At 38.5% G+C, this 219,387-nt stretch overlaps 3 protein-coding genes across 4 annotated transcripts; 1 reads left to right on the top strand and 2 right to left on the bottom strand.

Annotated features, from left to right (window-relative positions):
* Positions 1 to 11,464: 11,464 nt before the first annotated feature.
* On the bottom strand, positions 11,465 to 24,520 carry LOC116231491 (pancreatic lipase-related protein 2-like). Its single transcript, XM_031597265.1, has 12 exons — positions 24,472 to 24,520; positions 22,684 to 22,838; positions 21,279 to 21,404; positions 19,799 to 19,933; positions 18,803 to 18,911; positions 17,771 to 17,890; positions 17,441 to 17,563; positions 15,379 to 15,494; positions 13,574 to 13,703; positions 12,236 to 12,347; positions 11,639 to 11,803; positions 11,465 to 11,528 (listed from the first exon to the last, which is right to left on the bottom strand). The coding sequence occupies exons 1-12, from the start codon at positions 24,518 to 24,520 to the stop codon at positions 11,465 to 11,467; spliced, it is 1,404 nt and encodes a 467-aa protein (XP_031453125.1).
* A 16,753-nt stretch (positions 24,521 to 41,273) lies between these two features.
* CCDC172 (coiled-coil domain containing 172) lies at positions 41,274 to 60,958 on the bottom strand. 2 transcript variants are annotated; one of them, XM_090145548.1, is made up of 8 exons: positions 60,479 to 60,958; positions 60,151 to 60,236; positions 56,719 to 56,835; positions 55,179 to 55,344; positions 54,135 to 54,236; positions 53,111 to 53,213; positions 42,571 to 42,658; positions 41,274 to 41,752 (listed from the first exon to the last, which is right to left on the bottom strand). In XM_090145548.1, the coding sequence occupies exons 1-8, from the start codon at positions 60,555 to 60,557 to the stop codon at positions 41,720 to 41,722; spliced, it is 774 nt and encodes a 257-aa protein (XP_090001674.1). In that variant the 5' UTR covers positions 60,558 to 60,958; the 3' UTR covers positions 41,274 to 41,719. The 2 variants fall into 2 exon arrangements, with proteins under 2 accessions (XP_090001674.1, XP_090001675.1); XM_090145549.1 differs by having other exon boundaries at positions 41,274 to 41,464.
* A 17,010-nt stretch (positions 60,959 to 77,968) lies between these two features.
* On the top strand, positions 77,969 to 219,174 carry GFRA1 (GDNF family receptor alpha 1). The gene is made up of 10 exons (XM_031597421.2): positions 77,969 to 78,068; positions 81,385 to 83,150; positions 84,143 to 84,445; positions 85,695 to 85,778; positions 168,356 to 168,695; positions 186,294 to 186,403; positions 191,632 to 191,766; positions 194,356 to 194,534; positions 217,084 to 217,140; positions 217,902 to 219,174. Exons 2-10 carry the CDS (start codon positions 83,111 to 83,113, stop codon positions 218,061 to 218,063), a joined length of 1,410 nt encoding a protein of 469 aa, XP_031453281.1. The 5' UTR covers positions 77,969 to 78,068; positions 81,385 to 83,110; the 3' UTR covers positions 218,064 to 219,174.
* Positions 219,175 to 219,387: the final 213 nt, after the last annotated feature.

Here is a 219,387-nt window from a genome sequence, read left to right as displayed (position 1 = left end):
GAGAACTACCTGCAGTAATAATGAAGTCTACTCTGTTGTCCTGAAATAGCATCCAGCTGGAGTAAAAAAATAAAAATAAAAAAGCTAGAGTCAAAAAGCACATCTGCTTTTAGGATGGAGTTTTATCAGAGTTTAATGTGACGGTGAGAAGTGGCGCAGCTCTAGAGAATACATTACACTTTTTCATTCTATGGCCAGTTTAAAGTCTGTGCTGAGATGGGGAGCAGCCTTTGCTTTCAAGGCAAGCAGAGGCAGAGCAGGAACAGCTCTGCAATGGCAGTGTGCAGTGCTGGCTCGTTCTCATCTGCAGACAGAGCTGACTGCAGCGTCCTCTCTCCTTTCAGTAACACACTGTCTTTCCAATTTATCTGCTTTTCCCCCTTCTGCATTTATATCTTCTCTCAACTCATTTTAATGTTTGTGTTTCTTTTTTTCCACCTTTCCTGCCTTAATGTGGCAGTCATACTTCCTATACACTGTCATTATCCTTGAACAGAGAATATTATTTTAATTTCTGTTTTTCCAGTGTTTTATTTTAGCCTTTCACATATTTTGGTAGTCTGGTGCACTGATCAGCTGATAATGCAAAGGCTACATCCAGAATTTTGCTTGCAAGCCCTGACTATAGGAGATTCATGTTAAATTTCTGCATGGATTTGAGGCAGATAGATAGCAATCGCTAATTGCACTCCTGAACATTGTAATGATATACAAAAGGATAAAAGAAGTAGAGGATAAAATGTTGCAAAAGTATCTGTAGACCTGATAAGAGGGATCATATATGTATTTGACCATATGTAAATACCTGAAAGTATGCTTTTTCTTTGTAATTTAATTGTATTTACTTGTATTCTGTAAAGATGGTCTTTGCACGAGTATAGAAAGAATGCTACCTTTTCCAGGCTCAGTCCCTGTTCAGCAGCTCACACTCAGCAGAGTGTTTCTTGTGCATCTCACATGCTGAAAGCCTGTGTGCACAGCACTGGGCAAAGTGCTGGTGGTGCAGTAAACTTACTGAGGTGAGCAGCATAATTGGCAGAAGACTTAATTTCATCTCTGTCTCCTCCCCATCCCTCAGATGTGGTTGTTAATTGCCCCTAGTTGGGTTCCAGATGAAGGCTCTTTGGCTCTGCTTCAGTACAAACAAGTAACAATAAGTAAAAGAGCATCTGGGCAATTAGCCAGCCTCCTTTCCAGCTGGCTCACCAGCTTTTAGGTTCAGCTAAGTTCTCCGTGAGGAAACTGATCCTAAATGAATAGCTCTGAAACCCACACATTTAACATCATAGTAGAGAAAGGATGTCCAAGAACTTTTTCATTCCTCCAGATCACTGGACATCACAGCCGCAACTGAAGCAAGGCAGGGTTCATATACATCGTCTGGTCTGGATAGTAGAGTTGTGTGAGTATCTACTGATCTCTTAAAATGAATCTGAGACAGAGAACTAGGCCATCAGCCTCAGTGACACAGAATGCTGATGCCTGTTATTTTCTTAAGTCATTAAATGTGGAAAGCGCTTCATTAAAAGGGAAGTATATACGCAAAGTTGTACACAGATTTGTTCATCGCTAGCAACTGCAGTAAGATTTGGACTTTCAGGTTGCTTTTGTCAGTCTCTTAGAAATAGTGCAGAATCCAAAGAGATGGCAGGAGAGTAATAAAGAAAACCTATTAAAAACACTCTCACAGTACAGCATCTGCTTTGACTTCCTAAATAAGCATTCTCACCTCATCCCTAAACTGGTGTTCAGACAGTAAAACATGCAGAAACAAAGCTATGATTCAGTTTGTGGAGATGACTGTGCCAAATCTATGCTAACTAGGGAGCCTCCAGCTGACTGCCAGCCACTTGCATGTCTTTCCAGAACTTCACTGTTCTTCATAAGAAGGTTACTGTTATATCAGTCAGCTTTATGACCAATGCCATTGGCCTTTGGCCATTTCCAAAATGCAGAATAATTTTTGCTTATAACAACTTACTCCATATGTGGTGGTCAGCTAAAACATGTCTTATCTGCCTCCTTCTTCCATATAACAGTTCAGTAATTCTTCCTCACTTCCCTTCTCCCTCTTAGGAGTATTTAGAATACTCCTAATAATACATACTTATTATTTTCAGCTGTTATTTGTATTCTTGTGTATTTTTCCTTTAAAAAGTGCACATTCCATGTACAAATACCATCATTTGATCTCTCTTTAAATCAGAGATGCATTATCTGTTACATTACCTTAGCTCTACTGACCCTACCCAGTTTTCTTAGTTGCCCAGAAGTGATCGTGTCCCATTGGGATTTCCTAGAACTGAAAAGTTTTCAGCCTTGTAGCTACCTCCAATGTCACCTCAGAATTGCTCTGAGGACTGCTGCTCAAGTAACTCAGTCTTTTTGTAAGCGTGAGCCTCAAGCAGCTGTTAGTTAGTTGCCCCAAATCCTACAGATTTCTCAGCCACTTACCACTCTGGCTTGCACACCATGTTGCTGCTTTGTATGCTGTGTTCGGATGGCTCCTGCCAAGCCCTGACTGTTCCTGGCTCTTTTCACCTGGACTCTGTCCCACCACCGCGGGCGCGGACCTGCCCACACGGTGCCTAATTACTGGTTTGATGTGGGTGAGCAAGAAGCTCTGTAAGGGTGATACTCTTATTGCTGGATGTAATATATATTCCCTTTTCTTGGCTCTTCAGCTCTCGCATCATTTCTAATTCATCAAAATTTTGCCTCTGAAAGTTTTGCTGTGGATTTGAATAAATGAAACATGAGGCCATTTTGCCACTTAAAAGCAATGTATGGTATAGGACATTCATAATAGACAACCTCTCAGCCTAGAGAAGAGGAGACTGAGGGGAAACCTCATCACAGCCTACGTCTTTCCTCATGAGAGGGAGCAGAGTGGCAGGTACTGATCTTCTCTCTCTGGTGACCAGTGATAGTTGCAATGGGCAGACTCAGGTTGTATATCAGGAAAAGGTTCTTCACCTAGAAGGTGGTCAAGCACTGCAACAGGCTCCCCAGGGCTGTGGTCACATCACCAAGCTGCTGGAATTTAAGAAGTGTTTGGACAATTTTCTCAGTCTTGTCAAGTGGTCAACTGTGGAACCAAGAGTTGGACTCAATGATCTCAATGGATCTCCTCCAACTTGGGATATCCTATGATTCTATGAAAAAACTGGCTGTCAAAGGCTGCTGTTGTAGGCAATGGACTGAGCCTCTGTTATGGAGCATTTCAGAGTAGGAGCTTAATTTTTATGTCCTGTGTTACCCACTGGAAGGGATCAGCCATCTATTATCCAGCTGATGTTTGTACTCAGTGAAACAAACCCTTGTGCATTTTTGCATAATCAAGCCTGTTGATGGTTTTTACAGAGAGAGGCATAGTTCTTCTCAATAGGGGAAGGTAGAAAGGGTTGTCACACACTTTAGGGAGAATATAGGTTCCTGACAATTTTTTAGCTTTTGCTAGTAAAGTTATTCAAGCTTTGTCTACCCTCTGCTGTTCTGACTAATCTGTGTCCTTCTAGAACATGGGGCTTATAAAATAGGCACAAAACTTTCTCATCTGTTGGTGTGATCTGAACAAAACTGGCACATATTGACCCCACTGAGAAATCACAGGCACTTTCATTCAGTATTGTGTCAGGAGGAGAAAGAGAGGATGGTGATAATCGTGTGTATCTGTTTCTCTGTAATGGCTTAGTGACTAGATGCCTTGTCCATCATGTGAGTCCCAGTTTCTCTTCTTGCCTGGAGGTCGTGGGTCTGAATGAATTGAGTCAAAGGAGTGTGTCACAACCCAGGTCGTTCAGCTCCTGGGCAAGCCCTCAAGTCGCTGTACTGCTACCTACAGGATGAGTGCAGCAATAGTCACCTACCTGTTCATGCAACTGAACTGGTGACATTCATCCTTACACAGGGAGTGATTCAACAAAATGCTTAGGGGCAGGAAGTAACCTGGGTTGAACCTAAGGTTTATGTGAAAAAACAGTTTGTGGTCTTGAGATAGGTGCCTTGTTTGAGAGATGATTAAATTCAGAAATATCAGCAAAGATGCAATTTTTCTATATGATAACACGCTTGACATTCACTGTAAAAAAACATGTTGTGAATACGTGTCGCTCTTTGCAGAGCCTACGTGAAGGTTTGGATTGTGGTTTGATTCTTGTTTGTTGGTGAAGTGGTGCAAACCACTGCCATGTACATGATAAATATTAGAAAGAATTATCAGAGGAATTTTGAGGAAGCAGTGGTTGATTGGTGCTGGGATCTCACATGTAATTATCACTCAGACTGAAGACAAGTATGTAATTTCAGATAAGAAATTAGCTAGAAGAGATCTAGCTAATAAGAAGTGATTTACAGTCTAATTTATACACACTGACTGGAAGATAGAAATTAGGCAGCACTTATGGGACCTGTATCAGACAGATATAGCTCTCTAGATAAGTCTGGGAAGGCATAAGACTGGGGAGCCACATAAAAGAGATAAGGACTGTCATGTGCCCCATTTGTCAACATATTGGCATGTAGGTTGTATGGAAAGCAGCCAGTCCACCTAGTGCTTCTATTAGTGATGAAAGATCTTCCAAAATTACTGAACATCTATGTGTGAAAACCAGGCCCCTTTAAGGTGTTTGTTAGGAGACCATAACTGCAGGGTATGCTCAGATATTTAGCTGCAATTTCCACAGAGTGGGCACTTTGTGTGTGTTAACCAGTGCTTCAGAGCCCCCCAGCACCACAGTTACAAATGAGCAGAGGTATGGCTTCTTAAGAAACAGGAGATACAGTTCCTCCTGGGACAAATGTACACGGATAACTGCAAACAGCATTTGGCATGAATTTAAGTTCATAACTGCATTCTTCAGTTTTCTTTTTCATCTGTTTTGTGTGTAGAGTAAAGGTAGCCTGGCTAATATGGGAGAGTCACACACGTTTTCCACATGGTCTCACTAGCAGTGAATTTCAGAGGGCATATGCAGTGGTATAGGTTAAATTAATTTAGCCCAGAATGACAAGCTGGAGTTAATACCAGAAGAATTTATAGCCCATCTTACAGCATTTTGGAGATCAATCATGTTTTAGGAATGGCCAGTTTTTCTTGGTCTATTTTTATGACTTAAGAGGAATAGCAGATTTTTATGGATGGTAAGAAAATTCTGGCTTCTGCAGGTGCTTCTGACAACATATAAGTGAATGCATCCAGATGGTTTTATAAATGTCAGCCTCAAAATTATCAAGGACATTTATTCTGATAGTAGTGGCCTTCACATTAGTAGGAATCAAAACACTCTCAGAAAATCACGTTTTCCAAAGGAAACTCAGCATCTGCGCTTCAAGTGCAGTGATGTATAAATTACCAAGGCTTTCATAGCAAGATAAGTGAATAAAATTCTAAAAGCAACGTTTTTCTCTCTTATTTCAATTTTAGATTGAAGCTGGTTAATGAATTTCTTAGCTTGAAAGGAGGTCACCTGGAAGTACTTTGTTACTGCAAACCCTAGGAAATTGCTAATATGCATAGACAAAAACCACTCTTCTCGGAGAATCTTACCTTTAGTCTCTGAATGGGAGAGCCATGAATAAAAGAATTTCTTGATATTTCTATTGTTTAACTCTGATGTGCTCATTCTGGTCAAGTGAACAAACTTTATATTGAATAGCTGCAAAACCAATTTCCCTTAGTTCATCCCCTTCAGTGATAAAAGGAATATTTTGGAGATGATAAATATTTACAACCTACCATAATACATGCTCTCTCATCATTGAATCACTCAAAGCAAGCAGAGAGAATGTTAACTTCTGTGTTTGTTAGATGAAGAGTTATGGGCCATAGTATCTTGTTAAGAAAATAGCAACTGGGGAGAATTTTAGAGATGGTGATGGAAGTAACCAAGGATAGAGAGGGGGAAAATCAGTAGGGAAAGAGAGCCTTTCTTTCTATCTAATGGACAGAACTGAAAGAGAAAAGAGTGAAGTCATTCTTTTGAATGTTTGATTTCCTATTAATACTGAAGCATTTAAATTATTTGATGGAAGCATCAGAAATAAAAGAGAATGGCTTTAGTTTTTGTCTTGGACACTGTACATTAGACCCCGAGATTCCCTAGTGACAAAAATGTATGGGATGAAAGAGGACTGACACCAATGCCAACCTGTATTTTCAGACATTGCTTATGTTTCCGGTGTTGCAAGGTGCTTGCCCCATCCAATCTTGTGGCAGCTGGGAGGAGAGGTTTGTTTTCCGATAACACAGCAATGTAGGTGTGCTCTGTTCGTGTCAAAGCTGGCAATGATGCATGCTCCTTCTGGAATATTTTAGATCCTTGATAGTGAAGGATAAAGAGCATATTCCTGGCTTTGTTTTACAATGGATAAATGCTGTCAAAGGTAGATATGGGCGTGCTATCAACATCTGCTCCTTAATATTGGAATGAGCATAACTTGAAGCAGCCTGGAGCCCATTTGAAATTGCTAAGCCCTTGATACTGTCTTAACACAAAGGAAGAAGTCTGTCTACAGTCTGTATAGACAAACTTGGCAATGGGTCAGTGAACACCTGTTTATGCTCCTAGTGGAAATTTCAATCCCAGTCAGCTTTGGTTTTGGAAGGATAACTGAAATTAAGTGTTGGGAATGTACATTTAAAGATCTGTGCTTTGTGCAATGTCAGATGTCCCCATTAGATCCATGGGTTGCATAGAAAGTCGCAGCAAAATCCTGCTCCAAAGATTTTATTTTACCTTCTGTATAACAAGCACATCATTGGAAGTTGAAGTTGGAGCCTATTGTAGGAGAAAAAATATTCATTAATTATCATTGAGGGAAGAGTAGGGGGGGAGTGAGGATAAATAAGTTCACTATAAAAATGTTCATGAGGAGTTGCAAGAGAAGAGAATGAAGTGATGGACCTTCAGGAATGCTATCTGAGAAGACATGTACCAGGGTGCAAGACCACCTATATTACGGGTAGGTTAGTAACTGATATAACACAACTAGGAGTGTAGACATTACCTGAGGAAGTGTACAAACAGATCTAAGAACTACCAACAAGTCCTTTCAGGTTGCAAGTTCCCAAGTACTGAGCCGGTGAAGTCATTCACTCATTTCTGATATGTCAAAAATAAAAAATGTAGTCTAATTTGATTACTATCAAGAGATAGTGTTATTAATATAGTAGTATTATTAAAGAGAAATCAGAAAAACCTATCAAAGCACAACTATGTTGAACTGTATTTGATGGTATTTTTGGGGGGAAGAAACAAGCCTAAAGAGAGCAACAGAAACAGATAAAAATAATGTGAGAACAAGTGAAAAACACATCTTGTGGACTATTCAGAGGAAAAAAAAAAAAAAAAGAAGAAGAAGAAATTTCCCATGGAGTTTCTAAAAGAAAAGATGATGGCAAGTGGCAGGGCTATGAAGGAATCAGAAGGAAGATGGTCTTAAAGGCACTATGAAGTCACTGTGTAAGAGCCGTGTCAAGCTTCATCTCTAACAAAGAGAAAAGATCTCTTGAACAAAATGATGCAATAGGTTTTAATTAATTTCCTGCAAATTTGTGGTTCAATATCAAGGGTTTTATGAACATATTCTAAATTATCAAGCTATCATGAAAAAATCTGAATAGTCATAGAAATAAAAAATGGGATCGGAAGCGGGAAGAGAGATGACTGCATAATTTAAACATTGAGGTCTCCACCCAATAGTTCACGTTAACTAATTTTTATTATTCATTAATTTTTTATTGTAAACTGAATTTTATTATTATTTATTACTCATCTGATTCTGGACTCACAAATACAAGGGCTGCTCCAAAAGTAATACCTCCTATTTATGATATTGGCCCACAGTATCAGAGGCAGATGTTGGTGGTATGGCAGGAGAGGTTGAACCTTCCCACCAATATCCTGTTGCATTTTGTTGTTGTGTGACCGATGTCAGCAGAGGGGCAGTCTGACACAATGGCATCTGCCATGGAAGTGCATAGAAAAATGGCACCCATTGATATTCTCAGTGTTTGCTGAAAGTTTACAGAGACCAAACTATGTGAGCACAGTGAGCGGTGTGTGGTGCGTTTCAGCAGTGGTGACAGTGATGTGAAAGACAAGTCACATTTTGGACAGCAATGCAGATTTTAACAAGTGCATCATGAAGCTTCTTGTTCATCACTGGTGAAAATGCATAGCTAATGGTGGTAGCTGTTCCGAAAAACAGTGTTTTTAGCTGAGAGTTTTCTCTGTCAAAGTGTGATTGTGTTCTTTGTATCTGTTTCTTCCATGGAAATATATAGGAGGCATTACTTTTGTAGTGACCTATGTATTTATGGGGGACTTTCGGATAAACTCAACTTTTTGGAAAGAGGAATTATGCTATACTTGAAATAGAGGACACAAGGCAAGCTCTAGTTGTGCCAGGGAATATTTAGATTGGTTATCAGGAAGAATTTCTTCACAGAAAGTGTGGTTAGCCATTGGAATGGATTGCCCAGAGAGTTGGTGGAGTCCCCATCCCTAGAGATATATAAGAGATGTGTATCCACACGTGGTGCTTAGGGGCGTGGATTAGTGGTGGCTTTGTAGCAATTAGATGTGTTTGGACTTGATCTTTACCAGCCTAAATGACACTATAATTTTATTGTATTCCTTTTAATGGAGAACTCTTGTTTTCATCACTTTTTGAAAAGCATAGTTTCTTCTAAAATTATTTTTCTCTCATGTTAATTATAAGGCAAAGGCACATGATATAAGCAGAGCTGAAAGTCAGTATTATGGACTGCATACATTGCTGTTCCTTTCTTCTGTAAAAGATCTAAGAGGTTTGTTGGATTTTATTTCTTTGGCATTATTCCTGTGACAAAAGATGGACCAAGGCTGAGTACCTTACAGTGGCTTTGTAAGTAGTTTACCTTTGGCATAGTTTTTGTAGTGAACAAATACTTAAAGAGAATTAAATGAAATTTCTATTGTAATTCTGAATCACTCACAGTTTTATAGAATATTTAAATAATTTAAAAGACTGAATGGTTATCATCATACGTCCTTAAAAGCCCTAGACAAACAAAGTACATTTGATTTAAAAAGTCCACCTTTCAGATTGACAGTCAAACATTTCAAACTGCACATCTCACTTGACATTTTAAAGATGCAATTTAATTTGTTGGCTTACTTTGTTGTGAAGGTATGAAACGATTACCTCTCCCAGTTGTTTTTAAAGGAAGAGTGTTTTGTGAAATATCAAGCCCTTGCATTATGTTGGCCAGCTCCAACAACACAAAGTAACTATCAAAATTTTCTGTACAAAGCAACAATTTTCATTTTTAATTACAAAAAGAAATTGAGGGAAGGAAAACTAGATGCTAAACTATTCCAGAAACACACAGCTGTTTTCCACCTTTACCTCATAAAAATAAACCTTTCTTGCTCTGCTTAGAGATGTGTTAGGAAAAATGTGCAGTGCTGCTGTTTACTATACCAAAGAGTGAAAATTAACTCAAGATAGAGTTTATAATATGAATACAAAATGGCACAAGACAAGGAGAGGAAAGTGTTGTGTTTTATTTTTAGCTCTACTGGTTGGGTGAGAAAATGCCTATTTTTAAGTGGCCTAATCAGCCCATATGAGTTGCTATGTTTCATCAGAAAGCTGCTGAAATCAACAGCTAAAATTAAACAAAATGAAAGGTTGTATTTTTTTTTAAAAGGAAGAATCTGTTTTATTATTCATAACAACACCTAATTAATGTTTAGAACTGCTAGGAAGGCACAGCCGAGTATGGAGGCAGAAGGGGAAAGGCTTGTGTTTCACAAACTCTTGAATTCATCAGGATGTTGTCTCCTTCTTGTAAGAAACCATGGCCCTCATTAAACAAGATGATCCTGCTCGGCTCCTGGCCCTGCTGCACACACTTTTTGTGACATCAGGAAAAATATTCACATTTCTTTTGCTTAAGGTCCTGAGTGTAAGAAAGGGAGAATAAATATTCCTTTCCCCCTCTCTCCATTTGCTTTGTTTGTGAAACTTGGGCAGAGAGCCATGCCTGATTTATGACAGATGTCCAAGATGGTGTAATTATTGACAATAGCTATTTCCCAGCTATGTACAAGTGCAAGCAACCTGCAGGGTTGTTTTGTACTCCTCCAGGGAAGTGCAAAGGAGGAGAGTCCCCATACAGAGCAGAAGGGGATTTTGCCTGGGTAGTTTGCCTAACAGGAAGAGGGGAATGAGCTCGCTGACTGGATCATTCTGGATCCTATTCACCTTATGGGTGGAGATGGTAGTGTACTGAGGCAGGGAGCCTGAGAAGGTGGGCAGATATTTGTGAACTTTGCCACAAACCTCCTAAACAATCTCCTCTGGCGAATCTCAGGAGAGGTGACTGGATTCTGTTATCTCAAAATTATTGCTGCTTAATTTAAAGCACACCTGTTTATCACTCATGTTTAGCCTTGTGTAACTCATCTCATTAACACCTTCTGGTGAACCTCAGTGGAACTATTCTGGAATAGCCAGTTGTTGGGATGGGATAGAGCAGTGTTGCCCAACATGATTCTCACATAGGATTTCTGTGCCCAAATGACAAACCTATTACGAAGTTTAACAATTAGCTGTATTTCTTAAATCACAGTGGTTAACAAAATCCAAAAGGAATTTTGTAGGTAGCTTATACTGAAACAAAATACAGTCTTGGTGGTCTGATTTTGTTAAATAATATAATCAAAATGTTCTCAAATTTGGGAGGGCATTGTTATAGTAATGCAAACACTGCAGCTCAGGCTTAACTTCAGCATCATCAGAATTCCAATGTGGGGAAGTTTTGTATCTCAGAAAAGGATATAGTATGTTCCCTACACAGGGAGAATAACTGCGATCCTAAACATGTTTCCATTATAATTTCCCTAAAACCATGGGAGGTCTTAAAGGTCTTTGCCTTTTTGAAGGGCGAAGTACAGCTGGAAAATTCAGCTTCATTGGTAAAAAGTAAACTGTTACTTTTGAAGGCTGCCAGAAAATTTAATATCCTCAATAGTACATTATTAGTAGTACATAAAGAAGGTACCTCTGCCAGGTACAGAGAAAGAACTCCAGCTCATCCAGTGTTCAGCAGGGCTCGGTAGAGCAGGTGACTGAAAATGGCAACCATCAAATGTTTTTTTTGAACGTGCATTCAGCTGTCCTATTTGACAGGTGGCAATCCGTGATGCTTGAGTTTCTCGGTATACCGTGCAAGTTGGTACGCAGCCCCAGCTCCTAAGCTGTCTTTTGGATGTGTTGCTAAAATGCTGTTCTTCAGGGAGGAAGGGCAGTGTAGCTCCCCTATATGGATACAAGCAGACAACATTGATTTTGAAATAGAGATTTTGTATCGGGCAGTGTAAATTTTCCATCTGTGCTGGAGGAGCTTCACCAGTAGTCTAGCTGAAGTAGTATGGTTTTCCATAGACAGAGCCGTGGTGTTCCTCCCCCAGCCCTAGCAAAGCATCAGGGTCTGCCATGTGCTCGGCTGCACGGATCCATGGCCACAGAATGCAGACCTAGCAATGGGAGAAAAATATGAGGAAATGGTTATCAGCACAATAGGACTTTTTCTTTTTTTTTTTTTCCTAGAGCCACAGAACAAAACACAATTAGGCTATAAACTCACATGTTTCCATCTCCCCCAGATATTATTATGACTTCTTCTGCTCCCATGCAGCCTTGGTGTACATGACCTAGATGCTTATTCCAGCGAAACTCAACTTTTGAAATGTTCCCAGAAATGTCTGTATCAATATAGTTCAAGTATGTTTTGCCTGGCTTGAAAGTTCCCCTGCCAAAAGAAAAGCACAAAAATGAAGCATGCAAATGAGTCAGTTGTTTGAATTCCTGTGCCTTTCTGCCTGCTAACATGCAATGATCACATGATTGTACATCGTTCAGCTTTGCCATTTTTGATTTGTGAGGACACGTCTGAGACCAGCAGTAGCCTCCTCCCCTTGGGCCACAGAACTCTGCTCTCACCCCCCTTGCTGTGCTAACCTTTGTCTAAAAAGAAAAGAAATCACAGAGAGAGAGAGAGAGAGAGAGAGAGAGAAGCAAGCACATTTTGACCACAATCTGTGGCACGGGGACCTTTGACCGCTGATCAGCTGCTTTCATTACCAGTGTAGGTCACAGATCACAAAGATCAAGATGAAACCTAAAAAGATATATTATAAACTCTGCATAATAACAAGTTTTCCCCCAGTCATGTTGCACCTACTTGTCAATTGTGTATTTTCTCCTGATCCCATTAGTTCCAGTCAAGGCTACATCTATATTTCCCTTCATGGTTTCTGTTGCAGATAGTCTGACACGTATCTCTTTTCGCCAGCCTTTGAAAACAAAAGGAAATAGATGGTGGTTGTGAAGAGACTTCTTTCCCTCATATGCTTCAATGTTTTTCAGGGAGAGGAGAGGTTTGCACAGATGTGCTTGACAAATACCTCTGTCTTTATTAAGGCAAATGTCAGTTCTGTGTGATTCTGGCGATGTTAATTTCCTTGGCAGTGGTGTAAACTACAGTTCTAACCTTTACTGGCCTCCTGGCCATGCTAAGTATTTAATTTGCTTTGGGCTACACTCCATGTGGCCTCACTTTTCAATTTGTAATTTCTTGTACTTTGGAGAATTTGGGTGGGGGTCTCACAGACAGCACTTTAGCTCTGAAATAGGATGAATTATATATTTTCTTAAATCATCTTAACCTCAGTTAGAAGGTCCTGTAACGTCTGTGTCATCCCAAGGCAGAAGCATAGCCTCACATACAGTAGTGCAGTACATTGATTTCTAGTAACCACATTTGGGAAGTTCTTGTACTAGCTTTAGTGTATACAAGTAAGGGAGATCTCTTCACCCACTTCAGGCCGTTGTTTCTATGAACCCAATAGTGTAGATGTTGACATTAGTGTATTAATTCGGATTTAAGAATTGCCTACTTTCTCTGCACTCATATTCATTTTTCCTGTTTTTGCTTTTCTCAAGATGAGACATAAGATTTTTTTTGTACTTAGTTTTGCTTTTGTATTCTAGTGCCTAGTAAATGATGTCCTCAAAGACTTTATCTCATGTATCACTCTTGGAGTTCATCATCTGGGATGGATTACATCTTACTTACAAATTTTCTTATTTCCCAGTTCTTTGGAATTAATCACAATTAAAATTACACTTCCTTATTACCCCTTGTCATTATGACTTGATGAACTTTGCAAAAATACCCTGAAATTATCTTGTTTATAAGGTTTTGTCAATGACAACAACACAAGTTTTTGCTTTGAAATTTTGCTCTTTCAGCATAACATTCCTCTCACCTCCAGCTTTACAGACCTTTTGAATCCACTAATCAGTTAATATGGCAGGGTTTCTAAACCACAGGTCAGCATCAATTTCATAATTATTTCACCCTTATCCAAACAGAGCTGATATTCCATATTCCTAACATATATAAAACTCCCGATATTGTTCTGAGCATCTCTTACTCCACTGGATTTCTGTAGAAGTGTGTTTCATACTGTAGACTTCATTGCCACTCCTAATTCATCACCCAAACTCCAGCACTTACGAGCAAATGGAGAGTGGGGTCCTGTGTTTAAATAAACCTTTTGCTGTTCTTTTTCAGTTTTGTGAGAAAACACATCAGCATAATGACCCATCAGTGGGCATCCTCCCTTCGGACATGGGAAGCAGGCTCCCTGGAGAAAAATAAGTGTGTGTTACAAGATGTTATCTGTTTTAATTCCAAAGCTTAAAGTACAATAAAATAGGGTATTTCAGCCTTTTTTCCCCCAGTTTGTTTGAAAAGATGCTTGTTTCTGAGTTCTTAGTATATATTCAGTATTTATCAGAGTAGTGGAAAAAGGATTTGAGGTGGTCAGCCTGCTTGCTTCATCATGCATTTAAAAAAAAAAAAAAAAAAAACCTGAAAAAAAATGAGTTGCAAATCTGGCCTAATTATGTTTCTGCAGAGATCATGAGTAAATGCTTTACTGTATGCAATACCTTACTGCCTGATCTGTGACACAGGAAACATATTTTATCTATAGGGTCCACTGAGGTGGCCTCATAATTGTTGTGGGGTGGGTATCACACTGGCAAAGAGGCTCCAGCTGAGGGTCTCATTCAAATGGCAATGATTTTTAAGCATATGAACACTGAAGATTGGGGCTGCATTTTATTTGCTCTGTCTGCTTTTTTTTTTTTTTTTTTCTTCTGTAAAATCAATCAGGCTATGTGGATTGAACATTGAGATGAGCGTAAGCATGTATTCAATTTCAGCTGAAAAAAAATCTTCATGATATTCAGTTACTTAGAGATTCTTTAAAAAGTTGGATGTGTGGATCCTTGGCTATTTGCGCATTAGATGAGAAAAAGGCTAAATGAGCATCATCTGTTGTCTATTCTTCAGTTGGCAAAATCATTTCCCTCTCATCGCTAAATTGCACAGGGTTCTGGTTTTTATTCAAATCCTGATTTTCATCAGACTTTCAAGTTATGCGGCAAAATCTCTACAAGCAATGGCAACTTCTCAGCATGTCCTGGTTTCATCTGGGATAGAGTTAATTTTCTTCCTAGCAGCTGGTATGGTTCTGTGTTTTGGATTTAGGATGAGAATAATGTTGATAGCACTGATGTTGGTGTTGCTGCTGAGCAGTGCTTATACTGAGCCGTGGATGTTTCAGCTTCTCGTGCTGCCCTGCCAGCAAGGGACTGAGGGTGCACAGGGAGCTGAGGAGAGTAGAGCCAGGAATGACCAAAGAGATGTCCCATACCATATCCATTCTATATGGTGTCATGCTGAACAATAGGACTGGAGGAACTGGCTTTGGGGCTGCTGCTATTTGGGGACATCTGGTGGTAACTAATTCCATTGTGCATCATTTGGGGCTGTTTTGTGTGTGGTACTGCTGTGCTGTATAAATATTTGTCTCCTCTGCTCTAAATGCTGTGGGTGTTTATTATTGTTTACAGATATTTAGACACTGACAAAATCCAGTACCTATCCTCTTGGTGATGGGTTTCAGCAGGTTTGTGTGGCACTGGTTTAAGTGGCCTGCCTTCAGCAAGTCCATGTCCCTCACTGTAAACCTACACAACTGAATCCAATCGTTGCTAGCCTTCTTCAATCTTCTTTTTTTTTTTTTGTAACTTAGAGTGCAGACATTTACTGTCTTCATTTTCTTCTGTTTTGGGGTTTGCTGCTTTTATATTTTGCTCATTTTTTGGCTGTGGGGATGAGGGCAGTCAGTAGGTCTGCGGAGCCAGCCTTGATTCTATCATCTGGAGTCCAGAAGCCATCTCAGAAATTACTAGGGAAAGAAGAGCAGGGCTGTAACCTTACCTCCTTCACAAACACATACTGATACTCACCGATATAAAAGCTCGGTATGTTTCACACTGGTAGCCAACAAATCCATTTGGAGTGATAATACTTTCAGCATAATACCGGAGGCTTCTTTTATGTCCACATCCAAGAGATCTATACGCTGGGAAAAACCCAAAAAGATTAAAGATACATATCTACCATAAAATCCAGGCCAGAACAGTGTATGTGAGTATTCATGGCACAAAGCACTCCTGTGTCTACATCTGTATCTCTGATGGAGAAAAGCAAGGTTCTGTCCATGTGTGTGCCATGTGAAAGCCCATGGAGGTGGAGATGCACCTGACAACCCTCTTGCAGCCCCCAGTCCTGCAGTGCACACACTTGACTGCCTGAAGTTTATGTGAGAACAGAGGAGAATTTTACAGAATTTCCCTTTCATATTTCGAAGACTGGAATAATTCATAGTTGCAGCATTTGCAAAACATATAGTAGTTACTATGAAGTAGTTTTCATTTGCTTACCATTATCACAACGTGGTAATTTGTAAAACCACAGTTTCCACTCACTTCTAGAATTAAAGATAATTATAGTAATTATTTTAACTTCAGTGGCTTTCAGTGTTTTTAAGCTCTGAAAAATCTGCGGTCATTTGACATTGGTGATTCTGTGAAATGCTCAGAAAAGCAAGATGCTTGGCAGTGTGTCCTCGATTTTGTCAGAATTATTTGAAATGAGTGCATTTTGCCCTCTGAGAGAAATTTGTGAGCTGTTAATGCAGAGCAGAAGAAAGTGCAATTTGTATTCCTTGTTATAAGTACTGTCTTTATTAGCTCTGAAGCCTCTCCTTTATAGAAGCACAATATACCAATGTTAAGCTATAAAATTAGGCTCCACTCTGCTGCAGCGTGGGGGGACTTTGCTCAATTAAAGGGTGACGTTGTGGAGGCACTGAAGTAATTGCAAGGAGGCACAGCTTGTAGTGAAATCAAAATTTCACCTATAGTTGCTCATCAATATTTATGCATCTTAAAGACATACTGGTTGATGTTGACCAGGTATCAACTGGTCAACCCTTTGTTCTTTACACAGAGGGAAAGAAAAAACAAACATAAATGTGTTTTCATCTGTGTTTCTCAAAAACAACATGGATCATCAAGGTTTCCTGAGTTTCCAGAGTATGTTTTCTTTGTAGTTCCTACTTTCAAACTAATTTAAATTTAAAAATCTCAGCCCTTACGGTAAGCTTATTCTGTGCTAGTGCCAAATTCACTTAACATCTGTACAAAGGAAACACAATACCTCTCTCCTTCCTGCATCAAAAGCTGTAGAAAGAACTTACTAAATAGCATTTCTAAAGCACTTTTTTTTACATAAAAGCACTGCATACATGTAAATATTATCAAACAGAAGAGATATGCATAAAGCAAGGTTAATATGAGAGGCAGGAGTTAACACTGTCTCTATTTTTGGGAGCTGCATGAACAACCCACTCCATCTGCTTGTGTTCAGTAGAGCTGGGTTTGATTTTTACCAGAGAATGTGGAAGGAAGCTTAGTGAAATACTTTATTTTTGCTGAAAATTGAGATGTTTTTATGTTGTCACTTTTGAAGGAGTTTTGGCTCCAAATAATTTTGTGCATAGCAACTTTCTGTCTTGGTTCCTAACTTTTCAAACCAGTTGATACCAAGCATTTTTGAGAGCCAGCTACCTACTAATGGTTGAGATTTCAAAACATGTAGCTATGAATAACAGGTATTCTTATTTCTATAAGCTAGGGTTAGAAGACAGGATTTGAGGCATCTATTTTGCTTTATCTTATTAACTGCCCAGCTTCCTTTGGAGAGCATCAGCTATCAGTTCAGTAGTCATCTGATCAGCTCCTATGTTTTCAAGCTTGTGCTGTTCCCTTTGGAGATACTAAAGCTGCTAATGATGAGTATGTCTGATGGCAGTAATATTGGGATGATAACAGTCATTTTTGGATTATCCAAATCTAAGATATTTAAGTATAGATGCATTCAAAAGACTTTGCCTTAGCTCAGCCTGCAAACTCGCCTTTCAAGCTGCAGCTGTAATGAGGCATTACTTCTTTACAACATACATACTTCTCATAAGGTCATTGATGTTCCGAACTGCTGGAGGTACACGAAGCTGCCTGCATCCTGGCATTTTCTTCCCACCATTTGGGTAAAAATCCAGATGGCCACAAGTCTGAAGAATCCCAGGAGCTGAAATATGTAAAATCATACAATCATGGAATGGCCTAGGTTGGAAGGGACTGGTAGCCTCCCATCAGATCAGCTGCCCAGGGCCCCAGTCAGCATGGCTTTGAGCACCTCCAGGAATGGGGCATCCAGAATCAGTGGAGACTGATCACCTTATTATATGCTGTAGTCTGCCTCTGAGTATGCATTGGCCTTTATGTAAAAACTTACCAAAGTCAAAGAAGAGATGACCAGCATGAGTGTGAATTATATCAACAAATTTTGCATCTGAAGGATCCAGCCTAACCATTGGGGGAGTGTATTGGAAAAGAGGTCCAGCTGGATCCAAACCTAAATGAAAGGAGATGGGAATAATAACATAAATAATAACTTATTTACTAAATGTGTCATCACATTTCTTAACTCCTCAGGTAAAAATCTATTTTGTGCTGATGTGTATGCGGAACAGCCAGAAAAATAACAAGCCAGAATGGTGGCGAGAGGCATTGCAGTGCAGTAAAAATTGGATGGATGGTTGGCTTACTGTAGGGGAATAATGTCACAAGAAGAGATGTGGTGGCTGTAGGTTTGTTTTTGTTTCCTTGTTGGTTTGGTTTTTTTTTTGTTTTTTTTTGTTTTTTTTTTGCATATCACTGAAAGATGTTAAATTTTGATATGTTACTCTAAGCTTGCATATTTGTCTGAGAACTTTCATTTGGTCAAAAAGCCATTGTTATTTGCAATAATGACATAGTGACATACAATGAATACATAGACATACATAGTGATGTATAGTGAATGCAGGGGGTTTGAAGTTTCATTTCAGATTTTCAATCTTACCTACTGAAATATTATGTTGGAGAGGACTTTTAGATCCAAACATGATAAAGAGTTGCTAACATTACACAAGTCTGTTATTTCACATGTAGTAGAGTATCTTCTTCCTGCTCTTTGGTACTGCTAAAGACTACACGCAGTGTGCTTTGGGGACCTGTGCAAAGTAACATATATTTAGCTCCAATAGGGACAGATTTACCTTCCTGTTGCAGTTCAGCCTTTCTCAGGGCTGTGACTGGTGACATGAAATGAGTGGCATGGGATAGGATGTGCAATGGCTTCCTTTGAGTGATGTCGTGCTGGCTGTACAGTTACAGGAAAGCAGCACAGTGTCTGTAACATATTTGTTAGGTAGCAGTGACTCTTTGGTTCTTTTTAAAGCAGAATTAAAATATAAATCTTCTACAGTTGAAATAGCTTCAGTACCTGTTATTCTTCCAATGCCAGGTTTTCGTCTCCCTGCCTCCCCTGCAGCATGTGCTCCAAGACTATGGCCAATGAAATGAATGTTGGCAGGAGAGTATCCATAGTCTTTCTGTGAAGATGAAAGGAAAAGAAAGAAAACAAGGGTACTAAATAGGAGATACAAGCCAAAGGCATTGCAGCATGCCCTCGTGACCAGAATGCCACTGTATGCACCAGGAAGGGCAGGTGATGAAGGAGAGGTGCTGTAGGTGGGAAGTTACTGCTGTGGGAGGTGGACTTGTACCAAACTGTGGAAGAGAAGTTGTTCCCAACTCATTCCTACCCCTCTGGAGACAGTAACCTCCACTAGGATTGGGCAGTTTAGATAGAAATTAGGAAAAGGGAATTTGGTGAATCACAGAATGATTTGAGTTGGAAGGACCTTATAACCAATCTAGTTTCAATCTGCTGCCATAGGCAGGGTTGCCCCCCACAATATCAGCTGCCCAGGGCCTCACCCAAACTGGCCTTGAATGCCTCCAGGGATGGGGCATCCACAGCTTTTCTGGGCAGCACTTCCAGTGCCTTATCACCCTCTGAGTAAAGAATGTCTTCCTAACATCTAACCTAAATCTCCCCTCTTTTAGTTTAAAGCCATTCCCCCTTGTCCTGAACATAGCTCCCATAAGTAGCATTATGCCTATCCAAAAGGTGAATGACTCCTCTGATTCTTCATATCCACCCTATATCCCTCATCCTGAACCTGTCTGTTCAGTGACTACGGTGTTCTATGGTTTTCAGCACCTTTTTCTATGCCATGCCCTCTGGGTGAATATAGTGGCCTTTGTGCTATCCGGGTTCTCCACCACCCAGATCCTGAGGGGCATTTCGGTTTGCACAGGGTTAGAGACCTTTTATAACATTTTCAGCTGTAGTACTGAGTTCTGTACTTTCTGACTATGTTGTATCAAATCTAAAGATGACACCGATTCACTGGCATTCGTGTTCCACTTGTACCTCAAGCAAGTTCACAAGAAAGACCAGCTCAGCCCCCACAATGCGGACATTGTTGACTGCGTCCGTGTACAAACCACTGGAACCACCTCTCCAGTCAGTCAGAATGCAGTTCACATCTTCTACATGAAGCATGAACTGTCAGGGATAGAAACAGAAGGAAACAGTCATGAAGTACAACACTTCCAGGTTACACACAAACCATAATTAGTTTTACTATATGTGGGGATCTCCCTTTAGTTCTGTGAGTTCTGATTTTTGCAACTCACTCCAACAGAGCTGGCATACTGCTCCTGTCATGAGGCTCTTTCAGCTCTTGCCTTGCTCTCCTGCTCCCTTTCTAGTGCTGGTTTTACAGAACCCTGTGAAGTATCAGTAGGCTCCAGCCTGCAGGGCAGAGAGCAGTGATTGCTCTTGTCAGCTGAACCCCACTGGTGAGCAGTGAGGATAAATTGAATCATAGACTATCCTGAGTTCAGAAGGATACATAAGGATCATCGATTCAATTGAGGATAGGCACAGCTGAGTACAGGTTTATCCTCAGGACTTGGCTGGAGATTAATTTTGAAAGAAAAAAAAATTATACTGGGGATCCTATTTAGCAGTGTGTTTTTCTAATTATGTCCTAGAAACTCAAATCTTGCTCTTATTCAGAAAGTTGTACTGCAAAAATTTATGCCATATGCACCTGCTGTGTTTGTGTAACTGGTAAAGATGCACTTTTTTCCCATAACTGCTACAGAATCAACACAAGGAGGCAAGGTAGATTTGAATGCTGCAGGTTTGACACACAGCAGTTTCAGTTGTTTTCCATCTCAGCTGCTGTCAGTGGTTATAGGGGATCAGCTTATCTTAGTGCCTCAGTTAGAAAAAGAGGATAGAATGATTTATTTTTTATTGTCCAAACTGTAGTCTTGAAAATGTATACATTTGGATCATCTAATGGGATTCACAAATTTGAGTTCACGTGCTTGAATTGTTCTGCCTCCAAATTCATCTCAAACAAACTATTCTATTTAGACGCTTCAGGCAAGGGAACTTTCTGATGGCTCATTCTGAAGCAATTTCAATTTTGAAGTACGCCTAAATAAAACCAAATCAATCTGCTGAACAGAACATTTTGGTTTTGGTAGATCAAATGCCTCACTCAATCTGAAATGTTTAGCTTGAACTTTTGCTGAGGTGAGAAAGTGACTTTTTCCCTGTTATTATTGTCAAGGAATTGCAAAACAATCAATTACAGTTTTCACCACAGGGATGAATGCAGCAAAAGGGCATTTAGCAAGAGGCTAAAGTGCACTGTGTTCATGGGTAGGAACAGGAGGTCAGTCTTGTGAAGCTGAACTTGTTTCTAAGGTTTCCCTTCACGTATTCCCAGAATTAACAAGAAAACAGAGAAGTTCTAGATGGGAATCATAAGGCAGTTGATTGGGAGTGTGTATGGATCTTTGCACTTTCAAGTACAAGTATGATGGCACCGTACTCTGCACATGCTTGCTATCCAGGGCAGGTCTGCTCCAGCAAGGTGGCCATGTATAATGAAGCGAGTTTTCCTGTATGCTCGAAAGTTTGAAGTTTTGATAGTTGAGGGATTTGAAGCAGAAATTTTCTGTGTCAAAACAAACAAAGAAAATATCAACAACGTGAATGTTCTGTGCAAATGCACATTGATACAGGGCAAAGTAACCCAACAGTTCAGGCTTAGTTCTCAAATCTGAACAGATGGGTCTTGTTCCTGATCCTAAACTGCTTTGCTTGGGAATGTCAGTTAATGGCTTCAACAACATTAACTCCTAGTTAATTGAACTAATGATACTGACATCCTTTTCTCAATGCTTTCAGATATATTGGCACAATGTGTTGTGTAAATGTAAGATTTTATCAAAATTGGTGACAAAAGTAGAAATCTACTGCAAGGCTGACTGACTCTGTGCACATTTATCTTCCTTCCTGTTTTTTTTACATAGGACTGTCATCTCCCATCTTATTCATATCTTAGCAATAACCCAGACAACATGAGGAAGGCCATCAGGCATACATCACAGGCTTTGGCTGTTTGTGTCTTTATCAAGAGGGAAGGCATTATTTTTGTTAGCAACAAAATTCTGAATAACGTGTTGTTTTGAAACTTGGCACTTAGGTATTTTTTGTTATAGTTTGGTAAGTTTAAAAAGGTTGTCATGACCATGTTAGAACACACGGACCTTCGGCAAAAGATTGATTCAAGTTAAAACTTCACAGGCTCTCTTTAGTTGGAGATGCTATGCTTGTTCTGAGGTGACTCAAAGAGTTATTAACACCTCCGTTGTCTGTGACTGCCATTTATGGAAAAAAAAATAATAGAACAAGCAAACAGTAACTGTAAAGTTTTCTTCAAGACAACCACAGTAAAGCTGCCCCCTTTTTAATATTAAATTACTTCATTTATCCTTATGCTTTGTCCAAGTCAAATCTGCAGTGATGGTCATTCTCTTCTTCATTTTTTCCTTTAGTTTCCTCTTCTCCTTTCTAATTTTCCTTTAATTTTTATCCATCATTCCTTTTTCATCCATTCCTTTCCATCTCTGATGAACGCTGTTACTTTCTCTTCCAATCTTCCATTATCTTCCCTACCTGCTTTTAGGGCTCAGTGTTGGCCTTTGCATGAGCAGAGTCTCTGAGACCAACCACATATTGTTAAAAGGATGTGTGTGGACCTGAAATATATTTTTCAGCTGAGACATGGGACCAAAACTGAGCTTTCCTTTTATGCTGCCTTGCCTGCCTCTAGATTTATAATGATTAAACTGTAACTGAATTTGGGCCATGTACACATTGAGAATATGGATCAGGGCCTCTCCTGGGAGACCTACAAGTACAGATGTAGGAGAGAAGACAGAGTTTCTTACTTGGTAGTTCCCGATGTTGTTCCTAGTGTAAAGGTGGAAATTAGTGTTCACAGCTGCTGGAGAGCTGGGCACACCTGCCAGCTCTCTGCCCGGGATCCCAGACCAAGGGGGATTGTCAGTAAAGCACCCAAGCCTGTCATAGCACACTTCCCTTCCTGGGGAACATAAAGAACAACATCAGTGCTCTAGGAATGACAAGAAGCTGACAGGGCAGTGTTAATAGCAGGGAAATGGAAAATGGCTGGTTCAGATCAGCATGGCATGTGTTCATTTTCATTATGGGCTCTGTTGTGTTCCTGTGCATCATGAACAGCCTAGAACTCAGCTTGGTGAGCTCAGGAGAAAGCATGATTAATTTGTCTAAAATATTGTTAAAACAGCCACCAGAAAAAAAGACAAAAAAGCTCTGGATCCTTTCTGCTTTCTGCTGATCTGGATCCTTCCTCTCCTGAGAACGAACCAGTCTCTGCTGCCAGCTCAGAGTAGTCCTTCTTTCTGTGCTAATGCTCTGGGGTTTATGTTAATTTTCTTCTTGTGCAAGAATTAAAGACAGATTTTTTTTTTTTTAAAGAAGATCTACTAGTTGGTCTACCAATTATATAAACCACCTCTCTTAAATTTAATCATCATAAGGATTCAGTGGAAGTGATGAGGTCATTTCCTCTCATCCTATTGACCTCATGTCTTGGCAGAGGAGGTTCAGGTTGGATATTAGGAAAAACTTTTTCTCTGACAGAGAGATAATGCACTGCAACAGATTGCCCAGGGAGGTGGTGGAGTCGCAGCCTCTGGAGGCTTTCAAGAAAAGGGTACGTGTGGCACTGAGGGATGCAATATAGTGGGCAATATTGGTGATAGGTGGAAGGTTGGACATGATGATCTTAAAGGTCCTTTTCAACCTTGATGATTCTATGAGTCTATTCCACAATTCTGCGAATCTAAGTGCAAGCCTAGAGCACAGCACAGCCCAGGGAAGTGTCCTGTTCCTGTATGGCAGGAGTTTCCCAATTTCTGTGATGGCTTTAATAAAACAATGTAAATATGACATATGGGTGTTGCCATTAAATGCCATTCTTATCCACCATGAGAGCACAACAGTTGTGGAATTGCAAGTCATTTTTATGGTTATTAAAAAGACAATGAAGACAAAGCGAAGCTACTGTCTCTGTGCATAGGTGACAGAACCAGACCATGACTATTTGTAACTTGGTACAAAGGGTAGGGCACTATATATTGGAAATACTTTCAGAGGAGGAAACTTGATTGTAAACTGTAATTTAGGACTTCAATAGAGATTCTGTTGTTTTCTTTTTCTCTGATGCTGGGAACTTCTGGATTGTATTTCACTGTTTCTCCTTTTTGTCTCTCTGCATTCATCCCAATGGAATTATCCTTTCCTATTGGTAAGGAGATGTTTGAGACCAGGACTATTATTTTGTTCTCTGCATAGTGCTGTGCAGTGTATGTGCCTTGGTTGGCAAAGGGTTGTAGTTGCCAGAAATGCTCCTGGGTGGTCAGCATGGGTAGGGAACACTTCTGGAAGAATTTTAGAATCCATTATTATATAAAAATACCTTTCTAGTGCCCTTCTGTTTGCTGCAGAACCCTTTAAAGAATTAGAATGATAGGTTAAATGCGTCAAAGGCATGACAGGATTCATTACTGCTAATGAAGAAATCTATGATATCCATTCCAAAACATGTTCTTTTTCTAAAATGTAGTTATTCTGGTGTAAGCTGCGCACAGCAGTTTTTGCTGTTTATGGACTTTATCAGCTATGTGTCTTACCTTTGGCTGCATCTAGAAGAAAAAGAGTAGTGATCCATATTGCAAGCATCTAAAGCAAAAAATCAAAACAACACAATTCACACTTAATTAAAAATAAATCCAGTATTCACCTAGGAGGTTTCTTGATCCAGTAACAGAAGTAATAGTGACCATAGAAGACCTACAGACATTTAATGAACTAGAACCAAAAGAACAAACATTTCCTTAAAGAGCAATGTCTCAAGAAAATACCTTTGAGATTCCTTGTTTGCCATGGAACTATTGAGTATAGAAGATATCCTCTTAGCATTTCTTAAAGATTCTCCTCCTGACCTTGACAAACAGAAGCTTTTTTTACCTGTAGAGCTGCAACTCATGTGCAAGTGAATGAATTTTGTAAGGGATTTGCTACATTTTTTTAATAAGGTTTCTTCTATACTTTAATAGAAAAATTACTCATAGAAGTGCTAATCAGTGATTGTGTTTTAAAAGAACAGAGGCACAATATCTGCATTTCCAAATCATGCCAATAGCAAAGATCAAAATGAGTTTTCAAGACTATCATCCATGTACACTTATCAGTACTTGATCACTTAATCACTAGCTGATACGTAACCATCAGAGTACATAGAACCAGCCATGTACTTTCAGGTAAAGTAGGGCATGCATTTAATGTGTAATCTTACTCATAGTAACTTCAAAGGAAAGATGAGGAATTACTGAGGTGCCATTAGTCAGTGAGATAACACATGTAGAGTTTGACTTTATAACTTATTTTCTACACTCTGCATGTTAACAAGATGTGCAGAATATAACGTGGACAAAAGAAGAAGAGTAAGAAGCGCATGCTTACTATGCTGTGGATGTTAACAGCTCATCCTTTAAAAACTCTAATATCAGGCTCTGATCCTACAATAAGTCCCGCATCTCCTCCCACCACAGCCCCTGGAGTTGGTAATTTGCTGTTAGGAGCCAAGAGTTTGTCCCTGTAGGACTCACTGCAGATTCATGCGTGTCTTCCTTCCACCTCCTCTGCTCCACCACTCACAAAATACCCCATGATTTGAGTCCCTCAGATACTCTTGGCTCCAATGCATCCCATTTACCTTGGCAAGGCTTAGGTGAGTTCTTGGAGTCCACCGTGGCTGATTGCAGCAATTGTAGGAGCCCTTTGGAGCAGTCGCTGGGAAGCAGGACAGCTCTGGGCCCACCTTCCAAGAGGAGACTCACCCTCCCACCACCGTGCAGCATCTGTGGCTACACTGCCTGCTGCCAACAGAGCTATCGTTGTGTCAGGAATGCTAAGATGTCAAGAACCAGGTTAGACCAGTTGCTGCGAGACTCCGCCTGTTTAATGCAAAGTTTCAAATAGGGTGTTACTGTCGTTTGTCAGTAATTTAAAGCTAAAAAGTACAGGGAGGTGGGATGCAGCCTTTCAGCATCAGGAGTGGGGTTTCTACCATCAGCTAGGCGCCCCGTCTCTGTGCAATGCTGAGCTGGGCTTCAGGTGACTTTGCTACAGCCATCTGCATGATGCCTAAGTCCCAGTATTTAGGATCCTGTTCCAAGCTTCTAAAAGCAAAACCATCCCACTTAGACCTGTTTTTTTGCCTTAAATATTTCAATCTTAAGCAAACTTTTCAAATTTGTATTTGGCAGACGATTACATCAGCACGCAAAAAATGTGTTGAGAGATCAGCTAGCACGTGTGTTTTCAAAGTATAAGTTGTTACTTGAGAAAAATCAAAGAGGTATATATGAAAAAGGGTTAAAAATGTAATTGCATGCTCTGTCTTCTGTTATTTGTTCATCTTATAGTTATCTCATATGTAGTTTTGCTAGTGGATGCATTACCTGACTCTTCTTTGAGAAAATGGCAGGAATGCTCTCCAAGAGAGAACAGTTCCTTGGACAGGTTGTCACCACATCCAATTGCCGTGGATCATCTTAATTAAACTGTATTAATTGCAATCAATTTAGTTTTTAGTTTTTAGATTTACAACATCTTTTCACAGAGAACAGTACTGTCACACTATTATGCTAACATTTCTGATCAGACCTTCCTAGAAATCTTTGTTCCTGTATGCCAATGAGTAACTCACATCTCAGCACCTTAATGCAAAATCCTTTATTGGATTACTATGGCACCTCCTAAGCAAAGGGTGTACAGGAAGGGGAGACTCCCTTTTTTTATATCCTTCCCACTGACTGATGACTCTTATCTCCTATCTAATGTATAGACATGTGACAGGGGTTTAAGTAGTTCTAGGGGGTGCTAGGTTCAAAATAGGGTCCAGCAAGCAAAAATGCCAACCAGTCTTAGAAGAAATGGCTAAATGAAGCATACATACAAAAAAATCTACATATAAGTTATCCCAGCTCATCTTTGTAGAAACTGGATTTGGTGATAGCTTAAGTGCTCAGATCTGTGATGCTACAGTATATGGTATTTTCAGATGTCTTATATAACTTCAAAGTAAAGGGAGTGAATGTTTGTGTTTCCGTCTGTAAGCATTAACAGACAAACTCAAAGGATGATTCATTAGACCCCACAAAGCCCCTCCGCCTCCCAAAAATTAGGATCTAATCTACGTAACCTGCTTCTTACTTAGCTCTACTACCTATAATAATTTACCTATACCTATTCATCTATCACCCATAATCCTCACTTTGTTCTATCCTTGCAATTTCTTACTACTTCAGAAGTGTACTGCAGGAGTAGGTCACTCAAACTTTTATAGTCTATTTGGTTTAATGAATTATTATTGTTACTTCATTCTCATAGATCTTACCTATAACGAGAGTATTTTGGTGCATATTCCCTCTGGGAGGGTAAAGAAAATTGAATTATCCATTACATTAAGAAGCCTTTCTGGAACCAAAACCTGCCTCAACTTTGTTGGCAGGTGGTGCTTTGTGGACTTTAACCTGCTGCTTTGTGGACTTTAACAGCAGTCTGATGGGGAAAATTTCATATCACTTACAAGACTTAGTGACTTTGCCAAATTAACACTAGAATGACAAGATGCTTAGGTCCCTTGGTTTTACCTAGGATGGCAGCATCGCTATCCTACTCCTAGATGCAAAGCTGTGCACCACGAAGTCCTTGTAAATAATCATTCCAACTAGCATTGAGCATTGATGGGAGCTTCACTGCTATAGGCTTTGCTCAATGAAGTGGTTGTTTAAGAAAGTTCATCTGCCTTTTTGCAGGCAGTCAGATGTGACAGCTCTCCTCCGGTGTTTGAGAAGAGGTTGCTGGGAGGGCAAGGCATCTTCATATTTGTACCCAGCAGACAAGCATGAAATGGGTTTTTCATGCTCATTTGCTAATGCCAGGAAAGCTCATAGCTCAGCAAGATTGCTGGTTGTCAGCACTTCCCTGTCAGCTTCTAGAAGACTTCACTGTAATTGGGTTAACTACTTCGATATTATTTGCCTTGGTTTTACAGAGCTCGTTCATGCACCCCTCTTATTTCTCAGAGAACTTATTTTTTTCCCTCCTGTTCCAGAAGAGCTGGGAAACAAACTTCTTGTTCCACTCAGCAAGAGTAGATGGACATCTGTCTTTGCCTCTCATTACCAAAACCAGAAAGGAAAATTCTTTCTGTCTCAAAGTTTTATCCATTCATTTTTTATTTCTTGAGGGAACAATTGGCCAAAGATTCTTTCTGCAGCTTTGTGCTGAAACCTCCCTTCTGTCACAACATGTGGAAGAGGGAAACTTCTGTGATTAGGGCATTGCATATAATATGACTTTAAAGATAGGACTAAAGGGATAAATCCTTTAAGTCATTGTGCAGAGCTGCTCTTGCAATTTTTTTTCTTTTTAATCCTTGAATTGCAATTGCAACCACATGTCCTGTCTTAGCCTAGAGAGTAAGCTTTCTGGGAAGGAACCTACCTGTCTACCTCTGCACACTGTGGGGTATGTAACTCAGTTTTGGGGAGTGTATGAATAGTTTTTATTATTAGAGCTAACAGTAATGTAAAGGTCACCTCTTTCCAGTACGTCTGCTGTAGGAGTCTCCCTAAGGAAGTAACACTTTTACATAAAAACGTAAATACTACTAAGAATTCTTCTATTCTTCCCAGTCTGCTTGCCTGCTGAAATAGAAATGGATTACTCTTTGATTATCTGCTGCTCCTTCATTATGATCCAGCTTCTAATACCTTTATTAATGCTAATCTCATTGGGATCACTCAAATAATAAATATTTCTTAAATAGAGGAAGAGCACCAAATGTTAAGTTTGACTTGCTCTGTATTTTAATATGATTTAAGCCAACAGTTATGTGATTTATTTACACTTCCAATGGAAGCCCACATTTTTTTTCTTGTATTTCTCCATGTGAGCCTAGAGATACCATAAAATTTGATCTGTTATGCTTCTGAGTTTTGCTCCATTTTGTCTATGTCAGAGAGTAGAGATACACATCTACTTTCAATCCTAGTACTGCTTAACTTTCTTTTGGCAAAATTCAGTAAACTCAAATTTAGATTGAAAAAAAATTAGCTATCTATTAGCTATCTATTAGCTATCTATAGTGCAAAAGTAGTGAAAGACATCTGTAACTTTTGTGATTTTCCATAACAGGCATTTCTTTTTTTCTTTTATCAGCCATTTACCTTAAAATTATTGCATTGGTACTTTCTGAAGTTGGAAATTAGTTCAAAAATAGACAGTTAAAGACCATATAAAATGGATCTCACAGATTAATGGAAAAGCCATAGCTGTTCTCAACAACCCTGTTGTAGAAGCAATGCTAAATGAATTGTAATTGATCATGATGAATTTTGTTACATGCTTTAAGGATTACATGAAGTGGTGGAATAGATGCTCTAGCTAAAGGTCTTTGAATTTATATTTCTAAATTTTAAAGTGTCTTAATTAAACTTGATGGTTATTAGTAGCATAGAAGGCTATCCTTGATGAGATAACTTGGACAACTCTATCTGCACACACAATCACTGAAACACTATGGCTTTAGAAACATTTCTAGACTTTTTTTATTTCTTAATGTTTGCTCAAAAAAAGGAAGTCATGTTAAATAACAACAAGTTGCAGGTTGACTGACACATTTTCAGTATCTCGATGAAATTCTTATCTGTTTATTTCTGGAAGTCCAAAGACTAAAGGTAAAAACACAACCATTTTGTACTTTCTAGCATCCTGCCAGATTTCTGTATATTTCAATGTTAGTTGGATATTTAAATATCCTTACATCTCACTTTTCTTCAGTGTTTGCAATTTCTGGAGCAGAGCACTCCATGCTGAAAAATGAATGATAGTGCCAAACAGTGATGTTAGCTTATACAAGCCGTTAGCTGCTCTTAAATAGAAACAACTAGTATTATAATTACGTGGCTTCATAACAGGCCTTTTATGTTGTATGTGGCCTTGTTTATGTGGGTTTGGTTGCTATTTCACAAGCACTGTTTTTGTTCCTCTGCACTTCCTCTAACTTTGGTCCTGTACAGGTTGACGTAAAGGTGTTGCTATGTTTGTCTCACTATCTTTAGGTTCTTACCTACTTGTGGTTTGGCAACCCATGTAATGATTTAATAAAACTGTGTATTGTTTTTGTCAGCATCCTTTATCCTGCACCAGAGGTCTGTGCATGTCCCTGTTTTACCTCTCCTCTGGAGAGGAAGTTTGGACTGGGAGCACTATTAAATCAGGTTTGAACAGAAGCATTCTTACTTTCTGCTGTTTTTGGCACAGCACTCATTGCTTATTTGAGAGGCCAGTCAATACAGGGAGGGCTGTGAAGAAAAGTAAGTAATTTGCACTATCTTCCTGTAAATGCACTGAGTGAACTGCAGGATATTATCTTTTTGCTTTACAGGCCAGTTGGATCAGTGTTTCATTCAGTAGAATTTCAGAAAAACTGAGCATTGCCATTAAAATTTTAAGCCTTTTGATTTTGAAGCTATGAGGATCAGAGAAAATTGTTCTTTAAATACGGTGTTGAAAAAGGCTATCCCAAATGAGAGTGGTGAGCGGTGTGATCACAAACTCATTTTATGTGTAAGAAATGTGGGAGTGGAATGCTGCAATCAGCCCAGCATGCAATATATAGAGGCATTACCACAATGATTAGATCTAAATAAGTCTAACTGGAATATTTCCTAACCTGAGCCCAGCTCCGCCTCTTTTTGCCGTCAGCTGAAGTTCTTCCCATTGCTTTCAATAAGTGAGGGCAGAACCAGCATTTCGGCATCGATTTCAGTGTGTGTACAGTTTTGGTTTGTATTTGAGGTGCACAGAAATGTCTGAAAAAAAATGTCAGATATCAACATATTTCCAGAGATCTGTTACACTAAATACCAAGTGTGAAGAACTGAGAAGTAAAAGCACCCAGGGCTGGTTTGTGTGTGGGTTCATGCTGCTGAAGACAAGAGGTAATGGACTTAAGTTGTGCCAGAGGAAGTTCAGGTTGGATATGAAGAAAAATTTCCTCTCAGAATGAGTGGTGAAGTAGTGGCACAGGCTGCCCAGGGAGATGGGGGAGGCACCATCCCTGGGAGTGTTCAAGAACTGTAGAAATGTGCCACTGATGGACATGGTCAGTGGGCATGGTGGGGATGGGCTGATGATTGGGCTGGATGATCTTAGTTGTCTTGTCCTTAATGATTGCATGATTCTGTTCTATGATTCTAAGAAACCAGTTGGGCAGTCTGTGAATGTTTGTGAATGATTGCAGTCTGCAGCCCTTGGTTTTCGTAGAGCAGAGTCTGATTTAGTTTTCTTTGACTGTTAATATTATGAAAGGAAATAGCTACTTAGATATTTGTATAAATTACTTCTTAAACACTGTTTGTTAGATAAAATCTTCCAGTGACAATGAAGGCCTCCTAAGCCCTCAGTTCTCCTGTCTTGTGATGAACATAGCTCAGGTGTTCTGGACATTCCATGTCCTGGAGGCGTTGGTCACCTGGGATGTGACCAGTACAACTACAGTTTCAGTTGGTTAAGGTTAATGTAAAACATCCAATGTCCAAAGCTGGGATTATCAACAGCCATAAGAGGGCAGAGCTGCGCACAGACAAGCCATGGGAGCTTAGAGTCTTTTATAGATGTTCTCAGCTGTACCCTTTATTCCATTGGGATTTCATCACTGCAACTATTACCATATCTCACTTTGCAATATAACTTTAAAAACTTCTGAAATGTAATGATTGAAGTTATTATTTCTTTTACACTGTAGTTCTCCTGTGTCTGCTATAAACATTCATACACCTCAAACTGAAGCAATATGTAATTTCAGAGAATTGATAATGATAATATATTTCAAAAATGATTCCTTCCTGAACAGAATCACGGCCTCATTTTCTTCAAGGGCTCTCTGGATGGCTGAGACGTCCACCCAAAATTAGCTGGGTTGATATCTGAATACCAGCATCCTTAAATGCAGTTGATTTGCAAAGACACTGTGATCCCTAATTAGACATAATGATTCATCTATATTATCAGCCCCAAGGAAGTGTCCTGGTTCCCATGCTGGGGTCTGTGCTCTGGCAACGTGCTCCTTCTACACAAGGATGAGATCCAACATGCACTAGCCTTCTTCATAAAAAAAAAATAATAATAATAATAGCAAATTGATGCTAATATGAAGCTAATAAGCATGAATACAGTTGTAGAAACACCTCCTGCTGTAGAAACGAACTCCTGTATGTGTTTATGGCCTGTATACAGAGAGAAACTCAGAAGGTAATACAGAGGGCCGTGAAACTGAGGGAAATTTTGCACTCACCTTTCAGCTCCAATTTACAACATCATGTCCACCAACCCATTGCCAATTATTTGCATCACAGCAGCACCTAGAGGCCAGCTCTACTCAAACATGAGAAGGAAAGATCTTGATGCTGGTGCATCATATTAAAAACATATGAACAGTGGTTGAATTTTTTTGAAATTTACTAGTAGACTTCAAGTAGATCAGTAATATTTTTCCTCTCACAAAAGACAAGTCTCTCACAAGACTGAATAAGAAAACTAAGATGCCCTATTTCCTTGAAGAAATTATGGTGAGGAACTGTATTTGAAGTGAGGAGGAGAGAAATCCCTGAAACCTACCTTTCTAGTAGTGAAACACACCCTGACAAAACAGTGCCATTCAACGGAGATCTATCAGAGCTCCATATTAGAAATAAAATAAAATCTTGGAATTTTGGCAAGTAAATAGCAATATTTGCACACAGATATGAGTTATACATTCACAAATGGCTGCTGTATGTTGCTATTAGGGTTTAGGATAGAAACCTGCATTGGTAGATTTGAGCTTTTGATGTGGCATATGAAAGTGGCACGCACCAGTATCTTCTATCCAAGTAGAAAATAACAATTTATGTTACTTGAATTCTCAAAGGGTTTGAAAAGCTCTGTTTATGTGCTCAGTTCAACAGGAATAAATCATACTCAGGGTAACCTGATTTTCAAATATGTCTGTTTTCTTATATTTACTTGAATATTTTCTGAGAAGCACTAGGATGAATCAGTTGGTTTACATAATTGCATTGTAGATACATTTGGAGACAACTGTCTTAAAAGGATTTTCATTAACCCATTGGTTAAGATAGTTTCCCTGGAAACTTAAGAAAGATCCTTCTCAATGCTGTCTTTTATTCTTTTTTAGTATTTGTGCTGTTTTGTTTGATAAAATGCATAAGAGTATATGCTGATTGGATGAGTGCTTATTTTCTCTGCTTCTGGCATAGCTGCAGCCAGAGCTAGAGTTATGGTTTACATCTCTGAGTGCAACACAGAGACGAATGACAGCTGGTAATCATAAATATCTTCCAGCAATAATCTGCAGGTATTTTTGAATTAATGATTTTCCTTACAGCTGTTATCCTAAGAGAGGCAAATTAACATAGCTCTTCACCTGTTTTCAGAACACTCTTTATATTGCTCCAGACACTCCTGAGCCAGTAACTTCAGCTGTGATCTGTTTGTCAATCCTGCTATGGTGCCCTTCCTCCTACAAAGCCACTCCTATGCCTAGGGCTCGATGTCTGCTCCCATTGCCTGCCTCCCTCCTACACAACTCCTGCAGAACATTCCTCTACTTCACTGTATGTGCAAGCATCGTAATGACGCCCTCAGCTCTGCTCTGAGAACCTGCAGCCTCCTTGCAGGAGCATCTCTTCTCCTCCTCCCTCCTCTCAATGCAGTTTTTTCTTGCTTTTGCCTGAAATGAGATTTTTATCTCTCCTGTGATGATATGTGCCACAAGGCAACAGTTCACTTCCAGATGCTATAAAGAAATAAATATGAGCACTCTTATTTTATAGGCAATAGTTTTTGCATGAAGATTACATCTATGCCTATCTATCTAAGCCTGGCCCTGTTCTAGTGGAGCACTCTACCTGCCGTATGCATGGGGAATGGCATCCAAGGTTCTGCTTTAAAGTCTCTGGGCCTCTCAGGAGTGCTGCCATTATGAGGGAGGGAAATTGGAGCCTTTTCGATGATCGATCATACAGGTTTTCAAAATCTGGTGTGTACGTCTGAACTTGCAGCTGGTGCTCTCTGCTGGGTGAGTTTGAAAAAGCAGTTAGCAGGACATGTGAGCTGCCCAGAAAAAAAGTGAGAAGGCAAAGCAAAGATCTCTAAAATAAGTGGGCAAATTAAGACATTGCAGTATGAAAAAAATTTTGTGAAGAAGCAATTAAGAGACTGGAGGAAAAAGAAAAGGAATACAACTTGCTTCTATTTTGGTCTCCTTGTGTATTTAGCTTAGAATCTTACTGCTGTTTGGGAAGCGTTAAGATGCACCTTATGTATCTGGCTATAGATGTACAGTCATGAATAAGAAATATGGCTGTGTTGTTTTGGGGAGCTAACTTCTTGTATTCAGTAATCTTTTAGGCAAAATATTTCTGGTTAAAGAAAAAAGCACTGCAGATTTTTTAGTGGCTATCACAGCTATTACAGTTAATCCTAAACCATTTTCTGAAGATGTGCATGCTCACACTACCACCTACTGCAATTTCTGTCTGAGCACATCAGCATTATACAATGCCTTTATTATTAATGATTTTTTCTAAATGATTAGTCTAGCTGATGTACTTATTGATTATAGTAATAACTCATCATTAACAGCAGAAACAAAATACACATAGATTGCTCTGAAAGTAATGCCTCCTATTTATTTCCATGGAAACTACAACAGATACAAAGAGCACAGTATCACTATTTAATAGAAAAGATTCTCAGCTACAAAACTATTTTTCAACACAGTCAACTCCATTAGCTTTGCTTTCTCACCAGTGATGAACCAGAGCCTGCATGCTGCCCTCATAAAAATCTGCCCCAGAGGAGGTGACTGCTATCTCTGATACTGCTGCTGAAACGCAGTACCCACCATCTGATTGTGCTCACATCCACTGTTTGGTCTCCATATACATTCAGTGAGCATCATTCCCACCTACCCTGCTTCTGAACTACACAGCTGTGGGCTTGTATGAATGAAAAGCGGCTGGCTTGTATGAAAACACTGTTAGTACTGGTAGGGTTATTTGGAAAGGCAGAGTAGGTCATCTTGATTCTATGTGCTATGGTGTGCAAAACCACAGTAAATCCCTAAGATCTCTAGTGTGCATCTACTACTTTGGTGTCATTTGAGTTCTGAAGTACAATTTTTCTGAGATAAGCAGCACTGTAGCACATATAGCTGTAATCAGTGACTGAAATTTGAAACCAATGGTTTTGAGAAATGATTGCAGAGATGAATAATTATCCAGTGTGGCTGTTTGCAACTGTCTTCCAAAGAAGAGTGCTCAAGCCAAGGTAATGCTACAGCTTTTTGTGTAACCTGGATTTAAATATAACCTTACTGCTGACACAATATGCAGATGATGCTGAGATTGACATCAGGATTAGAAAAGGTGGTCACACAGAGCAACACAGAGAGCTTGGCAAGCAGAACCTATGCTAACATGGTAATACAGTCCCATGCAGAGCTGCATATTTGACAAAAAAAGGTTATAAGTATTGAGAAGGTAAAGAATTCGGGAAAGCAGCAACTTTGAAAAGTGCTTATAAATCAGCCTGAACAACTGAGTCAACACAAACTTGAAATGTGATGTCTGAGGTAAAAACGATTAATGGGAATCTGGAAATCTATTCAGGAGAGCAGTGTGTAGGAGTGGGAAGGCAATTTTACGATTATATAAGCATTGATGAAACAGGTACTAGAATATTGCCTGCAAGTCGGGTGTCAGTGTTTCTAACAGTGTAAGAAATGGGTGCAGGAAGAAAGCTGCAGAGATTATTTGAGCACTGGAAAAATGCCTTACTCTGAAAGAAAGGAAGAATGCAATTTGTTAAGCTTATCAAAAGAGTCTGAAACATAGCTTGCTTGCAGCACAGAAGTACTAGCAAAGGGGAATATACTTGATGTTAAAAAGCTTTCTAATCTCACACGCAAAAGCTTAGGAAAAAACAAGCTCTAGAAGCAACAGCAGACACATTTGAACTATGAATTACACAAAGATTACTGTGCAAATTAGTCAGCAGAATAGGTCTGCTGTATCTCCCCTTTTGAAATCCTCAAACTGAAGCTGTGCCCCTTTCCAAAAGGTGTCTTTTAGCCTGAGTAGGTTATTGATGGCCTCACACTGGATGTCTGCTCCTTGCATGTAATGTAGTTTGGTATATTCCTGCTCTGCATGGTATTTATGCGATTTTTGCACAGAAGTGGTATACATACATACATAGAATCAATAGAATTATTTTATAGCTGATGTATCCAACATAATAATGTACAGATGATGAGATAGGAAGTAAGCATCTGTCAGTAATAATAAGCATTTTCTAGTTGCAATACTAAAATGAAAATTGTTGCTCAGGAGAAAATTTATTAATACTATACTGAAAAGGTCCACTAGATGGCACTGCAATATCCCTGGATATCCTCAGGATGACGGCCTGATTATCCTTATTTTTTAATCAAGACCAAAAGGAATTTATGAACCGCAGTATGAAGAATCCAAAGGACATAACATTCTGATATTAGACAGGATGAATGTTCTTTGTTTCTGTTTGATGTACACAATGTGTTGTTCACTGTTTAGTTTATGACTGAGTTAGTTTTATGCGCTTATTTGTTCAGAGTCTGTTTAAAAGAACTTAATCAGCATCAAATTATTTCAAATGCTCCTTTTAATAGAGAATTGAATACCATTCCAATCCAATTTGATTACTGGCTGGATCTTGTTCTCTTCTTGCTGGAATGAATTCAGTTAAATAAATTACAGTGCTCTATTCTAAAGGGAAAGAGAGGCTATGGCCTCCTATCTCACTGAGATGTAATATCAAGACCACTTGGAAATTAGTACACAATAAGAGGAATTATCATTTCAATAAAAAACACAACAAATGTTCTTTGTATTTATAAAGAGTCATTTCTGGCATTTCATCTAGTTAAAATATTATTTTCATATAAAAATCTAAGGCAATATTTTTCTAAGAAGTGTGTGTGTCTTTAAACACTCACAATATCTAGCAGGAAGAAAGGATCAGCTCCCACTTCACATTTCCAAAGAAACTGTTAGGCTTCTCAGCTACCCAGGCTGACCAACATGGGCTGATGGGAGTTATCAAATGAGCAGAGAAAGCTGGGAGTACCTGGGAGTTCCTGCATAGGTCGGCTGTAAAGAAATGCAGAAAGCTTATAGCTTAGCATAACACATCCAGTGTTTTAGAAGATGCAAGTGATGTTGTATTTCACTTTGTGCTATGATTTTAGTGAAACGGTAAATGAAATATAAGCTTTCTGCCAACAATTCCATGCTAAGAAGACCATTAAAACCTACATGTATCAGCAGGGAACTCGAGGTGACTGTGAATGAATAATGATTGCTGAAGAAGGTATATTGCCTACTTGGAACATCAACTCAGTGGAAGTTTTTACCAATCTGGTCTTAAGGATGTTTACTCACGAGACATTTGAAATTTTCATTCTGTAGGTATTTCAAAACCTAATCCTTTTAGCACAGACTATAGATATTTTCATACAAAAGGAGCTATTAATATTAGACTGATATCTAGCGAATTAAAGAAGCATATAGAAATTTCATAAAAATCAGCCTCCTCTCTGAATTCACTGAATGTAAGAGAACCAAATAATTACACAAGTCATTTGCATTTGTGTAAGAGGCTGACAAATCCCAGCAGATGCAGTGAGAATGATGGGAATTTGGAAGGCTGGACTATTGCTGAGGTATATCAGCGATGCAAGTCAGCTCTGATTAGAACAGTTCAAAAGACATAGAACAATTACTTAAATACTCTATTGACAACCAAGGCATAGATCGTTAGACATTGAATCTGATCCTTTACCCAGATAACATACTGTAGTGCCACAACTCTTTTCAGAGCAGAGAACTGGGACTGTTTTGCTAGTTCTCTTCACCCAATAGCTGTTTATTGCATTGTCAGCTTTACAAAATGGGCATACAGCATACCTAGTAAATCTGTTATCTTCTCATAGAAATCTCCCAGGGCTGTTTTCTGTTCCTGAAAGCTTCTGGACATTACTTCAGATCAGGCTGACATAAGCCAGTTGGCTCTCTCTTCTCTTTCTGTTCTTTCCAATCGTTATTGCAGGAATTGTGACTCTTTCACACTCACCTGTTGTCTCTTCTGTGCTTTTCATCGAAGTGAGATGCTTTATGAATTTAGATATATATTCTTTCTTAGGATGCAAACCCAATTCTATGTGCTCCAGTTCTTTATTGACCTGAACTCATGATCCTCATTACACCCTTGTGGCAAGGGTTGGCCTTGCAGGTACTTTTCCTAGCCTTTTCTGATCTATATACATATAGCTCAGACTCAGATGTTAAAAATAAATATTCCTTTCACTTGGGACATTAATTGACATTTTGCCCCATGCCATATATATGATTTTTTTCACCAAGTCGGTGTGTCACTCTGCTGGATGTACTTTTAATGTATGTGTATGCACAACATATTCTTGATTATTGTTTTAACAATAATTTGGCAGTACTCTGAATTCAATTGCATTTGCATCAACCAATTAGAGATAATTTGTGTGGGTACTGCTGCATTACCTAACTGTAAGTTTATTCTGTGGTCAGATATTTTAGTGGTTCTCATCTATATACAGTCTTTCATTTGGCCCATTAATAATCAACAAAGAACAGGAAAATGTGGTGGTTTAACTCCTTGTTATAAGGATCAAAACAAGTGCATTGTTTAGTTTCTCTCACTCTTTTCTGCCAGCTGCACCTGTTTAAAAATAGGGAGATAACTGAGTAAAGTGAGTAACATCAGGGGCTTTTGGTATAGTTAAATTATAATCTTTCCTGTGGTTTCTGTTCTGTTTTCTGGCTTGTTGGGTATTTTGCTCTCTGAGTCTCCTGTTTCTGAGTACGGCCCCATAGGCTGACAACTTCCTGGTTGGGTGTCCCCAACAGCCAGCCTTGTAGATTTAGTTGTATGACAAGTCCTGGGTCTAAATCCTGGCATAACTAGTTTACAGTTGGATCATCTTTCTCCAAAGATTCTCCACTGGAATCACCTGTTTGCACTGGGCTGCTGCTTGGAAGTGCCTTTTAGAAAGTATGGTCAGGAGCTGTGATTTTAAAATATTTCAGTTTGTTCAGCTGGATCTTAAGGGGAAGTGGTCACAGAGCAGAGGTGCTGTGGTGTCAGCATGTAAGCCTAGATACAGCTGGAGCTCATCATTTAGAAAGCATGTAGAACATGACTCTTGTCATATCTCAATCCCTATCAGGTAAATATTTTAATCTTAAGCAGTTCTTTAGCCACTGTAAAAAATGAGGGAGTATTCCTCTGTTCTCCTAAAAAACACAGTTCTCAATCCAATATATGTTCTATACTTAAAAAAATAGTATTTATTACAGTGTCATCTATGAAATAATTAATTTATTCCCAATAACTCTATCTGTGTTTTCATGGTAGTTTGGCAATGTTCTCTTCTTTGACAAATTAATTAACTATAAGAAGAGTTCTGATTCTTTTTCACTCTTTATTTTAAAGATTAGTCACTCCTGGACTGAAGAATTTTAAAGATAATTCACAAAGCACATTTTTAACTTAAATTTTTGCTTGAATTTTCGAGACAGAAACATTATATCGGTCCCAGATTATATTAATCATGAAACAGTGATGACAAATGTATTTTTCTACTCAGAGAAATCAGTATGTTTAACTTCTACCCTCTAGCAGCTGGGTGAGTCCAACAATACACATTTTATTAAAGCTGTTGAGGGATTTGTTCAGCCCAATGGGATTTATATTGATTTGTTTCACTTTTTTTAAATTTTTTTTGTGAGCTTTATTCCTAGTTTGTTGTCCTATTGATTCTGAGAGGTTTAGCCATTTGAGTTGTTACAAATGTTGCTATACTTATGCTATAATTCTGCTAAAATAATGAAAAATTTAGACCTTCACAACTATTTAAAAAAGAAAAAAAAATAATAAAAATCTGAAGCTACAACGAGTTTTGTTGAATCAGAAATAACTCTGAAAAGGGCACGCTGTATTGCTTTTCCCCAGATGTATTTTCAGGCCACTTAGGGACATAAATTTATCATATTTATGGATCTAATATGGCTATTGGATGCTATTGCTCATTTCATTTACCTGTAAATTGCACATTTGCAATTCTGATCTAAGCCACTGAGTTCTGTTTTATGTAATAACCTGAGGGTTTGTTCTGCTTTTTTTCTCTTGTGTATGGACTGCATAACTATGTAAATATTGGCTCATTCCAAAGAAATGCAAGGGATTCTTGTACATAAAGCAACCGTATGTGGAAAAAAAATGAAGTTCAAAAGCAAGTTTTTCCTGGTTGATTAATTAATATACTTAATGTAGGCAAGCTCAATTAGATTAATAAAATGACAAGGATAAACTTTGCTATACTTGCAAATCATGAATTTATAATTGCTTCCAGCATCTAAAACCTGAAAGATTGCTGTCTTTAGACACTCTAATATGCAACTGTGCCACTTCGTAAATGCTCTGAATTTGACCAAAACCCACAAGCAGTACTTGCCTAACTTACAGAGTTAGGCAGTCCCATAGGAGTGAGAGCATCTTAGTTGTTTAAAAATTAAGCATATCCTAGGAGGATCTTTTTTATGGAAAAAACAAACCAACCTTATAAGGAATTTTGCTACCACAGCACTGGCAATTAGGATAGTTCCAACCTCTTGGAATTATCCTAGTTAACAAAAAGATTTAGAATGCTCTTTGATCCTAATGCTGCAGATTAAACCTTGACAGAAATTTGAAAAGGCATCTGTGTCTGAACAGGAAAAAAACTTTCAACATCTCAGACAGAATGTGGTCAACTTCCAAAGAGATTGATTCCTACCCTCCTAATAAAGCACCTCTTGCAGCTTTATGTGTAACAGAGCTATGAGAGCTCTGACTGTAGAAAAACCAGTGCAGAACAGTTATTCGTCTCACTCAGGTGGGAAAAATGTTGCACATTCCTGAATGAAGAAATTTCCTTACTTAATGGAATTTCTTCACTGCTTCTCCAGAAATGTGAACTTCTCATTTAAATAGTTTAGTCTATTGTCAAGTGGTGAAGTGCATTCAGTATCTCACAGGTTGTGGGAGAAGAGAATAAGTTTTATGATACAACAAATGCTAAGTAGTGGACTGGTTTACAATAACTGGAGACATCTATTGGTCTGTAGATTTGTAAATTATTCTGTGCAATCATCCTGTATTAATTGAGTTGAGCTGTTTGAGAGAGCTTGTTAGAGAACTGCATTGTCAAGTTATAAAGTAAATAGTCAAAGCTGTTTAATCCACTTTATTTATTGATGATAATAGCAGTCTTCCTCCCAAATAAGACCACATTGCTAACTTAAAAGGAGAATGCTCCTTCTGAAAAACAGTACATAGGGAATGGAGTTTGTAATATGGTAACTCGGCTGTATGTGTTGCAGATGAAGTGTTGTCCATTCATGAGCAACAGAGGAATCTAAGGATGGATAGCTGTTGATTTGAGGACAGATAAACACAGAGAAAAAGAGAAAAGACAAACAACCCCTTCTTCCCCCTCCTCTCCTCCCCCTCCCCCCCACTTTTATATTAATACAAATCAATCTTAATGTAAAATAAAGGCATATACAAACTATGGTTTAACCAAACGAGAAACACAAAAGGCAATCCTGAGAGAGCCTGAGTAAAATTGTTTTACAATACTCAGACTAACTTCTGTGACACTTCATAAGACGTGTCACACATTATTCACTTGTCTGTAGACTTTTTCTGTGATAGTTTCTGGAAAACAGAAAGAATTGAATTATAGAAAATCAAATTGAATGAGTTCACTGTGTTCTTTACAGAGAAGCTTTTAAACATTACACTGTTTTTGTTTCTGAAGTTTGACAGGCATAATAAAATTAATGGATGAAGCAGAAGAAAGTTACATGCCTCCAACAGGAATTTGAAAATGATCATGAGTCAGTAATACAAAATTTCCATGACTGATATTCCGCTATTGATGCAGAATAACAGCTGCATCTTCATACAACTCAATCAGGGGCTCCAAAATGAACTTTTAAAAAACCTTTTGTTTTCAAAAATGAGACTTCGAAACATTTCTTCTCTTTGTGTTGTTACACAGACTGACAATCAAAAAATGTGAGTTAGGACTGACATCTAGAGAAAAACATAATTTAACAGATTTTTGTGAAGAAATTGTGAGTGGGCAAAATAAAATGTTTCCCTAAAAGGATGCAATTATGGTCTTATTTTTCCATATTCCCATCTTTCATTTAACTGACAGCTGGAGTTAAAGATTAACTTAGCTCCTAAATGCATAGTAGTTTGCACCTTTCAAGAAATTAATGATTATTGCTATACCCCATAAAGATCTTTCTTCTGTTAACAATGTGTATTTAAATTCTTTTTCTGCTTATATTCCTGGACACCAGGAAACAATAGGTTAAAACAGATGGGAATTGAGTGCACCTGCAATGCAAGGATGTTTGGCTTTGTACATAGTATAAAATGCTTATCTAAAACCACTGCTAATCATCTTAAATTACACCTTTATAAATATCAAGCACTTAAAATATGTAGTGAGAATAGCATACCATTTGCAGAATTTCAACTTCTGTTCGAAGAGTCTCGTAGATGCTTTCCCAGTCATCATCTTTGTAATTTTCCAGTTCTTTCTTAAGTCTGTGTCCAAAGAAATTAACATTTTTTTTTTATAGTAGCAAATTGCTGCTTGGATTATTTTGTTCAGTTTTGGTCCCAGTTGTCAATTTGACTAATGTGAGAAAACTCTCATTGATTTGTTGCACGATCAGGATTTAAGTTTGCTAGTTTTTGTAATTGGCAAAGTGCTGCTCTCACACATTATCATTGGATTTCATTTACCACTGCCAGTTATGGTGACAATGTGGAGAACTTCAGAAAATGACAATTTGGGTTTTTAAAAAGTGTACTCTTGACTAAATGCTTGATTAGACAAGTGACCTCATTAGTTATCATTTTCCTTGTTTAAACTTATGAGTGTTGATACTTGGGAAACACGAAATGGTGCTCTTTTTGTTTACTTAAACATCCACTTGTTGATGCCAGTGAAGAAGCACTGGATTAGATGAGCCTCTGCCTGACCCACTGTGGCAGTTCTTGTGCAGTCAGTATTCCATATCTATCCATAGGCTTCTCTACAATAAGGACTACTTTTAATGTAGTGATTTTTCCTATTGAAAGGAGCATGGTTTTTTTTCCCATTCTTTCAGGCTTACAGGATGCCCCCAGTAAAAATTTTCTATTAAAAATATTAATTGAAATTATTTTTAATAAAAACATTAGTAGCTTCCTAACTGGCTCAAATCTGTTAAGAAATCAAACAGTATGGAGCCAGATGGAAAATCAGAGCTTTTTCTTGTCTGCTTGAGGCATGAAATAGTATTTACAAACAGTGCCTATTTTTACCTTCAGTATGGAAGCAATTTATGAAATCAAACAGCAACAGGATTCTCAATTGCTGCAGCTACTGAGCCAAATATCTTCAGAGAACAAAAAGAGACAGAAGACTTGGCTTATCTAACACTGCCTACAAACCAGGGTCGCAGATCCATTTTTTTGAAATTCAGAAATATGTAGCTCATCTGGGAGGAAAAAAGACCTTTATAGAAAAAAAGATTCCAAGAGGAACATCAGTGTTTAAGGAACCTGTAGGTCATTTGTCATTCTAAAAGTAGACACTGAAACTTTTCTCAGCAGTGACTACCTTGGTTTAGATTACTGCTCAGAGTCCAAGAAATAACTCTGCCAGAGCTTTTAGAAGTCTGATGAATACTTTACATCGAGTTTTTCCATGGCTGTTGGAAGGGAAACATCACAAGAGAGCTGAAGCTGCTTATTCTTCATGCAGTTTCAGCAACTGATGCTGAGTATTGCAGGCCATAAGACAGACTGAAAAAAGGAGGAAAGGTACATGTTTTGGTTCTCATTAAATAGCTAATCTCATGCATCAAAGCAGAACCCTGCTTCTATTGAGGTTGAAAGAAGAGGTAGCAATCTTTTATTGCTTCTTATGGTATATAAAAGAAAAAAAAATCTAATCCTATTATATAAATAATGCTCTTCTTCACCTCTCATAGTGCAGATAGACTTGATTTTCTTCACAAGAAAATGTGTGTTTGATATCTGAATGGCTTTGGTAATAGTAAAAGGCATAGCTCAATGTGAGAGAAATAGCTCAGTCACCATGTGGCATTAGTATAGTAGTGTAGGACTAAACCTCAAGCTTCTTTTGCTGTTTCTCTAGAAAATATAAATATCTTACCATCAATATGGAAGCAGTGTCAGCCCTGTCTGCATATTACAAAGCAGGAAATGCCTTTTCTTCTGGAAATATTTCTTCTGTATTCATAACACATACAAGTGTTTCAACAAAGGGAAATTCTGAACTCTGAGAAATTAAATACTCAGAGTACTGTAGTACAGTGCTAGTTTACAGACCATTTCATTGAGAAAAGATTAATTCGAGGTCTAAGTTAAGCTTTTGATGTTGATTAAACCAGGTTAACCTTATTGCCTTCTCTCCTTGTTTTTTTTAGTCTGTGCTTTCTGCTAGTGGGATAGTAGAACCTTCCTTTAAGAGAAACAAATGCCCTACATTACTGAACTTACTATAAGGAAAGTCATAATCTGTTCATCTCTGAGAAAATGTTCTCTCATTGTCTTTGACGTTGCAGCACTGATGCACAGCCTGTTTGGTGGCTGTCAGCTAAGAGTGATACCCATCCATGTTAGGTGTACACTAAGGACAGAACAACTGGAAGATAAGCAGTAACAGGTGCTTATCTGTGTCTTGGGATTGTGGATGAGTTACTACCAATGATGTGCTTTGAAACTGTAAAGCTCTGCATATGGATTTTTAAATTTTATTTAAAATATTTTAGAAAACTTTTAAAGTGGTGACAGCACAGCTCCTTGTAAAGCACTGGGTAGCAATGATAAAAGTCATTTATTCAAACGTGGTGTTTAATTTTTGCATTAATCAATTGATTTTGCATTCAGGTCTTCCTTTTTTTTTTTTTTTTTTTTTTCTTATTTAGAAGCTAGATAATTACAGTATGTGCCAGGAATGTTATATTCACAAAACAAGGGCTGTCTGTTATGTTACAGTCTACACAATTAATGCATTGGAGACGCTTGAGTTACTGAATAAATGATGAAGTTTTACCAGAAGGAATGTGAGACAATGGAACTATTCAAAATAATGCTTAACCTGGAAAGAGACTTAGCTTTTTTCATTTTACATTTCAGATAAGCAGGATATTCATATTCATCTTTTCACTATCAGATCGAATGTGCAAACCAATTATTCATGGAACTATACTGTCTAGATGTAGGGCAGCTTTTCTGTCACCTTCGGAAATGGAAAGAGATGTACCTTTTGCCAGAACAAAGATTAATATGACAATTATACCCTTCTAACAACTATGATAAAAAGCAAATCTATTGAAAAAATCTGAGAAGACATTTTAGTTGTTGGCCTTGCATGTCCTTTGTTTTAGTTTTTAGCATTTTGATCTTCTAGAAGACCATCAAATATACTTAAAAAAAAAAAGTAATTGCACTAACATTGCAAGCTTAACATTGCAAGGATTAACACTGGATTGTTAAATTACTGAATTTCAGGCAATGGGCTTTAATGAAAAGCTAGGCCAGAACGCCTTATTTGTGAAAGGAGGTTTGAAAAAGTTTATTTAAGATAAATGGCAATAGTAAAACCTAGTCTTAAATCAAGTAGGTGGGACAATAGCACCAGAATGTTTTTTGAATGCTAGCTTGCCCAAGGCTGACCTCAGCTATCAATGGTCCATTTTCCATTACTCTGGAATACTAGAAGTGACAAAGAGATGAAGATGGAGATCGCTGAAGATGATCGATTTTGCAGCTGTGAAATGAGCACATCTATTAAATATCATTGGCATTTGTGGTTGATATGCACTCTACTTGAATTTTAGCTGTATATGCAGAAGGCAAATAGGAAAAATAATTGTGAAATCAATAGATGTTGGTATTATGAATTGAAGTGATGAAAAAAACGTTACTGTCAGACAGATCCATCTGAAAATCATCCACAGATGTGTAATACTAGATCAAGACTCAATAGTCCAAACCTACAATTTAAGTATATTTTTATGTAAAGAGATCTCAAAGAAGACATACTTTGTACAGATAGGTGGAGGAATATATATTTTATAGCAGCTTTTTTGTCCAAGAAGAAGACAAAAAAAAACCTGACCTCGTTACTGTTGGAATTGCAAAAGGGACCAGACCATTTCTTGGTTATATTTTAGTGAGACAAGAAAGAAAGTATTCTTCTTTCCTTCTGCCTCCAACTTGCTTATGATTGCCATTCTGTTTTTTTAACTGTAGGTACAAGGGAAAACATTAGAGTATTATAAATCAAATTGCTTGATGCTGGTAAAGAAAGAATAGGATTTATGATACAAAACTGGGAGTTCTCTTAGAAGTTATATATAAACCCAAGAGTACATATGTGGATTTTCCTGAATTTTTATCAGAAAGGTCAGGAGAAACATTTATCAAGGTTTTAAGATTTTATTTAAACTGAAGAAAAGAATAAAAGACTGGCTTACAGTCTCAGGCTAAAACCAAAGCTAATGTATTGGGGCCACTCAGTCTCACTTCAGTACTGGGACTAGATTAATGTGTATTTTGAAAGCAAAGAAACGAGAACAAGATTTTGCAGAGTATCTACAATTTGCTGACATGACCAAACTAAAAATACTATTGATACAACTGGAGCAGTCAATGAACTTCAGACTATTATTAATTAATTGTGGAAGGGAGAAAATAAGTCCTAAATGGAATTTAGTATCTTGAAACACAAACTCAAGCACTTGAGTTCAACAAATAAGTTATAAAAGTACATGTTCGATGGGTCAAAAATAGAATAAAAATTAAGATGTAGTAATTATAATAAATGCTAGCAAGATATAAGTAAACAATATATTAGGCTATGAAACAATTGGAATTAAATATAAATGAAAATAAATAGAAGAACACTGTATAAAAGTACAAAACTGATGGTTTCACTGGAAGAGCTTTAAGAAATATATTATTATTGTAATTGATTAAACATGGAAAGTTTAAAACATAAATTAAGCTGCACATTTAGAATAAAATCTTCTGCACAGATAGCAAACCAAGGATGTATGGAGTGCTTAGCATCAGAACATATTTTCCTATTGAAAGGCATGGAAAATAAATATGGGTCAAGGATCCTTCTAGTTGGAATATTTTGACTTTTGTGCTGTAAAGGTAAACTTAGATTTTATTCTAGGGGGATTAGCACAACTGTCCTATTACTGGAATTATTATTTCTATAGTGGACTGCTTTGTTTTAAGAGAAATGTAGTATTTTCTTAGAGCAAGAAAGATACATTATTGTTTTCCTTTCCAATATTGGCTCTCCATTCCCCAATCCAGGCTGAATGCATTTTTCTTGAAAATGAGGTGAAAGATTCGAATGGAATTGTCATGATCAGCAGTGTCAAAAATTTCTTGGTTTTTGTTTTTGTTGTAAAGACATTCCTCCTCTCTTTGCTGTGTAAGGACTAGAGTTCTTTTCTTTTCTTGAAACATTTGCTATTCCAAAGACATAGAAAAACTTGAGTAAGATCAGTTGTGACTGTAGTTACCTTCTTCCAGCTTTTTTTTTTTTTCTTTTCAATACTATTACTGATGTTCCTATTAGTCATTTCCTCGCTCAAAATTTTTAATACGAATTCTTCAGCTTAATTAATAGTGGGATATCAAATACTTCACTAATGTCTAGATGGATGACATTGCACTTTTTTTGCCTAGCCAATTGCTGTCTTATGAAAGAAAGATATCGTTAGTCAAATTTGATCTATTTTTTGTAAATCCATCCCACAATTTATAATTGAAGCATTTTTAACATATTTCAAACTATAATAGTTTCACTGGACACTGCTATTAAAAGGAAAAGCTTAAAAATCAATGAGAAGATTGTCATTAAAAAACTCATTTAAAACCACATATATTACTCCAGAGATTGATATCTCCTGATTATAAATTTAACATAAAATTTAATTGCAAAATGTTTTTTCAAAACGACCAGAAACATGGCTTTAGGCAGTCATTCAGAACAGATATTCAGGTTTCAAATAATAGTCTCCCTTTATACTACTGTGAAAATTTTAAGTAGAAATTGCCTGTTCTTAGTCTAAATAAATTCTGATTAAAATTATTTCTGGATTGCCTAACATAAGGCAGCACATTATTCTAAAATTCAAATGAGAAAGAAGACAAAAAATTAACAAAATAATGTAATAAGTAACTACAGTTAAAATAACAGTGAAATGCCATAATTAGGTATTTCTTTATATCAGTTAAAGGCTTTGCTTGATTCTGTCTTATACCATTTAAGTGGTGCTATTTGCTACCAGCCCAGGAAATGGGACTCAAGAGAGGCGCTGCCAAACTTTTCTCTTGCTGTTCTGTACGTGGGGTTGACATTGACAGAGCAAATGATTAAAATAAGCCTTTGATTTTCATTGCATCCCTTTCATGAAAAAGACCTCTCTTCTTGAAGATATCTCTGAATTGATGCATCCATACCATTAGACATGTGACTTTTAGGGAGCCTACATTGAGGAAGAGGTTAAAGTGTCTAGAAGAGAGAGAGCAAGAAATAGAAATTTGTATGCCTTTGTATTTCTGATCTATTACTTTGTTTGTAGTGCTTTACATATTTTATGTTCAGGTCAGTAAGAAAGCACATTGTGCTGTCGAGAACTGCACAAAGAATGCTGACAACCATGAAAAATTTAGCATCTGAGATTAACAATGGAGGTGTAATCACCAGCAAAAACCTCAAAACTTCCTGAGTGAAAATTATGGACTGAATAAAACGAATTGAAATTACGAATTATTTTTGGTTTATGTATTGTTAACTGGAACAGGCTTTAATTACATAATTATTTTCTCAAGTATTGAGGAGATTCAGGTTGTTTAAATCTTGAATATTTATTGCTCTTTAAATTTTTATGATTGGCTTAAAGTATCTTATTTTTCTGGTCTTTTTTCCTCCCTCTCATTAGCTTTACAGAAAGGAGCAGTAAGCAAAATAGCAGAATTTCAATGTTTTGTTTTCTTTTCATGCTCAGTAACATTTTAGAACTTTTATGAAAAGAAGAATGGAAAAGAGTTTAAAGAATAGAAAGACCCATTCATTTGAATTGAGTAATAAATTGAGCAATACCAGAATGCAGTTCAGTACAAGAAAAAGCCTAATGCTGAAGATTGCCCTTGAAAATGTGAAATGTCCTATGAAATCATCATTTCTGATGAAGAATCCCACTTTGAATGCTGCACATACAAGCCCATATATGCAGCAGTCACTATAGTCCACATACATGCTTGGAATATAACTGGAAGTCAAAGGTTTGGTGTGTAAGTAATAATAAAATAAATTGAAAAATAAACTGAAGAACGATAATCTAAACAAGAATACAAAAGTGAGGAACTCTCTGAAATAAAAAGCATATGCAGGATGCGGCTTCTCTTATATTTGTGGACATTTCTATCTTTCAAGAAAGGAGTGGAAGAGTCAATGTTGAAATAAATCATTTTGGAGCATATCAAATAGCAACAGCAACAAAAGTACATAAAAACAAAACTATTGAAGAATGTGGAACACTCCTAGTTGTGCTAGGGATGATTAATTTAGGTACAGATTGTACTTTATTCACGTGTTATACATCAGTACTTTATACAAGGCAGTACAAGTGAGATTTTGAAAGTTCAGAAGCTGTTGATAGGCAGATTATAGCAGCAGATGTCAGGTAACATGCTTTTCTGTCATTGGAAGTACTATTGACAGCAGTTTTCCTTATCTTACAAGAAGTTGGAGCACTCTCAAGGATCTCAAGGAACATTACTGACTCAAATTTTGGGGTTGCTGGTAGATTTGTTTCCCTCAAATTAGCTGTAGTGGTTCAGTGAACCTTGCCCTAATTACTATTACCATATTTTGGCATGAAGATTATCTCTGCCATATTTTAGAATCATTACTGGTCATAGGACACCTCCCAGCTTACATCAGCAGAAAAGGAAATCGTGTCTTTGGCAGCATTTCGGCAGAAGAACATTCCCTCTAGGCAAGATATTAAAATGCTGCATTTTAAAAGTGTGATTTTCATTACTGTTGTATTTCATTAAAAACATAATATATAATACAATAATTTATATTTCATATAAACTATAATATATTTTTCATTAAGATTCATTAATAATCATTAAGGTTGGAAAAGACCTCTACAATCATCTAGTCCAACCGTTGACCCATCCCCACCATGCCCACCTTCTTGAACCCCTCCAGTCACGGTAGCTCCACCACTTCCCTTGGGAGCCTGTTCCAGAGCCTGACCATTCTTTTTTTCTCCAAATATGACAATTTTTGGAGAAGTGCATACCTTGTCCCCCCCCAAATCCAAATTTTATTTCGTATTTAGTCTTTATTCATAACTACATCTGTGCTCAACATTCAAATTTTGCTTAGATTTTTTCAGTATCTCGTGTATTAGAACTAGCTATGATTGCAGCACCAATGGTTGGAATTAACAGTGTGTGCTTCTTGTGACCTTTCGTAATTCTTTGATGGATTTGGGAGAAATTTTATGAAACTGCAGATATGGTATAAGGCATTTTTCTCGGATCAAAGATAAATTGCTTTGTAATAAATTGTAATTTGAATTAGCTGGCTACACTCTTCAGTTGAAATACAATTTACTTTAAGATATATACTTAATTGTAATGAAGATTCTTGCCTTGCCAGCTACTTTTGATATTGATTTTTAAGCTGAGATTAGGTATGTGATACAATAACAGACTTACAGGGTGGCCTGGGAGCTACATATATCAGGTTATTGATGCTGACTGTCTCTCACATTTGTTCTAAAGAAGCATTAAACACACTGGTGTTTTTAGCATTTAAAAAGTGGTGTGGTTTCCTACTCAGTAAAATAGAGAAAATCAAATTTTGTACTTATTTATCAGAAAAAAATAAGTATTTTTTATCCACATTGTTTGTCTTACGTCAAAGAATTTTTCTCTGGATAACATATACTGAATGCAATGCTCGGTAGAAATGAAAAATATATTCCTACAATAGATTCCGTAAGAGGGGAAAAAGCCTTAATTAAAGAAAACACTTGTCTTATTGGGCTACAAAATATTGCTTCTCAAGCATAGTGTGTACAATCAATAGTGTATCTAAGATTGTATTAATTAGAACTTTGGCTGCAGAAGATCCGTCAAAAGAGCCAGAGATGCATATAGCCTGTTGGGAGGGCCTCCTTGTTTGCCCCAGGCCCTGGGAATCACTCCAGTTTGTCTTGCCACTGCTACAGAAATGCTTCCATACTCTCAGGTTCCCTTAGTGAGGGCAGCTGGAGACAGGATGGTTCACTCAAGAATCTGCTGCAGAGGGACTATTGGCATTGATTGAGCACGTGCTCTGCTGCAGCAGTAACAGCAGTGGCACTTTATTTAGATTTTGCACTATGTGCAGCTATCAAATAGTGCCAGGTTATCCTGACCATAATATTAGGCGTTATATGAAGTAAAAAAAAAATCTCATCATCGCTCTTTCTTTGGTTGTAAATTCAGAATATTTTATCCCCTGTTGTGTCTTCCACCTATGTGATACCAAATTATAGTTCCACAGAGAACTAAGTAGAAGGACAGGCATGTATGGATTGGGATCTCATAGTGAATCAGTGGCAGAGCTGGGGATTTAAAGTAATCTAATGTCTGCTACTTCTGTAGCTCATACATAGGAAACCCATTACAGAAAACTAATTATGGCAATTTGAATATTAAGTGGCATTATGGCAGTAAACTACTCGAAGGGAAATGTGTTATTTAGAAAGAAGTTGACAACCTCATGTATCACAAAACCTAACATATCATGATGGAATGAATAATGTAAGGCAGTGAATTATAACAGGCTGTCTTACAACTGCAACAGAATTGCAACTGCTATTATTATTTACATTGTCCTTTATATATATGTTGAATGCAAAGTTTTTGCCACTGTATGCAGAATTGTGAGCTAATTAATTTTTATGTTGAAGGAAATTTGGCCATGTCTCAACACTATGTAAGAGGTTGAAGAGAGTTAGTAATGGGACTGATATATCATTTTCTTTCACAAATCGGTATTCAGCAAGATACAGCCCTTTAACAAATCATTCAGAAAAATTCCCAGTGTTCCCTGCAACATTTTATTTCTCCACTGAAAGATTTCAGGGGAAAAGAAACCTTGCATTTATTTCTTATAGTCAAGAACTTAAGAAATGTATAGGAACAAACTGTGATGTTAACAAAAGTTGTTTTTTTCCTTAATAATTTTTTAGAGAAAAATTTGGGCCAACTCTTTTCTAGAAGGAGTTCCTTTGCATTGAACGTTACATTCTTTTGTGTATGGTGAAAATGCAAATGTGAAATTTGAGCAAACAGACAACAAATGAAGTCATGTGAGGTCAGTTCCTAGAAAGCAACATTCACTACTAAGAGAGAGTGTGAAAGGTCTTCTGTCTTCTTTAAATATTGTTCTAAACTAGCTTAACTAGAAGTCACGCTAGAACTGATGGTAGGGACAGTAAAGAAAATAAATCTGTATTTAATAAATTCAATATGCAAGACCCAACTGAGCTGAAGAGGTTATTGTGGCCCCTCCATTCTATCACCATCAGGCTCTGTGGAAGGTTCAGTCACTTAGGGCATATAGCATTTGTGTAGTTCATTGATATTCTTTGTATCACTATTGTTTTTCCAAAAACTTGTCTACTGCCCAAGTTTGCTCTTCCTCCAAGTTTGACTGGGACCTCCCTTCAACTGCTTTCAGTTTTTAGTTTGTTGCAGCATGCGTGTAAGGGTGAAGGTTTGTAACAAACAACAGGAATTTGTAGCTTGTGAGAAACACAATTGATACTCCTGATTTCCAGTGAATATTGTATAGGAAAGATAAAATAGTCACTACCACCAGAACTGGTTTGTAATTATTGAGCTAAACTTAAATTTAAGCATCTACTAACATGAGACTCTTACCTTAAACATTCTGGATTGGTCTGAGGTTTTTCAGTCACTTGGACTTTTTCTGCTTCTAAATCTTTCATCGTTCCTTCAGCCTCCTTGATTAATTTCTCAAGGTCTAAAAAAATAATAATGATCTTATAAATATATATTAATCATCCATATTCAAAGAGGGTCTGCATTCTTTAAATTTAGCTAACACTTTTTGCTGTTAAACTGGAGAGAAAAGTCATCTGAATAAAGAACATGCATTATTTTAGTACTGTAATTGATATACTCATTACAATCTTTTATAAAATCTTGTTCCTTTTCCCACACAATCTGTTACCATATGCATAGTCTATCTTTCCTAACTCATTTACTATGATGTTATTTACATGTTTGTAAAATAATCACCCTATTGGCTATCAGCCCCATTGAGACAGAACTTTTCTTCTCTCTGCACCTTTTTACTTGTTTATTTTATAGGTGCTTTTGTTTATTCAACACATTTTCCCCATCCTTGCATGTAGACTCCTTTTTTGTGCATTGCCTTTCATATAATAATGCACAAATATCAATAGAAAACAACTGTGGACTTTACAAATCAGAGATGTATCACCTCAGCCACATCTGTCTCTATCAGCCTAAGTCATGTTGCTTGTTAAACATTTTCATTTTAGTAACATTCTTTAATTACAAGTTAATGGTATTTAAACAAGACTTACGTTGATTTTAAGGTCTCTGAAACACCCTGAAACATTTAATTCTCCAGTTAAGTAAATATTTTACTAGCAGAAGTAGAATGTTATTTTTCATATTTATAGGTTCTGATTCAGCAAAACTGTACATCTTGGTATCAGAGACATTCAGCACAAATCTTAATGAAGTCCACTATATTTGTTATACTCATCCTAAAATGATTTATTGCATAATGTAAAATATATAAAATCTTATTTCTATGACTTCTTACTGAGAAAAATAACTTGACAGAAAAGATTTTTCAGAATCGTTTGTCAAGGCAGAAATAATTATCATAACAACTGATTATAAAGCACACCTTTGAGTTCACTTTTGAAAGTAAATAATTCCTGCTTTAATTCATTCTTCTGCAGCTGGAGTGCATTTAAATGAACATTCTCATGTTCCATTGTCTCCATTTCTAAGGAAATAAACAATTATATTTTAAATTTAAACGCATTGTAGTTTAAGTCTTCGTGATATAATTTTAAATATTCCTGACTACTTTTACCCATCTTTTCATTTGATGACAAAGAACCATAAATATAACCAAAAGTAGTTGACTTAAAAGCAGTTCACTGGAAATCATATAATTAATCTTATAATTAATCATATAATTAATTCCTGATAATGAAAATAAATTATTTTAATGTTCCTAAGATGTTTGACAAATTCAGTTTGTTGGGTATGCAAATAATTGCAAATATTTTGCTTTACAGTTACTTTAGTGATATAATGACTTTTCTTCATCCATAGAAATCTTTAAACATTTGAAGACAGCCATCTTTCATAACTCTTCCTCCAGAGGTTAAATAATTCCAATTCATTCAGCTTTTTCTTTCTCCTGTCCTCCAGATCTCTGATCATTCCCACTGTTCCCATGAGGACTGTGTCTAGCAAGTGCACGCTTTTTCTTGAAATGCAACATCCATCTTAGCACCAGTTAAGAATTTAACTGCCCTACATACAATGAAGGATTATTTTGCGTATCTTAGAAGTTAGAATTATGTTTATATGTCTTAGTACGGTGCTGGTATTCTGATGTTGACTCATGTTCAGCTTGTGATCTGTGATGACTCCTATGTCCTTGCTGAAGGATTGCTTCTCTGTCTAACACTCATTTCTGGGAAACCTCATATTCTTAACACAAATAAACATGGTTGGAAATGTCTGAAAAGATTGAAGAGTAGAACAGGCTTTAATAATCTTTATATAATATGGTATGCCAGGCCATTCTTTTTCAGTTTTGTGTTAAGAGGTGGTTTCAGACAGCAGGAGAATGGGATGGTTAAAATTATTGCTTAGCAGAGTTATACTTAATTGATTTGCATTCTCCAGTAACATAATTTAATATAAGATTTACCATTTTTTAACACAGCAGCTTCATTCTCTAAATCGTTTATTTCAGTCTTGACTTTTTTTTTAATCAGAAGTTCTCTATTGCTTGTTAGTCCATACTCATCATTAAACTCTGTTACTTCCCTAGTAAAATTATCTTCCTCTTCAGCCATTTTTCTCTTTGCATCTGTCTGAAACGACAAATTGAATGCTTAAGTGGAAAAAATGAAGGCTTTGTTAGGCTAGCAGACAGAAACATACTTTTGCTTATGCTTAAAATTTATATATGTTATGTATTCACTTTTCCTGACTTGGGAGAACATGAATATGGCCTACAGCTCTACCATTTTGTCTGCTGTTTTAACCTTTTCTCCTTATAGAGTGAAGGATATGTTCTTCTTTAAAAAAAAAAAAAAAAAAAAAAAATTGAAATTCACTAAGTCAAATTATATACTTGTGTAATTGGTTTTAAGTGCAACTCATTATTGAAATTGCTGCTAAGTTCTATTTAAAGTCTGTAGCACATTGTGGCCACTGTTTTTTAGTCTGCTGTTAAATAAATTTGTAGTTTAAACCTGTGCAGACTTGCTTTATTTCCTTTGATAACTACTAAGTCAGCTATGGTTGATAACGAGTCGTTTCATTCTCTGGAAAAAATAATCCTAAAGACAAGGGTAATAGTAAAGTCCTTTTAAAAATGCTGACTAAATTAAATTAGAAGAAACAGCTTTATATACAGGAAGAAAGAAACAATTATCCACATTTCAAATCTTCACCATTAAAATTAATCAAATTTCACATTTCATCAGAGGATACTTTCTTCAGAGGAACTTTTCTATGATATTTATGCTACTTCTTATGCTTTCTTCCTATATTTAAGATAGGGAATATTTTGAATGTTGAAGTAATATTACTTAATTAAAGTAAGGACTTAATGGTAATACTGGCGATTCATACTACATGTTGAAAATTCAGATCTGCTGATTTGAGATATGAATACATATGCAGAGAAGACTACTCTTGTGTGACCTTACTTAAAGACTCAGGGATACACCAAGCAAAAAGAGGAAGGCAATATTCAGGTTAGCACAGCAGTGAACTGAAAATGTTGTTGCCTGTATACGTTGCAATAACTACTTTTCAAAAGGGAGCTGTGTCTTTGGTTTAAAAGAGATAATGTGGAATGCCAGGATTCCTGAAATGTGGTGTTGACTTTCCTGAGATTTTCCTCTGATACTTCTCAGTATATTTTACAGTGGTTGAGACAGTCCAACTGAAGGTGAGATTTTTCTGCTTTTCTTTTAGAAAGGAAATGCATCATGATTGGAACTCAATAGCAGACATTAGAAACTGAAATTAAGAATGTGAAATCAGCTTTGTAGATAAACCTTAGATTATTAAAATGAGAATTAAATTTAAAATTCAAAGCAATAATCTAACTACATTTACATTTTTAAGTATGCTGGTGTAAAAAGAAAAACTGATTATTCAGATTTATAATATTTTTTCTGCATAAACTTGTGCAGTGCAAATGAACTACTTGAATACAATAGCTGGAAACTTACTAAGTTTTTGAGAAGAATGCTTTTCTGGTTTATAAGTTCAGCCTTCTGTTTCTCTAAGCTGTCTTCACGTTTCTTCAAAATTTCTAAGAAGAACATTTTTTCAGACAGCTGTTGAACCTTCCAAAAGAAAACAAAAAGTTATGAAAAAAGGTTATTGGTTTTTTATTTCATTTATTTTTATATTGGACATAAGGATCTTTGTCTGGTTAAAACACAGCTGGCATAGCTGCTACTGCTTCTTGACTAGAAAAAGCATAGCAGCTCTTCCCCTAACTGTAATTTGGGAAAGTATCCTCTATTTCAGAGACAAATTTGTTGCTGATCAGTCTATCTGAAATGGCATTTTTAAACTATGCAGTTTATATCAAATAATCTCAGGTTAAAAACAGGAAAGATATTGATCGCACAAAATCTTTTATCCAACCTTGGCACAATGGCCTACGTCTCACTGCATACAGGTCGTCTCTTATCAAACCAGACAACATCAGAGGGATAGAGGTCCAACAGCATTGCTCTGACTGAGGTTATCTGAATGGCTGCATATGTGATTAGCTCTTCAATGTTAGTATTGCATAGGAGAAAGAATGAGAAATTCTTAGCCAAAGAAACGTGACAGTAAAACTACTGATAGAATAAAAGCTGTAAGCTCCCCCAGAGCTCACACTGATTTTGAATATGGTCTTAAACACATTTTTATACATTGTAATGTATAGTAGTAGTTTATCTGATAGTATATATAGTATTTAGTATATAGTAGTTTATCTGATAGAAAAATACGCCTTTCAATCACTGCATTTTCAGAATTTGCTGAAGAATTCCTCTCAACTTTCCACTGCATCTTCTGCATCGTTATCTAACCAAAGTTGATGTCAGATGAGAAAATATAACAGCAGATAAATGGGGAACAGCTAAGTGTTGAAAAGTCTTAGAGGATGAGAATCATTCATTTGACGTACTGGAGAAAAGGTGTTCAAAAAATGACTCAGACTGTGATACTCAGAACAATTAGGGGAAGGAAAGTTAGCTGCAGAACTGCTAGCAGGTCTTAGAGGCACAGAGTATCAGGAAGTAAAATAACTGGTCAAGGTGTTACATACGTTTGCGCATGCAGCAACAGAAAAACCAAATGGTAGTGATATTAAAGAGGTGAAAATAAGAAGATTTGAAAAATAATACAAGGTGATTTTGGACAGAGCACAGAGGAAGTGCATCTGATATCAAAAGGAGGAGGACAGTGGAATCAAATGTGCTAAGACTGGAGGGAGACAGACAGGAAAGGACCAGACTTCCTCATTCCTGATATGTCTGGCATGCTAAGCATCAAGGAGGTGCTTGCCTCAGCAATATTTGTGGTGCATACTAATTCTAAGAGAGTAGATGGTCTTATACCTCTGTAATTATATTACCAAACATAACTAACTGCAGTGTAGGTTCTCCATCTGCAAGATGCCTACTTAATCTATGCATTTGCAATAGATTTTTTTGAAGAAATCATTGAGGCATGAAAGGCAAAATGCTATAATTCAGGTTCTAATTACATGCTACCTGATTTTACTGAACAGAGAAAATAAATAGCATTTCCTGAGAACCTTTGATTGACCACGGGCAGTCTCTGTGAAATAGATGTCAAAACATGTTTGAACTCAGGCTCATCTGCTTGCTCAGGCATAAGCCCCTGTGCTTGGATATCAGTGCTTTTAAAGTGCAGTTATTTGGTGTGGGACAAATTAAACAGCGTTACTGAACAACATTATTTAATGCTATTTGAATTACATTAAATATTGTAGACACATGTAAACTTAATTCCTGTACTGAAAAATAAATTGCTTTTAATAATTTCAATATTTATGTAATCTTTAAGCCTAAATACAGTCTGATAGAAATACATTTTTCCATTCCACTTATTTTCTGTATCGTGTCCTATTTATAAATGAATCAATGTCAGAATAAATAGGCAAATAAAATATATTTTTGTGGATACCAGATAGAATATTAGGTGGCTAAGGCACTTAAGATTTAATTAGGAACAGTTCTTCAGCTCTTCCCATTAGTCATGTACAATAATAGCTCTACTCTTGGGATGCTCTATACCTTCCACATAAATGTTGATTGTAAATCACACTGCATCAATAACAAATTAGCAGTATAAACATAAAATAGTGTTCATGAATAAATGTAGGAGCAATACTACAAAAGGCTTTATCTAACAAACATCACTCAGATATAATGTGTTAGCTAAATAAGTGACTGTGTTAAAGGTCTTTCGTGGCATGCATACATGACCAACTGCTTGCAAGATTATAGTCTCATTTTACAACCAGTGAGTATTTGTTTATGAATTTCTTTATCTGATCCTGTCATAGTAATGTTTACGTGTGTATATATTTATATGTATAAATAAAATATCCCAAAAAAATTACAGAAGAATCTGTTTTTGGAAAGATAATAATCATACTCAAAACATCTATGTGAGGTAATCCCCAGAAGGTTCTTGAAGATGTTTACTTAAGTGCACAACAGTTCTAACTTCAAAGGAGATTCCATAAGCTTTCCTGTTGTGCATACACATTCCATCAGCACAGATACTTAAGCACACAGGGATGATAACTAGACTTCATTTTTGAGGCACAAGCAAATGGATTTTTAAATCATTTCTACTTACAAGTATTAATGGTGAAAGAGCTCTGCAAAATTGAATGTTAATCTAAACCTATGTCTGCAGTTTGGTTAAACAGAAATCAGAATAAAATGTTGAAAGTGTTGAATAGGTTTGGAAAGTTCCTCCTGTCTAGAGTGTCCCTAGCAAAACTCTAACACCTGGCACAATGCTGAACCCAGGCTCACAGGAAGATCTTTAGTATATGACTCAAAATCTTGTGAAGTAAATACAGTGAATGTTTCCACATATTCTCTGTGAAACAAATAAGGCCTTTAAGGAATAGCAGTGGGCAACACAGGAATGATTTCCAAACCTCTAATAAATGCATCCTTTAAATGAAAAAGTGCTATAAGAAGCTCCAAGAGCTGCTCACGCCATCCCCAAACAGCTCATCTGCTCCCTGCCCAGCTCTTTTCTGGAGAGCAGCATGGCTTTCTTGTACCTTTGTGCTGTCTCTGTGCTTCCAGGGTTTGGAAATGTTATCTGGGCACATTCCTACCTTGAAGTGAGCAAAGCAGTGAGCACACCCAGTCAGCCTGCAGGGTTGAATTTGTGAGGAAAGCCACAGACAGACCTTTGCACACAGGAAGCACATAGATTCGCAGGCAGTGATCATTACAGAAATGCAGACTGTACATTTTCTAAACGTTGTCTATCTCAGTGGGTGAAGCGTATGCCTTGAAAGTGTTCATGAATTTATTTCCAACAAGAATAATTCATGTGCTTGTAAATGTAATGTATTTCTTATTTGTACTATAAACATTCCTACTTACCTTAGTTTCTAATTTTATTTTTGCAGTGTTCAGCTCTTCTTTTCGTTGGTTAGTTTTTTCATGATATTTGTTTATGTCAAATTTAACTGCAAAACAAGGAAAACCTGTAAGCAAGTTTGTGGTCAGTTTGTAAACATTCTGTTCTTACAGAGCAATGGCATTGGCAAGAAGTCACGGAACGTCTGCCTGAAAAGCTTTTCCAGCAAAACTCCCCTCTTGATTTTACAGTGGTGCCACTCCACTTTTGTTGGGATGCCCTGAAATATGGAGCGGCCATTTACAGCGCCCGACGCTGTGGGACATGCAAGATGGCGGCCATGGGGCTGACCTTGTTGGATGAGGCGCCTCTTCTCGCCCGCCTTCTTTTCTGTGAGCTCAATTTGTTGGAACAAAGTATCCAGGTTCATTTCTGACTTGTGGGCAGGTCCAGGTGTGTGAGGGCTCACTGTTCGGTGCAGGGCTGGCTGCTTGAAGCCAGAGGATACACTGAGGGGAGGGCAGCCCTCCCAACCCACAGCCCTGCCTTCAGGGCTCTGCCCCAAGTGCTGCCAGGCCTTCGCTCTGCTCTCCAGCCTCAGCCTCCCCACTGGTGGCTGCTCCAAGGCTTTGGGGAGAAACCACACCGTGCAGGGAAGCCACCTGGAAAGATAACCACAGACTGTGAGAAGTGAGGGCTCAGGGTGAAACCTCAGGATAGAGAAGCATGAAGAACTGGGTCAGGAAGAGCACAATGGCACAGCTGTGCTGGGGGAGCCCACCCAGGAAACACACAAATGGAAATGAGCTGGCAGAGGAGCAGTAGAGTAGGGGCAGGAGAAGGATGTCTGGGGAGTCAAAAGGCCTCTGACCGTCTGAATCTTGTCAAACTTGTGTGCGTTTCTGAACCCTTGATTCTTGCTCAGGATTCGGGGATTTTTGATCAAACAGCTCTGACTTTATTTCTCTAGGGCCAAATGCTTTATACTGTTCTTGTGGTGTTCAAAAGCTGGGTTTTTTTTCTTCCTTCTATCTTCCTTTTCTGTGAAGTGTTCACCATCCATTTTTAATAACATAGCTGTTCAGATTTATTTGTCTTTTGAAGATTGATGCCTAACCTTAGCAGTTATGGAAGTAGGCTAAAATCTGCAATTGTCATACAATTCCCAAGAAAATGGGAAAACTGACTACATAAAAACAAAGTTAAAGTGATTAGGCTCAACTCAGCTGCATCACCGTTAATGGGAAATGACAGCACTTCTTTCCCAGTCGGGCTCTGTACACAAGGATCTGAACCCAGCCCGTTGTATGCTATTCTGGGGCAGCCTTGCAGATGAGATTACTGTGCTCTGAGCTTCTGCAGCTTTTTGATTTGTACATCACTGGATCGAATACCTGGAAATGTAAATAGCTGGTTGAGAATATAATTCATATTACAGGATTTGTTCTTACACCTTGAAAAAGACTAACTACATTCCCTGCAGGGCATACCTATGCGAAGTTGGCCTATTTGCTCTGAGGCAGAAAAAGCCTGGAGGAAAGGAACTTGATATCCTTCCAGCATTTTCCATGTTGTGAAAGATTAGAATTATTGACAGTCTGTCTTGTTAGAGTTTTCCTCAAAGGAGATACTGTCTTTAGAGTAGACTGCAGCAGAAAAAAAACAGAAATTAGGAAGCTCTTTGACTACAAGAAGCAAAGCAATGTACATGAGAGTACAAATGCCTTAGTGCTGTTGTAGGTTAGTAGAATGAAACTGATATTTCTGTACAGATGTTATGTTGTAGCATTTACTACTTAAAAAGCACCACATTATAGTGGTAGCATGCTATAAAATTGTGCTTTTAAAAAGAAGACATTGCCCTATGTAAGAAAGAAAATGTGGGTTCTGGTGAAATGTAAAAACCTGAGACTAACACATTATGTTGCAGGAAATGCAATTATTTTTTAAAATGGAGCAAAGTGCAACTGAAGGAGAAGAGTTCACAAAAGTGAATTCAGAAAATGTTACAGAAATGAGGCTTCCTACCTAAAGGCCAAAGTAAAAGCAGATGAGTCAAATGGGAGCATTTGGTGATTGAGACAGTGATTTGTTACACAGGTCTGATGACTGAAAAAGTCATTTCACAAAATTCAAGAAAATGAACTGCTCTATCAGTGGATCAAGGAGAAAAGAAAATGAAAAGCATTCTTTGAAGTTTTTGAGACTTGACTGCTTTTGTATTTCAAACTGAAAAAGCTGCTCTAGGCTGGGATAGTGTTCAGTGTCACTTGTTAAAGAAACGACTGTTTTTTGTGAAGGGTGCTTCAATGTCTAATTGTGGCAAAGGAACTGCTCATCCTAGAAAGAAGAGTCTGGCTCCAACTATACTTCTCACTGTCTGAGAATGACCATTCAGCACCATTAACAGTTCTGTAAAAGATTCCTTCAGATACTGAAAAAAAAAAAAAAAAAATCAAAGTGGGACCAGTCTTTGAAAAAAGACTTGATGATTTTTGACTCCTGCAGATATGTGCTTGATTTAACATTGTGAATAACTCATCAGTTCAGAGTCATATTAAGTGAACCATGCATGTACAAATGCTTCAGAATCAGGATAAGGGCCACTATTTTAAAGCTGTGTAATTTCCTAGCTTTTACAGAAATGGATGCAATGGTATGAACCTAAATGTTTCAGAATAAAAGTAAAATGTGAATTACCTTTGCTTGACTTCCACTTCTGCAGAGTATAAACCTTTTGTAAATCACTAGCTGTTAGAAAGGTGACTTTAATTTTGCTCTTCCGGTCATATCAGTACATCCTAATCTTAATCTATATCTGTATCTTAATCATGGTGCTGTAATCAGGTCATGCCTTTCTTGTGTACTTCAAAATTAGTAATTGCCCTTTGTAATCAGGCTTCTGTGCTAATAGTAAAGTTTCTTCTACGAGTTTCTTCTCTTGTTTGTGTAGGAAGAAAGAAAGATTTTGTGTGTAATTTCAGGTCAGTATAAAAATTTTATCAGTGTAATTTATTTCTAAATTTTACATGCTCAGATTATTTCAAAAATTGATTTTCTGAGAGCTGAAGAAGAAAGAGGCAAAACAGAGGCAGGTTACAGATTAGATGGTGCCCTACGGTCTTCGTATAAAAAAATACAGAGTGGAAATTAGAAATCACTGGATTGTAGTTACAAATCATTTTCCTCTTCTGTTCTTAACATTAGCAACATTAATTTTTAATGTTTCCATTTACAAATTACACTCTTTAATGTTGAACTGCCATATTTACACCAAAATTTCTTTGCTGCCTACAACTTTTTGGTCTTCCTTTGCTCATGGTGACCTTTGTGTTTGTCATCTATTTACCTAGATATTTTTCTACTCTTCATGAAGGAATAAAGCCAAATTATTCTGTAGCATAAATCCACAATTATCATTTTGTGTTCAGGGCTGAAGACTGAGCTATCCTGTACTGGGAAACAGCATATATACGTAACAAAGTGCACTAACCATGTGGAACGTGGTTGAGCTGCAGTGCTGACAGAGGGAGACCGCAAACAGTGAGTAACCCAGTAACCATTTGCATAAGTAAGCATAATAAATAGTCTACATTCAAAATTAATTTTATAATGTGCCCTTTAAAATCAAAGTTTTAGCCCTACTGTGTAAAATAATGTTGTTAAAAGACAGCAAGAAGTATAAAGTGGTAAAATGTAATAGACAGGTTTTAACACAAATCCCGAGCATATTTTTGTTCTCCCTTTCCTGCTGGTCACCCACTGCATGGCAGGGAAGGCTGCAGCTGTTCTGCTCCTTCCACAGCCTGGTTCAAACCCAGGCCCAGCAGGGTGTGGGGTGCACAGGGATAGCAGAACAAACACTTGATGATCTCTGCTTGAATATATTTGAGTTCCTAATAGTAATAAAAAGCAAAATGAAGAACTCAGCTATTTCTCAAATCCTGGAGCAGTGCAGCAAAGAAGAGGAATAATAAATACAGTAATAACCTACAACTAATGACCTATCTCAAATTTCCTGATGAACTCAGAATAAACACAGTCTAGTCTTTATCTCTGGAAGAGTAAGAGTGAAGGGCTAAACCACAGGCTGGAAGCTCTCCGCTTCTGCTTGACTTCTCAGTAAAGGACTCATGAATGCACACTTTGTTTCCTCCTCGTTACAGGGAGAAAATTACAAAAATCCATACAATAAAAAATATGGAAAAATGTAGAAGTAATTCTTCAACAAATCATATGCATATTTCTCTGTGCTCAGAATTCCTACTTTTTTATCAGGTGACAAAATCGTGAATTAGGGAAAATTCATGTACATTTGTAATACATGAAAAAGCACATTAAGAAGTAACATTGTAATCCCTCTGACATGTCTGGTTGCAGTGGAGAACCCATTTCAGTAGGAATGTAAGCATTTTCCCAGCAGATGTTCTTTACAAGGAGAGAGCCTGCTATTTGCATTGTGATATCTCCATTTGAGTCTTACATCCAAGATTTTGTATAATTCCATCTGGAAAGGCTTCATGGGTCCCTTGAATTACAAAATGAAAGATTAGCCTTCTAAAATAAAAGTTTTCAGTTGTCTTTGGCTATAGTAGCACTGCACCTGTTGTACAGGTATCCACATTGTTCCTCTGCAGCATTTTGGAGTCTGGTTCAGTTGTCTGTTCTGCTGATAAACAATTATCTTGGAACTTTTTAACTTTGCTATTCTGTAGCATTTGTGTAGCATTTGGATAAGTGACAAATGAGGCTCATTTTGAAACATTTATCAGAGCTCTTACTTATCTTGGCATAATGGCAGTACCTTTGCTAATGGAGAAAGAACTTCTCAGATCTGGAGTGCACATCACAAGGCAAAATACTGCCTTAGATTTGCCTTTTCTTCATACATTTTCTTAGTTCTTTGTCTGGAAAACTGAACTTTGCTTTACATAAATACTACTTATCATTAAGCAGGCATCCAGGAGAAGTTACAACAGTGAAAAAAATCTTTTTAGAATTTAATTATTTGTGTCTTCCACATATAAAAAGATTAGCTTTTTAACTTTTATTAACAGGCATTATCCATTATGCTCTGAATTTCTATAAGAAGATGGGTGCCTTTAAATCTTCTTAATAAAGAGGTATTAAAGAAACTTGACATTTTGAGGACTCTGAGTACTTTCATGAAAGATATATAATATAATCTTGAACTGAAGTATGGTAAGCAATCTGTTGAAAATCCTATATGTTTGATCAATTAGGTATAGTGTGTTTCCTGTTACCATATAACACCAGCATGCTAGTTTATCTCTTCTTGTTGAGCACATTTTATTTTAAATATAGAAAAGTCTTAACTGAAACACAGAATGTAACTGATTATTTTACAGTTATTTCACAAAAATATATACCTATATTTTTTACATTTGAATCAACTCTCAGTAACTCATATACAATGCTGCTAAGTTATCAGATGAACAGCTGTCATTATTTCTTTACTCTTGCTATTTCAGGAGTCTTTAAACTATTTTTGTTGGTTCTTTAAGCTTTGTTTCTACTTGCTACTGCCAATGTAGGGAAGATAATATTTTTGATGACTAGAACTCATTATTATCTTTATTCATAACAGGAGAGGTATTTAGTGCAAGATTAGACAACTATTAAACCTTTATGGTATCCATTACAAGGCCAAATGAATTTGTCTGCATGCTATTAGATCTCTGTGTTAATAATTTTCATAAGATGTTATCATTCCATCTATCATGTTCCTGCTTATAAATATGGCAGTTTCCTTACACATTTGGCAAATGCAGATGGCATGAGTCAGGCAGCATAACGACCAAGTGCCCAAACCAAGGAAATGTTGCCTATATAAGGAACAGGAATCTCAGTTGGACTGAAATATATATCCTAACACTGAAAGCTTGCTCTTAGCATAACAACTGAAACTTAATGATCTTATAAAACCTCTCATCAAAATTGGGCCATATGACATTTTTCAATTACAAACCATTTTGTAGGAAGGGCCCCAATTCCATTTATTTTTTCAGACATAAGCTGTTGTCCCTACTCCTTTAAAACAATTTGAGCAGTTTTCAGAATTCCTTTTTCTTCCAAAATATTGCAGAACCAATCTCCAGGTTGTAAAAGCTGCTTTGTAAGACCCAAGCTAAAAAAAAAAAAAAAAAAAAAAAGACCCAAACTGCCCTCTTTTCCATAGATCTTCAGCAGAGTCTGTTCTGATAGGGAAAGGGGAAAAGTTTTCAAGATAAAAGAAAAGGGATTTAGATTGCATATAAGAAAGAAGTTTTTTACAATAATAGTGAGGCAAAGGAACACATTGCCCAGAGAAATGGTTGATGCCCCATCCCTGGAGACTTTCAGGGTCAGGCTGACAGGACTCTGAGCTGTCTGACAAAACTAGGTACACACTGTAGGTGTCCCTGTTCAAGGCAGGGGAGGGGACCAGATGACCTTTAAAGCTTCCTTCCAACTCTAATGATTCTTTCATTCTGTGATTCTACAGCCCTTTGTGAGAAGAACATATTCAATGAAGACTTAACAATAGTAAATAACATAACTGCCTGTTGATACAGATGTTAGGTTATATAGATTTCATCCTTTTTAAACATGGAATATAAAAGAGAACTATAGTCATACTTCTATCCCATTCGTATCCTTTTCCACTAATGTATCAGGAAGATTACTTGCCTTTAATGCTGGAATTCTGAAAGGCTTCAAGGCATACTTTTGCATATGTATTCCAGGACACGGTGCATAGTCAGGATAATAAAAACATTAAATTCAACTAGAAAATCACATTCATAAATTAATAATTTGCATTGATACTACAGTGACTTCTTTCAGAAGCATTAAATGTCTATTCACAGATTGTGTGAAATGCATGTAAATAATTCTTGTGGGTTTGTCTTTTAAAGCTTATTGAAAGAAGATAACAGAAGGAAAGTGAATTAGAATAGATAGGAAAAAAAATTGCTTCCTTTGAAATAATTACATTTTTCCTACTTTGAGAATTAAATCAGAATATTTAAAATGCCTTCAGCAAGTCAGTTCTATGAATACAAAAGTGATATCTGTAGTTGAGGCAGCAGAGGTTATAAAAGAGAGCGAATAACAGTGTTTTTGAGTGTGTTTTCACATATTTTGGCCTGCCTCTCTGCATTTTTTTTAATCATATCATAATTATGCTTCTGTTGATGGTGTTTTTAACACTCCTCTTTCATTGCTAAAATAAATAAACATAGCTTAAATATCATTTGAGAAGTAATTGTTGTTGATGGTGAACACTGTTAGATATCCCAGCACCAGAAGAAAAGGAAGAAGAAGAAAAAAAAAGAGAAAAAGTTATTTAATCAAAGGACTTAATGATGTCCAATACACAGGCACTGTTTTTTGTAATCTTTACGAGAATGATTCAGTAAAAACCTACTGCGTAGATGACATCAGAATTGGGTATGGAATGCTGAAAAGGAGACCATCCATTTAAACTCTGTAGTTAGGGCAGAAAAATGCACTCAGGACTGACTGCCTGATACGTGGGGCCAGGAACAGCTGCATATACAGTACTTTCAGGAACACCAGGAAGATTGCTGTCCTGCCTGGTTGTCCTGTGTTCTAGGCTAAATGTACCAGTTTCTGCCACCCTTTCTGTATCAGTTAGTTCTCAGGCTCTTGTTTCTTTCTTTGTATTCTTAGACCATTTTCTGCTGGGCAGCTTGTAGACATTCCTTAGCCTGCATGTGAGAATTAGACTGATTGTTATTAAATATCTTGTGATCCTCTTGCCTGTAGTGAATGTTCCACACTGGCTTTCCCATTTCTCGTGGTATTTGGAATTGTGTTTCTCTCCTTCTCAAGACTACACACTGAGCTACACACAGTATATTAGCACACTCTTCCAAGTCTTTAATAAAAGCACTGACTACAATTGGCCTGGCTCACACTCCCGTGTGATCCCTTTAGTGAAGCCCTGGAGAATCAGACATTGGAAACTATTGTCCAAGAGCAAGTTTTCAATCAACTGTGTACACTAATAATAGCAAGTACTGTAGACCATATGGAAGATCGTGATCATAGTTACAGTGACTCAGATCAAAGGACAACCCAGCCTGCCTGTGACAATGGCCAACAGTAGAAGCCTAGGGAAGATATAAAATGAAAATAGATGAGCTCACACTTTCCCCAGTATGGTCTTCTATTTTACAGCCATTTGGATTTAAGAATTCATTTAATTATAAGAATATGGTATATGGAAGTATGAAAGATCCAGTATTGATGTCAAAGTCCTTTACCAGAGGTCAGCTATAACACAGGTACTGATTCAGTTTCATGCATCTAGCCAGCTGGCGTTTCAGGGAAAGAAATAACAATAGAATCACAGAATCACAGAATTGCCAGGGTTGGAAGGGACCTCAAGGATCATGAAACTCCAACCCCCCTGCCACACGCAGGGCCACCAACCATTCCACCTAATGCTAGACCAGACTGCCCAGGGCCCCATCCAATCTGGCTTTGAACACCTCCAGGGACGGGGCATCCACAACCTCCCTGGGCAGCTGTTCCAGTACCTCATCACTCTCTCCGTAAAGAATTTCCCCCTGACGTCCAACCTAAATCTCCCTTCCCTCAGCTTAAAACCATTTCCTCTTGTCCTGCTGTCACTCACCAATAGCATAACATGATCTGTCAACCAAGGTTGACTAGTGGTTTATATTTGCTTGTTTGTCTTCTAAGTATCTGCAGTTTAATTAACAAATTTTCTTAGTGCCTTTCTCAAAACTTAACGTGTATTTTGCAAAATTGTGCCAAGCAGTAAAGAAAAATACTAAGTTTGGTCCTCCATACTTCTTTGGGAACTTCCCAGTTCCTCCGCACATTCTTTAAGACATGCTCCAGCAATTCAGAAGTATCACTGCAGATCTGTAATCTGAAAATGATAAGGTTTCATTAGCATGACCAAACATAAATGTTTAGTCAGTCATTTCTGTATTCTAGCCAATATTCCTTACTTGTTGAAATTAATGTAATTCTGCATTTAGGCACTTTTCTAGAGAGCACTAAAGGAAACGAGACAGAAAAGTGTCAGTGTTCTGAGTATCTTATTCTACATCCTTTCATGGTTCATAATGGATCTTTTCAAGAGTGATATAGAATTATGAGCAGGGCTGAGAACTTAGCTGAGTTGGTTTGCACAACTAAACCAAGCATGAAATAGTTCCTCAGATGTAAAAGGGAGCACAAAATTAAGATATAAGGAAACATAGAATACCAGAAACAAAACAGAGCTTACAAAAAAAATCTAGGAAAGTTTGAAATAGCACATGGATACTTTGTCTCAGTTTTCAATGGGAATAATGTAGTGCCTAAGAATAATAAAAATATACTTAAAGGGAATTAAGACAGATTAATGAATGCTTCTAGGCGTGAGCTAGCAGCTAAATATAGCCTACTTAATATAATGAAATATTGAGGGTTACAGAATAATTATTTAAGAGTATGAAAAGAATCAGCAAATACAAATGCTGGTTTGTGGGGAATGCAATTGCAGAGATTCCAAGTCCACATGTTCAGCTCAGGGCTAGTTCCATCCAGATAAAAAACAATAAAGTTATTCCTTGCTTTCAGAAAAGGGAAAAAGTGATGGTCAAACAAAAGGCAAACCTGGTAGCTTGACCTCAACACTAAGCAGGTCTTAGAATAGATTTTGAAGGAAAAAAACCGAAACAAACAAGGACTTGGAGGTAAAGGTAAAGCGGGATAAACTACAACATGGTTTTATCAAGAGCAGATCATGTCAGACTAACTTAATAACTTTCTTTGATAAGATAATTGTCCTGCAGAAGAGTAATGCAGTGAATCTAATCTACCTTGATCAAAAGAAGGCATTATACTGTTCCTAGTGGGACATTATTTAAGGTGGAGAAGATGGGCTTTATTGTGAGGGAAAAAAAAAAAAAAAAAGATGGATAAGAAACTGACTAAAGAGTTATATTAAAAAAGGGTGTAGCAGAAATGCTAAATCATGGCTTGAAACAGTGACTGAACACCTGGTGGGAAGGCAGGACCAACCCAGGGGAGCTCAGGTGCTTGCAATATACCTGTGTGACTGGAAGGGGTGGATCTTGGCTCCATCCATACCCAGACCTCATTTAAGGGTTGGCACTTGACGTGGGGATGTCTTGCTGGAGATTTCTACCTACCTGAAGTCTTCTAAAGGTAAGCAGCTTCTTTCCTTTGTTTCTTTGCCTACTGCTGTTGTATTTGAGTAAGTCTTCACTTGCTTTATTACTCTGCTGTTATTGCTGCACTTTCCTTTGTATTATGGTGAGTTATGTTAAAATTAGAAATATCAAAATGAAAGGGATGTGATAGTAGAATTTCTCTAGGTCTTTGGCCTGATTTAAATAAAGTTCTTTTATCCTGGTTAAATGATGAAAATGGTTATGGAATTTATTTATTTATTTATTTATTTATTTATTACAGATTTAGCAAAGTTATGGGACAGGCTGAGAGAGTTGGACCTCTTCAGCCTGGAAAAGAGAAGGCTTTGGGGAACCTTATAGCAGCCTTCCACTGTCTGAAGGAGGCTTACAGGAGAGCCGGGAGGGACTTTTTATCAGGACATGCAGCAACAGGATGAGGGGAGACAGCTTTAAACTGGGATAGGGTAGATTTACACTGGGTAGGTTTAGACTAGGTAGAGGGAAGAAATTATTTATTGTGAGAGTGATGAGGCACTGAACAGGTTGCCCAGTGAGGTTGTGGGCACCCCCCTCCCTGGAGGCATTGAAAGCTGGGCTGGATGGGGCTGTGAACAACCCGGTCTAGAGGGAGGTGTCCCTGCCTATAGCAGGGGGGTTGAAACTAGGTGATTTTAAAGGTCCCTTCCAACCCAAACTGTTCTATGGTATAAGAGAACAAATAACTTTATGTACTGACAGAATGGAAGCCTAACAGTATGGTAAGCACTACTAGGGGATAATTATCATGCTCTTTTGGTAAGAGCTGGTGACTTGATAATCACTAGCAGCAGCAGAGGGAACAGATTTAATGTGTTAGTCAGTTGTACAGTGATTATGAGTTGTGGTTATGTCATAGTCATTAAGTAAACTGTCATTATATAAGATGAAAAAAAATTTAGTTAAGGCAAGAAAGTGTTAACATTGTTTTACAAGGCATTGGTAAAAAAAAAAAAAAAAATCTCAGAATATTGTTTACAGTTTTCATGACCCACATTAATTCACAGCAGGTGCAGAGTGGGATGGGTAGAAGAAAGAAGTACCTATTTTCTCAGCTGAGATGAAAATAGCTTATCTGGCAAAACAAAGCTTGAAAGGGCATATGGTTACATCTTTATAAGTATGTGTGGGGGTAGATGTGATGGGAGAAGAATGTTATGTTAAAACATAGCACTATTTCAAGATCAGATACATACAAACAATTGTGAATAAATGAGAAATTCAGAAGAATTTTGGCAATCTGTGTGAAGCTTGAACTGTTTTCCAGACAAGGTCACAGAGGCAAAGAACTGAACTACTTCAATATGGAAATTTAGACATGAATGAAGGGGTATGTGTGACACAGTGAGGTAATGATGAGTCAGAATTTAAAGCTTCTGCTATAAAGCTTTGGATACTTACTGACGTTGCTGGAGAAGCTTAATGGAGAATTTGTTTGAACGCTTTTCTTAAGAAGAAATGTTTTTAACTGGACCTCTTGCTAGGGCTTCTACTATTCCATCAGGATCCTGATGTTCCTTCTTAGTGCTTGGTACATAAGGAGGGGACTGCCCTTTCTTAAATGGCGAGAGATTAAGGCTGTTGGTTAGGATGTCAGATGTTAATTGGATGTAACTTGCTTATATGCTTAGATTTGAGACAATCGACTGGTTTGGGCCAGGAGTAATTTTTCTTAAATCATATTGGCTGAGATTGCTTTCTTCTCTAACACAAGACCCCTGGAATGAGGTACAAAATTTTGCTTTTTCAGAATTTTTAAATTGTGGCTGGTCAAGAAATTCCCTTACTTCAGTATCTTCCTTCTTTGACTAATGGTGTTTTTAATTTTTATTTATTCTGCTGCAGTAAGAGGGAGTCTAATTATATGGGGCACTATTTTTGTACGTCATGAGACTTGATTTTCCAAGAGTTTCTTCTGAATAAGAAAATCTTAGCTTCTAGAGGTAGCATGGAGCTGAATGGAAGGCAGTCAGGGATACTTCATATGCGTTGGTAACTCTTGAAATGAAAAAGTTGATCATTGGTCCAGATCTCCCTGAGATTCTAATACTTCTAGTTCAAATAATTGAAATCAAGACAACAACAACAACAAAACAAAACAACAAAAAACACCAGGATTTTGTTAACCAGGATTCTCAGCACTTTCCATTTTAGGTAATCTACAAAGTCTCTTGCAGATGCTTTATCACACTTCTAAAGAATTCAAGTTCTTCAGCCTTCATAAAATATACACTGTCTGTAATTACCTTAAAGTTTTTCTTCTTGATTTGGTTTCTTGACTTCTACTTAAAAGAAAATGATTGAAAAGTTAAAGTGCTGATGGTGTGCTTTATCTCATCAAATGTGTGAAGAATCTATGGCAACGAGGCTTCTAACACACCTATTACAGTCAAGTGCATACAATTAGATGGATGTAAATGTACTTAATGTTTATTCCTAAAGATTGTTGTCTACACAAATATGGGTACTTAATTTAGAAGCAACAAACACAATGGTGTTAAAAACCTACTAGACAATTCAGTATGATTTATTGATAACTGTGCTTATAGCTGCCATGAAGACTTTTGCCACTAGTAAGAAAAAAGATTACTCTGTTCATCACTGTATTATTTCTTGAATTATGAATAATAGTACTCTGAAATTGGGCAGTTTATGTCTCATAGCCTGTGCAGTGATATCGATGTATCAGTTCTGTGATGTGGCTTATCTTTTCCAATCCAGGAAGCTGGAGTTCAAAGGTCTTTCTTAAAGCACAGATTACTAAGTGTCAGTATAATCTACTGCTACTCCGTCTGTGCGTCTCCTTATACTTCTTGACAGAGAAATAAAATAGCAGATTCATAAGTCAGGTCAGATCTACCCTGTATCTCTTTTCTTGAATCCTATCCTGACAAGCTCAGATAAATTATCTCTTGGTGTAGAAATGGCCTGAATCACATATAGAAAATGAATGTCTCTAAACCTGCCAGTCCTCCACAAATCCTCAGGTTGCGTTTCCTTTGAACTGCCTTCTCAGCTAGTGATGCTAACAGAGAAAACACAGAATTAGTTTTTCTTTCTTCTTTGTAGCATTGTCTCTGTGGAGTCCAGCGTTACAAGCCATGGAACCTTTTAAGAAAGAGTTGGCAATTGCATGGTGTATGTAACTTTCTAAATCCAAACCCCACGTAAATGGAAAGCAGTTACTCCCACGCTTCTCAGTCCCTTTTGGCTACCATCTGGAACAACAATAAAATAAAGCTAACTCTTTTTATCACCTTAGATACATAAATCCAGCTGAAAACAGTTATGTGTTTTTTCCTAATAAATTGTGTGATTAAATTCAAGCTAAAAAGTTTCTGGTGAGTTGGTGAGTCATTTTAACTTTGTCTTTTAAGTTTTAGTTGGAAAAAATGAAAGTTTAAAGCTAACCTGTTAAATTTTTTCACTTTAGTATTTTACAGAGAATAGTACTTTTCTCCCTGCTTTTCACTGTTACCTAAGTTATTGTTACGTGACATTTATTTTGTTTTTGTGTCACAGTAAAACTGTGATATCTAATTAAGGATTTGGGAAGCTTTTAGGTTTCTGATACAAAAAAAAAAAAAAGCCAAACCAAACCCCAAACAACCCAAAACCAAACAATAAAACCTCCTGATAAAGAAACACCAGTGTCTGGAGGCTGAAAGCTTGCTGCCTTCTTGTCCTTGTATATGTGTACATTCAGACTGCAATACTGGACAGCAAGTTGTACTGTTGTTGTGGGGTAAGAAGAACAAGCAAGGTGCAGTGCAACTGGTTATGATGTTCTGCTTCCATGATTGCATTCATCAATAGAGGTGTAAAATGTATATAAAATCTCCAGAATGCTTCCGAATTCTTATTCTTTGGTATTTTAGTTCATTATAAGCTTTGTTATTTCTTCCTTCAACTTTTGTTCCTCCCTATAGCAGTTGCTTTCCAGATTTGGAGTTCCCTCCTCAGCCTCCTATGGGGCTGTTTTCTGTCATTGGTGTCATGGAACTCTTGCCCCAATTTCACTCTTGTATCAAACACTGCGTTTGGGATAAGCTATAGTCTTCCTTTCTGATCTCAGACCAGTGTGCAGCTCAGACAAAGCAGAGCAAAGTATCACAGAATTAAACCCAAAATACTGTAGTAGTTTAGTGGCTCAGATGGCATTCCATCCCAGCAATGTCTGTAGGCTTTGCCCAAACAGATGTGAAGCTGTGTTTTCTCAGACTATAACTGAGAACCTATGGTCTATGCAAACAGATTTGAAGTTGTTAGGCATTTTTTGAGGATTTCCAGTGATCTGGTGTTCCTGGCAGTGCCTCATCTAAAATTCTAGGGATGCGGACAGCTAGGGTAAATTTCTTCACAGGAATATGTTGGCATTATGGTGCTTGCATGGTGAGCCTAATGTTATGCTTATTTCATAGTGTTATTTATGCACAGCTTAGGCATAGGTACTCTTGTCTTGAGTACTCATTACTGTATAGTAAACTCAACCAAGAAAACAAGTGTTTTATTTTAGAAGTAATATTATTTTAGAGAAGTTGTTTTCTAATTTTTCACTTAAGAGGAGAAAAGCACCACTGTTAGCCATGCCAAAGTTTTTACCACTCCCTTCAGCCATTCTGTTTCAGTTTAGGGTCTACTTGAGATTCCTGTTAGTTCAAAGTACAAGTTAAAGATGGGAAAGGGGAACTTCTATGTGCTTGATGCTTCTTTTAAGCATTTTAGTCAATATTCATCAACCTTCCACATAAAGTGGGAATCTTGAAGGAAGAGCACTTGTTTGTACTTGTGGTTATTCCTCTGGAAAACAAACGTTATTTACCTATGGGGATTACATATCATCATATTATGCCATGGGCTAAAAGATCATTTCAAAAAGGGAAACATTTTTTTTAATTTTTCAAAGTTCTAAACTTCATTGTTAAATGAATATTGACTGGTCAGTCAAAACATGTTCAACTTCCCTTCAATGTACTGTCTCTGCTGAAGTGAGCTATTTCAGATAGCTGAAAAATTATTGCTTAATACCTTTAAACACTGTCAGAAATCAATAACTTTGAATTCTGTGTAATTTGTACACTGTTTGGCACACCACTTTAATTCAGTCTGTTTAGAATTGAATGTAAGTGGTTTGAACAGTTGTCAAAAGGACAAATGTCAAATAATATTTTATATCTTAGAAAGAATAGTTTGGCTATTTTAGAAATTACTTTGATATATGAAATATTAACAGTACTTTTATTGAAGATCTCAATAAAGTACAAGTTCAAAATATCATGGGAAGTAGCATTGCTTTTGTGGTTACATACAACTGTGCATAGCAATCACGATTCCTATTTACAATATCTTTAAGATCATAAGGCATATATTAATGAATAAAAAAACCTACATTTTCCAATTATTTTAGGTGACAAACGATTGGCAAAGAAGTACTGTGCATCACCTGATTGAAGCAGCCGGATTTCTTTAACAGTGGAGCTGTAGCCGATGTAATGAACACTTGTAGAAAAATCAGTTGCGACTCCAGCTTTCAGATTTACTTTTCAGGCTGGCCTTATGTGTTTACTGCTATGGTGTGCACAGTGCTCTGTGGGTACTCTCCTGTCATCAGAATTTCACAGAAATATTGGCAAAGAAGGCAAGTAATGGGATTATCTGGTATCTTAATAGAACAAACAGGTCTTGATTTTCAACAGTGTGTTTCCAGCTGATAATCAACTGGATTACAGGAGAATTATCTCATTTGCCAGTCATAAGGTTCTTCCCAAGCTATAAAATTGCAAACAAAAACATGTGTTAATTAAGGAGTCAAGAAATATGTAGTCTTTCCACCTTATTTATTGAATAACTTTTATGACGAAGCATCTACGTTTAAATTGTTTTGCATTTGTTTGTCCTGAAGTGTTTGCAGATTTGTTCAGAATTTTTTTTTAAATAAGAAAAATGTGGACAAAAAATTAAAAATATAAAAAAAGATGCAAACCTCTGAGTGTCATTGTATCTCTATTAGAGATACTGCCACATGCTGCTGATGGCTGATACCTAAAAATAGTTACTTTGGCTTTTTCTGTAGGACAAATTCTCAAGGCATTTACAACACTGTTTTCTTCCACTTTCATTTTTTTCTTGATCTCCTTTCACCTCAAATATAAATCTCTTGAGACTTTTTCTCCTCTAAATTTCTCACCTCAGAGGAAGACAGAAAAAAACAGATTTTAAAGATTAACACTGACAGAGTTGGTAACCTTTTCAGAAATCTCCAAGAAAATTACAGTTTCAGTGATATTTGCCATCAGGAGAAAAGTTAATTTTACTCATCAGGACTAGTCTAGCAAATGTATAGGAAATACTGTTGCGAAAATCCAAGATGATAATTTTGCCTTTGGTTACCATATTCTAAAATGACTTTTAACCTCCACGTCTCATTTTTAACTTCCCTACACAGGGCACAAGTCAGGGCAGATTTGGTCCTACAGTTTAGAATAAGATCTGTACAGAAAGTGAAAGAAAAATCTTCCTCTAGGATTTAATATCCTTTGCTCTGTAAATATGTGCATGTGCAGTGTAGCATAAACCATGAAGCTGAATACCTATTACTAGCTAGAGCTGTGCACATCTGAAAAGAGATTCCTACCACTTTTTGCACCTTGTTTTGTACATAGGCATTTTAGCACTTCCAGTTAAGCACATGAGAGTGGAAATTTAAACCTAAATATAAGTGAAGCAGTACATGAATGGAAGATACAAACATTCTCATTTTTTACATAGGTGTAAGGTAGTTTTTCTGTCCTGTGGCTCAGGATTGCATGGTGTCCACAAGACTGCATTGCTGGTAATCATGGAAGTTCAAGAAGACAAAAGAAAGGTTGCCTCCAGTGAACAAGCTAAGTGATGACATGGGCTGAATCACAGCAGCTGCTAATGGCTGTGGGATGATAAAGGCTGAAGCTGAGTATGAAGAAGATTATGATCATACCTGAAGTTTCAGACAGTGGTGTACCAATATCCAAACTGCATTGCTTTAGATTCTATAAACTTGAATTAATAACACTTCATGTATAACATCTCGTATTTATATATCTTCTATATTTTTCCTTGCTTCTCCAAATCGGGTTTCTTTGGTGACTGCTGTATTTTCTTGTGCTGTGGAATTCAGCACGCTACTTTGCTGTAGAGGCATGAATCACCTCTCACGTTAGCGTGAATTGCCTCTGCGAACAGCTAGGGGGCTGTATTATTCCACTTTTAAAGCAATAAGACATGAATTGAGGAATATACATATTATCAGGCCGTCTTAACAACTTCTTCCTTACCGGTTTGGGCAAACACCAGTGTCTGTGCCCGTGTGTCAGTATTTAAAGTTTAATGGGATCATTTGTATCAGGTATGGAACATCACAATAGGCTACAGTTTTGCTTGTATATTCACATCTTTAAGGGTGAATGCATTTGGAGAGGTGTACCTTCTGTTCTGTTTCTCACCTGTAAGCGGTCTGAATAGCACCACGGTGTTTTAGCATTTATGTATCTGTTCTACTGAAATCAAAATAATGTCACATTAGATATGAATTCATGGAGAAATTTGGCAACTTTTTTTCTTCCAGGTGGTCTGATACTACATGAACACAACCTCTGGTGAGGATGGGGAAGCAAGACAGTAGGGAGAATTTCTGGATGAGAACATCTGTATGACTTTGCTACCAGGTCAGTCCAGAGGTGTAATGGTTTGGTTTTTTCTTTCTTTCTCTCTCTCTCTTTGGGTTCTTTGTTTGTTTGTTTTGTGCAGGTAGCTTTATTTTATTATACTTCTGCGTGAATTAGGCCACTCACTAATTTGGATTGCACTTGCACTAGGTTTTTATTTGATTACCGTGTGAACGCTCATTGTTTACTTTGCTTTTGTTTTATGTTTTTCCTGATACTTACTGAAAGCTGTAAACCCAAGTAAATGACAAGTTCAGTAAAAACTCAATTGTGCTTTTGTGCTGCAAAAGCCCATTCAAGGCTTCATAAGCCCCTCAAAATTGATTTCTGGAGCACTGTTATTTAATCTGTCCTTCAGAAAACTTTAATGCCTTGGGCAAATCCTTCTTGCCTTATTCCCACCACTAGGTTCTCTGACTTCGTGGCAAGCAGATAAATGTAAGACAAAAAAAAAAAAGCAGTGCAGTCCTTAGTAATTCTCTTAACTTGTCTACTCTCCCTTTCTCACTATTGAATAAAACCTGTGTAAACACTATATTTTGCACTCTCATGGCACACAGACTTTTTCCCATTAGTCTCTTACTCTTCCCCACCTGCTACATCTGACTCATTAGCTCATCTTTAGCTGCTTTTCACCTTTTCCTTCCCCAAAGAAGTATATGTAAAGTTCAGGGAACTGTTCTTATTCTCAGCATACTTTCTCCCTGCATATCTAACACAGTGCAACTTTTCTCTCTGGCTCAGTGGCTCCAACTTCAATATTTTCTTGCAGAGTTCAGTATTTAAAATGAGGTCTATGGCAGAGATGGCGGAGGGAATTAGCAGACTAGCTGTGGTCCAGTCAATATATTAATGCAACCTTGTCAGCTTACCATTACGTTGTCATCTGAACTGCAGCAAGCCATAACAACCTAACATAGTGTTCCAACACCACAGCTCTTGCACATGAGACTAGCTACAAAACAACATCAAGTAGCATCTGAGTCAATTTTTCTTCCATGTGAAACCATTCTGAGAGTTTGCTGTCAACCACTAATTTACATGCAAATGAGTAGGCAGAAGGAAATCCAGTAAGGCTGAATACAGAAAAAAATAGTATTCTGACTTCACACGTCTTGTATGAGTGGCCTGAAGTACCATATGGCCCTGACTACAGACAGAGTTTGATGCTCATGCTGCATTCACTGCATTTAGCTTCAGTCTGTAAGATGGAAGGAAGCTTAAAAATGCCCATTGTTTAGGAGTTTAGAAGCAGTGTTGTTGTTTTTTTTAAAACAGAAGCTTTAATATTATTGTTCCTCATTAGCATATATTTTCTTCATTAAAAGTTTTCAAAGAAGTAAAACCAGCTAATATAGATAACTATAAAACCCAAGAACCTACAATTATGTAAAAACTGAAGTACTAGCAGTAAGTGCTGGCAGTAAGTAGCTTAAGTAGTTAGTTCTGATTTCCACATTATTTATACTGTAATGGCCTTTAAACAATAATTCAGTAGTGATTATGTTGTCATCTGTCTTCTAATGAAATGTTTGTCCTTACCAGCTGCACCTTGTAGTTGTTATATTACAATCATTGTTCTGGAACTTCTTAGTAAGTATCAATCAACAGAATAGAAAACTAGCTTAAATATCTTTAAAATAGTCACATTTAAAACTTCCTTTTTTTTTTTTTCCTCAAATTATTTCTTTTGCTGAAGAACCTTATGTTTTGAGTGACTGTCACATATAAATGGCAAGGTTGATCTTGGTTAGTCTAAAATCAACAGCAAAACACCCACTGACTTAACTTTACTCTAGAGAAGAAAAGTGGAAAAGAACGTGGAAGGTGCACAAGGATTTCAGCCACAGAATGGGTTTAGAGGTTTCATATCAGTGAGAAATGGCAGACAGATCAACTGATGATTTTTCTCAAGGTGAGGGATGGGATCTTGCCAGTAAGGAAATTACTTCATTGTTAGTTCTTGCTATTCTAAGAGCAGAAATAGTGGCCATACTACAGGCTTCAGCCTCCTGGTGAGTCAGTTGTCTTGGTGGCCTACAGTAAATGATTGTTTGTTTAAAACATAAGAAAAATGTGAAAGCCACAGAAAAAACAAGTGCTATCAATTGCTATCAAGCGCTACATATTGTTAAAATCTTCCACTGCGGATAAACAAAGTCTGCCAGTTACTGAATCTACAGATTGGACTGGATTCTGTTGCAGTAACCTAAGTCTGGGATTAGTTCTGTGGGAAGCAGAGCTCTACTGTTGTGCAGGTGGGACACTTTGCTTTTGAGTATTTTCAGTCTGGCACCTTGGTTAATTTTTAAAGCCCCTGAACATGGTTTATAGCTGCAGTTTGCAGGAGGGTACATGTAATCAATATGTATACAATGGCACTTGAGGTTTGCTGCATATCTCAAGTGTTAATGAGATGCAAGTCTAAAGCACAAGTGAGTTCAGCTACCCAAACCCAGTGATCCTCCATGAAGAGAGCAAAGAGCTGTGTTGTCTCTGTGCTGTCAGGACATGGAAATTAGTTTAAACATAAATGGAAAGGATGGCATCCAGAGACTAATGAATACTGCATGTAAGTTGACAAAAATTAAAAATAATTTCATCTCCAAAAGAACAAAAAATGTTGTACACTCATGACAAGCAAGAATACTTTTTCATACCTACAGTCCTGTTAGAAAAACAAACAACAGGCATTCTGAGCTACCATGTGCCATGGACTTTCTGGCTGGATTGCTTTTTTCAGAACGTGGTTGTGTTTTAAAGCTTTTCTGGATTACAAAATAAGAAGCTTTCTTCGTTTTTCTAGAGATGAACCAAAGACTGGCAAGGGGAATGTTTAGTGACAATCCTCAGAGTGTTGGATGCATGCTTTTCCAGATGTCTTGGTATTTCTGAACTGTCAGTAACATTTTTACTTTTTAACACTTTTAAATCATGATTTCAATTTCACTGCAGTGGTAAACACCCCACAAAAGCTGTGTTTTATAACAGTGAAAGTCACTATTAATGCAGGGCTCTGCAGTGTGGTGCTTTTCTATGCCCAATAATACTGTGTGTGTGTATGTACATGTATGTGTTCAGGACATTAATGCACGAGTGGATTTGTAAATAGTGGTCTGGATTTCAGTTCAGTTCTTGCCTGCCTTGTTGTGGTGTAAATGTTGCAGCTACTCCTGACTTACATCTCTAAATTATAGAGTTATTATCAGGCACACATATAACTTTTATACTAAGTAACTACTATAACTCTGCGCACCATAATGATGTTAAAATTACCAGTAAAGAAGTAATCATCTTTGCATTTTGCTCACTTTAGCTCACACTGAAGTGTGTGGAAGGCCAGCTTGCTTCATGGCTTATGTAGCAGCTATTGCAAAAGCCAGGACTGACTTCCACCACCAATGCCACCACCAACTTAGCACCTTCTAGTTACCTAGGCATGCTCCCAAAATCTGGCTGCTGTCTGTCCCTCTGATAACATCTTTATTGCATGTGTAGCAGATTATAGTTTTTTCCCCATAGAAAAGCACAGCCTCCTTCAAATGAAAGCAAACATGCAGAGGTGTGATTTCATCAATTGCAACTTGAGATCAGCATTATGATTTCATGGAAAGAAGCAGTGCTCTGGACAGGTTGGTTTGTTCCTGTGGAAATACAAATGCATCTGCTAAGAGAAAGTGGCAGGAGAGGAAAAGCAGCAGCAGCAGAGCTTCCACTCAGATGGGTTCTGTGGGAGCTTCGCATCCTCCATGTAGCCCGGCAGATGCTTGGCTTTTAAGTAAGTGTTTCTGAAGCACCTTACAACAGTTTAGCTCCATCTGTGATTCAGTTTTCTCCACAGCAGCGGCCAGCCCCACCAGCTTCCTTCTGCAAGAAGAGGCACGTTCCTTTAGGCAAAATGCACTGTGAGGAGAAGCAAATTCCTCAAATCAAGCGGGCCGAGCAGCGCACTGATGACATTGCCAAGGAAAGGACAGAAGTACAGGCTATTCTTTTTAAGTTAGAAAACATTTGGTTGCAGCTAAAAGCTGAGAACACCTGAATCCAATGTTCCACGTACGAAAGCAAGGAAATCTGGAAACCGATGCTATTTACGGCTCACTGCATTTCCTTGGGTTTTGGGGGAGCGCTGCCTAGTAGCGACTGTGGGCAAACCACTAAATAGTTCTGTTTGAACCATCTGTCGTGCACCGGGGCATATGCTCGCCCTATCCGTGCGGGAGCCCGGTGAAAGCCGATACAGGCGGGCCGCGCCGAGCACCGCGAGAGCGGCAGCACCGCCCCGGGGCGCAGCCATGCACACCGGACTCGCGCCCCCTGAGGGCGGCAGCGGGGCATCTCCGCCTATCGGTCGGCTCGGGAGCCGTCCTGCTGAACCTGGGCTGGCCCGCGGGAACAGCTCCCTGCCCGCGGCGGAGCTCCGTCCCAGTTTCCCCGGCCAAACTTTCCCAGCCGTCGGCAGCACCTGTGCGTATCTCCCGGGCGAGAGGCAGCACCGCCTCCGCGCGAAGAAATAAAGTTGCGGCTCCGAGACTCCGAGAAGGGGACGAATCCCCTTCCGCAGTGCTCGGGCAGCCGCGGGGAGCCCTGTAGGTGGCTGCGGGCTGTCAGCGCCTCATCCCCCCCACCCCTCCCCGTGAGCGCTCGGTCCCTCCCCGGGTACAGGCGCTGCCCACCCAAGGAGGCGCCCGGCGCTGCTGCCCCGCTGCCGCCGCTCCGCGCACACACACGCGCACACACACACACACACACAAATACGGTGCGTGCGCCTCCGGGAGTCAGCGCCTCCGCCTTCAGGTTGCTCAGACCTGAAACCTACGGGGAATCTCAGCGTTCTTGTCGCCGCTCCTGCTGGTGGAAGCGGTGAAGAGGAGAGATTTTTATTACTATTATTATTATTGTTATTATTTTCCCCCTCTTCTTATATTCAATGGATCGGAACTTGGAGTCTTTGCACCTCGGCGGTTTTGGAATATCTACATGCTGAGCATCTTTGTTGTGGCACATCGGTTCGTTCGGTGGAACCATCCGGAGACGGCACGATGTTCCTCGCGCTGCTCTACTTGGCTCTGCCCTTAGCGGGTAAGTTGCGCGGGTGCTCTACGCCCCGCGGAGCCGGGCGAGGGGTTTGCGGGGCCGGATGCCCGGTGGCTGTCAGCCCACCTTTCGGACAGGAGAGTGAAGTTTCCACTACTTTGCACGGCTCTGTCTCTCGCATCGCTCGGCCGCTGCAAGCGTTGCGAGATGATAGGCTTAGCGACATTGGGCTCCGGCAAGTCGCAGGTAAACTTTTCATTTTAATGGAAAAAGGCTGCTGAAGGGACGAGGAAGGTGGCAGCAGCCGGTGAAGGCTAGCCGCCCCAGACTGGCAGCCCGCCCGCCGCAGGCATCCCCTGCGCCCCGAGGGGTCCGCCTCTCCGCCCGCATCTCTGGGGGAGCGCGGCGGGGGCACGGAGGAGCGGAAAGAGTTAATGTAATTTGCTTTGTTCTCATGCGAAAGAATCGGGCTGAGAAGGAAGGGAAGAGGGAGACCGTAAATTCCCCTTTTAGGATATGTGTAGAATAAGCAAAAAGGTGTAGAGCCTTTAGAAAGTGACTGACGCAGAAAGGAGGCTGATATCAATCAGCGCGGACGCGTCTCTCGCGGAGCGGCTGTGCTGTTGGTGGCTGTGATGGAAATCACCGCACAGCTCTCTCGGAAAGTCAGGCCGAGTGCTTAACCCCGCTGTTAAACGCTGGAGCGGGGAGGGTATCTGTTTCACCAAAGCGGATCCGGGGAGGGATGAAGGCTCGTTCTGTCAGGCACGTTAACCCCTGTGGGTTTTCTTTTTGTGTTTCCTCATAAATCGACCGGCAGGGTTAAGGCGTGCTCTTCTTCCCTCGCGCTCCCACTAAAGCGGATCTCGCTGTGAGAAGCCCACGTGCTTTAGGCCGTGCCCGAGCTTTGCCAGGTGCTGCCCGTGGGCTTTGTGCAGGGAAGTGTCTCGTGTTGCTCGGGCTCCTGCCCCGGAGCGCCGCTTTTAGCAGCCCCATCCCACAAAGAGTGTGTGTTGGTTTGTGTCTCCTCTTTCCAGACGTACTTCTGTCGGCAGAAGTCAGCGGGCTGCCCGGAGGGGACCGCCTCGACTGCGTGAAAGCCAGCGATCAGTGTCTCAAGGAGCAGAGCTGTAGTACTAAGTACAGGACACTGAGGCAGTGTGTAGCCGGCAAAGAGAGCAACTTCAGCCGGGCGACAGGCCTGGAGGCGAAGGATGAATGCAAAAGCGCCATGGAGGCTCTCAAGCAGAAATCTCTGTACAACTGCCGCTGCAAGAGGGGTATGAAGAAGGAGAAAAACTGCCTGCGTATTTACTGGAGCATGTACCAGAGCTTACAGGGTACGTTGCAAAACACAGAAACATTACACTCCCCCTAATGCAGCCCCTCAGCCCCTCGCATCTGCAGCTAGCTGCTGCCACCGAGGCTAAGCCGGGGGTCTGACCTCGTAATTCACATTGTGCTCTTCAGCTGCAAACTGAGGACCTTTCATCCGACTCAGGAACAGCTGCTGCTCCATCTCCTGTTGTTGGGAAATCCACAATGAGGGTTTCCTCCAGGGGACCCAGCTGACCTTTCTAAACCAGAGTCAAACCAGGGCATCAGCAAGTGCAAAAGCTACAAAAACAGTCGCTTGGAGATGTTTTCCCAATATTCCAACTCCTTAATTAGGACTCACCTAACAAGATCACAGAACACTGAAACCTTAAAATGTAACGTGAAGAGGAGCATTGTTTTAAAGAAAAGTTTATTGTTTCTGATGTTTGCTAGTAATATTCCCTGGATATGCTAAGGCAGAAAAGAGAAGTTTGTGCTTCCGAGAGCAGGTAGAAGTGCCAGTTAGGAGGGATGTGGCAGTGACTGACTTGTGACTTCTATTCTCATTGATGTCACTGGCCAGTTTCCCACAGTCTGCTGAGAGTAGTCTAGTCCTCATGAAATACATTTTTTTTTTGTCCTTGTTTTTGCTCTGGCCCTGGAGTTAAAGATGCTGTCCTTCATTTCCATGTGGTTTCCACTTAACTATTTTTGTGTACCTTCTTTTGTGTTCTTCCACAGAAGTCGTCCTTTTCTGTTCAGTTATCCAGGCATCTACTGGAAGGCTGTCATGAGTCAATATATATTTGTGTTCTAGCTTTCATAATAAATTGCACAACTCTTAGGCATTTTCTGCATCATAAATAGATTTCCCTTCCAACAATATCTTGTTAGGAATGTTTTGTTCCAAAGATGCTCGTTTTTTGGCTGTTACCTGGACTGCTCTTCTACTCTTAGTGTAGTGAAGAGGAGCTTTCCTGCAGCAGCTTCTCTTTTGCTGGTGTATTGAGATGGGACAGATCTGATGATGTCAGACTGTCACTGCAAAACAAATCATGACCTTATCCATGGGGGAAGGAGAGAAAAAGAGCTAGTGATGGGGATAAACAACTTGCTTCTTTCAGGTGTTTATATAGAGAAGTAGCCATGCAAATACATTAAAGGGGATTACCAATTGCTGTTATAGAGTAACTTCATTTGATAGTCAGCAACAAAATCTTAGTTTGAATTCTTGTTCTGAAAAAAAAAATGAACATATTTTTTTGTCTTTAGGAAATGACTTGCTTGAGGATTCCCCCTATGAACCAGTTAACAGCAGGCTGTCAGACATATTCAGGCTAGCACCGATTGTATCAGGTAAGCAGACTTAAAATTCTTTGACTGAAACATGAGTTGAATTCTGGAACTTTCATAACTTGTGGAACAGTACCCTCTTAAGTAAAGATATGAGTTGGTGACTTTCTGGATTTAAGAAATTCATAATATGGTTGGTTTTGCAGTAATAATTAAAGCTGAAAGAGTTCTTGGCAGGATGGCAGTTTCTTGAGTCATTCTTAACAATAAATGCTAAATGTTCCTGTAGGTGGCAATCTGATTCCCTGCGTTCCTGATTTACAAATCAGTTCCTTTTTGGAAACGTGGTCAGTGCAAATTACCTCCCGTTCACATTCAGGAACATCAGAAGATAATCTTTCAAATGTTTTCATAAGGGAATGCTTTACAGTTTCAAATAGTTTTGTTATTTTGTGTCTTTCTGAACTTGCTTGTATTAATTAGAATGTTATTCATTAATTTAATTATGCTGTTTGTTTGCATTGGACTAAGTTACATTCATTTTGGATGATGTTTGTTAAAACAATGAATTTGGGACATCTACAGTGGTTAAAGGTTGGAATTTATGTTCTTTTTCATAGTTTCAGAAAGTCTCAGGATGTGGTCTGTACTCAGGACTTTGTTTAGTTACATAAAGAAACTGAACGTGCACAATGGAATATGCATGTTCCACATATGTGCACAATGTAACATGATGACGTTAACCTGTAGTTACAGATAAGCATTAGTAGATTGCTCTTCAAAGGAAAAAAGAAAAGAATGGAGAGAATGGCTTGACCAATTTTCAGCATTACTTGCACTTGTTAGGACCTTAAGTCTCATTAAAAGCTGGGGGATGTAGGTTGTTAAGTATTTAATGGTACAGATTTTCAAAGGCCTATAGACACATAAAATGTAGATAACTGCCCATTGGGATTTTCAGAAAGGGCTAAGTGATTTAAATAGGTGCTAGATGCCCAGACATTTAAAGAAATTCTAAGTGCTTAATGCATCTTTAGGCATCTTAATGCCTTTGAAAATCAGCCCTTTAGTCACTTTTCAAAATGTAACTTCAGATCCAAATTGCATACATCTTTTGAGAGCGTTGCCTTAGTTTGGTGATCAAGTCTATTGCAGAAGTAGGGAGAAAAAGAATTTCTGAAGAAACTTCATTCATTTATTTATCACTTAAAAAACAAACAACCCAATTTAGTACAAAAGCAAGACAAAATCGATGAGGAGGTGTTCTAGGCTGTTTTCTTAATCGAAAGGGGCAAATTCTAACCTATCTTTGCAGTGTTATGATGCTGCTGAAATACCCCCTGGCTTTCTGTTATGTATTAGATTGCCCATTTTCTTGCAGAGTAATTTTCTTAGAAGTGCAGTAAGTTTCTCTACTTGTTGTGTTCAGCAGTAAAGACTTCTTTCCTACCACAGCCACTTGGGATGCTGGTGGACTGCTGAGGATTCAGTCAGAGTTAGTGGTACACCACGAATTCCTCTTTGCTTTGATGGAATTTTTTAGTCTAACAAGGATTGGAGGCCTGGATTAACAGGGAACAAACAGAAGGTGTCATACAGAGGAGAACCACCACTGTTTGGAAATATTGTCATTTTGGAAAAAAAGATAAGCAAAAGCATTTTTCTTATCGTCATGGTTACTGCTGCATGTAATGTTCTTTAAAGCTGCCTACCCTAAGAGTTTTGCAGGGCTCTGCACGCACCCCAAACAGCAGAACTTTGTAAGATTTGTATATCTTGATTTAAACAAGCAAATAAAACCCTGTGCAAGCAATGTTGGCAGGTATTTTCATAACTGCTAATACAGTCATTGCTGCTTAGAGATGTTGCTGCAGTGTTCCTTCTCATTAAAGTTACTTAGGTGTAAATAAAAGCAGAGATTAACCCTACTATCTCATGTAGGTTTCTCTGTGGTGCTGCATGACTTGGTATATATCAAGGTTATTGGTTCAGCTGTGCTTTTTTGTTTGTTTTCTACTTATTTTTGAGACAAATCATTATAATTGGCTCCTATCTATGTGGGGTGGGAAGGAAGCATTTGCCTAAGATGACTGTTTTGTTTGTTACATAAATCTTTTGAAGCATATATATGCCAAAAGAATATATTTAAACTCCTTTTAGAAGGAGTTAAATTTTGGCCTCATTCTGTGCTGAAAGAAGTTCAGGATTGTGTCCTTTACTTAAACAGAATGCTGTTTTCTCGTTAGGTGTTGAAGCATCGGTATGTTGACTTGAAACATTATGCAGGAATAAATTGCTCGACCTGTTCCTAAGGTTGTAGTTTCTCTCAAGTTCCCATTAACCCAACGGGAACAAATGATGAGGTCACACTATTAAAATGAAGCTTTGTTTTTTATATTTTCAAATAGCCAAAGTTGTACTGAGACTAGTGGTTTAATTAGTCTGGAACTATAAAGACAAAGTAAGTGTTCCATATGAACATCAAAGCAAGATTCAACAACATTGTTTTGAATGTTGAACAAACTGTAACATATAGAAGAAAACATAAAGATGGCTAAAACAAATATGTGCTCAGTGTTTGGTTTACGTGTGAAAATGTATCCTGTGTGTTCAGAATGGTGCCTGAACTTCCTTCCTTTCTATCTATGCTTGAAGTTCAGGATTCAGCTCTTCCTATGCAGCTAGTCTTCTGATAGCCCACATTGCCAAATCCAGGCCTGAGAGCCTTCCCTGTTGAAGGGCAGGGCTGTCTTATTCTTCTGATTTGGATATGTCTGATTTTTCTTTAGAAATACTGTGTCTGATTCAGCACTTCTGCCTCAAGGTTGTGAATTATTCTAGTAGGCAGCTCTTGAAATTACTGAAGACCTCTGTGTGTGTTTCAGAGAGTAACAGATTTGGGTTACTTATTGTGATGTATAAGCTTTTTGCTTAAACAGCAATTTTTGCTTAAATCTTAACAGCTTCTGAGAGGTGAAAACATTTTAAGGCCCTTGACTTCTATCACAACTATAGTAAAGGCAAAATCTGTTGATTGGATTTTAGAGTTGAGTTTCACACCAAATTAACAGTACATGCTTGAGTTAGTTTGTCACTTGTTAAAGCTATCTACAGCTTTTCACTACCTGGGGAACAGTTTGGTTCTTAAATTTGTATGTTATTTGACATCGACCCTAATGACTGGAAGATATCTTACTATTTTGATATCAGCTGATACAATGTAGTTGTCATCTCTGTGGCATACTTCAAGAAAATATCTTGCATGAAAACTGGTTTTGTGTATCTGTGGAAATACTAACAAAATAAATGTTGCTGAAATATCTCATTCGTTTCCATGCAAAGTTGAGAGCCACTGAAGCCAAATAAAAAGCCTTAAGCTGTGGCTGTGAAGTGGTGTGGACAGAATACTTAATGTTAAAATGACTTGAATATTTAGATCAAGATAATTGGGACGGCATAATGCTTCTGCCTATGGATTCATTTTTAAGTTACTCACTAAAGTACAGGCTTAATAACCCACTGTTCAGCCTTGTGTATCTTTATTTTACATCTACCACGTTAAAAAAATAATCTTAAATAACATGCAACAAAAATCAGAGTATTTCTTTAAAAAAAAAAAAAAGAAATTTTACTAGTGTATGAGAACTGTTGAGTCATGGCCTGAGCCACTGATTGATCACCTGGGTCAGCCATGGCAGCACAGGTGAAGGCAATTCAGCCATGTGACTGCAATTCTAGACCCTATTTAAGGGCTGATACCAGTGGGGAAGGGTCTCTTTCTAGAGATTCCTCTTTTATGGAGCTTTTCATCATGAGCCTAAATCTTTGGATACGGGTGAGCATTCCTTCTCCATTTGTTCCTTTGCTATCTCACTATGGTACTGTTTCCAACTGTACATTGGATGGCTGTACAACTAGTAATCTGTGAAGAGGTGGTTGGTTACCTGCTGCTGCTTGTGTCTTGTTGCTGGTTGTTAAAGTGCAAGACAACTAGAAATTAATAATTTTGCCAGTATATCTTTTTAATGTAGTAAACAGTTTTTTGCAGAGCGTGTTGTATCACTAACAAATGAGAGAGAAACTGGCTTGTATGTTTGTATGTCAAAAAGGAGTGTTGCCTGATTACGTATGTCTCATAAGAGGCTGTTCACTCTTGCAGGCAGTAAGTGGGAGCTTACACTTAGAAAAGGGTATCACAGAACATCCTGAGTTGTCAGGGACCTACAGAGATCACCAAGTCCAATTCCTGGCTCCACACAGGACCAAAAGTCAAACCATATTTCTGAGAGTGTTGTCCAAATGCTGGCAGTCTTGGTGCCTTGGGGAGTGCATTCCGGTGTATACTTTATATTTAATATGATAACTTTTTTTCTAAAAGGAAGAGTTCAGTGGATAGCACAGCACGCAGGGTTTCTTACTGGGGTGTCTATTTCCTCATTGGAACAACTTAAGGATTCCTTAGAAATGGGTTTGGGTCTCCCTCTGGTATGTCTGCATGGTTCAGAAGGAAGGAGTGGGTTAGTGGTGTTTACCATCCTTCTTCTGAGCTATTGGATGTCTTGAATCTTGTATCATGAGAGTTCACAGATCAGTGTTGGTATTCAGAACAATTGAACCTCAGTATGGAGGAGCTACAGTATGAACATCAGCATGGAGAAAGGCTGTTTTTTCAAAATGGATTCACAGTATCCTGAGGAATAGAGCTTTCTAGCCCATCTGCTTAAGATTCTTTCATTTTCCTTACTCTCATCCCTTCTCTTTTTGCTCCTTCTATGAAATGGGGTACGCAATGAGAAAGCTCCACATCATTGAGTATTAGTACTGTCTAAAGTTTCATAACCCTGAAATTATTTTAATCAGTAATTGATTATGTTTCCCCATACACTTTCACAATTCTTGTACTTGCTGTGTTTCGGGTAGCACATCTCTGAACCTTAAGTTGTCATGTGGTTCTTTTTTTTCTCGTAGTAAATTACTTGTCTTTCATTGAATCCATACAAAGTTGTTTTCTTCTGTGCTTTTTCTTTGTTTTTTTCTTATATGTATATAGTGTATATATGTTTTACCAAAATGTAAGTTAGAGCCTTTGTCCTAGCCAAAAGAATTACTGCTTTTTCCTTTTGGAGTTTGTAGTGTGTGAATTAGTGATTTCTGCAATGAATAAATGCTGTACGACGTCCCCAGTTCCAAAAGCCTGAGGCCTCTAATCCTATTCCTAAATCTGTGTGTATTTCAAATGCTACGTATTTTTGTAATTTAACAGTATGTTTTCTTCAGTCATTTCTATAAGAATATTTGCAATGCCACATTTCTACAAAGTCAATTTAATTTACAAGATACTAAATATCTTGATTTTTTTTGACTGTTTATAATTCTCTTATTAGCTCTTGCCTTTTATATCGCTGCATCTTTTATTTCCAAAAATGAGATCTTCCTTGTTACTTACCTTGCACATTCACCCAATTTCATAAACAATAAACCAGATCATATTAAGTTAATAGGAGTCTTGCAATCTGATTCTGTTCCCACTGAAGTAAGCATAACACATCAAGATCTTTTTATTTGATTACAATGTATTCTGTTTCCTGTTGTAATTTTTTGGCTTAGTTCTGGTTTTCTGATGTGCAGTTGAGCCTTTTGAATCAGAAGAGTGAAAATGTATTCTTAATTTTGTGAGATGCACAGCTATATTTTCCTTTGTAAGATAACATGCATTAATCAGAATAATAGATTTTAGAACCAATATTTAATATTGTTGTTACAGTTATAAATCTAGTGCAAGTCTCCAGTGAGAATTAGTGTCCCTTTGCTTGTTGCAAGAAAAGAACAGAACAAAACAAACACAGGCATCTATTTTAGCTGCGTTTAATAAAATTAAAACAGTTTGATAAAAATAAATCTAATATGACCATGTACAGTGTTTACGTTCTTTGACATTTCTGTCTGCAGATTTTCTTTGGAGAGACAACTAGGCTGGCTTCCAGTCAGATAACAAGTTATCAAGGCTGCATAGATACTAGTTGCTGATTTCCACTTCTGCCATTTTCATAATCAGATTGGACTTCACACAAAAGAAAATCACTTTGGTGGCTGTTGGCTTGCAGGAGCTCTTTGAATTTCCTGTTTTCTACATTTCTTGAAGCTAGATCTGATTATGAGAGGGGAATTAAGTACCTTGCCGAAGTAACTGATTGACTGGCTTACGAAGGCAGTGCATATGCACTTTAACTTCAGGAGGAACGTGAACAGGCACTGAAACACCAAATAGGTATAAGCAAATATTCACATCTTGGTCCATATTTATTGCCTTTGTGAGGTTATTGGAACTTTTTTTTTTCCTAATACCTTTGAAGATCTTGTGGGGATAAAGTTCTGTCTTCTTCAGGTCCTCTGCACAGCACAGCTTTGAGCAAATGTAGAGCTTGTCCCACTGGCCTGGGCAGGGCTTGTTAAACCGTGTCAGCGTGGGAAATGAGGTGAAATCCATTTCGTGGAAGGAGGAAGCATATGGTGATATATCACAGAGTATTTCCATGTGAATATTCAGCGTCTCCTTGAATGCTGGGAGCAAGAGAGAATATGTAGGAGTCTTGAAGGAAACTCAGAGAGAGTGTTTTCCTGGAGCCAACAAAAGTGTTGTGAGACAGGCTGAGAGAGCTGGGTGTGTTGAGCCTGGAGAGGAAAAGGATCTTAGAAAACCTCTTTGTGGCCTTTCACTACTTGAAAGGAGCTGATAATCAGAAGGGAGGCTGACTTTTTACATGATCTGATAGTGAAAGGCCAAGGGGGAATGGCTTTTGTTGCAGTTTAACCTGGCAGGTGGCTAAGCACCTCATAGTCCTTTGCTCACTCCTCCCCTTTTCTGTAAGATGGGGCAGAAAATTAAAAGAAATCAACAAAATAAAACTCGTGGATTGAGATAAAACTATTTACTAAGGCAGAGAAAAGGAAAAGGGTAATAATTATGATAAGAATGTATATAAGAATTGATGCACAAGCAGTTGTTGGACATCACTGGGGATGGTGAACTATCCTGAGCAGCAGAAGAGAGAGATGAACTCCCTCACCCTTCAAAACTCCTCCTGCATGATGTCATCTGGTATGGAATTTCCTTTGGGCTAGTTTAAGTCAATGGCCTTGGCTCTGTGTGACACTGCTTGATAGCAGCTATAAACACTGGTGTGTTACCAGCATTGTTTTTCTGCTAAAACCAATACATAACATACCAGACGTTCTGTAAAAAACAATTCCATCCCAGCTGAAACTGAGACAGCCTTAAACTAAAGGAGGGGAGATTTACATTAGATGTTATGGGGAAAATTTTCCCCCAGAGGATTGTTAGGTGCTGGCATGGGCTGCCCAGAGAAGCTGTGGGTGCCCCTGGAGGTGCTCGAGGCCAGGTTGGATGCTGCCCTGGGCAATGTGGTCTGGTGCCAGATTTAACGTTGGCAACCCTACCCATGTCGAGGGGTAGAAATGAGAAGGTCTTTAAGGTTCCTTCCAACCTAAGCCCTTCAATGATTCTAGGACTGGCTTATAAGCATGACCAGGCATTCCACTTATAGATTATGATGCATCTAGCAAAGCACATCTTTTGTCTCAAGTAGCATTTTGGGAGAGAATTGCCATCTCTTCTGTCTACATCTTCACAGAAAAGCTTCAATTATAGTGTGGTGGACCAGATATCAAATGATGAAATGCGTATGCTTTTTTGAGCAGCAAATTGCATAGCCTTCTGTTTCTCATTACAGGCCAACTTTATGGCTTGTGTAACTACCACACTACTTATGAAACAGAAGCAAAGGCGTGCAGGTATCTGCAGATATCCTAGGGATACTGGTGGAGTTACTTTGAGAGATGGAGTGTTTTTTGTTGAGTAGAGTGGCAGGGTCTGCCCACCTGTGAGAAAGGATATAGCCATTTCAAGGACTGATTAGCAGGAGGTGGTGTGGGCTGCAGAGAGGAGATGGGGACACAGAACTCACAAAGAGCTTCACTTTTCTGCCAGGTGTCTACAAACTGCTGTGTTGCAGGGATAATGGGTTGGACGCAGCAGCCCCATTAGCATGGCATGGTGAGAGCCTCTGACAGGTCAGTGGCACTGCAGTGGTGCAACTGCTGGCAGGCCTGACCAGAGGAGATGCCAGCACCGATTAGGAGCCTCTGTATGGCAGCCTTCCTCAGTGGGCTTGTCGGTAAGCTGCATCCCCCCCATGAAATGCAGAGAACAGTGCCAAAAAGAACAGCATCCTGCAGCCTTCTGTCTCCTGATGACACAGCAAGGTGCGCATTATGGCAGGTGATTTGCACTCTGGCTCTTAACATTAAAAGTACTTTAAAACTTTATTTTTGTAACTCTCTTTGTGTTTGATTCTCAACGATAACTTTGGCAGTGTTGGAAAACCCAGTGGTATCTGTCAGGAGTTGACAGTATGTTAAAAACGCTGAGAGTAAAATGCCTGTATGTGATGAAAAGAAATAAGAATTTCTGAACTGTGAGGCAGAACTTTTGTGATAAGCGTCATACGTTTCTTTTTTTAAGCTGTGCATTATATTATCTTAACCTTGGAGGGGAATGTGTTTACAGCTTTCATTTTAGAAATGTGATGAATTTGTTGACTAAACTAATTCTGTAATTATTTTATATTAGTGTTTAGGTATTATTTTGACGTTATTGCATTTTCTTTGGCTGAAACTAATGAAACAGTGCTATCAATACAGTTAGGGCATTAACACAATTAAGCTATTTTCTGAATAGTTCTTCACTTACTGCGATGCTTTGACGACAGTTTTTATGTCAGACTATTGTCCTATGCAATCTTCACTCAGCTGAAAATTTAGCGTGAGATGCATGACACAGTGTAATGGCACAGAGATAGCTCTTCCTGCATAGAAATTTGCAGAAATGATGGGTTGTAAAGAGAGTTGAAGATATCAAACAATTTGAGTAGGAACACATAAATAAAGATGCTTTTCTGCATTCAGTGGTTATATCATTTTATCACTGTCTGGTGTCCATAAAATACATCTTCCCATTAAAGTTTTGTCATGCAGCTGATGAAGTTCAAAAGTGTTAAAAGCTTCCAATCTCTTCCTTTTTAATTCTGTGCCCTAAATTCAGTATTAAAGCTCGGTTCAGCAAAAACTGTTCTTCCCCTTCCTTTTATGACAGGCTCCTCCATGTACTCCTGTCTGATGTCTGCTCTGTGGTCTGCCTCTGCCCCATCCCTGCTCTCTCCATCTCTGTGCTCCAACACCTCCCCATCCTCCCCTGCATCTTCTGAGGTGATGTCTCTCCTCTTTGAAGGCTGCCCTTAAACTCTGCTTTTTCCAGCATTCTCCAAACTGTTCTCTTACCCTTCGTACAAGGAGTTTGAGATGTGGACTAATAAAAGAAATTGTTCCTGAGTAATGGAACTAATAAAGACTGGCTTCCTACAAATTCGCATCATCAGTCTCCTGGATGCCCCGTTCTCTGCACAGACAGGGCTCCTATTTTCTGTTTTTGTGCTGTGTCTCTCCCTGGATACTCACTCATCACTTCACTTGTCTTTAATTCTGTCCCATGTCTCTGGTCTCTGTGGGGCAGCAGATGTCACAGCTGGGTGGGTGTCAGGCATATGCAGAAGGGCTGTCTGGATGTGTGTGCTGACACCCTCTCTGTCTTGGAGCCAGAGAAACATCCGCCTTCTCTTCAGCAGGCAGGTTTGCTTGGTCCATCTCCTCCATGCTAGTCTGCTGCTCTTCATGACATTTCTAAGAACTTTCTCTTCGTTACTCTGTCACTCTTGTCCGAATGTGTCCTATGGGTTAAAAACTTGCTGAGAGCTTTCAGGAGCGTAGAGAATAAGAGAGGAGACCAATATTGCATTCACCTACGTTTCCATGAAAAACTAGGATAAAAAAAACCCAAATATGATTCCTGTCATATCACTAAGCATTAGACTGTAACATATCTCATCTTATTCCAGTCTCATAAAACGCCTACTGTGTTGTGCAAGTGATATAAATAAATATGCAGTGGACTTGGAATGTACAGGCAATTAAGTGCAGTTGATGGATGTCACTTGTATTGGATAATTGAGGATTTCAGGATTCTTAAAATGGGAAATAATTCACGCATTTAGGTTATTTGGCATGAAGATTATTTATTCAGATTCGGAATTTAAACAAGAAAGTAAGGGCCTGTCCAAAAGCTGCTCTGTATGAATCCACGTATGGCGTTTAATTATTTGAATAATACTGTATCATATTTATAGATGCCATTATGCCATTTAGAGCTGTCGTCTTTTCCTGTTGGAATATGTTCATTAAAAACAAAACACATCAGAAAAGATGAGATTGGCCTTTTGGTGGTAGTTTCAAGGAATTCATGCCCGAATACCTGAACTTCACCAGGCTTGCCACTTGCAAATGGAAAGGAATTTGGTCTGCACAGCAATGGCTTTGCATTAATGAGCACTTAAGTAGCAGATTAAAATGTCTGTTTAAAAAATAGGTTAGGATTATATAATAACACAAGTCTGGGATACTAATAGCAGCGAAGATAATTTTATTGAGCAGATTAAGTGCAATTAGATCTCAACTACAGAATATTTAAATACAATACCAGATCAAAACCCAGTCTCTGCAGCTTTACTTGCTTTCCTTCACTCCTACAGGATCAGCACCTGACAGCAAAGTAAATTATCATTTTTATTGTTGTTCATTTTATATTGCCATGGGAATGTACTTTGTGTTATCCATTAGGACCCAGAGAAACAAGTCTTTTCTCTACACACACAGAGTCATGAAGCAAGACGTGATTGAAGACAGCAAGGTGTCTGCACTATTTGAAATGCTATTATCAATTGGTAATTTGCTTGTCAGATTTCTTTAAAGGGCTGCAGAGATACGGGCTGCTATAGTCTTCTCATGTGAAAAGTTGTGAGAATTACAGTTTTATGATAAACCAGTATTCCCTCATAAATTCTGCTTAATTTTAGTTTACTAAATAGTGAGAAGGGGATGAAAAGGTGCAGTGGTTGATAGCTCTTACGACCTGATGAAGTGAACAGCTTTGATCCTTGGAGAGGTCAAACTGTTTCTAAGCAAAAGTTCCCCAAGGCTGCAGATGTGTGAGATGTCTCTTCTCATTGCCAAATGTCCCACCTTCACAATAGAGAATAAAAGGAGACTTGAAAAGAAATGTGCTATGTTAGTGTATTTAATCCTGTCTATGAATTGGTGTGAGAATTGTTGAACGCAGGGGGGTGTTGTCTTTTTTGCACAATATAGGAATTTCTCAGCATCTGTCCTGTGCTTTGGGTAGAAAGTGAATGTATTAATTCTTACTGCATTAATGTTTAGAGAGGAAGGCATGCCATGTTTTTTCATTTAGTAAATAGAGAGTAATTTGAATCTGACTTGAAGCTTCATTTGCCTTTTTAATACGTTTCTGCCGTATAGCTAAACATAACTTATCTTCATGCCCTTGACCTTTCCCTAAGAGCTGTGGGAAGATTAAAGAGCATACATGAGAATAAATTTAGAATTAACCTATTTTAAGAAAAACGCTACCAAACAGATGCCTCAGCTTTCCATAAATTGGTATTGGTATTACGTCTTCATTGCTACAAAACATCCAGTCTGGCAGAGATGAGCCAAACAGCTCTCTGCTGGAGCAGGGCTCTGGTTCTAGAAATGAGAAGATAGTTTCATTTTTCATTCCCTGCTCAGTCCTTGACCTCCTTGCGGAAGCTGCCAACAAAGATGCCAATTAAAATGATGATTTCTGTAGCTTGGCTATCTATCCCATAACATCCTCCCTCCCCTTGTCTTGTCCTGTGTAGTTCATCCTAGGGCTGTATAAATACTCTTGGTCATTACCCTCTTGGACTGTGTTTGAACGAGCGACTAAAAGGTGAGGTTGTCAATATATTAAGGACATCATTAATGACATAACCACAGCCATAAACTCTGAATAATTGTGACAGCTTTATTTATTTATTTATATGTTCATTATGAAATGTGTCGGTATCTCTAGGCATCTTTGAAGTTATAGGATACTTCTGAAAACAGATGATTTTTACTGGCATCCACTGTATGCAGCCACTCTGCAGTGTTCTTAATTATCTACATTAAATTATTCACTTAACAAGACAGAGAATGGCTGCACTTGTGAAGCTGTCATCTTTAGGGCTTAGGTACTGCACTGCTGTGCAGTAATTACACAGTCTGATACTAGCTTTCACTTATGCTAATTACAGGTAAGCTTACAAATTCCTCAGATTATTAAAATGAGAGTTATCTCCCTCCTGTTGCATTCAGTCAAGGATTTAAATGTTGCAAACTTTTGGCTCTGCTTGAATGAGAAAATGTCAGAATAAAAATCTTTCATGTTTCAATACTGGGAAAAGCTAAGAATACGAGAGTATTATTCCACTGTGCCTTTAAAAATATATTTCTAGCACTGCAACTGTATAGACAGCCTTTAAAGGCAAAATTGTATCTAAAAGATGATCAGTAAGTGGTGATACCTATGATACTAACAGGAGGCAAAAAATTGATTTCATAGTGTTTTCTCTAAACTTGTTCTCAGTAGGATCTTCAGAAAAACATACCCAGATTTCTGTAACGCAGGCAGTGTGCAATATCTGGCCTAGATTGTGAGGAGAAATGTAATTTACAAGTTACAGAAAGGAATTCTTTTGTCCCCAAAAAAGGATGAAAGAGAGCAAATAGTTAGCTCCCCTTGAGCTAATTGAAGGACTCAGGATTGCTTTGTAAGAATCAATGTTTGAGCTTGTAGAATAATTAAAGTGAGTAGTTTCTGTCTTTAGCAAGAATGAGAAATATAATAAATGATAATGGGTCTGGGCTGTATTGAAAAGAGCTCCTTGCCACTGCAGCTATCAGAATGGGAGACATGTAAAGTGCTTGTAACAGATAGCTGCTCTATCTGCATAGCAGGCTGTACTTCTTCTGTGGCAAAGAGTGGCTCTGACAGATTAGGGTGATGATTTATAATGTTCCTGGGAGTGAGTGCTACATGTTGAACAAGATCAGAGACTCAAGGAGCATGTCACAGAGAATTAAGGTTTATTACTTATCCTTCCTTGTGGCTTTCAGAATTGAAAAGGATTTATAATATTTGAAAGATGTTTAAACTCAGAAAACCTTGGTATTTCGGAGTAATACTTTACAAATCATATTCTCCCCAGGTCTCATTTGGGCACAGTCGTCTAATTTGGGGTATTACGTTTTTGTTGTGTGACATGATATGGGAACAGATAAGTATCCTGGTAAAATTCCAGGAATTACTGTGCAGATTAGGAACGATTTATTAGATATCAGAACTGAAAAGCTGGAAAGGTTGTTTGGGTTGTTTTTTTTTTTTTTAACATCTTGCCTTCTTCTGTATTGCTGGTGTGCAGCGAGTGTATCGTTTTGAGCTATTTATTTTTACAGAGTGGCAAAGCATTAAAACCCATCCGTAAATCACGCTCCAGCTGTTTGGCAGCACGGCTCTGAGCAGCTGCCAGCAGCCTGCCGCAGGTACTGGGGAAGAGGAGCACGTGCCTTTGAGGTATTTTTACCACTGGGGGACTCCTGCTGTTCACGTTTCTCCTGTGCCGTTTGGAGCAGCTCTGACGTGCTTGGATGATGGAGTTCATGAGAAGGACGTGGGGCTGCAGGAGGTGCGGGCGGTGATGTTGTCAGAGAGAACTGTGTCAATTTTACTTGGCAAATGCGGCGTTTACCTGGTTGGTGTTACACAAGTGTTAAGCTGGGCTGTTTCTCGTTACATCTGGTGCTAGCTTGAGAGGCTGCATGGTTTGTAGGAGATGTGGCCAAGTTCATTCTTTTGACAGTTTTATCCTTAGCCTTTTTAAGGCTTGAGTGAGGAGGTGCTGCCAGGATTTTCTTTTTTTTCATATTAAATGTAAAAGCTGAGCTAATGTATATTTGGCAAACGCAGGCATTTGGAGGTCAGGACGTTTATGACTTTGCTTTTTCTCTTTTGCACAGTTCTATTTTGTCACAGGCTGGATATTCTATTCAAACACTCCTTTTCCTGTATAGGATATGAATTAATGTTTTACCAGTGCCTAAGATCACTTTTGCTGATGCACTTAAAAATCTGACTAATACATGTATTAAAGGGAGCGTTTAGGTACAGAAGCATCTCTAATTATGGATCTGCCTTCCTGAAAAGTTTCTTTTCATAAATCATTTAGGAGTTTTACTGAAAGGAAGGCTATGAGGTTCACTTGTGTAAACTTCCAGACCTTTCCCCAAAATAGCTTTTTTCCATTGGAAAAAAAAAAAAAGTGTTTATCCTAATTTCCTGACTGTACTATGAACAGTCCATTCCATGACAGCGTAGCTTTCTTCCTTGCTAGGAGTTTTCAAAACCTTTAGAGGTGCTCTCTGCAGACCACCAGTTTTGGCACAGCGTTTTCTGGAAAGGACCATATGGAATTGAAAGGACTTACAGTGTATGGATCTGTTCTTACAGCTGGCAGCAGCTGGCAATATGTGAAGATCCAAACCTTCCTGCTTGTAATGCAGCATGGTGTCCTTCCACCACCGGATATTTAGGTCAGCATGTTTTCACAGACATCTAGCAAAGGAAAGGCCAAATATTTTCAAGGCACTATTTGTTGCAGCCAGATTGCGAGCTCCGTCACAGTTCATTACATCAGGCTATTCTGTCCCAGCTGTAGCATCGCAGCAAAGCGAGTTCAGAGGTGCTGGTTAGTTGGAAACAGGGACGCAGAAGTCCTTATCTCACATCTAGCTTTCAGAGCCTGTTTATTTTATTAAAGTTAATAAAGTGCATCGTACTACAGATTGTCAATCATAAAACAAAAAAAAAAAAAGAGGAACCAAGTTGTGTTTGCTTCACGAGGAAAATCTGTCTTTTGTTGTTTAGAGAATGTATCCTGTGATGACTGTCATACGGCATTAATTTTTATGCTGTACTTAGAATTTAAATACTTGAATTTCTGACAGTTTCTTTTCTTCATTTGTGACAAGTAAATGTTGAATAATCAGTTGAAATTTTTTTTTTTAAAGTAACATCTGGACTGAGACAGGCTAAGGGAAGGGGAGAAAGCAACACTTTGTAATTTGGTAAAACGAATATGTTTGTCAAATTCCTAATTGGAGGGCTTCATGTTGTGTAAAAGACATATGGAAACTAAAAAGGCCTCTGGTTGAAGATTTGCAAACTCAAGAGTTGGCAGCATCTTCCTGGAGGATAACTTGTTTCCTTACCATTGATGCTGGAGAGAAAGAAATGACAGGATTGCGTTATCACTGGGTGCAGTTCCATAAACTCTTTTTTTAAAATCTGGAGAACCCATATTTATGACAGTAAATTATGAGAAATATTTGGCTAGACTAGGCAAGTGTTTCCTCCTGCTTCTAGTCATAGGGCAGTCATTTCCATTCTATTATTAGGGTCTCTTTATGAGTCTCTCAGTTACTACTGATTCCCTTGTTGTTCATCATCAGATCTGGATCAGGATCAGCTTCATTGGACCAGATTTGCAGTCCTTTGGCAAAATTTTTGTTTAGATCAAATCATGTTTGCCAAATTAAGCTGCAGAATATAACCATCAACAGTGCTGTATCTTTGTGTGTGCACCTTTAACTGCACCTTCTGGAACTTTGCACGTGTATGTGCCTACTTTGGTCATGTGTTAAATGGACACAGTTATTATCTTTTACTTATTTCTGTTCTCATTAAAATAAAAAAATATTTTGCATTATTTTAGTCTGATTCCATATTTCATTTTTAATTGTAAGGTAAGAGATCTTTGGTGCTACATGGGTTTCCATTCAGTAGTCTGTCTTGTGCCTCTGATAGATAATCCTAGACAGATCTCTTCAGAGAACAGGACATATTCTTGATAGTGATTCTCATTTTACAGAAACTGCTTCTTTGCTTTGAGCAATCTGGTAAGGAGCCTACGTCAACCAGAGTCAGGGAAGTGGCTTCCAAGCAAGAGGAGATCTTCCATGTGGATGGCTCTTGATGTTAAAGTTCTGTAATTATTTACAATGCACACAATGTTCCATACTCTGTCTTACACTGATAAAAATTCTTTTGATAGTAACAAGTGTGTTACTATTCAGTAATTCCTGATCCTCCATCTCGTTCTGCTGAAGGTTCTGAAAAGCCCTTTTAGTGACAAGATGAGTTTTCATGGAGTGCTTTCATGTCCTTTTTGTGATGTTCCTCGTGAATCTTGTGTGTATTTTGAAGACTGCTGTGATCATCATCAGATTCTTAAAATTGGTATTCACTTCAGGAGAGCAAGCAGGCGTTGGACATTGATGGTGTAAAAGGTGTATGCTCGCTCTGTCAGGAAAAACAGTACTGAGTCTTTGTAAGAAGTTTATTCATAAAGATGATGTCTGCATTGTGCAGAACAGAATCGGTGTCCTAATGTTTTTCCCTTAAACTTCATAGTATGGATGGAGAGAATTATTGGTGTAGAAAACTGAGTTCATAGGTCAGCAGATAGCAGCTGTATTTTTCTTTACTGCCAGATCCTCAGCACCATCTCCTGTTTGTAAAGCCACCTAGTTTATGAAAGTTAGAATGCTCACGAACTGGACAAGCTGCTCGTACTTGTGCCTTATACAGCTCTAAGATCTGGAGCTGATGCGCTGGGAGAGCAATATAGCTGTCTGCTTAACTGATAGCACTTTTCATGCCGCTGCTTTGAAAGGACTGCAGCTTAGTAGTTAGTCTTGCCTGGCTTTATGCTGGCGTGCAGCCAAAGGAAAATAAGTTAGCTCTCCTACAGCAGCTTCATTTCTTCAAGACGCTTAAGTCAGTTCAAGTTCACTGCTAAGAAAAGATTTGAATCACAAGGAAAATGAGAGAATGACTGCTACATCTCAGTATGGAGGCACTGAGCGTTAGAGGTCATCATATATGCAGCAAGCACAGCACTGGGCACAGACTGTAGGGGTCCTGAGGTCAGACAGCTGAGGTATTGTCTACTGTGAGGTACTGTAGCACAGCCCCATTGACCAATGCTGCAAATTCATGGGCATTTATCAGGCAGTTGTTAGTTTTGAAATGATAGGGCAGATTGGGTTGTATTTGTCGTAACTACGCTCAGGTACCTCAAATTTGCAGTATACAAATTAAATGCCATTTAAAATATATTTGAAACTGTTTGTTTTTGTCATTATAAAACTTGCCTTCATAATTTAAAATAGATTGTACAAAACTTTGATTGTTTTTCAGTGTTTCATTTAAATTATGAAGTTCAGTAAACTTGCTTTGCCCAGTTTATCTGTAGAATACGTATGCTTTGTAAACACACAATGCACCAATATTTAAAAGGCCGTGTGTAATCTGAGCAAACTCATGTAGAGAATCAACAGCTCTACCGCAGGAATCAATCAGCATAGCGCTGCAAACAAGGGACCTTTTGTACCTCTGCAAGTGTGGAACAGCATGAATTCTGCAACTGCTGAGTGTACTTCTGAGTTAATTACCATTTAGAGTCTAAATAAAATAATTCCCTCTAAAAGATTGTGTTGAAAAAAATTTAGTGGTATATAGCATCCTATTTATTGTTTGTTCAGCAATAAGTGAAATTGTAATCAGAAGTCACATTGGAATCATAGGCTGTGTGGAAACGTGCATTTTTTCAGTGGGGCTAATTAGCTGGAATAGAACAATAGAACAGTGCTAATGAAGCTATCTGGAACCTGAGTTATTTGATGTACATTTTTGCTGTATAAGACACTCTATGTTGCCAAGGTCTTAGTTTCAATAAAGAGATGGAGAGCCATATGATTACACCACTAAGATCTAATTGAAAAGAAGAAGCAGTGATGCTTTGGAATTGTTTAAAACAGTTCTGCATGTAGCGTACATAAACTGCACGATTAATCTCTAGTATGGCACATGCAATTCCAAATTTAACTCACTGAAAAAGAAACCATACTCACATGGAAGGAGGAGTTTTCATGATACCCTGAACTTGGTGGAGTGGCTGTGAGGAGGAGGTGCTGCTAGTCTTTTCCCCATAGTTTGTAGACCATCCAGTGAAGCTGCACCACTTGCTGCCTTGCATTCTGCAGTCCTCAGCATCTGCAGTGTCTTCAATTATGTTTAGGTTTGATTGAAGTCAAACTTTCTAAATGTAAGGTCAGAGCTGTACCTTCTGTGAGCTTTTTATCAATTGCATGTCCTTTCTGCATTGGCTTTTAATTACTGCATTTTTGCCAATATGATTTTGCTTTCAAATACTTTGCTTTGTTTCAAATGAAGATAGCTTTGATTAAGCTAAATAAAATTTGTCAATAGTGTCCTTGATATATTACTCTGTGTAATTGCTGTTATAGACTGCATCAGGTTTCTAGTGCTCTTGCATTCTTTGCTTTCAAAGTACCACATCTCAGTAAGTGTCTACTGACTCACTTCCAGAGCTGTGTCTGTGTTTTTAACCAAAAACCTTCAGAAATACTTCCTATTGCTTTTTTATTTTTAAACTTTATCAATCCTACTTTGGGAGAAATCCCAAGTTTCTCAGGCATTTGACTGGCTTGCATAGTTGACTACGATGTAGTACATATTGCCCTGTAAAGACATGAAATGTGACTGGTATGGATATACTGAGCACTATTATACTGGGGCAGTGACAATGAGATACTTACTGCCTTCAGGAATAAAGGATTGCTGTTAAAGGTTCATAAAATAGAGGTATGTAGCAATTTACTTTTGACTGGATTTATAAAAAACTTCCATGTTTTCCAGTTAGAGATATTTGTGTCTGCATTATTTTAGAACTTCACCACAAAAAGTCTTGCTTTGACATAGACTGTGAAACAGATGGAACAAAGAAAAGGCACATAGATAATCTGCCTTCCTTTCCTTCTGCTGTGTTTACTATGCCATTTGGTGTTTTTTGTGGTGGGAGGTTTCTAAGTATTATTTTGTAATGCACGAGGGATTTGGCTGGGCATATTATGAATTTAATGTAATTATTACTGTTACTAATAATTTCTTCAGTTTCTGAAGTTTTGGGAAGATGATACGTTTTAGGAATGGGAAATAAAGAGACAAGGAATGCTGACTGTGTTCACTGCTGTTGGTACCTCAGGGGGATGAGAAAGTTCCTTGGTTTTCAGGCTTAACTGCTGCTCTGTTCGGTATTTCCTTGCTCAGGGAAAAAAAAAAAAACACACAAAAAAAACCAACCAACCAAACAAACAAAAAACTATAGGGTTATCTTCTCCCCTCACTGTTACTGAAGCCAGCTGCATCTTGTGTTATCATTGGCTAGAGGGTTCATTTATCACCATTCCACAGAGAAGTTTCAATTTCAGTTCCTCATAGGTTCTGCTAAACTTCCTCAGATTCCCATGAATTTGTATTTCCTGTGGCTGTGGTGTCATGCCCAAACTTTGAACTCTCCCACCTTCATTTTGTATAGAAGTCTTCATTTTCAGGCCTGTTTCTGCATGGCCAGACTGTATCAGCTGCATCCTGTTAAAATATACTTGGGAATTGGTGGTGTGTAAATCATTGCCTTCAGTGAACGTGTGTGTGTTCAGTAAAATACGGATTCTTTTTTTTTTTCCAAAGAAAAGGTGAGATATAAAAGTAAAATCATTATCGGTGCAGTTTCTATTTACACCAGTAAAATTTCTGGATGTTAACTAGGGCTGGAAAATACCAGCAAGGATTTGATACTAGGAACTGAATCAGTGTGTAAGCATTTATTGAATTTCACATCTAGAAAATGTGATTAGGCAATATTTCAGTGCCAATTTAGCATCATAATGATTATTGGCACCCTTCCATCTTTGTTTTTAAAACAGTATGTAAGTTGAAAGAAAAGCTAAACAGGAGCTAGACAGTATGTGCAGTTAGTGTCCGTCAACATCCTATTTGAATTCAGACCTTACTCGCTGTAAACTTGCACAGGATGTCTGAAATACCTCGTGAGTTCTCCATAGGGTGAGCAGGGATGCGATTTAATGATCAGTTAACTTGTAAATACAGCTGACAGAGCAATTCTCAGAAAGTTAGAAAAAATCTGTGAATTTTAGCAGCGTGAATCCATTGTTGACTTGAGACATATCAGTTGTAGTGGAGAAGTATTTCCCTCTGGCCTCTGGATTTTGGAGGAAAAAAGGAAGTATCCATTTCATTGAACACAGAATGAGGTCGTATTACAAGGCATATTTATATCTGCTTAGGTTTTTGCCTGTCTTTTTATTTCCATAGGGCTTATCTCATTGGAGGTTGTATTATTTAATGGAACACTCAGAGTTTATTTTTCAGCAACATGAATTAGACATCGTAATGCATGTTTTGGGAGAGATCTTGTTCTTAATACGTCTCTCTTTGTGGACAGCTTACACAATACTCTGTTGGTGAGATGCATCTGTTATACTAGGGAAATTCATGCTGGTTCTCAAGTAGTGTTTGACTACTTTGGATAGCTGCATTCACAGAAGCTCTTTTCATAACGGAAACTAAAAACTTGACTTTCTCTCTGATGTGCAGCTGCCTCACATCTTCTTTGTTGGGTATTTCTTTGATGCAATTTCAACAATGATCAAATTTGTTGGGGACACAAAACCAGATGGACAGAGAATGCTCTTGTGACCAGGCCAAAATGCAGTGACCTAGAGAGATTAGAGTGGCTGAGGCCATGGGAGAGCAACGGGAGATTAGTTGCTTAATAAATGGAAAGTTCTGTAAGGCAGGGGTGAAGAAAGATTGGAAACGGGAGGCCCTGACCACGTTTGTCACATTAAAGGAAACTCATTTTCCTGGTTGGTGTCTCAGTTCTGTCTTAAAATGTCTTTTTACAAAAACAAACTTTTCAGACTTCACAATCCTAAAATAGCACAGATGGAGCCAGGGAAAGCTCGGAGAGAGCTAATCCACAAAATGAAAACTTCTGAGGATACTGCTGTAATATAAGTAATTTACATTTCAACTCTCAAAGCAGTGACCTTGCCAAGGTACTTGGAAAAAAAAAAAAGTAATCTATATGGTTTTGCTAGACTCGCATAAGTCATCTCTAGCTGCTTGAGGGAGGGAGTTTAATATATTTTTATATCCCAGAGATTTTAATAATACAGCCTAAATATTTGTACTTGAATTCATTATGCCTGTATTAAATGGATCGTAATTAAAAAGTAATTGAATTTAAGAAATTCTAAATGGATATAAATTGTGGTATTTGCATATCTCTACTAATGACATATCCAGTTCTGGATTTGGCTTTTAGTTTATGAACAAAAAAGAGACCACTGCAATTCAATGTCTGCCTTCAAAAACATTGCTACTAAATTTAATATGATCCATAACAATGTAAGACTTCTGTAAGAAATGTAAATGCATTACTAAATTAAAGGCTATTTTTATTATTTTATTTATATCTCTACAATGTCTTAACATATCAAAGTGGTAACGCATTGTAGTGAAAAGCATCAGAGTGATAAGCAAGTGCATGTGGGTTTTTTTTTTCTGGATCATATATTTTCTCCATGATTCTTTGAGGTCAGAGCTGGTATTTACTGCTGTTGTAGTAGAGAATCATGCTTTAAATATTTAAAGAAGGGGAAGATAAAACTGTGGCATACTGGCCTTGTACTTTGCATGGTGTTGAAAATAGGAAGTGATCTGGCGCTGATCCTTGCAAATTGCAAGTGCTGATAGCAAGAGCCTTGGCAACTCTGGACTGAGGTAGTGGTAAACATTTTTCATTCTCCTTGGAGGCAGAATATATACCAAAGCAAAGCAAATGGCAAGTAGAGGTTTGCTCTTAACCATGAAAGAAAATGAAGGAAATTGAAAAGTAGAAAAATCATCAGATCTATATTTTACCATGCAAATATAGACTAATACTGTTATATGTGGTTTCCATAAGGCAGAAGAAAATATCAGACTCAAAGACCTGGAGAAAAAAATCTGTAGTTTTCTATCCAGAATTTTCAGTGTTATGAGGAACCCCAAGTGTCTTCCTCAGAGGAAGAATCCTTAGGAAATACTGAAAATCACAGATGCTTATTTGCAGACCAGCAGTCAGATAAATACAAATTAGGCTGGCTAGTGTAATTTTTTACTAGAGAACTCTCATCTTTCCAGTTTTTGTCAAATAATCTGCAGTAGCAAGAATCGCTAGTTGGACTTTAGAACTGAACTTATCCTTAGGATAGTGCTTATCCTAATTTTGTTGTTGACTCCTATCGACTGCAGATCTTGAGTGTTATTACAAAATATATTTAGTTTTTCCCTGTGAGGCAGAGAATTCCACTCCAGGACACATTCTTCTCCCACAGTGCAACTTGCAGTGGAGCTGGGATGCAGTTTGCAGTGCCCTTTGTGTGTAACAAGGGCTCTTTATCACCTTCTCTGTAGTATGCCGTATTAAATATACAGAGCTTATCGATCCTTCTCATTCTCTCTCCCTCTCTGTATCTACAAAGAGATATCTGTACTATACATGCACGTATCTGTCTGTCTATAAACAACTGCCACACACAGCTGTGGGTTGCAGACCGAGCAGGGTGCAGGCAGCAGTGTGTAACCTTTGCTTCAGAGTGTATCTGCCTGAACTGACCATCTCTGCAGGCCTACTTGTTTTGCTGCTTCTCAGAGTAGGTAGGAGCAGGGGGCAGGGCAGGCAGGGCTTGGATTAAAAGTTGATGAAACTTAGAATCTTCACTTTTTGTGAGTTAATGCTAAGTATTGTAAGCATCCATGACCATACGTGATGGAAATTACTTCTCCTTGTTCACAGTCCCTATCTCTCATCTCTAAATTACGTCACTACCAGTGAATTCTGTTTAATGTAACTAATTTCTGGCAGGAATTCCTTAAAGTCACAGTGTAAATGATCTGCAGCAGGCTGAACTTTCATGTATTCTAACTTCTTTCCTTTGGTATCGTATTTCTGAAAATTAACTGGAAAAGTGCTTGTCTTTTGGGGTTCATTCTTTCATTTTACTTTGTTTCTAAATGCCTACTGTCCTGTAGTCTTCAGAATGTTCTTTTGTGTGGAAAAACAGCTGAATGTACTGATTCAGAAAAGATGAAAAAGCTTTATCAGTTGCCTAAAATGTTTACAATGTCTAGATATTCTGTCCTGTCTTCTTAATTAGTTTTGTGATCTACACCAATTTGCACACCAAGACTGTCTAGATATTAAAAAGTATTCAAGTGTAAAATCAGCATTAGGCTGATGCTCCAATGGTATTATTTTAGAAATACCTTCTGGTTTATTCTAACAAAAGTGCTTTGTTTGTTTGTTTGATTGATTTTTATCTCAAGTTACAGCTTTCATACCCCTGCACTTTATTATATGATTTACCATCAGGTTAAGTGGATTAATTAATGACTGCATGAGTCTAGTTTAGTTCAAAGGATAGATAATTATGCTGTTACCTTTCTTGATGATTACTACCCAGCTTTGGGGGGATTTTGAAATGCATTTAAAACATTATAATGTTTAACTTCATACATGCAAGTAAAATATTCCTTCTTTTCCTCAGATCACGTAGAAGTAATACAGTCATTCATTCTGATGCAGCCTTTAAAAGTGAGAAAGGGTCCCATTCATGCTAAGTCAGGTTTGGCCTTCCTGCAGAGAGTCGATGAACTGATGGGATTCTCCTTCTGTTGCATGCTGTTAGCATTAGAAATTCATCCAGAGATGAAGCTTTGTGCTTGCTTACTTGGCTAATGTGATTAAGCTCTGACTTAGGAGAATAATAGTAAAAGGAGTATGATAGAGCAAACAAGGCAGGGTGTGAATCACACAGATCCCGTAGAAGAGCACGTGGAATTTTGTGAATGCCCAGAGGAGGCTGGTTTTTGAAATTATTTAGTTAGCAGGCAAAAGCTTAGCCTGGGATTTGTGTCATTTTGGAGGAGGAGGAAATCGTTCCTTTGCTTGACATGTCCTTGTTTACAGGGTGGAAGGTTGGTTTTTGTTTGGTTGTGGAAGAAGGTGAAGTTTCAGAATGGATAAAGGAGATCTCTGCTCAAGGCAGTTTCTTTCTGGTTCATCTGAGCAGGTTTATCAGACATCAAATTGAAGTGGTAGTGTGTTATGTTCCTATCTAGCGTGACTCTTAACCTGTTCTACTCCAGCTTCTTCTCTTCAGCAGTTTGAGAGAGAGAGCTTGGTATCCAAATATGCATCTACCCAGCCTTCTGGGATCCTTTTACAGTTGGTGATGAATCTTTTCTTGTTAGCCAGATTGTTTGAGGTCATGTGGCTTTTCTCTTCTGGTCAATTGAGCATATATTCCTGGGACAGAGAGGAACAGATTTGAAGTTTTTAATATCACAATAGAACAAAGCAGGTGTAATTCCCTTGCAACTGATCTCTAGACTGAAAAATATCTTGTTCCCAAATGTAAATGACTTCTAAGATTTTTCCTGGTAAATCTCAGTTTTGTTAGATAAAGTAATTTGAAATATTTTGGATGTTTTCTTAAATATTCCTTATGCTTATGGAAATTAATAGAGGTTGGGTTGAGGATTAATGACAGAGACAGAGAATGTGAGGGTGAAAGTTCTTGGAAAAGATGGAAATGATTATAATCTCTGGGAATGAGAGAGAGGTAATATGAATAACCCATATAAATTTCAGCAGAGCAAACATATCTGGGGTGGGAAAATTGAATTAAGGAACAACAAAAACAACTTCCCCAACTGTTTTGTTTTTACAAATGCGTCTGTGTTCTCTGCAGCTGTCTGTGATACACCCTACACGTATAAAGGAAGAATTTTTGAAAGAATCTCTGTACCACTGTCAATGACTTTGGAAAAGAGTTTAGGAATGTTTTGTCTTTAGAAGACTGATGTCCCTGGGCCTAGGAGTCGCGTTACATCTAGAGTGACCCAGGGTTATTCTCTGCCCAGAACATCACATTTCATATTGCTAGCTTTTGTTTTAGAGAAAAACACTTTCAGAAGCTTTATTCAACTTGCAGAAGTTGTGCTCATGCTTTCTTACTGTCCTTTTTGTTTTGAGACCAGTAGCTTTATTGATATAGGGATGGATCTTTAGACAAACTAATCCTGACTGATTTATTTGTTCTACTGACATTACTATTGCATGAGAACAAAGGAGAAAATTTTATGAACTAGAGTTAGTTCTGTGACCATTTCAAGGAATACACAGAGTGAGAAAGCTGTGTAGTGCAGTGTCCTTGCACAGAATTCCATTTCTTATTTGTTCATGATTAACATTTTAGGATATTCTTGTAAACAGGAGTAGATTTGTATTAAAACGGAAATGTGCTTTTGTGGCACAGAGTGGTGACTGCACTCACACCACTGGCTTTTTAAAAGCAGATCTTTGCTTTATGAGGAGAGCTTACTGGTAGTGTTAGCAATTGAGAAGGCCTGCAGGGCGTAGTGAACAAGCAAGAGGAACTCCCACAGACAGAAGATGCACCTGGCTGGTAAGAAGGGCACACCTGATGTAGTCAGAGGAGCAGATCCAGCTCCCCAGCTATTGTTTGCCCTTCACACCTCTTGTCCCTCTGACAAGACACATATAAAGCTAGCTGCATAGGTTACCTATTTGCCTACCTCTCTGCTAGCTGCTTGCAAAATGTAGGTACATTTTGGAGGTTTCAAAATCTGCCAGGAAAAGCCTGGTGCAATTTGGTCTGGTGCTGCAGCTGACTGCTTTTAGCAATCCTTTGTTCAGATACCTTCTGAGAGCCCTTCCAACCTGAAATATTCTGTGATGCTACAGACAACAGCGTTTGTGAAAACATGCATATTGCATTTGTTAAATAAGGCAAAACTGAGTTTTTCCTAAATGATATCTGGATGTAATATACAATTCTTGTTATGCTGCAATATGGCATTAACTGTGTACGTGAATAGCAGATTGTAATAGAAGCCCAATTCTTTATGGGCAAAAGTCATAGAAAGTTTTGCCATCCACAAAAGGGACGTTCAGAATCCTCATTCAGAATTCATGAATCATATTCTCTGTTGCCTTCTGTTTTATGGAGTCACTATCTCTGTGTACAGTGGGTAGAAAACATGTTATCAGATCAGACTGGGCCTGAATGTTTTTCACTGTGCTTTCCAAGGACATTGCGGGTAAGAGGCACAGAGAGGGATGATTCATGTTTCTCCTCTTCTCACTGATTCACTTTGTTTCAGAGACCCTTCAAAGAAGGGTGTATGCTGTGATGGGAAGAACAGATCCACCAAGCAGGCAGCGTAGACTTCAGTGTCTCCCTGCTGCTCTTGCAGCTCCATGCTATTCGTTTCTGACATCCTTTGAAGATTAATAAGTGAATTTTCTAATCTCAGGAATGGGTAGCCATAGGCACAATGATGTTTTCCTAAAGATTTAGGAAGCTAGTGTGTTAATTAAATTCATTAAATAGTGAATACTCTTTTCATTTATGTAGTCATCAAAATGCAGTCTGAAATAGTCTTTATTTACACAGTTGTCGGTGTGTCTCTTGAACATCAGGAGGTATTAATGATTACTGGGAGCACATGGTATGGATGAGAGAATGCTTACTGCCTATAGGCTATCCATTATTTATTTCCAGAGGCTATATTATTATTTTTCCTACGGAGACGTTGTATGTGAAACATATAACCCAACATGCTGTAAGTTGCATTAGAGATTATATTTAGTTGAAGTTGAACAAACAAAACTGAAAAGGGGATGAGACCTTTTTTAATGAACTATCTGTTGTGGGAATGCATATCTATTGGGAACCTTTCTAATTGGATTGAGGCATCTAGACAGCTTTAGGCATAGTATATTTTATAAATTAGAAATAACCACAACTAGAAGTATAGACTGTATTTCTCATGTTACCACTGGATCTGCATATACTGTGAAATGATCTTTCTGTGTACAAAACACAAGGCAGACTTACTATTTAGGATGATAAAATCTAAGCGCTTTATTTGCAAGCACCATCGAAGTGCAAAGAATAAATTTAGGTTTATTACTAAATAGCTTGCCATACTTTATAAAATTTGCCATTCTACTGATAGGATTTGCCAGTCAGTAACAATGATAAGCTGTTAGGCATAATCTTTGAAAATTTTTTCTAATCAGAAACTCAGTAGCATTTTTAAAGTCTGGATCGGTTATTGTTAAATTGTTATTTCCTCATATTATTGTGTTGTAACAGTTTTCTTATTGGTAGGAGCTACTAGCATTATGAACATTAAAGTTCTAAAAACATTTAAAATTTTTTATTCTGTGCAAGACAGTGCTTCAGGACTCACTGTATTTATGCCTAGAAATTCTTTGTTCCTAGCTTTCTTCTGTTTTCTGATATAAGGCAGTTAGAGTTGCTGGGCTTGATATGTGCTTTATTGCTCTCACCATTTTAATTCAGTCTTTGCTTTAGAGCACTGAAGACTAAAGTATCCTCATGTCCCAACCCCTGCTGGGGACTGGTTGCCCCCTACCAGATCAGGCAGTCCAGGGCTCCATCCAGCCTGGCCTCTAGCACCTCCAGTGATGAGACATCCGCAGCCTCTTTGTCCAGCCAGCACCTACCTCACTGCCCTCTGAGGTAAAATGACTTTGAATCATAGAATGATTTGTGTTGGAAGAGACCTTTAAGATCATCTAGTTCCAACCCCCTGCTATAGACAGGGACGCCTCCCACTAGACCACATTGCTCGCAACCCCATCCAACCTGGCCTTGAGCACTTCCAGGGAATGGGCATTCATAGCTTTGTTGGGCAACTTGTTCCAGTGTCTTACCATCCTCACAGTAAAAAATTTCTTCCCTCTACTTAGTCTAAATCTACCTGCTTCCAGTTTAAAGCCATTTCTCCTCATCCTGTTGCTGCATGTCCTGACAAAAAGTCCCTCTCCAGCTCTCCTGTAAGCCCCCTTCAGATACTGGAAGGCTGCTGTAGATCCCCATGGAGCCTTCTCTCCTCCAAGCTGAAGAGCCCCACTCTTTCATCTTGTCCTTGTAGGGGAGGTGCTCCAGCTCTCTGATAATCTTCATGGTCCTCCTCCAGACCCACTCCAACAGCTATCTAATAGTCTCTCTTAAATTTGCAATGCATTCTTTCTATCCTTCTTTCTTTTTTTTGTTGTTGATAACCTTCTGGAAGGAATGGCATGATAGTAGAAATGCCTGGAAATTTCTCAATGAAAGTAGAAACTCATGTAAAGTACTCTCAGTGGGATGAAACCTGCGAAGAAGGGACAGCAGGCAGTCTTGAAACATCAGTGAACACATGAACTGCAAGGCCTGTAGGTGGGACTCTGGTGCCTGTATTATGTATTGTCTCCTCTTCTCATGTATTGGTTAGTCAGGGGGAAGTTGCATTCACTGTTTTATTTAGGCGTGTGAGATGTTTGTCCAAGCTTCACTTCAGTATTCCAAGGCTAGAAGGCCTGCAACATGGAAGTTGCATCAAGAGTTTTCTTGGCTGCAAATGGAAGTAAAAAAAAATTTAACAGTATGTGGGAGAGGACTGTAGTCTGCAGAATAGCAAGAGCAATGCTTCTGTTGCCGGAAAGTATTGTGCATATACCATTTTCAGCCGCAGTATATGCTTCATTCTTTCTCTGGAGGCAAGGCAGTGCCTAAACTTCACATATCTCTGACCACTGAAGCTGGAGCCCTCCCTGGATTTCTGCTTTAATGTGAGTCAGAAAGGAGCTGAGCAACAGAAGGGAGCACCTAATGCCACTAAGAAATCTTATGTTAGAAAATATAATCAGGAGCCCTGGCTATCTGACCATCTCCTCCTCTTTCCTCTAGACCTGTACGGAAGGGTTCAAATGGATCAGTCCACTTGGCTGCCAATATTTACGTTAAAACCTGTCTGCAGAGCTTCATGTGCATACCTTTGGCTCACACTACATCAAGAGACTCTTGCTTGAATGTACTTGTGTTGGATTCTGTTGCACAGCTAGCGTGTGTTACAAAAATATGGTAAAAAGTACACCGGCATGAATCAACATTGTTGTCAGCCTGTGGCAAAGACTTAGCAGATATGGAACCTGAGATTCCAGGGAATTTCCTGATATAATTGCAGATTTAAGATAGCACTGCTTCAGTAACCTGCATGTAATGAGTTAAGGAAGGATTAATAATGCTGTTAGTGACTCTTGCATTCAACTCTTGAGCATCGAAAGCAAAGGAATTTTTATTTGAGTTGGTTAACCACCTATGGACAGTGAAAGACAATCTGTAGCATTGTATTTAAGGTATGGATGGATAAATGCTGAGTACTGGGGCTTGGCAATATAGTGGCTTAGAGCAGAAAGGATTGGGAGCAGGTAACCTTTGATAAAATGTTCTTAAAAGCTTCCCCTGAGTAATTGATATGTATTTATTGCCTTAATTTTGTCTAAAGTTTTATTTGGCACATCTCCAAAAGTTCAGCTTGTCTCGTTTTTCAGATCTCCTTTATTTCCCAAACGTCTGTCTGATTTATACTGAACAGTTTTGAGGAAAAAAAAAATAAATCCCAAGTCTACATGCCACAAATGAAAAATTTAAGACAAAAGGTTCTAGTGAAGAAGGGAGGAAGGAAAGCAGTTTTATTAATATGGCAAGGGGAAAAAATCGAATTTATAAACCATTTCAAACTTAGCAGGGTAGGAATACATTTATTAATTTACTGTCAAGTTGTTACTTGAAGTGTTATATCAGCACTGGGACCAAGTAGGAATCGACAGGCAGCTGCCATGGCTGCTGTGCTGTGGGAGAGGACTCAGGGCAGGACAGGGATGCCGGCAGAGGAAGGAAGGAAGCTGCCCTGGCTGGGAGCTCGAGCATCTCGCTCCCTGCTGGAGGAAGGGACCGGAGCGTGACTCTCCCGAGGCAGCGTATCTTGCATGGCTGCCAAATCTACAGCTTTTGGCAGCAGTCTAACGCTTTTATGAGTCATCTATCATCCTACCATTTTTTCAGTTTTCCTATCACCAGTGTGAAACAACAGATTTCGTCGTCCTCCTTTTCAATTCCTGCCTTTGCTGTCTGTTTCCAGACTGCCATATGAGCATCATGCATGCGCTCATCAGCTGCTGCCCAGTGGCGGGGAGCGTCCCTTTGCCACCCCGTAGCAGTACTGGATGGGCTCCATCCAGCTCAGCTTCTTCCCTATCCTCTCCAAGGAGAACAGCTGGCAGGTTCAGGTGCTGGAGCACGTGTGATGGGATGGAGGATAACCTGTGCTTGTGTGCAGTGCAGCCCACTCAGTATCAATGTATGATCCGTTCGTGCCAAACGCAGAGCAGTGCCTAGACATCACACTGGCTGCTGTTTGGATTCTGATTATTAGGTAGGAGCACAGCTACTCTGTGTCCTTTACTCGGGTCATGGGTTGAAGCCATGATCCTTAATCGTTACAGAGAGCTGCCAATGTTCATCTGGTCGTGTGGGAAACTTTTGTTTTGACACACATACTGTATTCTTGTAAAACATCGAGATACAAGTACCGTATTCATTTTAGCAAACAGGAGAATTGAATTCTCTCTTCATTAGCAGTGCGTGAAACAGTGTCTGCTGGTTGGTTCAGGGCTTTGATTTTTATTCTAAACCCAGATGGAAATATTTGCATACGTCCTACAGTAGTCCTTCTTGGGGGCTTTTTAGTTTTCCTCACCCCGGCTAATATTGCAAAGAATCAAGAATTCCTCTAAAATAATCCTTTTCATTAAGCCTGTTCCTGGGTATTATGAACATGGCAGAATGATCTAGAAATCACCACTAGTACTGCTTTCCAACAAACTGTGAAGCTGGTGTGATTATTTGTGTGTGGTATGCGTGCCTTTATATCTTTTGGCTATGGAGACCTTCCATGTCTCCCCATTTTTATTTCCCCTGCACACACTCCTTCCCAGCTGCCATAACTGTGCAGCACTCGCCCTCTGGCCAGCCTGGAACGTGCTGCTTGTGATGCTACTGGTAATGCCTCTCCAGCCACCACTACATAGGACACACACAGGGAGTTTGGCATCCGTGTTCCATGTGCTGTCAGCAGCCCAGTGCCACCTGGTGCCCTCTGGACAAGAGCTCACTGCTCTACTTGATCTGAATCTTCTGCAAAGAAATCCACTGTGGTCCAAACTCAGTTTCTACTGCCTTGTAAAAAAGATGTATTTGGCTCTTTTATGGTTTGCACTGTTGGGGGAGCAGGACATTGACTTGTATTTGCTTCTCCTTGATGTTCTATTTAAGCTGTAGCTGTGTGGAAGAATGATTTCTTAGGCTTTCTTTTGGCAAGCTGGCAGATCCCTAATTTCCTAAGTGGGGGCTACCATGCTTGGGTTGGTCTCACCTTCTGCTAGGGAGGTGGAGGACTCTGCACATGCTTAGTGCTCTCTGCTAGGGATAGGAGAACTTAACTGAGGGTGAAGGAAGAGCTTTTCTGCTTAATGCACTTTACTTTATTGGAATTTATACCTATTTTACTTTAAGAAGTGAATTCCCTTTTCTCTCTTGTCTATTTTTACCCTACCAATGATTTACTTTCCATTTTCATATTAAATAGTATGGTGCTTATGCAGTTTTTGTTTTTGATTTTGTGTGTTTTAGCGTGTGTTACTGTTGAAAATAAGAGCTCAGTGTCTCTCCAGCTTAGAAATTCTGCTCTCCACACTGTCACAGAGATCCTTTCGTGAACCATATCCTTCTCAAACTCCCCTTAATTGGTTTTTAAATGTTGCAGCCAGTGGACCATAAGTTTTAGAGTTACATTTGTTAGAGATGCCATTTTGCATTCACTGAGAAAGTACTATTACATTTTGACACCGTGTCCTGTTGCCCTCTCTTCTGTTTGGACCAGGACATTCAGAAATGTGTTTTCTGAAGTGTAATCGTAAGTATATACATAAATAATCTCGGTGTGAGGCTACTTGACTCTGTATGCATGTGTTTCATAAGTCAAGTCTGTATTCATATGGAGGTGTTTTCTGTAACATAACAGTCAACATAGAGTCAGGAAGGGATGAGATGAGCACTGTATATGCACAGTAGTCAGTGGATTTTGAGTCCATTTCCAGTTGCCACACACGTAGCTGTTCTTAATATCTTTCAGTGACAGCTTTTATAACATTAGAGGTCAGAGTGAAGTTGTTATCTGTTTTATTCCCCTGAAAGCATATAGATATAACATCCTTTGGAACAAATCCAATCTCTCTTTTCCTCAGAGTGCAAGTGTTGAAAGCATGAAAAACATCACAGCTGCATTAGATGTATGGAATAGGTGCAAGTGGCAAAGAGCCGTTAATTTCCAAGGTAGCTGTTCTCACGGGGAGGTGTTGAAGATGTTGGGAAGGGTGGCAGTAGCAGTTGGTGAGCCTCCAACCATGCAAATTACTGGCCAGTGCCCCAGCACAGCATCTACATAGCAGGCATAGATACGTCATAGCTCTGCAGCTGTTCCTGTGATACTACACGTGTGAGTGAAGCCTATCCAGCTTCTGCCTGGACTTCCTTTGTCAGGGGGATATAATTGGTTTCTTTCACCCAGCAGCCTCTCTCTATATTAAAAATAACAATAATAATAATAAAATTGTCAACAATAACAGCATCCTCATATCACATTTGCTAATTCTGCGATGTGGAACAGTGGCTGAATTATTCTTGTTGTTCTTTCTTTTCCTACCTCCCTCCCTGCAATTCTTTTGCCCATGACTTTCCTTTCACATTCCTCCTCCTTCCTCAGACTGCTTTTAGAGCTGAAATAAATACTTACCCAAACTAACTCAGAAGTTGTAAACATATGATAACTTTCACTGTATTTCTGCCTTACGATAATTGTCTGAATCTGGTTATCCAGCTGGAAGACACATTATGAGAAAGCACATCTCTGTTTGGAAAGAGGTGATGAAATCCAAGCAAGGTAGTTAACAGCCACACAGAGTGATAGAAACAATTCTCTCAAAGGCCCAAGAGGTTGATCTTGCTTTTATTTATTTGATGCTTAGCTGAAAAAGGGAGATTTTTCCACTTCTATTTAAATAAATTTCTCAGGAATGTCATGGCTGCATGTCACCCACTATAGCTAGGTTTGTCTAACTTCTTGTCAAGTTGGGATTTCTTTGTACAAACCCAATTTTAGCATTTTCTACATAAAATGTACGGTACAGGTTGTCTTATCCCCTTTGATTTAATTTGTCAGTATCACGTAGCATTTCTGCCTCCATCTCTGTATCCATCTCAAGTCAGTTTGTGGATGATGGAACAGATTTGATGTTTAGTTGATTTTCTTTTTTTTTTTTTTTTTTTTTTTCCCATGGCTTTTATGGAAGTAAAACAGTCTGACAAGCACTGGCTGATTGGTATGATAGGAGAGGTCAAATTTAAGACCAACATCACTTTGTGTAAAACACCACTGAATACACAGTTATTTCTGGTATGCTGATTTGGACTTTGGTATGCAAACTATTTAGGAATAGAAATAATTCACAAAAATATGAATTGAACTCAAACATAATATTGATATTTCTGGAGATGCAGGAGCAATTTTTTTCATATTTAATCATAATAGTTTGTTAAGTGTGAGGTCTTAGTGAAAGCCTAATTATTGAGTGTCTTGGGAAAAGAATTTCTTTCAAATTGCAATAATTCTACCAAATTCAACTTATTTTCTGTAAATCTGAGATAGGAAAACTCAAGGCTTTAATATCCAACCAGTGGTTTAAAAACAGCATTGGATGTTTTTATTCCTTACAACAAAATTCAAAGAATCTACTGCTGTGCAGCGAGAAACACTTGTGAGCACTTGTGGATTAATCAGTAGGCAGGGAGTATTTTTGGAAGGAGATTACAGTCTCTTCAGTCCTGTGAGAAGTTGTGAATGGAAGAATCTCAGGGTCAGGGCTACAAGTAGACTTATATGTTTGATCAAAGGAGATTCCTCTTCTGGTGTCCACCAATCTTAAACCACAATGAACCTCTTATTTAAAAACAAAAACAAAAAAAACAACAAACCAATAAGTACAGCAACCAACCAAAGCACCAACCATTCCCAAACAACAGAAAAACAGCCTCATGTCATACCCTCCCCAAAATAACCTGCTGTACTGTGTCCTGTTCTGGCCCCCCAGTGCAAGAGACAGGGAAATGCTGGAAAGAGTCAACTGTAAGGTTGCAAAGATGAACGGGGGCCTGCAGCACCTCTCCTATGAGGAGAGGCTGAGACAGCTGGGACTGTTCAGCCTGGAGAAGAAGAGGCTCAGGGAGATCTCACCAAAGGCTATGAATGCATATGGGGAGGGAGCGGAGAGAACAGCATCAGGACAAGAGGCAGTAGGCTCAAACTGGAGCAGAGGAGGTTCCTTCTGACCATTAGGGAGCATTTTGGTTCCTTCTGAGCACTAGGAAGCCTATGTTGTGCAGGTGATGGAGCTCTGGCACAGGTTGCCCAGAGGCTGTGAGGTCTCCTGCTTAAAGATCTGCAAAAGATGCCTGGACACAGCCCTGGGCACCCTGCTCTGGGGAGTCTTGCTGGAGCAGGGATGGAAGCAGATGGGTACAGAGGTCTGTGCCAGCCTCAGCTCTTCTGGGATTCTGTGATCTTAAGCTGAATCCAGCATATGACAAATATTTTTGTCTTCTTTTGTTTAGAAGATGACATAAGTATAATTTGGTTCAAGGACTAGAGACCAATTTATGTTGAATGTAGTGAAGTGAATAATTTTTCTGTTGATTTTGTATGAGTAGCACTGGACCCGTATCCAATTTGGCAAGAATACATCAAGCTAATATACAGTAATTGCTGATTTATAACAAATGGAACTGTTTACTGTTTTACTGCTCTTTACTTGAGTCTTGGAGAGAAAGTTTCTAATCAGTCCTTGAAAGGAAGAGTGCTAGCGACAGAGCTCTCTGAATTTTCTGTGGGTTTGGAAAGCCATAGTTGGGCTGTTGTCAGTTGTGCATTTGTTTTTTTTCTGAAAAGTAACGCTTTGTGTCCCTAATAGATGATGACACCCAAATGTGTAGGCTTGCTACATGCTGGGGATAAGTAAAGAACTGAATGGTTGAAATGTTGCAAAATCACGTATTAATGCTTTAGGATTGGTCCAGAAAAATTAAATACAAAATCAAAAACCCTAGAAAATGTACCGTATTTTGAAGCAGTGTATGCATAAACTGCTGATTGATTACAGGGCAGAATCTCTTTAAATCCAGTTTGACCTGAAGATACTGGCTAACTCTTAAAAAAGGAGACCACAGATGGTGATGTTTTCTTGAATCGCTTAGCATTTCCAAAACACAGATCAGAATTCTAATTTATCTTTGTCAGTAATAGATGAAGTGGAGATAAAAGCTATTGTAGAAAATGAATGTTAATTTGTTAACTGTATTTAAAAAAAAAAGAAAGGAAAAACAACCTGACCACTTATTTTTGACATAGTATTCTGAGAAGTAGCTGATTGAATCCCATTAATTTAAATGAGAGTCAAATGATAGTCAATATGGACCTCTTTGAAAATGTGTGGTTTAGTTCTTTATTCTTATTTCTTTGAGCCTATTGTAGAAGACTTTCATGTATTTAGTGGACTTTCAAAAGCAGACATATATAGTGCAGTTAAAATACTACAATTTAGTACTTGCACTGCCTAGGCTGTCATTTCCTGCAGAGTAAAAGAGTATAGTTAAAACATGTTGTTTTATTTGATGTTGCAAGATATAAGGCTTGTACTTGCTCACAGTGTAACCAGTGAAAACTTTATTGCCTGTTGTCAAAAAAATCATTTTAATTTAATTTTTGAAGCTTGAATCTAAATCTTAATCTAAACCTTAGATCATACTTTCTGTATAATTAGACATGCTTATGGGAGCAGCATATGGTGAAAATATATAGAACTTTGCTATATAAAAGAATAGAATACAAATGCCAGGCTTTTATGTTGATTGTACCTGTATGGGGGCTTTATAAGCTTACAATTTGAATCATTTATAGACACAGACTCAACATAGCTCTAACACAACTAGTACTGCAAGACATTTACTTTTTTTTGCTGACTAAATGATAGGCAAAGCAATTTTCAACAAATGTCTCCCAGTAGGCTGTCATCATGGAAGCCATGTAATGTTGCATTTTAACCTGAGCACTGGCAGCTATCCAGAAATTATTTCGTTTATGCCAAGCCATTCTGCACGAGGCTCTTGCCCTTTTACTGTACAGTAAGAGAACAACTTAACTTTCCCTCCATCTTCCCCCAGTTTTATTGGATCGTTTTTATCTGTGCTTATGAGGACGCAGCAAAAATGAAATAGCAACATATTTGCATTTTCTTGGAGTGGACTCAGTCTCAATATGGAAAGAGGAACTTGAAAACTCCCAGGGAACGTAGGTGCCTAATGCTTCTTGTGCCTTTCAGAGTATTTAGCATCAGAATTTGATCATTACAAGAATAAATTCCACTCCATTATATGCAAGCTAAATCCTATTTATTAGTTTGGTTTGATTTAAAACACTTGTATATTCCCTGGTGCAGGGATTCAGGTAGTAATGTCACTGCCTTCCCTAAAATCTTTTATATTTATTGTTTTACATATATTCCCTCATCCTTTAGTGCAGGCTAAGAGCTTTTTTTGAAAACTGTAAGATAAATGATGCCTTAAATTAAGCCTGAATCTAAATTTTATTCAGTATCAAGTCGTGAACAAGCTGGAGGTCAGGTTTGGTGGCTGAAAGCCCTGGGGATCTCAACTCCCTAGTTCTTAAAATGCACTCCTAAAATTCTGGCAAACAAAATTTGACATTGTAAGTGTATACTTCATCTCAAGTCTTAGGTGACATAAAGTTGTTCTGTGTAACTGGATGGAAGACACACACTGGATTAATTTCATAAAATCTCACTATGTGGTCTGCATTTCTTCATCAGCAGACAGTCTAATTAACTTAGAAATGAGCAGGTTTTTACGTAAGATGTTATCCCATACGTACAGACTCTATGGTGATAGTTTTATTGACAAGACTTGATGTGAATTTTCACTTAATGAAAATGCAGCGTTAAGTTATTCCACCACACAAAAAGCCATTGTTTCCAAACTCTTTATGGACCATCCTTCTCACTCAGTCCTGTGCAAGGTATTCTAAAAGCAACATATCATTAAGAAAGGCTGCAGAGGAGGCTGCACTGAGCTGTGGTTTTATCGCTCCCATTGTCGTTAGGAGCTTGGATTGGTGTTCTTGCACATCCTCTCTGAGACAGTATTTAAGGGAAAGATCCTGCAAATTGTGCTTTCTGCTAGAAACTGATCCGTGCCTTGAAATTGTTGTGTCATATCACATTGACTCAGGCAGCCTGTATTTTCAGCTCCCTTGTCTGCTGAAATGTGGTGTGTTTTTTTTCCCTTTTTTTCATCAGTACTTTTTACCTCCTCTCTGCCTATGAGAGAGACTTCCAGCCATACTAAATGATTCTTGGTGACCCAGTGTTTTCCCACAAATTTGGCATTGGCCTCAGAGTCACAAGACTAGATTATCTTCTGAATTTGGCTACTGATCAAGAAAAGAACTCACAATTTATATTAATTTTAAGTTTAGGCCGAAAATCGTTCCAGAAGAACCAACTACTATTCTCTTAAGTATTTAAATATGAACGAGGAAACCTAATTTTAGAGATCCTGCTTTAGAAGTCTTGGACTTTTCTTTGGTTTTATATCCCCTTCACTTTTCAGTGCTCAGAGACTCAGCTACATATCATTTACCCTCAGTGAAATCAAATATTTTCAGTGCGTTTTAGATACTAGGGCTACTGATGGTAATGTCTTTTTGTGTGTGTGTATGTGTGGTTTGGTAGTGGAAATTGAATTATCTGAGAAATGAGGGCATTTGCTAAGAGTCAAAGCACTGACCTCCATTGCCTGACTCTTTAGAGCAATGCAGGTGAAGAAAAAACAAAACAAAAATAAAAACTTACAGCCCAAGTACATCCGTGGTGTTCCCGTGGCTGAGACCTTATGGTGTTTAATAAATCACGGAACAGTTCCTTCACATAGCTGAACTGTGGGAACGGAGAAATTAAGGTCCATATTCACAGGCACCCAAATTCTCTGAAGATGACCTCCTGAGATACGTGTCAGAGAAGTCGAGCCACTTTTAGTATAAATAGAAAGGAAAAGAGACTTCCGGATTTAGACTTTAATTATTTATTTATGAGAGCTTTCAAACATTTTGTAGATAGAGATTTGCCTTTCGGTCTGTTCCTTTCCCATCAGTGTGTTTTTGGTGCTTATGAATGATTTCTGCCTCCTGGAGAGTATAATTCACCAAACACGGCTGGGAAAAAAAGGCAAAGTTTTGCTAATAAGAATCTCAGATAGACTATTAACCGAAAACTTTCAGGAGACGTTATTAGTTACAGGGAGAAGGGTCAGGTCTCTTTGTGGATATATCTTCTGTTGGCTTTCAGCCTAACAGCTTTCAGGGACATTAGCTTGGAACTGAGCAATATAAGCAGAGAGAAGTCTGTTGCTGCTGCCTGGTGGGAGCTCGCAGATGCTTGTAATAAAAATTGTTAAAAATTGTTTCATTAGTTTGCAAAAAGCAAATTTCTTGGAATACTGTACCTTCATTTGCCAGTAATATTTAATTTCTTTTATGCTCTACATGTGACAAATCCAAGCAGAAGTTTGCTCTGCAATTAGTTATGATGATGATATATAGGACTTAAAATGAGCGCTCAGCGTTTTTTCATTTGCATGCTGGAAACAAGAGATAATTGGCTAGAAAACAATATGGCATTTAATAAAGCTGTTCCTTTAAGTAGCACATTTTTCCAAAAGATAAAGAGGTATCAACCTTCTAGAATTACATAATATCATGGACATATAAGTAAAACTAATCAGATATGCCACGTGCCCTCATTTTGTAAGTGCAATAGCTCATTTAGCTGTTAGCAAAACCTTGCTTAGTGATGCATCAATAATTAGAAACTGTCACTGTCTGTATATGAATAACACTTTTTCTCCCTCTTGCTATTTTCCTTTTTGGAAAAAAAAAAAAAAAAAGCACATATCACATTTCATTTGTCCTGGATTACAAACATGGTTGGACACTTCAAGATGTCTATATAGAATTTTTTAAATATCACAAATTTGATAGCATAATTTTTACACTTACTGTTACAAAGATGTATTTTTATCCAGTAGCCAGGAGACATAAATAAGGGTTACTTTTGATGTCTGCAAAGACCCTATGGAGTCTTCAATGAATATACAAACGATCAAAGCTATGTATTTTCAGACTTAAAAATATGTTTTTTGTCTCCTTATTTAAAAGGAGTATTTGTACATAAGCCTGCTTGGAATGTCAATGACAAGCCATTTACTGGTGATTTTTTGCAGACAGGCTTCTCTGAGCTGGTAGCTGTTTATCCATAGGGGAACTGGGCACAAGAATGGGCACAGTGAAGTAAACATCTGGAAATAATTAAATTCTCTAAGCAAGGATGCAAAAGAGATGGGCTGTCTTGGTTTGTGTCAGTATTTCAATATCCTTTTCTTTGCAGATTAAGAGCGTCTTTGCCAACCCTGTTACACCTAACTGTGAGGGCACAGCTCCCCTGTCCTCCAAGGTGTGCATTCCATATGCATCACTTTGTGCATAGCTTTCCTCGCTATTTCTGTTGCTGCCTTTCAGCGTAGCAAAGGAAGCAATACTTTTGTATGTACAGATGTGTGCACGTGAAGTCTCCAAGTCTAGCTGTGTAACTTGTCAGGCACTTTGTATGAAACTTCATTTAATTCAAGTCTGGAAGCTGATCCTATTCTTCTCGAAAGATGTTCGACGCGGAACAGAATTTGAGCTAAACTTTAAGTGGGCAGCTTTAAACCAAAGCTCCTGTAAACGTTCCAGCGGCTTTGTGACAGTGATACGCAGGTTTTAGTGACCTCCTTGGGGACTCGCATTGGAGTGGGTGAGTTTTCTTTTTTCTTCAAAGGCGGATGTAAGTGGATAGCGCTGAACAGTTGTTCATCCATTTTTAATGCTCATCTGGGCTGTGATCATTCATCGGTGTGCTACTTACTCATCTGTGTAAAAGCAGTGGAGGAAGAGTAAATCTAACCTCAGTTTTACATGGCTGACTCTGAGCTGTGTTTTGCCACTAAAAATGCTGGTGGTGCAAAGACCAGCTTATCCAAAGTCTAGATAAGATCAAAACCTGAGTGACAATTAGATAACTCAGGTAAACTCAGATAAAACCTTCTTTTCTGGAGGTACACAAATACTAGAGGACATTCCATGTTGGAGAGAGAACTCTGGGGTATGCACAACTATTCCAATTTGTATACAGTAATCCTTAAAAGCTTTTGCTGAGACCAGGCTTTCAGTCTCTCTTGCTGTAGCTGCTCCTCTGTGAACCAGGTTATTTATGAGGTTACTCATGCAAATTTAGAAAACACTCCTTGAGAAACAGCTTGCCTCATAAAGTGCTGCGGAAAAGTAGGTCACCTAAGGTATTTTTCAGCCAGTGTTCTTCTGTAAATATCAGGGGACAGATCTTAGCTTGTGCTCACCCACTACCAGAGGTTTTGGTTTTAATATGTAAACCAACTCTTTCCAATTCTTCTTAATGGAATTCTAAAATAATGAAATATCAGTGCAGAACTCAGAAATTCCCCGTACTACTTGACTCACCTGCTCCAAATTCCTTCTTTCCCCAGGCTGGTGGGATTTCAAAATATAATTCAAAGACCAGCTGCCTGAATGTATAGGGAATGTATTAAAAGTGCATGATGTCATGGACTCACATACATATATAAATATATATAAAATACTCAAATAATTGGATGACTGAAAAAATATGGACATATTCCCCTTATCTCTTGGTTCCATAACGCACAGGGTCAAGACATTCACTCCCACATGTGGGCTCTGGGGGGGAAATTTCCATCTGCTGTATGTATAAATATGAGAAAGAATTATTTTATTTTTTATTTTTTATTTTTTTTTAGAAACAGTGCTATTTGTTATTCAGAGTCTGTAAATATTTATGGGCTGTAAGAAAATACACCTGCTACTTATTGTTCCATGTGAAACAAAAGCACAGAAAGAAAATACTGTAAAACAGAGGAGATGCTGAACATATTTTATCAATTACTGAAGAGTATTAGAAGTTTAAACAACAGTTTTCAAGATTAAAAACAAGTAATGGTGAAGTTAAAATATGCTATTAAAGAACATGGCTCCAAAGTCTTGCCGTAATAGAAGACATCAATGATGATTATAGCCTTCTCATAAATGGATGACAGTTGAATGGGTTGAAAAAGTAAACTTAGTGTGTTTTAAGAGATGACAGCTTTTAAGGGTAATATATATAGACAGACCTGGTTGAGGAATCTCTTTTATAACAAGGCTTGAGGGGATTTTATGATCAGGTTCATTTGAGTTGGCATATGACCATACACAACTTCCTGCATTAATCGGACGGACCTCTTGGTTTAGTCAGGCTGTGTCCACATTGCATTCAGTGTACAGACGTTTGAATTAAGTTTGGATTTGGGTGCCGTGTAGCTTCAGTGCAGACTGCAAAAATACAACTGGGAACCTGGAAAAAACTCTTGGAATGCTAAACTTGCACTGGCTGGCTACATGATTCTCAGTAAGAAAACTAGAATGTTTGAAGCATTCATGAAAGAGTGTGCTTATTTTTATTAACAAAATGCCTACAGTAAGAATTCATAATATTTACAAGGATGAGACTGGTTAGGCAAAAGGAAAATTTAATGTTACAGTAAAATATTTTCTCAGATAAGAGTTTGGTAAAAGAAACCTTCCTTCTCCCCAGATCATAGCATGGCACGTAGGTCAGAGGCATCTACATCTCCTATCCAGCATTTCTGAAGATGGAGCTGCTGGAGTGCCATTTCATTGCCATTTCTAGTTAATGTGGATAGCTCTGCTTATATTTCTTGAAAAACAGAAGACAGTACTGGGTATGTTTATATCTCCTGCCATGAGAATGAATGATTGCAGTGTTTCGAATCCCGTTGTGTTGTGAAGGAGCAGTGGTACACTGTGATTGCCACTTCCCATTGCTGCAAGCACTGTAAACCAATTTGCAGACTTGCTTGAATTGTTCTTGTCTTGATTTGTAAATGTTTGTAATGGCTTCTAATAGCTTTACATTAGTGTAGTGCTGCTGATCTGGCAAGCTCCAGCCCAGATGTAGACCACAGGCAAGTTTGGTTACCTCTGCTACAAGTATGGGATGTCTACAACTTTCCCACAGCAATCTTGTATTTCTTACCTGCGATATGAGAGAAGCTCGCACACAGTGACAGAATTCTGGGCCTTGCAGACAACTTGAAGTTTTTATTAGCAGGACTGGTAAAGTTGCAGCTGGCCTATTGCTTCCTGCTGTGTAGACTGTGGGAAGGTCTGATCAGACCCTGGTAAAAATTAGTGCATGCTGGTAAAATTAGCCTGTGGGCTTTTAAAAATATTAATTGAGTAGTCTTCTAATAGTACATTGTAATTCAACTTAAAGAGCTTAATCAGTATCTATTACATGCTACTAAAGTGGCTCAATAATGGAGGGCTGATTCATAACCATCATAATCACTTCATTGCACTTTTAGTTTGGATCTGTTTTTCTTCTTGCTTTAGTGCTCAGTAGTCTCCACATCTAGAAAAAACTTTGAATTAAATGTTTGTAACATTAAAATGTTGGTTTGTAAAGATGAAACAATGAGTGGTGGGGCAGTGCACTTGTTAAAATTTTATTGCTTTACTTGCATTTGTGGTGAAAATAGGCTTTCTTATCAGTGACGTATATATTTGAGTCAGTCTTGTCATCATGGAAATGCAGTTGGAATTCTTGAAGAAGCATCTTTAATTTTGAGGATGTTTTTGCATACTCTAAAAATCCTAGTTTCTGATATTCCCTAAGCTGACCAGAAGTTTGAAAATACTGCTGGATTGGTACAGTAGACTATAATAATACTCATCAAGCTCCTTAATTAATGGAATTCCAGAAGGTGCTTTTTCTTACACCAAATAAAGTGTGACAAAAATCAGAAGAGTAGCAGAGACCCCCCTGGTGTCCCCAGGGAATTGCAGGGCTCTGTTATTCCCACTCCCTTGCTGGATGTCACCTTCCCCATAGCTGAGCTTCTGTAATAGGTCATGTGATGATTCTGGGTCTCTCGCTGTAGATCTTGGTTTGAATTACTGCACCAGGGTGGCTTCATATAAAAGACACATAATCCATTAAAAAGTCTCTAGTGTAGGGGTCATGTCAAATATGCCTTGTGGGTGATAGACTGTGAAGTCACTGTAGCTGTTCCTGGAATGACTGTATATCCATGCTCAAATAATTGATCTGAAAAGTGGTGATTATATGCAACTGAAATAGGCCTGTTCCTGCAGCCTTTGTTCAGGTTGCCCATGTGTCCAATTGCCTGCTCAGTAGCGGTGTCCAAATGTGCAGTCAAAAGCCACAGCCTTTTCAGGGGGCTCAGCTGATGACCATCACTCCTGTTCTCTAAGGAGGGCATTGCTGTCTAATTAGCAGCCCTCTGACCAGGCTGTGGATATGGCACTGGTTTACGGACTGGTATCTCAGTCTCAGTTTATCCATCTGTTCAGTGGGAATAAAATCACCTTAGCTTCCCTTCTGATCAAATTGTATGTGCAGCTTTTTAAGGGACTTTGAATATATGCATTGCTATACGAGCTATTGTGTTACTAGATTAGACTGGAACAAATTAATTCAATTAATTAATCTTGATTTAAATCATGACTTAAAAGTAGTCTATTTGCATAACTGATTTAAATCTTGCTTTGTTTTACTGTCTCATGATTTCTCTAAAACAAAGATTGATTTTCCATTGTTAGTAAGCATTGATTTACTATGAAATGCACAGTGAGTTGGACTGATAATTTCTGCTCTCCATGTCCTACAAAACTTGTGTGAGGAATTTTCTTGCACTTCACATTATTCATGAATGGACAAAAAAAGAAAAAACAAGCTTTCTCAATTTTTCTGTTTTGTACCATCCTCGAGTGAACTAAGAGAATGAAGTATAACAAAGAACCTACGCTCCCTGGGTGTTCTTCTGCAGTAATTTGCCCTGAGTGACTTTTTAAAAAATGCAGACACTAAACAAGTATTTCTTATATGCCTGTGATTCAAGTTATTTCAACATAATAGGTAGTAATAAGTGTACTTGCTTTGCATTTAAGTAACGTGCTTTAAGCATGGTTAATAATACATTCAAATTTACCTTTAGATAGGTGTAATTTAAGGGATATTTTATAAAATTAAAATAATTTCCAACAATGTTAATATTAGCCCATAATTGTCTTTTTTTTTTTTTTTTTTTTTTGTAATTTACTTTGTTCTACTATAGACTGTATGTTGTTTTGTTTTGTTTTTTCTGGCAAAGGCCATTCGCTCATTCGTTTTGATACAGATACATCAAAAGTACGTAAATCATAGTAACTAATCCCTTCAAAATTGTGAAGGAATTATGAAAGTTTGTCAGCTACTACTGGATTTCAGATATGTGAGCAGTACAAAAGATTTTTTTTTTTTCCCAGTCTTTGAAGGCGTCACTGTTCTGGAATCATTTGCTTGTACTGATTTAAAAAAGACTCAAGGCAAGAGATGCAAAAACAGCCTGGCCAAAATGATCAGTTATGATGCTTAATTCATTTTTAAGGATATAGACAAGGATTGTGATGCACTGGTTAATTGCAGGTGAATGGAAGCAGAGAATTTTAAGAATAAATTTTAAGAATAAGCATGACAGGGAATTGTATTTTGGAAGGGAAGAAATGAAGATGTTGTGTATTCAGCATTGCGGTGGCATGTGCAAGGTTTTGATAGAAGCAGAAAAACAATAAACAAGTAGTAAGTCAATTTGTGTTAAGCAGAATGGAGCAGAAAAGGAGAAAGGAACTATAGAAAAACCTAATTAAGAGTGGAGATGTACTAGACTTGGAAAGTAAGAGTCGGGATCTTGAACTTGATGCAGAAGGTAATGGGTAACTAGTGATACTGTCAGTGTAGGAAAGAAAGGTAATTTTAGCAGCTATATTTCACGTGTATTCACAATTTTATTAGAATATAGGAAAGAAGACCTTAATCAGAAATTTACTGTAACTGATGCAAATAATGCTTAACTTTTGGACAAAATTTCAGTGAAAAGAATGGAAAGCATTTGGTGGATATTGGAGATATCGTAGAAGAGTACTGATAGGATTTGATGACAGCTTGAGCAGGCCAGTGATGGAGAAAAGAGTTGAATGGGCCATGAAATTTGAAATCTAGAGAATTGAGAAAGATAGTGGTATTGTCAACAGTAATGGCAAGGAGATGAGATTTGGAAGAAAAGATAAGAAGTTCAATTTTTCAAGAGGCTGACTTTGACATCAAAATTGTGTGTTTGAGAAGCAGGCAAAGAAGTTAGACAGTCTGCAATGTAGGGGAAATGAGAGATGCAAGTGAAGATTGGTGATCCATCAGTGTCAAAATATTGCTGGAAGCTGAGGGCAAATGAGAAAGGAATAGGGATGAGGAGTGGCCGAGATTTTGCAGTGGAGAGTAATGAAAGCAACGGGAGGGAAAAGGAAACACTGACCTGTCAAGTCCTAGAGAGAACAACCATGTCAGGAAACAAGAGCAAGAATGCTTGTTGCACAGAAGTGCCACAGATCAAATACACAAATTAGAACTTCATCCAATGTAAAATTTGAACAGGGATTGTAAATGGAATACTTTGGAGAGAATACTTGTGGAGTGTGAAGGCCAACCAATCATAGGCACTCTACAAAGGAGACTGCAGTGAGCTCGGGGTCGGCATCTTTTCTTGTGTAACTTGTGACAGGTCTAGAGGGAATGACTTCAAGTTGTGCTATGGGAGATTCAGGTTGGGGGTTAGGAAATATTACTTCTCAGAAAGAGTCAGGCGCTGGAATAGGCTGCACAGGGAGGTGGTCAAGTCACCAACTCTGGAGGTGTTCAAGGAACATTTAGACATTGTGTTGATGGGCATGGTTTAGTGAGAACTGTTGGTGATAGGCAGACATTTGAACTGGATGATCTTGTGGGTCTTTTCCAACCTTGGTGATTCTATGATTTTATGATCCAGGCTGGATGTGGCTCTGGACAGCCTGGTCTGGTGGTTGGCAACCCTGCCCATGGCAGGGGGATCGAAACTAGATGATCATTACAGTCCTTTTCAACCCAGGCCATTCTATGATACTATGATTTAACTGAAGAAGCAAGATGAAACAAGTAGTATTTAATATGTAAGAAGACACATATAATAAAAATGCTAGTTTCTAATCTGCAGAAGGGATTTGTGTTAATTATGAGAAGCTCAAATTGAGTCATGCAATTCTTGCTGATTAGAAGTGCCCTTAGATTTTGATATTGATAGAGTGTCCTTTCCACTGTGTGTGGGACTCATTCCTCAGATTGAATTTGACTCAGATTATCGCTGCTGGGTTATCAGAAAGAGATCCTTCTTTCAGCCATTAGATGAAGAACTTCTGAATATTCCTTCCATGATGTAAGAATTGAAGATTAAGATTTTCACATTTAACTAGAGATTTCTTGTAATTCAGTTTGAGACTCTTTTAAAATATATTTTAAAAAGGACATCACTCCCATACATTCTATGTTAGACCACTTCAACAGCATCACTTTTCTTTCTGCGGATTAGATATCCCAGATCACTATGCTTTAAAAACTCTGTTTGTGCTTTCAAAATCTTGAAAGCTCTCTTTTTCTAAACTTCTTTGTACTGGGGTGGGCAGTGTGAGCACACTGCAGCACCAGGCTGAGCTCAGGCTCTGTGCTGGGTGATGCGACACCTCAGCTGGCCTTGCCTTGCCCCTTGCTGCTGTGCCTGTCCTGAGTGTTGTGTTCCTCCTTGAGATTCTTCCTCCGGCAGCACAGGCAAGAAATCCTGGGTTTTGTTATACATTTTGAACAGTCACCATCTCTTTGTATGCATGGGAATAATTTGATTGGAGGCCTTTGAAAGAAGTCTACATGTATTACCTTCAATTTATCGAGCAAGTACATCTGAAAGAGCATTTAGATGATCAGTTCCCCCTAAGTCTTAGATACCTTATGGCAGGACTTTTGAACACATCCAATAAATGCATAATTCCTTTTGAGACACTAAATATTATTTTTAGTTTAAATATTGGGAAAGAAATCACTTTTTAAAGCTTATTAGAATGTTAGATGAATATTTTTCAAATACAATTTATATTATCACTGGTGCATAACCTTTCAAATGAATAATTCACGGCCGCAAGTAGTCACTTTTGATAATCTGTAGTGGTGTATTATGTTGGTTCTGTGGAGAGATTGACACTTATGGCCTAAGGAATAAAACCAGAGAATCTAATCCATTTGTTTGCCTATTCACAGTGACAGATATTTTCTCAAATTAAAGTCTATTAGTCTGAATTCTGAATCTTAAAATTGAATCTGTTTTCGCTCATTTTATAGTCTTCTAAATGATATATAACATATTACAGGCAGAGAACTAGGCTGACTATTGATTTTCAGCATAGTTTTCCTATTGCAGACACTGAAGAATGTTTCTAACAAAAATTTATAGGATATTAAGCAGAGAAATGGTTTCAAAAAGCTATTGGAAAATGCAGGAAATAAGATAGACCTTGTCTGCTAATACTTGGGCATTATAATTTTTCTGGAAAGCAGCTGAATTTGAAATAATCTTTCATTGCGTTATGATGGCACATCTGAAAGAAAGGTGAGAAAAAATGTGAAGCTATTTTAGTAAAATTAATTGGGCCAGATCTGCATCATCTTACTGTAGTATTAACTTAGCTATAAACAGTGATGTACTGGAACATACACTTCACCAGGGAAAACAGTGGAATGTATGCAAATGTCTGCTTATCAGTATTGTCTATTTACAAGTGACATCTGTTTAACCCCTTCTGTTGCTGGTTAATTAAATTTTAACTTCTGTAACTGAAAAACATTAGTGTTGTAGCATCACCTGTGGTGGCTGCTTTTTGGCTGGCAGCAGTGGGTGACCTGCTGGTGTCATCTCCTGGCTGATTCTGTGCTGCTCTTCAGAGATTGCGCGGTGTTTTGGGAGCACGCAGATGTTTCTGTGCAGTGGGACTGGAAGAGCATTGGGTAGAAGGGTAATTTTAGGAATCACACCTCATCTGGAACGGGCAGGCCTGGGGAAAGCATTTTAGCCGTTTAGTTTTTAAAGAAAATGCTTCCTGTGAGTTGAACCTTTTGCCATAACAGCCTTGCTCTTCATCTGTGTTGTGGGCAGGGAGAACAGCACAAAGGTGTGAACGATGATCTGTTGAGAAAATACGGAGGTGGCTGGAGCCTGGGTCCTGCAGCTGGGAGCTCAGAACACGTGGCTGTTTGTTCAGCTATGTGATGAAGCTAACGCTGGTTGATCTTAAAAAAAAAAAAAAAAAAAAAAAAAAAAAAAAAAAAAGCAAACTGAAAACAAACAAATAGACAAAAACCACTCAGAAATGAGTATAGTTAGATAGCATGGGGAAAAAATACACCATTTGGGATATGCTCCCAGCATCCAAGTGACTATTATGCAAATTGTGAAAAATTGCATTTTTCTTTAGGTAACAGTGGTTATAAAAGCCTCTTGTTTAAAATTGCATATTCTGTGTAAAGTAATTTTGGGTTAAGTCATGGCAAAAATGTTCTTTCTGGGCACCTTATTATCAAAATTATGGTACCTTATTGATGTAACAGCGGTCTAAACCCTCTAATGAAAAAGGTGTGATGCTTCTACAGCATGGAAATGGCATGTCAGTGTAGTTCAGACTGGAGCAGGTGGCTACCTGCGCTAGTGTTGGAACTGATACACTATGTAGCTCAGCAAAATATCCTGTTTCTCTCTTCCTTTGTTGTAGAGGGTTTGAACAGCCATACTAACAGGCCAGTGCTGTAGGCTCCCACTTCTGCTGGTTGAACAGTAAGCAGTCTTTGAAAGGTGGTTTGTGTAGTGAGTGCTGCGGCTATGATGTGACCCTGGGTAAGGTGCCAAGACTGTACTTAAGGATTAGAATCTGCAAGTATTAATAAATCATTCAAAATGTAGAGGTTTGTTGTTGTGTTTTTCATGTCGAGTAAATGCTGTGACTTAATTACAGTGAAGTATTTCATACAGGAGAAAAATTTATTCTATAAGTTATTACTTTAATAAGTGATGAAAAAGTAATTAAATAACTTGAATCTGTTTTCTGAACCAGAATTGTTATTCAGTATACTCTTGAAAACTACCAGCAGAAGAGATGAAGCAGATACTTCTGCATGTTTTGTGTTACGAACAAAAGCTGAAGTACTGTTTAAACCAGCTTGGAAGGTTAATTAGAATTATCTCTGGGTCTTGTTGTTGTCCTGCCTCTGCAGCCCCCCATCCTCCTGGTGTGATTTCAGAGTACTGTCCCTGACTGAATGCTAACAGACGAAGTCTCCCATTAAAAAAAGATATGGTAAAACATCTGTATTATTTGTGAGTCTCTTCTAATGTGCCTGAATCAGAAGTAAATGTATAATTAACCTTTTTTTCATGATAAATTAACATTAATTTTCTTAGGATTAGTGGGAAATAGCATAATATAGGGCAGTTTTAGCATTCACAGTAACTGTCACATGGGACCTTTAACACTCTTACAGGATTAGTGCAGTCAGTGATTCATCCTGTTACCATGCACACAGAAATAGTGTGCAGCTTCTGACCATCAAAGAGGCTTTCCTAATTATCAGCTTTTACAAGTGAGCATAGAAAGATTAGAATATAAATATGAAGAAGATGGCTTCAGAGTTCTTGAGGGAGCAAGATAAAATGCACTCTTTCCCCAGTGAGTAGTTGGATTTTGAATGAAATTTCACAGTATTGTTCGAGAAACCATCATTAGGAAGATAATTAATGAAAAGGCCTGTTGTAAGGCCTGAGCTAGCATGGTGTCTGCATGTCTGTCCCTCCCTTTTTCTTTTACAAGGGCATTTCTTCCTTGTCTTATTAATCTGAGCATTCTTTATGGAAGGGAAAAAGATGAATAATTTTTGCAGAGTGGGAAAGAACAGCTGAACTTGAAAAGTGCTGGTTGGAATGGGATGCTTTGATGGCATTGAGAAACAGGGCAGCTCTGTTTAGATACTGAACTGCACTCAGTGATGATTTTCTGAATCCAGGAACCCAGCAGAAGAATTCTTTTGCTGAAATACTTCTGAGCCAAAATATAAACTGAAAATACAGATGTTTTAGAAGCATTGTTCTAGTTAGTCATGTTAGCTGCAAGGAACTTGCCCAGTCGCTCTGCAGTTTGTGTTTCTCTGAAGTCTGGCACAGACAGCCAAGGTTCTGAAATTACCCACACACCATCTGAGCTGTGGCCCTTGTCTGCGTGTGCACAACTTGTGACTCTCTGAGGTAATTCAGTGTAGTGTAGCCCACAGTGATGAATGCAGTTCGCCCTGCTTGGTGCTGTTAACCCAGAATGTGCATGCAGACAGAGGTAACGTGCTGAAATGTCTGTAATGTGCACAGTTAGATCATGGATCTGAGATCAGAGATGAGAAATTGCTCAAGAAACTCTATTCCACGTCCTCGTCTCGTCTTTATCCTTTAATGTAGATGCAACCATTTATAGTCCATACTGCACAGACTCTGACCAGCTCAGCTGATGCGCTTCTGCAGCTGTTAAACGTGAGTCCATGGAGGAGGAAATGTGGAACTGCATCACCTGAGCAAGGTGTTAGAAAGCCAAAACATGCTTTCAGCCACTGTGCTCTTTATATATTGAGTTGTAATCTGATGAGCTCTGCTTCATAACTTCAACAGAAAAGTTAGTGGCTCCTCTTTGAATGTTAGAGACTATAAATTGTTTGGTTCATTAAACCATACTGACCACCATTCATCTGCGCTCTCCTGGACACGTTCCCTTGTGCACCCATAGATTTTTGTCCCTGTAGATTTTAAAAATCTAATGGTTTACTCTGGATTTCTTGTATGTCCTAGAAGTTTGGATGCTACTGTGTAGGCTGCCATATGTTCTTAAATCTCAGATGTCTGTCAGTCCAGCTGGAACTGGTGTGAAACCTCGTAGATCCATGCTCAGCAAATCCTGGGAGGAGTTGGATCCTCCCAGGGTACTAAAAGCTCTCAACTTGGGCATGAAAACACCCTGAGCTGTTGGACTGGTTTGTTGCTCATGGACAGGAGCACCTGCAGTCTGCTTATATTCACACTCTGTTATTTCCCTGAACTCTGTCTGTCTGTGCAGGACGGTCTGAGTGAATGTATATGGATAAGGTAAAAATGTATTCATATGTAATATATTTGGGAATTCAGACTTTTTGAAGCCATGCATTTGAATATGTATATCTGGGCTCTGATCTTAGAAACAGAGTATAAATTCAGAGCACCTTTTGGATCTCAGTGCAATTTCTCTAGGTTTACATCTTAGCAACAGAGATTAGAATGGGAACTGCTCAGTGGGACTTCATTTTTTTTTTTTCTCTCTCCCTCTTTTTTTCCTTTTATCCTGAATACTTGTGTTTACCAGGGAAGCCAAGAAGGCTGAACTTGTATAGTGCATGCTGAAAACAAGCCGTTTTGTGCTCAACGTATATTGTAGAAATTGTTTGAGAACAATTTATCCATAGGCTGTCACTGCAGTGCTTTCAAGGACAGTTTCATCCTGGGTTATCAGGTGCTGTAAGTGCCAATTGCACAAAGGCTTATTTAACTTGTGCACTCAGTTTGCTTTACAGTCAGATTTTGCATTCATGAACAGATAAAATTTGCTTATTATTTGAAACAGTTCCTTTCCTTTTATGTAAATTCCTCATCTTCTCTCATGGTCTGGTACCTCTATTATATGGCAAACAAGAATCTGATTGTAGGGCAAGATATCTGTATGTGAAATAGAAATTGAGCATAGGTTGGGACATCTGGGTTCAATTGTCTTTCAGATTGCAATTACATGGAAACCAAAAAGTATTCAGCATGTATGATCTGGTAGAGGAAGGCAACAGAACTGCATCTTCCTAGACAGATCCTCTTTGAATTTTGTGCAAGGCAAACACTGCATAAATAGGAATCCTGGTATTATGAAACTGTTTCGTTTGAAACCACAATGCTTGTGTGAGTTTGTGTTGTTATCTGCAAACCCAGAAGCACACCTACATGGAAAGTTCAGCACTCTGTGTTTGGATGTATTGGGTAAAGGTCCTCATTTTCACCTTGTAGTGCCAGAGAGTTGTGGCTTTGTGTTGTAATTAAATCTTTGTAATATCAAGAAGATGTGAAAATTCACTGTGCAGCTAAATGCTTCTCCTTGCATAGAAACTGTTCATAATTAATAATCAGTTTGATGGATTATTAGTGCCAGACTGGATTGGCATCTGCACTTTGGACATGATGTACCTGATTGTACTAACAAGTTATAACAACGCGTATCAACTACTGTAATTATCATATTGCCACTGTTTTCTACAGATGTAAAGATACATAATTCAATCTGACAAGCCTGAAGATTTTATTGGAATGACCTATGATACCCTAACTTCTCATTAATATACAGCCAAATGCACAATATCAATTAACTATAAGATACGACCTCAGGGCTTCTTAACATTAGTAGCAGTTAAAAATTAATAATGCAACAGAAGTTCTTCCTATTTTATTTTCCTATCACGTTAAAATGAAGAATTTTGCAGTATAAAAGCTTTTTTTAAAAAAAAGTATGTTTTTTAATAGTCAGTTCTTTTTTGTGTTTTCGATTTTTCACATTAGTATGGAGTAGGAGTAAATAACATTTAAAATGAAGCCATTGTTTATTCACAAATCAAATAAGCTACCGACAGCTGCCCTAGTGGCTTCCTCATTCACTTAAATTAATGCCTAAGGCCTTGGGGTGAATAGTCTTCTGGGGAGAATGTGGGCATTTATTTTCGATTTCCATTCAATGTTGGGTCTTTTAATGCCAAATCCTATTTAATGTGCACATGTTACGTTGAACTGTGTGCAGATTTATTCTATGGACCACTTGACAGAATTCATACTATTAAAGTCACATACAATTTGTACTCAAGAAATAAGGTCTTTACTTCTCTTCTGAACAAGCAGTGTACAGTTTTGTCTTAATTTTAGTTTAAGTTCTGCACAGCACTGAGAGTAAGTCCTTCACAATAGTAGGTACTTTTAAACTAAGCTTGAGGTTTTGATCTTTTGGATTCGGTCCAGGCCCTGTCCTTTTAATTAGGATTTTCCTGTGCCTTCAAGTGTTAAGGCAGTGCTGGGATGGATGCGGCTCCAGGACTTGAAGGGGACGGTGGTTTTGCTGGGTTCAAGTATCCTTTTTTTTTTTTTTTCTTTCCCTTTTCATTGGAAACAAGTTTAATGCTTTTCAACGCTTGCATTATGTCAGGTTTGAAAATTTAATTAGGTTCTGTGTCCACAAAAGGACTTTCACCTGTGACAGAAGAGATGAGAGGATGTAAGAGTGATAATGATTCTGTAGCCTAGCGGTTGGCTTTCTCCTGGGGAAGTGGAGTACAGCGTTCCAGTTTTGGCTCCAAGGATTGCCTATGTATTTAACAGAAATAATGGAATTGGATTACTGTCACTATCTCATTTTCTGTTCTGGCCATGCATTGAAATGGCTGCATTTCTTGCAGCATTCATTAAGAAAGTTCAAATGAATTCCAGTAGGCTTTAAGCTTCTTAGTCTGAGAGGGAGAGGAAGATTCCCAGTGTGGATCGTGAGGGTCCTGGTTATCAGATAAATGAGAAGCTGCTCAGCCCATTGACAGTGGAGTTATGGACAGGTTCAGAGGTTGAATGCAGAATACGATTTAGTAATACTAAAGTGGCAATCTGGGCATGACCAGAGGTCCAAGGTCTAACCTCGAATGTGGAAACTTTAAGGCTGAGAATAAAACGCTTATGGACTTGTGTGTGTCTTGTGTAGCAACTGAGCAGGGGCTTGGAACTTCACAGTTCTAGATGAAGTGCTTAGCTTCCAGCAAAGAGCCAGCACAGATATGTCTGAAACATTTGTGAAGCTGCCTCTTGATGACTAGAATTGCATTTGCAGTTCAGGACGATGTCCAGGGCCGAAGTTTGACTCTGGCAGCCTCCAGAGGAACGTAATTTTCCTTCTTTGCACTTGAAACTCTGAACAGATTTTGTTCCAGAGCTCTTTCTAAAGCCTAGATTTCAAAAACGTTTTTAAACTGTGAATATCTGATAAGTTATCTGAAAGTATCTGAACTTCCATTGCTGCTCTTTTGCTTTCTTCTGTCTGCATAAATTGTCAAATTTCTGTAATTAGGGCTGGAATAGAAGGCAAAGGGACCTCTTCTTATGCTGTTCCTTGCACCTTCCATTTCTATGTTTTTTCAGCCCTTCTGTTTTATGTTGTCATATCTCCTATGCTAGTAAATGGTCACTACTGCTGTTTTTTTTTTTTTTCTTTTTTTTTTTCTGGATTTAGAAAGGAGCAGTCTCAGCCTTTGTAACACTCTGGCTCCAAATTTTCTTCCTTAAAAAGTGAAGTTGGGGTTAACCCATGCTTCAGTTCCTAAGTTTCCCAGTTCGCAGCAGCATGGAAATGACATGACTTCTGAAAGCTCTGCAGAAACCCTGCATAGTTCTTAATGGCATCCGTGTTATGACAGGAGTGTTGTCAACTTTATTTTTTTATCCTGTTAGAAAAGCTGTAAACAGAAGCTTGGAGGTGGAGGCTGTGTTGTTCCATCGGTTATTTTTTTGGTTTGGGGTTTTGATTTGTGTCAAACACCTCCACCCCAGCAGCTTCAGCGGGACAAATCTGCTTTTGCTTTATTTGCAGTTCACTTTTGAGGGTTATCTTTGTAACCAGACTGGCTGGGAAACAGCGGCCAAGTTTGTCAAGACTGCGTGCTCAGGACTCAGATCAAAGTGATTTTAGGAGTTGCCACATTTCTCCAGCTACCAAGAACTCCCAGGAGGAGCTGGGTTTGTTGGATAGTTCTAGAAATGACACTGCTTTTATTGAGAAGTATAACATGAAGTAACTTGGTGTACCGGTTTGCTCTTAATGTGTTTTTTAGTCAAAGCTTACATCCTGAAAGGATTAGTGGTTGCAATTCTTCTTTCGCCAAAAAAAGCTTCCAGCTCAGCCTGTAGTTGCAGCTTAGTCTGTACTTGCTCTAATATCAGATATCCTTGGTTTTGTTTTTTTGGTTTGGTTTAATTTTTTTGTTTTGTTGTTTGTTTGTTTTTATATATTTTAACTGTGTCTGGAGACATGGTAAAGAGGGTGGAGTATAGTCCTCTTACAGCACTCACTCCAGTCCTGAATATGTTTAAATCATCCCAGGTACATTCCCAAAGAGGGAATTACTCCAACTCACCTGGTTTTGGAATTGCTTGTGGTGTTTGTTGGAGAGGGAAAGAGTCTGTCCCTGCTCGGCCTCTCCCTGGCACAGTGGCCTCTGTGTGTGGGGGGATGTATTATTTCTCATGTGCATCTTTGCCTAGGGGTGTCTTGTGATACAGCCCTTTATCAGCTCAGTCTAGCATGCTAGAGTCTCAGAATGGACTGGGGTACAAAAGAAATAAAAAATTTACATTAGCTCTTATTCCAACTATCCTCTCATTTGCATGCACAGCTGATAATTTCCATATTTTCTATTGCCTGGGATATTGATTTTCTCTTTAAAATACGTTTTTCCTAGATACATATCTATTTTTCCCTTCATTGCTCTTTTATGCACCTGCTTAAACACAACACCAAGAACCCACAAGCTTGATACAGAAAACAAATCCTTTGTACATTTTTAATTAACCTGTCTGTATGGTTAGAACCAAATAAACAAAATTTCTTGAATATATTTCCACTAACTGGTCTTTTGTGTTCTTAAAGATCTAAATAAAACCTTTCTGGGAGAAGACTCAATTAGCATTTTGATCTCTGTCTCACTTGAACAATTCAGCCATGTTTTAAGGACGTAGTCTTTTGTCTGCAGACATAGAATTAGAAATCCAACCTAATGTATCAACTAAATTAAAATTGGACAGATTACCCATACTCATCACATGTTGTATATGGAGCACATTTTCTCATTGAGCCTGACAACTTTAACTCAAATAACACCTGTATAGCACTTTGTTTTACAAGTACCACATGGAATGTGTTTCAGGGTCCCTGGGTGCATGGGAGAAATTCTGGTCTAGCATAGAATCTTCCAAAAGAGGATGGGAGGGTATGTTAGACATCCCTTGTGTAGGACAGGGTGGAATATGCCTTCCAGAGTTCTCGCATTTATCTAATTGTCCCCCTTTTGAGAACATTGATGTAAGAGAAGAAAGTCTATAAGCAGATGAAAGCCCATAGGGGTTCTTGGAAACACCTATGTCAGGTAAAAGTTGGCTTGTACAGATCCATGCAGTGATAAATGGAAATGAAAGTGTGAGTTACTATAAATATAAGCTATAGGTATGCTCTTTGAAACAGTGTTCTCTGAGATACTGGTTAAATACTTCCAGTAGCATGTAACACCTCACATACTGAAGCATAAGTGCTGTTTTATAATGGCAGTCAATGTCATTCATACCACTTTTCTGTGTACAAACAGACCAATTCATTTTGGTTTTTAATTTGTCTTATGTTTTCTCTGCTGTGTTGTAATTTAAAAACAATAATTAAGCAAAGATGTTTCATGGCATTATTCTATCAGGCTGAGGGAAATAGCCTTAATTCCCAAGTTCCATATTCAAACAGAACAGTGATTAATATGGTGGCAATAGAATGACACCAGTTGTTTTTCCTGCAAAAAGTGAATCCAGCAACTTTCCTTGACTGCAGTTAGCCTTTGGGTCTGCAAATAAACATCCCACATATACTTCAGACAGAGGCAAAATGCAGTTGACTAATTCTGCAGGCAGTTTATAAACATACTTTGATAGGTGCGTCCTTCTAAATCTTATATCAAATCAAATGTGTGTCACACAGCGTGACCTAACATAGCTCAGAGCAAACTAGCACACATAGAATTCACATATGCATTTGCAGCCAAAATATAGTGTCTTTGTTTGTGCCTTGTCTGCCTCTCTCTGTCTTTTCATCTTTACCCTAATGCCAACGATGTTTACACTAGCAGTCCAAAACACTTCACCAATGCTGCTTGTAATCAAAATGCCTTTGACCTTTCCAAGACTACTGAGGTTCACTTGTTTGTTGGGTGTAGGGGTTTTTAAATTGAGTATGAGGTGCATATGTGCACTGATGAACAGCGGATGACTCTTGAGCCCCTTGACTAATTTAGCGTTCCTACTAACCTTGGTTATCTTTAGCAGACTTTGTGAGCAGTAAAGTTTTTTTCTTGAGAAAACAGGGCCCTGAACTTTGTTGGACCTCAGAAAACAAAGACTTTCTTATATTTGTAAAGTATTTTTCAAAACCCACATCAGTAAAATTCCTACTGTTTTCCTTCGCTGCTCTTTCAGCAACCCGCTTGGCTGGAGCGTGGTTATCATGATGAGAATCTTTAAAAGAAATTCTTTGACGTGGTTTTTCGTTCTGGCCCAGGAGAGGCTATTGTTGTACTAATAGCTCTAGAGCTGTGCCTGAGACTTTCCAACTGTTTGGCTGGTGTTAGGATGCTTTGCTTTTGTGAGCATCGTTTTTGGCAGGGGGGACATCCATGTGAGCATCCCATTGGGGTTACTGTTTCTTGTGGCTATCAGTATCCAACACACAGCTGTAAAACCTGCAGCCACTCTGCCATGTAAACAGCATTGCACAGTGATTTCAGAACACTTCAATTTATAACCTTTCTTTGAAAACCAAATCCCTTAATGATATTTAAATGTGGATTCCAGATGTGACAGTTAAATATACCCACCTCTTGGGAAATTAGCAGTGGCTTTTTTCTTTATTCAGTACTAACTGCCCTCTGCCATTTTTCACGCTCTCCCTCCCATTGTCTCAGTTTCTGTGTACTCTTCATTACAGCAGAGACTGCTGTGTTTTGGTACTTACATTCTCTTGAGGTAATGGAAGAACAGCATTAGCAGCTTGCTTACTGTAGCAGCTGAACAGTGTAAAGTCTCACTGCAATTAATCCTAGTTACTAAACGTTACTATACAGCAGCAGGTAGAGTTTCATGTTTATGTGTACACGTAGACTGTATGTTATGTGTGTGTCCCCATATGCATTTATGCACAATAAGAGCATGACCCATTAAATGTCCTTATGGTAAAAATGTGCAATTCTTGACCAGCAGTTTCTTTTTTCCTTTTCATTCCGTGTTAAGGGCAGCTTAACTGAATGGTCTTAAAAATAGATGGCAGCTGTGAAACCATGAGTTTTGATCATGGATTGAAATATGTCCTGTCTCAACTACAAAAGTGCTTTGCCATAGTTTTCAGAGTAAGTCTGTTCAAAAGTCTGTGTTAGAGAGAAAGCAGCGTATGATGCCAAGCTGGGATATTAAATATCTATTTTTCAGTAATGTTCCCATAGAATAATATTAGTGACAGGTCAGAATATGATTAACTTCTTACGAATTGCTGTAGGATGCAAAGATCCTAAAATAGTTTCCCCAGATGCTAATGAATTTGAGTATCTTTATACTTTTGAGACACTGTTTCACCAATAGTCTTCTATCCGATCTTCCAACATTTGAGAAAATGTCAGAAAGCTGAAGATTTCTGGTATTCATAGGCATTGCTAACATCCCAGCGCTGGGCTTCTTCCCAGGCACTCAGTTCACTGTGTCCCTTAGTCATATGGAGCACTGTTTACTGGGTGCTGGAGCTCATCCATACAGACCTACGGAGTAAACCTGTTGCAGTCAGATCTTTTGACAAGGCGTTGCCATCTAGAGAAGCTGCATTTTGGCTCCATGGAACTTTTCCTCTAGGTATCCTTGCCCTCACTCCTTGCAATTCCCTTGCCCCAGCTCACACATGAAGGAAGTCAGCTCTTTGGAGGTCTGTTCTATTTGCACAAATTTCATCTCTGTCGTTGAAAGCAGTCTTGGATTATGTACTGCAGGGATGACTTCAGTGCAGTGCAGAACAAAGCTGAATCTCATCCATCTCTATTTTCTTTAGTGTCTTTTCATATTTTTCAATCTATACTTCATGAAACCACATTTTAATAATGAAATGCATCCCTCTGTTTACCAAATTAATGTAGACAGTGAGCTAGCCCTGTATTAACATTTATAGTATTCTTAGGTTGCAATTTAGACAAATTTGTGTTACCTGTGTGGTAAATTAAGTAAATATAACAGAGGAGTTAATCATTAATAGTTGCTATTGACATATGCCTTATATATTATAATATTACCTAATGAAATAGGGTGCATGAGACTACCATAAATCTACATATGGCTGAATGCCTAGTGGTCTGTTCTGCTTTGAAACAGTCTAAATGTATGATGGGTTAAAGGCAGCCTACATTTTATAAACTGTACATTGGCCATTGATTATAACCCATTTATAACTATAACTTACAATGAAGGAATCTTGAAATAGTCTTTGTTCAGCTGTGTGTTGCGTATTGCTGTGTTGTTTATGGATCATTGTTTTACCACTGACAAGTGAAATGTTCAACCTTTCCAAGTTTGTTTCCCAAAAAATTGTCACAGCCATTTTAAGAAGAAAAAGACTTATCTGGGGTAAGAGCTCGTTTAAACTATCCACATTTGAACAAAATTAACATTGGCTTCCTCTGTAAATGTTACTGGGAAGTCTGTCAGACCAGGGACTTTACTGTGAATGATGAATCACTAACTGGATGAAAATATAAATTTCAAATTGACTGGGGACATCATTCAAGACTAGTTGGGATTTCTTCTGTAAAATGCATGAAAAAGATTTCTTAACAATGAATAAATTTACCTTAAAAGCTTAATTAGAATTTGGATTTGGGGACCCGTAAAAGAATCATTCTTTAATACAGTTTGGGACTGTGCATGCATCTATTTATTTTCAATGCTAACTGAACCCTAGAGTATATAAAGATGCTGTAAAGTAAAATGGTGTTATGTTTAAGAAATTACTGCAGAACTTGAGGTTTCTGCTCAAGATATCTCCTCAATCTCTTGCTAATACCACAGGTTTCACATGTGATCCAACCACGTCACAGGTATTACTTCTGTGCCTAGATTCCATACCTATTAATTGGAGCTACAACTTTGCCTCTCTGATATATTAGAAGGATAAATGATAAATGCATTAATATTTTTGTGGTGTTCATGTGGTTGTAGGAAGAAGCACATAATGATTAAAAAAAATAGAATTACTCAAACATCAGCTATTAAAAGCTATGTTTAGATCTGTTGACTTGAACTATGACTTGCCTGATTCAAATCAAATACAAACCAGATTTTGCAAAAACACATAATGAAATCTCATTTCCAACTTGCTGGCTTTCATCAGCCTTCTTTTAGTAGCTTGATTAAAGAGATGATTTAATTTTACTTTGAAAGAACTGCAAATAGCAGAACAAAGTAATGTTACATGAAGATTTCAAAACTCTAAACCCTCACGCTGTAACCTGAGTGCATTTGGGAGATGCCTGGTGTGGTGGGAAGAAAGGGTGTGTGATGTGCAAAGCAGCACCTCTGCAGCAGCCTTCTGAGTGTGGGAAAGCACACAGGTATTTCATGTACCAACGTGATCTCAGATGTTATTAACTGACTCATCTCTTCTGCACTGTGACTTGACTGGAGCTGGTCATGGATTTCCAGCAGTCCTTCTTTATGTACTCCTGTATTTGCAAAGACAAAGTCCTCTCTTTGCAGTAGAGAACATTAGCATAGGGGTAGATGAACTGATGCCCTATTCTCCATTCAGCACTGTTTTCTGGGCCATCTTCTGCACTTCTGGTGGCTCCATGCTTTCTTGCTGTTTGTCTTTAATGCTCTCTGCCATCCTCAGGAGCTGGGAAATCTTAAACTCTTGGAGTAGAAACATACGAAGTTACTCATTTTGTCAGCCCAGTTGTTTCTTTGTTTTTGTGGGCTTTGTGCATTCTTTGGATCTTTAGATCTTCTCTTTATCTTTTACCACGTCACATTAAAGCTTTCTGTCTCTGCCTTTAAGCCTCCAGTGCTCTCACTCTCCCCTGCATACATACTCTGCCCAAACTGCCTCTCTCCATGTTATCACATCCTTCCATTGTGCTTTTCATCTTGTTCTTTTATACTGTGCTTTCACTAAGCTGCCTCCTTTGCCTCCCAATTTTCATTTCATCCTCTAAACTCTTGTGCCTCGTCTTGCTTGCCATTTTTTGTTTGTATCTCCAAGGCAGAAACTTATCCAACTGTGTGTTTAGTAAAAATCTGTGTTAAAAAAAGAAGGAACTTGTGTATGATTATATTAATCAAAAGAAGTTATTTTTCGTAGTACATTCACAAGTTTTTTTCTTTTCTAATCAATCCAGATGTTGTATAATCGGACAAAGATATACCTCTCATGCTTCTCAGTTTCTGAGTTAAAGTTGGTTGGAGGCAAGAAGAATGGTGTGAGATTCTAAAGAAAAACATAGGGTATTCCAAGAAAAATATTTGATAAATTCCTAGCAAAATGAAGAAAATCATTCCATAACATAATTTTAACTCACCCTAACGGCCTGTAATTTCCTTCTTCTGAAATGTGGCCACATTACATTAATCAAATTGACATTGTCATGATATATTACCCTCATTAAAAGGGTGATTCCCTTCTCTAGTTAGTTTACCATTCAGTATCCATGCAATATATCTAGTGATAGTGCTGTACAGAAAATGAGAATTTTGTGGGGTTTTTTTGGCCTTTTGCTGAGTCAAATAAGCTTTTGTTAAGATTTGGCATTAATATCATACCATATTGTTTCAATATCTAAATGCAGCAATTTTTGAATAAGACACATCTAACAGTGCATAATACGACATTTTTAAAATATATTGAATGGCACTAGATCACACACCAATTTGTTTTATTGACTGCTGCTTGCTTTAAGCTATTGTGCTGGAAACTGATTTGAATAAACATGTCTCTTTTTCTTTATGTGGGCCAGATTCATAAACCAAAGTTGATCTTTATAGCCATTTGTTCTTACCAACTCAATAAAGCTTGATAGATCTGTCCCAGTCGGTAATTCAAGTCTACATCCAGCATGATTACTGTGCCACGTGATACCTGTGCCATCTTACATTCGGGCAGCCAAGCTTTAAAATTTTCACAGAGCTCTAGATGAATTGTTACTGAATTGAGAAATTTAACTCTTTCATCACTTTCAAAGCTGCAGTTTTTTTCCATTTGTTAAGGTTTTTCTGCAACTGAAAAATGTGACTTAGTATGTTATTGAAAATTAGCAAAGATTAGGGCAAATGTTTAGAATCCAAAGTTTCTGGTGGTTTTTTGTCTGAATTTATTTTCTTTTAAAAGAAGAAGTGTTTGGAGACAGAGCAATACCTTTGTTCAGCCCCTTGTGATTTATGCATTTGCTAGGAATCTAAGAATAGAAAGATTTCTGCAGTGAATCAGAATTAATGTCCATCTATCCCAGTCTGACAGCAGCCAATAATTGCTGCTTCACAGGACATTTTTGTACCTATATTCTTGCCATTACATTTCACTGTAGCAAGATAGGTGTGTATGTGACATGTTATCAATTAACTTTTTTTGCTGGTACAGCTGGGAGGCAAGATAGGAACTAGATTCTGAATTGTAGTTAAAAACTCATTACATGTGTTTGAAGGGAGGCTCCTCCATGAGTGCTAGAACAGACTTCTTCCCAACTTTATTAGATTTCTATTATGTATTATTTATGCAGGGGAAGAGTAACATCATCTCTGTTTCTTCTGTATGGTGCTTAAAGAGTTGTACGTTCTAGTTCTTATTCTGTTTTGGTCTCTTTTGAAGTTGGAAGTAGGCTGTGGGATGAGACAGTGTATGACATCTTTCAGCAAAGCAATAAAATTACTCTGTTGTTATGATGCTACTCACAAGTGAAGAATAGAGCCCGCTGTAATACACTCCAATTACATTGAGCACGCTACCCTCAATATTCATGGGAATTCAAGGTAAAAATCTGGACCTGGAAACTTACAATAAGTGTACAGTATTACTCCATGCTGACACTGAAGGGTTGAAAGTGATTCCCTCAAAAGATACTGTCTTGTGTTGGTCTTTGTAAAATTGCTGAAGATAATCCACGAACGAATGATGTTTTTTGCATTAATGTTCACGAGCCGTCTGGGAATGAGGCACTGCTCTACCAGACAGTACACAAATGTAGAATGCCAGATAAGCTCTACCCTGCTGTATTTACATAGTAAATCACTGGGATATTCTGAGGGACAGGGCATGCCAAGGTGTGATAACTGCAAATACTGGCTTAGTTCTATGATTGATTGATTTCATTTGATTAAACTCCATGTTAGTGAAGACTTGTTTTTTTTTCTCTTAGTTGTCCACTATAAATATGTTTAATCAAGGAAAGGGAAGTAGAATGAGTGCCTGACATTGATAGAAATCCTGTTTGGAGAAACTATTCAGGAGCAGTTCATCCATGTAAAAATATGATCCTTGTGGGACTGCCAAGGTCATTGAAGCCTGTGGTGATCTGATGAGTAAATGCTAGTCACGCCTGGAGGCAGCTTTAGCTTCTGAGCCCAATTCTTCAAAAAATGTAAAACAGTTTTGCAGAAAATAATGATTATCATTAGCCTGTCAAGGCCGTTTTCCTCCTTGTTTTCTTGGTGCCCTTTTCAACAGCCGTATTCCCATTTATGTACCTGTCAGCTGTTCCGACTACATACAAACGCTGGAAGGGCCGGTCCTGGTTTGCATTCTGCCATTTGGGAGGAGCGCAGCCGCCTCACAGGATGTGAAGTTGTGCTTACAGAGCTCTTTTTAATGGCAGGTCAGCAGCAGTCTTTTTCACCGACCTGCTGTGGTCGGTATGCCAATACTAATGGGTACTCCCAGAAGAATTCAGCACTGTGGCCTCCTTAATGAGCTGTTGCATCCCAATGTTGGAGTGAAAATAGATATGCAGGATACTCATATCCTCCTGTAGATACAGACCAAAGTCTTTAATGAGAACAGCACGAGGTTTATTAGAAAGATTAATCCTTTCATTGCTGGTCCTCCAGCAGCCCTGCTGATTTGCCATCAGCCATGGGAATTATGCGTGTCCCTGAAATATTTGGTGCAGCTTGAATGCACCTGCTTCTCTCTGAGATGCATTAGGTGCAAGCAAACAGTTCATAAAGTACACTTAGTTCACCACAACTTCTGGAAAACCTTACAGCTCTTACTTTGGAGCAGATGTATCTTCATTCTGTAGTACACCTTGATGTTTGAATTTGCACATGATTTAACATCCCTTCAGCATTCATATTTTCTTTGATCCCCTTGCTTATTAAAAAATGCAAATCTAAATTGTATCTTATTAATGTCCTTCTTTGTGTTAAAGCTGTGGGGGGTTAAAATCCCAGCTTTGGTAACGTATTTGGATTCTTAATGTGCAAAGTGCAAAGAAAGCTAGGCTTTCTGCAGGCCATATTTTCTAATCAACTGTTATGAAAAAAAAAAAGATTTTTATTGTGCTTCTGTTTCTTGCTCTCATGGAATTTACAGAAATAAAAAGAGTAATGACTTCATTGTTATGCAAAAATATTTTCAACCATGGATAGAGATTCTGATTAATTTGCTGCAATTTCCCAAAAATGAAATGAGGAATCTTGGATAGAAGTTCAGAAAGATACGTATTTTAAATATATGAGAGCCTTTCACATCATTAATTTCTGGTGGATAGTATTTTTTGTCATGAACCTAGAAACTCGTTTTTTTAGTAGTAATCAGTGGTCAGTCATTTGTCCATTTAAATATAGTAGCTTTTAGGTACTGAACACATCCCTTCAATATATATTACAAAAAAAAAAAAAAAAGAAGAAGAAAGAAAATGCTTTAAAATTACTGATGCATTTAAAGACACTAAATTGCTCCTATATTTCCTTTTTGCACAACTTGACCTACCCCTTTGCCCTAGTAAAAGTTTTCTATGCTTGTTTAATGGCTTTTTTTTTTTTTTTTTTTTAAAGCATTGTTGCTTGTTTTTTGCATTGCTTCTTCCCATCTGCTTAACTTGTTGGGTTTTTAGGTGGGTCATTGTGACTTAGAATCATTCTGTATAAAATCACACTGTATAATATATATATAGCAAAATATAAAGCACGTGTGCTATTGGCTAAAAGAAAACATGAAAATGTTGAACTTCATTTGATACAGTGCTGTGCTACTTCTTCACAGCCTACTTTGCAGCATTTGTAGCAACCTTTACGTAGGAGCTGAGCTTTTAGATCAGCAGCCCAATCAATAACCAGAGTTACAGATATTGTTCAGATAATTGGGTGAAGAAAACTAGCAAGGTTGATAAATTATTTTATTCTTAAAAAAAAAAAAAGGCAAAAATCACCTTAGTATTATACTTCAGAAGCAAATAAATAAGAAAATCTTGTGAAAGTTATGTTTCTGTTGAAACAGCTAATCTGTAAGTTTTTTTTTTTTTTTTTCCAGCAGTAGCTGCATTTCAGGCCATGCAGACCTACAGTAAATAGTGGATTATAATACATTGTGCTTCTTTCACTTTCCTTTTCCTCCTCTTACTGTTTCAGAAGCCTATGGGATCCAGCTGTGGGATCAAGATGGCTTAGTCTATCATAATGTGGAGTGAATACCCTGCTATTGAGCCTATTTTAAGCTTTTACAAACTCTGAGGAGGTGGGAAATCTTCTAGGAGCCATTCTAACATATTAGCTCTATCCCAATACTTTAATTTGCATTGAAAAGAATTACTGATTAGGAAGGGACAAAGTGCTTCATCCAGCAGCAGCCTTATCTCCTGCTTAGAGCAGGGCTTCCATTGTAGCTTGAGGTGCTGATTAGCTCCTCTAGTCCAGTTGTTTTCACATACTTTACTGAAGAGTTAGGTGTGACCCTAGTATTATCTGTAAGGTTCAACAAATTGTGTTTGTTAAGGATGGATGCTGTGGAAAAGCTCCTCACTGGACAGAATGCAAAGCACACCAGTCCTGTGCTTGCTGGATGTGAACTGTAGATCATGACCATCTTCACTGCAGTACCTGTAGGTCAGCTACCATCGTCACTGTGGGCAGACTATCTACTTGTGTATTCAATCTCACACGAAATACAATACTAATACAATTTTGGCCAACTTTCTTCCATTTCAGTCTATTTTCAGAGATTTATCAGAATGCTCCTACTTTTCTGCACCGCTCTGGTAAGACAAAGTCACCAGAAGTCTCTTATTAACTTCTCAGTAGAGGTGAAAGTTTATTTCATTCTCCAGCTTAGCAAAAACAAAACAACAACCAAAAAAGGCCTTAGGGCTCACTTCTTGTGTCTACTTATTCCTCTGTGGTCTCCATGTATTGGAGGAGAAAAGAGAGAGATTACTGACTTTAATAATTTTCTCTACTTATAAAAGTACATCTGAAAATATTCAGAACAACTTAGCAAGCAATTTAGTAAGACAGTTCTAAGATAGTTGGCCTGTAACTTATGATGTGTTACTACATGACGTGACACAGAAAGTATTAGAAGTTTATATTTCCTTTTTGGTTTTAAGTTCAACTATTTATTGAATAGAAAACCATAAATAAATGTTAGGAAATGTTCGGGGTTTTTTTTTTGTTTGTTTGTTTGTTCTTCTGATGGCCTGAAAATGCTCCAAATGTCTGATGAAATTCTCTGTAGTGTTGAAGCTGTTATTAAACCATTAATAATTATCCTTGAGAACTTACAGAAGAAAGAGAAGGTCCCGAAGGACTGGGGAAAAACTAATAGTGATAGTATTAATGCTTTTATTAAAAGTAAATAAATATATATGTATAACTATAACTACACACACACACCCCCATCAGTAAAATAAACCTAGTGAAAAGAGTGGCTCAGGGAATTACAATCTGGCTCCCAAAGTCAATGCGTGGAAAGATGATAGAACAGAATATTAAAAAAAATTGATTTAAAAGCATCCAGGGGATATAAGGTGATAAGGAGGGTCAGCGCGGATTCATTAAGAACAAATGTCAAAGCAGTCTAATATCCTCTGTGACAGGGTAATTGTCAATCAGTCTGAATTGTAGTATGTGATGTTTAGGTTGGATATTAAGGAAATTTAAGTTTAAGAATAACTGGATCTAATACTTTGGAGACTGTAGCATTCCCTGTAATGAGATACATGGAAAAATATTTTGCAGAGGATGGACTCATTTCTGTTTGCCACAGGAGGATGAACCGGGTAGCTGTTACAGCCCCTTCCAGGCTTGAATTCCTCTGATCTTTTTAGGCCTTCACTGCACAGTGCAGGCTTCACTTGCATAGTAAAATATCTGATAAAGGGAATTTCCTGAATTTGTTCATTAGTGGAATGGAACTTAAAATTCTTTTTGCTCACACGGTTACATTCTCTGTATGTATGTACACTACAGTCTCAGGTAGAGAATTTTCATCTGCAAGCTATTTTTCATGTTCAGTTATATATTTTTGCAGTGACTCATTGCATGCAGGCCAGAGTATTATTTTCAAATATCACTTTATATCAGCAGACTTCTGTGTCCTTATGGAGCCTGTTGGATGACAGTGAGATGAGTACCACTGTGAGAGCTCTGGCTATATGGATTGGATTACAGCATCATTTACTGGTTTAATCCATTTTTAACTGGATTACAAAAAAAGAAAAGCACCTCAGTTTATACTTCATTTTGTCTAGCATTGGTGCAGAAGGCCTCGAAATACAAATCTACTGTGTCACAGTTTCCCACAGGTGGGATTTCTGCTTTTGCATCCTTTATTTGTGCAAGAGCACAGAAGCATGAACTTTATCCATTGTATACTGCTAAAATAAATTTTAAAAAAAGTTCTGCTTTAATCTTCATTGTTACAGCTTTCTCATATTTCTCTGATGAAGTAATGAGTGGACGTACCCCATTTGGTTTAAAAATACAGATCTATATCCAGTTAATTTGTGGATAAATATGGGTTTCTGCTATTGATATTTCTCAATCCGCATGAAGTGGTTATATTAATACTGAAACATTATTAATCAATAGGTACCTCTTTAAAAATACATCACTAAGACTAGCCAATTACCTTTAAGTATATATCAAAGGCGACAGAGCAATCTGACTTACGCTCATGGTCCATTAGAGAGTTCCAAACATTTTAATTATAAATATATCTTTTTCTGCAGTGAAACTTGAAAAGACAATTATAATTTCCAACCTCAGTAAGCTGAAAAAAACTCTAATTGTTCAGTTTTTCAATTTCTTTTCACTCCAAAATGTACAAAAATGTGCTTAATTCATTTTAGTCTCCTGAATTAAAACTAAATAATCTGTGTGTTGTCCAATGCTGTCTTGAAGATGTTCTGCTGTGTAAGATGACAAAAGTAAATTGTAAAGACAGATCATGTCATTGAAGTTTGGTTTTATAACAGTAATTAACTCTATTGACTTCCAGAGAAGTTGCATTATTTCACTCCCTACGAAAGGAAAATCTGACCAAAGCATATAATCTACCTGTAAATTCTCAGAAATATTTTCTGTACTGAAGGAATATAGGCTGTAATTTTGGTGCCTTTTTATACTTTGCTCAAAGATTAAATACCTATTTGAAATACAAAACCTCCTGTGACCTTTTGTGGAGTCACAACTGATCCTTCTGCTTTAGGAATGTATTGGTTGAAGTAGAGGATTGCATTGTATTTTGCAACCAAATGAGAAACTGTATTTTCATTTGAGATGTTCATACAGTACTTTATATAAATTTCTTTAAGTCATCTATTTCCCCTGTGGCTCATGTCCCTTGACAATTATCCAGAGTAAGCAATCTTCAGAGAATAGTGTGAGGTGTAGCCGATTGTCATGCAATGCAAGTGAAATCTTAAGGTGAACATTAGTCACTCTTTTAGACATGTTAGCTTGAAGTGGAAGCAGTCAATTATAGAGTAGAGGTTTTATGGCTACATTATTACCATCATACTATTAGGTTTTCGGCAGTAGCATTCTGTTTGATCGATCTGTGCCAAGACATTGATGGATAGTTTTGTTCTTCAGATGTCAAATATGTGGAACTTTTGTACTTAATTTATTTACTTGTACACTATGGTACTGTGAATATTTCTCCTTTCTCCATCATTTTAGCTTTAGCAGCTAATCATGAGTCATTTTATTTGAAGTTTTAGTGTTGATTTCAATAACATTCTCAATCTTTTTTCCCCATGCTTTTGGATTTCAGAGTAAGATATGGTATTAGATATACATTCAGTTGTACGTGCAAAAGGATCACAGCTGTATGAGGGCCTCAGAGAGCAGGAGTTGCTACTGATGTAGAAATACACGTGCATACATTAAGTGCATGCTGTTATCCAATGTGTAGTGAATTTGGATATTCCAGTCTCTTCTCAGTGTGTTGTGCTTGTTCTGTGGGTTGAGGACTTTTCCTCTTTACCATTTCATATCTCTTTCAGGCCACACAATAATTTTAGAACATTGCTAGCCTCAAGATGCATCTGTAATTAAGCTCACAGGCTTTCATCTTGCTCCTATTTGTTTAATTAAATGTAGGCATTTGTAAATATATTCAGAAGAAAAAAAAAACAACACTCTACTATGACAGTAAACAATAGGTTTACGTGCGAACTCTTTTTTAGTTTTGATGAGATGAAGATGTGTGTAAACGCACTTGGAAACAAACAGCATATCTGCATAGGCTGCTGTTATTCTCCCATCTCCAACAGAACTGAGAAGAAAATCTGTCTCAGCTTGTTTGCGGGGGATACAAGTTCTAAGCACTTGAACTGTCTGCCAGGATTTTTCTCAGTGCTACTGATTTCATTCCTCAAGGAAAAGGAAGTAGAAAAAATGGGAAATGGAAATTTGCCAAGGTTTTCTGCTCAGTCTAGTTAAGCATCAGCATTTTCAGAGAGAAATAACCATGGTTCACCCATCCTGAATGGCTTCAGTGACACTGAGATCAGAGGAACTGCCCTCAACTAAAGCCATGTTTTATGCAAGAAGATTCAGAGAGCTGTAGCCTGTGTGTTATCTCGTTGTCTAGTGACTGATGTACTCTGTTATATTCCAGAGGAATGGCATTTAACTACTGCTGTGCAAATATAGTACACTGTCTGTACAATTGCTGTCTCAGCAACACTGTACTGGCTGTAGCCCAAGTGAAGTGAATGTGATTAATATTGTTAATAGGGGTGATGGGTGTTTCACAACCAGACATTGAAGTCAGTACTGTGTGAGTGTCCCAGCAGGAAGGGAGTAGTGATGTGGTCAGAGTCACAGTATGAATTCTTGGCAGTGGTAGCTCTTTTTGCCTGATCAGGAGTGTTAATGCTGAAAAAAAAAAATACTGATTTTGGTAATTGTTGTAGATTTGGTTACAGGAGGATTATACGCTCTTGCTTTATCCCTTCTCTGAGTTTACCCAGTGCTTCTTGAGCAGCATTATTGGTGCTGTGATTCCCCACTCCAGATCTGGCTGCAGTACAGTAGTGCCTGTGTCTGTGCATGTGTGTGTATGGAGTGACTCTGAATAAATTAAAGTCTTTAAATGTGAATGATGTTGTCATTCACCTTAGCCTCAGTCCTCATTCATTAGGAGGTTTTCTCTTTCACTTGTTTTTGCATTACTCCTACATTTGCATTCATGCATTTGTAAACAGGTATGTTAAATAAAAGCCCATGCATTTTATGTGTACTTTAGAGTTAAATATGCAGTCAAGGAAGAGTGTAAAGTAGTCCAGTTCATGATAGCACATACTCAAACATGTAAGTTGATTTAAATGGGTCTAAAAGACAATCTGAATTGGGGCATAAAACCTGAATCCAAAATTTATTGAACCTTGATCCAGAGTTTATTGAATAAAATAGAAGTTGAAGCACAGTGTTTTGTGGTCTTTGGACCATACTCCATGTAACTCAAACATCAGGGCTGTAATTCAAAAAAGAGACATAATTGCCATGAAGTTAAAATCATTAGATTTCCTGTATTTTTATTTTTATTTTTTTTCCCTCCAGGAAGAACTACATTGTTTACATATGAAAAAATAGAAGTGTTAGAGATGTGTTAAAGATGGTAATGGTAAACCTGACTAGCTCAGGGAGAAACCTCAGCAGAGAACTGGGTAAAAATACTGAAGGCAAAACAGAAGGGAGCTGGGTGTCACACGGCCTATGTGGCATAAATGGAAGTGAAAGGGACCTAGAGTAGACAGTAGGGAATGCTGTGGTCTAATTTATTAAATAACATAATGATTTCTAGTTAATAAACCCCCAGTTGCATGGAGGTAAGTGACATACATCATACACAGCTGCCTTACCTTCATTTTGTAACTGCTTTATCTTCTGCACACACAGTAGGATAGTGACCATTATTAACATTATTAAATCTGTAAGTCAGTATCATTTAAGTTACTTATTTCCAGAGTATCCTATTTCCTCTGTTCACCTGCCTCAGTGCACACTTCTCCTTGATCACTGGCTTTTGAAGTATCAGCAATGAGTCTTAAGACCAAGCCAGCAGCAGCTCAGTGGTTGCAGCTTATGTAAGCTTCCTGAAGCTGATCCACAGTGACCCCGTGAATAGACGAGAGTTACCAGGGCTGCTGTCTTCCCATTGTGGTGCATTTATTTCTATTCAACAGGGTTGCATTGGGACCAACTGGTAGAGAAAAGAAGAGCAGCTGGTGGTGGATTAACAGGATGAGGTTATTGTTTGGTAGATAGGACAGATAACTACCCCAAATGGTTTTCAGTAGCAACAGGGAAAGGCGGGTGAATCGGTGTCCTCGCAGCTGCTGTGACTTTTGCTTTTCCACTGACTCTATTGCTCTCTCTGCTGCCATGATGGCAACCTTTGCCCCACCCCTACTGCTGCTGACTCTAATTGAGCATCTGCCCTGTTTCTGTTCCTGCTGCTTTCACCAAATAATATCGATGAGATTTTAGTCTCATCTTTTACTTGTCCTAATGCACTTCTGCCGTGACTGCAGGGACATACGTGTCTACTGGATAGGAGTTGCAGGGGAGTAGGTGGAGTTTTTTGCTTGTTGTGCCAGTCTTTTCCCCACTTTCCAGTGTTTCCTGATTTATCCCATCAGCTACTGTTGTCAGATTCGATTCACAATCACTTCTTCAGTCTTCTGTCCTCTCTTGTTTTTCTTTCCAAAAGAATAATACTGTAGAATGAGCAGGATAATTTTTCTACTAAGGTTTTATGTACTTTGACTCCTTTTTTTTCAGGTTATAGCCATCAGGAGCAAGCTGCTGTCATAGATAAGCTAATATATACTCCTGCAGTAGACAGTCAATGCGTGTAAACCATCCCTACCTACGCTGGTATTGCTTGAGGCTGGAGTAAGTTATGCTTCAGCAACCCTTGAATTAACAGGTTTTGTCTGTCTGTAGCAATCTCCTGAGTACAACTAGTGGTGGTAATTTTTGGTGAATGGGATTTATTAGTAATCTCCATTTTCTCCACATCAAATCCAGGGATAAAACAGAATAAGTTTAGATACCTAGAGAACATGATTTATGAAGAAAGAATGAATAGTTTGTCAAAGAAGAGCTTAAAAAAGTGAAGCAAAGGGAGGGTGACAGTCTTCAAGAAATTAAAAGCCATTGCTAAGAGAGTAGAAGTAAAGTTGAGAAAGAAATAGTGAGACTGGGTTGCAAGAAGTGATAGGTTGATTAGATATCAGGAAAGAAGTTTAATGGGAAGTATTGGATAGCTGTTTGTAGAGGCTGTACAGTTACTGAAAAACAGGTTAGATAATAAAGTGGATAGTTGAGGTGGCAAGAGACCTTTGAATGTCATCCAGATCCCACTCCAATTTCCACTCTCTGTGGACTTCTTCTGTTCAAAGTATATTTTTCCAATTTAACTGTTAGGATAATGTGGGAGATTGTAAGGAAAGACGTGCTGAAGTCAATAAGAATTGACACTGTCCACTGAACCAGTCATCTAAATGTAGAAGACAGTCAGGCTTGATTTGTCTTCGGTTAAACCATGGTGACTGTTCTTAATCACCTTTCTTTCATGTGTCTTGAAGGAGGGTTTGTTCCATAGTCATCCTCATAACTGAAATTAGGCTGATACACCTGATATTTCTTGTATCTACGTTTGCTCTTGAATATATCTATGACATTAGTTTCTTTTTTAAGAGGAATTTTTTCACTCAGGCAACTGGAACAGGTTGCCCAAGGAGGTTGTGGATGCCCCATCCCTGAAAGCATTCAAGGCTGGATGTGGCTCTGGGCAGCCTGGTCTGGTGGTTGGCAGCCCTGCACGTAGCAGGGGGGTTGAAACTAGATGATCATCGTGGTCCTTTTCAACCCAGGCCATTCTATGATTCTATGATTCTCTTGATTGCCAAGAGCTATGAGAAGGAGTTCAGCTTCACGGTGACATTGGCCAGACCTTTCAGCACTTCAGTATGCATCCATTCCAGTCCTTATGGATTTGGTTATGTCTAAGAAAGAATCAGTCAGGATTTATACATTTGTAGTTCAAATTGAAGGATTTCTCAGTCCTTTTCCTATTGCACCAAACAGCACTCATATTCCCATCTCTGACCTGGCTCACCTACTACTCTTTCATGTTGGGATAGCATGGTTTTGTACATGTTTTTTTGTGTATTCACATCCCATATTTTAACAGCTTTATTGCTTTTATGAAGAAAGCAAAACTGAAATACACAGCTTTATTAACAAGATAATTCTTGGCATGTGGGTGGAACACTAAAAAAAGTGTTGGAGAATTTCAAAATATTGGGCCTCACAACCAACTGTATGCTCACATTTTATAGCATATTTAATGGATAAAATTGAAATAGGACAAGCTATAGGAAAGTAATATTCTGGAGCTTAATATTTTGTATGGTCAGTGTACAGTTATGTTACTGAAATGATACGTCTAAAAATTCCTGTCACTAATTTGAAATCCAGTTTTAAAGCTTTTTTTTCTGAAAAATGTTTGGAAGTTTGGCTTGGGCCTTTGTGGAGGTTCATTTCCTTTTAGTAGCTTTTCTTCTTCTGTCGGACATATCTTTCCCATCACATTGAGCTTAGAAATCATTAAAAAAAAGCCTTAAGTTAGACAAAAAAAATTGCATTTTTTCTCATACTTACTAATAAACGTATATGTAAATTTCTTCTGAAATGAGACATGAAACCAAATAGTATTGAAACATTTTATATTCATATAAAGGAGTATCTATAAATGTGTCTGTGTATATACATATGAAAGATCTAGGCCATCTTTATGTAAGTATACAGCGTGTATAATTGTAGGACTCTGATTTGGTGCACCAGTGTATAGAACGCAAAACCTCATGGTGATTTTATCTTCAACAACAGGTAGGGAGTGTGGTTAGAAAAAAAATATTTTATTTGTGCCCAAAAACCTTTCCTCATCTGAAATCTGTTATTATTTCAGTGTTCTGTGTTACAGCTGAAGGCATATCTGGCCCCTTCTTTTCAGTAGCTGGCAATACTTCAGGAAAAAAGCAGTTGTTAGTGAGCAGAGAGAGGATTTTGGAATTTCCTGCACTCCTGCTGTGTAGATTCAAATGCTAAGTTTAAATAATGGATGAACCTAAGATTATTATAATTGATCATTGTATGATTTATATGGAGTAATTATAACTAGGTTGAGAAAGAATTTTCAAAAGCTAGTTTCCTGGTAGCCAGAGCCATTAAATAACAGTGTGCTGCCAAAACAAAAATTAGGTGGGAACGTAGCCATGGAGTTCAGAATGTCTATCCTCCATCTGATTTATAACTCCCCCTATGATGACAATATCAGTGGTATTTTCTTATTAGGAGCAGCGAGAGCTGTTTGAACCGTTTTTCTTTCTAAACAGAGCTTTGCATTGTTTTAAGCTTGGTCAAGCGTAATAACTAGAAAACTGCAAAAATCTAATATATAACAAAACTAAAAGGTGCGAGAGGTTGAAAAGGTTAATTAAAAGTCTAATGATGGCATTTACTGAGACAGTCCAATTAATCACTTTATTCCAGCAGTCATGTGATACAGAAACCATTGCTGCAGATAACTGACTGCTAGTCTGTGCATACGCTGCGTTCATTCAAATCTGTATTTTATTTTTTTTTTCCAAAAGGAGTGTTACCTTTTGATTTTATTTATCTCAATGTGATTTTTAAATAGTAGCTAATGTTTAACTCTTAATCCTCATCTTCACTCATGTTGAACAGTAAGGGAGCATTGCCCCCTTGGTGCTTGTAGCCTTACAGCCCCGGGGGGGTTGCTCACAGCTTAATGGGATTGTAGGTATAGAAGAAACAAAGCACTAGAAATACATCATTATGTAATGTGATCTCTCTGAAACAGTGTATATGACCAACAAAGTGAACTCTCAAGTGTCAACAAGCACATTTAAATGTAATTTTTACCACTTCAACTGGAAAAAAGACAAAAAGAACCTTGAAGGATCAATTACAGGGGTCGTAACCTTGTATTATCTGATTTGCTGTAATATTCACACAAGCTTTATTGGAATGGAACATAAATTTGAAAAACAGTCAGATTAGAAAGGATTGCAATGCTAGAGCAAAGAGCTAGGAGCTTTCTCCTGGCTTATTTTGCTAGGGCAGCACTTTAGAGGGAGCCCATTATAAGCAGGAGAATAGTAGTTATGTTAACACGGTAATTAATCAAGTCCGAGGAAAAGAGGAAACAAGTTGTGAATTCAATTCTGCAGTAATAAAAAGAAATGCTGAAAGTTACCCTGTAAATTGGCATGACTTTGGTAAACAGTCCCTCACTGTGTCTTGAGAACTGCACGCAGTAAATCATTTCTCATGGCAACCGTGTAGGTTTGAATATTTTCACAGTTTTATGCTGTATTTCTGTAAGTGCTAGTTCCTTCCAATTCTGTTAACTTACTATTTAGCTAATAATAAACTACTGAACAGTATAACATGAGAGCATTTGCAGTAACACAGTTCCACTGTGAATATTTCAAAGGGAAATTAATTAGAAGAACTCAGCTGAAACCGTGGCGATAGCCTTCCCCATCACAAAACCAGCCTCTGACTCGACACAGAGCATGAATTGTATATGGAATGACTGCAGATCTCTGCTCCACAAAAGAAGTACATTCTGTATATGGTCCCAGTCACGCGTAATCCATCCTTAGTGATAGTGCAGTGTAGGTACATTAAAAAGACCTTTACACTCTACAACTCTTTAGTGTAGAACTGAAATCCTTGGTGCAGCAATGTAAGAAACAGCGTCTGGATCTGTTTCCAGCAGCTTCTGTTCAGCAGCCTGTGATTTTGTTCATGCATTTCTGCTTTCTACATGAGATACTTTGGACAGAAGTAAAAGTAGCATTAAAGAACAAAATTCTTGAAACTTAGATTATTGAAAATTCAGAATAACTCCACTGAATAAAATTGATTTAAGTATGCTGGCGTGAGTATAATGCGAAGCTGCCATCCACATAAAAAAAAATAGGAATCCTGGCATAACCTTTCATGCATTTGTAGCAGAAAGAAAAGGTGATAGCTCAGGATGTTTGTGTGAGTGAAGAAGGAATTTGAGCAGCCAACCACAATGTTATTCATGCTGAGGAGCAGGGTTTTCCTCTCCCTCACAGCTCTCCTGGAGCAAAATCTTGAATCAGTTCTTTATAGGCTTTCAGAACTTTCCTCTTTCATTACCTGTAGGTTGGAGTAAATGTACCTCAGCTAACCTTTGGGCTTTAGCCAGGAGTTATCTGCTCCTTCCCAGAGAAGACAGAAGTACCAAACGAACTCTTCAGTCATTATTTCCCCCCTGTTTCACCAGCACATATCTGGGATAGGAGTTTTCTTTTGCAACCTTTATCATTGCACCAGGAAATGGTCAACTAAAGGATCTAACTCTAAATAGACAAGAGTCCTGCTAGGTGTTACAGCCCAGGTCCACTGGTGAACTTGGACAATACATAACTGCACATATGGCATGTGGCCCTTTTAGAATTAAACATCCAGGAATGGGCCAAGAGATGGGTTTATGCACGTAAAAGTCAGGAGCCCCTGCTTCTGGGTGGTAGCTAACATTTCTGGCACAGTGCTCAGAATTCTGTCCCTAGATGTTCAAGGTCAGATTGGATGGGGCCTGGGGCAGCCTGTTCTAGTATTAAATGGGGAGGTTGGCGGCCCTGCATGTGGCAGGGGGCTTGGAGGTTTGTGATCCTTAAGGTCCCTTCCAACCAAGGCGATTCTGTGATCCTTGAAAAGTTAACAGGATATTTTGTATAAAGCAACAGCGACAACAACAAAACTGCACAGTAAATGTTTAGATAGACAACAGGAAGTACAGAAACTGTGATGTGTTCGAAGTCCTTGGACCTGAGGAGTTGGATTTGGAGCCTCAGGCAGCAGGTGCATCTATCTGTACAGCAAGCAGTGTCTTGGGAACAGGCAGCTTACTGGGAGAACTGAGCAGGACTCAGTCTGCTTTAACAGGGCACCTAGCAGAAGATGTCAGGGTGCTTTATTCATTGAGGCAGTGATCAGAACAGTCTTTGAGGAAGCAGGAGGCCTGTGCTCTGTAGGTTTTCACAGAGCTTTGGAGGGGAACCTGTGGGCTAGAAAGAGGATGAACTGTGCTATAGAAAGGATTACTTTGTCTTTTTAAGGGATTAGATGAAAAAAATGCAAGCAGGATCACATCTCTGCAGCCTTGCAATTAAGGCAGTCATCTTCAGGGAGAGAGTCTGGGTTTCCAGTCATTGTATTTGTAAGAGAAATAACTCTCGTGGGCACTGGCCAGAGCCAGAAATCTGTCTCCGAAGGAGAGCTCTTCCTCTGAGGCTGAAGCATCATGCTGTCTCTGGTGTTTGCAGTATGCGCTGTTTCCTGTGCACCTTTCTGAGAATACCCCACAGTTAGGTGGTTTGAGAATATTTATCGGAAATGAGAAGAGTGGTTCTGATTATCCACGTGACGGATGGCAAGGTCTCCCGGATCCTGACTTATGATGCACCAGTGAACTCTCATAAAAACAAAGGCCAGGTCCTTCTGAAGAAAGACTTTGGCACAGCAGTTGTCCAGTTGCATGGTAGCTGAATGATGAATACTTTCTAATTTGTGTTTTGGTTCACTAAGCTATGTTAATGTTCATGATCTCTGCAGAGCTTTGATTTGGGATTAGAAATAATTTGTCCATGAAAAGAGTAGTTTATTTGAATCCAGTAAGACACAAGATAACAATATTGCCCATGTCTTCCTTATCTGTTTAATCTGCTTTTCTTACAAAGCCCAGGTGCTTTGGTGAACCCCATAGCAGCATTTCCATTAAATTGGGTATTATGGTTCTCCTCCTTATCCAGGTCAGGTTTTGGTTCCTCTAGGTGACGTTCTGCTTTAGAGTAGACTCATACCCATAAGGTCACCTCTATCCCTTTGCAATTTTGTCTTCCATCACATTAACTTTTACTTCTCTCTTTACAGCACTCCCTTCTCTAAATATCCCAGAAAGCCTACTAATACTAATTACTTGCAAATAGTAATTGTAATTTTAAAAGCAACCTCAGTAAATAGCTTTTTATGTACTGTAAGAAAATTGAAAGCTGTGTCTATTCTGCTGTCTTATATGAATGCTGTAGAACAAGTAATAGTCCTTCTATCTTATCATGTAATGGGGACATGAATAAGCTCCCAGTATCCTCTGAGAATCCCTTTGTGTGCAGTGTACCATGGGGTTGAGGAGAGAGCCAAAGGCTTAGTAGGTGCAGAATTGAAATAGAAATGGAAATGCAGGAAAGATGAAAGATCTTGAAAGAGAGCAAATGATAAGGAAGATCACACAGGGCAGAGGAAGCCCTCTTAAAAGTTTAGGAACATCTCTGGTTAAAAGTATTTGGCTTCTTTCTCTTGTTTTATACAGGTCTGAATGAGGGCTTGAGTTCAGAACTGCTGCAGTCATGGAAATGATGGGCAGGGTAGGAAGTTTCAGGAGGCAAGAAATGTTAAAATGGTTGCAGCTTGTACTATAATGCAGGGCCCATCATTAAAATGTACCAGAAAACATCTCACCTTGTATGCAAATGTTCAAGGCACAGTAGGCTGGGAAATGGTGGTCCACATGGATGTATGTTAGGATTCCTCAGCCCCTTGTTGCTGCCCCAAAGCTTCAGTGCTCGTTACACAGCAAGCTCTCAGGTGGGAGGACATGTTTAGGCATCCTTACTCTTTCTCTGTGGGTGGCTGCTTTTCCACCCAAGCTCCTGGCTCTGGCTGTTGTGCTGTGATTCCTCCTTGCACTGCAGCAGGCTGGTGCCCTGAGCTGCTATTGCTAATGACTCTGGTGATTTCTGGGATGAGCGTTGCTGGCTGCATGTGCAGAGCAGTGCCTCACACACAGGGGGCACAAGGCATCACTTACAAGGCTGGAAGTGGCTTACCTGGGAATCTGCAGAGATTTGACAGGAGCTGAGAGCTGCATGATTTGGCACAGATTTCCACAAAGGGAAAGCTGACCTGGAAGGGAGAAAACTCTCGGTGGGGAAACGCAGCAGGCAGGAAGCTTCACTTGTCCCAGGTTGTGGTCTGACTGCCTTCCATCCTTACCCAAATGCCCCAGGAGAGGGAGAACTGAAAAAAAGATCTTACACGGAATTTTCCCGAGGGACACTGGCAGGAAAAGAAGCTCTGGATTAGATCCATTAGCTCCTAACTTACTCAGAACCTAGTGAGAGCCAAACTTCTGCCTGTCTTAATAATTTAAGCTTTGCAGAACAGAAGCTGGGTGAAATTTTGACTTTATATATTACTGCTGTGTAAGTAATCCTCAGAAACATTCTCAATCCTGTTAACTGTTTGTAGCTACCACAGGACTTAAGAATAATCACATTGTACTTCTTCAATAAAAATAAAGCAGAAAATGTGTTCTGGATGGTAAGTTGTGTTAAAACATGATTTAAAAGCTTGGGAGAAGCTGGCACTAATGAGAAGTTTAGACAGTCTCATTTAATTCAAGTGCAGTTGGTGTAGATTTCTTATGTGCTTTGCATTAGTCCTGGTTATAAAAGGTAGAAATAAACTGTATAATGTGATGATAAATACACCAGAAACAATAGCTGGAGACATATGGATGAAAATAGAGAAAGCAAGTGGCAAGTTACAGCCAGGGGTAGTTGAAAATAAAGGAAGAACAGAAAACATGATCCATGCTCAGAGTTCACACAGAAATGCAATTCTCAGGTCTAAGTTATATGAAAGATATGACTGAGCACTGCTGTTCTGTATGAACACTTTGCCAGTAATTCAGCTTTCCTGCAAGGTAACATTCACTGCTGCTGGTGCTTTCAGTGAATTTGGCTTATGCTCTATTTTTCTGAATGCTTCATTAACCTGTCCTTTCTGATTTTTGAGGTATTCGTATTCACAGCACTTTTAAATTTGGTAGCAGCATTTGCTACTTAGTTCAACCTTTAATGGCAAACGTGTATATGATTATTAGCAAATAAATACTTTACTACACCTTGCTTTTTTTTGGTAAATAATGCTCTATAATGTATCACAGGGTAAGTTGATGTCTGTTTGCATTGATATGCACCATTTAGAGCTCTTCCACAGAATCTGATTTTAAAGAGTGGAATTCAACGGTTGACTCCCAGGCACAAACAACCATGTAATTACTCTGCAATCACACAGTAATTAGCGCGTACTATTCATATATTGCATAATTATATGCCCTGCAGATTACATAGTAATTATATTTGTACCAAACATATAATTCTATATACTGTATCACAGGAAAGAAACTTGGAGAGTTCATAGTTAATATTATAGTTATAAGTTAATATAATGCAATTATATATAAAAATCTTACAATCTTATCAGAGGGTTGTATTTGGATATCTCATCTCTGCATCTGGTTTAACTTAAACTGGTAGACACTATTATAAGAAATTTTTAGCTGTTAATTTATAGTTAAATGTTGTACGTTTATAATGTGATGTGTGGAGATAAGCAGAAATGTACAGCTGCTTGTGCAGGAAGCTGGGTATGGGAAGGATTGGTGAGAATATTAAACACATAAATGACAAATGTACGAACACACTGAATGCAGTTACAGCATGTTGTTAGAGTGAAAAACAAATGTTATAGATTTTCCTTAAGCATTGGGTTTTTTCTGGCTGTCTGAGATGCATGGGATAGTAGCAGGTAATTTATACACATAGTGGCATCCATGGCCACCATCTCAGGCACCACTGGTTCAAGGGAATGCAGCAGCTCTGTGCACTGTGTCAGCCTAGCTGTCCCTTCCTTCTGGCCACGAGGAAAGAGGAGAAATTGGTGTCCTGGTCAGGGAATGGGGCAGAATGGTGGGAGAATGGAGAGGAATGGCATTAGTTGTAGGAAGGCTTTGGACTGAGCTTTTGGGAAGAGGTGGAAGATCTAAAAAAAAAAAAATAATAATAATTAAAAAAAAAAATTAAGAGATCCTTTGAGCATTAGGTCTTGTTTTAAATGTTTTACCTAATGTTTCTCCTAAAAGATTGATGCAAAATTTTCGATATTTTGTTCAGCTTACAAATTCTGTAGCAGGGGGAAATTGATGTATCTTCTTGGATCTGTGACGTTGGCATTCCCATTATCCAAAGCAACATTATGATTATTCTTAATTGAATTTTGCGCTCCAATGCCAGTTGCCTTCATTTTCAAGCAAAGCATATGTTGGATTTTAATATGTGGATAATGTATTGCAAAATTAAATGTGTAATTATAATCTTTTATCTGAGTTTAATTTTTTTCTCTCTAACTTATAGAGTGTGCATGTGCATGGATGTGTACTAGGGAAAGAGAATCCTGGTATTAAAATGTTTCTTTCACTGTGACTTGTTAATTCTGTGTCAGATTTAAAACTCACAGCTTCATAAAACTCAGTGTTCAGGTGGCATCTACAGATCTCATGAAAGTCTCTAGGTCAGAGCCCAGAGCTCACAGGCTTGGTGGGTTGCCTCAGAGCCCCTGCAGTAATGGGGCTCCGCTGCTTGTCTTGCTGTCTGTGTTGGCTACTTTTATACCTCAGAAACTGGTAGCAGGCATGTGGCTTTTACATTCTGCAGAGTACATAAGTTACATTTAAATGTTGTTTCTTGGTGTAGACACTGAATATCAGTTATACTGCTGAAGGAAAAAAATAAGAGTAACTTTTTTCCAAACCCAGGCTTAAGAGTCCCGCTGAGTTCTTGTGCAATGGGCCACATGTATCCCTCCCAGTTTACCAGTGTAATGGCATTGAAGTGAGGCCAAGTCTTACCCAATTTTCATCCTGCATGTCAGCTGCAAAGAAGATGAAGTGCAGCCTCCTCATGTAGTCGATCTCTCATTAAGCCATTACCATTTGATGGTTGGACTAGATGAACTTAGCGGTCTTTTCCAACTTTAACGATTCTATGATTCTGCCCTTAGAAACAAGGAATGGTCACGGGTTCTGACACTGAAAGTTTTGCATGTATCAAATATATAATCAGGATCTCATTAACACAATGAAATAAACACAAGCGTCAAAACGCAATATAAATGTGACACGTTTCTTACTGCTGTTGTGTTGTTTTTTCTAGTGGAGCCAGTACTTTCAAAGGGGAACAACTGCTTGGATGCAGCAAAAGCTTGTAACCTAAATGATACCTGCAAGAGGTTCAGATCTGCTTACATAACCCCCTGCACCAGCAGCACGTCTAATGAAATCTGTAACAAGCGGAAGTGTCATAAGGCCCTCCGGCTATTTTTTGACAAAGTTCCCCCAAAGCACAGCTACGGGATGCTCTTCTGCTCCTGTCGAGACGTAGCCTGTACAGAAAGGAGGCGGCAGACTATTGTTCCTGTGTGTTCATATGAGGACAGGGAGAAACCAAACTGCTTGAATTTGCAAGAATCCTGCAAGAAGAATTACATCTGCAGGTAAGATAGCACATGGCAGGGGAGTAATTAATGAGGTGCCAGAGAAAACTTTTTGGTACTGCTGGATTTGCCAGGTGTAAGGGTCAGAATGTCCACTAGGCAATAGGAGTTGGGGAAAGCAGCAAAAGTCTCTGACATCCTTAACAGACTAACAAAAGCCTGCATCTGGTTGCAGTGTGTGCCTTCTTCAAAACTGCTCACAGCTACTCCCTCTCGTTATGGAAGAATCGTTAAATGCCTGGTTTAATTTTCACAGATTTCTGTTGGAAACATTTTAATTAATTAGGTGTCTCTATGAAATGATATCTCAAAGTTATTTTTATGTCCCATCAGCGGCCAGGTGGAAATAGAATTATTCATTATAATGGGATTTATTGTCACTGTTACCTAGCCTGTAAGCTTGAATAACAGTGGATGCAAGGTACACGGTGGACTTTGTGCATGAACACTGTGTCAGAATACACAGATTCCTTGCAGGCTTTTGCTTCAATAGGAAGAAAAGTGGACTATGTCCCACTATCTTGTCATTGCTATTTTAGGCTTGGAATTGTTTTATCTGCCCTCTTCTGGCAAAAAGGCTGGGCTGATGTAACTGGAGGGTCATTGATTCAGTGACCCGATTCCCAGTCTCTTCCCTCGGTGAGCTCAGCACAGAGTGTTGCTTTGCACAACAAACTGGCTCCTTCTGCTGTCAGCAACTTCCCTACAGGTTATCACATGGTGTTTGCTCAGTGGCATACAGATCCTCCTCTGCCTTTAGGAAATGCTTTACTCCTGCTTAGCATTGTGTATGTTTATATAAGAATGTTGTTCCAATGCTGTGTTTATGAAGTCATGCCCAAGAATCTTAGTCATTTCTAACGTGTGCATTTTTTGTATGTAGTTCACCAAAGCCTTCGAATTAGCAATTAAAGAAATAAACACTATTGTTAAATGTCAAGGACACCAAAGATATGTGCATATATGCCTTGAATAAGTACTTTCATGTGTCTGGTAAAATATTTATTTTGTTGTTCACGTATGAGCCGCCCTCCAGTGATCCTGACCTGAGCACCACATGTGCCTGAGGTGCTGGCAGGGGAGGAGCAGCAGTGCTCCGTTCTGCTCTGTGGCTCAGGGATGGCAGGTGCCACTTCTGTACTGACACAGACTGGAGCAGCTTTAGGTTGGGGCAGGGTTTTCACTGCAGTTCAGTGAGGCATTCAACACCTTGATGGCTATTGCAGTTTGTGAAAGCTGGATGCTGGTTCTGGGGTCAGAACCACTTGTTTTCCATTTGCACGTTGTGTCATTCGTCTTTTTTTCTTTTGCATAAATTGTTGAACCTAGATTGTCTTACTTAACACAGGCCCTGTTAAATAGCAGAGTTACAGCATCTTTGCAGTGATTCCTGCCAAAATTCCAGTGTTATGGTACTAATGAGATGGGGGAGAGGGTTTTATTGGGACTCTTCTTCCTGTTTTTCAGGCTGTGCTCAGGAATTGCTTAGTTAAATGAATGCCATTACTTCTCTTATGACTGTGTTTTTCTTTGGTCAGCTTTAATCTAATGTTTTATCAGTGGCTAAGTTTTTAATAGCATTTTGTTTAATCTGACTTCATGAGCCTGCTGTCGTGCTTTCTCCATTCCAGCTGCAGAAAAAACCTTGGTAAAATGTCTGCTCCTGTTGCCCAGAGTTGCAGCCGATGCTGGAGTAGAAATGGATTTCTTAAGAGTTTCTTCCTGTGGCTGCTTTTCCTTAAACTGCCAAATTAAAATGTTTGGACTCATAGGCAGGCAAACTTTGTGGGTCTAGGGCAGGGTCAGCAAAAAACAGCACTTGGTTCTGCACCTGGGGTGCAGCAAATGTTGAAGGATGCTGACAGTCATCCCTTATTAATGCCTCGTGGGCTGTTTGAACTGCTAGTATGGTTTCAGGAAAGGGGGAATCAGCAGTAGAGCTATTCCATTTCATCCAAAACACGGTGAAAGGCATTTTCTTTGAATTGTTGTGCACTTAGAGGGAGGTGGTGTGGTTTGTTCCCAGTGATTTACAGGAAAACTGCGGCTTGGGCAGGGGAGGAAAGAAAGGGAAGTAGAGATGACATCCCCTCCTTGCTATTGAATGTTTTGGCATTGATAAATATCACTCTACATAGTAATTCCAGACATGTTTAGAATAATTAAAAGCAGTAGTCGCAAGACATATAATTCTAACTCCGTTAACTTCTTGTTCATTTTGAAATCAAAAAGAGTATCTAAATGAGAGAATAATTTGAGGCTGTGTTCTGACTACTGTGAAACCAAGTCATTTAGAAACTGTTATTTGTATGCCTGTTACATCTATTAGAGCTTCTTCATAATGCCAAGCATGACAAGGGGGGCAAGTTCTGAAGCATTTCTGAAAGTACTCTCACAAGTGTTTTGCAAAGGCTGATCATTTGGAAATGAGAGCTCTGAATCTGTTCATATTAGTTATAAAATATACTTGAGCCCATGCAAATATGTATTTCAACACTCAGTTTGGGATGCTTTTTAAGAGCTTTGTTTTGGATGCACAGAATCGCAGGGGTTGGAATGGACCATTGGGGATCATCCAGTCCAACCCCCTTGCTAAAGCATGTTCCCTAGAGCAGGTTACACAGAAAAGCATCCAGGTTTTGAATATCTCCTTATCTCCAGAGAAGGAGACTCCACAACTACTCTGTGCAGCCTGTTCCAGTTCTGTCACCCTCAAAGTAAAGAATTTTTTCCTCATTTTGATATGGAACATCCTATGTCCCATTGTGTCCCTGCTGCATCTTGTCCTGCTGCTGGGCACTCGCTGAAAGAGGCTGGCCACATCCACTTCGCTTCTGCCCTTTAGTTATTGATAAGCATTGATAAGATCTTCTCTCCAGTCTTCTCCAGGCTGAACAACCCCAGGTCTCTTAGCCTCTCCTCATAAGGGAGATGCTTCAGACCCTTTGTCATCTTTGTGGCAGTCAATCCAGTGGCACTCCACTGGATTCTCTCTAGAAGTTCACTGTCTTTCTTGAACTGAGGAGCCCAGAACTGCACACCGTAAATATCACTGAATTATAATGTCACTGAATCATAATCTCGCTGAATCTGCTTTTGAAACAGAATTAAAATGAGAGGAGCAATTCAGCCAAACTGTGGGTACCACTAACTGAGACATGTAGATTATTTTTTTCTCTTCTATTCATTCATCATCTGTTATGTAATGTAAACTCTTAATCAAGGGAAAAAGAGGGACCAGAAGAGTCAGGAAATGCAAATAAGTTCTGACTTACATACATAGTTCTGATTTTTCAATTTAATCAAAATACTGAATGGTTCATTTTCATTATCATTCTTATGCTTGCCTCTCCTCATATCCAAGTCCATATCCCACTCCAAAGTGGATTTGAGGCTTTCAGGCATACCTTTCATGTGTACCTGTCAATTCTAACTGAAAAGAAAGAAAAAACAACTGAAAGAAAAAATAGAAAGAAGCCATTAGAATTCATTTTATTATGAATGTAAACAAAACTTGTAAGGAAAGTCATTTTACTGTCAAAAACTTTCCCCACTTGTGCTGGAAAAGCTCAAACCCCTGAGAAACTTCCTATTCTGAGTGCTTCAGCCACCAGCTAAATTCCGTAAGGCTGACTGGCATGTTTTAGAAATACCATTCTGTTGTGAAAACAGAACAGCATGCTTCATTTTTGCCAGTATCACTTTGACAATATTTTAAAATACTAATTCCTTTGTGTAACGGAAGTGTGAGTCATTAGTTTGGGGTTTTTTTTAGTAATTGGTGTTTTGAATTTGCATATGTCCTCTATCTTCTGGATAAGTTCATCAGGAGCTGAGCAGAATGATAACAATACAGACGTGTGATTTACTGAAAGAACAGAAAATTAGGAGAGTATCAATTCAGTCACTTACTGTAAAGATCTGAAAAGAAAGGTATTTATTTTTTTTTAGACTTTTTAGAATGTTTTTTTTTTCCCTCTTAGTTAAGATCTAATTGTAGAAACTAAGGTTCTTGTCCTTCAGCACTGCTGAACTCAAAATGGTGGTGAAACAGCCAAAAAGTTGTTCTTGAGCAATTTCCAAATAAAACTACAATAAAATTATTTTTGACACTCAGTGCTCACAGAGCCAAATCTTTATATGTGCTTTCATTAGCATTCACTGGCATGTTCTCACCCCTGGTACAATCGTTTGGGGTACTGCTGTCAGCAGTTTCTGGTCACCTCTCCTATTCAGTCTTTGGTGCAAGAACCATCAGGTTCTGTTTGGAAGATGTCTGCATGTATAGGTAGAAGAACCTTGTGTGTAGACCCACAAGCATTTTTATCAGTGCACAAAATAGGTTGTTCACTGTAAAAGCCAGAACGAAAGCTCAGCTTACCGTGTTTCTTAAAAACATACAAAACTTGCCAAGAAAATCATTTCCCTTCTTTGTATTCCATTGACATTTTTTAACGATAATTTGCTATGAAAAAGGAACCTCCATCTCTCTGCTAGTTTTCCATAAGGCGTGTGCAGATCAATGAGTGCTTCATGCCAGAAGCTGTTTGTAAAAGTGGCTTCTCTGCAAGTGAACGCTGGGCGTTTCTGTAGCTGGTAACACTCTGCAAACCCTTGTGGGTAAGATTTGCCAGGAGAGAGGTTGGTCAAACACCAGAGGGAAGTTTATGAAGAGATGTGTCCTGCTGTAGAAGAGAGGAACTCAGACTCTTGTGTAAGTAGGGAGTTGTCTCCAGTTGCATTGTTAACAGGTGGCAGGGAGGAGGGCACTCAAGGGATGCGTGGAGGAGAGAAGAGAGGTGGAACAGAAATAGGCTCATTTCTTCAAATTTTCTTTTTCTCAGACTTTACTTTCATTTTTCCTGCTTCCTCCCTTTCTTTACTCACATGCCTCTTCCCATTGCTTAGCCTCCTTTCATCTCCTTTTCCCAGGTCTCTCGGTCATTATCTGACTTTTCACTGCCTCTCTGCCACATTTGAAACCTCTCCATTACAGCTGCTTACAGTCCCTCCTCACATCTCTTCTGTGCTCTGCTCTTTTCTTCCCTCAATATCCTGCCTCAGACCAGTGATCATCTGTGATTCAGAAAATGAGAGGGAAACATTGGTGCTCCTCCCCACCTGAGCCCTGTGGCTTCTGCTGGTCACGAGGCAGTTGGCCAGCAGCTGGGTTGGACTGCTTGGTCTCCAACTAGCTCTCAATGTAGGGGTTCCAACACTCACTGAGCACAGTCATGAAGGATACAGTGGCAATGGTGCAGTTCTAAGAGAATAGGACTTGCATCCCTCTGGGGTGTTTGTATCAGTTGGGCACTCCAAGCTGTCTGACATCTCCTTGAGATTACTGTTTGCTGTTGGTATGAAAAACAGGACAACATGTAGTTTTCATAATGCTACTAGGGACATTAGAACAGGGATGCTTTTGATTTCTAGAGACGAGCAGGCTGTGTCTGTATCATATGTACAGGGAGTGGGCAAGAAACCCCTGTGCTGCTCTGGATGCAGGATGTTTACAGTGTAACAGGGTTTGCCTGGGATGGGGCTATGAGCAGATCCCTCTGCTGAGGATGGTGTTGGTGCTTGGCTAGGAAAGGCCTCTGGCTGCACATGACCAAATGAGAGAAGAAGAAATGGCAAATCTGGCTTTCAGACCATATACTGCAGCATGCCTACAAGCTTACCTCACATCTGGAACCCAGCCTGTGCTTGGAGAAGAATGATTTATACATGTATATTTCATGAATATATATATTTACATATATATGCATATATATGTATATACATATATATATGCATCTATATATGCATGTATGTATGTATATATTTATGTATATGTATGTATATGTATGAATTGCTAGAGGTACCATAGTTACAGAAAACAAAACAAAAAAAGAATTAGTGAGGAATTATCAGATTTCAGAAAATTCAGACAATGTGGTCTAGTGGGAGGTGGGACAGAATCTGGTGTGCTTGGCAGCAGACATATGAGGGTGTATTGGAGTTTGGGGTATGGAAGGAAATGCTAGTCTGGGGGGGAAAAAAAAAAGCAGTCTCTGGAAAATAAGCAAAAACCTTTCAAATCAAGAAAAAGTAAAGTGGAAAGCCTGGAATATTATATTATTTTCTTCCTTTCTACTCCCTCACGTGATTCATCACATTGATGTCTTTCATTAGCAGAGTAAAATAGACACAGTATTCATCTCCCTTCCCCTCATCGAGTAAGCAAAGGTCATTTTAAATTTCTTCCCTCTGAACAAACCTCAGAAGGAATCGAGCAGTTCCTCCTTAAAACATAACCATAAATCCCTTCAGAATCTTAAAATCAGAACACCCGGCAAACCAAGGCTGCTTTGTCCCTGTTAAAGTGTAGATAGATCTCATTCTGTGATGCCAAGATCTGCTTGGCCAGTCCTCATTTATACTCCCTCTGTTCTGCTTAAGAAGGTCTTGAAGATTAAAAGTTTGCTGGATGATTGACGTTTTTCCAACAGAAGCATAGACGCAAGCAGAGATACAGTAATTAGAAAAATAGCTCAGTTGTATTCCCGCACCAAACCTTCACATCGCTTTATGCTTTAACAGTGAGGAGGAAATCCTAAAGCACAGGGGGTTTTATGCTCTAAGAAGCAGTAAGCACACAGTATCTTCGCACTGAGGTCCTTTGGCACGCAAGCTTGAGACGCTCCGAGCAGCATGTCTGCAGCCAGCCAGAGCCTCCAGCCATTCCTGAAACCCAGTAACCACGGAAAGGTAGTGTAATTCTTTTGTGCCTGTTATCTGTAAAACAGAAGCTATGCCTCAGCACTGTCAGAGCTCTTTGGTTCAGCTGCCTGATGTTTTGCATGGTGTAGCTTTGGCAATATCCCTCATGACATTGAAGTCCTGCTATTCCTTCCTGATTATTTTTAAGGATTAGAGGTAATTGTGTTGCTGATAATTCATTATTACTTGTATACAGAGTTATGAAAGAGGGAATAAAGTAACTGTGTGACCATATAACAATCATAAAACAAACAAGAATACAAATGATTACACTCTTATAGACCAAATTTAGATATGTGACCTCTGTGTCAGTCTCTTGTTAGCAAAAACAGTTCAGTGGGTTAAAGTACTCACAGCCACCAAGTATACTATAGCTCTAAGAAGCTGGGGGTATCATCCAAACATGGCCCTTCATCTTTATGTATCACTTTATCTGTTTTCTTATTCTAAATGAGAAGGAAGACTGCCTATATAATAAAAAACAAAGAGTACAGATTAGAAGCATGATCCAGAAATGGGGTTACAGCTGGAGGAATCTGGCCTTCTTGTTTCTTTATCATGTAGGACAGATGAAACCATGTTTGTTAATGAACAGTTTTACCCATGTTTAGTCAAAAATATTGAAAGCCAGGAAAATGAGATTTTATATTAAGCTTTAATAGAATCTACGTTTGGAGCAACTCGTGTTTTTACGGTTAAGCAAGCTCTTAATTGCTTTGCCGGATGAGGTTCCAATAAGAGTACTGCCACAACTGCTTCACTGAATTGTTAATTGAGAGATTTAGAGATTTTTGTAGAGAGCAGTCCAGCATTCACTGGTTTGCATGAGTAGCTTCCACTCTCTAATGTGTTAAATCTGTTGAGGAGGACACTTTTGATCCCCTTTAAATATATACTCTGTCACATTTGGCTAACCTGCTGTTTTAGAGGAAAAATAAGGAGGTACATATCACACAATAGCATTGACTTTTAATAAATCAACATGTCTCCCCGTTTACCTTGAACTAAGTACGATGGGCAAGAAGCCACTGTATGTTTAATGCGAATAACAGAGATATTCTGTCCAGTCATTTACCAGTGACTTCAGTGGCTTTGTTCCTGGGGTGAATTTGGCTATTCCTATTTTGTGTAGGTAAATCTTCAGGCAGTGCTAATTAAAAGAATGTCAACTGATTTTACCATTCCATTATGCTGGACTTTGTAAAGGTTATTTATATCACTCTACATCAGGCCCCAGCGAGAGAATATTTCTGGTGGCAGTTCATCTATTAAAATAGCTGCAAGATAATGTAAGCACTAGAACTAAAAATAAAACTTTGTTTCTCAACAGAACAAGTGACAGTAGCATGCATATTTTCAAATTTTAGCATTTTAATGTTTGCTGAATAGAAATTGCGTTGCTTTCGTTATGTTTTAAGCATTGCTATGCTACTGTTGGATTAACTGCTGTTAAGTAGAAGCCATATGTAAATATACCAATATCTGCAGTCTTCTCAGCACAGAAGGTAGTGGTTTCCTACACTCTGATTATCTCCTGGCTTTAAAGCAAATGACACAGGGAAAGTTTTCAGATGTGTGTTTGCTGTTGAATACAGATTTTCTGTGTGAGGCGACTGTGACCCTTGCCTAAGATATTATTAATAGGTACCCTAGCATTCACATATTTGTGCTTACAGTAAATTTGTTCAAGCACATACTATAAATCATTACAATAAGTTTTAATGTTATAAATCCTTATTTGACTTGGACCTCTGTTAAGTTAAAACTTTTCTGATTTAAATATTCAGTTCATTTTCTTTTGTTCCACTTCAAGCACAATCTCCAGTTGGTGTCCTCCCTGTTGCTCTGTATTCTAATTAGACACTGTGTAATGCTGGAGATATGTCTCAGTATCTGGCATAATGCAGCCCTGCAAAATATTCTTGAAAACATAAAATGTCTTTCAGAGGAACTTCTGTAAGCAGCTGGATATGTCACAGGCTGTCAGCTCTCTTAGCCTCAGTGGCCATGTTCAGGTTTTTTGACAGTGGAGACAAAAAGCAAACAAACAAAAAAACTCTTAGGACATCCATTCATCCTTAACTGGTAGATGCTGTTTGTTTTCCAACTTCATTCTATAAATCAGTGATTTTTTTACTAGCATTTGACATCCATATATCTTCTAAAAGCAAGTAAAGCATGTTGAGTAAGATCAATGCCATACTGGTTTGCTTCTGCCAAAACTTGGGGATTTTCCATTTGATGGGGCTGTTTTGTGCATGGCCAAAAAGCTTCTCATAAAAGAGACTCTAATCTGCTTTTATATGCTGTTCTTCCGATTTGATATTAGTTGTCTGACTCCCGAGCTAAGAACAGCTTTTAGCGTAGCTTCAGGGTGAGTTTCAGCCACATTGGCTTCAGACTATGCACAATCAAATGCAAGGATGCACTGGGCACCCATTTTCCATTAGTCAGGAACGACTCAGGGGGCAAAGGGGCACCGAGATATTCTGCCACTGCACATCCTGATGTGCCACTAAGGGATGTTGGCATGCAAAAACAATCTTTGTGTAACCTTAGGAAACCTGATGGTACAGTGTGTCATATTTTTGCCTACAGGAACTTTTCTGGTAAACAGAAAACCTACATGCTTCTATGGGAAGCTTTTTTTTCTTTCCTTTTCTGTTTCTGTGCTCCACAAGAGCTTCATGCTTGAGCCACATTCTATTACAGTTTATTCATGTGGTTACAGAGAATATTATTGTAATGAATGTGTTTCTCAGGTACTTGGAACCACATCCTTTTGGTGTGCACTCTTGCTATAGCTGTTAATAAACACCTCAGCATCCAGTGGCACGCTCAAAGACTTGCAATGGCATTAGTTTCTTTGGCTTGCTTTTTGAGTGTGGCAATGATTTTCTTATGTTTTCAATCTGTAATTCAAAGACACTCCTGTCTGCCCAGCTAATGAAGTGAGAGCAACTCTCTCTGTAGCGGACTAGTTCTTTCCTGAGTAACGTTCTATCAAGAGACTCTGAGGCTTGGACGTCTTTAAACATGACAGCCATTTATATTTAGAAACTTAAAATTAAACAGAATAAAGGAAATGAAATAAAATGGAAATATACAAACTCTCAGTACTCCGAAAGTAGCTAGGGGATTTGTTCATGTTATTGGAGATCTTTGTTACAGATAAACTACATAGCAATCTTACCATCTTCTGTCCCCTGATAGAAATCATGGTCTGACAGTTCAGCCTATCATTTTGTAGAAGATGCTCAGAGAAGTGTTTTCTTTGCAGCTGAGAAGACAGAAACACATTATGCATGCTTAAAGTCGATGCAAGGAAACAGAGCCCCACAAAACATATTTAATGTAGGTTTGATTTCCTGCGGAATGCTTTCCAGATGTTCTCTCAAACAGGCCTCTAAAATGTGGTCTGAGGTAATTTTTTTTAGCAAACAGAAAGAGAAAATCCTGTTTTGTGTCACTGCATCAGAAAATCACTGTTCTAATTCTTTATTGCATTACCTTGTGCACAGGGTTCGCACCATATTTTTCAGAATTGGTTTTATTACCCAGAAGGTCAGAAGCAAAAAAAATATTTATTCTACCCAATTGCAAATAAATCATACTTATTTAGGATCGCATTTGAGCTTAGTCGTTTTTCTTAAATCCAGAGGAGACCTAATATATTAAATTATAAATACTTCAACATATGACCCTGTGTTACTTAGAAGCTTTAACTAACATTGATAAACTATGAGATTAGTATTTTGGTAAGGTCTTTTGATTTGCTGTAGCAGACATTGTGTTGAAAGATCTAATGGAATCCTAGCAGATAACTTGAGGAAAGGATAGCATTAAGGGAAAATAGTGAGTGTGTGACTTCATTATGCTTTGAATAAGATACAAAAATAAAGCAAGAGCTTGCTGTGTGTTCGTGTTAGAGCAGTTTTTCATCAGAAAAAAGTGAGCTTTGTTAGTAGAAAAATTAAAAGAACACAGTGTGTTGTTAATTTTAAAATATTGGCTGGCATTGATGAAAATGTTGGGATTTTACATGACTGACTTTATAGCAGGCAGCTCTGCACTGCCTGGGATGCTGAACGTCCTGTAGGTAGAAAGCCTGCATGACGTGGGTGCCATTGGACATGGTGGGGCAGCAGTTGGTTGGGCTGAAACATGGTGCTCTGCTGGAGTGGTCGTGGTGCCTGATGCCCTGGGTGGTGAGCACCTCTTGGTGCTGAGAGTCCTTGGAATGAATCTTATGTGGTCTCTGCTCTTTGCTTCTGTACCCAGATATCCCACAGCCTGAATCGGCTGCTTTTACGTAATTGAGGAGTGTCTGCGTTTTTACTTCCAGATAAACAACACAATTTACAAAGATAAATGAAATCCAGAATCAAATATTTGCGTGGGCTTAGGCTTCAAGTCATTTGAAATGAAAAAACAGAAGCAAAACCAGATAAAAGCCAGCTTCTTCCAGCTAGTAGCTGATATGTGGTGTCCAAGATCCTGCAATGGTTTCTGCCAGAGTTACAAAAGATTTGATTTGGCTCATATGAGAGAAACTGCTTTCGGTATCCAGGTCTTGGAGCCAAAAGGTCTGATGCTAACTCTTTTTATCCTTCAAAAAAGAGTAAAAATGCTCAGAACGCCTTTTTTTAATCTCAAAGAAAAAAAAAGGTACAAATGCCAAGTTGTACGACAGGGCATAGCGAGGGCCAGACCTGTGGGCAGGGATCATCCCATTGCCTCAGCCCTGGGCATTGGCACCTGGGGACAGGGACTGGCCAAGGACAGGCACGTGTGGCCCAGCTCAGTGTGGCCTCAGGCAGGAAGGGCTGTGGGAGTGGAGGGCAGCACCTTGAGTGTCTCTGGAGCAGGGGACCAACGACATGGAGGGACTGGAATGGGGCCTTGGGCTGCAGGAGGTGGGGGAGGGGTGTTACTGCCCTTTCAGGCACTGTCACTGCAAAAATTTGTAGTTGCTCACAGATGCTCAGTAATATGTGTCCATAACTAAAGAGCTATGATATATATTAGTGTTACACAGTTCTAGTACCTTTGGTGAAAAAAAAATCTTCAAAGATCGGTCAATTCTCAATCACCAGGTGCTGGGAGGACTGTCTCTCTAGTGATGGAGCTGCTTTGAGGCTCTTTTCAGTTCACTGCTTGATAGAGTTTTTCATGTAGCCTTTGCTTTTTTTTCTTTCTGCCCCCTCACTGTGTGTTTATGAAACAAAGAGAAAATGAAAAACTCCTCCAACAAAGAACCCATTCGTTTTGACATATACCAAGCCCTCTTGCCCCTATTACAGACATAGCACCACCTGAGCTATACAGGAGCTATTTGTAGGTATGGAGCAAGATGCTGCATTTGACCCTTGCTAAGGAACAAGAAGTATTCTGGCTTGTTTTCTTTCTTTCTTTTTTTTTCTTTCTTTTTTTTTTTTTCTTTCTGTAATGGTGTCATTTATCACAGTGACACATATTCATTGACTTAGTCTGAAATTTTTCAGTGTCAGATTTATACCTCTTTTCTACTTTGAATATCGATGCAGCACTTCTCTTACGTGACTGCACTACATCTACCAAATGGTGTCTAGACGCTAGAGCAGCTTTAACTAATTAGCTTAGTCACTACAGTCATTCAGCTTTGGCATTTACGTACCCTTTATGATACTGTTGTTGAACCATAAATAGTTGCCTAAACACAAGCAGCAATGTAAAGAGATGTGGTAGTGAGTATGTTCAGCCTTCACTGACGTCACTGAGATGAATGCAGAGGACAGTAGCCCTCACTGCTGTTTTCACAGCCAGGGAAAGAAGTTGGAAATGATATGCATGTGAATGTGATCAGCAGGAGATCCAGATTCAGCATCCTTCTCAGGCTGAAGATCACCACTGTAACGGCAAAGCTAAGAGAGAGATTTCTCTCTTATGTGGTTCAGCCTTTGCCAATGAGCAATTCAAGATACATATGCCTGCAACATCGTAATTTAGGCTGTGCTTTCAGATATTGCAACCTGCATTTCTGTGCAGCCAACACTGAGGTTGAGTTGGTGAACTTTAAAAAATAAGAATTGATGAATATCAAAGCGTATTTCAGAACATCAAAGAACTTCTGGGAAACCTTCAGAATAAATTTAGTAAAAATCTAATCAATGTTGCCTATGCAACAAGCTGTCCTAATATAGAATTAAATTTTCTCAAACATTTCATGCAGATTAGACTCAATACTGCTATTAGCAAACCTTATTTATAAGCAAAATTTGAAAGTTTTGATTTACTCTACTGAGTGCTTGAAGAACTAGTATGGTAAGGAAAGCAAATTAACTTTGTTTTCTTTCTATTCCTAACTGTTACAAATGCTTTTACTGGTGCTAATACAAAGCCTTAGAGAATAGCAGGTTTGAGATTTTTTCTCTCCGCAGAAGGACTGTTTGTTGTTTGAGCAGATTTTCTTTGAATTTGCCAATAGGATTATTCTTATTTTTTGTTAGCAGTATGCAAACTATTTAAAGTAAGCTTTCCAGAAGATCTGCTGTTCACTTTGGGGAGATTTTCCAGGGCTAAGTTAGAACTCATTTAATTTCTGGCTTGATTTTTTTTTTTTTTTTCCTCTACAAAGAAAAGTATTTTTTTCTTCCTAGGAAGATTTCTGGGTGGTGCTTTTCAGTTTGTTCAGTTTGTTGTGGCTCCTTTTTCACACAAGGGAAGGGAAAAATCATTAATGCTGCTCAGCACAAAGAGGATTTGTGATTCTTACATGGAGAAAGAAATTGTTCCTTTTCGATGCAGCCTTGCTGCATAATATATACCGTATACAAACTGCCTGTCATTTTATCCAGCCACCTAGTAAATAGATACATGTATGTACATTGCACATGTGAAACCATGGACACTGGAAGGCACACATGCTTCCACCTGTTTGTCTTCTAGTTGACCAAATGACTCATCAGGGGGGTTAGACACTTTACACACAAGTTGCTTCCTGCTGAAAGAAAACAAATTTAATACAGAATGCAGTTTTTTAATAGGACTTCTGTCATCTGCGTGCTTCCTATTAGCGTGCCTAAAAGGATTGTCTCTTTTACCCAAATGCTTTTTTATATCATGTGCATTACTTTATTATAAATGATTTTGCTACTTCTAATTAGACTAATTTCTCTAAGTAAATGGCAGTACCATTTTGGTATTAGTATTACTTTGGTAGTACTAATGAGCACTTCCATCAGTGCCCTTCTCCTGGAAATATCTTAGGCTGGATTTTCAGTGAATGTTAATCAGCACGTCTTTATTTATGGAGATACTTTATGATAGATGGCTGTCTGTCTCTGTTTTTATTTGCTGACCTTTGCTTTATCTCCAGTAGAAATGAATCCACTTGAATATCAGGTGTAGCTGTTAGCTCAGGAGAGAGAGTAAGTACTTTGGTAGTATGAAGTTTGGATGACTCACCAGAGGGGAGGTGTGTGACAGTGTCCAGTAATGCTTGGACCAGAGCTTTCTGAACTATATTTGGCATATTAAATGTGCAACACAGTCAGATCATTACCTTTTATGACCACAAAAGGTCTTCAGAGATGAACATGGAAATCAAACCGTATGCAAAGGGATCAGCAGAGCAATTTTTAGCCTCCTTCAGGGTTTTCTACAACAAATATATCCTTTAGGCAGATTGAGTAGTAAATGACCAGTGGTATTCTGTATTTATCAGTACTTTAAAACATTTGGGGAAGAGGAGTTTAATAAATGATCTCTGGACCAGTGCTCCTAATAATCTAGGGGAGAACTAGACAATTAAAAATGATGATATGAGTACAAGAAGTGTTTTCAAGATTTTCAATATGCTGACCATGTAATTTCAGTTCTAAAATCACTTATTTGGGGTTACATAAATACTGAAATTTAAAATCCAAGGAGGTACTTTGTTTTAAAAATATAGAAATACAGGACATACAGCAGACTTGCTCCTTCTACCATGGCAAAGGTTTTTCATACTAGATAGATCTAATATGCTGTCTTCTGTCATAAAACAGAAGCTATCAGTAGAATTTATAAAAACCTTAGGATCTGTCAACCTTCTTTGTTCCCAGTTGTTCAGAATACTGGATCCCAGCTGTATTAATTATTGACTGAGAGACGAAGTCATCACAGTGACGTAGGGTTTCTTGCCCAAAATCTATTTAAGGTGCTACTTAACTCTTCCCATCCCTTGTAATCCGTTTCTTCTCAGCCTGTCCCCTGTCAACTACAGTAAGTATTCACCAGCAAAACTGAGACTTTGGGGGAAATTTAGAATGTATACTTATAAGGCATCTTGGAGGACGTGCAGAGAGCTTGACTTTTTAAAGCTATTAAAGGCTTTTTTTTGGGTCCAGGTGAACCTGATGAGATTCAACACGTCAAAGTGCAGAGTTTTGCACTTGGGCTGGAGGAATCCCAGGCATCCATAGAGACTGGAAGGAGAGGTCCTTGAGAGCAGCCTTGTGGAGAAGGACCTGGGGGTCTTGATAGATGAAAAACTTAACATGAGCTAGCAGTGTGCCCTTGTGGCTTGGAAGGCAAATGGGATCCTGGGCTCCATCAAAAGAGGGGTGGCCAGCAGGGACAGAGAGGTGATTGTTCCCCTCTACTCTGCTCTTGTGAGGCCCCATCTGGAGTACTGCGTCCAAGTGTGGAGCCCCCAGTACAAAAAAGACAGGGAGCTGTTGGAGAGGGTCCAGAGGAGGGCCACAAAGATGGTCAGGGGACTGGAGCACCTCCCCTATGAGGACAGGCTGAGGAAGCTAGACTTGTTCAGCCTGCAGAAAAGAAGGCTTCAGGGTGACCTCATTGCAGCCTTTCGGTACCTAAAGGGAGCCTACAAACAGGAGGGAGGGGAATCAACTCTTTGAAAGGGTAGATAACTGCAGGACAAGGGGAAATGGTTTTAAGTTGAGGGAGGGGAGATTTAGGTTGGATGCCAGGGGGAAGCTCTTTACAGAGAGAGTGGTGAGGTACTGGAACAGCTGTCCAGAGAGGTTGTGGATGCCCCATCCCTGGAGGTGTTCCAGGCCAGATTGGATGGGGCCCTGGGCAGCCTGGTCTAGTATTAAATGGGGAGGTTGGTGGCCCTGCATGTGGCATGGGGGTTGGAGATTCATGATCCTTGAGGTCCCTTCCAACCCTGGCCATTCTGTGATTCTGTGAAAGGCTGTTGGGTACAGATGTCTATCACAAAGCTTAGTGGTTAAATAAGTGAAGGGAGGGAGTAAAAAACTTACAGATTACTATGGTTTGAAGACAACTATGGTTTTGCTGCTGTTGGTATAGTTAGGGATGGATCTAAAAAGAGGTCATGAGAATAGCTCAGATGAGTTCAGGTACAGTTTGCATACAGTCTATTTATAGGATGCTTTTCAAAACTAAGCCTGTGAATCTTTTGAAGTTTGCCCATCACTATTTTCAGGCCAATTAATGATGTACATCCCTTCCCGTTCAGAGATAGGTAAAACAATAAAGCAAACTAAGATAATTAGTCTCTGGAGCATGTCAAGAAATACAGTAAATCTGTGCAAATAACTTGTTTCTGCTAACTTTTGTTTTTTTGCTGCAAAACTGAAAAAGACCATTGCTATTACAAATCTACACAATGCTAGAGCAGAGCTGGAAATGCATTTGTGATACTATCCTGATTTTGAAAGATTTTGCAAAGATTAAATGCCTTATCCTGAAGCATCACTCTGAGTTGTTTTAAGCAAGAGAACACTTTCATCCCTTTTCAGAGAGGAGAAAATCAAAGCAAGGAGGTGAAATCATTTTGTTTGTGGAGTCAAAAGTCTAAATGACTTCATAAACAAACAAAACCCGATGCTCCAAGAGGCTTACAAGCACCAGCACAGCTGAGGAGAGCAAGTTGCAATGGACAGAAGAGAGACTGCACTTTATGCGCCTTGCCCTAGCTCAGTGAAGCCTCAAATTTTACAGGCCTTGATGTAGCCTTTAAAGTACAAATTAACAGAACTGTTCCTGGATGTTAGGAACTCTTCTATTGATTTCCAGAGTTGTAATAACTTGTTAATTGCAGTATAGGTTCAGCCCCTGTCTTGAAGCGTTTTCCATATGTAAGCAGTGCTCTCCCCCTCTTGGAAATGGGGTAGTGAAGGTAAATGAAGATAACGCTGAAGCAGAACTGAATGCAGAGCACACGTTCCCTTCTTCTGAGCCCAGGGCTCAGTGCTGTAGACTTTGGATAAATGCACATTTTACAAGAACAAATAGATTCTCAGTACCATTGCTCCAGGGGGCTGTGCAGATCATGCCATCTGGATCTGCCTGCAACACTAATTCAGCCAGCTGGTTCTCCAGGCCAGCACAGAGCAGGGGTAAACCCATTCCCTGGAAACTCAGAGCAGTACTAAAGCAGGTTCTGCCTCAGGTAATGGAGTAAAAGGGCTCTGGAAGCACGATCATATAGTTTGTGCAATCAGAAAACCAGCAGAAACTGTGTTCTGTTCCTACACACAAACAGATTCCAGAGTTAAGGTCCAGGCAAAATGACCACTCGTGATAAAATGTCTCTCTTTTTTTTTTTTTTTTTTGGCATGAAAATGCAGAGTATTTCTTTTAGTAAAGGGCACGCATTTCCCTGTCATTTTGTCTCTTTTTGCTGTTTTCTTATACTTTTTTTTTTGTTGTTCTTGCTTCAGAAATGGATTCTGGTAAAAGACCCCCATCAATTGAAATGTGTCCAATGTATATTTAAGTTAAAAAATACTAAGTGCTGTCGAGAAATGAAAAGACTGTAAAAGGTAAGAATGCCTGCAGGCTTGATTTTTAAAGATACGCTTTTTCTTTATGTTACAGATCTCGCCTTGCAGATTTTTTCACAAACTGCCAGCCTGAGTCACGCTCTGTTAGTAGCTGTCTGAAGGAGAACTACGCTGACTGCCTCCTCGCTTACTCGGGGCTTATTGGTAAGAGTGCTGAGAGCAGTGGGGGCTTGCTTCATCTAAAAATCTACCCAAAGGATATTTTGATGACCCTCATGAAGCAAAAATGTGGTACTGTTGATTCTAGGCAAAATTCTCAACTAAATGTGTTGGTCTTGTTTTACCTCACGGGGATCCCTGGGGTCAATTTGTACATTCCAAGGAAATTGAAGATAGAGAATGATGTGCTTGAGTTTGATGTAAACAAATATAAATTAAGGTTACAAAGTAAAGTGGAGGTTGAATTTGAGCAGGACCATCAAGTAGGAAGCTAAAAAGAACAAGTAAAACTAGAGCTTGGTTGTTTTTGCAGCTCTCACCACAAGATTGGGTAAAATACCTCTCAGTCTTTAGAAACAAGACGTTTGGACATTTGAGGAATGTGATAATAGACATACCCAGCCTTATTGCACTTGCAGCTGCTATTTTTTCCACAATCTCCTTCTCTGTGCTCTAAGGGTTTTCTGAGGCACAAGTCAATGGAGAGGAATTGCGACCAAATTTATCTTCCAAACACCTCTCCTTCCCCAACATTATCTGGTTTGCTTTCTGTCAATTTCCCAACTGGAAACAGGATGCCTATATGTGAGTCAGATTCCGTCACCTGCATACAGTATTTGATTCCTGAAAAAGAGAGGGGTTGTCGCAGGAAGGTGAACTTACAGAAATACCATGGTTGGGCAATAAAGAATAAGTGAATGTCAAAACACCGAAACAAACAGATTTTTAAAAGGGCACCAGATAAGATTCTTTTAAGCTTACAGCCTGCACCTGCTGCAATGCAGTAATAGCCACTTCTGTTGGGCGTGAAGGTCCCAGCTGAGGCCCTGAAGCAGATTCCGCTGTTAAATAAATCTCTTTTGAGATAATATCTGAAATAAAAAAAAAAATCTGAAATAGGGTGGATGTTGCTGAAAAATGACTGAAAGCGATGTTTGCTGACTTGTTACCCTTCCTAAAACTCTAGCAATGAGCAAGTGAGGTAAGTCCATGGGGCAGCTGGTAAAATAAAACTGTAATTTTGGAGGACATGCCTGTATGTCTTAAGAGATAAAGACAGTATGCAAAAGCCATAGCATATGAACAGTTATGACAGAATGTCATTTGACTCTAAAATATAGGATTGAATTGCCTTGAAATCCGATCTAGTCATTGAGATTAAGAAATCTAGCTGCTGGCAAAGAGTAACTGTTACTAATAGATACTTCTGGGTAAGAGCTGCCAAGAAGTTCTTGCTGGACCTACTGAATCTTGCTGACAGTTTTGTTGGATCCCTATTTCAGCTTAAGCTCAGAGATGGCCCAGTTGATACAGAAAGGTGTTTTTGTGTTACTGTTGATGACTGTGCTGCAAAACACTGTCACATAGGGAAAATGTGGAATGGATCCCTGAGGAAATCAAATCAAAAGGAGATCTGATTTTCAAAGAGAAAAATAAACTTTTGTTTGTCAGCCTCTAGATACAAGCAAAACGATGGGAACTGGTTGTAGCAAAAGTTTTTACTTCTCAAAAGTAATTCTGATAAACCAAAATTACCAAAGCACACACTGAAGCAGTGAATTCCTGCTTCTGAAGCCAAGCTGATATAAGACTGGAGTAAATTATATGAAAACTATCAAATGTTTAAGAGGGTATCTGAGATCAAAATCAGAGGTACACTGTTCCTCCTATCTGCAGATAGGCTCTGGGTAAGAAGCTGTTGCAGATTCATTAATGTACTAGAGTTCTAGGATGTCCAGGTGTTTTAATTAAGATAAAATACTATTCATTATGATCGAATATTTTTAAATTTAGCTATTTCATTAAGTGTACTAAAAACTGTGCCTCTACAGATTTTGCTCAGGAAAATTAGGATTCTCTATGGAAGATAGAGTGGATGTGATTCTGCTGCCACATACATGGATGTACATCAGTTAACTTCATTGAACTTAGTGGAATTCTGCCTGAAATAAATGACTTAAGTGTGAAGAGTCAGGCAGCTTTTTTTGTGAGGAGGTTTACCAGTTATATGGAAATCAGTCCATATAGGGTGCTTTATGATTTGCATCACTGCATCATATATAGTCTTAAAGCTATGTATATTTCACAGCAACTTGGAACTTCAGTGAGTCACCTTAGATTTCTTGTTATGGTAATAAAGATAAATTAATATTTTTAAAGAATTACAGCACATAAAGGAAAAAAGATGAAAATTATTAAATGCAAAGTAAGGCTGAAGATAGCCATGTTTGAAATTCAGTGCTTTGCTTACAGCCTAGTTAAGCCATCTGGACTTGTCTGTGCTCCAGCATCAATTGAGTACTGTTCAACTGCTGACTTCAAGGCCTACTTTAGCATTCATTTTCTGACACATTTTCACCTATTTTCAACAAAATCCATTTCATTTCTCCGTTATTCTCTGGAATTCCATGGGAGTATGGATAAGCTGGAGCTGCTTGCTTCTGGATCTGGACATTGTCTTTAGACTGCGGCCAACTGATTTCTGTTCTAATAGTCACGTGCTAAGATACTTTCTTAGTATCATGCAAGAGGAGGTCTGATAACATTCTTATTACTTAAATATTGGCAATTATTGCATTTCATGCCCTTCGCTGATCTTGGGCAAATTCCTGTTGTTGGTTTTGATTTATTGTGTCGTGTGTGAGTCAAAGCAACTTCAATCACACACCCTCCTCCTGGACCCACCATCCATTTCCTCATCCTTAATTGGCCCCAATTTGAGAAACCTCTTGGCTGTGCTCAGGTCAATTCTGCTTTTGCATAGAAAACTGAGACAACCCCAAAAACTGAGACTGTCACAAAACTATTTGATACAGAGAGCACACTAAACCAAGCATGTCCTATTTTACTGCCAACCACTGTGGTTCCTCTGATCTGTGAGTGTCCTTCAGCAGAATTTCCAAGATGCCGGCGAGGGAGGAGGGGAAGGCACGCACATTGCAGGGAAAAAAGAAAATCCACCCCAGGAAACCAAGCATATCATCCGCTTGGGTTCACATCTGCCCCCAGGTTTAAATGACAGACTGATTTTCTACTAGCTGCTCTTTCAGCCACTCTGTTTTTGCTGGATGTACAGTTTGTGTGCTGCATATACACATTCCTTGTCCTGTCTTTCCAGTATTCATCAACCCTAATCATAGTTTCATCTCTCTTACTCTTTTAGCCCATCTTGACCCATTTTAATTACTTTATTACCTCTTCATGTTTAAAGGTCTTTCCTCAGTGACCTTTCTTACTTCCTCAGTACCTTTCTGTTTTCTCAACCCTTCACTGAGTGTTTGCTACTTATCCTTTTTCTGAGGCCGACTGTTTTCTTTCCATTTGCAGAATCCTCTTGCTTTTTGTTTTCTCTCACTTCTTTTCAGATCATGTCACAGGGCTTGAAACAGTGTACTGAACCATCAAACAAATAGTGGGTAGATACTTTCACTTGTTCTATTTTAATTTAACATTATTCCTGTTCTTATTTATCTACTGTCAAGTTTTCATTTTAATGGAGCAAATGATATTTGCCTATTTTACTGAATTTTACACCTTCATTTAATAAGTTTTGTACTGTTGTATTTACTCTTGTGTTAATCTCACGTACAGTTTGAGCAATTATTACCACAACTATTTGTTAAAAGTTGGAAGTAGATAAAGGCATAGGATTGCATTCTAATTTAAAGACATCCCAAAACAAAACAAAAGATGCTTTTTCTGACTTGGCAGTTGCACTGTGTTCATTTTCATGTACGTTACTGCCTTTCTCAGGCCAGTCCTTAATGTCTGTTCTCCTTTGTCTCCCACATCATGTATGAATTAGTTTGCATGCTGATTTGTTCAGTTCCCAGCACTGCCCAGTGACTGAAAGGCTATTTCACGTCATTCTGTGATTTGTGTTATTTCTAACGTTACTTTTTTTAGCCTGGTATTTGATAGCCGTTTCCTGTGTGCTATTCCAGACTTTTGGACCCTGGACCTGTGGACCAAATTTTTTCTCCAAGTGTACACATCAAATCTCTAATATTTATCCTTCATCTATTACATCTTCTTAATGACTTCTTTGATGTCAGTTTTGAGCAGCTGTGACCACATGTCCTCATGATTTATAGCCTGTCCTAGATCTGTAGATTGCACAGCAAAGGACTTGTTTCCTGAAACTGCTATAATCAGTACAAGTCTGGAACACCAGCCCCTTTTTATTTAATTTTTCCTGTTTGGTGAGACAAAATAAAATAAAGATTCAGACTTCCCAATCCTTGGGGAATTTGAAATCTCTGACATAGTGAGGTGATGCCTTCAGCGAGACTCCTAGTTAAGAATAAGTGCTGATCTTACAACAGTTGCCTTATCCAGATGAGTGGTGAATATTTCCTGTATAACTTTTAGGACATATAACACATTCTTCGGTTTCATGTGATTCTTGCTAGCCTTGAGCTGACATAAAAATGTGAGAACATTTATTCAAGAATTTGTAAGAGTGTTGGAATTAACCTGTGGTTAACCTGTGTAGTTTATTACCCATAAAGAATCTACTGTATCCTTTTATGCATGTTGGTTATGTTTTTGCTTTGTCCATTGCCACAGCCCACTCTGCTGGCAGTTCCCCAGGAGCACCATCAGGTTACCACTCCTCCAAGACATATTAGCTTTCAGCATGACCATCATTCTCCTTGCTCGTGACTTTCAGAACTATTTTCTCAGGGTGTTTTTGCAGACCTGGGGAGGTAGCTCAGGTCGGGATGTCTAGTTTCAGCCATTATTTGCAGCCAGAGAGGAAACGATAGAAACTGCAAGCAAGGAAGAAGATTGGATATTTAGAGTGTAAATCTACACATATTTGATTTGGCAGCAAAAGCTTTTTAAGAGGCTCCCACCTTCTACTCCGTTCCTGTGCCACAATTTTTCACCTGTCAGTTCTGCTGATGCAGCTCTCTGTGGTGTTGCAGTATAAACCTTTTTGAAGGTAGGGAATGGCTCTTTACTGTGTGAACCATTTTGCAATCCCTAAAGTGGTTACATTCGAACAAGCAGGGGTGTGAAATCTGGCACAGGACTGGTGAGCAAAGGGAGCCTGGAACTCTTAAGTCTGGAAGCTGAAGACTTACAGACTTACCGTGGGTCTGCACTCTGATTATATAGCATAGAAAATGTTATTTGTTTTCTTCCAAGGGAAAAATATTTCAGTATGTAGGGTTCTCACAGTACTGCACTACTCTGTTTTTTAATAGGCACAGTGATGACACCAAACTACATAGACTCAAGTAGTCTCAGCGTCGCCCCATGGTGTGACTGCAGCAACAGTGGTAATGACATAGATGAATGCCGGAAATTTCTGAATTTCTTCCAGGACAACACATGCCTTAGTAAGTAAAAAATTAAAATATGTCATTAAGGGAGTTTTAGCATTTTTTTTTGTGGAGTTTCTTTATTGTTTGAGGATGTTGTGATACATCAAGTCCATCTCTTTGCACACTGTAAGCATGGTTCTGCTGTAGGCATCAGAGCTAGCATGGAACAAACTTCAGCAAAGAAATATTCTTGGTACTACAGCTTATGGGCAAGATTGTAAGCGCAAGAGGCAATTGGAAAAAAGTTCAAATAGTAGAAGTGTATCATATAGAAATATGTTTACATATTTGGACCCTGGCAATCAGGGACCATCTATGCAAAATATTACAGCAGATCAGGGCCTTGTGTATAATTCAAGAACTTTGTGTTAAAAAAACACAGCGTGTACTTTATGAAGGATCTGCTGTCGGTTAAGTATAAACTGGATTGTGTTTGCAGTTTGTGGCTAAACTTCAGGTTTTTTAGGTTACTTGATCTCAAATGTCTGGTTTTAACGCAAGGCCGGATGGTACCTATTTTCAAGATTTTGTTGAATTATTGATATTTTTTTTTTTCAGTCCCACTCACTCCCAAATTAGGGACCGTTATGAATTTCAGAATGGCTCAGTGGAGTCAATTTTGGCAGGTTCTCTTTTCAAATTTCCTGTCTGCCTGCAGCAGCATAATTGGATGATGTGGAGTGTGCACCAGAGTTTTAATTTCAGATAAATGAGGAGACCAAAAGAACTTGGCTCCGTTAGCCGGGCAGAGCAGAAGTTGAAAGGATACATGTTTGTCCTCTGAAATTGTATTAGAGTGGCAAGCACAAGAGAGAAAAGAATTACTTAATGTAAAGGACAGTGTTGGCAGTGAAGCAAAAAGGGAGATGTTGGCCATACATATTTAGGCTCGGAATTGGAAAATTTTTAACCATTAGACTAAAGTTAAAAAACAGCCTTCCAGCAGGAGTTCTGAGGGGAAAAAAACCTCCCATTTTAAAAGTAATTATTCATCAGATTGTGAGAACTATACACTGTTTCCTTGTGCAAAAGGAACAAATGAACTTCATGATTCAACGTGTCCTATCCAATGCTATATGCTTGCATTCTTACTAACTTTAGGATAGGGTCTGAAAATCTCCATTTGTAGCTCCTCCGTAGGCAGCACTTTTGGGAAGTCGTGGGGAGCTTTGCATGCAAGAAGTGAGTTACCTGAGTTGCTATTTGATAAACTATTTACTAAGCTTGGGAAGGATAAAAGAATTACTCAAAATCACTCACAGAAAATAAAAAGAATTCAAACTGTAGTTGTGTAAAAGTTAATAATATGGCCTAAGACTTCCTTCACACGTAATGGTGGTGCCACTTATATATACTTTGGTGCATCAAATTTTATTAATTTAGGAATATTAATTTCTACAGTGTTACAGATTCCTATTAAAATTCTTAGGCGTGAAGACTCCATGTTCTTTCTTTTGCTACCACTATGAAAACAGAAAGGTTTCTTGGGTGTAATAAAATGACTTTTCCCTTCACAGAGAAGAGGAAAAGTTCTATTTATTTTTTATTGTTAACGTCACAAATGGCCTGATAACAAATTAACAGGAGTTACTGTTAATTTGAGAAGTCATTCAGACACTTAGGAAAACTTTCTGTGTGGAAAATATTGCTTTATTTATTGCCTTATTTAGGTAAAAATAGGAAAAATGAAGTCCAGTCCTACAGCTGTGCCTGCATCAAGCCAACTGATTGCCTTTTATAAATCTTCTCTATGTGCACTGGAGTTCTGAGAACTAATACTGGAATAAAAAACATCTTTCTCAGATGAGAATTAAATGTAAATTACTTTATAAGGGAAGGAATACCGCTGAGAAGTAGTATTAATAGCTTCCGCATATTAGTCCCCAGTGAACTTGTTTGATTTCTTATACAAAGAATTTGAAATAAGAAATCCCTAAATCCGTGTTGAATCCCCAAAGACCTGATTAAAAATTGTTTTTCTATTTGTTTATTAAAAAGCCCAACCAATTTACTCTTGCCATAAACATACTCTTTAATCCCATGAAACCATGATAAGCTTTTTAACTTTTATATTGTGAAGTTTTAGTATAAGTATGCTTCCCTCACCTAATTATGTAGATTTTGATTGAAAACTGTAAGGAAGAGACTGTCTTAGTTAAGCCATTTTCTAGTTATGAGCATATTAGTTTTAATACAACGAGCTGTAGAAGTGAATCAGTATTGTATTGTTTCAGTTTGTAATGTTACATCTCCTGCCTCAGTTAGGGCATAAAATTCAAAGCATATTTTAAACTGTAAAAGTAAATCTTTGATGCTCTTTGTTGGTAACAAATACGATTACAGTAAGACTGAGGGCTTTTGTCAAGAATGACTGGGAACACTGCACAGGAGAGGCTGCATTGGATGATTATGTGGCCCCAGACTCTTAGGTCATGTTTCTGATATGTTCAAAATTAAAACACGTTTTTCAAAATAAAAATTGAGTTTCTATAAATACACTTCTTTTTTAAAATGAAATAATAAATAATAATAAAAATAATAAGTAATTTCTGCTTTCTTCCATTTGTTTTGAAGTAGAAAATTGCCTGTAATTTCTTTTTACAGAAAATGCAATTCAGGCTTTTGGTAACGGTACTGATGTGAATGTGTGGCAGCCAATTTTACCCGTACAGACCACAACAGCCACAACTACAACAGCTTCCAGACTTAAAAACATAGGTTCAGAGACCACCAACAATGAAATACCCACCCACAATGATTCACCAGCGTGTGCAAACCTGCAGGTAAGAAAGTCCTGTAATTGTTGCAGTGCAAGTTGTTCATGGAGTTGTGTGCAGCGATGTCCTGCTGCAGAATACAAACCCACATTCGAGTATTTGTTTATTCCCATATTGTAGTTACAAGCCGGATGCACTGCCAAATATCAGACACTGCTTTAAATAAGAAACAGTCAGATTTCAGAATGGACTTTTTTGCCTCCCTGTTACAGAAACAAAGGGTAGTAGTATTTAATTTGTTATCACAGATTTGGATAGAAATGTGGTGCTCTCAAATCCTGCCAGTGTATGTCAGATTAAATTAGTCCTCTGAGTAAACCAAGCTCAGGGGGAGCTCTGAATGTTACCTATCATGAAATGCTGTCGTGAGGATATGGGATGAAGAAATGGGGCAAAGATACAAACTGTTTTGGAGCAGGTGTCCTCCTAAACTGGGATCAAAGTTGTGATGTGATTTTGGCCAATGGCTGCAGCCTTTTTGTTCGTTGTTTCAATTAGCCTATTCGTGGTGTGTCACTGGTTCTGGATTTTAAAGAGGCTTATCAATTGCTCAAGGCAGTGATGAATGTGCAGCCCTTAAAAAGTGTGAAAGATTTGGGCAAGAGAGAACTGTGAAATCTGGGCAGGAAACAGCATGAGATAACAAGCAAGGTAGATTAACATTCTTCTGAGGCATTACTGACTTAAAGTATACGGAATTAATGGTAAATAGTGTTGAATTTAGGAGCTTCTGTTTTATTTTTTCATATCTGTACATTCATTGTTAAGGTTTGTAAGTTACTGATGAACAGAAGATAGTTGTAGGCACTACATTCCCCTATGAGGAAGCCATTTCACCAAATGAAATATGCTAAAAAGAACTATAATCTTTTAAATTTGGAACTCAGAATATCTAGCATCTAAAGCAAAAATGACTTCGGGTATTATTAATTCACTTCACGTTAAGGAGTTTTGAGATAGAGATTGCATTTTCCTTCATTTTTTGTACAGCTTCCTATAGTGTAAGGCCTCCAGATGCTCCCAAAATGCACAGTAAATAATGAGCTTAAGATGTGGCAAGCGATCACAGTCTCATTGGTTTTGGTTTGATTTGCAAATGCTCTCCAAGCCTCAACAGATGTCCCAAAGTTCTGAAAATAAAAGATCTTCCCTGTCCTCTCTACCTTACTCCAGTTACTCTGGCATTTTGAGGCCATGCTCCCCGTGAGATTATTAACATTGGTTTGAAGCTGTGCTGTGACTTCAAGTGTTCCCCTGATACACTCAACGGAAGTACAGGTCTCTAGGGAAAACAGCATCCTTTAAATAAATGATCTGCCATTTTGTAGAAGCTATAGATACGTTGGTACTCAAAGGTCACTGAAGTTACATGAATCACACAGATTTATTCTTGTGAAATACAACATTCAGGTTACAACTTTTTCTGCCTCTTCTGTGTCAGAATTGAACCACGGAGAACAAAGCTCTTACATTTCAATGCATCTTTTCAAAGTAACTTGCAAAAAGTGCCAAAACAAGCCTACTTTTTTTTTTTTTATCCTATGTTTATTGGATAGTGTGGTGCCACTTTGCACGTGAGACTTCAATCTCAGTTCACATTTTACAGAAGAACTGAAAGCATTCATATCACACTTTGAAAAGTGTATTCATTCCAAGGCTCTCCTATGAAAAAAAATAGGCCTTTATAGTATTTTCAAAACATAAACTCGAGCTACCGAATCTGAAGGGCTTTGTTATACACTTAGCATCTGAGCAGAAAGATTTCAGGAAGGCAATAAAGCCTAAACATTCTGAAAAGTAGAATTAGAAGCATATGTAGAAGCATACTATTAGAAGCATAAGTATGGAAAGACAATGACAGAGAGGGGATAAGGATGTGATCGCTGAGATGTTATAGGGCTGAGTATCCTAGTTAGTGGATTTCAAAATGCTGTAAAGGAAGAAAGAGCAGGAAGTGATTGATTAGTATAAATTGCCATAGAAATAAATACAGTAAGGAAGGAAAGAGCAGGAAGTGATTGATTAGTATAAATTGCCATAGAAATGAACAAATACTAACCTCCCGAGGTTATAAAATGCAGGGCATTAACCCAATCTGCCAAATGTGTCACTGGCTGAGCAATTTTTATACATTTTTTTCCTGACTTGTTCAGAATGGTTGTATGAAAAGCGAGAGTTCACTAATGGTTTTGTCATTCTGCCATGTACTCCTGCTCACATGCCTACTTGGAGTCTGGGGTGGCTGCAAAGTCTTAAAGAAAGTGTGAGATACTCTTCATTTATCTGAAATCAGTATTTATTTCAAATGCCTCTTGAAGGTTTGGACTTTAAAATCAAGAAATGGTCCTTTGTTTCAATGTACCACTTCTACATGAATTTACAGTTCATTATAGTGATATTTTTTTACTTCCAGCTGATGCAGAGAAATGTTGATTTTTGTATATGCTTATGTTATGTTTATATATGCATGGATTTGTATACTGCATTACTGTTTTCTCTCCCTGATTTAAATTGGCACAGTGTCTTTTCCAGGAAGATGCTTAACTTCATCAAGAGTCCTTTTATAATCATGGCTTATAGCAAAGTTTTATAAACACAAATATTAAGTAGTGGCTAGCTTTATACAAAATGCCAAATTCAGCTATTTCTGAGGTGCTGTATGCCTGTCAAAGAGACCACAGCACTACATTAAAAATGAATAGAAGTTTTAAAAAGTGAACAGAAGGGCAGAAGATGAAGGCCAACAATGTTGTTGGCATATTTTATTATCTTTTCTCAGGTAGCTGCACTCTAATATTTACTATTTAGCGACCGTATTTATTTGTTTGTCCTTCTTTCTTGCTCATAACTGGTATGTGCTAGTCAAAAAATGATTATGGTTTTCAGTCTCATGTTCAGCCACCACTGCCTGAACCATCATGTTGGATTATGTGAAAAGGACAAGAGAATTACTTTGGATGTGTACTCACTCCATGTATTCTTCAAGAAAAATGCTGCTTCTGCATTTAGTGAAGATGCATGGAAATGAAAAATGATACTAAAATATACTTCAAATGATAGATGAGACTAGATTAGACCACAGTCATCAGAGATAAATAAAATATTAAGGCTTTCATACTGACTTTGCTATAATATTTGAATGGACATTTTGCACATGACTAAAAATGTAAGAAATCAAAGTGGCTAAGGGCATTTCATTCTAATTTTCTGCATAAACTACCCACATAAAGGATATATACTTCGTTTTCTCATGTTTATTATAAATTTCTTGATCTAGGTAACCTTGGCTCAGCATTCAGATGGAATTTAAGGTTTTTGTGGTTTTGATCAAGTGTGAGCAGTGGAACATATAACTGAGATACGTGGCCCTTCAGACTAAAGGCAAATATTTTTCAGTTGAGTCCAGCATGTCAATGTCTTTTTATTCTCAGCAGGAGAATTCCAAATTTATGAGATAGGATTTTAAAACCTGAAATATTTTGCAGGGAAACAGAGGAAAAGAGAAATGTAGGTACTTAGAAGGCAATTTTGTGGATTTGTTGTATGATCGGGGAGTGTTTATAACAGTGTGGATGATGTTGCATGCCATAGATTCCCATAATTCCACATAAACTTGGGACTTGGAGAAGAATCTTTTATGGCAAGCCTTAGGACAAAAGCAAGTGACAGAACCCACAGTTCTCTGAGGAGAGCAGAAGTTAAGCATGACTGAAACTGGAGATGACTGTTCTTTTAGCTTGTAGGTCTAGGTTTTGCAGATCTTCACCCCTGTGTCTGCTAATTTGGTGTTTGAAATACTGTCTACAATTATCTAATGTAGCTTTCTGTGTGCCACACATATTATTATTATTACAAGCATTGTGTAGGTGTTGGGAGTGGGTTAAAAGCTTCCATGTAGTGCTGAGGATCAAGACTCAGTAGGTGTGGAGCTTCATGCACTGATAAATGGGTAGTGGGTGAGCATAAACAGGGAACACGGGCAGCATGTACTGTTTAGTTGATGAGGGAATAGCACAACTGTCAAGATCGTACTCTGAAATATAGACAAAATGAATTTCATGTATCCCCTGTGCACACCAGTCTCAGCTAGTCCATATGGCTGGTACCCTCTTTTCTATGGTCCCTCCACACCACCTGTGATCATTCGGCTTCTTTTCATTCTGTGGAAAAGCAAGCACTGTCCTTTCAAATGCCCTGTCTATCCTTTCCCCTGGGAGACGTTGTACTTGGACCTCTTCCTCCAGACACTGCAGCTGCACAGAAAGTTCCAGTCTGGAGCAAAAGACGGATGAGAATATAAAACTCCCATTGCTGTGCCAGAACAAATTGGGAAAAAAAATAGAATATTGACTAAATGTTTCATATGAAAAGATTTAAATTTACTTCCTGTATTTCCAGGATTAGCTGACATAATGGGGTCAGCTTGCTGGTAAAAGTGATTTACAGAACACCTATTGGCAGCTTTTCTTCTGAAAAACCAGCATCTTTAATTTGCTTCAGAGGCAATTCTGCTGTATCGAAAAGAGTCTTGCGTGCTTTACATGTTCAGATTAAAATCTGACAGCGAGGGGTAATTTAGTATCATATTTAATTGTTGTATCCTTCTAATCTGGACAGCACTAAACAAAAATCTGTTTCACTAAAACAGAGGCAGCTTTGTCCATTCACATTGATGTCATCAAAGTTAATCCTTATTTTCTTCAGCAGCGTTTTGAATGGGGTCCTCAAAAATGTGCTCTTAGAAGCGTACAGTTCCTTGACACTGTATTCTGTTACTTCATGATTCCTGTACCTTTTGGACAGAACCCAGGAAGGTCAGGTCACTACAAGAGAGGCTCAGTTCTCGTTTCCCTGTATGCCTGTTTGGATATTCATCGTTGTGAAAGTGGCCAGCAATCTACTTGCATTGCTGTACATGCAGTGTATCTCAACAGCAAAAGGGTGCTTTGCAATGAACATAGACATACAGATGTGCTAGTGGTCTGATCATGTAGAGTACTCCCACTGGAGCAAGGCTGCACTTATGTTCTGCAGTGTCTTTGCCAAATAATTTCAGGACCACACAAGATGATTGATTTTAAGCTTGCTGAAATCCTGTTGAAGTTCAAGATTTGATTAACACAGCTGATGAATTTCTAAGAAGAGAGAATCTTTTGCCTCTTTTGAACATCGGGGGAACAGTTTGAGGATGTAGCCAAGTATCATACCCTATAGGCTCTTATATATCATATTAGTGACAGTATTGCATCAACTGTCAGTAGACAGCAGAAAATAGTTCACGTGTACCAGCCTTGGCTGAGCTTTGCAGTTAAGCACAGGGCCCTGTTGCTGGAGCTGTCAGGATCTGTGAAGTAAAAATGTAGCCAAAACTCTCTTCTGGTAGTAATCGGCACAGCTCTGTTGCCATAATCAGCACTGCTCAGATGTGCACCAGCTGAAGCAAACATTCAGTCTTTTTGGCATATAGACAGGGCTTTATGTTTGATCATTAGAGCTCAGTGAAATACTTTTAGTGTTGGAAGTTGGGTATAATAAATTTCTGTTACTGAAGGATAACAATAGCAAAATGGTTTGTTTTACATATTAGAATTACAGTTTAAATTACGTTTTTCTGACGAGTATGCTTTTCATTATACCAAAATATTGGGCATGTATACTGCTGGAGAGCATAATACTTTAGAATTATTTCATCAACGCTAAAATATTTTACAGTTCATTTAAAAAAATTTTTAATAGCCTGAGCATCTTTAATGTATTATAATAATACAGCTCTTTATAGCAGACTGTAAAACTCCAGACTACAGTTTTAGCAGTCATGCAATTTTGTTTTATAGTTTAATAATTGTTCAATTGAAAATGACTATGAGCTTACTAAAAAGCACTTTAATGACTTACAAAAATACAATTTTATCAAAATGTATTGCACACCTTTATAGAAATTAAAATTTCTACGGACAAGTTATAGTTTTCATCCTCAGAGAGAATTTTCCAAATTGTTGCTATTAAAAGCAGAGGTAGCATTTGCAGCATTCCACTAAGCCACGGTTGCTTCTGTATTTCCCATCAGTATCCCCTTGTAGGAATAGCCACAAAAATACAAAGTGCTAGAATAAACCAGAGTCAGAATACTGAATCACATCAGATAAGCCAAATCAAGCCATTCGTAGCCCATGTTATTACTTCATATGGTTATTTATCATATTAAAGGTATTCCTAGTGTCAGCCAACTTTAGTTCTCAATCAAATATCTGGTCCATCATACATTTCCCTTCTATAACAGATAGCTTCCTATAGCCTTCAAAAACCAGCTGTAAAATAGAGCACAGTATTCTAACCTAATTTTAAAGCATAACTACTTCTAATAAAAATTCTAGAGCATTATATTGTGATGGTACATGTTTAATCACAATGTCTTTGGAAGTACAGTTCATAACATATTGTGCATTTATGGAACTTGACAAGGTGTTTTGTTTAAGACATAATGTTTGCAGCTAGCAAATATTAGGTTTTGTTCATGACTTTGTTTCCTTTTATATATGCGCATGTGAAAGTAATTCTGGCTCCGCTGGCAGGCTGGCCCTGTTGCAAAGTGCAGGCAAAAAAAGTTTGTGCCATCAGGTTTCTAATGGAATGGAGAACTAGAAAAGAATCCTTGAAGTCCCTAGTACTCTCTTATTTTTACCACAGTAATTTGTGAGAGTCCTACTTACAGACCAGAATCCCATCCAGCTATATATTCTGAGGGCTTGTGGTGACAGAGTACTCCTGACCTTAAAATCCTAATTACAGTTGTCTGCAGTTAAGATAGCAGCTCATTGACTTCATTTATTCTGAATCCCACTTGGTGTATTGCAGTGCTCTAGAACAATAAATATTTTACTGTTATAAACTATGTTAATATGTTAACTACGTTAAACCATGTTAATATTGACTTGTAATACTAAAAAAGTATATCCACAGAGACACGAGGAAAACCAAAGTAAAAAACTTGCACTGCCTCAGATAATGGAGACAGTTGTCGATACAGAGATGTTTCTTTATGAAGTCTGAAAACTTCATAAAGATACTTCAGCTTGATCGTTGCCAGAATTGATTAAATTTTAACAAATCAAATCTTTCTTTATCAATTCTGCCATTTTTGCAAAGAATTGCTATTTTCTAGGCAAACAGGGATTTGCTGCCAATTTCATGAGACTTCTATAATTGAAATGTATTTTTTAAACACTGCGTTGACGGTTTTGATTCGTGGTTTGCTGGCTTAAGACCAGATGACAGTGTAGAGGCTTAGTAATTTTGGATACTAACGCAGTTTAACCACAGATGTGTATAACGTTATGAATCACCCAATCTTGAGGATATGGTGTAGAGGAGTTGAGAAGTCAGGGGGAGGGGCAGCATAGCAATTGGGTGCATGATGTCTTCATCCCATGGTTAAGAAAGCTCTCAGTGGGGAGACCAGGATGTGTTGTACAAGGGTTGCTCTGAAAGTAATGCCTCCTATTATGTTACATTGATCCACAGTGTCAGAGGCAGGTGTTGGTGGTATGACAGTAGAGCTTGAACCTTCCCCAGCAGTATTCCATTATATTCCATTGCTGCGTGACAAATGGCAGCAGAAGGGCAGTTGACAAAATGGCATCTGACAGGGAAGCACAGATGATGTAAATATGTGTAATTGAATTCCTTCACACGGACAAAATGGCACCCATTGACATTCATTGATGCTTGCTGAATAGAGACCAATCAGTGGGCATGAGCACAATGAAGAGTGGGTGGTGTGTTTCAGCAGTCGTGATGGCAACATGAAGGACAAACCTCATTCCTGACAGCCATGCACAGCTGTCACACTGCAAAATGAAGAGGGTCTTGATCAGCTTGTCTACGTGAATTGTCAGATTATGATCACGGAATTGTGCACAGAGCTGCATCAGCTTCAATGGGTGGGAAACAATAGTGGCAGCATTGGAATGTCACAGAGGTTGTGGCAGGTGGGTCTCATGCACAAACAGAAAGAACACCAAAGAACACATAAATTATGACCACCACTACAGAAAAATAGCTTTTGTAGCTGAGAATTTGCTCTATTGCACAGTGTTATTGTGCTCTTTGTATCTGTTGTAGTTTCCATAGAAATAAATAGGAGGCATTACTTGCAGAGCAACATATATATATATATATTTCTGGTGCTGGGTCTCGAGGATTCTTTCAGCTCTTTTCCTGCTCCCTGGCATCCTCAGAAGTTGGAAAGGTAGTTTCAGATCCTAGAGAAGGATTATGGGGCTGCCCTCCTTGGAGTCTTTTCCCAAAATCTTTGTTTCCTGGTATTTTTGAGTGTCTTCATGTATATGATTGGGATGAGAACACCTCCCAGATGGCTATTCCATTCACATTCAGCTGATGTTCTTTGATTTGATGTCACCATTATGGTCTTCTTGCAATCTACTTGCTGTGAACACTACTGAGCAGTTTTATGCTTCTTAATGATATACAAGTTGTCTGTGTATTTTACTTATCTATCTCCTAGAGCAGATGAGAGCTGTTCTGTTGTTTGGGGCAAGTAGTCAATTGTATTTTGTCTACTATTATGTCAAAGCATGGAGTAAAGTTCATAGGTTTGTGCTTACAACTCTGTCTGATTTCCATTCAGTTCAAAATAATTTTGAAGGAAGTATGAATGGGATAGTATGCCAAAGCCCCTACCTTGATGTTGTGGGTTCTGGGCAGTCATGATGCAAACAGAGTTGTCCACAGAGCAATCCAGGCCTTGAGAACCTTATGTAGGCATTTAATTATCTCTTACTTAGTAACGAGATGTGTTCAGATTGTGTTCAAATTTACTTGTTGCTCAGTTCAGCTGATTCATTATTAAGAATATAGAAGCATTCTAGGAAGATATATGAATTTGAATAGTCCAGTGCAGATACAGGACTTACAGAAAAATAGAAAAGGTTATTTGATGTTACCCACTGGGTGAAAGTGGGTTTGAAGGCATTTACCATAATTTCAAAACTAAAAAATCATATAGTGTTAGCTCTAAGCATACTTCCAGCATCTTGCAGAACATGCCATTTGTGGAAGTGGATTTGGCAGCTTTCTTCATCTTCTTAGTCTCACCGCAACATTACTTTTCTTGGCACAGACCTGTAACTTTTCCTCTGCAGCTCTAAAAATCCCTGTAGCAGCATCAAAGAAAATGACACTGCTTTTAGAGAGAGAGATTCCCTTAAATTCATATAAGGAGAGCCATTCTAAACACCTTTAAACACCTTTCTGTACCATTGGAAACCCTCCTTCTTTCAGAAAATAGAAAGATCCCTCTCAGGAAACAATAACCAAGACTATCACTACCTATTTGTGTAATATTAGCTGTTAGCCCATTAGCTCAAGGTACAGGCATATCTATTCCATCTCTGAAACCTCACTTCTAGTTAACTATTAATCTTCATTGCATCTTCTTCCTATCTGGCCTTTTCCCTTTTTTTTTTTTTTTTTTTTTTTTTGTTGTTGTTGTTGTTGTTGTTGTTTTGTTTTGTTTTTGTTTTTTGGAGGTTTTTTTGGTCCCTTCTTCTTGCATATCCACACTTTTTTCTTTAGGTGCTCAACTGTCTCATTCTCGTATGAGATTTAGCACTTTATTTTTCTTTATTCCTTGTGTCTGATGTAACATCTACATACAGATTCAGGGGGAGAAAAGGACAGTAGAAGACTGAGTAGGAGAGGTGTTGAGCCCATATGGCACAGGAAGATTCTCCCTGCCATCACTGACTTGGCTAACCTGGAAAGAGGAAGAGGTGAGGGGTTGCAGCCATGCTGGCATGAAGTAAGAGATTGGACTAGGTCTGTATTTTGCTCTGGGAGAAAATCTGATGTGATCCTGTTTCTTTATCCTTAATTAAAGAGAATAGATTGCATCCCTCTACCAATAGCAAACCCAAGTTCGTAAGGATTGTTGTGTATATAAAGTTATTTGGGTCTACAGAAGCAATCATGTGACCTATCAAATTCTGTGTTTGTTTGGTTTTTTTTACATATATAGAAAAATGAACTTAATGTTGCAATTAACAGTTACTTGTAGGTACATCGTGTCAGTCCTTGATTTTTATATGTAAACTATAAAGTACAGCTCTAAAAAAACTACTCAAGCCTGTAGTTATCATATAGCAGATATGATTCAAAACCTTTCAGTAGCAATTAAGATCATTTCTTAGGAATAGCTTTGTCCTAGGTAAAATCTGGAAAATTCTACCTAATCAAAGATAGACTGTAACTAATCATTCTACATATCATATTGGTGACAGTGCAGCATAGCTGAAAAAATAGCGTGCTGTTGAAGTGCTATAGTTCAGAACCCTTCCCATGGCATGCCTAGATCTTTCAAGTAGTTAAACCAGGTTTATAGTACAGGCAGTAAAATATAACTTTTTAATCAAATTGGCTAACATATAACATACTGTTAATCAAAAAAATAACAATATCAAAACATCTGAACATGAATGTATTATATTCTGCTCTTAACATGTCTGCTGCTTTTTCCTATGCTCTTCACTGTAGTCAAATGCTGGAAATAAAACATATCTCACATTCCCTACTTATTTTTTATCCCTGAGACTTCTAATCAGCTGTCTCCCCTGAATAATAGATCTTTAAGTTACCTTTAAGCCGTCTACTCTACAACTTCCAACTTACGTTTGAGTTCCAGAATTGAAGATGCTGTCACTCACTTCTATTCCTTGCATTCAAACTCAATAGGAGTTCAAAATGTTTACTTCAGCCTGTACTTTGGAGAATGAGAACCTAGCTATTTCACATCAGATTGAAGTTCTAATGAGTGGACTAGGCCTAATAATCCCACCTCGGGTTAAAACCTCCTGTGTGCTTAGCTCCTTCTGTGAGCCACTTTCTGTGATCTTTTAAGCAGACTGACTGTTGTGCATAATGCAGGATATTTTTTCATAGGTTCACTCAGCATGTATCCTAACGAATTATAGGATTATCCTCCCTCATGACTTTCTTAAAACAGAATTAGGTATACAGGGCAGTAATTAACTAAATACTGCATTACATAGTACTAATTTTTTTTCCCCAGATTGACGTTTTCAGAAGCCTCAAGTTGTCTCTAATTCAGAGTGGCTTATGCATTACCAATTGCACAAAAACATTTCGATGTGCTGAGTTCATGCTCAGGTTTTAAATATGTACATTCAAAGTTTTATGTACATGGAGAGTAAGATGTGTACTAGGTAGGCCCCAAGTAGCTACCTGCTTTGGTGTAGTGACCTGACTTCTGCAGTAAATTTGGCAAATTAAACATGCACAGATGAATGCAAAACATTTACAAGGATCGGTAAAAAGCTGTTCCTAAATTTGTGTCTGCACAAATCCTGTGTGCATGTGAGAAAACTGTTTGATCAGAACTTTCAAGATCAGAACTTGATTAAGAATGTTTTTTACAGCAGCATGTCCACTCCTAGTAAAGGTAGTGCACTTGCAGTTGCACGTATCTAAGTTAAATTCTTGAAGACTATTGCAAATAAATGTTGTGTGTGTGTGCTGTTTTGCACACTTCAATCACATATGCACTGTAATTATCCAGATCTGAGGGCAAATTTAGGAATTTATTCCTGCCGGGAACTTCCTGTGTGCAAATTCAGGCAGTCAAATTCAAATTCAGAAGGAATAGTTGTTCATTTTTCATATTTTGAACTTAATTAGTTAGGCATATTCATGCAACTATTGGCAGAATTGTGCTCTCAACGAGTCAGCCTAAATCTTATTACTTTTAATTAAGATTTCCTGATTATTTCTAAGCATTCAGTCATGCTTATTTGCAGATGAGAAATTCCGATTGTTATAGGCACAACTGCAAAGGTTTAGATAAAAACCACACATGGTCTATACGCAGCTAATGAGCTTAATGAAGATACTTAGGAACCATTAATTAAGCAGAGGCTTTTCACCTTCAGGGTGATGACTGAGATATGATGTTGTATTTAGAAGCAGCACTGACAACTCTTTGATAAGTGCCCTTAGTGGGAGAGACATGTTTTTCAGAGACATGAACAGCCTCTGAAATACAGGTCATGCTGGCTCTTGTAAGTGTAACAGAGACTGAACTCTGGCGTTTCATGAGCGTTTTAAATAGAGCAACTGGCAAAGCTGCAACTCCAAATAATCTCTGAGCCAGTGAGATGCATCTGCTCATATGCTCTGCAATCTTCATTCATCATCTGCTGCCCTGTGTTACTATAAAGCCTGTTGTTCTGCAATTATGTTCATCCATGCACAGCATATCAGTAGTGCTATGTCCTGTGCTGTTCAAGTGGTCACTCAGTGTGAGAAGCGCAGTGATACCCCAGATCCCATTTTAATGATGTTCTTAAATTCTAGAAAGGCTAATTCCATCCTGGCTGCTAAACACAGCATCCCTTTAACCTGTTAAATTCACCTCTCACTAGAAAAAGCTTATCTCACCGAAAGGGAAATTAAGAGCATGAGGAAACTTCTCAAGTTCCTTGCAGTATTTTATATATATATATATATATCCCACTAATTCCATAGCTCCTTTGATGAAGTGCACTGCCTCAGGTGAAAATTATTAACACTTTTGTGCACTGGACCTGTCCTCTTAAAAGAAGTGCTCCAGATCCACCTCCTCATTTCAAAAATACTACAGAATAGCAGTATCTGAGATAGATGAAACTAGCTATCTAGAAATACAAGGCTCTGTGTCCCATTAATAATCTCCTGAACTATCCAGTCTGCTACAACATAATACTTCAAACTGTAGGGAAGCTACTCAAAATAAATCTTCAAACGCTTTAGTATGGAAACCTTGCAAAATATACCCCACATGATAGCTGATCTCTATTATTCACATTGTTAGTATTCCTCTATTTATATTCTCAGGCTTATTAAATGTAAATATAAAAGTAAGCCTTCTGTCCCTCTGTGAATGATTTGTGTGATGAAACAAAGCAGAATAATATCTTGTGAATACAATTTTGCATAATCTGATAATTATTTGCATAATCTGATTATTATAGGCTCTGAAATTTTTTGACATGGCTATAATTTACAAACATCTGAAACTCCCAATACTTTTTGTGTCTATGAAATCATTTCAGTTATGGAAAAATGTTTCTTAGTGTTTCACTAAGCTCAAATTTGAGTCCATGCTTGCAAGTGGTATTAGGAAGTTTGTGCTTTCATTTGTTGCTGCCTGGAAGATTTCCCACTGGTGCTGTGAGACCAGGCCAGTAAAGAATAATAAGAATTATTCTAATAAGGTCGTGCTGTTGTAGACCTCTCTTACAGAAGAGTTTCTCTAGTTATTTGAATAGCTTCATTAACTACAATGCAAGTGTTGTGGGTGAGAGCACTGTATAAATAATGGATATGAAGAAAGCCACCATAATATAATCCATTAAAGTATTGCATATTCTATTGTAGTCCATTAAAGAGAAATAAGGTTAGATTTTGATTCCTACTAATTAGAGGGCAGGTTTGATTTTTTCTCTCCTCCACTCTAGTGCATGCAGAATGAAGTATGTATATTTAGAATGCTACATCATAGTCTCTTTTAAATACTGAGTTTTAACATGTATTCTGCAAGGGCCTTTTAATAATGTCTAGAAAGCTGGTAAGACACATAAAGGTCTAGGTTAGCTAATGGAGATCTGCTGGTAAGACTGTGGTTGTTTTTTGTTTTTTTCCTTTGGTCATCACATAAGTCTGGTGAAACTTAAGTTTCTTAAGCTTATCACTGAAAATGAAATGCCAGCAATTGGAATTGTATGATATTAATTCGCATTCAGAAATCAGAACGACATCAGAGTTTCTTAATCAAAGATACTAACACAGAATTTGAATGCCTGTCTATAACAGAATGGAGAAATGTCTGATGAATGTCAAGTGAGTGGGGTCTTGCTCTTTTCAGGGGGGCCCAGTGATGGAACAGGGGATGATGGGCACAGGTTAGAATACTGAAAGTTCTTCACAGCTTCTTTGCTGTGTGGGTGACAGAGCACTGGAACAGGCTGCATAGAGAGGTTGTGAAGTCTTCTCTGGAGATATTCAAGGCTCACCAGGACACTTTCCTGTGCAATTTACCATAGATTTAGTAGGGGGTTGGACTTGATGATCTCCAGAGGTCCTTCCAGCCCCTACAATTCCATGATTCATTGAAATAGATTATTATAAACACAACTAACAGATACACCTGAAGATGCCTTATATTTCATGTTTAAAAAAAAATCCTATGTTTAGTGACTCTGATCTTTGCCAGAATATAAACTATTTGAGTGAAATTTTCCAAGCTATGTTTGTGGCTCTGGCCAAATTTAAAGGGAACAGATGTCTCTCAGAAACACATTGTGCCACAACCTGTTTTTGTGGTAGTCTCACCTTGGTAAACTTGATTGCATTGCTTAAAAACAAGCTTTCTGATATTTTTATTCTGAGTGGTATTTTCAGCACTAGAAAGAAACGTGGCTACTGAGACGAGTACTGCAGTAAGTTCACTAAAATTTCAGCCCTCTGAGTTCTGCAGATACATCTGTGCACCTGCAGAACTCAACTACAGGATTAGGAGAACAGGGAGAAAATGCTTTAAATTTTTATTTCAGTGGCACTTCTGGAGAGCAGACTGTGCCAAAAATGCAAAATTTCACTAATTAATCCAAATCACAGCTGTTCAAGATTGAAATACTTTAAAAGCAAAAAACAATCTCTAAATCATGTCATGGTTTAATGGGCTCAGTCATAGCCATGTAACTGCGGATGTGAGGAAACAAATGCACTGGGATTGAAGGGTATAAATAAAACTGGGGGGGAGTGGGGGATGTGTGATGGACACCTCAGCTAACAGGCTAATTTCCTCTGCCTTTCTGTGCAAGGTTATATCTGCAGCCTTTGCTCTTGAATCCCTGTAATTGAAGCAAATAGCTTCTTATCTGAAGTGTTTTCTGAACCCTTTAAAGGCTGACCACTGCATTTTCTTTGCGTGTGCAACTGTGCCCGCACTCACAACACGCACGTGCATACACACGTCTTAGTTTCTTAACCAAAAGCAGATGTTCGTGGTCATTCTCTCCTTCCCTTCCCTTTAAAATTCATGAGTGAATGCAGTGCTCAAGAAACCAGCAATAATATCCGTTGCTTCAGGTTGGTGCAGCACGAAGGCCGCTCCCTGCGCTGCTCAGCGCTGCAGGCTTCGTGCCGGCTGCTGCTCAGGCAAGCTTGCCTGATCCTTCCCTCCAGCTGCAGAAGCAGACGAAGGCACCCTGGTCCTGCTGCCCGAGTGCGGTGGCAACGCATGACCTCTGTTCCCTTCCACCTCCTGGCAGCTTGAGGCTGGATGCCACATGAGGCTGATGCATGGCCAGCACTTCCCTGCTGAGCCGTATCCCTGCAGCTCCTTCGGGTCTCCCAGACAGCCGAGCTTTTCCTTGCAGGGCCCCGGCTGGACACCATCCCATCACCTGCCAGTCACGCTTGGTGCCAGCCCTCCTGCTGCCTGTGACGGCATGCATGGAAATAGGAAAGGCAGCGCGGTGCCTGCATTCGTGTGGTGCCTCTTTCAAGGCTCATTAGTGCAGTGCAGGCCCGTGCTGTTCTGGCTGAGCTGCTCGCAGTCCCATCGTAGCTGTGGCTGACAGCTGCTCAGGAGTGTTTACAGCACACTCCAGTGCACCACGTAGCCTGGTCTAATAGGGGAGGTAGGCACTTCACCTGCTGCCAAACAGAACAACTTTGTTTGCATATTCGGACACGCAAGGGCACACATTCTAGCCCGGGGACGTGCTGTGGGATCTGTACTCCTTCAGCAGCTTACCTTTGTTCAAAATTAAAAGCTGAAGTTGTTTTGTAACAGGGATTGTAATGGCTTCATGTTCATGTTTGTGTTCTTTAGATTCTGTTCGGTGCACAACAGCCAGATGCTACCTGTTACCACCGCATATGGTGCTGGGTTGATAGTTGTAGTAAATCACTAGAAGAGTGGGCTTTAATAATGAAATCCCAAACAACTTGTCTTTGGATTACGTGGCTGTTCTGCTTTATAAACAGAGGAAAAAAACAAAGCCTAGGCGGCCTAAGCCATTGAGATATCAACAAACTTATTCCATCTATGCTTTTTAGTATTCTGTTTTTCTTCTCTGCCCTTCTTAATGCAAAAATATTTGCTTGAGGCAAATCCATAAAAAGACCATATTAGGAGAATTGCATAATATCCTCTAAAAATAGGAAGGAGGAATCTAGGACTTCAGAAATCCATTTTACTTAGAGAAATAAATGACTGAGCACGAAAACAAAATTGTAACATGTTACTGTACTGCCATGAAAGGTAAGTCAGGCAGTTCAGTTGACTTGGCTTTGTGTCATATTTTGTACTGTGCTTGCTGGGAGACTAATTGCTTGAAATAAATATTTGAAGATCTCCATGTCTGGTCCTTGTAAGCTGTTTGATCAGTTTGGTATTTCTGATAGGATCTGTTTTTCGTAAAACCTTAAAAGATTGCTGCTAGACACTGTTTGTGCCGCATTGTCCCGGCCATATATATTTGTGCAGCAAGGGATGGGGCTTAGGTAGACCTCATCTTTTTAAAAATAATGGATCTGGGAATGGTCAAGCAGTGTTCATGCTGTGCAGGTCATTTTTCCGCTTTTCCCCACTTGCTTCTGCTCCTTCTGGGAGGCTTACTTCTGATCGCCGCCTCTCTATCAAATTCTCTCATTCTTTTCACATTGAAGAGGTTGGAGGGAGGGCGTTTTCCTATACCTGCACTGGACATTATCAACTCTTTAAGATTGTTTCTCAGATTTGTATAGTGCTCAATATCTGAGCAGCTGAGGAGTACGGGGAGGTTTAAAATGCACCTTATGAAAGCCAGAGCTGTCTGAAGGTGAACTAGACAGGTCTGCTGCTGTGCAGTGTTGCCCATTAGGCAGCTGTCTGTGGGTTTGAGATCAGACCTGACTTGTCATTTGTGAGTGATTGAGCTGGTAGAGCACTGGGTGGCTGATGGCATGGAGCAGTGCTCGGGGTTGCTGGCATCTCACTGCCTGGCTCAGCTATGGGAGAGCTTTGGGGGGAAGTCCTGAAAAGCATGCCCTCATAGAAGAAAAAGGACAGGAGTTGTCATTTTAAGTTGGATGCAAAGCCTTTAGTCGGGATTGTAATACTGGGAGATGTGGGAATCTGAACAGACTGGCTGATAAACTGCTCCCTGCATAACATTGCAGCCTCTAGAACTCTGTGTTTCCCCAGTGCGTATTTGGGCACAAGGGGATAAGGGCTTGTTTTATGTAATATATCTCAGCTGAAGAACTTGTGATTTTATTTTAACTGTGCTGGGTATTATCTATATGGATTTAGAGACTAGTACCAGCAGTATCTTGGTAATACTTGTTTTTAAAATATTTCATTCAGTGTACGAAATAGAATAACAGGACTGTGTGCTTTTGAGCAGAATGACCATCGATAATTTTATGCCCTAAGCTTGCATCTTTAGGATTGATTCACAAGAGAAAAGGAGAAAGAATAACAAGCAGAAAAAGGGATCTGACTTCTTTGTTGTAGGCTTGTGCAAAGCTGATTGTTTCAAAAGCTTAGATATCTTTGTACTCTGACTCTGTGGTATGGGCTTCAGAATTATTCTGTGCTGAATTGGATCTGTTTTAGTGGCCTGTGTCTCTGACCTGCACTTTGCTTACTCTTGCAACACTTCCTTGTTGAAGGTAATTTATACTCCAGTGAGGCACAGTACGACCGTGCTAATAAGAAAATACTATTGACAGTTGTGATAGATGCACCTACCACTTAGTGTGCACAGAAGAGTTAAAGTGATTGCATTTTTACAGTCTGTGTATTTCTCTGCTTATTGTTTGCGTCCTGCTGTTAGAAAAACAGCTTAGTTGCATAGTAAATCTTTCCAATCAACACAAGAACAGAACAGAAAAGAACGTGCACCCTCACTTGTTAAAGCTACTTCAAAAGGGTGGTCATTTGAAGGATGTATTCCAGGAAATTTGTCCCTCTTTTTCAGAAAGCCTTGTTAATAAGAGCAAAGCTAACCAGGCATCTCAGGAGAGGATAGAGGCATGCTCATTAAAATTATCTAAAAAAACAACCCATACAGCAGATATCTGTCATAATGATACTTCTGTTGTCTCTCTCTGCAATGTCTAAGCAATAAGTTCCATAAGGCATGTAAGGCCTGAAGTGTGTAGCTGACAGCGTGGGACTGGTTTCTGAACTCAGCTGCTCACTCTGTGCCTGTTTGCATTCAGGTCCAGTGCATTCAGTTCCCTTTACATCCTTCTCCTTCCCTCCTTTCCCTCCAAATTAAAGCTTACCTCCATTTGGAGCAGTCCCCAGTCAGACCTTTTGCTTGCTGTGAGTAACATAGATGTGCGTGCTATTGTGGATATATAAAAATACTGCTGGATGACAAGCCATAAATAATGTGAGTATGGACTCCTGGTGAGATACTGCTCTAATATTTAATGCATTTATTAACCATGTAATGCTGTGATTTATAGAAGCTGGATTCATAATTGCAACATAGCATTTCTGGGAATAAATCCATACCTATAGTGTTTGCAAAGGATGGGGGCTGAGGAATGTGGGGTATAGGAAGCAGAGTTAATAGTATGGGAAGCAGAGTTATTAGGTTTGGGAAATCTTAAAATAGTTGTAAGGTGCTGGGCAAGAGAATTCTAGGTTAGGATGTGTCAGTCAAAGTTGTACAAATAAACTCATTTAAGAGGCATTGGGGTATGGGGAAGATGGAGGTCCACAGATTCCATTTTAATTAAGTGCTTAAATGAAAGTTAGATAAGAAATCCCTCTATAAACAATATTTTTTTCTCCTTTGGTAAATCCACCAGCTCCTCTCCTGGTCTCAATCCTGATTTCTTTCTGAGAAGGAAAGAAGCAAAATTTTGCTTCTAGGCATGAGGATTTTTTTTTCTATCCTGGACATGCAGTTGGTTTCTCTACTTACCCTTTACCATGCCTAGCGCCTTCATTTGAACACTGAAAGGTAAAGGTTGTGAGGGCCCAAAGTAAGCTTGTGTGACAAATGCACAGTGCACTGAGGAGCTCATCATGAGGTGCATGAAAACGATTATATCTAAATATAATGCGTTGCTTGTGCTACCACGGAGATAAGGCTCTCTGTGAAAGCAGATGTTCATTTTTACAGAATATAAAAGCTTAAGTGAGTGCAAAATTGTTGGCAGTATGGGGGCAGCTTTGCCAGAGTAGCCCCCGTTACTGAATTACAGTTCCCTGCAAAACCAATGTGAGTGTCAGCCCATCTCACATAACTCATTGTACAGTCAGAGGCATGTTACAGCTGAGTATATGTCATTTGCAAATGCTATTTTACCTCAGTGAAAGGGATTTCATACTTCTTTCCATATGGTTTAACCAGTTATTTTAAGCTGCTTTTCTTTCACTGTTTTTTTTATTATTATTTTTATCAGCTTGTCTTTTGTTGAATGATGAAATTTGTATAGATTTTCTTGTCAATAGATAAGAGCTTTATAATAAAATCCAAAATAATTGTAAGTAAGTTTGAATACTGACTTATGTGCCATTTGCATGTGCTATTTTACTTCTGCATTATTAGGTGCTTTCAACCCAATTCAGGAAACCTCCTTGCCTGGTTCATCAGGCAGGTAGGAGGCCTGAGGTGGGGGTTTGGTGCTCAATCTTTAGCATCTTTTATAACAAACTGCTCTCATTTCCCACAGTTGTTGATGGCATAGATGCTCACTGTGTGAATTGTCTGCAGCTGTAGAAGATGGGCACAGGTTTCTGTTGTTTAATTTTTTAGGATAATGGAAGATGTTTTAGAGTAGCATCCAATGGTTGAAGGTATCCTTCATAATTCAAGTGCATCTCCCTGCTTGGTTGTATTTCCACCAGGACAATCATCACAACATCCAAGTCATTATTTTTTACCTTGTATCAGGAGTCCAATCACTATGGCACAAATACAGCAGTTCTGGTGCTTGCAGAGCCCTTTGTAGAAGACTCAGGAAGAAATAATTTTCCCTTCAGGTTATAATTACAGGACATATGCTTTCTATAGCACGCTCTTCAACACATAGGACTTTTTTTTTTTTTTTCCATTACTTGTGATTTAGTGATGCACTGCTGTATTACAGTAGTGCAGCCTATGCCAGCATTTCCATTATAACCCATTTTTACAGGTTTATAACTCAACAGTAAAAATGTACTCTTCCAATTTGAAACTTGGCATATAATGTCTCATCCCGTCTTCAGAGTGATATTTTTTCTTTCCCTCTGCCTTTTCCCCCCAAAAAAAGCTGCATTTTTTGCTGTACTTTTAAATGGGAGAAATTATCCTTTCTAATAGCAGAGAAGTCTGCCTGATTATTAAAATTACTTTCCAATTCTAAGAAAGTAGGACTTGATAACAGAGGTTGCAAGTGAATAAGCACTGATGTTAAAATTACTACGAATACAGAGAAGTACAGCTTTCTAAGCTAAAGCTAGGGAATATTGATCATAATGATTGGAAAAAACTTCTCTTTTTTTTGGTGTTGGTTTTGTTTCTGCCTGTCAATTTAACCCTTAAAATAGTGTCCTCAGAAGCAAATATGATTTAGCTGCTGTACACTATTGTTTTTCAGCCTGAATAAAGTTAGGGAAGACTTTACCGCATATAAACAAAACAAAGACGTTTCTGTCCTTTGTTGTTTGAGGAACACAGAACTGGAGGGAGAAAAATGTTGACTTGTAGTGTGGTGACCAGCTAGCAAGAGTAGATTGTGGTTAACGCAGTGTTGCAAATCTAGAGCAGGTGTACACAGTAACGAACAATCCTTCCGATAGGCAGATGCTTCTATGGACTAGGAAATTTAGCACTGAATGTCTAGGTTCAGTGCTAAATTGGAGGGTTTTTACAGTCCTTGTAGTTTACACAGTTAAGATCTGAACATCTGCTTATAGCTCCTTTTAAGCCTCACGCTTCAATTCAGTGCAGTGTGTTTAGGATAAAAGAAAATCAGTATCGAAGTCCAGTTTCTCCTTCTTTATCCATCTTCCTTTGGCCATCCAGTTGAGAGCTGAAGTCTCCCCAGCTGCTATTTAAGAATGTTTCCTAGTCAGTGTGGAAACCACCATCATTGCAAACACAGCAGGAAGGCTCTGCTATGTTGTTTCTTCGTGCAGTAAGTTTACTTTGAGGCATTTTTTTTCCATTTAGATAGTTTAATTTATGCTTACCATAACCACTTTAATGGTAGTAATTAGAAGAAAGGATATGTAAGAGAGAGATTTTGTGGAGGGTTTTTATTAATTAATTGAGGTATTATTTTCTCATATATTTTAAAACTGTAGACATGTATACAATATGCATTCTTACTATAACTAAACTGTTTCACTTAAATCCCAGCTGTTTTAGGTTTCCAATTGTCTCTAGTAAATCTATTTTATATACAAAAGTGTCATGAAAATGTGCTTCTTAATGAGAAGTTCAGTTCTTTCATTTGGATTCTAAAATCAGCAATTAGGTCAAAGAATACTTTGTATCCCTAGGCAGCACCAAAGGCTCTCAGATACTAAACAAAATGGTTGCACGTAGAGCTGAATTTCTGGGAGGTGTATAATCCAAATGCTTAGCACTTCCACACATGACCGTTAGGCCAGTCCATCTTTGCCAAAACCATTACAGAAAAGTCTCCCAGCCCAGTCAAGTTCACTTGAGCAATGGAAATATTAAACACCTTCTAAGCAAGTAAACACTTTCTGATGGCGTTGCAGAGTGCATGCTATTGTTTTCATTTTGTGCAGTGCTGCCACAGCAAACGTTCCCTTCTTGAGCCAGTGTGGAGAGCATCCAGTAATAGCAACTGTATGGTCATCGTAAGATGTGGATGAAGGTATTTCAGATTCATTTTCTGCAGGCTTTGATCATCAAAAATGTTCATGCATTTATTAATCTTCCATATGTAGGAGCCAGTGAGCATAATGTAAACAAACAGCTCATTTTGACTTACAGGTATATATGTTAAAAGACCTTAAACATTCTATCTGTATCCATTCAGAAGAAACTGTGGCAGCCATGCAAGATATTAAAACTGTGTTAAAGTTTTGGAAATAATACATGAAGAAATTGCAAGAATTCTTAAGGATAGAATACTCACGTATTGTGCATTTTCCTAAGGCTTGGAAATATAGGAGGTTTTTTCAAATATTCAGTAGTATTATGGTAATTATTAACTGTCATATTTCATTTCTTCTCATGAACATCCAGCATCGTTTTTAAGGGGCCACAGAACACAACATGTTCTTTGCAGCTGGCAGCTCTCATCACTGTAATTACTGAGTACCCTTAGTTTAAAGTTTTATTCTAAATTCAAATCCGAATGGAAAACATGCAGTTACACTGGGAAAGTTTATTTGCTAAACGTGTGCAAATCACTGTTGAAATCACAGGAGTTTGACAACCCTCGTGAATTTATCTAATTGTTTTGTGCTGTGTATAAATGTACAGGGAATAAGTTTTGTGTTTGTTTCTAGGCACAGAAGAAGCGGAAATCCAATGAATCTGTAGATACAGAACTCTGTCTTAATGAGGTAAGAGTGCAGGTCCTCTGTGTTTCATAGCACAGGTGTGCCCCGTAATATGAAATGCTCTTTGTTCTGATTCTGTGATTATACCTGTATTTTTCTTACATTTCATTGCACTGATAGGCAATGAAAAATATTCATGTTACACCTCCATCTGAAGTGGCTCACTTTAATGTACAAATCTATACTTGCCTGTACCTACTGCTTTATTATTGCTAGTGTAAGATACAAGGCAAGTAAGTACCACAATTAGAGGAGGAAGATTTAAGAAAGAAAAAAATTTATAAGCTGGAAACCTCCATCTTCTCTGATCCCAAGGATTAGATTTTATCTGCTGGCATCCAGAAGCAATTTATTATTGAAGTTGCTGTCTTGACTATGCAGAAATTGCATTACTTTATTTTTTTCTAAAGCTGGCAGGATGAGCACTGATGGCTCAAAAATATGCCATCCGTAACAACAGGAAGTTTCACGCGTGGAACCATTGTTAAAGTAGGGATCTCTTAATACTTTACTCCTTTTTTTCTGAGTCATGCTGTGCTGATGTTATACATTAATGTTGCTTTTATCCTTTAACTTAACTTTAAAATGTTATCATTTGACTTCAATTTCTGTGCCTTTTGTATCTTCCAATCTGTGACAGTGGTGTATAGGGAACAGTGGAGGGTGGGACATGAACGAAGAGAAGATGAATTCCATGGCATGGATTTAAATAGTTTGCAATGACAATGTGTAATGGTGACCAAGGAAAGTATTGTGTCTTGCAGAATGCTATTGGGAAAGACAACACACCAGGAGTCTCCACCAGCCACATATCCTCGGAGAATTCATTTGCTCTTCCTACAAGCTTCTATCCAAGCACACCGCTCATTCTGATGACAGTTGCACTCTCACTCTTTTTGTTCCTAAGCTCATCAGTCGTCTTGTAGCTGCATTGCAAAAGGACGTGTAAAAAAAAATCTCTTTCCTGTCCTCTGTTGTTTATCTGGAATTCCAGGTCTGGGGGCTAAGCTGAGGCACTCCTGCTAGAACAGTTTGTCAGCTGGAATTTTTTTCTTTCTCTCTAAAAAAGCTTCTTGTGATATTTAGAGGCTTTGTGAAATACTTGGTGCAGTGCTACATTCCAAACCCAAGAGGCTTTTGGGCATGCAGTGTTTTAAAGAGACAGTGTATAAATTTGCCTGTAAAGCGATCTGGTTGGATTATTTTAATAATCATATTAATTCTGGCCTTTACCTGAGAAAGGAGGATGGCAGTTTTTTTTTTTAAGATCCTATTTATCTCATTGGATGGTTTTGGTTTTCAAATTGATCAAACTCCAGATTATCAAGGATGCCAGGCTTTTGTCTAATGGTGAATGTTCTCCCAGAGAGTGGACTTTATGAAACTTCATTTGATACATTGCTAACGATGTTAAACTCTTTCAGTGTATTAGCATTTTCCTCTTTAAATGTTTTCGTACTGTAAGTGATTCTGCGTTCCCTGCTGAGAAGCCATTCTAATTCGCATACAGGTATAATGTATGTCTTTCAGTTAAATTCTCATAGAGTGTGGCATAGGACTTTCTAACAAAACATTTATCTTTTAATTATAATCATCTAGCCTTAACGAGGGTGAAGATTCTTTAAATTAACAAGAAGCAGCCATTGTGAAAGTTCCATAAATACTTCAATGTATGAGCAGTAGAAAAAAAAATTGCTGCAGGGTTTCAGTTGTACAGTCACTGGTCTTCTATGCTTCCATTGTGACAATATAGCCCAATTATTACACTGTTCATTCAATAAAAAAGATATGCATTTTATTTGCTCTACTAAAACAGCATTATCTGTTTCTATATAGCTGATAATGTCAGCTCAGAAAGTTACAGGAACATCATACCTTACTTCTCTTATCACAACATTGTAGAGGGAAAAAAAAGGCAGTAGGATATCATTTAAACCGTGGTTTATTACTGAGACTGCTAAAACCAGCAGAAAAGGATGGTTGATCCAGTTACGATGCACACTCACCCATGTGACAGGTGTTTCTCACCCTCGTAGTCCTTACTGCAGCCCACGGGATTGTTGACATGATGAGCTGTTTGCAAGACCTGTTCCGTAAATGTTTTAATGGTTTGGATGGCAATGTTGCCAGCATACATGATTTGATCACTTTGGCTTTCATTCAGTGACACTGACAGCATGTGCTGGCTCATGGTGACTTTCTGCAGTATCTGGAAGGGATTCTTTAAAGCTTTAAGTGTCATCAAACAGG

Source organism: Phasianus colchicus, chromosome 8 (genome assembly GCF_987193195.1).
Source record: "Phasianus colchicus chromosome 8, bPhaCol1.hap1.1, whole genome shotgun sequence".
NCBI classification, from domain to species: domain Eukaryota; kingdom Metazoa; phylum Chordata; class Aves; order Galliformes; family Phasianidae; genus Phasianus; species Phasianus colchicus.
Note: the sequence above shows the minus strand (reverse complement) of the source record. Positions and strands in the feature narration are given on the sequence as shown.

Bases quoted from the DNA above. Each gene is read 5' to 3' on its own strand.
- LOC116231491 (XM_031597265.1), bottom strand. From the start codon at position 24,520: ATGCTTGCAATATGGATCACTACTCTTTTTCTTCTAGATGCAGCCAAA. The intron at 18,912-19,798 runs GTACAAGTGGAA...TCATCTTCACAG, and splicing joins TTCTTGTGAACTTGCTTGAG to AAAGACTATGGATACTCTCC. The intron at 17,891-18,802 runs GTACTGAAGCTA...CCTTTCATTTAG, and splicing joins TGGCATTGGAAGAATAACAG to GTTTGGATCCAGCTGGACCT.
- CCDC172 (XM_090145548.1), bottom strand. From the start codon at position 60,557: ATGAACCTGGATACTTTGTTCCAACAAATTGAGCTCACAGAAAAGAAG. The intron at 56,836-60,150 runs GTAAGTAGGAAT...TTCTTTTGGAAG, and splicing joins AAATAAAATTAGAAACTAAG to GTTCAACAGCTGTCTGAAAA. The intron at 55,345-56,718 runs GTAAGTTTCCAG...TTGTCGTTTCAG, and splicing joins GCATTCTTCTCAAAAACTTA to ACAGATGCAAAGAGAAAAAT.
- GFRA1 (XM_031597421.2), top strand. From the start codon at position 83,111: ATGTTCCTCGCGCTGCTCTACTTGGCTCTGCCCTTAGCGG. The intron at 194,535-217,083 runs GTAAGAAAGTCC...GTTTGTTTCTAG, and splicing joins CAGCGTGTGCAAACCTGCAG to GCACAGAAGAAGCGGAAATC. The intron at 217,141-217,901 runs GTAAGAGTGCAG...TGTGTCTTGCAG, and splicing joins CAGAACTCTGTCTTAATGAG to AATGCTATTGGGAAAGACAA.